The sequence below is a fragment of the Eurosta solidaginis genome, chromosome 2 (assembly GCF_040869045.1).
Source record: "Eurosta solidaginis isolate ZX-2024a chromosome 2, ASM4086904v1, whole genome shotgun sequence".
Lineage (NCBI taxonomy): Eukaryota > Metazoa > Arthropoda > Insecta > Diptera > Tephritidae > Eurosta > Eurosta solidaginis.
Genome location: NC_090320.1, coordinates 73,857,811 through 74,146,168, shown reverse-complemented (window position 1 = coordinate 74,146,168; position 288,358 = coordinate 73,857,811). Strand labels below are relative to the sequence as shown.

General features: G+C 39.0%; 5 protein-coding genes and 2 long non-coding RNA genes across 15 annotated transcripts; 4 read left to right on the top strand and 3 right to left on the bottom strand.

Moving 5' to 3' along the window:
- Positions 1-29,461: 29,461 nt before the first annotated feature.
- On the bottom strand, positions 29,462-36,871 carry LOC137239923 (gastrula zinc finger protein XlCGF49.1-like). Its single transcript, XM_067765728.1, has 7 exons — positions 35,470-36,871; positions 34,940-35,399; positions 33,753-34,208; positions 33,005-33,683; positions 32,844-32,943; positions 30,045-30,406; positions 29,462-29,985 (listed from the first exon to the last, which is right to left on the bottom strand). Exons 4-6 carry the CDS (start codon positions 33,078-33,080, stop codon positions 30,349-30,351), a joined length of 234 nt encoding a protein of 77 aa, XP_067621829.1. The 5' UTR covers positions 33,081-33,683; positions 33,753-34,208; positions 34,940-35,399; positions 35,470-36,871; the 3' UTR covers positions 29,462-29,985; positions 30,045-30,348.
- A 1,881-nt stretch (positions 36,872-38,752) lies between these two features.
- Positions 38,753-54,217, top strand: LOC137239922 (uncharacterized). Of its 3 annotated transcripts, none has more exons than XR_010949549.1 (9): positions 38,753-38,895; positions 43,246-44,159; positions 44,428-44,905; positions 44,970-45,196; positions 45,257-45,479; positions 45,537-46,426; positions 46,484-46,634; positions 52,603-52,983; positions 53,049-54,217. It is a non-coding gene; the product is annotated as an uncharacterized lncRNA (long non-coding RNA). The 3 variants fall into 3 exon arrangements; XR_010949548.1 differs by having other exon boundaries at positions 43,246-44,905; positions 45,537-45,876; positions 45,929-46,426; XR_010949547.1 differs by having other exon boundaries at positions 43,246-44,905.
- A 9,548-nt stretch (positions 54,218-63,765) lies between these two features.
- Positions 63,766-68,289, top strand: Rcd4 (Reduction in Cnn dots 4). Its single transcript, XM_067769578.1, has 2 exons — positions 63,766-64,163; positions 67,572-68,289. The coding sequence occupies exons 1-2, from the start codon at positions 63,826-63,828 to the stop codon at positions 67,837-67,839; spliced, it is 606 nt and encodes a 201-aa protein (XP_067625679.1). The 5' UTR covers positions 63,766-63,825; the 3' UTR covers positions 67,840-68,289.
- Dad1 (dolichyl-diphosphooligosaccharide--protein glycosyltransferase subunit) lies at positions 67,833-68,300 on the bottom strand. Its single transcript, XM_067769577.1, has one exon. The coding sequence runs from the start codon at positions 68,235-68,237 to the stop codon at positions 67,902-67,904; it is 336 nt and encodes a 111-aa protein (XP_067625678.1). The 5' UTR covers positions 68,238-68,300; the 3' UTR covers positions 67,833-67,901.
- Positions 68,301-101,126: 32,826 nt separating this feature from the next.
- LOC137242205 (uncharacterized) lies at positions 101,127-110,024 on the top strand. Of its 2 annotated transcripts, XR_010950124.1 has the most exons (5): positions 101,127-101,852; positions 101,929-102,118; positions 102,191-102,418; positions 104,928-105,150; positions 109,567-110,024. It is a non-coding gene; the product is annotated as an uncharacterized lncRNA (long non-coding RNA). The 2 variants fall into 2 exon arrangements; XR_010950125.1 differs by lacking the exon at positions 104,928-105,150.
- Positions 110,025-134,308: 24,284 nt separating this feature from the next.
- Positions 134,309-240,877, top strand: LOC137239920 (proton-coupled amino acid transporter-like protein pathetic). Of its 6 annotated transcripts, none has more exons than XM_067765726.1 (7): positions 134,311-134,750; positions 134,837-134,901; positions 181,072-181,174; positions 181,257-181,602; positions 185,861-186,403; positions 195,654-195,826; positions 210,016-210,800. In XM_067765726.1, the coding sequence occupies exons 4-7, from the start codon at positions 181,274-181,276 to the stop codon at positions 210,258-210,260; spliced, it is 1,290 nt and encodes a 429-aa protein (XP_067621827.1). In that variant the 5' UTR covers positions 134,311-134,750; positions 134,837-134,901; positions 181,072-181,174; positions 181,257-181,273; the 3' UTR covers positions 210,261-210,800. The 6 variants fall into 6 exon arrangements, with proteins under 6 accessions (XP_067621826.1, XP_067621827.1, XP_067621822.1 ...); XM_067765721.1 differs by having other exon boundaries at positions 181,024-181,174; XM_067765724.1 differs by lacking the exon at positions 134,837-134,901 and adding an exon at positions 225,458-230,734 and having other exon boundaries at positions 134,312-134,750; positions 181,024-181,174; positions 210,016-210,144.
- Positions 227,419-264,017, bottom strand: fy (fuzzy planar cell polarity protein-like protein). The gene is made up of 4 exons (XM_067765727.1): positions 263,849-264,017; positions 263,227-263,790; positions 239,630-240,141; positions 227,419-230,785 (listed from the first exon to the last, which is right to left on the bottom strand). Exons 1-4 carry the CDS (start codon positions 263,924-263,926, stop codon positions 230,728-230,730), a joined length of 1,212 nt encoding a protein of 403 aa, XP_067621828.1. The 5' UTR covers positions 263,927-264,017; the 3' UTR covers positions 227,419-230,727.
- Between the last annotated feature and the right edge of the window lie 24,341 nt (positions 264,018-288,358).

Here is a 288,358-nt window from a genome sequence, read left to right as displayed (position 1 = left end):
ATTAAATATAACTGTTTGTTTTCTTTCCTTCACATAAGAAGAAACCCAAGATAGAAGCAAAGGAGGAAATCCTAACCGATCAAGTTTGAATAATGAGAATGAGAAACTTTATCAAATGCCTTACTAAAATCAGTATAAATAACATCAACTTCACAGTTAGTCTTAAAACTATTGGATACAAAGGTTGTAAACTCGAGCGAGTTGGACACCGTTGATTTACCCTTGCAAAAGCCATGTTGTGAAAAGTCCATTATGAAGATACTTTAAAAGCTATCTGTTTTGTGATAATCAATTCAAATAGCTTAGGAATAGTGTTGAGTTTGGCTATTCCTCTATAATTTATAACACACGTTCTGCTTCCATTTTTATGCAGTGGTATAATGAATGATTCTTTCCACTTCTTGGGGAATACTCCTTGCTTCAGGGACGCATTAAACAAACAGGCCAGAGGTCGATACAAGTATCGAGCACAAGATTTCAGCACTACTGACGGAATTCGATCCGGACCACTAGAGTAAGAAATTTTTAGATTTTCCAGATGAGTTAAAACATCATCAGTACATATATATGGGACTGCATGGGAATCCAGAGGAGACAATCTGAAAGGATAATTCGATGGCGGGTAATCATAGGTGTTTGAATAATTAGATTCGAAGAAATACGCAAACATGTTAGCAATTTCGAAGCTATCGTTGGAAATCTGATCATTTAGCTTCATTGTAGAAGGAATCCCTTTTATCTTCCTTTTTGAATTAACAAAGCTGTAAAACGACTTAGGATTGACAAAAATTTTGCTTTTTATACTACTGATTATAGTGTTAACTACTTGTACTCTTTACTTTAATTTTTAAAATAATTTTAATTGAGTTTTCGTGTTAACTTAAAATTTTGAATAACTTCAAAAAAAGAAAATTCTAATTAGTTAGAAAATATCTAAACTCAAAAATAAACAAAATATAAATTTTTAAAAACAAAATCAAAATAAAAGATTTTTTAAATATCAACTTGAATGTTGATATATTGGCGATCCTACCAACGGACTTATATGTTTATTTGATACAATTACTAAATGTGGCGCTTTACGTATCGCAGAGCTACTGACCAGTACAATACCGCAAATAGAAGTGCAACTAAGTGACGTACTACCAAAGAAAATTTGTTTTAGTTGTCTAAACCAATTACAAAACTATCCCTCCATATTTGTTATAATAAAAATAGCATTATGCAGTACGCGCTGAAGAATTAACTGAATAAAAAATTTAATAAATAGCACTATTGAAATTCTTGTGCATATAATTTAACTATGTTTGTGTTCCCTATACATTTGTGAACAGGAAGCAATACAACAACAATCTGTGCAAATTTCATATAAAAGTCGCTGTAAATTATATATACGAAACATTAAAACAAAGAATAAGTGTTGACAATCAAATAAAAACATAAAGTACTTATAGCAGAAATTTACTAGTAGACATGCTATAAATTTTATGCAACATAAATAAAAATAAAATTTTTCTACGAATCGTTAATTAATAAAGAACTCTAAAAAACAATATACTACGCTTAAAACAATGGTTAAGTTTTCCACTTCACTACAACAAGAGCTATTACAACAATTTTACGCAAAATTCACACAAGAACGGATTTAAAGTATAAGACATCACGATGAAAATGATGAGATTTATAAAGAAAACAACAAAGCCATTGCATAAACAGCAACAACAATGAATTTAATTGTTATCACGTCCAAAAAACGCCATTTATTCCCTCAAAATCTCTACAATCATCAATCAAATACTTATTAATTTGAATATTTTTTTACTAATTTAATTTTATGTAAGTATAATTTTTATTTTAATATCATATTACAAATTTTCCAATTATAATTTAAATTAAAATTTTAAACCTTTTAAACTTTCAAATTTATTTTAAGATTATTTTTATATTTTAACAATTTTAATATAATTATTTAAATTTACTTATTTTTTATATAAAATTAAATATTTTATTTAAATTGTTAACTCCCTTTCCAAAAAAAACTTAAATATTTTCTTATTTTCAAATTTTTCATTTAAATTTCTTTTCATATGGTTCTACGTTCACCAATACGAACTCGTAAATTTACAAATGCAGAAAATCAAAATATCAACCATACAAATAACATCATGACTCACAATACAACTCAAAATTCTAACATTAATACAACACAAAACAATATCTCTAATACAACACAAAATACTTCAACACAAGATAACTTTACAAATTTTCCTTCTACTAAATCTATTAAATTACCACAATTTTGGCAAGATTGTCCTGATGCCTGGTTTTTGCTTGTTGAAGGACAATTTGAAATTAACAATATCAATGATGATAATTTAAAATTTCAAAATGTTCTAATTACTCTTCAACGAGATACTATATCTAAAATTTTAGATGTTATTAACCCTCCTCCTCTTTTTAATAAATATGATACAATCAAAAAAATTATATGTGAGAGATTTTCTCTTAGCGAAGAAAAACGATTAGAACAATTATTTTCAAAAACTGAACTTGGTGATCGTTCACCATCTGAATTATTCAGATTTATGAAATCACTTATAGGTTCTGACTCCATAGTTAGTCAAGAATTACTCTTTAAATTGTGGATTCATAAATTACCACAAGAAATACAAATTCATTTGACTTCCAATAATAATCAAAACAGAGATGAAATTATTATTTTAGCTGACAAACTTTTTGATTTAATCAATAAACCTCATTCTTCCAAATCTCCTGTAGTCTCAAGTATAAATAATAATATTTTAGAACAATGCGTTAAAAATTTAACTGAATTAACCACGGCTATTTTTCAAAATTTAAATAAAATTTCTAATGATATTAATCAATTACAAATCCGTTCAAGATCTAAAGATAGAAATAGATTTAAATCTCGAAATTTTTCAAAATCAAGAAATTTTTCAAACAATCGTAATTTTAATTCACAAACAACTATTTGTTGGTATCACAAAAAATTTAAGAATAACGCTCTCAAATGTATACCCCCATGCAATTTTAATCAAAATCATAATTCAAATTACGAACAAAATTTAAACTGAAACGATCCATTATGACGGTGACGGATAATGGAACTATTATTAAACCTACTCGTCGCCTATTCATATTTGATAAATTCAATAAACTTAATTTTCTTATCGATACCGGTGCAGTTGTATCAGTTATTCCTTTTTCTAAATTTAAAATTTATAAAAGAAATTCGGATCTTACTTTGACCGCAGCAAACGGTTCTTCAATTGAAACTTTCGGTACAAAACTACTTAAAATTGATTTAGGTTTAAGAAGAGATTTTGAATTTCCATTCATTATTGCGAATATTGATACACCAATTTTAGGAGCAAACTTTTTAGAAAAATTCGGAATTATTGTCAATATTAAAAATAAAGAAATAATGGATTCTACTACAAAAATTAAAGTTACTGGATCTTCTGGATTTTCTGATATTTTCTCACTCAAAATTCCTATTGTCGAAAATAAGTTTTCAAAATTACTTAATGAATTTCCATCTATTACCTGTGAACCAGATTATACTAAAAAAGTTAAACACCATACGGTTCACAGGATAGAAACAAAAGGTATTTTACCATTTTCGAAACCCAGACGTCTTGATCCAATCAAACTTAAAATTGCTAAAGCTGAATTTGAATTTTTAGTTAAAACGGGTATATGCAGACCCTCAAATTCTCCTATTGCATCTCCACTTCATCTCGTTCCTAAAAAAGAACCAAACGATTGGAGACCTTGCGGAGACTATCGAAGACTTAATTTTATTACTACACCAGATCGGTATCCTTTACCACATATTCACGATTTAACAATTGATTTAAAAAACAAACAATTTTTTTCCAAAATTGATCTTGTGCGTGCTTACCACCAAATTCCAATGGCAGAAGAAGACATTCATAAAACTGCAATAACTACCCCTTTTGGAATGTTTGAATTCGTAAGAATGCCTTTCGGTTTACGAAACAGTGCTCAAACTTTCCAACGCTTTATTAATGAAGTATTTTCTGATTTCGATTTTGTATTTACATACATTGATGACATTCTTATTGCCAGTGATAATGAAGATCAACATATAAATCATTTAAAATCAGTTTTCAAAAGATTTGAAGAATATAATTTAAATATTAAACCTTCAAAATGTACTCTCGGTGTAAATAAATTAAATTTCTTAAGTTACGAAATTTCTGGCGAAGGTATTAAACCATCTTTAGATAGAATTGAAATCATAACAAATTTTGAAAAACCAATTTCTATAAATAAATTACAAAAATTTTTAGGTATGATAAATTACTATCACAGATATATTAAAATGTTAGCATCAGAACTTAGTCCTCTGCATGAAATGTTAACACATGCAATTAAAAACAAACTCAAACAATTAAATTGGACAAATGAAACCACAACAGCTTTCGAAAATGTTAAAAAACTTTTTGCTAAAAATACTTTACTTACACATTTCGACAAAAATGGTACTTTATCATTAGCAGTAGATGCATCAAATGTTGCTATTGGAGCAGTTCTTCAACAAACTAGCAATAATATACTAGAACCTTTAGCTTATTTTTCAAGAAAATTAACTACAACAGAAACTAAATATTCAACATTTGATCGTGAACTTTTGGCAATTTATAATTCAATTAAACATTTTAAACATTTTCTTGAAGGTAGAACTTTTACAATTTATACTGATCATAAACCTTTAATTCATGTTCTAAATTCTAAAGTAGATAGATCTCCTCGTCAACTACGTCATCTTGAATATATTGCTCAATTTACAAATGATATTCAATATATACGTGGAAAAGACAACATAGTTGCCGACACACTTTCCCGTATTCCAGAAATAAATGCAATTTCAACTCAAGATATAAATTTAGAAACTTTATATAAAGAACAACAAACTGATACATTTTTACAAAAAACCATTTCTGATCAAAATTCTAAAAATAATTTAAAGGAAATTCATATTCCAATTATTAATTTAAATATATGGTGTGATGTTTCTCTACAACCTTTTCGACCTTATGTTCCACATTCTATGAGAAGAATTATATTTGACAAAATTCACTCATTATCTCATCCAAGTATAAGAACAACTAGAAAATTAATTCAAAATAAATATTATTGGCCTAACATGCGTAAAGAGATTAACGATTGGACTTCATCTTGCATCAATTGTCAAAAATCCAAAATTTCAAGACATACTAAATCTCCTATCCAAAAAATTCAAATACCATCAGGCCGTTTTGAACATATTCATATGGATATTGTTGGACCTCTTCCAGTTTCAAATGGAAATTATTATATTTTAACAATTATTGACAGATTTTCACGTTGGCCTGAAGCTTATCCGCTTAAAGATATTTCAACAAATACTATAGTAAAAACTTTTATTCAAAATTATATACCACGATTTGGTATACCATTAAATATTACAGTAGATCAAGGTTCACAATTCACCTCAAAATTTTTTACAGAATTAACTAAACTTTTAGGTTCTCATAAAATTCATACATCTCCTTACCATCCCCAAGCAAATGGCATGATAGAGAGATTTCATCGAACTTTAAAAGCAGCAATTATAGCATCAAACGACTCGGTTCATTGGTCTGACATTTTACCATTCATTCTACTTGGTTTACGAACTTCTATTAAAGAAGATTTAAAATGTTCATCTGCTGAACTTGTTTATGGCCAAACACTTAGAATACCTGGTGAATTAATTATTTCAAATAGTAATAAAGAACATGATTTTTCTAATGACGCTCTTCATAAAATAAGAGAATATTTTTCACTTGTTCGTTCTAAAGTTTTTCATCATAACAAAGAAAATGTTTTCGTTCCTAAACAATTAGAAAATTGTGAGTATGTTTTTGTTAAAGTTCTTCGTAAATCTAATTTAGAATCACCTTATGAAGGACCTTTTAAAGTTATATCTAAGAAACATAAAACATTTACAATTCAATACAATAATACTATTAAAAATATTTCAATTGATTTACTTAAACCAGCAAACATACTTATTAACACTAATTTAAATACAAATACATTAAACAACAAAAAACAAAAAAAGGTTACATTTAATATTAATTAATAATTTGTTTGTTTCAAATTTTCTTGGAGGGGGAGTAAATATAGTGTTAACTACTTGTACTCTTTACTTTAATTTTTAAAATAATTTTAATTGAGTTTTCGTGTTAACTTAAAATTTTGAATAACTTCAAAAAAAGAAAATTCTAATTAGTTAGAAAATATCTAAACTCAAAAATAAACAAAATATAAATTTTTAAAAACAAAATCAAAATAAAAGATTTTTTAAATATCAACTTGAATGTTGATATACTGATATCGTTCCTATAACAAATTCTGTTCAATATGTTATATTTGTGACGTAAAATTGAGTAGGCGGCATAGTCAGTCATTGATCCAAAAAGTTTGTAACGTTTGAATGAACACGTCTTCTGATTTTTCAGGCGTTTCAATTCTTTAGTGCTGCAAGCCGATGATGATATAGCAGTGGTTTCGGACGTAGGTATGCATTTTTTAAATATTCCGTATAATACATTATTAAAATGGGATATACTCTCATCAATATCCCCATCGTACTCAGGCCAATTTATTCTCGATACTTCGAATATTACTTTAAACCAATTGGCTTTTCTAAACAGAAACCGGTGAGGGGTCTTTCGCACTACGTTGGAGGAACGCTCAGATAAATTATGACATTCCATAAACATCGCGAGTGCAGGATGATACACGTCTTCAGGCAGGGCAAGGGGATCGCATCGCTTAACAAAACAATTTGAATCGTCTGAGAAAATTAAATCCAAGCATTTACCGAATTTATTCTGATTGTTGTTAACTTGAAAAAGTCCAACATCTGCAAACTTGTTTAGGAAATCATAGTGAGAAGAAGTAGGGACTAGCTTTCCGTCGATAAGACTCCATGACACACATGGCAGATTAAAATCGCCAAGTACAGTGACAGAATCACAGGCCCTGGCCGTGCTGCACACAGATTTCACTATTGAGGAATGATTCAAATATAAGGAAACGTCAGATTGTGGGGGAATGTAGTTGGCTATAAAATATTTGTAGGTTGAGGAAAGTTTTACTCTCACACAAAGAAGCTCAGCATCCTCAAAGTCAGGAAAATGTAGTTCCTCCGCGGAAAACCTAGTGTGAACGGCAATTAACACACCTCCACCAGCACCGATTTAGAAACAGGGGCTGTGATTAGGGCTGCGAGTGCGGTTGTTGTTACAGCAGTCGAATCCTTACCAGAATTGGGTTGAATAGCAGGAACATTAACAGCATCAGTCTCATCAGCATTAACAGAATTAGTGCTGTTCCCAACAGCATTCGCTTTGTTTTTCGAAGCTGGGGTCTTGTTCTTACTAGACATTGCAGTCGAATAATTAGCAGTATCAACAACATTAGCAGTATCAGCAGCATTGGCATTTGCTACAGTAGATTTAGATTTATTAACAATTTCAGCTGGAGCCGCGAGCTGTTTTGCGTAAGACATATTACTCTTTTCATTATCTGAGTTAGCAGTAGAAAGCAATGTAGACGATGGCCCACCGTTATTAACGGCAGTATTAACACTTGCAAAAACAGGTGATCGGTCGAAAAAATGGCATTGCACACACTGTTGAACGGGGAGAACAAGAGACGGCGACAACGACACATGTGTTGATACCATCAGTCGTCTCATCCACACAGTCTTCATTGTTTTTGTGAGAATTAACTTTTGATTTAATATCATTTTTTATTTCAATTAATTGTTCAGTCAAAAGTTTGAATTTTACATCAATTACAAGCAAGGCAGATTCCAGGCCAACTTTATGTAACGCTAAGACAGTGTCATATGCCTTGCAAAGCTTGTCATAGGCATTTAAGCACAAGTAACTGAGATGCCGGTTCTTAGCTAGCAATTCTACATCGTATGTAGACATGTTGCCTTCACAGCATGTACGATGGAAGAATTTTTTACAAAAGCCACCGCATGGCACAATTAGAGTCTCACTTCGGTCAAAACTCTTATCACACTTAGCACAGAAACTATCCATTGCACCAATATTGGCAGAAAAAACAGAAAACCAGGTTAAACAAAATAAAGTTTGCAGAGCGATAACACAACACGTCTGTACGACACGACTGTTAAACAAATTTCCATATTATTTTTGCACAGAGCACATTTCTGCGTTGGTGGGATCCTGCCGACGCTTATAAAAATTTGGGTTGGATTTTAAATAATACACCACGATTTTGGATTTTTTGTTTATTCTAATGGGGTTCTAAGACTCGCCAAAATGAAAAAGTAGGTTAACTAAAGACAGTACTACCAAAATAAAGACAAGAAATTAAAAAAAAATTTACCTGGCTCCATCATTACGATGGGATGATGACTACTAGGATGTTCTAGATGGCTACCTTTTAGCGTTTTGACAGGATGTTCAACATGGAGGAGTATAGGTGATAGAAAGAGATACAGAATGAGACCACGATAGCAAAATGAAAATCAGGTGATCGGTTCTATTTGTAAATTTGAAGTAATCACGCTTGTCTTATCCACAATCATTATGGACAAGACAAGTGTGGTATCATCAAAATGTGGTGTGGACATCAAAATTACAAATAGAATGGATTTTATATATGAGTGTTTATTTAATTAATGAAATAAGTTAATTGTTACATTTTAAAGCTAATGCGTCAAAGTATATCAATTGAAAGATAAAAAAGTAATAAAGAAGAAGATAAAAGTTACGTTCCATTGATACTTGAGCGAGATACGGATAGAAATTTAACATGCAAATGCAACAACAACGTTGTGATCCTGATATTTATCTGGTTCAATTTCTGATCCGTATAGCAGTTCTGTTCGTTTCGTTTTCTGTAGTAGATTTTTTGACAGCTAACCACTTTTGAGTTGGTAGCACTCATGGCTCAACTATATGGTTGGTTCATCTCTACAGCAACAACATACATTTGTTCACATTGCCAAAATCAGAGTGTTGCTGTTAGACGAATGGAATGGAATGAAATCATAAAACTTAGCAGCATTTGTATGTAGTAAGAAAATGTTGTAAATTCGTTGGTTTCATTTTAAGTTTGCCATCTCCTTCTGACAATCTCTACTACAGTGAAATGAAAAAAATAAAATCAGCTGGTGAGATGAGCCAACCATATAGTTGAGCCATTGTAGCACTGAACTAAATATGTGTACATTTGTGTATACATAAAAGAATTCGCCATATTTAAAAGCAAAAACAATGAAAGAGTAAACAACTTGAAGATGATGTAAGGAAAATAAATAGTTTTCTTACGTGCGAAACTATTTAAATGTTAATAATTCTATCAGTATCTTAAAATTTTGTGTACGTTTCTTCTTATTTTCAACAAAACAGATGTTTTATATTAGTGCTGCCAGTTCTCATAAAGTTGATCCAGATCGTTCCAATGAGATTTGAGCCAGAGCCAGAGCTCGATAAACCAATGGAACGGCCCTAAAGAATGTTCTGGCAACACAGTTGCCAGATGTATATATAAATAATTTATTTTCGTGGTTCTGCAATCTCGTTCCATACATAACATTTTTCCCTCCTCTGCAAGGGCTAAGGTGAGTATCCGACAGGTGCCTTTCTCTGTCTGGTAGATCGCAATGAAATTTGAGGTATCCTACTTGTTTCGGGTGTTGTATGCGGTGTCGATGTAGGATTTTGCCCTATTGTACTATTGGCCAAAGCAAAGCCTTCAAAATCTTCCGATCCCCACGATTCGTTTTGCGCCGTTTCAGTAACCACCGGTTGGGTTATTGCTTCAGTGCTATCTACTTCAGCCGATGCCTCGGTTTCATTAGTGTTGTCTTCGGTTGATAGCCTCGCCTTGTAATAATCAACTTCCCGAGCTGTTTTTCAGGTCCAAGGTCCAGGCTTTGCGTATTTGGCCCACATGCCGTTTTACACTTTTCCCATTGAAGAGTATTTCATAGTGCAGATCACCTAGACGTGAGTCTATGCTTCCCCTGAGGCACTTACAAATTCGTGGATTTCCAGACAAAAAGTAAACATTTTGATTTGGTTCAAACTCTCTAATAGTTTTCTTGGACTTTACGTATTGCTTCTCTTCTACCTTCTTTGAAATTTCTTCTGGTCGAGTCAGATTCAACCTTGTGCGCAACTGTCGCCCCATAGATAGTAGTGCTGGTGATGACCCTGTGGTTGCATGCGGTGCGTTTTTATATTTCCTCAAAAATTCATTCAAATTTGTATTTAATGAACTACTCGTAGTACCCATCGCTTTCAATTCTTTCTTGACTGTTTGTACGCTACGCTCTGCTTGTCCGTTAGTTGCTGCGTGATGCGGCGCTGAATATTTGTGATATTTAACACCAGCTGCTCTCAGAAAGTTGTTAAATTCTGCAGAAGTGAAATTTGTTCCATTATCAGAAACGACAGTTAGCGGCACGCCATAAGCCGCAAAAACTTCGTCCAACAACGCAATTGTCGCCGCTGCTGTTATAGATTTAGTAACTCTCACTTCTAACCACTTACTGTATGCGTCCGAGATTACCAGCAACATCGCTCCCTCGAAAGGTCCCGCATAGTCGATATGAATACGTTCCCATGGTCCCTTGGGGTATTTCCAATGATGATCCTCACTTTTTGCCGGTTTGTTTGTTTGTCTTGCACATGCATCACATTGGCTCGCAATATTCTCGATATCATTGTCTATGCCCGGCCAGTATATGAATGAGCGAGCAATCCCTTTCATCTTAACAATTCCTAAATGCCCCGTGTGTAAATTGTCAAGCAGTTTGTTTCGATATTTTGGTGGAATAACAACACGATGTTCGAACCTCAAATATCCGGAGTAGAACTTATAATTGACTTGATCTTTGTCAATCTGTGGATAGCGTTGTTCTGTAGCATTCAATGTTCGACTTGCGTATGCAATTGGTCGTTCGGTCCCGTTCTCTAAACGGTGTGAAAGAACTGCTCCTAGTCCTGTAGGACTCGCGTCTGTTGCCAGTAGTACAGGTAGTGTTGGGTCGTATAACATCAACACTTGAGGTGAAACCAACGTCTCTTTCAATAGGGCAAACGCTGCGTTTGCCTCCTTAGTCCAGTAAAATTTCTCTCTTTTCAGCATATCCCGCAATGGCCGTGCACTTGTGGCCAAATCTGGAATAAATGCGCTATAATACGTGGTTTTTCCTAAAAACAGCTGTAACTCTTCGAATTTCGTTGGCTTGGGAGCGTTTAGTACCGCTTCAATGTGTTTTTCGGATTTATGTACGCCCTGTTCGTCGATGCGGTGGCCAAGGAACTCCACCGATGATGTCGCAAAGACACACTTTGACTTGTTCAAATGAAAACCATGTGATTTAATGCGATTTAGTGTCGTTTCCAAAACTATCAGTAGCTGCTCAAAGTTTTTAGCAAACACCAAGATATCATCAAACAAATTTAAAACATTTGGGACTCCCCCTAACACAGTCTCCATTTTTCTTTGCCAGATAGCTGGAATATTTGCTGCTCCATATACTGCACGAGTAGGTCGTATTAACCCATGCGTCACTGTATTTAATGTCAATACATGCGCAAAGTCATCGTCAATTGTTAAATGCGTATATGCATCTGTTATATCTAAGTGACAAAATATTGTAGCGTTTTTCATTTTATTAAACAAATCTGCTTTTGGAATCGGGTGTTCGTCGATGATCATTTTTGGATTGACAGTGGGCTTATAATTACCGGTAATGCGAATACCCCCATTCTTTTTTGCTACTACGTGTGTTATTGAGGCCCATTCTGAATGCTCCACTCTCTTGTAAAAACCTGATTGAATTTTACGATCTATTTCCTGGGCATACTCCTCTCTCAGCGCCATCGGTACATCACGCGCTCGCGCGAAACTAGTCTTGCTCCAGCTTTAAGCTTTACTTTTGCAGGTGGCCCACTCAACTTCCCAGCTGTCGTACTGAAGATGTCCTCAAAACGTGTAATGAGATGTTGCAGTCGCGTTTGTTGGTTTATTGATAGTTTTGGTGCTGTTGAATTTATAGTATTGATTCGGTTAGACGATGAAAACAGTTCAGCGAAGTTTATTTCTCGTGCGAATAGCGATATCCATTCTCTGCCGAAAAGTGTACCACAATCTCCTTGAACGACATACAAATTAAGTCGTCGTGGAGTTTTCCCATTGTCGCAGTTACTACGACCCGTCCAATGCAGTTCACCTTGTGGCCCGTATAGCTTGTAAATCGTCGATTTGTCTTTAACAGCCTAAAATTTGGTTTAATCGAACGCAACGTTTTGCAATTCATTACTGCACATGGTGCACCCGTATTTAATTCCATCTGAATTTGTTTCCCATCTATATATGTATATAGGAATCATTTTTCTATCTACTGCATTGCATGCATTAACACTGTTTAGTTTTTGAACTGATTCACATTCATCCTCTGAAATCTGATCTAATGTGGTCTTGCACACTTTGGCGATGTGGCCCACTCTTCCACATGCAAAGCATTTGGAATTATTAAATTTGCAGTCTTTTCTAAGGTGCTGCCCCCCACATCCGTAACAATTTTACCCTTTCTCTTATTCCCTCTGCATCAGTTTTTCGCCACTCGGGTTTTTCGAATTTGTATTTATTTTTGTTTTAACTGGTGCGTATCCCAGTTTATACGTTGGCTCGCTTGTTTGTATCACCACTTTAGGTCTGTTGTGGCGTTTTGTGTTAATTCGATTGTATGCGCAATTTCGTATGCTTCAGTAACATTTTTTGGTTTCTTTGCAATAACTTCATTAGAAATAACTCGTGATTCTACGCCATACAACAATTGCTCTAGTAGCATTCTATCTAAGAATTCTCCATAATCACAGTGTACAGCCGCTTCTCTTAACCGAAGTGCGAACTTGCAAATCGGCTCTCCCTTTTCTTGTTTGTTTTGCCGGAACTTGATACTTTCTGCATACTTATTCCTACAGCCATCAAAATGGCGAATCAAGATATTTTTTATTTCGCTGTAGTTGAGCGAGTCTGGTGTTTTTTGGGCTAACAAGAATTTTTAGCGCTGTATTAAGCTCTGCCCCCATGTGTACACGTACGAACTTGTGCTGTTCCGCTTCTGGAACCTTGCTCAACTGTAACGCCCAATCTACACGTGTGAAATAATCCTGTACTAAGGATTTATCTTCTGATGTGTATTCCGTAATACTAAACGGTGGCGGTTTGGGTGACACCGAACGATTTACGTTTGTATTTGCCGCAGCATTCTGTGCAGCCTCCTCCATAGCTCCTCGGATTGCTCCTGCTAGTGCATCCAACACTGTTTTTAAATCCTCCGGTGTAAGGCTCATTTTTAAAATACACTTCTGACACCACTTTTATATATGAGTGTTTATTTAATTAATGAAATAAGTTAATTGTTACATTTTAAAGTTAATGCGTCAAAGTATATCAATTGAAAGATAAAAAAGTAATAAAGAAAAAGATAAAGAATGTTCTGGCAACACAGTTGCCAGATGTATATATAAATAATTTATTGTCGTGGCGCTGCCATCTCGTTTCATACATAACAATGGATCACCTAATTTTTAAAGGGAATATCGTGATCTCACCCTATATCTCTTTCTGTCACTTGCTGAAGATAACCGAGCGTGTGCTTCGCCATATTGAACATCGTGTCAAAATGCTGCCAAAACGCTTAACGCTTAGAGACCTACTCTTGAACATCCTGTCGGGCAGTTGACGGATAAAGGTTCATGCACATTATACGACGCGACGCAACACGTAGCGACACGTTCCGACAAAATAGCCGTGATTTTTAACACGCGTATACGTTTCGTTTGCGCGAATGGTGGCGTATGGAGGTGTATTTAAAGTTTGTCGCTTAGCAGTCCATATAAAGATTTAGCGTAAACGTATATATATGAGAAAAAAAAACACAGCTAATATTCGCGGCATTTTTGCGAACTTAAACCTTATAAGGTTATATTATAATTGGTCAACTTGGTCATGTCGTGTCGTACGACTGGCTAGATGTGCATGGCTCCGTAAGAACACATGCAAAGGATATTTTGTCGCTACATGTCACGTCATGTAATGTGCATGAACCTTAATATCTCACTTGTTTTATACGCAATGCCATCAATGTGTTTTTTAATTGGTTTTTGGGTTTTCGCCATATCCATAATATAAAAATATTTGAGTTGAATCATTTCTTTACCTTTTGTAGATTTTATTTATTTTAACTTGTTGGTTAATTATTGAGCCCAACGCCGTAAAGATAAATAAAACACCATATATTTTTTGGTATTATAATTTATATAATTGGTCGATATTTCGGTTTCAATCTGAAACCATCATCAGGATTAGAAATACACAAAATTACGAATGACAAATATTAGGCAAACATAAGAATAGCAGGTGAATATTTTACATATTGACATATTTCATAAACAAATACAACTTACACAAATGAATTTACTTGACTGACTGATCAGATGTGCGAACAGTGAACAAAAGTTAAAATACACTTATTAGGCTATTAAAAAAGATTTTATTTATTGTTTTGGATACGTTTTATCTAAGAGACTAATACTGTTTTCACGCAGAAACTTAATGATCTCATTTCACCTTCTTAGCAGAAGTATTGATTGGTTTCAAATCTAATTCCAACAGCAATCGTACCACGACATACTTTATTATATATGTACATGAAATTGTAACTTATACTAGGTTCAAACACACACCAAATTGGCAATTTATACTATTTGGGCAATTTATTACGCAATTTATCATATAATAAATTGTAATAATAAATTGCCAATTTAAAAAAAATTGCGTAATAAATTGTTTCAAACTGCAAATACAACCTTGTAAAGTGTGTTTATTGAGTAGATTTCAACGTCAGTTGCGCATGGCTGAACTATATGGTTGGCTCATCTCATCAGCTGATTTTATGTCTTTCATTTCGCTGGAGTAGGGATTGTCAAAAGAAGATGGCAAACTCAAAATGAAACCAAAACATTGAACACATTTTCTTACAACACACAAAAATTTCAAAGTTTTATGTTTTCATTCCATTTCATTCGCCTAATACCAACACGCACATTTTGACAGTCTGAACAAAGGTATGTTCTTGCTGTAGAGATGAGCCAACCAGCTATCAAATTACTATTGTGTAAGCTAAATCGAGTTGTATGAACAGGACTCAATTCAAATCGAAATTTCCTCAATTTATTTTTCTGTTTGAACATAGTATTAAATTAATACAGTTCATATAAAAGAGATGTAAGTACTTTAATAATAACATAAACTCGCTTAATTGGTTTTCGTTTTCCAATTGAAATCTTTTCCTGTGCAAGCACATCGCTAACCTGTGTTGGCAAAAGATATGATTATACTGTCTTCGATAGATAGTCGGACGAGCCGCTACTCGGCGAAGTAGAGATGACCGTTGTGTCGGTGGCAGCAGTTACAATAGCAGTTTCTAACTTTGCACCATCCGTACAGTGGATGAATGCTTCACTGCCTTTTCCAATTGCTTGGCGCCAGCAATTTTTGCTGTTTGCAAAGCTTTAGCTGTAATGCAAATATATAGATGGGTTAAAGTGGTTTTCGTATGTTATTCAACAACTCACCCTATACCATCATCACAGCTTTCTCATCGATTTTGAATATGTGTACTGTTTCAGTATTCAGAGCCAGTTCGTTTGGTGCAATATTTTCGATTTGATGAATATGTATACTATCCGTTAAGCAGGCAATTGGGTGCGTTCGATTCATTCATATACTGTGGATATTTGAGCCGTAGACGCAATGGCAGATATTTTGATTCTTTTTGAATTGTAACATTTGTAAACAGTTGGTTTTCTCTGCTGTCACCATCACCACTAGAGAGCTATTGAAGAAACGCTCGACCAAGATAATATGTCGCGATTTACGCGCATAGATTTCTTCCACCTTGTCACAGTTATTAATGGAGAAAATGCGAAAGCCATCTTTACCATCTAATATGTAAATTGAACTGTAGAGGAAGAAACATTTTATAAAATTTAATAAAATCAAAAATGATAGTATTGCTAAAAAGGGGTAAAGTATTGTATGTTAAAGTATAGCAAAGTCTCAGCGGCTTTGTCGTGGTGAAAATTGAGTTTGAATAAGTCTCATTCTTCATTCTTAGAAACATGTACGAAGGTACCTCGTAAGATATTAAAAATCCTCAACACTTTTTTGCAATAACTTAAAAAAAACTCATATTCAAACTTCTGTTTAACTTCTACATATCAATAGCTACGTTTACCACCAGGAGTCACTATTGCTTCTACGCCTATGCTATTGTTTCCTACATCAATGAGCTTTGTAATAAAATAAACAGCTAGCTCCCCAATCTCTCCAGTTTTGTCGCCACGCGAAACCTGATATTGTCACCAACCAAATCATCGGTGACCTTATTTAAAACATGGCCGCGCCAAATGTCGACCATATGACATAACTCTACCGACTGTCTTACACCCTAAAATCTTGGGTGTGACTTTCGATCAGGATCTACATTTTGGAGAGCATGCACTAGCAATTGTAACGAAAATCCAGAGCTGTAACAAATATTTAATATAATTCGATAAATCAGCAGTACTTGTGGTAAATTTAATAGACGTTTGCATGGTACGCGTCTCCGATATGGTCGCCAAGCCTAAAGGTTACTCACTGGAAGAAAAAACAGGCCTGCCAAAATGCTGCCCCCAAAACCGCTACGGGCTGCCTTCTTATGTCCTCGGAACACCACCTGCACAATGAAGCGAGAAAACTCCCAATAAGGGAAAGAAATGAAATGCAAACCAAACAGTTTCTGTAGAATACCCAGAAACCTGGGCATCCCAACAGACATCTGATTGTTGATCCAACACCGCTTAGGGGCTTAAAGAGTCATCTCCGTAAGCATTATGAGGAAATGCGGCACCTGAGAACTCAGCCGTATGAAGCAAAAAAACACAAGAAGGTCCTCAGTGAAATCCACAAACAGGCGTCGGACCTTTATGCTAGGAATTGTTCGGTGACTCCAGTACTTTAAGAACAGTACCCAAAACTTGTGGAAGAGGACCGCATACTCCCCAGGGAAAACGAGTCACTCTAGCTCAACTTCGTTCTGGATACTGTAACAGGTTAAACTCTTACCTATCCAAAATCAACCCCGACATACAAAATGTATGCCCCGCTTGCGATGTGTCCCCACATGACACCAACCATCTCTTTAATTGTAGTGTGGAACCAACGCCTCTAACACCCCTTTTATTATGCTCTACCCCTGTTTAAACAGCAAGTTTCCTTGGACTCCCGTTAGAGGATATTGATGACAATTTGTGATCGGTCGCACCTATTAGGTGGGGCGAAGCACTGCTACAACAACAACAACCATCTCGGAAACGATTAATATCATGACTTTAAACCTTCTAAGCCATCCCGCCCCACCCCCTATTTCCACGAGGAACTTGGGGTCGCCATTACACATTACACTGAACGAGTCCGGAGATATTTGCAGTTGAAGTTGGCGATTTTCATGTGGTTGTTATTGTGTTTGTACCCCCAAAAAAAATTGTGCATCACCGTGACGGTAGCCACGGTTATAGCACACACCCGGACTTGGCATGGCGTAGCCAAGGGTTATTTTTTATAAGCGCGGCCGAAGGCCGCCAACGCAGAAAGGTGTTCTGCGCAAAAATACTATGGATCCCACCCCCGGTTTCGGAGGTACCCGCGTGTCTTTTTTCGGTGTTTCGTTAATATCTTTTGAACGAGCCTTCGGATTATTGTTCTCGAGATTAATACGCGTCTTTTGACATCTCTCTCCATATTTTTTGACGCGTATTAGCAGTCGACCCCTCAACTGGACTATTACCAAAATATGGATTAATGAACACAAGTAACTGTACACATTAGACATTGGAAACGACGACCAGCATCTACAAGTTGCATATGAGCCTTGCAACGATTACATCTAATTGCACCCAATTCACCAAAATTTACAATGGGTGGCTCATATTCACCCTCAACCGTGTGTGCCATTGGTGAGACGGTAAGTGTAATGGACAAAGCTGTTTGTTGGATCTTAAAGTTGTCTTGAATATCTTCGTGATGTTAATGGGGTAACTAGGTGCCGATATGGTAGTGTATCATATACGTCGATAAGGTGGGGTTTTTTTTATCACTACTTTGCTTTTTGACGTTTGCTTAATTTTTTTTACTATTGTAATTATATATCTTGCTGCTGACACGACCGCCCGTGATTTACTTTACTTGCCTTTTTTAATAGTACATTGAATTTAAACTTGTAGTTATGTACAACCCACTAAAGTTAACTTAATTAAAGTAAAGTGAGCAAAAGCCTAGTGAGTTTTCTTTTGGGGTAACTGCAATTGTGAGTGATAAGCCACCCATACAGTCCACTCCCGCTAAGCCAGAGAAGTCCACCCGCACCGCACAAGCCAAGTAATCCGCCACAACATTTTCTGGTCATTCGCGCCGAATTATCCACCAGGAAAAGCATTTCACCGCATAAAATTAAAAAACCGCAAGTATTCTGCAAATATTATATAAATATATACATAGCTTATATATTCAATAATCTTGGCGCAATTGTAGATTGCAAGTACCAAGCGACTTTCATTTGCCCTCTACACACATACAAATAATATACATATTAACAAGGATTGCAAATTCCTTTTATGCTTTGTGTTTCGTACAAGTTCAACTCATACGACTTTTAATTGCCCTCTAAGCGAGCATTCAATACTAAATAGCAGACTCCGCTTATACGTTTATACCCCCATGCAATTTTGATACAAAAGTTACATTTTCGCATTTTTTTTGTAACAAATCGGCATTCTACGAATAAAATCACATACACCTCTTCGAATATTAGTTAAACCTAAAAGTAAAACCCGCGATTTCGCGCTCAATGCAATCAAACGTTATATGACCAAAAGCACGGATGTTGCATTAACTGTAGACATAGATCAAGTTGAAAGTTATTTGCAACTCTTGAATGAGCAATGGGCTCGATTCAACGCTGCACAAGATGAGGTGGACACTGCATGTGGTACAGAAAACGCTGCAGTTGAGGACAGCACACGGACTCAAGCCGAAACTTGGTACGCATCGGCCCTATCCAATTTTAATCGTGTTCGCAAATGTCGGGTAGAATCTCCAAGTCACAATGCAACCCATTCTACAACAGTTTCTGCCTCCATTCGTTTGCCAAAAATTCAGTTACCATCTTTTTCGGGCGATTCAACTGAGTGGATCAGCTTTTATGATTCCTTTTGCTCACTTGTTGATGGTAATGCTGCATTGTCGGACGGGCAGAAAATGCATTATTTACGGATTTGTTTAAAGGGGGAAGCGTTGAAGGTGGTCAGCGGTTTCAAAATCTGTGACGCCAATTATAAGGAGGCATGGGACTTGCTCAAGTCCCGGTTCAACATTATGCGAGTTATCGTCGAATCTCATTTCAAGGCAATGGCCGATGTCCGCAAAGTGACAAGTGACACCGCCAGCGCAATTAAAGCAGTTCTGAACCCATATCAGCAGCATGTTCGCGAGCTCAAGGCATTAGGCCGCCCTGTTGAGTTCTGGGACGACTGGCTCGTCCATGAAATAGTATGTAAATTATTTTTGAAACAATGAAGCAGTGGGAGCTGTCGCTTTTGACTGATGCACCGCCAACATTTGAGGAGATAACTACATTTCTTGAGACTCGATGTACATCCCTGTCTATGCTGTCAGCAGCAACGCTATTACAACCAAGTAAACCCATTACTGCTAAAAAACACACCAAAGCTTTCCATGCTATGTCTTTTCCCAACACAAATAGTTGCCCTTGTTGCAAGGGTGCGCACAAGATTTATAGCTGCGATAAATTCATCAGCCTTGATCCTACCTCTAAATCAAAGTTTGTTAAGCAGTCACATCTTTGCATAAATTGCCTAGGTTCGGGGCATTATAAACTTCGTTGCAATAGTTCTTCGTCATGCCGCAAGTGTTGCCAACGCCATCACACGCTATTACATGGAACGCCAGCAGCAACCAACAGTACCGACACCGCTGAAAACCAACAAACAACATCGAAATACGCCGCCGCAAATAACACTTCAGGGAATAGCACCACCGCTCTTTCCGCAATCGCTTTTTCGACCGATAACCCCGCCCCTGAATGTGTGTCTTCGTGTTTAGACACGAATGCTGAACCGCTACCAGAGAACAAAACTATATTGTTGGCTACGGCTCTCGTTAAGGTACGAGATTGTTATGGTCGCTTTCAACAAGCTCGTTTGCTGTTTGACTCTGGTTCGCACGCCTCCTTCGTAACTGAGTCGTGTGTCCGACGTTTGGGCTTACGTAGGAGCTCATCTACCGCCATAATTACGGGCATTGGGTCCTCACAGGGAGGACGCGCTAGAGGTCAAGTTTCGCTGTCACTATCATCGAACTTTTCTGATCAATGCTACGCTATCAATGCATTAATTTTACCAAAAATCACCGGGAATTTACCGACTCAAACCGTGAGTATAACTTCGTGGCCAAATATCCAAGGGTTGTCCCTAGCAGACCCGCAGTTTATGAGGCCTGGTCCTATTGATCTATTGATAGGAATGGACGTAATGGAGACGCTAGTTTGCTCGGAGATTCGAAAGGGTCCATGTGGGATGCCTACAACTCAACGCACAGTGTTCGGTTGGACGATCCTTGGAAGTGTAGACAATCCATCAACGCCGTGTTTCCAAACTTATTTTTGTGAGGTGCAACTCGAAAGAGCTTTGACGAGGCTCTGGGAGTTGGAAGACGCACCGGAGAAAACGTATCTAACAAGGGAGGAACAATCAACGCATTGCAGATCACCGGACAACAATTTCATCGTCGAATTACCGCTAAAGCCTGATGTACCCCTTGGAGAGTCTCGAAACCAGGCGGTTCGTAACCTCTTACGCATAGAAAGGAAACTCTCCGCCGATAAAGATTTACGTACCAGTTACAATGAGTTTATGCAAGAGCTCATAAGCATGAAGCACATGAAAGCTGCTGTCGAAACGTCGAATCCCACATATTATATGCCCCATCACCCCGTGATTAAGGAGTCGAGTGTTACGACCAAATTAAGAGTCGTCTTCAACGCATCCGCTAAGACAGCAAATGGGAACTCTCTCAACGACGCACTGTTCGTCGGTCCGCAACTGCAACAGAGCTTGGTTTGTATACTTCTACGCTTCCAACCCCACCGTTATGCCGTCACTGCGGACATTGCAAAAATGTACCGTCAGGTATGTGTTTCACCGAAACACGTAGACCTGCAACGGATTGTTTGGCAGAGTGACCCATCGCATCCCATTCAAGACTACAGGATGCTTCGGGTAACGTACGGGGTCGCCGCCGCATCACATTTGGCTGTCAAGGCACTTCAGCAAAGTCCACGTTATTCAACAAGTATATGCGAAAATGCCACTGCAATAATACGAAGGGATTTTTATATGGACGATCTTTTAACCGGCGCTTCGAGTGTTGATGAGCTTCAGTCCCAGCAACAAAATGTCTCCAAAATCCTCCTTGGTAGTGGGTTTGAACTTCGCAAGTGGGCTTCAAATTGTGGGGAGCTTACCAGCACTATCCCTAGCGCTTCAGAGAACATTGCTCATTACATCGCTGAAAGTAAAGATGTTCACGCTCTCGGCCTCGTGTGGAACACGGACGAAGATTATTTCTATTTTGCAATCAACCTTAAGGAACCACCTAGGCTTGCTACAAATAGAGCCTTTTTATCCGATGCTAGCACGCTGTTCGACCCTTTAGACTTGCTCGCACCCACCACGATCAAATCCAAGATGTGGTTTCAGGACATCTGGCACGCCGAGGTCGGTTGGGACGAACTAATACCTGATAAATTAGCGGAACTCTGGTGTGAACATCGATCGGAGCTACAAAGTTTAACGGATCTAAAGGTGCCTCGTTGGGTTGGCTGTAAAACCTCTGAATCAGCAACTGAGCTTCACGTTTTCTCAGATGCATCGGAACGAGCCTATGCCGCCGTCATATACGCGCGTACAGTACATAGCGACGGACAAGTCACGGTTTCCCTGATTTCGGCTTAAACCAAAGTAGCGCCAATTAAGTCTACCACATTACAGCATTTGGAGCTCTGCGCAGCTCATCTCGCGTCTAAGTTAGTACGAAGTGTACTACAAAGTTGGAACGAACTTCGCTACCCGCTATACGCATGGACTGATTCAACTATTACTCTGGCATGGTTGCAAGCTCACCCTAGTCGATGGGAAACATTCATTGCGAATCGTGTGGCCGACATACAAGGAATTCTACCACCAGAGTGCTGGCACCATGTACGCTCAGAACGCAATCCGGCAGATTGCGCATTGAGAGGTTTAACGCCGCAAGAACTTATACAACATCAGCTGTGGTGGTCGGGTCCCGACTTTTTGTACAGCGAAGATCAGTTTTGGAAGCAATCTACGCCAGAACCGCATTTAACTGAACTTGGTCTACGCAAGAAGGTTGCCGTTCACATAACGGTACCCGAGGAGTGCTGGTCAATCATGACTAAATATTCATTATTTTCAAAACTACGGAGGGTTATCGCATATGTATTAAAGTTCATTCACAATACTCGCGCTAGTAAGAACCGCGCACGAAAAATCAAAGATGGTACTCCTACTTGTCAAGAGTTAGCTGCAGCCGAACTACGTTTAATTAAATATACCCAAAGTATGTATTTTACTAATGAGATTTTTCATTGCAGGGAGAAAAAACCGATTCCCTTGCGAAGTAGCTTGTTGCGTCTGCAGCCTTATCTTGATTCGTCAGGTGTTTTAAGGGTCGGAGGTCGCCTAAAATCCGCGGATGTCGCACTTGACGCCAAACACCCTATTATCTTACCAAAAAGTTCACCGCTGTCGAAATTAATAATATCTGACATACATAAGTATACCCTACACGCTGGGCCGCGCATAATGACTGTCGTTCTTAAACACCGGTATTGGGTAATTGGTGCCCGTAATTTGATTAGAAGCATATACCATAAGTGCGTTAAATGCACTTGCTTGAGCCGCAATACATCCGTCCAGTCGATGGGCGATCTTCCTTCGTCTCGCACCACTTATGCTCGATGCTTCACGCGCAGCTGTAGATTTCGCTGGTCCGTATACTTACAAATTTGCACATGGAAGAGGGTCAAAGTCAACAAAGGGCTACATTTCGTCGTTTATATGCATGTGTACTGGTGCTATGCATTTGGAATTTATTGGAGATTTGTCCTCAAGTGCCTTTCTCAACGCTTTCAAACGCTTTATCAACCGTCGAGGTTATTGCAAAGCAATGTACTCTGATAACGGTACGAACTTCGTTGGCGCTGACAGAGAATTTCGCGAGAGATATGAGAAGTGTATGGCAGATGAGAAGTTGGCATCGTTTTTCGCTGACTCCAACATAGAGTGGCACTTTAACGCGCCAATCGCGCCTCATATGGGCGGATATTGGGAAGTCGGTATCAAGCGCATAAAATACCATATTAAACGCGTTCTAGAAGGTAAATTACTGTCTTTCGAAGAATTCAGCACTCTGCTGACCGAAGTCGAAGCATGCGTCAATTCTCGCCCCTTATGCGCTGATCCGACCAGCGCAACCGATCTTGAAGCTTTAACGCCTGGCCATTTCCTCGTCGGCGAGCCACTGAAGTCGATCCCAGAACCTGAGAGTCAAGGGTTCTGTGGAAATTTACTTCAGCGATGGCATTTAATCTCTTCTATGCGACAACATGTTTGGCGCCGATGGCGTGATGAATACTTGCTAAATTTACAATGTCGAACTAAATGGTTTAGATCCGCACGCAACTACGAAGAAGGAGATGTTGTAGCTTTGTTTGATGAACGAACTCCACCTACGAAGTGGACACTTGCGAGGGTAATTCGTTGTCACCCTGGTAGCGATGGAAACGTGCGCGTCGTAACCGTGAAGACAAGAAATGGAGAGTACGTTCGACCCGTAACTAGACTGTACCTTTTACCTACAAAAGGGGATTTGTTTTGCGAGTCATCATCAGAAAACGCGTAATATTTATAAGGTTTTCGCATTTTTTCATATTTATCTCGATTACTCAAGTTTGTAAAAACATTAAATTTTTCGAGATAGACTTTCAAAATTAAATTGTAAAGTTAATATTTTTTAATAGTTAAACATGTTAAGTAAACTTTGCGAAGTTAAAAATTTAAAGTAAATTTTTTATGATTGAAATTTAAAGTAAACTTTTTCGATTATTAAAGGTTAAAGTTGTATGAGAGTAATTAAAAATTGAATTTTTGTAAAGGTGAATATCTTTTCTAATAGTTATCTTAATAACTGAAGACTGAATTTGTAAACATATGATACTCAAAATACATAGTTTGTAATTTCTTTATATTTAAATATTTATTGTCAAATACCTTGAAATATTTATTATAAGATTAAGTTGAACATATCATATGTACATATATAGTTCAAGGGCGGCGGCATGTTGGATCTTAAAGTTGTCTTGAATCTCTTCGTAATGTTAACTAGGTGCCGATATGGTAGTGTATCATATACATTGTTTACTATATAGTTTGGCAGCTTAAGTAGAGGTTATGTTGCGAATAGAGTGGAAGGCAGTGGACTAGGCAGTTGAATGTCATATAATGAAGGAATGGTGTTCGGAAATTTTTCAAAGTTAAAAAAAAAAATGATAAAAGCTTTAATATAAATAAAACTATTGTTTTAATAACAACAAAAACGTCATATATATTCTGTATACATAAATTTGTAAGGATTATCTTACTTTAAAATTTGAATTAAATAATCTAAAGTTTTTTTTTGAAACTGAGTCGAGAACTGTGCGTGTGAATGTGCGAATTTTTACCAATCAGCTGTTAGTTGCGCTACTTGGTAAAATTTACAATGATCATATACGTCGATAAGGTGGGGTTTTTTTTTATCACTACTTTGCTTTTTGACGTTTGCTTACTTACTTTTTTTTGCTATTGTAATTATATATCTTGCTGCTGACACGACCGCCCGTGATTTACTTTACTTGCCTTTTTTAATAGTACATTGAATTTAAACTTGTAGTTATGTACAACCCACTAAAGTTAACTTAATTAAAGTAAAGTGAACAAAAGCCTAGTGAGTTTTCTTTTGGGCTAACTGCAATTGTGAGTGATAAGCCACCCATACAGCCCACTCCCGCCAGAGAAGTCCACCCGCACCGCACAAGCCAAGTAATCCGCCACAACACTGTTGTTTTTAATAAATCAGCTGTTGCAGGTATGCAATACAAAGACGACCTGCAAAGAAGAAAGATCAATGTAATTGCCAAACAAAACATTAATTTCGATTATCGATACCTATCGTAACGTGGCGAGGAGTTACCCTGATCTTCTACAACATATTTTGTGGTCACCAATGGTGGTAATAAACCCTGTTCATTAGTAATAAAAGCACCACCAGCGCTATTTTGATTTTCAATGATAATGCTTATCGGATTTGGCATCTGATCGGGATCTAAACGGCGTTGGGCTTGATCATACTGTTGCGGCTGTTGATAGTTACCAGTAACAGGTGGAGGTGGTTGCTAAAGAAAATAACACACAAATAATCATCAGCAAATTTGTAAATTATTAGTTGTATTAGCATACATTATAACCAGGACGTCCGGAAGTGTCCGGGTATTGGGGGTTGACCCGGCTTGGGTGGTTGACTGAGCATTGGCGTCTGTCCAGGTTGTGTTGGTGGCATCATTTGACCATGCAACCATGTGGTGCACCTGGTTGTTGTAGAGGATAACCTGGATGTTGAGGTTGTGGTGGATAGCCCGCATTTTGTGGCATTGGCAGATAGCCAGCCTGGGGAGGTTGTTGCTGCTGCTATCGTGGCATTGCATAACCCGGTTGCTGTTGTGGTATATACCTTGGTATAACTGGATGTGGTGTCATTGCCCCACCTGGTCCAGCTGATGCGGGCGGCATATCTGGAGGACCATGTATCTCATGGCCACCAAATGGCTGGTGCATATGGTGTTGAGGTGGCATTTGACCGGATTGTGACTGCATTAGACCAGACTGTCGTGGCATTGGACACGATTTCGGTGGCATTTGCTATTCACCTGTGTGCTGGTATGGAGCTGCAAAACGCCTGCACTTGATGTTGGTGGTGTAGCTGAAACTGGTGGTTGACCAGTCTAGAAAAATAACAAAATTTATTAAACACAAACTATGAGGCAAGCCAGGTATATTTGCCCTATTTATAGTCATCTGATTGGGACCACCAGGTACAGCTTTACCTGGCGGTGTTGTTGCTGGAGGCGATGGCGAATCTATGGAAGTTGGCGCATTGGCTTGAGGCGGCGCCTTAGCTGTTTCACCATATTGACCAGCTATAAAGTTATTGTTCGGTTGTTGTTGTTGCTTGTTGTTTTAATTTAATTTAATTTAATGCTCCAAAATTAGCACAGGCCTGCAGCTCAATTCGCGGAAAATGGCGGACTCGCTGAAAATTTTTTTCCACACAAAAATGACATATTTCACAATCAGACTAATTCCAAATATTCTCGCGGAATTTTGCTCTCGCGGATTTTTTTTATTCCCGCGGAAAAATTCCTCCAATTCTTTTCTCCTAGGGAGAAGAAAAATTGGGGAATAGGAATTTCGAATTTTCGAAGTCAGCTGTTTTGTCAATTGAAATTTAGTTGCTCATTTCTAATTTTGTTTAAAAAATTGAAAAGTTTAATTATTGCTGCGAATTTGTTTGAAATTAAGAAATAAAGTATAAACAATGCACATTATTGCATTTCATGTGGTATTCACTGAAATGAGCAATGAATTGGTGCCACAGCAACATCAACAGAGGAGCATAAGAAGAAGACGGCGGGATAACACAAATCCGCCGGAGTTGCCTGCTTTCATTCTGCTAAGCAATTTTCTGGCGGCCACGTCGAGTTGAGTTCGCCTTTCGCCATATGCCAAAATCTAATTAAGCCTTCTTAAAAAATCCTTGCGCAATTTCTGGATGGCTGCATCAAATATACAAAGAGCTCTTCCGTTGCTTATGATATACTTTTCGACTTAAAGAATATTGTGGTTGTTGTATGTAATATGTGTTCTTTCTTAAAAGAACCAGTTTCCTTTAACTATTTTGATGCATTCCCTTTAATTTAACTAGTGAAAAAACTCCTATGAAATGGCAAAGAAATCTCCCTCTCCCTCACATTCATAATACCTACTTTTCTCCCATAACCGGTTTCCGCTTTTTCGAACATTGTTCAGAATAGGAGGAAAGGGAGAAGTGAAAAAACTCACAAGGAATTTTTATTTAGAATACGAGGAATGGGAGAAGGGAAAAAACTCGCACGAAATTTTCGTTTAGAATTGGGCTGAATACCTATGAATATAGTAGGTGCGAGAAAGCACGATACATTGTGGCAAAGCTAAATTTGTCAACATGCTATTTCATTTGGTGAATTTTTCATTCCAAATCGTCAAAAATTCGTGTGGCTGTGTGCATTTTTGGTCACACGATTTTTGCAGGGTAATACTGTTTTGACACAGACGGCTTATTGAATAATAAAGGCAGTTTTCTACATTAAGACGCTTATTGAGCTCAATCTTCCCTACAAAATTCGATCCTATTATTATTCGATTAGTAGCTAATCGAATGCCTAATGAAGTCAAAAGCACAATGCAACTCTGTTGGCAGCGTTCCGCTTCCGTTTCCATTTCTTAGTTTTAGGTGTGTTCAGTGCTTAAAAATGTCATTTGTCAAAGCAAATGTCATTGTCTGCATGGCGGAACGATACAAGGTGGCCGCATCGAACAGCTGATTATAACCTTTTTTATTTGATTTGATACATCAACTACCGGCGCAGTACGATTTTAACATTTGTCCATCGAATTTACAAGTACATGGAATTTTGTTTGTTTGTAGGTATGTCACCATGCTCCCACCTTGTATCGTTCCGCCATGATTGTCTGTCTCATCCTTCATAATAATCGAGCAGTTACTTTTGTGTGAAAGCAAAAAGTTTACGATTTCATTAGCAGGTGAAATGAGATCCTTAAGTTTCTGTGTGAAAACAGTATAAGAAGCGGAACGCTGCCAACAGAGTTGCATTGTATAAGAAGCGGAACGCTGCCAACAGAGTTGCATTGTGCTTTTGACTTCATTAGGCATTCGATTAGCTACTAATGAAATAATTATAGATTCGAATTTTGTAGGGAAGATTGAGCTCAATAAGCGTCTTAATGTAAAAAATTGCCTTTATTATTCAATAAGCCGTCTGTGTGAAAATAGTATAATTTTGTGTGGTATATGTTTAGGTTAAGCCACCAATAACTGATGCCAATTTGATAGGGATAAGTAAAAATATGGTTATGACTATGTCAACTTTCGCTTCCATAAAGTTGGTTCGATCAGCTGTTTTATCTCGTTATGGTTAAGTCACCATTAACTGGCCCTTATGTGAACTTTGTCAGACCCTTTACATCATTGTGAATGATCACTAAGTGTGATATCTTCTGCATAAACGTCAAAATTCCAAAGTGATTGGATCACCTGATTTGTATTTGACTATCGCTGTCTCATTCTGTCTCTCTTTCTATCTCCCGCTGAAGATAGGCGCCGCCATATTGAACAGCCTGTCAAAACGCGAAAAGTAGCCATATTGAACAGCCTGTCAGGCAGTTGACAGATAAGATAACACACTTACACCCCTCCCTGCAAAAACGCTCCACGTCATTTTACTAGTCATTTTACGGTCATTGTGACTTTCTGCAGCGGTTATATTCATAGTCCCGTTTGCATGGGCGTGATGAACTTTTGTGACCAAATTTTCCGTTTCGTTCCTATTAATGTGATCGTGTATTCCGCTCCCACTTATAGGATGTGAGCATAGCACTGTGCTGCTCACACACGTCACAATGCTCGTCAAATGGCGGTCATTTTTCCGTCATTTCACTCTACTTTTTCAAGCCATTTGACAATCAATTTTACTGCGGTTTTACCATTTATATAACCGCCATATAACGTGTATTTTACCTGCAGATTTACTTTACCTGGAGCAGCCATATGAATAAAATATGAACCAAAAAAATTGAATTTTCAATATTTATTATTTTCATATAAAACAGAAGAACTTTAATAATAAATAAACTCGCTTAATTGGTTTTCGTTTTCCCATTGAAATCTTTTCCAAGCGAAGAGAAAATAATTTTAAGCTTTAGAAAAAACTCCAATTATTTGAATCAATTTAAATCTACAACTTAAAGCTAATTAGAAATTTAGATTAGATTTACTCTTTTTTTTCAGATCAAGAATATTCAAAGGTGTCGTGGAATCCGATTGCTGTCGTAATTGATGAACTTAAAAATGTACGACTAGTAATTGCGTCAGACTTATTATTGTTCTAAATCTAATCATTCAAGCAATAATTCTGCAACCCATAGCAGGAGTATTGATTGGTTTCAAATCTAATTCCGACAGCAATCGTATCACATTCCTTATTATATATGTACGTGATATTGCAACTTAAATTAATACAATTGATATAAAGAAAAGTAAGTACTTTAATAATAACATAAACTCTCTTAATTGGTTTTTGTTTTCCAATTGAAATCTTTTCCTGTGCAAGCACATCGCTAACCTGTGTTGGCAAAATATATGATTATACTGTCTTCGATAGATAGTCGGACGAGCCGTTACTCGGCGAAGTAGAGATGACCGTTGTGTCGGTGGCAGCTGTTACAACAGCAGTTTCTAACTTTACACCATCCGTACAGTGTGATGAATGCTTCACTGCCTTTTCCAATTGTATGGCGCCAGCAATTTTTGCTGTTTGTAAAGCTTTAGCTGTAATGCAAATATATAAATGGGTTAAAGTGGTTTTCGTATGTTATTCAACAACTCACCCTATACCATCATCACAGCCTCCTCATCGATTTTGAATATGTGTACTGTTTCAGTATTCAGACCCAGTTCGTTTGATGCAATATTTTCGATTTGATGAATATGTATACTATCCGTTAGGCAGACAATTAGGTGCGTTGGATTCATTATATACTGTGGGTATTTGAGCCGTAGACGCAATTGATATATTGTAACATTTGTAAACAGTTGGGTTTCTCTGCTGTCACCATCACCACTAGAGAGCTATTGAAGAAACGCTCGACCAAGATATGTTGCGATTTACACGCATATATTTTTTCCACCTTGTCAGTTATTGATGGAGAAAATGCGAAAGCCATATTTACCATCCAATACGGAAATGGAACTGTGGAGGAAGAAACATTTTATAAAATTTAATAAAATCAATAAATGATAGTTGTGTTAAAATGGGGTAAACTATCGTATGTTAAAGTATAGCGAAGTTTGAATAGGTCTCATTCTTCATTCTTAGAAACATGTACGAAGGTACCTCGTAAGATATTAAAAATCCTCAACGCTTTTTTGCAATAACTTAAAAAAAAACTCATATTCATCAAATTTCTGTTTAACTTCTACATATCAATAGCTACCTTTACCACCAGAAGGAGTCACTATTGCTTCTACACCTATGCTATTGTTTCCTACACCGATGAGCTTTGTAATAAACTAAAAAGCTATCTCGCCAATCTCTCCAGTTTTGTCGCCTCGCGAAACCTGATATTGTAACCAACCAAATCATCGGTGATCTTTTTTAAAACATGGCCGCGCCAAATGTCGACCAAATAACATTACCCTACCGACTGTCTTACACCTTAAAATTTTGGGTGTAACTTTCATCAGGATCTACATTCCTCCTACAATCCTCAAATCCCTCGCTGGCAGTACCTGGGGAAAGGATAAAGAAACGCTCATAACTACGCACAAAGCAATTAGCCAGCCGATTAAGTGCTATGCGTCACCCATATGGTCGGCAAGCCTAAAAATTACCCACTGGAAGAAGCTACAGGCCTGCCAAAATACTGCTCTCAGAATTGCCACGGGCTGTCTTCTTATGTCCCCAGAACACCATCTGCATAATGAGGCGAGAATACTCCCCATCAGGGAGAGAAATGAGATGCTGACCAAACAGTTCCTGTTGAATACCCAGAAACCTGAGCATCCCAACAGACATCTGATTGGTCAACCAGCACAGCCTAGGGGCCTAAGGAGTCATCTCCGTAAGCATTTTGAGGAAATACGGCTCCTGAGAACCCAGCCGTATGAAGCGAAAAAACACAAGCAGGTCCTTGGTGAACTTCATAAACAAGCGTCGGACCTTTATGCTAGGAATTGCCCGGTGAATCCAGTACTCAAAGAAAAGTATCCAAACCTCGCGGAAGAGGAACGCATACTCCCCAGAGAAAATCGAGTCACTCTAGCTCAACTTCGTTCTGGATACTGTAACAGGTTAAACTCTTAGCTATCCAGAATCAACCCCGACATACAAAATGTATGCCCCGCTTGCAATGTGTCCCCACATGACACCAACCATCTCTTTAATTGTAATGTGGAACTAACGCCTCTAACACCCCTTTCATTATGGTCCCCCCTGTCGAAACAGCAAGTTTCCTTGGACTTCCGTTAGAGGATATTGATGATAATTTCTGATCGGTCGCACCTATTGGATGGGGCGAAGCACTGCTACAATAACAACGTGTGAAAGATGGTTGCATCATTCGTTTGTTGCTCCCTGTTGCTTTGCTTATATTTTTTTTCTCAATTTTAAACAAATTCGCAACAATAACTAAACTTTTAATTTGTTAACAAAAATAGAAATGCGCAACAAAATTTCAATTGGCAAATCAGCTGACTTCGAAGATTCGAAATTCCTATTCCCCAATTATTGTTCTCTCTAGGAGAAAAGAATTGGAGGAATTTTTCTGCGGTGCTATTAAGGCAATGACCTTTGACCTCGAGTAATTTTTTTTAGCTCGAATAGGATAGATGGGGACTTTTAATTTTAATATTTTTATGGTAAACTAGAGGTCCTCACTAAAATTTGGCTTTGTAGTAATTTTTGTTATTTTAATTGTCTAAATTAGCCGTTCTAATATTAAAATCGCCACTCTCAATACAAATCAAAAAACAAGTATGAAAAAGTTGTTAACGTTACAGTGCTTATGGATTCATTTTAAGAGTGCATTAAAAGAAAAAGGTTTTTTTAAGCACATTTTTAAAAAGGAAAGGAAAGGTCGGTAAAAATGAGACTTACCATATATTCATATCGGCTGCTGAGTGGAATATCACCAAATCTCGGCTGCCGTTCCAAAAACTTCCTTTCTCAGAATTCGTTTGAAGAACGGCCTATCTTAGAATTTGTTTCATAAACACTCCAGCTATTGTCAAAATGTGTTGTATTTGAGCTCAGATCGGTCATTTTTGAAGCCAAATCTGAGTTAGGGCATTCTTCAACCGAATTCTGTGATAGGGCTTTTCTAATATACGGGGTTATTCAAATGTTTTCTGAGAAAGGTGCTTTTCGAAACGGCACCCGAGACCGGGTGATATTGTTGTAGCAGTGCTTCGCCCCACCTAACTGCTACAACAACAACCGGGTGATATTCCAATCAGCAGGCGATATGGATAGAAGGTTTCATTTAGTTGTCCCATTTTTACTGAGCTTTTGTTTTTGTGCCTTTCGTTTTACGGATATGTTTAGATATAAGTTTTTTTATTAACTTTTAAAATAAATCCATTTTTAACTGCCGGCCGTTCAAACTCTGAACCCTATTGTATATTCTTACGATTTCAATGAGAATGATTTCCCACACTCTGAGCACGAGTGTGGTCGCTCGCCGGTATGCATACGTATATGGCGCTTTAGCTTAGATGAAGTTGTAAAATCTGTGAATTAACGATCAGTAAAATGAATATCATTTACAATCGCAGTCTTATAAACCTTTACCCTTGTTGCAGAAATTTCGTTTGGGTTTTGGCGGCTGCTGAATTTTAGTGGCCAAATTTTGCTTTAAGGCTGTCATATTTCGCTCCCGCGTTTCTGGATCTTCGTCTTTGTGCGTAGTTAAATGCGTACGTAACTCCGTAAAGTGAGGAAAAGTTGATGGGCAAAACTCACATCTATGAATATTTTTGCCCAGATGTGTACGTAAATGCGACAGCACTGGACCGCTTACAGCAAAGGTGCATTCGCAGTATTCGCATTTGTATGGTTTTCCACCGGTATGAGTACGTATATGACGGCGTAGATTTAGAGCGTAGGTAAAGCTTTTTTTTTTAAAAGCTTGTTGTCGCTGAAGTTTCACTGCCTTTTTGAGCGCTTTGAAAGCTTATGTGTGATGATGCATCATCACCACCCAAAGAACTATTAGACTGATCTTCGCAATTTTCCTCTAGTATAGTAGATGGTCTGAGAAGTCTCACCATTTTCAAAGGTGAAGTTTGTAAAGTGGTATCGCCCACTATTGTGGAGTCCCACATTTTAGATGGCGCTTCAATATCTTCTAGTAGTGTTACATCAATACTTTTTAAAGGAGTTTCATTATCCAATTGATGCTGCTCCTGTACGCATAAGTCATGCAATAGACGTTACAGTGATTGTGCTTCTTCATCTATTTCTTGTAGTTCTAAGATTATATTATTAAATTTATACCACGCAATCTTATCAACTTTCAATATGTTGTATATTCACTTACCTTGTTTACAAGGGATTTTAAAATAGTTTCCATCGGCGCTGCGCTTTTTAGCATCTTCTTTAACCATATCCTTCTTCTCGCTATGTATGTACTTAAATAGTGTGCTGTCAGGATCGGATGCTGTTTTATCACACATTTTTTCCAAAGCCATAAAACTTTCATTAGACGTACATACGTTGCAGTTGGCATTCGAATATAGTTTCGTCACAAGATGCCTTAGTTGAAAAATTATAAGGAATCCTCTTTATAGTGTTTGCATTGTTGGATTTATTTTCATCCTCCATTTCAAATAGTTTGTTCATTGCATTTCCGCTAACAGCAACGTTACTTTCGTGTTGATCCACATTCGCTACATGAGGAGCTGCGCGTGCTTCTAGCAATGTTTGTAGATCCTCTTCTAAATCCAAGCTAAAGCGTTGGCAAGATACCGGCTCTTTAGCAGGCGTTGTAGCCTTTCTAAATGTGTTCGTGAATCGAGAAAAAAATGTTGAAGATATTGTTTGTATTAATTTTTAATATTAGGTATATATTACCATGCTAAAGTGATTTATCTTTTTAAAAGTAAAGTAATAAAGTTCTACAAGCTAGTAGCTACTTTTTAGTCAAAGATTTGGAAAAATTTCAAATTCTTATATAGTAAGCCAATTTACTCTACAGTATTTAAAACATCCATCTCCATGCTCACTCGAATGGCTCATCATAAACAAGCATGCAATTTTAATGATATATTTATAAGCATTTACCGTTGCATGACAAGTAATTTCTTGACTTTTGCACGGCAAGCTTTATTTGCTTGAAATTTTTCCAATCCAGACATTTGTATTCAGGAAAATTGAAAAAGAGCAACAAACATCCAAGTTATATTTTGTTGAACCACAGCAGACAAGGCGCGGTAATCTTCCAGGGTTTTCGTTACGAAATATCTTTTCCAGATAAGCTTATACCACTTGAGCACGCTACGTTGTGTTATTATTTTATCCAATAGTTTCTTAATGGTTGCCCCATCATTTGAAATTGTGGCCTTACCACCGGAATCAACAATATGCTTGTCCATATTACGTGAACCCAATGTAGTGCGTACAGCGTCCACAATTGAATGCGAGGTATTGATGTTGGATATGATGAATATTTTTTACATAAAAACTCATGTACCCAATACAAGTTCAGGCATACCGCCAATAACACACCTTTTAAACGACGTTGTGTGTCCAAATCACGTAGCGGTTTTTCTTCAATGATTTATAGCAATTCTTCAACAAACGTTGGATCATGTATGGGATGCGACCAAAGTGGCCGCCCATCTATATTTGGGAATATAAGAAACAATTTGGTGTGAACAATTGGTGCCAGTTAACCCTCTGAAAAAGCGACTGACGCGCCTTTTTGAACGGACATCACCGTTTAAACGGTTAAGCACCAATTAAGTAAGAAGGAAAAAATTTGATTTATTCGAGTTTAAATACTTAAGTGGGATAGTTGAAACTTACATGATGTTTATCACCGCAATGCGCACAATTTGTATTAACAGTTGGTATACCGAATTATACTTCCCCATTGCCTTTATCTGAGATCTTGCTTTTTACAATACCCATAGGCTGTAGCGTATAGGTATCACAACCAGTGCATTGAAATACCATTCATTGTTTGCTGTGTTCATAATATAAAGATATGGTAAGTAATTGGATTGTGGTAAAAGGCCAAAATGCTGTATACCAACCTCATGCTATATTTACACTTCGCTTGACTACTATGCATACGCACAAATACGCGTATATAAAAATTGGCAGAAATGCTCAAGAGTGGCTCAATATATTTTCCATAACGATTAGAGTGCGTTTCAATGCAATGCAATAGTATACGCAATCCCATATCATGGCAGCATTTCATACGCAAAGGCACAGAACTATTTTTGGCATTGCAGGCTTCAGGCGTATTGCCTGCCAGCACAGCCATACCATTCGCAGTTACAAGTAATTAACCCCACCCGTCAGTGATTGTATAGCGCCATCCAGAAAGCGATTCGGACAACCATAAGGATTTAGGTCTATAACATCGAGACGCTTCTCATATGAAGTTGAAAGGTACATGAGAGTCCTATTCAGATATTTCCTCAACTTCCATTTTGGCTTTAAACTGCTGTGCATCCAAGTTTTTGTTATCAGCTGTTCGGTGGTGGCATACGCTGGCTGCTGCTTTCGTTGAATAGTGAATCGTGGAAACTGTTTCAACAGAGGAAATATTTAAGCAATAAAGATGCACAACACTGTTTTTTTATAAAACAACGATGATAGCCAGCCTTGGGAGGTTGTTGCTGCTGCTATCGTGGCCTTGCATTACCCGGTTGCTGTTGTGGTATATACCTTGGTATAACTGGATGTGGCGTCATTGCCCCACCTGGTCCAGTTGATGCGGACCACGAACAACAACCACCACGACCTACACTGTTTGGGTTCACTTTGCTGCTGCAAACACACCTCCGTCACCACAATAATTAATGGAGACCATGGATGGGTATCTCAACAAGAGAGGCTATTTTATTGCACACATAGCCGTTTTTTACACCGAATTTTCTAATCTTTTTTTTTCAATTTTGGATAATAAATCTTAATGGTAACAAGAATTTTTTCCTTGTATGTTTGTGGAAATCAAAATTTACTATTCTGCATTAGAATTGCTCACGATTACTTATACTATGCAATTACATATTTCACTTTCTTTCTTTATAAACATGCACACATTGATATGAGTTTTTTTGCTAAAACACACTTTAGTAGACCAAAAAATATTAAAGAATGCGTATATTAATTTCTGCAAAATGTAAATCACACAAATTGAAAAAATTTTCAACTTTTCTGCAGAATTAGAAATGGCGATTTTTTTTTGCACGCAAAAATGACGTATTTTGCTATCCCTATGAAAATAATAGGTGCGAGAGAGCACGATACATTGTGGGAAAGCAAAATTTGTCAGCATGCTATTTCATTTGCACAATTTTTCATTCCAAATCGTCACCCCTGTCAAAAATTCGTGTGGCTGTGTGCGTTTTTGGTCACACGATTTTTGCAGGGCTATTATGAAGTCGTACGATACACGATAAACGCTTGCAATTTGTTCTAGCGTATTATGAAATAAATTCTAGCGTGTGAAACCCGATCGTTAGCGTTTATCGTTTATCGTGGTACTGCCATGCGCTAACTATCGCATACGTTGTTCAATTTTCTACGCTAGCTATCGTTGATAAATTTTTCCACCATACGTTGGGAACCATTTAAATAAAAGTAAATATACAATTATTACATAATCCAAAATAATCCAACTACAGGGTCATTCCCAACACTCTGTTGCAACACCCTGCGCAAGAAGCCTTAAAGTGGCACAAACCTTCAAAATATTTGGGATAAATGACCTATTTTTACGGGCGCGCAAACTGCCTTCTATTTCTGTTAAGACATACTCTGACATCAATTTTGTTTAATTAACTTTTTTTACTTTTAGTATGTCAAGTACTTACAGTGTAGAGTTCATTTCAAGAAGATTGGAAGCATCTCTCAATTTTCTTCTTTCTGTGGAATCTATGCAAGTTTCGTCAATTTGTCCATTTGAGCTTATATAAAAGGTAACAGAGGTTGCAGAAAACATTTTATTATAACAGCTTTTAAAAACGTTTGCCACTTTTACGTACAAGACAAATGAATTATTAGTATTTACGTTTTGTTATCTGTTTCGTATAGATTCACAAAAAATTTGTAAACAAAACTCTGCTGTCATTCACAATAGTACATCTATCGGGCGTGTGGAAATCGCAATATGAAAGCTGATTTTTTACGATACGCTAGGAAGCGTTTATCGTCTATCGTATGAAAATTCATAATAGGGGTTGTAACGACAGCCTTTGAAGTCAACCCTAACGCTTATTTTTATTTTTTTTTACACAACCGGGTATATGAACAGGTAGTATGCAACGGCATACAGAAATTGTTCCCCTTTTTAGTTTTTAGCTTACACACACTTCTCCAAATACGCGCATGTATTAGTGGTTGATTAGTTGGATACATATACGTGCATAGGTGCACCCGCTATGACGCCGATCACGATTAAGTTCGACCGTGGCTGGAAGGCTTTGCTGAACGGTGACCAGGAAAATGCCGCAAGGTAAAAGTGCCTATAAAAGGGGGTCCGCTTCATAGTTTAATGATTAAAGTCGAAAGTCGCGGTCTGTGCTGCTTGCACCAAGTTAAGTGTTTAAAAGGTTAAAGTGCCAAGTTAAAAGTGCGCGTTTCAAACTCGATTGTGTACAACAAAAAGTTTAAAGTTTTATTTTAAAGTGCGTGGTTTTTCAAAAGTTTCGCGTCGATAAAATTCAGTGCATAATCTAAATCCCTGGGAATTCTCCCTAAAGGATTACCGCCACCCTGCTGGCGCAACGAGCGCACCGAAGGAACGAACTGGTTTTCAGTTGAAATCAGATACCCGAGGCAGCCATGGGCCGCGACAAGTACAAAGAAGAAAAAAAAATAAAATTTAACGGCAACTACAATAATTACCACAACGAGTAACAACAAAAATTCACGACAACACAGTTTCACATTATCGAAAGGATCCACATAACCTGGCACGAAATCCCACAACAACAACAGCAACTGAACTAAAGGGTTGGGAATTGGAGGAGCTGCATCTGTGCTTTTTTTGCGTACACTCAAGGATCAACAAAACAAAAAAAAAGGGTATTTCTTCTGGGGCAGTAAATACAATAACCAACAAACACAACAATATTTGGCTGAACGAGAATTCAACGAGTAGTCACCAATACACACGCCCACACACCAAGGTAAAAGAAAAACCAAAACTAACACTACACACATTATCCACGAACCCATACACACACACGCTACAAGGCAACATTTTTGGCAAACAATTTTGGCAACACACACAATCTAGCAACATTGGTAGGCAACGCGCCACAAGAAACCTTAGTAGTCAAACATCCAGAATAATTTATACACGCAACACAACTCACCAGAAACATCCACCACGAAAGAGATCGTTAGCAACATCCACTAAGTGAGCGACCGGGAGAGTCGCTATCGTCGCTTGCTCACGCTCACGGCTACGCATTTCCACCACACTGATATGAACTATTAAGGTACACCTGGAAAAACCACAATTTTTTTTTATGAAATCCCTATTTGATTTATTTTATGTACTTTTAATTTGTTGTAATTTACACATATTTTGTTTAGATCAATAAGTAAGAATTGTGCTTGAAATTTACGCAATAAGCGTAGTCGTAAGTTCACCATTTTTTTTTATATAATTTGCAAAAATTATTTGCTTTGAATTTTTCTTATTTCGTTTCTATATTTTTTTGTCATTTGCTTATTATTTCAATTGCTATTTCTACTTTCACAAGCATATTCATTTGCGGTCACACTTGATGTTTGATATTTGATTAATGATCTTATTAATAAAATTTTTTTTTACCTGATTTTTTTGTTCACATCAACACTAAACACTTCACTTTTTACTTTTATTGTTTTTTTTTTCTTCACTGAAATAATCACACCCGCGCGGCCGAATATAAACATTAAAACTAAAAAGGTAAAGAAGAGAAAAAAACATCAAGAACTTAAACTTTCCTTGATTTTAGTTACTCGGTCAATGCCCTATTAGCGGAATACCCTGTATGTATTATTGTTGTACCTTTTCTTAAATCTCCACTTTCAGCTTCATACGCCGTCTTTGGTACCAAACTCTGGTGACAAAAGCGAGGTGAGCGCACGCTAAGGTAAACACATATACATACCACATTTACATATATCTAATTTTTGTTAGTCAAGTGTACAAACGTATGTACATATTTAAGTGAAGTAGATGTTTGTGCATATGCTTGGGTAAAGGAACATTAGGCTAGGTCAGATTTTGGAAAACATAAATTAACAAATTTTTTTGATTTAAATTCTTAATTCAGTACGCATAATTTTACCTTCTACCTTTAAATATAATAATTTGAAATAACTTTTATAGATGTAGGTCGTCTGTTTAATAATTTTTTGAGATAATTGAACTTAGCTCCTTGCAACAGTCGTAATAATTGCAGGGTAAATTATTTGAGATTTTGCCTTAGATATAATTATTTACCATCATAAGAATTTTGATGAATTGTTAATAATAAAGAAATTGTACTTTTTTTTGTGAAAAATTCCAGATTTATCAATATTTTATGGGTTGAAGTTTTTTTCCAGGCGAAACATAAATAATATGTCAGGCTAAAGTCTTTTCCTTTGTTGGTGTGGGTGTTGCCTTGTGGCAAGATGTAAGGTGAGTTGAGACGGTTGAGGGAGTGAGGGACATAGACTGATGACTTAGTGACGGACGCTTGTCAGGAAAAAGGGAACTCTACTCGGGAAGCGGAGCCATAGTAGAGTTCGAAGGCTGGTCACATCATGTGAACAGGAGGGGTGGGACGGCTCCACCTGACTCGGACAGGTTTTCTACCGCTTTACTATATTTCTTTTTCTTCCTTTGTTTAAATTCTTTCCCCAGACATGAACCTAAATTTTGCTATGTAACTGTTGGGAAAGGAGAAGTGGCAAGAACCGCGCCTCAAAGCCGACGAGCCTCAGCCGGGCGATTACCATGCCAACCCGCCACTCCTCCTCTCCCGCACCAGGCAGTTACGTAACAGGGTGTTAGTCATCATTCACAATGCTTTACATGTAGCAAAAGTTGAATATTGCCAACTTTTGTATATCAGATCCCACAACCATAGTACAGGTTTGCAAGTATGATATGTATGAGAAGGAAACAATTCCTTTCTCTGTGTCAAACTATTGTGGAACTCAGTGGAACCTGCGTGGAACTTGCGTTGGATACTGAACGAAGTGTCAAAATTACCGGGGTTGCTGTCGTGGAAAGCGACACAGGGAAACAAAAAATGGAGCGGATTATCAGATATGGGTTGCTGTGATGGTAAATTTTTTGGAACTAATTTAGTATGAAAATGTAGTGCACCTATATGGGTCCTACAGAAAATTATACAAAAGTCTTGAATTGGGGTATCTGAGAATGCGTAGATATTCCAGCATTAAGAATACAAACACGGGTGCTAAGTTTTTCTACCCGTTCAAAAGTTCTCCGCGAAAAACAGTTTGAAACCGTGGTCGACTGCAATAACCCGTCCAAAAATGTGGAAAGAGAAATGAAAAAAAAAACGTTTTGTCCTGTTGTCAATAGCCCAAAGACGGTTTTGGACGTGTCTTAGCAATCGTCCCCGGTAATAAAGTATCACAATTTGTTAAGTAAAATTGTCCAAAATATATGGATATTAAAGAGAGATGTAATTAAGTGCTGGTTTGAAAGTTAATACCCTGCAAAAACGCTCCACGTCATTTTACTAGTCATTTTACGGTCATTGTGACTTTCTGCAGCGGTTATATTCATAGTCACGTTTGCATGGGCGTGATGAACTTTTGTGACCAAATTTTCCGTTTCCTTCCTATTAATGTGATCGTGCATTCCGCTCCCACTTATAGGATGTGAGCATAGCACTGTGCTGCTCACACACGTCACAATGCTCGTCAATTGGCGGTCATTTTTCCGTCATTTCACTCTACATTTTCGAGCCATTTGACAATCAATTTTACTGCGGTTTTACCATTTATATAACCGCCATATAACGTGAATTTTACCTGCAGATTTACTTTACCTGGAGCAGCCATATGAATAAAATATGAACCAAAAAAATTGAATTTTCAATATTTATTATTTTCAATATTATTATATATGTACATGAAATTGGAACTTATATTAATCCAGTTCATATAAAACAGAAGAACTTTTGCCCCTATTACGGTATACAACTCAACTTAGTTGGGTTGTAATTAAAACAACTCAACATTCAGACAACTCAACTCCTGTTTGGTATTACGAATTACAACTTATTTCAGTTGAAATTGAATTGAGTTGCCAACTTCAGAAAGTGATGATTTGACAGATAAATAAACAGCTGATCAATTTGTGGCAGAAATTTAAGCATTTTCAAATGTGATTTTTTTATTAATATTATATGAAATCTATTTTATAATGACAAAAATGTTGGTGACTGACATGTCGCGAATACGGTAAACATTTGCGTGATCATTCCAATCCCTTGGAACTACCAAGCACCAAGTAAGAAAATGTTTAAGTGACAAATAATGAGTTTCATATGAAGTTATTTTGCAGATTTGAAAGGAAGCATTTTACTCAGTACTAAACAAAATTAAGGACCATTTCCGCATACGCGTTCGTATTTTAAAATTATGATTTTGGTGTTGGACTGGTTTTAGATATTATTGAGGAGCGTATTTGTGCGAAGTAGATTAAAACCCAAACAGAAAAGATTGTATTATACTCAAATAGGATTCCCAGGAGTAGTGATAAGTATCAATGGGACTCGCATAATTTCACCTATTTTGACTGCATCCGAACTGCGGCCAGCCTCGTCCAACTATGGAATGTCGCTACATAAAGTCAAAAAGTTATTCAATGTAATTCGTTTAAACGTTGTTTTTTCTAGAAATGTGTACAAAATTGGTGATTATTGTTTGATTAAAAAAGGTTTAACTACCGGCTTTAAATTTTTTGCTTTTTTTTTTTTGTAACGTTTTATAAGCCCGTGCACCATCTAACTCTTATCAAAGGTGGTATCAAAAGACGGGTTTCCATCTCCGTTTTTAGGATTCGAAAGCGGAAATTAAAAATTTTATTTGCTTCGAAAGATATTTACAAAGACCCACAAAATGGCCCAAGAGGGTCCGAAATATGAGGCCCGTTCCACAGTTTTTTTGCACAGAACATCTTTTTGCGTTGGCGGCCTTTGGCCGCGATTCGTAAAAATAACTGTGGTTGGGTCCAACACCTTTCTGTATTACTGTGTACAAAAAATCTAGCAAAATACAACAACCACATGAAATTAGATTTTATTAGAAATAAAATTTTTAATTTTTGTGGTAATTTTTTACGACAGCATGACACTAATACGTGTCAAAAAATATCGAGAGAGGTATTAAACGATGCGTCTTGACATCAGTATTAATAATCCAAAGGCAGAAAATAAAAATTTTAACTCGTTCAAAAGATATTAAACAAAAACCGAAAAAAGACAACAACATTACAACAACCACATGAAAATCGTCGTATTTTACACCACCAGCCGTGTATGGTTTCTTGTCATTAGCATTGCTTGCTTTCCTTTTTATTTTGTGGATTTTTATGCGCCGCCGCTTCCCGCTCTCTTATCAACCGCTTTGAGTATACATTAAGTACTGAAATACTTAAATCACGATTAAATTCTTGTACTGGATTGTAGAATACGGCCCCGCCGGCAATAATTTCTTTAGTGCTTTCTTTGATCACACGTTCGGGTGCTTTGTCGTTCGTAGCAATCTGTTAATTCATAAAATTTATGGCGATTTTGTTAATAACGCGAAACATATATTTACCTTATTTTCAGATATTTCCTCAACTTCCATTTTGGCTTTAAACTGCTGTGCATCCAAGTTTTTGTTATCAGCTGTTCGGTGGTGGCATACGCTGGCTGCTGCTTTCGTTGAACAGTGAATCGTGGAAACTGTTTCAACAGAGGAAATATTTAAGCAATAAAGATGCACAACACTGTTTTTTTATAAATCAACGATGATAGCCAGCCTTGGGAGGTTGTTGCTGCTGCTATCGTGGCCTTGCATTACCGGGTTGCTGTTGTGGTATATACCTTGGTATAACTGGATGTGGCGTCATTGCCCCACCTGGTCCAGTTGATGCGGACCACGAACAACAACCACCACGACCTACACTGTTTGGGTTCACTTTGCTGCTGCAAACACACCTCCGTCACAATAATTAATGGAGACCATGGAGGGGTATCTCAACAAGAGAGGCTATTTTATTGCACACATAGCCGTTTTTTTACACCGAATTTTCTAATCTTTTTTTTTCAATTTTGGATAATAAATCTTAATGGTAACAAGAATTTTTTTCTTGTATGTATGTGGAAATCAAAATTTACTATTCTGCATTAGAATTGCTCACGATTATTTATACTATGCTATTACATATTTCACTTTCTTTCTTTATAAACATGCACACATTGATATGAGTTTTTTTTGCTAAAACACACTTTAGTAGACCAAAAAATATTAAAGTTTGCAAATTTCTATACAAATTTTATATGTGTATACGTATATATATGTGGCAGCACAGCTTTGTAATGTCATCAATAAAATATATATATATATACATGTGCATGTTGCTACAAAAGCGCGATTGATTTAATAAAAACATTTATAATAAGTGAAAACAATGCAAAAATAAAATGTGAAATATACAAAAATGCAATTTAAGTTTATTGTTGCCAATTTATATAGATATGTATGTGGATTAAGGTTTTGAAAGATGTGTAAATTGTAATTTAAAGTGCTATAGAAATTTGCTAAATTTGCAAACTTTAACAACAAATAACTTTTAAATTATAAGTTTGCGCACTTTAAAATATATATATTTGTGATCGGGAGAACTCCCTCTTTCATTTGATACCAAGTTTTACCCCGAACTCGGGGGGTGCTATTCTAAAATTTTCCCAGCATTTGACGCGACTGGTTACTCTTGGCCGTTTATTAACTAAATTGATAACTTTCAGGATGAAATCCTAAAAGCAGCTGTAATGAAATATGGCAAAAACCAGTGGTCACGTATTGCATCACTGCTGCACCGCAAATCTGCCAAGCAATGTAAGGCACGCTGGTACGAATAGCTTGATCCTAGCATAAAGAAGACAGAATGGTCACGGGAGGAGGATGAAAAGTTTTTGCATTTTGCCAAATTAATGCCAACACAATGGCGTACAATTGCGCCGATTATTTCAGAGGGTTAACTGGCACCAGTTGTTCACACCAAATTGTTAGGTACAGGATTCGCCACGGGTAGGTGAGGTTGGCAATCACAACCCCTTGAATCATTTTGGTCGGCATGTATGCCGCGGATATATTCTTGGCACTTATTATTGATGGCTTTTATGATGCCACCAACACAACCTGGACAGACGCCAATGCTCAGTCAACCACCCAAGCCGGGTCAACCCCCAATACCCGGACACGCCCGGACGTCCTGGTTATAATGTATGCCAATACAACTAATAATTTACAAATTTGCTGATGATTATTTTTGTGTTATTTTCTTTAGCAACCACCTGCACCTGTTACTGGTAAATATCAACAGCCGCAACAGTATGATCAAGCCCAACGCCGTTTAGATCACGATCAGATGCCAAATCCGATAAGGGTCATCATTGAAAATCAAAATAGCGCTGGTGGTGCTTTTATTACTAATGAACAGGGTTTATTACCACCATTGGTGACCACAAAATATGTGGTAGAAGATCAGGGTAACTCCTCGCCACGTTACGTTAGGTATCGATAATCGAAATTAATGTTTTGTTTGGCAATTACATTGATCTTTCTTCTTTGCAGGTCGTCATTGTATTACATACCTGCAAAGCTGATTTATTAAAAACAACAGCGTTGTCCATTACACTTACCGTCTCACCAATGGCACGCACGGTTGAGGGTGAATATGTAATTGTAAATTTTGGTGAATTGGGTGCAATTAGATGTAATCGTTGCAAGGCTGAATACCAACTTGTAGATGCTGGTCGTCGTTTCCAATGTCTAATGTGTAAAGTAACAAGAGATGGTAAAAAAAATCTTTCACTTTTACTTGTGTTCATTGATCCATATTTTTTCTCAACAGTGCCAACTGCATATTTCCAAAATTTGGGCCATACCGGACAGCGTGTCGATAAATATGAACGTCCTGAACTTGTATTGGGGACATGAGTATTTGTGTAAAAAATGCTTGGGTACCGATAGCTCTCATGGTAAACCTCAACTCATATCCAACATCAATGCCTCGCATTCAATTGCGGCACTGTACGCACTACATTGGGTTCACGTAGTATGGACAAGCATATTGTTGATTCCAGTGGTAAGGCCACAATTTCAAATGATGGGGCAACCATTATGAAACTATTGGATATTGTGAATACAGCCGTAAAACTCTAGTATACATCGCCAAATTTGAAAATGCTGAGGTAAGTTTTTTGTTATATTAGAATGTGTAGAATAAAATATTTCTCTTATCAGGTCGGCGATGGCACCACTTCAGTAGTATTATAAGCATGTGAAATCTTAAAACAAGTTAAGCCAGATGTTGAGGAAGGCGTGCATGCACGTATCATCATTAAAGCTATACTAAAGCATTACAATTATGCATGCTAAAATATGACATGGCTGTACATGTCGAAGCGCCAATCAAAGTAGCAACAAAGTGCTTTATCGGAAAAATGATCTGCCACAACAATGTCCTCCAATATCCAAGAGTATCAGAAAATTGTTGATGCTGAATGGCGTATTCTGTAGAATAAACTAGCTAAGTAAGGCGCCAATGTTGTGTTTTCTAAATTACCAATTGGTGATGTTGCTACATAGTATTTTGCTGATCGTGATATGTTCTGTGCTGTTCATGTACCAGAAGAAGATTGGAAACGTAGAATGAAAGCTTGTGGTGGTGCTGTTATGACTACAACTAATGTTATTAATTCAAGTGTTTTGGGTCAATGTGATTACTTTGAAGAACGTCAGGTTGGTGGTGAACGTTTCAACATTTTCCAAGGTTTGACATTAATTTCATTTTTATAGTTTATAATTATTTAAAGGTTGCGTTAATGCTAGAACAAGTACATTGATTTTACGTGGCAGTGTTGAACAATTTTTGGAAGAAACTGAGCTTCGTTACATGACGCTATAATGCTTGTGCGGCGTACAATTAAACATGATTATGTTGTTGCTGGTAAGTCAAAATACAAATTGAAAAAAAGGTTTTGAGGTCCTTTTCGACTTCGCCCACGTCCAGCGTGTTAGGACTTTAATACCCGCGACTTCTTTTCCTGAGTCGCATATAAATTTTGCCTGTACCTAAGGACATTTTTCCAAGCTGCGCGTACAATATATCCTCCGCCTGCTTGTTTATTTGGAAGATGTATAACTGACTTTCCTCCGTAGGCCGAGATACAGTAAGTACCTTCCAATCCTGTGTCGGTATGTTCGGGTGTTTTAGGGTGTAAGACAGTCGGTAGGGTAATGCCATATGGTCGACATTTGGCGCGGTCATGTTTTAAATAAGGTCACCGATGATTTGGTTGGTGACAATATCAGGTTTCGCGAGGCGACAAAGAGAGATTGGGGAGATAGCGGTTTATTTTATTACAAAGCTCATCGATGTAGGAAACAATAGCATAGGCGTAGAGGCAATAGTGACTCCTGGTGGTAAAGGTAGCTATTGATATGTAGAAGTTAAGCAGAAGTTTGAATATGAGTTTTTTTAAGTTATAGCAAAAAAAGCGTTAATATCTTACCAGATACCTTCGTACATGTGTCATGGATGACTTTGAATAGTTTATTTAATAATAAATAATAGAATTATAATGAAAATGATATACAAATAGTTTTAATGCAAATGATATTTAATCTTCTTTGTTGTCCGCTCGTGATCACGTTCGCCTTGTTCAATCGTTCAACACCAACTAACTAACTAGCTATGACATTTCTCACTCGTTGGCGATGACAACTCGGCCGGTCCTGACATATCGTCACTCCCGGACGATTCGTCGCCCTCGTCGTCTTCATCGACATCCAAACCTGGTCCCAGCATACACCATGGTTTCATATGGTCAGTACTCATCACACCACAATATCGTCGGCTGGATACAGTTGCATCTGGCAAATCTTCGACGATGTACCGGTCGTAGTCCAGCACTTTGGTAACAATATATGGACCCTTGAACACTGGATCTAGCTTATGTGAATCTCCCTTTGCTGTTGGCACATGGTCAATCACGACCAAATCTCCCACCTGGTATTTATGCGGCTTACGATGTTTTTTTTATCTTTCTTTCCATTTCTGTCTTTCCGCTAAAATGTTCTTAACTGCTTCTTCTTGTTTGCTCTCACAATCTGCCCCAACATCGACTTCGTCATGGAGCGCTTGAATCATTCGGTTTTGGGTTACATCTCTGGGATCGAAGTTGAAGACCAGCTCGTTAGGGCTGAACTTGGCCACTTCATGTCGCTGCTAATTAAGGTTCCACTGTATTTTTGGCAACGCTGCATCCCAACCATTCGGTTTCTTCACGGTGCAGCGTACGCAATTGAGCACAGTTTTATTGACACGTTCCGCTTGACCGTTGGCCCTGGGTGTGCGAACAGCTGTCTTAACGTGTTGTATTCCTAACCTGTTTACGAACTCTTGGAATGACTGTGGAGTGAATGCTGTCCCTCTGTCGGACGTTATCCGAAGTGGTTGACCAAAGATGACCATCACCTCCTCCAAAGCTTTAATCACAGGCTCTGTCTTGGTATTCCGGAGAGCTTTAAGGATGGAGTATTTAGTAAAGCTGCAAACAACTACCAAAATATAACAATTGCCTCTCTTACTCCTCGGAAATGGCCCCAGATGATCGATATGCACGCTTCTAAATGGGATTGGCAGCACCTCCATGATGTGCATCTGGCCCTCTGCCTTGCCACCTCTAGCTTTGTTCAAGCAACACTCCTCGCATCCGTCGATATATGATTTGACGTACCTGCGAATCCGTGGGAACCAGAATCCTTTACCGATCTTCTGAATCGTCTTCTCCAAAGCAAAATGACCAGCATCATCATGGCACGCCTTCACGATTCGCCATCGTGCTACCTGAGGTACTACTAGTTTAAGCTTCCCGTTTACCTTCCGCATAAGTCGACCCTTTTCCACAGCATAGTCCGCTTCTATATGCTTTTTGACCGATTCATCCACAAATTGATTTCCCTTCAGAGTCTGGATGATCGCTTGTAATTTCGAATCCTGCATTTGCATGGTATACATCCAGTCGGACTCCTCTGCTCCGCTACTGACCTTCATTATCTTTTCTGCAACTGTTTCTGATTCAATCGGTTCTTCCACCGGACTTCTGCTCAATGAATCGACATGAGCCATTCCAGCACCCGCTCGATGTTTGCAAGTGAAGTAAAATTCCTGAAGGCGCAACCGCCACCTGGCTATGCGGGGCTGTAAAACCGTAGTGGCTTTAGTTGTCACCACCGCGTTGCAATCCGTGTATACTGAGAACTGTGTACCCAATAGATAGTACCTAAACCTGTCTAACGTTTCAACCACAGCCAGCACCTCAAGCTCATGGCTAGCGTATCTGCTTTCTGCTTCACTACATTGACGACTATAGTAGTGTACCGGCTTCAAACCCTCTTCTTCGCGCTGTAGCAAAACCCCTGACAAGCCATATGAACTAGCATCTGTGTGCACCTCGTGAACCTTCGTAGCGTCGTACATTACTAATACCGGTGCGTTGATTAATGCTTCTTTCAATCGACAAAAGGCTGCATCCTGCTCGGGCCCCCATTGGAAAACATGTTCTCTCTTCAATAACTGCGTTAAAGGATTTGCTATGCCACTATAGTCATTGATGAACTTCCGAAAGAACCCGGTTAACCCTAAGAACTGTCGAATCTGTGTGATTCCCTTTGGGGTGGGGAACTCCTTTACACAGCTGACTTTTCCGCTGCCTGGTAGGATACCCTCTTCGCTAACTATGTGGCCCAAAAAGTTTACAGTTCTTGACATGAATACGCACTTCGATGGACGTAGAGTGAGTCCAGCCTGCTGGACTCCCCTCAAAAACGCCTCCAAAACTTGGATACCTTCGGTAACTGTTGGTGTAGCAATGATGACTTCATCCACATAACTTATGATTCGGTGCCGTTGTCCCATACCTTTGATCAGCTGACCCACCATCTGCTGGAAAACCATTGGTGCGTTCACCAATCCAAATGGCATTACGTTATGCTCGTATTGCCCGTCCGGCGTGATGAACGCCGTATATTGTTTGCTGTCCTCTTTCAACGGTATGTGGTAATAACCTGCGGTCATGTCCAGCGTCGTGAAGTACCTATTACCTCCCAGCTTAGACAACTGCTCCTCGACGATTGGCATCGGGAATTGCTTCTTGACGGTTGTCGCATTCAACGCCCTATAATCCACGCACATCCTTTGCTCCCCGTTTGCCACTGGAGCTGCATGTGGTGAAGAGCTCGGCCGTATAATATCGTTTTTTTGTAAATTGTCCGTAAGTGATCTTAAAACTTCCCTCTGTGACAACGGAACTTGATAGCGTTTCCCTATGACCGGCTAATCTGTAGTAACCTTAATCTCCATTTCCATGGTGTTGCAACGGCCAAGTGCTGACAAATCTTCCGAAAAACAGTGGTTATATTTCTTGAGTAGCTGCTGAAGATCCTTTGTCTCACTTTCGCCCAGCGTCGTGTCGATATTCAGACTAGATTTCAATTCTTCTACCGTCATTACTCCTGACTCTATGATAATTTTCGTGTCGCCTCGACATAGAACATCCCGGCCTAAAAGTATCTCGTGCGGCATAAATTCGTTGGGTACTATTTGGAGTTGGGCTGTTGTCTTCTGTTCATCCAGTTCGAACTCGACTTATATCATCTGATTTACGTCCACAGCTGCCCCTCCAAAACCACGAAGTATTTTCTTGCTTGGATGCCTGGGAATACCGTCTGGGACTGCAATGTCAGATATCAACGATAAGTCACTGCCAGTATCCACAAATGCTACAAATGCGCGTCCCGCTATACATATATGACGTGTCACAGGTGGTGGGACCACCTCTGTTTCTTCGATGACCTTCCCTACCGTTTTCTTACCGCTTCTGCAGCCTTTTGCATCGTGCCCATATTTGTTGCACGTGCTACATTTAGCTTTGCGTTGAGGTTGTGGACATTTTGCGGCGATATGGCCCACCCCGTTACAATTGAAGCACCTTAAACCTTTGCGCTCATTATTTGGGTTGCTCACCGAGTCACCTTCCTTTCCGTTAACTTTTGATGTCCCCTGTTGTACCTTCGTGTACGCGTTGGCTACGGATAGATTTTCGATAGATCTTAACAATTCGTTGCACGACCGTATGTTCATTGGTAATAATGTACGAGATAAACTTGCATTATTTAAACCCCCGATTATGTATGAATTGATTGACGGCTCGTCCATATTGACTTTCCGGCCCAAATTCAACATGCTATAATAGTAATCCTTTAATTCTTCATTACCCCGACGCTTTCTATTTGCCATCTCCCGGTGGACGTCTGCTATATTTACCATCGTTGGAAAATCATACCTCAAGCTACTGACAAATTGTTGCCATGACCTAAATACCGGTTGACATTCGGTCCATTGCTTTGCAGCTCCTTTTAGCTTATGGTGAACTGCAAATAACAAAACCTCCTCCGACCACCCATAAATTGCGCGAAGCTGCTCCACTCTGTCCAAGAATTGATTCGTTGAAATGTGTTCCTTCAGGGGATCGAAATCTGGTAACATTCCAATAATGTCCGTCATTGTATGTTTCACAACTGCTTGAACTGTTGCTGATGCGCCCTCCAAGATATCTGAAGATGTTTCTACCACGCCTGTTCGATTACCTTGCCTTCCTGTTTCCGTCTCTGAATTTGTACCTACTGTGCCTACTATTGTTAGCGGTTGACTTGCTATTACTGCACCTGCATTCCGTTGTGCATCTTGTACCGCCACCTCATTGTGACTTCGATTGCTACTCACCAAATCAGCTACCGCCTTCGACATATTGGCAATCATTTCCCTCAGCTCATTAACTTGCTTTTGCAATGGCGGACTTACTTCCACTACCACCTCTTCATCATCAACCTCTCCAGTTTCGTAAATTGTCTTCAACTGTGCAATTTTATTCGCCTTTGTTCCTGTTACTGGTAAATTATGTTTTTCCAAAAGAGCATTCAATTGCTCCACCTTTAAATCATTTAATTTTACCATTTTCCTTTTTTCCCCCGAACGTTGTTGCTTATGCGTCTATCGCTGTTGAATTTTTCTTCCCGAATATTCTTGCTTATGCCTCTATCGCTGTTGAATTTTTTCTCACGAATCACGCCAGCCAATTTCTGCCGTTTTTTAATTTAAAAATCCACCCTTCTCGCTACCACTTTTCGTATTGTTCGTTTCACCCTTTGTGGTTTAACGTGTGCGCTGCTTCTATATTGACACTATCTGTCTCTTTTATATCTTTTAACTCGTTATTATTTTGTCCCCAAATTTCTATCACTCGTTTCCTTGCGTCTATCGCTCGATCAATTTTCCTATGAATTTTCCTTTGCCTCTGCGTCTATCGCTTTTTTTTTCTTTAATCAAATGTCTATCACTTAATCTATCCTTTTGTGTCGTTTTTTTTTTTGCATACGTTTGCGTCTATCGCTCGATGTATTTCCTTGAAGTATTTTTAATCGTATTCCTGTGTATGTGTGTGTTCTCTTTAACTATTTTCCTCTGTGTAGGCTTAAGTTAAATCCCACTCTGACACTGTCATGGATGATTTTGAATAGTTTATTTAATAATAAATAATAGAATTATAATGAAATTGATATACAAATAGTTTTAATGCAAATGATATTTAATGTTCTTTGTTGTCCGCTCGTGATCACGTTCGCCTTGTTCAATCGTTCAGCACCAACTAACTAACTAGCAATAACATTTCTCACTCGTTGGCGATGACACGTGTTTCTAAGAATGAAGAATAAAACCTATTCAAACTCAAATTTCACCACGACAAAGCCGCTGAAACTTCGCTATACTTTAACATACAATACGTTACCCCATTTTAGCACAACTATCATTTTTTGATTTTATTAAATTTTATAAAATGTTTCTTCCTCTACAGTTCTACTTCGGTATTGGATGGTAAATATGGCTTTCGCATTTTCTCCATCAATAACTGTGAAAAGGTGGAAAAAATATATGCGTGTAAATCTCACATATTATCTTGGTCGAGCGTTTCTTCAATAGCTAGTGGTGATGGTGACAGCAGAGAAATCCAACTGTTTACAAATGTTACACTTCAAAAAGAATCAAAATATCTGCCATTGCGTCTACGGCTCAAATACCCACAGTATATGAATGAATCGATTGCACCTAATTGTCTGCCTAACGGATAGTATACATATTCATCAAATCGAAAATATTGCACCAAACGAACTGGGTCTGAATACTGAAACAGTACACATATTCAAAATCGATGAGGAGGCTGTGATGATGGTATAGGGTGAGTTGTTGAATAACATACGAAAACCACTTTAACCCATCTATATATTTGCATTACATCTAAAGCTTTACAAACAGCAAAAGTTGCTGGCGCCAAGCAATTGGAAAAGGAAGTGAAGCGTTCATCACACTGTACGGATGGTGTAAAGTTAGAAACTGCTGTTGTAACAGCTGCCACCGACACAACGGCCATCTCTACTTCGCCGAGTAGCGGCTCGTCCGACTATCTATCGAAGACAGTATAATCATATCTTTTGCCAACACAGGTTAGCGATGTGCTTGCACAGGAAAAGATTTCAATTGGAAAACAAAAACCAATTAAGAGAGTTTATTTATTATTAAAGTATTTACTTTTCTTTATATCAACAGTATTAATTTAAGTTGCAATATCAGGTACATATATAATAAGGGATGTGATACGATTGCTGTCGGAATTAGATTTGAAACCAATCAACACTCCTGCTAAGGGTTGCAGAATTATTGCTTGAATAATTAGATTTAGAACAATAATAAGTCTGACTTAATTACAAGTCGTACATTTTTAAGTTCATCAATTACGACAGCAATCGGATTCCACGACACCTTTGAATATTCTTGATCTGAAAAAAGAGTAAACCTAATCTGAATTTCTACTAAGCTTTAAGTTGAAGATTATTTAAATAATTGGAGTTTTTTCTGAAGCTTAAAATTATTTTCTGTTCGCTTGGAAAAGATTTCAATTGGAAAATAAAAACCAATAATGCGAGTTTATTTATTATTAAAATTCTTACTTTTCTTTTTTATCAACTGTATTAATTTAAGTTACAATTTCATGTGCATATATAATAAGGGATGTCGTGATACGATTGCTATCGGAATTAGATTTGAAACCAATCAATACTCCTGCTAAGGGTTGGAGAATTATTGCTTGAATGATTAGATTTAGAACAATAATAAGTCTGACTCAATTACTAGTCGTACATTTTTAAGTTCATCAATTACGACAGCAATCGGATTCCACGACACCTTTGAATATTCTTGATCTGAAAAAAGAGTAAACCTAATCTGAATTTCTACTAAGCTTTAAGTTGTAGATTATTCAAATAATTGGAGTTTTTTCTAAAGCTTAAAATTATTTTCTGCTCGCTTTAAAAAGATTTCAATTGGAAAACAAAAACCAATTAAACGAGTTATTTATTATTAAAATACTTACTTTTCTTTATATCAACTTATCAATTTAAGTTGCAAATTCATGTAGGTACATATATGTAGGATAATAGTTAAGGCGGCGACTGTAGTTGATAGAACAACGACATCTGTTTGTCAACTTCAGATAACAATAACTGGCAAAGCCTACATGCGTCCCATTAATTACAACACTGATCAGTCACTTGCGCAACCCTTTTGCGTCGCTGCGAAGGTGACCGAAATATTCAAACGTTTTCAGTTGCAATTAGATCCGCGTCACGACAAGTAAAACGCCTCCAATACCGCGCCGGTAGTTCGAAAGGTGAACCTAATTACTTAAATTAAAACTTATTTCTAATCAACTTAACTTTATCTTAATTCTAACTTAATCTAAATATAATATAATAAACTGTTTGTGTTTAAATAACAAGTCTCAAGCATTACTGGGAATAAAAGGGGTGTAAAAAGAGTTGTAGGATAATAGTTAAGGCGGCGACTGTAGTTGATAGAACAACGACATCTGTTTGTCAACTTCAGATAACAATAACTGGCAAAGCCTACATGCGTCCCATTAATTACAACACTGATCAGTCACTTGCGCAACCCTTTTGCGTCGCTGCGAAGGTAACCGAAATATTCAAACGTTTTCAGTTGCAATTAGATCCGCGTCACGACAAGTAAAACGCCTCCAATACCGCGCCGGTAGTTCGAAAGGTGAACCTAATTACTTAAATTAAAACTTATTTCTAATCAACTTAACTTTATCTTAATTCTAACTTAATCTAAATATAATATAATAAACTGTTTGTGTTTAAATAACAAGTCTCAAGCATTACTGGGAATAAAAGGGGTGTAAAAAGAGTTGTAGGATAATAGTTAAGGCGGCGACTGTAGTTGATAGAACAACGACATCTGTTTGTCAACTTCAGATAACAATAACTGGCAAAGCCTACATGCGTCCCATTAATTACAACACTGATCAGTCACTTGCGCAACCCTTTTGCGTCGCTGCGAAGGTAACCGAAATATTCAAACGTTTTAAGTTGCAATTAGATCCGCGTCACGACAAGTAAAACGCCTCCAATACCGCGCCGGTAGTTCGAAAGGTGAACCTAATTACTTAAATTAAAACTTATTTCTAATCAACTTAACTTTATCTTAATTCTAACTTAATCTAAATATAATATAATAAACTGTTTGTGTTTAAATAACAAGTCTCAAGCATTACTGGGAATAAAAGGGGTGTAAAAATGTAAGAATCCCCACATATATAATAAGGTATGACGTGATCCTATTGCTGTCGGAATTAGACTTGAAACCAATCAATACTCCTGCTAAGAGTTGCAGAATTATTGCTTGAATTGAATATTCTTGATCTGAAAAAGGAGTAAACTTAATCTGAATTTCTACTAAGCTTTAAGTTGTAGATTATTCAAATAATTGGAGTTTTTTCTAAAGCTTAAAATTATTTTCTGCTCGCTTAGAAAAGATTTCAATTGGAAAACAAAAACCTATTAAGCGAGTTTATTTATTATTAAAGTACTTTCTTCTTTTTTATATAAACTGTATTAATATAAGTTCCAATTTCATGTACATATATAATAATAATGAAAATAATAAATATTGAAAATTCAATTTTTTTGGTTCATATTTTATTCATATGGCTGCTCCAGGTAAAGTAAATCGGCAGGTAAAATTCATGTTATATGGCGGTTATATAAATGGTAAAACCGCAGTAAAATTGAATGTCAAATGACTCGAAAATGTAGAGTGAAATGACGGAGAATATGACCGCCACAATGACGAGCATTGTGACGTGTGTGAGCAGCACAGCACTAAGCCCACATCCTATAAGTGGGAGCGGAATGCAAAATCACATAAATAGGTACGAAATGGGAAAAAAAAATGTAAAAAATCTACTCTTGCTAGTGCAAACGTTACTAAAATTTAACAACCCAGCAAAAATCTAGTGACCAAAGATGGCGACCAACAACAAAATATCCCACATTGTTCCACAATTGTTAGTATGGCAGAATGAGATGGCCTAATTGAAATGCCCGATACATATATGCTTGCCTTTTCTTACATGCTATGTACCCTCAAATACGTCACAAAAATTTTCTGCGAATCAGCCATTCCGTTTACCATAGTTGCACGCAACATCAATTGATAATCTTCCAAAAAATTTATGCATAAATTGTACAGATAATTTGCAAGCAGCATATAATTTCAAACAAGTAAATTGTACAGATAATTTGCAGGCAGCATATAATTTCGAACAAGTAGCTCGTCGTTCAGATGAAGAATTTAAGAAATTGTCGGCTACGCAGAAAGTGGAGACAAAATTAATTTATGCTTCTGCTGAGACTTCTAATGCTTTGCAGGTAAGTTTGCTAAGGAATTTCTTATAGTTAATAATTTACAACTATTATAAATAATGTAATATATTGTAAAAATGTTTAATAAAAGAAATGTTAATAGATTTGAATTAAAGAAATATTTTATTTATATAGCAGTATAATCCAAGTAAAAAAACGGTCATAACACTAGTCAAAAGACGGTCATATTAACGTAAAAATACTCGTAAAGTTACAGGTATATAACTCAAAAAATGATTGCCAGAACGTGAATGTAAGAACAGTACAGCACTATAGTTTGTTTACTTTTCGATAACCTAAAACCGTATATGTGTGAGCAGTATGGACAATCACATAAATAGGTACGACGGAATGGACTGGTCACAAATGTTACTGCTGCCCTGTACAAATGCTACTTAGCGATTTACGTGTTCCATCGACACAGCTGTTAGTCATTTTCCTAGTCAATTTACGGGCACATTTTTGCTGGGAAGGGCCGTGACCGCACAATGACGGTCAAATGACGTGGAGCGTTTTTGCAAGCAGATATCCCAATTCAAGACTTTTGTATAATTTTCTGTAGGAACCATATAGGTGCACAACATTTTCATACTAAATTCGTTCAAAAAATTTAGCATCACAGGAACCCATATCTGATATTCCGCTTCTTTTTTTGTTTCCCAGCGTCGCTTCCAACGACAGCAACCCCGGTAATTTTGACACTTCGTTCAGTGTCAAACGCATGTTCCACGCAGGTTCCACAATAGTTTGACACTGACCGAAGTGTCAAACGGCAATGTGTTAGAAAGAGAAAGGAATTGCTTCCTTCTCATACATATCATACTTGTAAACCTGTACTATGTGCATTGTCCATACAAATTTGTGCTGCCACGACATATGCGTTGGTAGTGAAATACATAGTACAGGTTTACAAGTATGATTTGTATGAGAAGAGAGCAATTCCTTTCTCTTTCTAACACATTGCAGTTTGACACTTCGGTCAGTGTCAAACTATTGTGAAACTCAGTGGAACCTGCGTGGAACATGCGTTTGACACTGAACGAAATGTCAAAAGTTACCGGGGTTGTTGTCGTTGGAAGCGACGCAGGGAAACAAAAAAAGGGCCGGAATATCAGATATGGGTTGCTGTGATGGTAAATTTTTTGAACGCATTTAGTGTGAAAATGTAGTGCACCTATATGGGTCCTACAGAAAATTATACAAAAGTCTTGAATTGGGATATCTGGGGACGCGTAGTTATTCCAGTATTAAGAATACAAACACGGGTGCTAAGTTTTTCTACCCGTTCAAAAGTTATCCGCGAAAAACAGTGTGAAACCGAGGTTGACTGCAATAACCCGTCCAAAAATGTGGAAAGAGAAATGAAAAGACGCGTTTTGTCCTTTTATCAATAGCCCAAAGGCGAAAAAGTATTCGAATTATTGGAAGCGAGCAAAAACGCGCCTTTTAATACCTCCCCCGACGATTTTTAGCAATCGTTCCCGGAAATAAAGTATCACAATTTGTTAATTAAAATTGGCGAAAACATATGGATTCTAAAGAGGGATGTAGTTAAGTGCTCGGTTGAAAGTAAATAAGGGAATTTCTTTGTAATTTTACGATAAAAATTTTTCGCAGTTTTCGTTAGCAGCTCCTGCACTTTTCTTGGACCTAAAGGATCCATTACTGTTACTTAGCATAGACTTGACTTGGCTTGCGAGCTGTGACTTACAGTTCTGTTAAATGAACATTGCATGTTACTTATTACTCAAAACTTAACTTGACTTAGAAGTCTGTTGAATTTTGATTTTCTATGTAAGTTCTAAGCGACGTTTACATTTTGAGATGCCATTTGTTTGTTACCATTTCATTTTGACATTTTGTCATACAAATTGACATTTATTTAAAAATAAATTTCAACGCTGATTATGATGCCAGATTTTATGCGCCAAGTGGAGTATAATCATGGCTAAGTTGCCAAGTTTACGCCAAGTCAAGTCAAGTCTATGCTAAGTATCAGTAATGGGGGCTTAAGAAATACAACAGTGCCAAATAGCATCCACAAAAAAAAAACGAACAAGAACAAGCATTTTATTAGGGGAGCGTGGCTATTGTAAATTTTACCTAGTAGCGCAACTAACAGCTGATCGGTGAAAATTCGAACATTCACACGCACAGTTCTCGACTCAGTTTCAAAAAAAAACTTTAAATTATTTAACTCAAATTTTAAAGTGAGATAATTCTTACGAATTTATGTATATAGAATATATAAGTCGTTTTTGTTGTTATTAAAACAATAGTTTTATTTATATTAAAGCTTTTATCATTTTTGTTTAAAACATTGAAAAAACTCCGAACACCATTCCTTCATTATATGACATTCGACTGCCTAGTCCACTGCCTTCCACTCTATTCGCAACATAACCTCTGTTTAAGCTGCCAAACTATATAGCAGGGATGCACCTTAACGTTAAGCTAATCGTTTATCAAAAAATTTCCACCGTTTCCGTTGAAACACTTCGAAATATTATCGATAAAGAAATTATCAAGATAAATTGTATCTCGTTTTTAACCGAAACGAAAAGCTTTCGTTAACGTTAAAAACGTTAACAAAAACGTGATACTTTATGTTTGAATTGTGCTGGCAATGCTATAGCCATGGTGAAGCCGTAAGGTGGCAACAACGAGCGCACATACACACACAAACTCTATGTAATTTGTTTGTGTAATTCGTTGGTGGTAATGTCAAAAATACTCTGAGAAATGTTTGTACTGTCAAAATTCATGAGAAAAGTTGCAATCAGCTTGGCTAATGCTTTCACCTTTAATGACTCCGCCATCAATCAGCTTTGCCAGCATAGTTTGAAATTAATAATCAACATAAACGATTTGATTTCGTTTTGATATGGCAGAAAACGAAACGAAATCATTTCGTTAATTTGACGATCTTAACGTTAATAAACGAAACGAAATGACTTCGTTTCGTTTATTAACGTTGATTATCGTAACGAAATGATATCGTTTCGTTGGTTAAGCATGCCTGCTATATAGTAAACAATGAGCGTGGCTGTGTATGTGCGTGCTGCTACATATCCTACTTGTAGACCTGTACCATGGTTCAACTATATACAGGTTGGCTCATCTGTAAAGCAACAAAATATGTCTGTTCAAATTGTCAAAATCTGTGTATTGGTGTTGGTGCGAATGGTATGGAATGGAAACATAAAACTTAGCAGTTTTTGTATGTGTAAGTAAAATGTTGCCAACGTGTTAGTTTCATTTTGAGTTTGCCATCTCCTTTTGACAATCCCTTCGACCATGCAATGAGATAAATAAAATCAGCTGATGAGATGAGCCAACCTGTACATAATTGAACCATGACCTGTACTATGCATGATTCAATTACTAGAGGTTTGTTCTTCAATGATGAGAGATCTTTGACACTCCCAAATTGAAAAATCTGGACTGGTTGCTTTTACGAAGTAAGCAAAACGGGGAGTAATTCAATCCCTTTCAGTAAAATTGTAGTAGACCAGTATCTTTGGTAGTATATTAGTAGTGATACAAAATTTGTAATTGCCAAAAGTTTTTGGGGAAATAATTCATTTTCTACTAAATATTTCGTGAATTGGTAAAGCTATGTTGGTTTTGGACATTCTTTCAGAAATTGTTTGAAGAATGCCGTACATTAGAATTTTATTCAAAAATGCACTATCTCAAAATTAGTTTCAGAAACTCCCTATATGAGCATAAGTTCAATGCATTTTATCATAAGAGGGAGTTGATGAAAAGCATTCTGAGATGACGCGTTTTTAAATCTAACTCTCATATAGGGCGGTTTTGTGACAAATTCTGAATTGGGAAATTTTTGAAAAATATTTTAAGATAGCATGATTTTGAACAGGCAGGCGACATGGGTGATACGGAACTCAGCAGCCGCAATGAACTGACAAAAACAAAAATAAAGAAACTGGCTGTTTCTTTTAGAACTTTATATTCCTACCTTGGCTTTGACAGAACAGTTAAGCTTTTGTTCGGTCCTGCCAGACAGAGAGTATTCATCTTTTTATTCCGAAATTTCGGAAAGCTCTTTTCCGTTAAGTATTCATGGGAGCGTTCCGGATAAACCGTTAATTTAGAATATTTGGAATACGTTCATTTGATACTACCTCACGAGGGCGGGATATGCATAATATTCCAAATATAAACCGATTCTCCAAATTCTTAAATGGAGACGAATGTTCCGAATATACGGAATTAATAAAACAGAAGGTCGACTTTTAATACGCGCCCAAAAATATCGAGAGAAGTGTCAAAGGACGCATATTGACCTCGATACCTCGATAACAATAATTCGAAGGCGGAAATAAAAATTTTAGCTCGTTCAAAAGATATTGACGAAAAACGAAAAATTACCTCGGGTTGCGTTGGCGGCCTCCAGCCGAGCTTATATACCCTGGCCGGTCCACCAATGAGGTAGGTTCAAAATTAAATGCGTGCAAACTCCCTTTTGTACACAAAATCTTTTTCAGTGCACAAAAACATTACAACAACCACATCAAAATTGCCAACTTCAACTGCAAATATCTCCGGACAGAGATACAATTTTTCTTTTTCGCCTTAGGATTATTGTTGTCGAGGTCACCTCTATCGATATTTTTAGACGCGTATTAGCAGTAGACTCCTGTTCTAGACTTTTACCTGAATAAGTTAACATGCCCAATGAGTACACTTCGTTATGGCATCTCCAATGTTTACTAATGACATTTTTACGTGAATCGATTTAATAGTCGAGGTTTTGACGTTGAACGATGAATTTTGAATTAGTTTAAGTTTCGTATGTTCATAGGTTTACGAAAGTGCACGATTCCTTTGTGTCCGTACTTTTCATAAAACCTATGTTCAGCCACAGTAATAGATCCTGTCATAGTTAATAAATTCATCATAAATTAAAATAAATGTTCTAAGGAATTATGCAGTTCAGTACTTATCGGGTATTTGTAAACTGATTGCTTCCTATTTCTACTACTAATATTTTTCGAAAATTCGCAAAGAAATAACACAGTTAACGGATGTCAATTAGATTTGGGAGCAAAATGGCTGCAATTATCAAAAAATGTGTCTGTAGAGCAAACCTCTTGTCATTGAATCATGTGTACTATGGTCATAGATTAGATTGATACGAATCTTTTGGTTACGCTCTCATATTTTCGCTCTCACGAGGGATTTATCTTCTAGTTGTTGCTGGCAACAATCACAGATAAATCCTTCGCGCCAGCTGAAGCGGGTGCCAGAACAAAAAATGTGCCACTCAAAACGAAAAACGGGCCAAAAATTTCGGTAAACTTTAGTTTGACCTACAACTGTAGAATAGCGTTCAAAAATTATGGGAAAAAGAATAAAAATACTTATTTTAGTCTAAATATTATTAGTTCGAAGGCGGAGTGTAAATATTCCCATTCAAAAGTTATCACTGAAAACAGGTTTTGTAAATATGAACTCCCGATGCAACCAGTCCATTTTGGCCACAGAACCTGGAACGCCAGACATGTAGGATAAGCCATATCCACTAAATAATGTTAGCTGTTATATCATTGGTCCGATTTACTGAAATTTCAAAAGAATATATGGTTTTCACTGCGAATTAAATGCGTTACAATATTTGACTAAGTAATTTAATTGAAATGTAAATTTTACTTAGATTTGTATATATTTAACTCTAACTAGTCGTATTATTGTAAAATAAGTTTAAAGAAATAAATATTTTACAACTATCATTTTATTAGATGATTGAAACTATAATCGCCGAAATTTATGTCAAAAATCGCCATTTTCAGATCTATTCATTTTTGTTTGGGGTGGCATCATTGATAAATGTTATAAAAAATGTGCATTTTGACAGCGCGGTCTCGAAACAAAGAGTTGCAAATCCATTCATCTATGCTATGGTGAAATAAGAAGGGAAGAGTACAAAAGCATTGTAAACTTTACCAAGTAGCGCAACTAACAGCTGATCGCTCAAAATTTGCACACACACACACACATCACTAATAGCCATATTACGGAAATCTTAGGGAAATTGAAGTTACATTTTTAAACAGACATAATATGTTATAATTTTGGAATATATACACCTTAATTGCAGTAATTGAGAGAAAATGTTTGCTTATACTCAAGTATTTAATTATTTTTTCTAAATTTATCTTTAATATTGATCCAATGATTGATCCATTGCAACTCTGGTCTTCCTACTGTTTTTCATTCCACTCCATTCGAGTGCCAATTTTCACGGCCTGCGAGTGCCTTCCACTCTATTCGCAACATAACCTCGAATTAAGCTGCCAAACTATATAGTAAACAATGTACAAAAGCATCCGTACCGTCAAGTTGTTTCAATTTTTTCTTGCTATTATATGAAAAAGTTGATTTTGTCGAGGCCATTAAGCCATTCATTCATCGAACGAGCCGTGGCATAGATTAGATTGATACGAATCTTTTGTTTACGCTCTCATATTTTCGCTCTCACGAGGGATTTATCTTCTAGTTGTTGCTGGCAACAATCACAGATAAATCCCTCGCGCCAGCTGAAGCGGGTGCCAGAACAAAAAATGTGCCAACCAAAACGAAAAACGTGCCAAAAATGTTGGTAAACTTTAGTTTGACCTACAACTGTAGAATAGCGTTCAAAAATTATTGGAAAAAGGATAAAAATACTTGTCTTAGTGTAAGTATTATTAGTTTGAAGGCGGAGGGTAAATATTATTTCCCATTCAAAAGTTATCACTAAAATCAGGTTTTGTAAATATGAACTCCCGATGCAACCAGTCCATTTTGATCACAGAACCTGGAACGCCAGACATGTAGGATAAGCCCTATCCATTAAATAATGTTAACTATTATATCATAGGTCCGATTTACTGAAATTTCAAAAGAATATATGGTTTTCACTGCGAGTTAAATGCGTTACAATATTTGACTAATTAATTTAATCGAAATGTAAATTTTACTTAGATTTGTTTATATTTAACTCTAGCTAGTCGTATTATTGTAAAATAACTTTAAGGAAATAAATATTTTACGACTATCATTTTATTAAATGATTGAAACTATAATCGCCGAAATGTATGTCAAAAATCCCCATTTTCATATCTATTCATTTTTCTTTGGAGTGGCATCATTAATAAATGGTATAAAAAATGTGCATTTTGACAGCGCTCTCTCGAAACAAAGAGTTGCAAATCCATTCATCTATGGCCGTGGCCTAAGTGAGATCATAAACTTGTCGATTTCGATTCATTATTTATTTCTAAACTTTCAAAATGTCGAGTTGTGGTCGAAAGTCTGTCAAAATAAATGGATCTAAACCAAAGTCACCATGTCGGAATAGATTGCTGACTTCCTCGCATATCTCAAAGGCCAAAAGTCAAGAGGAAGCGAAGAGCACCAAAAGCTTAACAGCCGCTGGTGCTATCGGAAATTTCATGTACAAAAATGTCGGGAATGATCCGCAAATGAGAAAGTACCACACAGCCGAAATGAATACCATTTTACGCGAAGTAAATCAAATTAAACAAGTCGAAGCTTTACAGCTTCCATTATTCAGGAGGGAAATAGAATTGACACCACGTTCAAAAGCAGCAATAGCACCCAAAGTAACCTATCAATGAGGCTATAAGCGCAAAAGCGGTGTGACCCTACTAAAAGATGTGGTTCATACTTGATGCAATAACAGACAGGTCAATTCAATACTACAAAACAAGTATAACAAAAGTTTCTATGTAATTGCGTGCGAAACTAAAACAAAATCGGAGAAATTTATCCAACTGCCTCTCTTCCTCACCCTACAGTAGTTCTTTACTTAGATGACAACTGCCAAAACTCATATAAAAATATCGAAAGACGCGTTTTGAACGCAGGACAACCAATCCGAAGGAGATATTTGCAAATGAAATTGAAAATTTTCATACTATGGATCGCACGGAGCAGTCCGGGGTAATCTTTCGGTTTTTTGGTAATATCATTTGGCAGAAATAAATTTAATTTTCGCTTTGGGATTCGTAGTTCTTAGTCCTCCCGATATTCTTGGACGAGTTTTAGCAGTTGTAAGCTTAATTAAAGAATTACCCTCCAAACTTTGGGTTGTTAACATAATGCTGGAGAAGATAATTCTCGCAGCAATACTAAACCGTAATGGTGCAATTTATTATTAGCCGTTCAGAGCCGTAACAAAATCCTCAAATCCCTTGCTGGCAGTACCTGGGGAAAAGATAAAGAAACGCTCATGACTACATACAAAGCAATTAGCCAGCCGATTACGTGCTACGCGTCACCCATATGGTCGCCAAGCCTAAAAATTACCCACTGGAAGAAGCTACAGGCCTGCCAAAATACTGCTCTCAGAATTGCCACGGGCTGTCTTCTTATGTCCCCAGAACACCATCTACATAATGAGGCGAGAATACTCCCCATCAGGGAAAGAAACGAGATGCTGACCAAACAGTTCCTGTTGAATACCCAGAAACCTGGGCATCCCAACAGACATCTGATTGACGAGCCAGCACCGCCTAGGGGCTTAAGGAGTCATCTCCGTAAGCATTTTGAGGAAATACGGCATCTGAGAACACAGCCGTATGAAGCGAAAAAACACAAGCAGGTCCTTGGTGAACTCCACAAACAGGCGTCGGACCTTTCTGCCGGGAATTGCCCGGTGAACCCAGTACTCAAAGTAAAGTATCCAAAACTTGCGGAAGAGGAACGCATACTCCCCAGGGAAACGCGTGTCACTCTGGCTCAACTTCGTTCTGGATACTGTAACAGGTTAAACTCTTACCTATCCAGAATCAACCCCGACATACAAAATGTATGCCCCGCTTGCAATGTGTCCCCACATGACACCAACCATCTCTTTAATTGTAATGTGGAACCAACGCCTCTAACACCCCTTTCCCTATGGTCCACCCCTGTTGAAACAGCAAGTTTCCTTGGACTCCCGTTAGAGGATATTGATGACAGTTTGTGATCGGTCGCGTCTGTTAGGTGGGGCGAAGCACTGCTACAACAACAACAACAACATTAGTGCGACAATAACTGGCGTATGTTGACATTGTTATTGGCTTGAACCAACGCACTGTGGATTCTCTGGATAAGATAAAGATGCAAAAAAAGTGGGTCTTGCGGTAAATGAGGACAAGAGAAAGTGCCCACTGTTAGCGCATTCGCGCCTTGGCGGCCACGTCGCTATTGACGGATATAAATTCGAAACTGAAGGATTTTCGGGAACCAGCATTCACAGCAAAAATAATTTCAGAAATCAAACAGAGAAAAACTTGCCAACATTTGATTGTTTGGACTGAGTAGGCAATTTAAGTGAAGTATTCATGGATCGGAATCATAGGTGTCGAGAGAAGGTGAGATGGTTCTCAGAGTGTTCGTTAGAAAAGTTCTCCGGGAGATTTTTGGTCCTGTCCGTGATACCGACAGCGGGTATCGAAGGAGAGTGTACAGACGGCAAACATAGTATCCATGTCCGCACCTACCAGAGCCTTATTTTTTTTGTACGTCTAATAGTAAATGTACAAGAAATTTAATTTTCTTAAAAAAAAAAAGGGTAATAGTCTAGTTTAGGGGTCGACTGCTAATACGCTACCAAACATATCGAGAGAGGTGTCAAACGACGCGTATTAATCTCGAGAACAATAATCCGATGGCGGAAAAGAAAAATTTTATCTCTGTCCGGAGATATTTGCATTTGAAGTTGGCGATTTCCATGTGGTTGTTGTTGTGTTCGTACCCCCAAAAAAAATTGTGCATCACCGTGGCGGTAGCCACGGTTATACCACACACCCGGACTTGGCATGGCGTAGCCCAGGGTTATTTTTTATAATCGCGGCCGAAGGCCGCCAACGCAGAAAGGTGTTCTGCGCAAAAATACTATGGATCCGACCCCCGGTTTCGGAGGTACCCGCGGGTCTTTTTTCGGTTTTTCGTTAATATCTTTTGAACGCGTTAAAATTTTTATTTTCCGCCTTCGGATTATTAATACTGATGTCAAGACGCGTCGTTTGGTAGCGTATTAGCAGTCGACTCCTCAACTAGACTATTACCAAAAAAAGTACAGTATTTCGCGTTGTATAGGCGGGCTTCGGTCGCGGTTTTACCAAATAACCCTAAGCCAAATCAATACCCCCAGTTAATGTTAAGACTGCTTTTCACTGGGATTCAAGGTGTTGATAAGTGCAATACAAAGCTTTCGCAACAGTCAACCTCACCTATGCGAGGGGTAATCTGCTACAAATATGAGTTTATCATACCCATATTTAGCAGGCGAGGTGGGGATGGCGGTATGGCCTAGAAGGACCATCAACATCGAATAGCACTACCCAAAGCATTCGGGGAGTGTTGTTCTTGTCTTTAACGTTAATACAACAACAACTGCTTCCCACTATTTTGCATTAACACAAAAATTGTTAAATTAAATGATGTTACATTAGTTCTTTATGGAAATCCAACCTCTAATAAGACTAAAATAAGTTATGGGGTTAATTTAATACAACAGCATGACAATCTTAATAAACGTCTAAAAATATGGGGAGGGGTGTCAGAAAACGCAAATTAAAAATATTGCGTCTGTGAAGAGATATTTGCCAAGGAAATTTAAACTTTTTGTGGCTGTAGTAATGCTGTACACAGGAAAGGATGGTGTGTACAAACGGATTTAATTATGATCCCACCCCACTGGTGGACCGGCCAGGTTAATTTTTTATAAGCACGGCAGAAGGGCGCCAACGCAAAGGCTTTACGCCAAAATACTGTGGATTACACCCCGGTTTCAGAGGAATCCGGGGTTATTTTTTGGTTTTTCGTCAATATCCTTTGAACGACTACACATTTTTCTTTTCCGTTTTCGGAGTCTTGATCCTGCGACCAAAACGCTACTTTTGAGAGGGCCATGGCGTAGTACATAATTGCCGTTATGGATTACACCGCTTAAGCACAGATAGCCTCAAATTATTACATGTACGAGATTGTATATCGAAATTACAATTGCGGTTATCCCATAGGTAACTCAAAGGCTGAACTTCAATGCTGATCAAGTCCTATTTAAAAATTTGACACCACTCAATGTTAACGATTCTATATTAATACAAAAACCGAGCAACGCCAACCCAAATAAATTTAAGAAGATTAACAAAGTACCTGCACCGGAATTGTGTCATTGGCTAGAACCTCAAACGGCATTAAAATTTACCATACCAGAGCCTGAACTAATGTTAGAATTTTGCGACACCGAAGTGGACCCATTTGACTGTTATCTCCTTATGGAGAATTTATAATTATGATCTATATATCAATACCCAACTAAAGCATTTATTTAATTTTTATATACGACACATTTTTATCCAATAAAATTCATCACCACCAAATGTAATATAATGTGTGCAAAGATAAAGTCTGCGAAGCCTCGTTCCGGTGAAATGCCAGAAAACACTGCTTTATTTTTCGGATTTGCTTGAAGTCGTAAACACACTCCGAGCACAAAACAGCTTATTGTACTTATAAAACCGGAGAGGAATGAGTTGAACGGGAATGTGCCAACTAAACAGCAATATACGAATTGAATTACGCCAGTAAGGAAGATGTATCCCAAATAAGCGTCTACGATCTTCAGCTTTCGCGAAGTATTTTCAATATAATCAATATAGAACTTTTCTATCACTCCTTTAACAGCCATCTTTGTACTCGCATGTAATACCAAATAGGAGACACGTCGCGGTGTTGATAAATAGAGGTGTGAAAAATACAATCGACTACATAGAGGCAAGTCTGACGTTTCTATAATGGCCGGGCCACATTCAACATTTTCATATAGATGGCTTTAACGTAACCTTAAAGCACCGTCACATAAGCAGGTTTTCATAAGGATGCGTTTAACCATATATGTAATACTCCTATATTAGCCGTTTTTTCACGCGCGTAAACGTTTACGTTTGCTCGTAAAAAAATGCCTATCCTCTTAGATAATGCTTAGGAGACCCATCTAGCGACAGTGGTTAAATAACTACTGCTACAGCACAGGGTGTACCGAAAAGCGGAGACACAACCCTTTAATGGTCATAGGGTATAACATATAGCTGAATCAGTTGCGATGAATTGTGGACACACATAGAATACATAGAATTAGTGTAGAGAGTGAAACAAAGACACATATTTCAGTTACATCTGAGTATAATGAAAGAGGATAGATATACAAGAGGGCGCACTGTAGAGTTTCTACATTTCGCTGAAACAAGTTGGTGTTCCTCTAGAAAAACCAGATTAGGTGTTCACCATGCGTTTTGTTATTCTGTCCGTACCAGCCTGGGCTGTCATTTTTATTTCTTTCTTGTTTTGTTCGTGCGCGCAGCCATTTTTGACACTTTTGTTTGTTTATATTTTCATTTGCATAGTTTTTTTTTGGTTATCCAAAGAAAACAAGTGTTTTTCTAACTGATGGGTTAATCGTAATTTTGTGCTGTTGTGCCTAATAAAACTTTACAAATTGAATTGTAAAATGCAAAAGAAAATTGTTAAGTGATGGTGCAAATGTAAATTTGTGTAATAAAGATTGGATAAATGTGCAGAAGTGGAAATAGGTAGGTACCGTGGTATGTGTATAAATGTACATAGCTACATATATATCATGGTTCAATTATGTACAGGTTGGCTCATCTCGTCAGCTGATTTTATTTATGTCATTGCATGGTCGAAGGGATTGTCAAAAGGAGATGGCAAACTCTAATACATTGGCAACATTTTACTTACACATAAAAAACTGCTAAGTTTTATGTTTCCATTCCATACCATTCGCACCAACACCAATACACAGATTTTGACAATTTGAACAGATATATTTTGTTGCTTTACAGACGAGCCAACCTGTATATAGTTGAACCATGATATATATGCAGGTGCTACAATGTCGACGGCGTTTGTCTTCCATTTAAATAAAATCTAAGAAAGTCAATAGAAAAATGTAGAAAAAAAAGGTGTAAAGTGATAACATACATTTGAATGTGTATTACAATTGGTTAATGTGTGATAAGTGAGAATATGTAGGTAGCGAGGCAAGCGTATAAATATATATATGTAAGTATGTATATATGAAAGTGTTGAAATGCCCACGGCTTTTGTGCATTCAAGTGGTCCAAAGGAAAGCTTGCCTTAATTTTTGAAAACTAATTAAAATCTTACAAAATCATTGTACATATTATGTATAGATAGTATGTGTTCAAATAAATCCATACATATATATATAAGTGTGCAATACTTTGTGTTCATCTTTACTCCCTCATCTTATGGTGAAAAGTGCGTCAGAAGGGCAGAAGAATTGTTAAGTGTTCAACCTTATTTAACCCTTTCGGGACTACTGGGATAATACATCCCAGCAAGTTTCGAACGTCTGTATTTTATTTTCTATGTACGCTATTGGTTAAGGAAAAACTCCCAAGAACAGATTTAGGTATCGTTTATGAGTTGTAAACAAAAATATAACGATAAATTTTTGCGTTTTGATGTCACATTTCACGGAATCGCGCACTACCATCAAATTTTATCAGTTTGGCTTCGTTTTTTCGCAAAATTAGTCGCAATAAAAGTGTTATCAGATATTTCGTATTTTATTTATGAAAAAAAGACTTTAATAAGTGATATCAATTGATTTGAATCAAATTTTTAATAAAGAAGGGTAATTTAAAATAGAGTTTATGAAGGTGGGATACATAATCCCAATAAGCTTTTTATGTGGGATTATTTGTCCCAATACTCTTTTTACCTGGGATTATTTGTCCCAATAGATGGCGAAACGTAAGTTAAATCTTGAGGACTTGGAGCGTATAATGTGTGAGGAATCAGACTTGGGTAGTGATTTTGAGGAATCAGGAAGCGATTACTTGCTAGACAGTAGCGACGCAGAGACCGAAGATGCTTCAGAAATTGAGGACTGTGTTAATGTGACCCAACAGAATGCTGAGGTAAACGCTTTAGTTTCGCAAATAGAAAATGATGATAATCTTGATACGGTCGCTGGACATTCTGGAGCAAATAACGAAACTATTTTAGCTGCCCAGTGGTTAAATGTTTTTCCTGATGACACCCAGAGCTTTATTAATCCTTCTGTAAAATTTTAATAGCCATAGCTCCAGATGATAGCGAGTTCAAAGTATTTTCCAAAATATTTCCATACAGCTTGTGTGTTAGAATTGCGGAATGCACCAATACAGCTTAGAATCGCCGAGCTCAATCAAAAAGAAATTTAAGGGACCCCAAAGAAATTCTGGTATTTCTTGGAGTTTCCTTTATAATGCATTACAACAAGTTACCGTGCCTATTGGAGTAAAAATCCATCGCTTAAAAACTCTGTTATGAAAAATTGTATGTCTCGAGATCGATTTATGCTGTTATCATCGAAGCTTTATTACAATGACTGTGATAAGCCCGATGACGTGTCAAAGGATTATTACATTTCTGATGTTTTGCAATGTCTAAAGCATACCTTCCCAGCTGCTAGAAGTAAATGTGCATTCCAATATATACCAATGAAACCGCTAAAACAGAGAATAAAGTTGTGGATGCGGTGTGACTCAAGGAAGCAAATACTATGCCGAGCGAACCTAGTACTCTGGCAGAAAAAGTCGTTCTTAAATTGGTATCTTCTGTTCGTGAAAAGGATGTTTGTTTAGTATTTGATAGATTTTTCACATCTATAAAATTATTAACTAACCAGAGGAGAAAGTCAATTTCAAGTTAATTCCAGAGGCATTTTGGTAGTCCGCTGGATGGATTCAAAAGAAGTCCCATTAATTTCAAACTGTCACACGGCATCTCTTGAAGACATTCAGAGAAAGCAAAAGTATTAGCGACTATAACAAAGTCATGGATGGCGTGGATCTTACTGATAAAAAGGCAGCCGTTTATGATTTCAACCGCAAGTCTCAAAAGTGGTAGAAAAAAGTTTTCTATAAACTTCTAATGCTTGGATAGTGAAAACAAAAAGCAAACCCCTGAAAGACTTTCTGGTCCCACTTGCTGAGCAAATGATTTCGGAAGGAAGTAAAAGGCGCTCATTATTTCCCCGTCGGAAGGGAGGTAGACCATCCAAACGTTCAAGAACTGATTGACTCAATATTGGAGACCATATGCCAGTGGAACAAGAAAAGCGTTGTCATTGCGTACGCTGCACCTCGCTTGGAATCGAAACTCGAACAAAAATGGTTTGCTCAGGCTGTAACAACGCGCTCTGCTACAAATGTTTTAGACCCTTTCATAAATAAGTTATTAATTATATTATATTAAACCATTTTCAAAATAAAATACATTGAATTATTCTGTCAATACATCTTATTCTCAATTTCTTTTTTTAACTTTTAAAGCCAATTAAAAAATTACTGGGATTATATATCCCACATAAAATGCTTATTGGGATCTCATATCCCACCCAAAATGCCTATTGGGATTATATGTCCCAGGATAAAAGGACGATTTCGGGATTTTATAGTATGCATAACATAATTTTTTATCCCAATGGATAGGTATGAGTATAATTTTTCGTTCAGGCTATTCCCATTTACCGAATAAAACTCCGGTCCGAAAGGGTTAAAGGAAAACTATAACTTTTTTAATACAAACTATGTACTAGCATTAACATTGTGTGGAACCTATATGTTTAAACAAAAATATTCCTTCACGGCGTGCCCACCCATCACCCTCCCCCACAGTGACATCTGCCACAATTGCAATTCATAACTCTGTAATGAAATCGCAACGGTTTAACGGAAAATATCGCCGAGATAACCGATTACATGAATAAAAATAGTATATATTATAGCCTCAATTCAAAATACAAAGCTAACATCTAGATCGGACCTCCGAGACTCTAATGGCTAAACATCCATAGGAAAGATCGTGTCTGTGTGTTTTCACTCTGTTCGCGAAATCAAAAAAGGAACAGTGGCGTAGTAAGGGGGTGGGTCAAAAAAAAATATTTTTCCCGGGCGCAAGAAAACCTCACTACGCCACTGTCGGCCAATTCGGCCCAATCACTTATTTGGGAATCTACAAGTAGCGCAGAAGGAGAGTTTAACCAAAGCCACTGGCTGTCCAAGTGTGTAAGGTCGTCGCGGCCTGAGTTTCAGTAAAGAGTAAAAGATCAAAGGTCACCTGAAAACTTAAAGGAATGTTCATATATACACGATTTGTACTGAAAACCCAATAATTTTGTTGAGCAAGTCCAGGACTTAACCATCCCTCCACGAGTTTGCGTGTGCTCTCCCCTAACCACAAGAAATACGAGTCCTAAACTGCACCAATTACTACTGCATCACCCTGCTCAATATCGCGTGTATGAGCTTTTCGCATATATGCGAATACATATATGAAGATAGTACCGTGAATAAAAACCCAAAGGCTTCGGTGACTAGGTCATGTTGTGCGAATGGACGAAGGCAGAACAGAAGAAGGAGGGGATCTCCACTGAGTTGGCAGAGTCAGGTGAATAAGGACTAGACCTCCCTTGATACTCCAAAGTGAATATTTTTGAGTATGGTGTTTCATAACATTTTTAAAAATCGGCAAAAGCGTTTACCGATTCTGTGTGGATTTTGTCTAGGGGCTTCTAATACTTGCCTGGATCAAACGGCTGTGTTGGCAGGTGCCAGATAGCGCTTATTGATGTAGGGTTCTTATTATTTTTATTTAACTTTGTATTTTAGTTACTTTGAACTTTGTAATTTTCAATATTGATTTTTAAATTTTCAAAAGTTTTGATTATTGTGAAAAATGAAAAATAAAATAGACGCATACATTTAGGAGTATTGAAAAATATAGTTTAAAGTGTTTATAAATAAAACGTAGTTTAAATCTCCACAATTGCGATGTTCCCCTACCTTCTTGGAGGCGGGAAAGATCAAGCAATTGTTTGCTAGGGTATCCAGGTTTGTAAGAATTAAGCATGAACTGTTTGTTCAGCATTTTGTTATTAGCCTCGCAGGATCATCCTATGACACTGCCCGAGGAACGAAGAAGAGATAAATGTAAGATAAGCCAAGTGGCCGCCCAAAGGGGTCAGCAGACGCATAGTTGGAGAATAATAGTTTATTCCCCAATTAGAAAAAAATTTGCCATGTTGACAAGAATCTACGAATATCAACATCTTAACACAATTTATTAAAGTACATATGTACATAAGTACATACATATGTACATGCATTAAAATCATTTCTTCGTAAGCCATCACAGCATTGCTTCTCGCCCTGCTACCGCAGCACCCTTGCCCACAACGATCACATCATCGAATTGAATTTACAAATTTTTGTCAACTCGAGCTGAAGATATTTGGCAACGTTGCCAAATTTCATAGCATTGTCTTCTGCTACCGCATCCCCTTGTCTTAAAGCTTTGACATCATCAACTTTAAAATATTTTTACAGCTCGAGCCGACATGCCATGTTGCCAAATTTCCAAAGAAACATACCAATTTTGCTTATTTTTTTCTATTTTTGGTGAAGTTTGTATCAACAATCTCTTCTTCTCCATTTTTATGATGAATTTATGAATGAAATTGGTGTACTTAATATGAAATCAATCGTAAAAACGATTTTGTCCATCGATTCACGCTACGAATAAATCTATAAATTAGACTGTTTGGAAAAATAGTTAACTATGTGGATTTTTACTTCGAGCAAAACAAAAACAAAAAAGATGCTGCTAGCACTAAAGCTCATAAAATTTTCTATAAGCATTGTTTAATAGTTACCTATACATAGGATTTTACAATTTTTTACTCGAATAACTTTTGAAGGAGTGATCTAATGAAAAAACTTATTTATTTTTTTCAGAGCATGCAATTTTATATGTAAAAATCATGGATCAACTTTATGGTTGGCTCATCTCTACAGACACAAAATACCTTTCTATGCCAGTGAAATGAAAAAAATAAAATCAGCTAATGAGATGAGCCAATCGTATAATTGAGCCATGTTTCATGTTTTCTATGTATAAATTGTAATAACTTTCGATTGGATAGCAACAATTTAACAAAGGATTTACATCTTATGATTTCTATCAAATTAAAAAAAATACCAATTTAGTTCGTATGTATATTAATAACATTGTGGATGCGCATATGTAAAGCCTTTTATTGCATCCAATCAATCCCAGCAAAATTTTCAGTCGAATTGGATATTTTTTGAAACGCTCTAATATACGTAATATACCAACACAAAAGTTCAATGGCTGCGATCGGCAGGCAATATTCCGAATGTCCTCATCCATTCGCTCGTAAATACATACAATCATCACGGTGGCAGCAGGTCAACATACACTGATCAGCCGATTTCCAGCCATCACCTGTATGGTTCCGTCGAGCAAAGAATGGATGACTTTTGTGTATATTTATGTACATAAATATTCTTCAACATATTGATTTTTTCACATTAGATAAACAAATTAAAGCACACGATTTTTTTATTGAAAATTTATTTAACTAATTTTCATATGCTTATACATATATTTGTGCACATTTAAATTACAATACAATACAATCTACAAATCATATGCACTTGCTATTTCATATTTTGAGACAGCAGCCACATTTAATTTTTTCATTTGCCATCTTGCTTACTATTTGGGTTCTGTTTTCATTTTCCTACACATGTGCTTGAAAATTTTAGTGTTTTCTATTTCCAATGGTATGTTTTAATAATTATGCAATTAATTTCGATATAATTCAGTTTCTATTATCACAATATTTGCTAAACATCGCGCTTAATTTGTTTTTTGTTCGCTGCCTTTTTTTGACATTTCTTCGAATTCACCTATTTCAAGGTGGTGGATACGAAAGCAGATAGCAAAACAGACTGCTAAAACCTAATCGAGATCTTTCAGAACCGCGATGGGTTTCATAAACTGTTCCCAACTCTACAGTGCGCCCTCTTGTATATCTATCCTCTTTGGTATAATGCGTATTGAAATTTAGTAGGACACATTTTATGCGCAGCAATTTCAGAGGTGTATTTAAAGTTTGTCGCTTAGCAGTCCATATAAAGCGTAGACGTATATAGAAGTAAAAAAAACACAGCTATTGCTAATAGAAAATGCTCTCGATGTGTTTTGATTTCGAAATCAAAACAACACAGCCTATAAAATTTCTCTGATTGTAGCAGCATAAGTGTGACAAGAAAAAGTTAAAATTTTGGTACATTCGATTCATGAATACAAAAACGAAAACGTTTAAACAGCAATATATCGGCACTCTGGTGTTTGGGAATGTACCTAGCCTTTTGTAGCAATATAGGAGTATTACCAAAGAGTATATATTTGTCAAGAGGCGTCACTCGATACTTTTGTTGTTGCCAAAGCAAATTACTCGATGTTTTCTCAAGGTAGTCGTTGGTTTTTTTTATCAGATGTATTTATAAAAACGCCTTCTATATATTTTCGTGGGGTATTTGTGTTTATTTTATTGATTGTATTAAATTAATTAATTAATTCTCTTTCCAAAAATCGTAATTATGCAAAGTCACTTTACCGCATAACTATATAGGATTCAATTAAAAAAAACTAAACAAAACTTCCTTGAGAATCACATTCGACATGACAGGGTTGCTTTGGCAACAACAAAGTATCGCGTGACGCCTCTTAACAAATATATACTCTTTGGTATTACATATATGCGTTTAACGCAATCCTATGCATGATGAGTAGATTCATGGGAAGATCCAAAGGGGCGTTTTTGTGTGGGGAGAGGAGAGACCGAACTTCTCGAAAAAAGATCCGATTTTTCGGTAGCCACTATCGACTTAATCGGTGGTAGCGCCTGGCGATTTCTTTCAATCCTACTTTAGTCAATCTAAAAAATCGGTAGTCTCAACCAAAAAAAGTTTATGTTAGCATTGCTCATCAATTCAGCTTATTTGCCTGTGGGGTCATTTATATTTTATATTTATATATATTTTATTTATAATTAAATTTAAGCAAAATACAAAAGATATTTAATAATAAAATGTTATACTTCAAAATTCACGTGTGCAGATTTCGGATAACTCGAAGTGACAGCCGTGTGTAGATATGTTAGCAAGATGTCAAACTTTGTTACGGTCTGCTGCTACGGTCTACGGCTACGATCCACTTGGGAGCGTGTTCGCGCGAACACACCTAGTGATGTGGCGAAAGTTGCGATAAAAAGTATCGAAAAACAAGGAAAAAGACAGACGGGCGACCACTAGCGAAAATTGCCATGAGTTTCCGGCCGTGAAGGAGAAAAGAAGTGTGAAAAACGACTAGCAGAGAAATGGCCAAGAGTTTCCGGCCGGAAAAAAACGAGGAAGATTTGTGATTTGTTTGAGCCTAATTTGCTGGCGGCCCTGCGATTATACAAAAGGATCATATAACATCTATGGACACAACTTCAACAGCAAAGGCGTCAAGCTCAGATAATATACTGCTTCATTAGCACTATTGCTTACATCAACTGTTGTGTTGACACAAGCTCAACGTAAAGAATATCCAGTTGAAGTAGTAGGTCAGCGTTTCACAGTCACACCTATTGAGGAAAGTTCTAGTGATTCCGATTCGGATTCGGACGGCATTAAACTAATTGTTGATGAGAAACCCTTGGTATCCAAAGATAAATTCCTTTCTCTACGTTTACGAAGTACACCACCACCTTTGGAAAAGCGTCCAACACCAACTCCACCTCCATAGCCACCACAACCGCAATCCCATCGGCAGCGCCAACCAAGCGCGTAACATCCACCAGGCCGCTTCATATAGGCCCACCGACCTAAGCCCGGCATAACAAACGCCGGTCACCACAACCACAATCATTTCGACGCACCAACCATGAGCACAACTGCCACCAACTGCGCCAACCACCATCGCCAGTGGCCACAACGACAACTTCGACCGCGCACCCACAACCGTACAACCCCATCGGCAGCGGCAACCAAACGTACAATAACCACCAGACCTACCACTTCCTGCACTAGTAACAATAACCAGCCGGGCCGCCGTATATAGGCCTGCTGCAACCACCCAGCTGTGACAACTTACCGGCAAGGAATAGTACCAATTTACCAGCAACAAGCGGTGAGTTCGTTCCGTATTCGGAAACCAAATTTTTGTTTATACCTTTAAACTTAATTAATTTATGAAATAACACACTTAAATATACACTTGCAATTGTGCATATACATGATTTGTAAAGGGTGCTTTTAAGTCTAATCCGTTTAGGTTAGATTCGTGAAATAATACACTTTAAATATATACTTACAATCATGTATATACATAAGCTGTAGGGAAGCTTTTACATTTAATCAGCTTAGGTTAAAGCCGTGAAATAATACACTTTAAATATATACTTACAATCATGTATATACATAAGCTGTAAGGAAGCTTTTAAATTTAATCAGCTTAGGTTATAGTCGTGAATTAATACACTTTAAATATATGCTTACAATCATGTATATACATAAGCTGTAAATAGGGCCTTTAAATTTAATCAGTTTAGGTTAGATTCATGAAATAATCTAATTTAACATATGCTTAAAATTATGCATTTACATAAGCTGTAAAGAGGGCTTTTAAATTTATTTAATTTATGTCAGATTCATGAAATATGAAACAATCTAATTTAAAAGACGCTTAAAAATATGCATATACCTGAGTGGTAAAAAGGGGGGGAATTACTTTATATCTATATTAGAGTTGGGTCGTTTCATTCTGAACTTGTTCAATTGACCGGATTTCTCAACTGAACAAGTAGGCTAGATCTTCGATCGCGATTCTAATTGTTCTTTTGGTTCATTTGTTCCCTTTAGTTCGTTTTATCTTAGGTTATCCTTTCTCCCTTCTCGTTCGCGAGCATTGTTAATTCCTATATACCTACGCATAAATTCTGGGCACGAATGTTGGTGAGGCCAATTGCACCAAATATGCGTGGTATTCTCTGTGGGTGGCATTGCTGCAGCAGTGTATGTATGTACTAGTAATGGAAAACCTCTTTTGTAAGAAAACTAATAACGTTTCTTAAACTCGGGAGGATCTTATTTACAATTCACATCTATACTCTTTAAATTCCCTGGATCTTTCGAAATTCGTAACTTTCTTTTGGAGTTAATTAAACCCCTATGCATATATTAGCATAGTTACTCATAACCCTTGCAGCATACCCACCCGCATCTATACTAGGTGGGGTTTTTTTTTGTTTTTTGTTTGTTTTTGCGGGTGAAAGCAGCAGCGGACATATTTGCTTGAAAAGGAAAGGGAACCGATGAACAAAAGGAATAACTTGTTCGTCCATCAGAAAGAGCTAGGGAATCGAATCTCTGAAATGAACGAAAAAACACAACTCTAATCCATATGAATGCAAATTGCAATTTTTTTTTTCAGGCCTGAAATGTATTTTTTTTTATGCTATGCACATATATTACGCCTAGGGCGTATTCGTTCGAATATAATTATATTGTAAGGAAGAACACTTTTGAAGGGTGTTAAATAGTGCCGTTGACGGCCAATGAGCGTTGAACCTTTTACGCAGGTTCATGATTATCGAGCGCTAATATGTACGGCATACCACATTTGTAAATTTCGAATTATTAAATTTAAAATGAATAACAATTAAATATTTGATATCACATGCGTAGGTATGAAAAATGCATTAACTATAGGTGCTTAATTAGCTTTAGAGACTGGGCATGCAAATTTGTATATTGCATAACCCTAATTGAAATGTAAAACGGAATATATTATTTAGACGGTTCCGGACCACTTTCATTTGCCCGTATTGAAAATAAGTACATTCATATGCACATAGATATATTTCAGTTGTTTTTTTTAAATGAATTATAAATAAATAAGTATTTAAAATGGGAATGCTGGCGTCGCCATTTATTTAGAAGGCACTTAGGGAAACAGGTAAGGGGCCACCGAAATTTTAGGTGCGTCGGTGGCCATGGTTTTTGAGGGTGGGAAAAGCACCGGGCGTCGCAACACCACCCGCGGCGCCCCTCTGTATATTCGGCCTTTTGTTTATTTTTTTCTTTTTCCTTTTTAGCTTTTTTTTCTGTTCTTTTGATTTTCAGAGTTTAGTAACCGGTCGTTTCCGGTTCGGTTAGTTTCGGTTAATTTCTTTTTGCGTTAGATTTTTTTTCTTTTTTTTAATTTAAAATTTTGAATGTTGTAACGGTCTGTCCGTGGCATCCGGTTCGGCCGGATGTCGTTTTCTTTTGAATTTTTAAGCGTTTTGAATTAGTTCTGCGCTGTGTCAGTTTTTTTTAAAGGCATGATAGGAACTTTTTCTGTTTATGGCGCAGGAACAGTAAGGTTGGCAAGGACCCGCCCCAGCCGACAATGACTAGCCACTGTGCACCACCACATCATGCCGACCGCCTTCCTTACTGCTTCCACCGTAAATGCGAATCCATAACAACTTTGATCATGTGTTGCCAGATTGCCATAATGTCTCGTCCCAACACCTTCGCTTCGTTAAATGAGCTCGGTGAAACCTAAGTGGCGGGGGTCGAGAACAACGGGATGGCGTCCCTTGGTCTTCGCAATTGTGATTGGTTCGAGCTGAGTCATAATCATTGTGTGCAATTTCATGATTAGTTTGCCCTGAGTTTTTATTCGAGGACATCTCATCGTTGTCTACGTTTTGAGTTTCTGGTTCTTTTTCTAAATGGTCTAGAATAAGATCTGCACGTTCTGATATCTGTTTTTTCTGTGATCTACGATGGCGCAATTGATTTGCGTGCATTCTTTTCAACTTTCCCGTGTCCATTAAGACGCTGTACATGACGCTACCAATACGTTCTATTATCGAGCCTGGTTTCCACTCATACTTGTTAGATGTATGTATCGTAGCGTAAACCTTGTCGGGATGGAATTGTTTCCGACTGGCCCCGTTCTTTCTGTTGTACTGCTATTTCATTTCCGAGCTTTGTTTCTCATTTGGTGCTTTTTCCCCGCTTGGTGGGAGCAGTAAATCCGAATGGGTACGGAGTTTTCGATTGTATAACAGCTCGACAGGTGATTTGAAATCCATACAATTTTGGTTCGGGGCGGAGCGATAACTCATTAAGAATGTTTGTAGGTTTTGGTCGGTTGTACCCTCACTAAGTTTTTTTAATGCTCTCTTGAGTGTGTCAACAAATCGTTCCGCCTGACCATTTGACATAGGGTAATACGGACTGGAACAAAGATGTTGGAAACCGCGTTCACGGATGAAGTTTTGAAACTCTGCACTCTTGAATTGGGTTCCATTGTCTGATATCAACGTACTTGGAAAGCCGTGTCTTGAAAAGATTTAATTTAAAATAATGTTGGTCTGGTGAGTAGAGATTGGCTTGGTCATCACTATTTCTGGCCATTTCGAATAGGAGTCCACCACTACTAAAAAATAATATCCATCGACGGGTCTTGCGTAGTCGATGTGTATGCTTTGCCATGGTTCATTAGTTGGAGGCCATTGGCTTAATGTTGTTTTTGTCAGAAATTTGGTCGCGGCTGCGCATTGATGGCAGTCGTTAATAAAATTTATAATGTCTATCTATTGAGGGCCAATATACATAGCTACGAGCGATTGCTTTTGTTCGTTGTATACCTTGATGACACCGGTGAAGTTCTTTTAGAATTCGCTTTTGGTAGATTCTAGGTATAGCAATTCGATTTCCTACCATTATACAGTCCTTGGTAACGGTAAAGGAATTTTTTCGCGCAAGATATTGTCTGATGTCTGTATTCTCTGGAAGTTTTACTGGCCAGCCCGTTTTTTAAAACTCGAGAATCTTTTTCAGGATTGGATCTCTCGGCGTTTCGTATTGTAACATTTGGTGCGTGATTGGCATTTTTTCTATGTTTTCTGTAGTAATTGAATTTACCTCGTTTTCTAGCTTGATGGAAGCCATGATTAAGTCTTCTGAATCGGGTACGGTGTTTTTAATGAGTCGCGATAGAACACCTGCATAACCGAAATTGTTTGTGATTATGAATCTGATGTCGAAATCATACGCGAGTAGTTTTATAGCCCATCTCTTGAGACAGTTGGCTTGGTGAGCGTTAATACCGGACTTCTTCCCAAAGATCGCTAAAAGTGGTTTATGGTCGGTATGTAGGGTAAACCTACGCCCGAAGATCATTTTGTGGAATTTGGTTACGGCAAATATTAACGCTAAAGCCTCTTTCTCAATCTGGCTGTATCCTTATTCGGTTTCAGTCAGTGATTTCGATGCATGACTAATTGTTTTTGCGTAGATACCATCTGGATATTCGTGCATGATGCAAGCGCCAAGTCTGTAATTTGACACGTCTGCTGCCACGATTATCTTTCGATTTGGATCATAATGTGCGAGCAATAAATCGGATAACAGGATGTCCTTAAGATGTTTGAAACATTTTGCATGATTGCTTCTCCATTGCCATTTTGTATTAATTTTCAGCAACTCGTCTAGTAGACCACGGTATAAGCGCATTTTGTCTACGAATTTTCCATAGAAGTTTACGGCACCTAAAAACGACCGAAGTTCCGAAATGTTTGTTGGTTCCGGCATTTCGCGGATTGCTGCGGTTCTTTCTGTATTTGGTTTCAACCCCTGTAAGTTAGTAATGTAACCAAGGTATTTTATTTCTTGAAGTGAAAATTTGCATTTTCCAATTTTGAGCTAAAATCCGTGTTCTTTTATGCGGAGTAAAACTTTTTCAAGATTTGTGTCATGTATTTCCTGAGTTGCTCCGGAAACGAAAATGTTGTCGATATATGCGGTGACACCTTGCAATCCAGTGAGCATTTGGTCCATAATATGTTGGAATATTGATGGAAATATTTTTACCCCAAAAACCATGCGGTTGTACCGAAACAAGCCTAAATGTGTTTATTGTAAGTAGATGTTTTGATTCATCATCTATAGCAATTTGTAAAACGGCGTCTGCCAAATCAATATGGCTAAATATTTTGGCATTTGATAATTTAGAAAAAATGTCTTCCGGCAAGCGAAGAGGATATTTGTGTGTTTCCAATGCATTATTGAGACCTGTGGAAAAATCTGCGCATAAACGTACTCTACCATCTGTTTTTCTGACTACAACAATGGGAGCCGCCCAATCGCTGTAACTTACCGGTGAGATTATTCCGTCTTTTACAAGACGATTTAGTTGGACTTCATCGGATTGTTTTACGGTGTACGCAACTGGTTGCGGTGGGCGAAAGACTGGTCTGCAGTCTTCCTTGATGTACAGATGTGCTGTAGATTTGTTATACAATCCCATTTTGTTCTCAAAAAGATGTGGAAAAAGTTCTTTCACGGTATTTTGGTCGATTTTGGGCCTTGGATACTTTGTTGTTGTGATCGCTTGGCATATCTTCTAATTGAAGAGACCTTATCCAATCAAGACCCATTACATTAAGATTTTTTACTGACGTTACGTAGCATGTTGCAATAGTTTTACGGTTTTGAAATTCGATGTTACACTCAAATTGGGCTACAAGTGGCAGCTCGCCTGTTGCGATGTGTGCTTGTCGGTTCACTTCTTCCATTTTCGTCGTTGAAAACTTTGCCAAGACATCTTGAGATATTATTGTTATATCAGATCCTGTGTCGAATTGGAGACTGATTACGATTCCGCTGATTCTGATTTTTACGTACTTTCTACAGCTTATATATTTGACTGCAAATATTGTTTTCGTATCGGCGCTGGCTTTTTTCTTTGTATGTGTACCCTTGTTTGCATGATGCTTCCCTTTCTTGACCTTGCAATATCCGTCTTTGTGTCCGATTTCGTTACATTTGTGCGTTTTGAAGGAACAATTTCGTGCATAGTGCTTGCCGCCACAAAACCAACATGGCGAGATTGGTGTACTATTTTTCTTGTTTGGTATATTCCTAGCTAACTTTACTTGTTGAAATTCAACATTTTTCTTTTCAACAAGAGCGGTGTCGGACTTCAGATTGATTATGCGCTGACATTCTCGCGATATGACGGCAAGTGTGATAGTACTGGCTTCACTGTCGATCTTGATAAAAGTTGTAACGAAGCTTTCCCTGAGCCCCGATGCTTCTTAATAAATTGCTGGGGTATACTCCCCGTGTCCAGGGTTCCTTACAATAAATTTATACTGTGGGGCCCTTTTCCAAGTCGTACTTTATTTAACTTCATTTATTTACAGCTAAATTATATCTAAAACTTCATTTAAATAAAATTTTTATTCAATGTTATTGGTATTCGGTGTCGGCGTGGCCTGGTGGGCAACGATCCACCCAAGTCCCGTTGGCGTGCCTGCTGGCGTGCTTGCTTACGTTGCTCTTAGTATGATTTTGTACCGGCTAACGGTCCACCCGGTCCCGTTAGCGCGTGGTTATGGGACGCTGGTGTTCGTCGCTGCGTCGGCTGTCGTGCTAAGTATGCCGTCACTGAGGACGTTGGTTGATGATGCTCTGCTGCCGTTGGCGTTGCGCTGGCTGTCGCGATTAGTGAGTATGATAATGATGATAATGAGTACGCCGTCACTCAGGACGTTCGTTGATGATGCTCTGCTTCCGTTGGCGTTGCGCTGGCTGTCGCGATTAGTGAGTATGATAATGATGATAATGAGTATGCCGTCACTGAGGACGCTCGTTGGCAACGCGTAGACGCTGGCGTCGCGGTTAGTATTTAGTCACTGCGGACACTCGAAACAAAAGAGGTAGAGTCCCGGCGGACGCTCGAAATAAAAAGGTATGCGGTCACTGAGGACACTCGTTGCTAAACATGCGGCCACTAGGGCGCTTGTTGACAACGCGTTGATGCTGGCGTAGCGGTTTGGTAGATAGTCACTGAGGACACTCGAAATAAAAGGGGTGCAGCTACGGAGGACGCTCGTTGATGGCGGTCTGTTGCTGTTGGCGCTGGCGTTACACTGGCTGTCGCGATTAATATTTCGTCGCTGAGGATACGCGATGATAATGAGTACGCAGTCACTGGGGTGCCTGTTGGCGACGCGTTGATACTGGCGTCGCGGTTAGTATTTAAGATAATGATGATATGAGAGGATATGTAGTCACTGAGGACGCTCGTTGATAAATATGCGTCTACTGGGGCGCTTGTTGACGACGGTTTATGCTGGCGTCGGTTCTGCAGCGCCTTACGGGTCGCCTCACGTCGACTGTGATGAGTCGGCAGAGCGTAGCCTTAAGCGTTCAGTGAGTGGAGAATACCCGAATACTCACATACGCCTCAGTGTGTGTCCACGTCGGGTGGTGATGTCTCGCACTGGTGAACACCCCTAACTACGAGCTATCACCTTCCGTCCGTAGATCCGACCAGTAGTCACGGCGCCGGGCTATACCGTTTGTTGACGGGGATGGCGTTGTGGCGCCTTACGGGTCACCTCGTAGTCGCCTGTGGTGAGTCGGCGGAGCGCAGCCTTAAGCGTTAAGTGAGAGGGGGAACGCCCGCACGCTCACGTACGGCTCAGTCTGCGTCTACGTCGGGTGGTGATGTCTAGCACTGGTGGACACCCCTAACTACGAGCTATCACCTTCCGTCCGTAGATCCGACCAGTAATCACGGCGACGGGCTATACCGTTTGTTGGCGTCGGTGGTTCTGCTTCTGGCGCGGTTGGCTGCGTCGCGTCGGCGTCTCTACTGCTGACACGGTTGGTTGCGTCGGCGTCGATGGCTCTGTTGCTGGCGCGGTTGATGGACTGTGCTGACGTCGGCGTTACTTTTACTGCTGCATTCACTCGCGTTTAAAATAGCGACTCACGGTTGGTGGTGGTGGCAGTGCGCAACCTAAAGCTTGGCTAGGCTCAGTTCGCTTTTAACCTGAGAAGTGATGTCTCGTACTGGTGAACACCCTAACTACGAGCTATCACTCTTCAGCTTAGAACTGGTCGCTACCACGGCTCCGTGCTGACTAACTCTTTCTTGCTGTGGTCGTTGCTATTCTAGAATTGCGTACTCGTAATAAATGTGTTGATGATTTTGCTTTGTTCGCCGACGTGTTCCGACCGCGTTGTTACGATCGGTCGTGTGTCGGTAGAAGCTGCAGTTGTTGTCGTCGTATGGTTTGGGTATATTGTTGTTTGATGTTGCGGTTGAAGTTGGTATGGCCTAGTCTATTGCGTGTTGTATTCGTGTGTTTGACTTGCTGTAGGCATACCGTCTTTATTGTGTGATCGTATTGCTGGCTTCGTTCAGCCTCATATTGCGGTGATAATGTTGTATGTTGCTGGCTTCGCTCAGCCTTATGTTGTGGTTATAATGTTGTGTGTGTGGCTGGTTTCGCTCAGCTTTATGTTACTGTGAATGTTGTGTGGGCCAAATTTGATATCAAAATTTGGTCCTCACACCACCCCCTCGCCCCCCTTTTCGGAGACTCCCTGATTTCTTTTGGATGTGGGCTGTGTTTCGGCAGATAGTTACCCTGTACCCTTGTGTGTTGAACTTCCGCCGGGACGTTCCTGTGCCCTTAGCCACTTCTTCGAAGTACTCCCGGATTTTGCCTGCCAATTCTGGAAATTTGTCCAATGTCGGACCCCTTGCGTCTTCGGCCGAAATAGTCATTACCTCCGGTCGCGGTTCTTCGTATGGGCGGTTCGGTGACTGGGGTTGCGCATTCGTTGTGGGTGGCGGTAGCGGTGATTGCTTGTCGGCGGTAGCTGTTGATGGTGTTGTACTTATACTTGTTCATGGGTCATATGCGGTATTGCGGAGCATTGTGAGCATCTGTATCCATTTTAGGGAAGCCATTTCTGTCGTGAAGGGTTGCTTTATTAGCCCTGGTGTGCCTTCGTTGCGTCCTGTGTAGCGCATCACTCTCTCTTCACATCGCAAGAAGTTGTGCCATGCCTTGGCTGCGTATGGCACTCTACCTCTTTCCCTGGAGTCCGCGACCAATATGTATCGTTGGTGCCAGCACTCCATGTCAGTAATATGATGGGTGACTTCTTGGGTTGCCAGTGCTATTAGATACCAGTGGTTGGCTACGTTATGTGGTGCGAGTACCACGCGCTTCCCGAATATGTCGGTCTTCCGGAGCCAGCGGTGTATACGCCGATACCTCTCCTCGCACCTCCCTGGTTGGGCTAATTGCCACACGACGAACGGGCTGAGGACGATGGTCTGCTCACCATACTTGGCCTGTATGCCCTTGGCCCACGCGTCTATTATAGTGTCGGTCAGCCAGCGTGAATCCTCGACCAACCGCAGGTCCACATCGTATAGGGTGATTCCATCCGGTCCCGGTGGGTAGACTAGTTCTGGCCCACTTGTTTGTCCTGGGGTTGTGCTTTCGTCCGAGAATAGTTCGATGATCGGCGGCTCTTGCAGCACAGGAATCTCGGTTATGATAACGTTTTTTGCGTAAGCGTCGTCGATGTTGGCCCCTGATGCTCCACCAACGTTGGTGGTGGTTTCGCTGCGTATTACCACGTTGTTGTCGGCGTCGGTCCCCTTGCCACCTTCTGCTTCGTCGCTAGAGACGGCAGCGATGTTGCTTACGCTGGTGTCAGCCGGACTGCTGCTGGAGTCGGTTGAGCTGCTGCTTGAACTGGTGGTCGACAGGTGGTCTTGTTGGGTTTTTTCCTCTTGTATGGTATCTTCGTGTGCGCTAGTCCCCTTCGCCATTATCCTTCCTACGGTGCAGGTTGGATATGGCTTTGGGGACTTACTGGAGCGTATGGACTCTGCCCAGGCTGCTATGCGTGCGACCGCGGCGAGCGGAGTGACTGTGCTCCTTATTTTTCTTTCGGCGGCGGCCGTACGTGCGGCTACTGCGTAGGCCGTAGCTGTACGCCGAGCGTTTGCTTGCGTGATTCGTTCCTGTGCTGCCTTGGTAAGTACCCCTGCGGTAGTGCTTGCCGCAGTGTTCGGTGCGGTAGCTGCATGCGTGGCGGTAGCGTCGCCGATGGTGGCATATGCTGAGGTTATGCGCCTGGCGGATGCGCTGACGGTATGCGTGGCAGCGCTCTTACGTATAGTACGGTCGGTGTGGGTCAACTCCACATGGCGTTGCGCCGCGTGCGTGGCGTGTTCGCGAACCGAGCTGGCGTTCGAGGGGTCTCACCTGCTAGTCCCAGCCTCATGGCCCTGAGCCGTTTCGCCTGTTCTTCCCCGATACGTACGCGTACTCATTTCACGCTTTCAAGCCACTTGCGTTGTTGCTCCATTTTTGTTAAATCTCGGTTTATTAAAATCTCTGTCTTGCTGGTAAGCGGTGTTGTCACTTTGATGGACAGTGATCGAATAAAAAAAAAAATGATATGGGTGTTGTCCCTTCGCTGGTCAGTGATAGAATGAAAAAAAAAACCATATGGGTGTTGTCCCTTCGCTGGTCAGTGATAGAATGAAAAAATGGTACCGGCTGTTGGGTCCTTCATGTAAAAGGAAAATTTTCCTTTTTCCGTAGGCTTAGCTATAGTTCTGTGGTCTCGGCCGCGTGGTACGATTTTAATTCGCTGATGTTCGCCGTTTTCTCTTTTCCACCGTTGATTTTTGGAAGTTGGACGATAACTGGTGGTAGGTATTCCAAGATTTGGTAAGGGCCGTCCTATTTGGGCGCGGATTTTTTGCGCAAAGCCCTCTCCGGCCTCGGACAGGTGGTGTTCCTTTGCCAGGAATAGTTCACCGATTTCGAGACTCCACTTTCTCCGGCGAAGAATATTATGCCTAGCCTGGTCGGTGGCAGCACGTTCCATATTCTGCCTAACTATCTTAAATACCTCCTGCATCCTGTTGGACTTCTCTTCTGCCGTTGTGGGATTTCCATTCCGACATTTATTTCATCGTAGAGTGCTCCCGGTAGTCGTGGCTTACGCCCTTGTACGAGAAATGCAGGGCTGTGCCCTGTTGAGGCTGCTACGCTGGAGTTTATGGCCAGCTCGATTTCGGGCAGGAGGTCATCCCATCGGTTATGTCTCGATTTGGTGAGTTGGGCTATGATCCTTTTCAGGGTCCGATTAGCGCGCTCCGTAGGGTTCTCCTGGCGTGTATAAGGTGCGGTGAATTGCTGCCGTACCCCGATCTCGTGGAGGTAACGTTTCCATATGGTATTGGTGAATTGCACGTCGTTATCCGAGATGAGTTTTTTTGGGTACGCCGAATCTTGCGATGATTCGTTCTCTGAACGCGCGTCGGAGGCCCTCTGCCGTGGTTCGCCTCATGGGAACTAACTCTACCCATTTACTGAAACAGTCGAAAAACACTAATAGCATGGTATTGTCGTGTGTGGAGCGACGTAGGGGTCCAACGAAATCGACGCAGATGCAATGTGGATTCGTTGTCGTGGCTTGTAGTAAGGTCTCCAATGTCTGTCGGGACAGTACGTTCGCCACGTTCCGGTGATTGTTATTGTATGTGCCCCTAGTATTATGGCCTTGTTCAGGGCGTGTGATAAAGGCCGGCGCGCAGTGGCTTTGGTGTACACTTGGGATTGGGTTACCGCTACTCAGTTCACTGGATTGTGCTGCTTGTTTCGATCTCCCGGGCAACATTTGCCATGCTTCGGAACACTCGAAAGTGACGCAGTTATTTTCGTTGTTGGAAACTGTCCGCGTGGATTTTATTAACCGACCCAGGTTGTTGTTGTAATGCCAGTCCGAGTGAGCCACGTTCCCGGAGGCTTGCGTGATGGGACTGCCATGATTTGTCCTGTCGGTCTTCTCACCTCTTGTTTTGATTCGCCTTCAGCGTCTTCCTTTGGTTTGAAGTATGGGAGCAAAATGGCTTCAAGCGTCTTGGCTACTAGCGATAGGATAGATATCGGGCGATATGACTCTCCTATGTTAGCTGGTTTCCCAGGCGTTAGTAGCGGGACCACCTTGGCCATTTTCCATTTTTCGGGTATGACAAAGATGGAAATAGACAGGTTGAAGACATGTGCTAAATATTTTAAACCCTCTTTCCCTAGGCTTTTAAGCATCGGCATGGCTATGCCGCCTGGGCCCACTGCTTTGGATGGTTTAGCAATACCGATGGCATCCTCAACCTCTTTGGCGGTGATGGTAATTGGTGACGCGCTGAATTTATGTTTATGTGCGTGTCTGTTGGCCCTCCGTCTATCTTTGTCGACCGTAGAATGCATTATATATTGTCGGCAGAAAGCGCATCCGATAGCACTTTTTCGCCAAAGGCGATGGAAACCTTGTCATTGTGCCTAGGCGGATTCGATAGGGACTTTACGGTGGACCAAAATTTACCGACACCAGCAGAGAGGTTACAACCGCTTAGGTGCTCCTCCCATTTCGCCCGCTTGTGTTCATCCACAAGCAATCTGATGCGTTGGTTTATATCCCTTATTTGGGGGTCGCCGGGATCGCGCTGTCTTATAAGGTCACGTTCTATCTCTAAACTTGCGGCCTCCGTCGGGAAGTGGGGCCGAATATCGGGAATTCTACCGGCGGGAATGAAACGAGCCGAGGCGGATTCAATGATCTTGTGGAAAGCAAGCTCCCCTTGGCGGGCATCAGTTGGGATAGGGAGGGCAGCAAAGCGTCTGTCTGTAAATGATTTGTGATCTTCCCACTTTCCTTTTTTAAAGTTAATGAAAGTGCGTTTTTCTGCGACGATGAAGTCGGCGGAACGCTCGAGCGAAATAAGTATAGGCAGGTGGTCGGATGCCAATGTTACCATCGGCTGCCAGTTGATGCAGTTTACGAGTTCTTCGCTCACGATTGAAATATCGTGAATATCGAACTTTGGCAGCTTCCTACCATACGTATGGGGGGGGGGGGGGGGGGCGTCTCCGTTTATTGTGCAGAACGTCGTTTCTTCTATTTGATCCGCCAATATCTCACCCCTACTGTCCACCCGCAAGTTTGAATGCCATAGATCGTGATGGGCATTGAAATCGCCTAAGATACTGTGATTGTTGCCAGTGAGTACGGCGCTGATATTAGGGCGGTATCCACTGGGGCAGCAGGTGACAGGAGGGATGTATATGTTGATGATTTCTAGATTTGCATCGCCCGACCGGACAGATAATCCTTGACGTTCTAAGACACTGTCCCTGCGGTCGATGTCGGGATCAAATATATGATATTGCACAGAGTGGTGTATGATGAACGCGAGGCCGCCTCCATTTCCGCTCTCGCGATCTTTTCTGTGAACATTATACCCAGAACAGGTCTGCAATGCAGATCTTGCTGTGAGTTTAGTCTCTTGAATCGCAGCAATGCGGATGTTGTGCCGCTTCATGAAATCGACTATCTCCGTGATCTTCCCAGTTAATCCATTACAGTTTAACTGCAGAATTCTGAAGTGCATAGGGGGAGACGTCACTCTGGGAGTAAGTGATGGCTGACTACGCCTGGGTTGTGGAAGGCCAGGACGCGACTGCTGTTGTGGCCCTGGGACTGGACGTCCTTGGGTAAGCATTGGGGTACCCGGTGTATTTGGGTATGCGGCGTGGCAACATGGCGCAATGAAACCCGTCGGGGGGTTGCCGTCGCGGAGACCAGAACATCTAGGAAATTGGCACCGTCCATGGCAGGAGCTGCTTTGGGCGGATGTCGCAAACGTATATATTCTGTGCTGGCAAACGGTGCAAAGGGAGGTAGGGACTAAGTCTGTTTCCTGGACCTACACAATTGCTGGCGGAAAAGAGAGGGGCGATGCTCGGCATTGCTCCCGACTCTACTACGGAGATTGTAGGTATGAGTGGGAGCAGCCGTGTGAGTTGGTGGCGCCGCGGGGCGCGAGCAGCAGCGGGTACTTGTTGTGGCTTGCTGAGCAGCGGGGCTGCTGGAAGGTAGCGGAAGGAGGGGGGGCGCTAAGGCGCAGACTACGGGACATCCTAGGACGTGAACAGCAAGGAGCCACAAAAGATTTATAGAAGTTACGTGGACGTCTGGTTTTGGGATCTAGCCCAGAACAACCTGTCCGATGCAACCATCCCTTACACGAGACACACTGACAATAGTATGACCATCCTAAAAAGATTCTTTTCCGGCAGATGCAGCAAAACCATTTCTCAGGACCGGGGTCAGGAGACGGACCCGGATTGGGTTCGATACCTTCCCGGAACAAGAGAATATGGAGCAGTCCCGCTGCAAGGAGCTGCTGGGAGGATGACAATTTTTGGGAGGGACGCAACAAATTAAATGGGGTTACACTGAAATGGCAATCCTTTGTGGGGAAAAATCTCGAATCGCTCTGGTACATAGAACCGACGGCCTTGGGAAGCGGTGGGTAACTGCAGCTTTAGTTCAATAATTAATGCCGCCACTTCACACGTATTATTATTCTTTTTCGTCTTTATACGTATTTGGTTGTCGCTGAACAGGCAGAGTAATAATATCGGGTAAGGCTATTGTTTATTTGCGCTCATGTGCGGAATGTTTTAATTGTTTCATGTTAACAATTTACTTTGTTTAAATTTTTCTAAGATTCAAGCAATAAAGTAATATTTATATGACATATTTACGAATTACTTTTTATGTGTTAACAAACATGCGTGCAGACGTCCTACCTCATTGATTTTTTATCAACAACTAAACCACTACCAATGATTTTAGTTTTACTCACACAGTCACAGTTTTGATTTTGGGGACCCCTGGTTTACATGTATGTATCATAGTGTACCTATACCAAGTGTGTTCACTAAGCGATAAACGTCAAAACTACAAACAGCCTCGCTCACCTGATGGAAATCTCAGGTCTAGAGTCGCATTTTTAGTCTCAACGACAACATTTTTGACTACCAATCGTATGGACTTTTTCAATTTTTCAATCATTCGGAGCATTCGGTAATGGTATCCATTTTGAATTCGCTGTCATTCCGAATCCAGCGAGTGCCTGTCAGAATGCTTGACAGATAAGTCAACACACTTGTACTTGTACACTATGGTATGTATAAATATATGTAATACTCCTATATTCCTAATAGAAAATGCTCGCACTGTGTTTTGAATTCGAAATCAGCCTATAAAATTTTTGTGATTGTAGCAGCATAAGTGTGATAAGAAAAAATCTATATTTTTAGTACATTCGAGTATTGAATACAAAAAGAAAAACGTTTAAACAGCGATATATCGGCACGCTGATGTTTGGGAATGTACCTAGCCTTTTGTAGCAATATAGGAGTATTACATATATGGATGTGTAATATGTGTATTGCTTCACATATATTCTTACTCTCCATCGTAAGTCGTTAGCGAGACAGCTATAGATGAATGGATTTGCGACTCTTTGTTTCGAGATAGCGCTGTCAAAATGCACATTTTTTATAACATATGTCAACGATGCCACTCCAAACAAAAATGAGTGGATCTGAATATGGGGATTTTTGACACACATTTCGGCGATTTCATAGTTTCAATCATTTAATCAAATGATTTTCGAAAAATATTCATTTCTTTAAACGTATTTTTCAATTATACGACTAGTTAGAGTTAAATATAAACAAATCTAAGTAAAATTTACATTTTAATTGAATTAATTAGTCAAATATTATAACGCATTTAACTCACAGTGATAACCAAATCTTCTTTTGAAATTTGAGTAAATTGGACCTAGGATATAATAGCTAACATCATTAAGTGGATAGGGCTTGTCTTACATGTCTGACATTCCAGGTTCTGTGATCAAAATGGACTGGTTGCATCGGGACTTGATATTTATATAATCTTTTTAGTTATAACTTTTGAACGGGAAATAATATTTACCCTCCGCCTTTGAACTAAATATTATTACTATAAAACAAGTATTTTTATATTTTTCCCATAATTTTTAAACGCATTTCTACATTTGTAGGTCAAATTAAAGTTTACCGAAATTTTTGGCTGGTTTTCGTTTTTATGGCGGCCACCGTGGTGTGATGGTAGCGTGCTCCGCCTACCACACCGTATGCCCTGGGTTCACACCCCGGGCAAAGCAACATCAAAATTTTAGAAATAAGGTTTTTCAATTAGAAGAAAATTTTTCTAAGCGGGGTCGCCCCTCGGCAGTGTTTGGCAAGCACTCCGAGCGTATTTCTGCCATGAAAAGCTCTCAGTGAAAATTCATCTGCTTTGCAGATGCCGTTCGGAGACGGCATAAAACAAGTAGGTCCCGTCCGGCCAATTTGTAGGGAAAATTAAGAGGAGTTGACGCAAATTGGGAGAGAGGCTCGGCTTAGATCTCTTCGGAGGTTTTCGCGCCTTACATAAATTTTTTTTATTTTCGTTTTAGTTGGCACATTTTTTGTTCCGGCTTCAGCTGGCGCGAGGGATTTATCTGTGATTGTTGCCAGCATCAAAGAGGATAAATATAATAAGAGCCGTCACTCGTTATTTTTTAGGCATTTACTCGATGTAAACTGTGAGGTAGTCGCTACTTTTTTTGGGCGAGATGTTTATAAATGTCTTCTATACATTTTCATGTGGTAATTGTGTTTATTTTTCCGACTGTATTTAATTCTCTTTCCAAAAAACGCGTTTGCATAAAGTGACAACACCGCATGGATAAATGGAAGGCAATTCAAAAATGTCCCTCATAAAACGAAAGTAGCGACTACCTCACAGTTTACATCGAGTAAATGCTTAAAAAATAACGAGTGACGGCTCTTATTATATTTATCCTCCAATTTGAAATAAATCCTTCGTGAGAGCGAAAAATCAGAGCGTAAACAAATGTTTCGTGTCAAGTCATCTTTGGAGACAGCGACGAATAAACACTGCGCACGGCTGTCGCAAAAATGTTAAGTTTCTCTGTGAGAAATAGAACGATGGGGAAACGCAACTGGTTAGACATCCTTTCCATATGTAGGCCATCTTATAAACATGTTTAGGCTTAGGTTTTTACCTTTTTGGGTATGTTATACTTAATACCTTTCCTATAATTTCTTTTAATTTTTTCTAAATTATTTTAACCAAAGTTGTAACGATTTCATTCTGGACTCCCTTTTTTTCTGAGCGAAAAAAATTAAGTTCTGCACTGCAAAAATTACTATAGAATGATTAAAGTAACATAGTGAAATAGAAAAAAAATTACATTCATGTATCTTTATGTTTTATTTTTAATTCAGCACATATTTTTTAAACATTTTGGCGCATAGTCATAGTCAAGATAAAATAGTGTGACGAATATTAGTAACACTAAGGGATACTCACATTACTAATCTGATACTAAGTAAATAAAGCCACAACAATAAAGCAAGCTGCAACACTTGTATGTACCAGAGATCTGCTTTGAGTACTAATAAAATTAGTGCACTTAGTCATGAGCCAAAAAATTGTGTCTAAATGTGTACTTAGTCAAGTACAGATAAATACTATGAGTGGTTAGCACATAAAATTGAAAATACATACGAGTGCCCCGTAACACATACGTCTCATACATATATGACATTGTTGAGTATAAACTAATGTCATAGTCGCTTTAACTCAGTAGCACGTTGATTTGGTGTGTAATACACTGTATTCTTCGTTTATCGTCGGTTTTCTTTGTCGCTGTATTCAGTTTAGTTTCGTGTATATCGTTGTGTTTCTAGCGTCAGAAGACTGATACGATGATTCATTTTTTTGCACTGTTAGTCTTACTTATTCCAATTAGTGTTTTCGTCCAACACAGTTGACTTTCTTGCTCAATAAGTCAATTGAGTACTGAACTTCGTGGCTTATGAGCGGTTATTCATTTTACGAAGCATGACTATGTAAATGTGTGTTAGTGTATATGAGTGCTTGATATTATTTGTTTGCATATGCACTAATACTCATTTTTTGGTTAGTCCACTAATAACCTTAAATGATGAATAATTGCAGCTCACTGGTATGTACGTAAACAAATTAGTCATCATGTACACACATACATACAAGCAGCAGAGATATACTCACAGACGCATGTCATCATCAGCTACTACTTCGCTCACATATCAGGTGTATGCATATGAAACCGGTATTGGCATCTAGCGGTCAGTAGGCACAATTGTAGGAACAGTCAAAACTTACCATTGGCGCTAGTTGGCGTTTTATGATCTGTCAACAATATCCAACACCAAACATTTCAAGTTTCATACAACATCGTGTTTTTTTTCGCTCTTGAAAATGCCGGAATACGTGCCTTCAACACCGATTTGCGGGGAGCATTAATTTTCTGTTTCCATTTGGGTAAATCGGCGATAGAATCTCATCGAATGCTTGTCGAAGCTTACGGAGAGCACGCTCTTGGTCGTATGCAGTATAATGAGGGGTTCAACAAGTTTAAAAGGGGTAATTTTGATGTGAGAAACGCTGATCGCGGCAAACCACCGAAATTGTTAAAGGACGTCGAATTGAAGGCTTTGCTGGATGAAGACGATAGTCAGACGCAAAGACAACTCGCAGAACAACTAAATGTGTCCCAGACAACCATTTCCACACGTTTGAAATCCATGGGAAATATCATGAAAACCGGAAGATGGGTGCTACATGAGCTGAACGACAGAGAGCAGAAAAACGGAAAACAACATGTGAAATGCTGCTCTCCAGACAAAAAAGAAAGTCGTTTTTGTACTGGATCGTTACTGGCGATGAAAAGTGGATTTATTTCGTGAATCCCAAACGCAAGAGATCGTATGTGGACCCTGACCAAGCAGCGCAATCGTCCCCAAGACCAAATAGCTGCGGAAAAAACACAATGCTCTGTGTTTTCTGGGATCAGCGTGGTGTAATCTGGTATGAGCTTCTAAAACCAGGCGAAACTGTTAATGGTCAACGCTACCAACAACAATTGGCCAATTTGAGCCGTGCTCTGCGCCAAAAACGGCCAGAAAATGAAATTAGGCACGACAAAGCGATTTTTGTGGATGACAATGCACCATCACATCATCAAAAACGGACTCTGGAATTGATTGAGTCGTACAGCTGGCAACCGCTACCCCACCCCGCTTGCTCACCAGACTTGGCTCCATCCGACTTTCACTTATTTGCATCGATGGGGCACGCACTTAGCGAACAGCGCTTCACTTCTTAGGAAAATGTTGGAAAATGGGTCGATGACTGGTTTGCTTCAAAAAACGAAGACTTTTTTCGGCGAGGTATCCATAAATTGCGTGAGATGTGGTCAAAATGTGTAGCTAGCGAGGCGCTTACTTTGAATAAAATATTTGTTACCATTCTCTTGAAATAAATGTATTTGTTTTTATAAAAAATACCGGTTTCATATGCATACACCGATATACACACGCATATGGTTACATACTACAAATACACGCGCGTATGGCTGATGACCAGGTAGAGGATTCTAGAAGAAGAAACGTTTAGACACTTGGGCAGAGAGTATAAAAGCAGCAGAAGCTGAGTAGTCCGTAATCAGTTTGATTTAAGCACGCTATTGGTTGCGAAGTATAAGTGTTATTGTACTTTCAAAGTAGTCTAATAAAGACCATTTTGCATTATTGAATATTGGAGTTATTTATCCAACAGATTAGCGATACGAACGTTATCGTTACAATTGGTGTCAGAAGAGGAATTGTTGAATAAATTCTGAAGATTTGGAATACAACTTGGACATTGCAAAGTTAAGTGAATTAAGGATCCAGCAACTGAAAAAGGAGTTGGAGAACCATGGATTGAATACAAACGGCAATAAGATCGAACTTCAAGCACGGCTACGAGACGCTATGGAGTCGGAGAGAATTAATGTGGACGATGATGTCTTTCATCCTGATGGGGACGAGACAACAACAAAATTTGAAGAGAAAAACGAAACATCGCAGACAGTTACGGGCACAGACTTGAGCACGATTTTGGATGCAATATCTGCTCATACATCGACAGTGGCATACCAACTGGCAGAACAGAAGACATATATGGCATCCCAACTGGAATCGCAGGAGAACCGTATAACATCCAAGATGGAAGGACAAGAGGCACGGATTTCACAAATGTCGTCACAAATATCAACAGAAATGTCATCTCAACTGAAAGAACAGAAGACATATCATCAAAACTTTAATCGCAGGATGCAAAAATAGCACAATTTTTGGCAGAAATCGATGATTTAAAAGGTCGTATGGAGTAATTACAACTAAATCGCCCGGCTGTTCCAGCGAGGTTCTGTTCCTTTCCAGGTCTTTAAGCTTCAGTTTGAAAAGACCGCAACAGTGAACCATGGGAATGCTGAAGATAGTGTTGCTGCACTGTTTATGGCATTGAAAGGGCCTGCAGCTGGGATCTTACAAACCATTCCAGAGGGCGAACGGAACTGTTATGAAGCATTGATGGGCGCTCTAGAGAGACGATACGGAATGGAGCATAGGAGACAGATATACCAAATGGAGTTGCTGAACCGCTTCCATAGGGCTGGTGAAACACTGCAAGATTTGCGTCGTATGTTGAAAGGCTGGCACATTTAGCGAATGCGGACGCACCCGTGGAATACACCGAAAGGGTAAAAATCCAGAGCTTGATTAATGGAATACGGGATGTCGAAACGAAGCGAGCGACATACGCAAACCCGAAACCTACATTCGCAGAAACGGTATCACATGCTCTGTTTCAGGAAACAGCGTCTCTTCTGGTTAAGCCAGTTTTCAAAGCGTGTGGAAGTGGAAAGGCCAGACTGGGTGAACACAATATTGGAGGCGCTGAAAGGATCACAACAGAAAAATGTTAGGATAAGGTTACACACGCATATGGTTACACACTACAAATACACGCGCGTATGGCTGATGACCAGGTGGAGGATTCTAGTAGAAGAAACGTCTAGCCATTTGGGCAGAGAGTATAGAAGCAGCAGAAGCTGAGTAGTCCAGAATCAGTTTGATTTAAGCACGCTATTGGTTGCGAATTATAAGTGTTATTTTACTTTCAAAGTAGTCTAATAAAGACCATTTTGCATTATTGAATATTGGAGTTATTTATTCAACAGTTTAGCGATACGAACGTCAATAGAAGGTTGAAAATAAGCAGAAATACCCTAAATTCGTTACAATAGATTTTAAATTTAGTTGCAGCTTTTTGACATAAATTTCTATGAGCTATCTGTCAAAAAAGCTGCAACTAAATTTAAAACCAATTTTATTTTGACTATGACTATGCGCCTTTGTATTTACATAATTGCGGCAAATGTATTTGCTTCGGAAAAATTATTTTTTGCTGTGTTCAGCCGTTTTGACAAACCAAATTTCATGTCTATTTGCATGTAAAAATATCGGTTACCCTTCAAAGCGAATAAAACTCAATGAAATGGGGGACTTGGCAATATTTCAAACTATTTTTGAATCAAAAATAAAATTGTTGGTATACATTTTTTAATAAATGTACCATCTGTATGTTGTAGCAAAGAGGATAAATATAATAAGAGCCGTCACTCGTTATTTTTTAGGCATTTACTCGATGTAAACTGTGAGGTAGTCGCTACCTTTTTTTTGGGCGAGATGTATAAATGTATAAATGTCTTCTATACATTTTCATGGGGTATTTGTGTTTATTTTTCCGACTGTATTTAATTAATTATTTAATTCTCTTTCCAAAAAACACGTTTGCATAAAGTGACAACACCGCATGGATAAATGGAAGGCAATTCAAAAATGTCCCTCATAAAACAAAAGTAGCGACTACCTCACAGTTTACATCGAGTAAATGCCTAAAAAATAACGAGTGACGGCTCTTATTATCCTCTTTGGTTGTAATTTAAACTTTAATTTTCCGCTGGGATGCTCATGCTCTCGCTCTCACTAATCCACTTATATTTTAGTTTTTGCCGACCACTGATGTATAACAACATCCGAGAGCTTATGCGCTCCTTATTGGTGTGTACATTCGTGTGACATATTCTCTTAACTGCTGCTTACATGTGTGTGAAATATTCTCCATTGTGAATGATGACTAAGTGTTTTATCTTATCTGTCAACTGCCTGACAGGCTGTTCAATATGGCTACTTTTCAGCGTTTTGACAGGCTGTTCATTATGGCGGCGCCTATCTTCAGCGGGTGATAGAAAGAGAGGCAGAATGAGACAGCGGTAGTCAAATACAAATCAGGTGATCCAATCACTTTGGAATTTTGACGTTTATGCAGAAGATATCACACTTAGTCATCATTCACAATGATATTCTCTGTTGCCTTTTATGTATGTGTGAGTATGAGTGTGCTATTGATATTGTGAATTTATAAGTAGCAGAATAGTGATGTGTCGAAACTGCTTATATTGGCAACAGTATATATTTCCTTTTTTTACACGTATATACGGCTACGTTTGCGCGTAAAAAAACGCTTATCCTCACTTAGATAATGCCAGCGGAAACTAGCTACAGAACATGCGGAGACACAAACCTCTGTTGTATGTCTGTGTATAACCTATAGCTGAATCGGTTACGGTGAATAGTGGACACACACCATTTGTAGAGGTAGTACATAAAATTAGTGTAGAAGTGAGTATAATGTGTATTGAAATTTCTTTAGCCTTTTCTTGCGATCTTGACACCGGGCTTAACAAAAAATCCAAGCAATCACGAACAAGCACAAAACTAAATGCCAAACAAACAAATTTATTTCCCGTTCGTTATTTATTAAACTAAAAACATAAATTTATATTCAAAGCAATGTTTTTGAATTTTGTAGTTGATTTTGCCTTAACAATATCAATAAATTAATAAAACTTAACAGTTAAAGCTCTAGGTAGAAATATGCTATAATAATAAAATAAATGTTAAACAGGAGGAAAAAGGTCCAATTAAAAAAAAAAGTATATAGTATATGTTATATGTAAGCATACGACTAATAGTACAAGCAAGTACCTTGTGATTTAGTAATGCATCAGAAATATATTGTTGAACAATAGCTGTGTTTTTTTACATCTATAGGCGTTTACGCCTAAACTTTATATGAACTGCTAAGCGTCAAACTTTAAATACACCTCTGAAATTGCTGCGAAAAAAATTAGTACTACTAAATTTCAATACGCATTATACTCAGATGTAACTGAAATATGTGTCTATGTTTCACCTCTACAATAATTCTATGTATCACCTCTTAAAATGGTGCGTGTCCACAATTCATCGCAACTGATTCAGCTATATGTTATACACAGACATACAACATGTTTAACCACTTCCGGGCCATGGGTCTCCTAAAGGGCCCGTTACTGATACTTAGCATAGACTTGACTTGACTTGAGAACTGTCATTTACAGTTCTGTCAAATGAACATTGCATGTTACTGATTACTCAAAACTTAGCAACACTTAACTTGACTTAGAAGTCTGTTGAATTTTGATTTTCTATGTAAGTTCTAAGTGACGTTTACATTTTGAGGTGCCATTTGTTTGTTTCCATTTCATTTTGACATTTGGTCATACGAATTGACGTTTATTGATTATGATGCCAGATTCTATGCGCTAAGTGGAGTATAGTCGTGGCTAAGTTGCCAAAATACGCCAAGTCAAGTCTATGCTAAGTATCAGTAATGGGCCCTTAAGCATTATCTAAGCGAGGATAAGCATTTTTTTATGCGCAAAGGTAAAAGTATAAGAGCGGTACGCAGATCACAAGAAAGTAAAATTTCCATATAAAAAACGCTCAAGAAAAGTCCTTGTGGTAAATTTTCTTGAGGTAGTACGCAGTTTACAAGAAATTTAGTACGCTATTTTACTACTATTTTTCCATCAAATTTGCATACGGCGACACCGGTTTCCGCAAGAAATATGTCAAGTGCCATATATTTCTTGAAGAAAAAAGGTAAACAAACTGGAAAAATTAGGTAAGCACATGGTTTTTTAATTTTTTTGCAATAAGTAATTATTATTTTATTTCAGAAAGGGAAATAACAATAGCTGCAGCCCTAAAACGCAAAAAGCGCATAGTGAATTTCACGGCGTAGGAGAAACGGGCACTTATAAAAGAACCCTACAAGACGGAGGTAACTAGTTCACCCACACATTCAAAGCTTTTTTCGCTCTCCACTAACACATCGACGTTTCTTGCTGTCATCGAAATGACAGCGTCATCTTAATACGACAATTTATTAATTATTCCGGGAAACATTTTAAAACGATGAAAAACTATAATTGTGGTAATTAAACTAATAAACTAAAAAAGTGCTTGTGCTACGGGGTTTTAGGTGTGACGTGTGTTAGCTGTTTATGCACTTCTAAATTAACCTGGCGCGTTAACTAGAGGCAGCCAAGTCCTCTTGCCACCAATTGGAATGGGAAGATTCGATTTGCAAAACCAAAAAAGGTAACGTTTTCAAGACAGTGCACAACCTAAACAAAGGTGGTATCAAAATATGCGTGTCGAGATCCGTTTTTAGAATCTGAAAGTTGTATAGAATCGACGGGATGGCCTAGAAGGTTTCAGGTGGTCATACTAAATCGCTCCCTGCGAGTGTCCTTATCGCTACAACCAAAGCAACATTATTTACTCTCTGCTTTTCATTCATACGTATGTGTATTTTTAAATAATAAAAAAAATGTTATATTATTCTAATATATATCATCTCTGCCGGGGTGCGATTCAGCTCAGGATATGCCAAAACAACAAGAAACCTACCATTAAATGCAGATTCACGTGTCATTTGCCAAGGATTTACCGGTAAACAAGGTACTTTCCACAACCAACATGCTTTGGAATACGGTACAAAATTGGTTGGATGTATTTTCCCAAAAAATGGTGGAACTACGCATCTTGGTTTGCCAGTATTTGCTTCGGTAATTTATATTGATTTGTATTGATTAAAAATTGCAATAGTAGATAATGTAATGTGAATTAAAATTGAATAGGTAGCCGAAGCAAAAAATGCAACTGATCCGCATGCAACTGTTGTTTATGTGCCGCCACCGGGAGCTGCTGCTGCTATCATAGTATTACAAGCACGACATTTCTTTGATTGGTTGCATAATCGAAATTATGCCCTAACATGATATGGTTCGCGTTAAGCACGCTATGTTAAAGCAAAATAAATCTCGTCTAGTCAGGCCCGAATGTCCAGGATCATCGCACCAGAAAGGGTAAGTAAATTGCCTACCATATTAAATATATAAATAACATGTATGAATTTGTTAGTGATAATTTGTCATGCTTTTTTTGATAATCAACTGAAGAAGGCAAATACCAAAGAGTTCGAAGTTCATGTAAATACCAATTGATTTCTTTAAATAGCGTTTGGAGAACAAAACCCATATGTATGTATGCATACAACTGCATAGAAAGGGAGGGATTAATTAATTATGATCAGTAGATTTATAGGATTTTTATTATTTTCCCTGCGTCGCCGTTGCCATTACATTGCGTTAAGAGAGGAGATCAACACCTTGCCCACAGCCAGTTAAAATTTTAGTAAATTTTGCTCTTTTCATTACTGATTCAAAACCTGGGAAGTTATATATGTAGCATTCCATGGAGAATGTTAATTTTAGCAGACTTTCGCATTGCGGTCATTATTAATATTCAATCCCTAGAAGGTTCAATGTAGTCATATCAATAGGTCCGGAGATGGTCGGGTTAGTACCTCAATGGTGCTTGTTACCGGAACGTAGATAGATAATTTATTGAGGATTGCACAGTGACTTGCACATCTCCTTCACAGCACCTCATCGTAGCCGGCTTCTTTGATGAGCCCTAGCAGAGTTCTTGGCTTGAGGGATTAAATGTGAGAATGCACTGGCCATGGTGAGCCCATAAACTTAGCGCTATGTTTTGAGATTGCTTCGTATTCTTGGAGGATATGCTCCGCCGTCTGCTGATCGATCACAAAATCGGCAAGTGTTATTCGATAGTATGCCCACTTTCTGCATACGGCTGCTCAGTCTATAATGCCCTGTAAGAATAGCTCTTGGGATTCTTCGGTTATCTTTCGATAGGTCTATTATTGCCCTGTAGCGACTTGTGCTATAACTTCCTAACAGTAACTTAGATTGTCTCAAACCTGGCGTATTGCTCCAGTGTTCTTCTCCCCCCCCCCCCCCACCCCCACCCCCTTCTCCTAATAAATGCCCCGTGAGCCAACTGACAGGAACGGCTCGGGATCGATGGGTCATGCAGTTCCCGCCCCTCTTTCCGGGTTGTCCGCCTGCTCTTGTTGTAGCAGTGCTTCGTCCCATCCAATAGGTGCGACAGATCACAAATTGTCATCAATGTCCTCTAACGGGAGTCCAAGGAAACAGAAAGTTTCAACAGGGTGGACCATAATGAGAGGAGTGTTAGAGGCGTTGATTCCACAATACAGCTAAAGAGATGGTTGCTGTCATGTGGGGACACATTATAAGCAGGACATATTTTGTATGTCGGGGTTGATTCTGGATAGGTAAGAGTTTAACCTGTTACAGTATCAAGATCGAAGTTGGGCTAGAGTGACTCCCGTTTCCTTAGGGAGAGTGCGTTCCTACTCTGCTAGTTTTTTTTTCTTTGAGTACAGTATTCACCGGGTAATTCCTGGCATAGAGGTCCGACGCCTGTTTGTGGAGTTCACTCAGGACCTGCTTGTGTTTTTCAGCTTTATACGGCTGTGTTCTCAGGTGCCGTATTTTCTCATAATGTAATGAGGGCGTGAACAACAAGAAGCCACAAAAGATTTGTAAAAGTTACGAGGACGTCGGGTTTTGGGATCAAGCCCAGAGCAACCTGTCCGATGCAACCATCCCTTGCACGTGACACACTGACAAGAGTATGACCGTCCTAAAAAGATTCTTTTCCGGCAAACGCAGCAAAACCATTTCTCATGACTGGGGTCAGGAGAAGGACTCGGATTGGGTTCGATACCTTCCCGGAGGAGGAGAGTATGGCGCAGACCCGCTGCATGGATCTGCTGGGAGGATGATAATTTGTGGGAGGGGCGCAACAAACTAAACACTAGAGTCCGCCTGCTCATTACCCTGTACTCCCCTGTGGCCTGGGACCCAGTGCAACAGTACTACGTTGTGCACCCAAGGACCAGTGCTGACTTTATTTCGAACGCCACAATTGCCTTTAGTGGGGCCTGGCTGTCTGACTGAGTATGGCAATTGTTTCATTGGAGTATCAGCGCTGAAGGTTCAGCTTAGCGCACCAACATATGGCGAATACTTCCGCTTGAGAGCTGCTCGTATGTGCTTTTAGAGGTACAGATATTTTGGCTCTGGGTCCGGAGACTCTGGCTTCAATCCCCTCTGGCGTCTTCGAACCAGGGCCGTAGAGAGAAAATCCTTGCCCGGGACTAAAAAAATTTACGGGCCCCCTATAAAAAATCCACTAATACATTTGATTAACGTGAATTAATGGCGTTTCATTCATAAATCATTATTGATGGATTACATCAAAAAAAATTTTTGCCACATCAACTAAATGATTTTTGGCTAAGAGCTGACAATAAAATTAACACAGAATATTTACTATTTGTTTTATTTTATTGTAACGTAGAAATAAAATTCTCTTTTAACAGCCACATATTATTTCTAATAATCTTTTCTAGTTATTTGGTAAAATTTTCATACATTTCTGATAAATTTAATGATGATTATAAATTTTAATTATTCAATATAGAATGTTCGGATATCAAAGAGTGGCTTTACTTGCTTTTTGCGCTGCAAAATTTTTTATAATAATATCAAAATTTAACTGTCTTGCCAAAAAGGATGCAAAACAAAGCGTGGCAAGTCCTAAAACTCGCTCTTTAGATGAACACGATCTATGAAAGTCTTTCATTCTTGAAAGGACGCTGAAGGAACGTTCTGCACTAGATACAGTGACAGGTAAAGTGCAAAAGGTACGTAAACCAATACAAAAGTGGGGAGAAAATTGTATACATATTTTGAAAATAGACGGCATTTAGCAATTCCAATGGTGACAGACCTTTATCAAAATTTGCTTCGTAAATGTGTTTCAAGTGAACTATTTCACATTCTAAGCTTAGAGAAATATCCGACTTGTATTTTTCGGCAAATTTTGCTGCGATCGCCCGAACCGTAGTTTCATCCATGTCTTAAATTGCCACAAAAACGAAAACTTCGTACAAATTTCTCTTAGCTGCAAATCGTTCAGTAATGCCCGTGATTATCGAATCAACGATCACCAAGAATGTATTGTTTTTGAAATCAGACTCTGAATCATCCGTAATCATCTCATTTAAATTATCTTCAGAATGCCTTTTGCGTTTTCTCTTTCGAATGTCCGGAAACTTTGGCGAGATGTTCAATTGAATAGCAACTGTTTTGCATTCGTTTAAAATTGTTTCCCATTGGTTCGTGATCAACTTCAAATCAGCTATTAAGGCATCTAGATATCGGACCTTAACATCTATAGTGGAGTCTCTAGTTTGGGGGACCACGTTTCTTTCATTAATGGTAGTCAGTATTTTGAACCAAATTGAGGACAGCAAGATACATTCGAACTTGTTGATGTACTTGAGAATTACGGTAAAATCGCCGTATGCTTGCTCAGTCAAATTTGGCTTTTGGCTGAAAGACTATGAAGAGAGCTCGATACATTTTTTTGAGGGTGTCCCATCGTTGTGGAGTGCTGCGTTTGGCTGAAAGACTATGAAGAGAGCTCGATACATTTTTTTGAGGATGTCCCATCGTTGTGGAGTGCTGCTGAAAATAGTAAAATATTTTTGTACAAGCCGTACAACATTCTGCAGCATCAACACCACATAAATTGATAGCGTTTTCTTTTCTGAAATAAATTGTTGCCTAAGTAAATGGTAATACTCTACCCCATCGGGTTAGGGGGTCAGAATATACCCGCGGTAGGTATGCCTGTCGTATGCGTAAGAGGGGACTAAAATATCAGATTCCAGGGGCTGTGTAGCGCAACCCTGCAGGTTGCCAGCGCAATATAAAGCTTCCCCAAACCTAATTGTCAACCTTACCTATCCGCGGCGAATCCTGTTTCACTAACAGACGCGGCTCTGGCGACCCCAAGCTCCTCATGGAACTTGGGATGGGGAGAGAGGGGATGGCCTGAAGGTTTAATGTGGTCACATAAATCGTTCCCGAAATGGTCGGGCTAGCACCTTAATGGTGCTGTGGTACCGGAGCGTACCGGATCTGTATCCGGCAAAGGACCATCACATCGATAATACTCCTCAAAGCCTTCGGGGAGCAACCTTATCGCTACAACAACAACAACAACAATAGAGTTACTCCTACCCCAGAAAATGGTCAACATTTATAGTGCATACAAAGAACCTTTCAACTCACCAAATTCACTCATATTAACAGAGTATATGTGGAACTTAAGAGCGAATTGAGAGTTTCACAAAGTTGCACTGCCACACCGCCATTTTATACAGGGTAAAAGTGTAACGCTTTTGCGTTGCGAGCAGGCAAGAATTTTCACAAAAGAACGAAATACCCCGTAAAGGCGTTGCCTGTTTTTTAGAATAGAACAACAACGCTTGCGTAACACTTTATCCAGAAAAGAAAACGCTATCATAGCTGCGGGTTGCACAAGGCGAGTAATCAGCATTCGAGTTTTTGTCGAGAATGTGACGTAGTGCTCCGTTGTAAGCTCCTTTCATATTGGCGCCGTTATCGTACCCTTGTGCACGACAATCTTCAACAGGCATGCTTAACGAACGAAACGATATCATTTCGTTACGATAATCAACGTTAATAAACGAAACGAAGTCACTTCGTTTCGTTTATTAACGTTAAGATCGTCAAATTAACGTTAATTTGGCGTTCTTAACGTTAATAAACGAAACGAAATGACTTCGTTTCGTTTATTAACGTTGATTATCGTAACGAAATGATATCGTTTCGTTCGTTAAGCATGCCTGATCTTCAATCATGTATGGCAAAATTAGATCAGCGATTTTCTGAGCAGTTTTTTGGTTACAATTCACGAAAGCCAAAATCTGTTCTGGAATTGTAAATTTGTTGCTTTCGAATTGAAATGGAGTGAGCGCAAAATGAACGTAGTCAACGTGACTAGCATCAACGATAATAGCAAAATACTTAGCTTTCTTGCCTTGATCTAATATAGTTTCCCTCATATGCTTTGCACAAATTTCTATAAACTCATTCTGAATGTCTGTGGAAAGATAGTGAACTTGTAAACGTTTGTGCTGCTATTGTGAAATCCTAACTTTCTCCAAATGATCTCTAAGTGTCGGATCATAATGGCTTATGAGATCTTAGATGCCCAAAAAATGTCCATCCTTTCGCTTTTTGAAAAAAAAAATAGTGTCCAAAATTCTATATAAAATTTCTTTCCACTTTTGAGTTTCAGTGATTAGCTGTTCATTGATAAGTGTATCAATTGTAGCCTCCTTTCGAATTAGGTTTTGTAAAGATCGCCATTGAATATAACATTTAATGTGATCTTCAGTATTTTCGTGTGATGGCAGTTTAGCGTATAGCTTCTTCCATACCTGGAATTTGGAATATTCGCCAGGACAACAAATTTTAGGTCGATTTAAAGTATTGGTGCTTAACAGACGACATGGTAGGCAATAAAAAGCATTGCTACTGGCACTCCACACCAACCAGTGACGCTCCACTTTCTCTCCATTTGGCAAGATTCTGTTTAACAACGAGGTAGGAAATGCCTCGTCATGACAATCACGTGGAAAAATAACAGGGCACTTTTGATGACCTCGACGAATTATTTCGTTGACTTCTTCAGATCGCAATAACTCATTATTCACGGTACCGATATCGAAGTCGTTTAAATAATCTAGACTTTGATACAGAGTTGGTGGTATTGTTGGAAGGCTTTTTGAATATGAACCTTCATCAGTGTTACCACGAAAACTTTACGATTTCGGATTCATGTAAACATATATTTTTGTTTGATGTTTTTATTGTCTCCTCACTGTTCGAGAGACCAGGTAAAAAATCATTATCAATATTCGTTGCTTTTGAAATTCGGCTTAAAATTTCCACATGGAACAATTAAAGACTCTCCTGAATTAAAAAAAATGTCTTAGTACCTCTAAATCGCGGGCCCCCCGAGAAATACCGGGCCCCCTGAGAAATATCGTGCCCTGCGCTTGCCAGGCTAAGGCTCCAGCTATTAGGAGTGATAAAGCTGTCAGATCTAGAAGCAGCAAGTGGCTTAAGTCCTAGGAAGCTTCTAGTATTTGTCAAGAGGACGGAGTTTTTTTATAACATAGGTCCTGGTTCTTGATAGGGTTTTCAGCTTGGTCGTTAAAACAAACTTCTGGTAACACTACGGACTCATTCAGTCTATGTGAGATCCTCATGAACCGGCCACTTCAACCTAACCTATATTTTGTGTTTTGGTTTTTACTTTAGAATCTACCGGTTAAGTAAGCGATGTCAGCAAACTAAGCGCCTTTAAATGTATATCCATAAGGAACATGAGGTCGCCAGAGCCTCGGCTGTTAAAGAAACAGGATTCGCCACGGGTAGGTGACGTTGCTATATATTGCGCTGGCAACCCATTGAAAGGATTGCGCTACAAAACCCCTTGAATCAATTTGGTATTTTAGTCGCCTCTTACGACAGGCATAGCTACCACGGGTATATTCTAAGCCCACTAACCCGCTGGAGCCATGAGAAGCGTGAGTGCATTTTGGGTGTCGCAAGGCAAGTTCCGTCGTGCCTGGTGTTGTTGGGTGAGCGGCCAGGCAAGGCAGCAGGGTACACATGAACCATTCAGGAGGATACCCTCGCTGAGCCCAGAAAATCTGGGAAAATTAGAGGTACTGCTCAGATCCAGCAAACGAGTATGTTCTGTACTGGCATATGATAAACTTGCAGACAACCAAACGTTTACTTTCCTGTCCAAAAGGGAATTGGTGCTCGTCACTGCTGCTAAAGAAGAATAGACGTAGTCATATCAATACGTTCCCGGGTTACTCGGGGAAAGCAGTTTTAGCAGTACTTTGCCCGTTTGAATTTGCACATCCATTCAAAGAACTTCGCATAATGGATTAAACAGTCATCTGCATTTATTCGTTTTTGTTTTTGTAGCGCGCCTAATTTACTATCTATTACCCCAACATCTATCAATTATCCCTTGTTATAGTATTCGGGTACCCCCGCTACCGGAAGATGCCTTGGCATGGTGGAGGTTCACTTGAATTTACTTTACAGGTCCTGATTCTGTTTATCTGAAATCCCCTTGAGTATCTTGTATTTATTAAGCACTTCCTGTTATATTAAAAACTTATTATCTATCCTTACTGATATTCGTTTCTTTTTCATTCAAGGAATTCGATTTGACGATGTGGGCATAGCAATATTCCAGCTGTGGCTGTAAGAAGAACGTACATTTGCTCAAACTACAAGAAAACGGCGACAACTGTCCCTCGGCCTTTTTAGTATCACATATAAGGCCCTACCACGCATATTATGGGAAAGGGTCAAGTTCAAAGGCTCAACATCACCTGCAAATCGCCTTTGATAGCACCAAATGGGGCTGCATATATTCCGGTATTATATCTACAGAACTCATATCTATGCCAACTGATACTAACAACACCACCCGCGCAGGAAAAATTGAGCACCATCAGTGTGAGCTTCGAAACTCAAAATGGTTTCAGAAAGGGCACGACTACGAATGAGTTTATGTCTTTACATATGTAGTTTGTACATATAAATATGCACATATGTAAGGTTTACTAGAAAATTAAGGAAATTATTTGTAAAAACCATTGTATACACAATTTATTCATAATTAAATATTATTTAAACAAAACGGACGCGTTTCATTCATATAAAAAGCGAATTGACAGAAGGTAACCGGTATGGGTAACCGATAGGCCAGTTACGCGTTGTTGTTGTTGTTGCATATGTTTTGGTTAGCGATAACGAAATCATACCTAATGAAGTAACTTAAAAATGTAAATAACATCGAGCGAGAAGGAATGTCGAAAACACAATAGGTAAGAGCGAGAAAGCGAGTCACACGTACACAATTTTGAGAGAGCGCATGCGTTACCTTTTTCACGACAGCAATGTAAAAGTCATTAAGACGATAATTGGTGACCAAGTTATTGGTAGGGAAGTGACATTCTTTACATTTATTTTGTTTATGTGCTCTTCTTCTTGCTTGATTCACTATTCACCGTGGATTTTTAAACGTCAAAATTACTGCCATACTAAAATTTTTCACGCAAGAAAAAAGGCTAAATTTTTCTTGAGCAATTACTTGCGATCTGCGTACCGCTCTATACGCGTGAATAAAAACACGGCTAATTTTGGCTGTCATTAATTCAATAAACAACAATAGTTCTTAGTGCTCTGTGCTAATAAAAAGTCACAGAAGAAGAACGCCTACAGTGTTTTAACATCAATAACTCATCGTCGGATTGTTAAAGCAGTCAAAGATCTCAAAAAAGGACTTTTCAACCGACTTTTTATGCTACTACGAAAATCGCCTAGGTATTGAAGCTTTAATTTAAAATGATTTCTTCTAAAAATTCCCAAATGTTGACTTTTTTCCGGAGCACATTTATGAGCGGAATTAATTTTATTCCAGAATTTTTATATGGGAACTCAAAATTGCCAATTCTAGAAAATCCCACGATACAATTTGGCGGGACTTGTTATAACAAAACTTACAATCATTGTGAATTCATACAAGTGTCGAATGTTTGATAAAAACATTCACAATATTAAACAGCCTCGATCACCTGTTCAATCGCTGCTCGATTACTTAAATTATTTGTTCAATAGTATTTTTCAAACATTTTTGTCGAGGACTGATATATTGCATTATTTATTTATTTTAAACTGCTTGCTTAACTGGCTGCTAACATTTAATCTATTAACTACATTTTAGAAATGAATATTAATATGTAGTCTGATTTTCTGTATACACATTTAAAAGAAAAGCTGATTTGAAACACAAATGAGCGATTTATGGCACTTCAATTAAATAACGGCGAGCAGAAAACAAACCTTTCTTCCATTCTCTGGCCCACAAATCACCTACCCAGATTGCGCATTCACGAGTGCAAAATTGCTTCGTTCTGCGCATCTAGTTGACCCTTGAGCGAATGAAAAAAGAGCGAGAAAAAAAGAGCTAAAGAAAAAGGGTCAATTTGTACGTCAGAAAAAACAGCTGATCTAATGATTCCATGCGCATTCCGCAATCTTCCAGTGTGATTTGTGCTCTGATCATTCGCGACAGCCGTTCTCCCTGTCTGCTATTATTTGAAAGGTAGGTATAACAATAAAGGAATTGAAAGATTTTTCACTTGCTTGAATTCACAATCAGCCCAATTCTGAACATTTATTTTTTGGGAGATTTTTCCCTTTTCCCATTCCCGCAATCACGAACACAAATTTCTTGGGAGTTTTTTCACATTTCCCATTCCCGCTATCACAAACGAACTTCGAAAAAGGGGAAAAGTGTGTTGGGAGAAAAGTAGGCATCACGAACACAATAAAAAATTTGAATTGATTTGTTCGTTTTGGGAGTTAATTCCCTAAAGATTTTGAAGGGAGGAAAACATTAGTTTATTAACAAATTAAAAATAATAATAGCTGTGTGCATTTACTTTTCTAGTAATAATTTAAAATAATAGAGTTTTGAAAATTCATTCGAAAGAGAATCGTAATAGCAGCAAATTAACGAAAATTAAAAGATGTAAGTTTTTTGTTTAAATTTTTAATTTCCTTAAATAAAAAGCCTTTTTGTGTGTTCAAGGCTGAAGAAATCCACAAATAGACAGCAACTAAAATTGCTGGTTGCATTAATGGAGGGTAGGCTGGACATAGCCCGAAATTGCAACAAAGGCGATTCAAAAAGGTTCATATTAGCATAAAGAATGTATTTAACAAATTCTTCATAAACAAAATGATTTACCTTCTTTTTAGGTTTAGATCGACTAAAAATAATATGTGCGTCAGAAAGCAGCGGCAAATGCAAAAGCGAGCAAAGCAACAGGTGGTGGTCCAAACACTCAGCGAGCCTTATCGGATATAGAGGAAGCTATATATAGCCTCATATCCCTGAAGGACTATGTGGAAGGATTTGAGGCGAAAAAAATAGGGCTCCCCACGACAAACAAAAAATTGCTGAAGACGAGTCCGAGTTTCCAATAGAGTATTTGGAAGTCCTGACTGAAGAAAACATAGAGTTGCCATCCAGTCCACCAACCACCCCTCCACGGGCAATTCGCGAGCTACCAGAAACCTCAAGTGTGGCAAAAAGAAAGACGAAGCCCACTAGATCTGCTGCAGATGCTCTTGAAGCGAAGCTTGAAGTCCAAAAAGACGCCCCACTTCAAAATTGGTTCAAAAACGCCCTATCTCAGAATTTGGTCGAAGAACACCCTAATTTAGAATTTGTTTCAAAAAGCCCCAGAGTATAAATTCAATATATTTTGACATGAGATCGGGCGTTTTTTAAATGAATTCGCCCTATCTAAAAAAAGCCCTATCTCATGTCAAAATATATTGAATTATCCTCGGGATTTTTGAAACAAATTCTGAAGTAGGGTGTTCTTCGATCAGATTCTGAGACAGGACGTTTTGAAATATTTTATACATACCTATATTTAAAAAAAAATTGTTGCTGTGAATTACTTGTTTTTGTTAATTATTTTATTATATTTTAGTATTAACCACTTATATTAATATTATTTAATTAAAATAATATATTTAGTAAAAAAATTATCGAATTTTTTCGATATGCTTTGTGCTCTAAATATGCATGAATTTAAAAAAATTAAAAGATTGACAATTCATCTAATATTACATAATGGTTTTAATTTTGCAATTGTGGTAGTAGCACATCTTGCACCGGATCCACATTGTTGTTGTTGTTGTAGCAGTGCCTCACCCCATCCAATAGGTGCGACCGATCACAAATTTTCATCAATGTCCTCTAACGGGAGTCCACGTCGACCGCTACACTTGGCTGCTTTGATTTTTATGCAATCAGGCGGTAGAGTATTGATGATATTTGACCTGAATTTGTATCAGTGCCATTATTAGCCTTTTTCGATGGTTTAAAAGTCAAGACAACTGGATCCTCTGTAGCAACTGAAGCCTGGCCGCATGAACTACAGTCTGACGATGGTCCAGAAATGCGCCCCCATATCAAGTACCCACGTCCTGCTACTGCATTTACCGGTTTCGGCAACATAATATGTTGCTTACTACGTGTCGCGCATTCAAATGGTATTTCTTTTGTCTCACTTATACATAAGTGCACCCTCCTTTTCATAACCGCCACCGTCAACGCCTAAATCGAAAAGTTTCAGTTTGGAAGTATATTCACCGCGTCCGCCAAACATGCCGAAACCGCCTGAAGTGAAAAAGAGAACGTTTTGAAGATTGAAATGTGAATGAAAAATTAAATACTTACTAATCATTGCATCGGTATTGGCCGAAAAGCGTATAGCCTCTACACTGTGTCCTGAATAGCCCCAACCGCCGCCAAAATGATCAAAACGATTAACGATATTCATTATTCAACGCTTCCTTGGTTTGATTTTCTTGTTCGGGAGCTGCTTCCTCAAAGCAAGCAGGTCTGTTCGGTTTATTTTAAAATAATAAAAAAAATATAACTATTAAAAATTTACCTATTTTAAAAAGATTTTTTTTTAAATATATTAACAAGCTACGCAGAACATGCATATGTCCTTCTTATAAACTTAAGTTATTAAATGTTGATATAATATAATTTTTGCTATTTAAAGCTTAGCTACATATGTGGGATGGTTAATTTCAACATTTTTTCTAGCAATCTATAATAGGAGTGACCCATTTTATTTGGTGCGCCCCTCCCACAAATTGTCATCCTCCCAGCATTGTAATCGTGTATACGACAACAACAACAAATTAACCGCATACAGCAGAACAGCAGCAGTAGAATATGCGTGCGTACTGGCACCCTTTCTTGTACCAGCCGTCTTCCATGCGATCGATTTTTTTCACCCTCGAACCTTTGACTCTGCGGACTTAAGTTGCGTCTTACGATAGGTATGCATAACCATGAGTATATTCTAAGCTAAGTTACGCTAATGATATTGATATTATCGGCTTTGATAGTACATTTTACATTGTGTACTAGAAAAAGTGCCAAAAAGTGAGGGTTTTAACAAGTAAAATACTTTAAAGATACAGTCAGTGTATTTTCGCCATGCAAGCCAATTTGGTGTTACATCTTTACATTCTAAACTGTGAAGGATTTCAAATGAGTAATAAAGTACTCTATTGTGGTATAAAAGTTGCTCTTTATAGATCGCTTATCAATTAATAATCTCGGAATTATGTACGATGACATCTGCTAGGACGCCCACATGGTATCAGTAGATGGAAGAAGAGGGCAGCATAGTGATAGGTACATCAGATGCAGAATAACTTCACTTCCCTTCAGTTAACGTGTAGAAGTTTAGACTGTTGTATTTTTTATGACTCAACTAAAATTTCTTTATTTTAATTTGTTAATAATATTTACTCATTACTCACATTGCATCTTGTGCCGACGTAAGAATATCCAAGCGGGCCAATAAATTCAATGAAGCTTTCCACGTGATATACGCGCATCCGACTTTTTCGGTAATGCTAGTTCCGGTGATAAAATCGCACGAAAATTCGCTGAATTCTATAAAAAAAACACACAACTTAAAATATAAAAATAAATAGATTTAATCAATTATCAACTTACAACACCACATATGGGAAGCTCACTAGCCAATACATTGTAACATTGCAATTTTCCCACGCCACCACCATACACCCACAATACATTATTGTGTGGATTCAAAGCCAATGCGATTTGTGGTTGCGGTTTGTCCATAACAACATTTCCAGCGCTAGCACTACCACTTCCAGTTGCGCCTGGAGTTTTAGCATGTTCACGTCCACGTTGCCATCGTTGTTGGTGTTGTTGATCGCCAAATTGATGCTCATTCATATCGAAAACTTGATTTCGTGCTTCATGTATACTACGCGACATTTGATCATTGATTGCGCCAGCCATTGACGGTGGGTGCAGTGGAGCGACCACAGCAGGTGCGCTACTTGTAACCACCGAAGGATAATTGCTAACAGTAATATTTTGATTTAATTGTGGCATTAATTTCGCATTACTATTTTGTATAATTTGTACAAAATTTATTTGATTACGATGATGAGCAGTACAGCTGCTACCACGACGATTAAGGCAAGGTGCACACGAGGCTACGCGTCATAGACGCTGCAAGCGAAATTTGTACGCTTTGATGCCGAACACATGTATTTGAATGGAGAGCTGCATACGAGGCGTCAGCTGCATGAAAGCGACAAAGCATGAAATTTTCGTGTAGCTGGGCATACAGCAATGTTGGTCGCTAGGCGTAAATACGCCTAGAAAATAGCAAGAAGATGTTTGTTTACAATTTTTCGTTTGCAAACTTGTGTGCTGTGCTTCTGTTGCTATAATTATATATTGAATTTATTTCATATAAAAAAATATAAAATGGTCGAAGCGACTAAATTCGTTCAATTGGTTGAGAATTATCCTTGCCTATACAAAAATAATTTAGCAGAATATTCGAGGAAAGATGTTACAGAAAGAGCCTGGGCAGCAATTGGTGTGGAAATGAATTGGTCAGGTGTGTAGATTTTGGATTTCTTTTTATAAATAAAAACAATGAATATGTCTAAATAGATCTAAATTGATTACGCTCTTCCTTACAGTGCCTGATTGCAAAGAAAAGTGGAAGAACTTGCGAAATGGCTTTGTAAGAAGTCTCAAGCCATCTCCTAGTGGATCTTCTACTAAAGCGAAGAGGCCTTACTATTTGCACGACATCATGCAATTCGTTCTTCCATATGTAAAACCAGTGCATCATTCTGAAAATACCAGCAACATTATAATATCAGAAATGGAAGGACAATATTTGGATGAAATTGAAAATGGATCAATTGTTGACGAAACTACAGCGATTGTGCCCCCACGAAGACAGGGTCTTTGATCTGCAACAACCTAGAATCACATCCAGCCAAAGAAAGCAATTTTGAACCAACATTTAGTGCCAAGAAAAGAAAGAAAACAGCCCGAGATGAAGTCGATGTGGCGGTGCTAAATTACCTTAAAACAAAAAAGGGAAATACAACTTCGGAAGATCCAAAAAAAATGTTTCTAATGAGCTTACTTCCCGACGTAAGAAGTCTTTCTCTCGAGAATTTGCGCACATTTAGAATTCGATCTATGATGCTGCTAGAGGAGCTTTTAAATGAACAAAGGGCACAATCTGTCAGGCGGGAACTGTTTGATCCAGCAACGTCTTATGGCCAAAATATAGAAGTCTGCACCCCAGCTCCTTCGCCCGATGATACTCCAACCTATACTCCAGTACTATTTGAACCAATTGACTGTGAAAATGAAAGAGCCTTTTACACAAACGAGTATACTTGCGTTTTTGTATATTATTTATTATATAATTATACTATTACTTAGTTATAAACAGATGTTAGAATGGGTATGTTTTCAATGGACTGATCTCATAAGTATCTTACTACATAGAAGTAGTCATGAATTAGACGATGCAATAGTGAACGAAAAAAGTACCAGTGTTACAAGTGGATGCTAGTTTGAATACATGTACACCCAGGGAAGTAAGTATTGGCACAAGGCCTTTTTGCGGTTATCACCTAGTTTTGCTTTAGAAAAATAACTATATAAATATATATATAAATAAGATGGACTAAAAAATCACATGCTTAAAATGTTTCCCAAAATTTAGAACATGTTTTTGAAATCGGTTTGCATAGTTTTCGTTCTACAATTAATTTAAGTTTTATTTAAAAATAGTGAAAACAAAAAAGGAAGTAGCTGAAACAACTTTTAATTTTTGCTGCTATAATTTTATTCGCATGTGTACACATAGTTCAAACTAGCCTCATTCACAGAACAGATCGAGTACTATTCGTAATATTATTTGATATGAATTATTATGCACTTTTTTTCAACTATTTGAATTAAAATTTATTGCAAAAAATGTTGTTAAATGGAAAGTAAAACTGTCTAACAGTTTTTAAACAATAATTCCACTGCCGGGGCAAAGAAACATTTGGTAATAAAAAATAATTGCTTAAATAGTGTCGTAAGTTTTGTGGGGCAGACTTTTCCATTATGTTTACATTATCGAACTCTGGCAGAGTACTTGGGTTCCGTTGAAGTGGTTGCTGGTTTTCGATATCGGGAAGGAAGGTCGTGTATGATATGCCATGTTGTTGTTGTTGTTGTTGTAGCGATAAGGTTGCTCCCCGAAGGTTTTGGGGAGTGTTATCGATGTGATGGTCCTTTGTCGGATACAGATCCGGTGCGCTCCGGTACCACAGCACCATTAAGGTGCTGGCCCGACCATCTCGGGAACGATTTATGTGGCCACATTAAACCTTCAGGCCATCCCCTCCCTCCCCAACCCCAAGTTCCATAAGGAGCTTAGGGTCGCCAGAGCCTCGTCTGTTAGTGAAACAGGATTCGCCGCGGATAGGTGAGGTTGACAATTGGGTTTGGAGAAGCTATATGTTGCGCTGGCAACCTGCAGGGTTGCGCTACACAGCCCCTTGAATCTGGTATTTTAGTCGCCTCTTACGACAGGCATACCTACCGCGGGTATATTCTGACCCCCCCTAACACGCTGGGGGATATGATATGCCATCTTTTTTCCTTATAAAATTATGTAGGATACAAGCACTTTGTATAATTGAAATGATTGTTTCGTACTTTTGGCATCGTATAGGTGTTGAGAAAACTCCAAATTTGTTTACCATCATCCCGAAACTGCACTCTATGTTCTTCCTACCGCGACTTAGTCTATAATTAAATATGCGCATCTTGTTGACAATGTTTCTTTCCGGATAAGGCCGCATAACATTTTTCCTTAAAGGAAAGGCGTTATCTGCTACGAAATAATATGGAAACTTATTTCCACTGTCGTCATGCGGTAGTTCCTTTGGGGATGGTAAATTATTGTAACTTTCTAACCAACGTCCAAACGTCGAAATTCTAAAAGCTCCCCCGTCGCTATTTCGTCCTGCAAATCCGCATTCTATTGATGTAAATATCCCGTCGGCATCGCAACAGGCAAGTAATATTACTGAATGGTAGTTTTTGTAATTGAAATTAGCTGAACCCGAATTTGGATATTTTTGAATTCGCACATGCTTTCCGTCGATAGCTACTAAGCAATTTGGCAGCTGCCATAGATCAGAGAACCGTCCCGCAATACTCTTCCAACGCTCCTCATTTGGCAACGTCATATAACAATCTTTTAATGAATTCCATATAGCTTTTGTTGTTTCTTCAACAATTACTCCGATTGTACGTTCTCCTCTTTGAAAATATAAAGCAAGCGCATTGAACGTGCATCCTGTAGCCAGATACCTAAACAAAAAGTTATAAAGAATTAAGACCACGCACATACACAACAACATGTTCGCCACCAACTCAGTAGTGGCCCCAATTCAAAGATACTCATATCTAATGAAAAGCTCCGACTCAGAAAATATTCCTATAACAAATCGAATTTGTCACCAGAACAGGGTAGATGTTGTTGTAGCAACACCTAATACTAGGATTTTCAACAAAGTTGGACGACAAAGAAATTACTGCTAGAGTTGTTGGTTCTACATTACAATTGATTCGCTGGTGTATGTCATGCGGATTACATAACGCATGCCGGGGTGATTCTGGATAAGTAAGAATTTACTCTGTAACAATATCGAAGCTGAGCAAGAGACAAGGTGACAAGGAACTCACTGGGAAGTGTTTAATTACCCCAGGTCCCGGAAAGTTTTGGAGGGGCTAAGCACTATTGAAAGTATTTTAACCAGATTATGAAAAGCGAGATGGTATCGGGCCCTGGAAATGTGCGTACTTATCTGCAACAATTGGAAATGCGGTTTAAGCCAACTGTGTTTAGAAACCTTTGCGGGCCAGCGCGTATTTATCTGGATAAAACGGTTTTCGGTCGGGAAATCCCGGCTTAGAAAATTTCAGAAGCAGCTTGTTTAGCATATCATTTCGATCTTCAACAAGGAGGAGTTCGTGTTATTCAGATGTCATAACCAAGCATTCCATAGCAGTTATGAGTGTAGAATTATGGTAGGCCTGCAACTGTATCCAGTGCAGGTTATGTAGATCGGAAGACCATACTGGTGGCTCACAAAAAAGATCGGTCGGCCAATTGCGTTCTACATCGTCAAAGGTGTTGATTTGTACTTTCCCCCAGGTGATGCAAGCGATTTTGTGTCGCATCTTTACGCAGCAGTTTAAATGGCCTAGGCAGTTTAAATGGCCTAGGCTAATGGCCCGCTACTAAATCCAGGGAACCAGCTAACATAGGAGAGTCATATCGCCCGATATCTCTCCTGTCGCCAGTAGCCAAAGCGCTTGAAGCCATTTTGCTCCCCTACTTCAAAGCAAATTTGCAACTAGCCAATCATCAGCATGGCTTCAGAAAACTACACAGCACATCCACCGCGTTAAATGCCATTAGTACTCAAATAAATTGCGGATTAAATCAAAACCCTCATCATCGGACAGTACTCATTGCGTTAGACCTGTCATAAGCTTTTGATACGGTCAACTATGGCACGTTACTGCAAGACCTGGAAGGGTCTCCCCTTCCTCTAATCTTAAAAGGTGGACCGCAAATTATCTGTCTGGTCGGCTAGCATCGGTGCAATTCAGGAATGCAACATCCAAACCAAGAGGAATTAAACAAGGTGTGGAACAGGGTGGTGTCCTATTCCCTATTTTGTTTAACTTGGAGAGCATGCAACCGCAATTGTACCGAAAATCCAGAGGCGTAATAAAATCCTCAAACCTCTTGCCGGCAGCACTTGGGGTAAAGATAAAGAAACGCTCATTACCACTTACAAAGCAATTGGTCGGCCGATTGCATTCTACGCGTCCCCGTTATGGTGGCCAAGCCTAAAGGCTACTCACTGGAAGAATTTACAGGCCTGCCAAAATACCGCCCTTAGAACCGCTACGGACTGTCGTCTTACGTCCCCAGAACACCATCTACATAATGAGGTGAGAATACTCCCATTAGGGAGAGAAATGAAATGATAACGAAACAGTTTCTGTTGAATACCCAGAAACCTGGACATCCCAACAGACATCTGATTGATGAGGCTACACCGCCCAGGGCTTAAGAGGTCATCTCCGTAAGCATTATGAGGAAATAAGGTACCTGAGGACACAGCCATATAAAGCTAAAAAGCACAAACAGGTCCTCAGTGAAATTCACAAAGAGTCGGACCTCTATGCCAGGAATTGCCCGGTGAATCCAGTACTTAAAGAACAATACCCAAAACTAGCAGAAGAGGAACGACCACTGTTAACACAACAACAGGAGAAACGCACTCTGCCTAGGGAAACGCGCGTCACTCTAGCTCAACTTCGATCTGGATACTGTAACAGGTTAAACTCTTACATATCCAGAATCAACCCCGACATACAAAATCTATGCCCCGCTTGCAATGTGCCCCCACATGACACCAACCATCTCTTTAATTGTAATGTGGAACCAACGCCTCTAACACCCCTTTAATTATGGTCCACCCCTGTCGAAACAGCAAGTTTAGTTGGACTCCCGTTAGAGGATATTGATGGCAAGTTGTGATCGGTCGCAGCTATTAGGTGGGGCGAAACATTACTACTACAACAACAACAACGTTACTGAACCTTTTCCGAAAATGAGGCCCTACACAATTGAATCCCGTACATTGAATGAAACAATGTTATACACATACCTTAATGTTACCATAAGCCGTTCTTCAGGAGGGACACTTTCACGCATATTGGTGTTTTTTTTTCTCTATGGAAGCACCAACGAGCATAACAAATCCTTGAATGTAGCTTTTGACATGCGATAAAATATCCGGAACTTTGTATCATCCTGAGACAACTCCTTTGCACATACAAACAGTCTACAATTAACATTTTTCTGAATATATGGATGTGCCCAATATTTTCTCTTTGCTTTCTTTTCATTTCTGCGACGAAGAAAATTTAGCAATACCAATTCTTCGTCGCTGGACATGTTTATGTTGACCGATACAAACAAAAATTGTTATTGAAAACCGTTTTGAATTGAAAATTCTTTTTTTTTCTCTTATGCGCGGTGGTGAAAACTTTTGTTTTTAATTTTATACAAAATCAACTTTTGTATAAAGGCAATTATACAGCATAAATAAATTTTTGTAGCGACGCTTGTAAGTAGCTACGAATGCAGATCTTGAAGCGTAGAGGAATTGTAGCTACATAAAATATCTTGTACGCGTCTATGACGCGTCGCCTCGTGTGCACCTTGCCTAAATGAAAGTGTTTGAAATGTTAGTAGTATTGTGGGAATGAGTACTATTTGAAGGAGAGTGAAAGAAATTATCATTGTTACCATATCCATATCTAATGTCAACTTTACCTGTGTTAATTGTTGAACCAAATAGTTATATACTATTTCCTATGTTTGCTCTTGTTGCTTGCGCCGCAGTCGAGTATTGCGATGAAATTGTTGAAATTGGGTCCGCGTCCGAAGGATCTAAAACCTCACACTCATTCACATCATGTTTCGACTTATAATGTATGCATACATTATGTAAAGCACAGCAAACATTCACTATTTGCGCAGCTTTCTTCGGCGAATAGTGAAGCTCTCGTGCACCTAGGATACACCTCCAGTGGTTTTTCAGCATACCATTCGTACGTTCAATAATGTTTCGAAATTTTGCATGCGCTTCATTGAATTTCATTTGATTTGAGCCTTCCGCTGGCAACCTATGAGGTGTCATCAACCACGGTTCTAATGGTATCCAGCGTCTCCTAATGAAAAAATGAAAATAAATATTTTTGTGGTATTAGAGAATGAATATTGTTGACCAGGTTGACCTACAATCTTCGACACTTTACAGCCCTAATATAGATGAATGCTTCTCCCTGTCCCGATTCCCTCCAGGGACTGCTTACACTCTAACACGCATTTAGATGCTATGCTATGCGAGATTATTGCCTTAATTGCTGCTTGACTGTCAATATAAAAGTTGACATGTCTGCGGTTTAAGCTATTCTCTTCCAGTGTTTCTACTGTTTTGTTTACTGCTCGTTCTTCAGCACTACAATTATCTGGCAGCTTGCAGGATCTGTTTATATCCGGATCACCTCAGTATACCGCAGACCCTACTCCTTCCAGTATTTTGGAACAATCTGTGTACACATGTATCGCCTCGTCCGCTATTTGAGCACCCTTGCGTCAATCATCCACCTCTATTGTGGCCTTAAGATCTCCCTCGAAGTGCAGATAGGGAAGATAGGTAGTCTGTTCGTCCTGTGGTTGATGACGCTATACTACTATGGAAGTATGGTCGGCGGTCAAGCTGCCCCGAGGTACTGAGCCTGGTTGCAGTTGTTAACGCTATGTTCTTTGCTACCAGGTTTACAGGTGGAATGTGTAAAATGGCATACAGTGCAGCCGTTGGGGTTGTTTTCAGGGCTCCCGTCATGTAAAGCATTGATATCCTGCATACACCCTCTAATTTTTTGACGTAGGGTTTTTTGTGTGGCTGTCCACCAAGCAAGAACTCCATAACATAGAATAGTGTTTACAATAAAGGGCGATAAGCCCCACGTACACCACAAGGGACTCCTCACTATAACGTGACCATTCCCCGTTCTTTTTCCTTATTAGTCCCTGGACTAGGTTTTCCCTTGCTAGGACTTGCGGAGCACTCTATGCCCGCACAGAAACTTTTCCATTAGATTATTTATTATTGTGGACCTGTTATGTGCTTAAGCATCTACAAACATCTTAATTTCACTTACAACACTAATGGTAGGAGTCGTAAACATAGGAAAAATGTTATACAAGTGCAATTTCGTAAAATGTTACCTAAAAGCCAGAAGTTGAAGTGCAATTTCGTAAAATGTTACCTAAAAGCCAGAAGTTGATTGCTCCGCTCAAGTACTCCTGTTCAAAGTGGGCACGTAGGTCGCTGGTATTCCAAATAAAAGAATCGTGACAGGCGCCAGGATGCGAAGCGTCGACATACCTTATCCTCATGTCATTATCGCAAAGATAAGTATGTGAATATAAATTATATTTCAGAAAATTTAAGAAAATAAAAAAGACAAACTTACAAGCAAAACGTTTAAACTGTGATATCCTTTTCGGTTATAAAAGAGGTGTGCATTTTGTGCAGGTGCAAGAATTCGCACATGGGTGCCATCGATACAACCCACGACGCCAGGAATACAATGTTTAATGTAAAAGTCCATAGACATTTTTCTCTTTTCATCGACCGTATCGCACACTTTTATCCATTCGGGGCATAATTGTGACTCAAATATGTTTAACACTTCCGTAAGGGCTTTACTAAAGGTAGATTGTGCCAAACTAACATCGGAGTCTTTTCCTACTCCAGTCTGGTAACCTCCTTCAGCAAAAAAACGCAAGCACCCACTCAGTTTAACGATTGGTGGTACTGCGAATTGTTTTTTTTTTTAACTGGTAGCAAAACGCTAGTTAGCATATCTAACAGGTATATAAATACCACTTTGTTCACCCTATAGTACTTTAAAAACCTATTAAAATCCAATATATAAAAAGGGTTTGATAGCTAAACATTTAAATTTAACTTACAAACTCTCAGGAAGCTCCAAAGGATCCGTATCGTCTCGCAGTTGTCTCCGCCTAACTCTCGCTGACCCTTCCTCACGCTCCACCTCATCTGCCACTAAGCGAGATGCTATGGAATGCATAACGGTCTTCTAAAAAAATTCCTATTAAAAAAAGTTAAAAGCATAGAAGTTATTCTACCTTTTCTAGACCAAGTTAAAAACGCTCAGGAACGTCACGGCACATCTGCCCGGTCAGCCGATGTAAATTTAGAAATCATCAACATCTACATCCCTCTTGTTACCTGTTACCCCAGTGGATACTGCCCTGACATGAACGCACTACTCACTAAAACGCGTTCAAAAATATCGAGAGAGGTGTCAAACGTCGCGTCTCGATATCAATCAGTATTAATAATCCGAATGCGGAAAATAAAAATTTTAACTCGTTCAAAAGATATTAACGAAAAACCGAACAATGACCCGCGCGTACCTCCGAAACAGGAAGTGGCATCCATAGTATTTTTGCGCAGAACACCTTTCTCCGTTGGCGGCCTTCGGCCGCGCTTATAAAAAATTACCCTGGGTGGGTCCAACACCGGTTTGGAGACCAAAACTATATCCGCGCAAAACACTTATGTTCACAATTTACACAACATTACAACAACCACATGAAAATCTCCAACGTCAACTGCAAGTATCTCCGTACAGAGATAAAGTTTTTATTTTCCGGCTTCGGATTATTGCTGTCGAGATTAATACGCGTCTTTTGAAACCTGTTTCGATATTTTTGGATTTCATTAGCAGTGTCATGCTGTCGTATAGAATTACCGGCGATTTCAATGCCCACCATGATCTATGGCATATGGAGCATGCAATTGCAATTGTTCCTAAAATCCAGAGCCGTAATAAAATCCTCAAATCTCTTGCCGGGAGCACTTGGAGTAAATGCTCATTACCACTTACAAAGCAATTGGCCGGCCGATTGCATGCTACGCGTCCTGCCAAAATGCTATCCTCTTGCCCCTTGGACTTTGATGAGGCGAAGCACTGCTACAACAACAACAAAAACCACTTCCACAACTGATCACCTCGCGAAATAACAAGCATTTAGCAAAAAAGGAATATATTCCGTAACACAGTGTTACGGTCTGCTGCTACGGTCTACGGCTACGATCCACTTGGAGCGTGTTCACGCGAACACACCTAGCGATGTGGCGAAAGTTGCGATAAAAAGATATCGAAAAACAAGAAAAAGACAGACCGGCCATCACTAGAGGAAGAAGAAAAAAAGGGAATTAAGTTTCCGGCAGAACAGGTGAAGGTACGTAAAATTTTTAAGACAAATCGGGAAACATCCTCGCCGGCGGTGCATTTACCCGAGGATCGGTAAAAAAAAGCGAGAAAAGAGTCAGTAGCGCAAAGCACCGAAACAGTTCTTTGCGACAAATCTCTCTGTGCAAGGCTATTTTGGGGTGATAATAAACGCATACAGGTTATGTTGAGTGGACACAAGATCCAGTGGAAGTAGGTCGGCGTTTGCGGCATACTTAGCGAGATAAACCTCTTCCCCTACGTTTACTACGGACACTACCACCGGCGTAAAGGCCAGCACGAAGCTTTACCGCCACCCAGGTCATTTGGTTACCTCGGACCACAGCGCCAACCACCACCAACGGTGCCTACTATTACTACGGGCATCACCATCGGTAATACCTCCCCCAACTCCTTCATAAGCGCCAACCACGAGCGCAACAACCACCGGACGTACCGCCCCACCAGTTGCAACGCACGTAGCGGGGCCACGTACATAGGCTTGCGGCCACTAATATTAACACCAACAAGAGGCGGTACCACCGACCTCAATACTAGCGCATCTTATCTAGCTGCGTTCATACCGGCAATAATACCACTAGCGCATCTTTATTAGCTGCGTTCATACCGGCAATAATACTACTAGCGCATCCTTATTGGCTGCGTCCATACCGGCTGTAACAATACTAGCGCAACCCTCATCAACTACGACCAGATTGGGCTACAATAAACCTGCTACAATGACAATCACAGGGCAGCGAATATAGGCCTGTGGCCATTCCAATTGCGATAACGAACATCAGCGGTTAAAGCGGTGAGTTCGTTCCACTACTGAACTAAAATTATGTATTTGTAGCCTTAACCTTTTCTTTTAAAATTATATGTTTGACTCCGCAACATTATACAATGTTAATATACCAACATACTCCAATTTGAGGCTATCACCCTAGTGTAGAATTAAAGCAGCGAATGTGAATACGAATGCAATATGCACATTGACCGAAGGAAATGATAAGTTAAAAAGAAACAAGTAAGGAAGGTTAAGTTCGGGTGTAACCGAACATTACATACTCAGTTGAGAGCTATGGTGACAACATAAGGGAAAATAACCATGTAGGAAAATGAACCGAGGGAAACCCTGGAATGAGTTTGTATGACATGTGTATCAAATGAAAGGCATTAAAGAGTATTTTATGAGGGAGTGGGCCATAGTTCTATAGGTGGACGCCATTTAGGGATATAGCCATAAAGGTGGATCAGGTTGACTCTAGAATGCGTTTGTACGATATGGGTATCAAATGAAAGGTGTTAATGAGTATTTTAAAAGGGAGTTATCCTTAGTTCCATAGGTGGACGCCGTTTCGAGATACCGCCATAAAGGTGGACCAGGGGTGACCCTAGAATTTGTTTGTACAATATAGTTATCAAAAGAAATGTGTTAATGAGTGTTTTAAAAGGGAGTGATGCTTAGTTCCACAGGTGGACGCCGTTTAGAGATATCGCCATAAAGGTGGACCAGGTGTGACCCTAGAATTTGTTTGTACGATATGGGTATCAAATTAAAGGTATTAATGAGGGTTTTAAAAGAGAGTGGTGGTAGTTGTATAAGTGGTCGCCTTTTTGAGATATAGCCATAAAGGTGGATCAGGTTGACTCTAGAGTGCGTTTGTACGATATGGGTATCAAATGAAAGGTGTTAATGAGTATTTTAAAAGGGAGTAATCCTTAGTTCCATAGGTGGACGCCGTTTCGAGATACAGCCATAAAGGTGGACCAGGGGTGACCCTAGAATTTGTTTGTACAATATGGGTATCAAAAGAAAGGTGTTAACGAGTATTTTAAAAGGGAGTAATCCTTAGTTCCATAGGTGGACGCCGTTTCGAGATATCGCCATAAAGGTGGACCAGGGGTGACCCTAGAATTTGTTTGTACGATATGGGTATCAAATTAAAGGTATTAAGGAGGGTTTTAAAAGGGAGTGGTGGTAGTTGTATAGGTGGTCGCCTTTTCGAGATATCGCCATAAAGGTGGACCAGGGGTGACTAGAATGCGTTTGTACGATATGGGTATCAAATGAAAGGTGTTAATGAGTATTTTAAAAGGGAGTAATCCTTAGTTCCACAGGTAGACGCCGTTTCGAGATATCGCCACAAAGGTGGACCAGGTGTGATCCTAGAATTTGTTTGTACAATATTGGTATCAAAAGAAAGGTGTTAATGAGTATTTTAAAAGGGAGTGATGCTTAGTTCCACAGGTGGACGCCGTTTCGAGATACCGCCATAAAGGTGGGCCAGGGGTGACCCTAGAATTTGTTTGTACAATATGGGTATCAAAAGAAAGGTGTTAATGAGTATTTGAAAAGGGAGTGATGCTTAGTTCCAGAGGTGGACACCGTTTCGAGATATCGCCATAAAGGTGGATCAGGTGTGACCCTAGAATTTGTTTGTACAATATTGGTATCAAAAGAAAGGTGTTAATGAGTATTTTAAAAGGGAGTGATGCTTAGCTCCACAGGTGGACGCCGTTTCGAGATATCGCCATAAAAGTGGACCAGGTGTGACCCTAGAATGCGTTTGTAAAATATGGGTATCAAACGAAAGATGTTAATGACTCTAGAATGCGTTTGTACGATATGGGTATCAAATGAAAGGTGTTAATGAGTATTTTAAAAGGGAGTTATCCTTAGTTCCATAGGTGGACGCCGTTTCGAGATACCGCCATAAAGGTGGACCAGGGGTGACCCTAGAATTTGTTTGTACAATATAGTTATCAAAAGAAATGTGTTAATGAGTGTTTTAAAAGTGAGTGATGCTTAGTTCCACAGGTGGACGCCGTTTAGAGATATCGCCATAAAGGTGGACCAGGTGTGACCCTAGAATTTGTTTGTACGATATGGGTATCAAATTAAAGGTATTAATGAGGGTTTTAAAAGGGAGAGGTGGTAGTTGTATAGGTGGTCGCCTTTTCGAGATATCGCCATAAAGGTGGACCAGGGGTGACTCTAGAATGCGTTTGTACGATATGGGTATCAAATGAAAGGTGTTAATGAGTATTTTAAAAGGGAGTTATCCTTAGTTCCATAGGTGGACGCAGTTTCGAGATATCGCCATAAAGGTGGACCAGGGGTGACCCTAGAATTTGTTTGTACAATATGGGTATCAAAAGAAAGGTGTTAATGAGTATTTTAAAAGGGAGTGATGCTTAGTTCCACAGGTGGACGCCGTTTCGAGATATCGCCATAAAGGTGGACCAGGTGTGACCCTAGAATTTGTTTGTACAATATTGGTATCAAAAGAAAGGTGTTAATGAGTATTTTAAAAGGGAGTGATGCTTAGTTCCACAGGTGGACGCCGTTTCGAGATATCGCCATAAAGGTGGACCAGGTGTGACCCTAGAATGCGTTTGTAAAATATGGGTATCAAACGAAAGATGTTAATGAGTATTTTAAAAGGGAGTAATCCTTAGTTCCATAGGTGGACGCCGTTTCGAGATACCGCCATAAAGGTGGACCAGGGGTGACCCTAGAATTTGTTTGTACAATATGGGTATCAAAAGAAAGGTGTTAATGAGTATTTTAAAAGGGAGTGGGCCTTAGTTCTATAGGTGGACGCCGTTTCGAAATATCGCCATAAAGGTGGACCAGGGTGACTCTAGAATGTGTTTGTACGATATGGGTATCAAATTAAAGGTATTAATGAGAGTTTTAAAAGGGAGTGGTGGTAGTTGTATATGTGAAGGCGTTTTCCAGATCGCGACCAAAATGTGGACCAGGGTGACACAGAACATCATCTGTTGGATACCGCTAATTTATTTATATATGTAATACCTGCCAAGATTTTAAGGGTTTTTTATTTCGCACTGCGGAACTTTTTCATTTTCTTCTACTTAATATGGTAGGTGTCACAACCATTTTATAAAGTTTTTTCTAGAGTTATATTTCGTGTCAATAAACCAATCCATTTTTTTTTTTAAATTATCTTCTTTTAAAAGTGGGCGGTGCCACGCCCATTGTCCAAAATTTTACTAATTTTCTATTCTGCGTCATAAATTCAACTCATCTACCAAGTTTTGTCGCTTTATCTGTCTTTGGTAATGAATTATCGCACTTTTTCGGTTTTACGAAATTTTCGATATCGAAAAAGTGGGCGTGGTTATAGTCCGATATTGTTCATTTTAAATAGTGATCTGAGATGAGTGCTCAGGAACCTACATACCAAATTTCATCAAGTTACCTCAAAATTTACTCAAGTTATCGTGTTAACGGCCATGCGGAAGGACAGACGGACGACTGTGTATAAAAACTGGGCGTGGCATCAACCGATTTCGCCCGTTTTCACAGAAAACAGTTAATATCATAAAATCTATGCCCCTACCAAATTTCAAAAGGATTGGTTAATTTTTGTTCGACTTATGGCGTTAAAAGTATCCTAGACAAATTAAATGAAAAAGGGCGGAGCCACGCCCATTTTGAAATTTTCTTTTATTTTTGTATTTTGTTGCACCATGTCATTACTGGAGTTGAATGTTGACATAATTTACTTATATACTGTAAAGATATTAAATTTTTTGTTAAAATTTTACTTTAAAAAAAAATTTTTTTTAAAAGTGGGCGTGGTCCTTCTCCGATTTTGCAAATTTTTATTAGGCGTACATATAGTAATAGGAGTAACATCCCTACCAAATTTCATCATGATATCTTCAACGACTGACAAATTACAGCTTGCAAAAGTTATAAATTACCTTCTTTTAAAAGTGGGCGGTGCCACGCCCATTGTCCAAAATTTTACTAATTTTCTATTCTGCGTCATAAATTCAACTCATCTACCAAGTTTCGTCGCTTTATCTGTCTTTGGTAATGAATTATCGCACTTTTTCGGTTTTACGAAATTTTCGATATCGAAAAAGTGGGCGTGGTTATAGTCCGATATCGTTCATTTTAAATAGCGATCTGAGATGAGTGCTCAGGAACCTACGTACCAAATTTCATCAAGTTACCTCAAAAGTTACTCAAGTTATCGTGTTAACGGACGGACGGACGGACATGGCTCAATCAAATTTTTTTTCTATATCTATCTCGATTCCTTTATATATGTACAACCAACCGTTATCCAATCAAACTTAATATACTCTGTGAGCTCTGCTCAACTGAGTATAAAAAAGCAATTCTTGTTGTACGTTCAAAATTGTTGCATACGGGAAAAAAAAAAGTTACCCAACAAAAAAACCAAAGCATATTTTAATGGTCATAGGTGTGCAATTTATACGACCTGTGAAACAAAAAAAAAGTGTTTCAGTTATTAAAATTTGCTTTGCGTTACGGTAGAATCTTACTATTACATTTTTTTTTATTGATGCAATCGTTGCGAATAAGATTTTGGAATGAGCAAAAGTGTTGATATTGTTTCGGTAAGGAATAAAGTTTTATTGGTAATTCAAGTTCCGTTGCATTATCAGTTAAAATGCATTAAATCTATATTAAGAGACGCAAATAACAAGTAATGCGGGTTAACTTGCATTATCAAAACAAAACTTTCTTTTGTATACATTTTTTTTGGTAACCGAGTTGAACTAAAGCCGACACAATACCAACCCTGACTGTTACATGTAAACAGTTTACGTTTCACTTGAACAAGTAAAACGATTTCAGTAATTGTACTATAAGTTTAAAAAGTTCATGCTTTACCTGAACCTGTAAAACAATTTCGTTGAGTTTACAATAAATTTAAAGCTTACGTTTTACTTGAACTTGTGAAACAATATTTTTTGAGGGGTAGGATTTACCCCAAGTTTAGTCCTAGTTGCATTTATAACAAATTTCTTAGTGCATAGTACATATTAGTGTCATTAGACTATGTGTAATACCAAATTGATATTCTGTTAAACTCAAAGTAAGTCTAATACAACAACCTATTAATTTTGTAAGGGGGCCCCAATTATCAGAAGTTGTATCCAAACTGTACAGCCCTAAGATAGATCTGTGAAAAAAAAAAGAGAAAAGGGCATTTGACCAAAGTTCTACAAAAGAAAAAGATTTTTTTTTTATTACATATATAGTATATTAGATTATAAAACAAACCGATTATTATTACTTTCAATGAATTTATAAACATAAACATATTCAAAAACCTTGTAGTAAGAACAGAAAAGAGAGCTTGAGTAATAATGAACATTGAATAAATTTGTTGACAATATTGGAATGCTGGCGTCACTAATGATTTAGAAGGCATAGGGTAATACAGGTAAGGGGCCACCGAAAATTTAGGTGCGTCGGTGGCCATGGAGTTTGAGGGTGGGTAAAGAACCGGGCGTCGCAACACCACCCGCGGCGCCCCCTATATATATTCGGCCCGTTTATTTGTATTTTTATTTTTCAGCCGTTTTTTTTTAGTTTGATTTTCAACGTTGGTAACCGGCCATGTCCGGTTCGGTAATTTTTTTTTGCGCTTAGTTTTTTTTGAAGTTTCTTTTTTTTGAATTTAAATTTTTTGAATGTTTAACGGTCTGTCCGTGACATCCGGTTCGACCGGATGTTGTTTTAGTTTGAATTTATAAGCGTTTTGAGTCGGTCTCTGCGCTTCTGTCAGGGTTTTTGATTTTGACAGCTTTCAGTTTTGATAGGCATGATAGGAACTTTTTTCTGTTTATGGCGCAGGAACAGTAAGGTTGGCTAGGACCCGCCCCAGCCGACAATGACTAGCCACTGTGCACCAACACATCATGCCGACCGCCTTCCTTACTGCTTCCAACGTAAATGCGAATCCATAACAACAGTTTTGTTTGAAAAATGCCGCGCACAAAGAAATGTTTAAAATTTTATGACTTTGGGTCTAGAAAAGATAGAAACCGTTGAAAATATATCACAAGTGTATTACGTTATTGCGGGCACGCGCAGTCGACCAGACACGAATTGTAATAATTTATTTGTAGGTAAAGTGACGATTTTAAAATTTTTTATAAATTAACTCTCGCGCTAAATAAAAACTTGCAAACGAAATGTCAAATTTACCCGAAACAACTGATTCGAACTTCGATTTCTTCTTCCCAAAACTTTTGACAAAAATCTCCCAAGAAATTTATAATTGGGAGAAATTATTTTTGGAAGAAACAAATTTGTGGGAGATGAACTCCCATGGGAATATTCAGAATGGGCTGAATGTTTACAGTAGCTGCGTTTTTTTACTTCTATATACGTTTACGCTTGAACTTTATATGGACTGCTAAGCGACAAACTTTAAATACACCTCTGAAATTGCTGGGCATAAAATTTGCCCTACTAAATTTCAATACGCATTATACTCAGATGTAACTGAAATATGTGTCTTTGTTTCACCCATTACACTAATTCTATGTATTCTATGTGTGTCCACAATTCATCGCAACTGATTCAGCTATATGTTATACCTTATGGCCATCAGAAGGTTGTGTCTTCGCTTTTCGGTACACCATGTGCTGTAGCTGTAGTTATCTAAAGCTGGAGACATTGGTGCTTTATCGGTAACCGTATCGGTAACCTTATAACAGCTGATTCGGCCAACCTTATGAGAATCAATGCAATCGATTATTGGTGCCGCTAAGGTCGTAACCGTATCGTAGCCAACCAATTGGGTTTTGGTTACCGTCGTAACGATAAACAGCTGATTACGTTAGGGATACGGGTACAGCGATACGACATACGGCACCAATGACTCCGGCTTTACCGTCGTAACGATAAACAGCTGATTACGTTATGGATACGGATACAGCGATACGACATACGGCACCAATGACTACGGCTTAACCACTGCCGCTAGATGGGTCTCCTAAGCATTATCTAAGCGAGGATAGGCGGTTTTTTGTTCACGCGCAAACGTAAACGTATACGCGTGTGAAAAAAACACGGTTAATAAAGGAGGCATTATTTCACTTGAGTAATCGATACCTCATGTGCTTGCGTACTCGATACGTTCAAAGGGACTTGTACACGGTAGTCGACTACGAAAAATATTCGGTAATTGAGCAAAGTATTAGGGCCGTTCCATTGGTTTATCGAGCTCTGGCTCTGGCTCAAATCTCATTGGAACGATCTGGATCAACTTTATGAGAACTGGCAGCACTAATATAAAACATCTGTTTTGTTGAAAATAAGAAGAAACGTACACAAAATTTTAAGATACTGATAGAATTATTAACATTTAAATAGTTTCGCACGTAAGCAAACTATTTATTTTCCTTACATCATCTTCAAGTTGTTTACTCTTTCAGTGTTTCTGCTTTTAAATATGGCGAATTCTTTTATGTATACACAAATGTACACATATTTAGTTCGTGCTACAATGGCTCAACTATTTGGTTGGCTCATCTCACCAGCTGATTTTATTTTTTTAATTTCACTGTAGTAGGGATTGTCAGAAGGAGATGGCAAACTTAAAATGAAACCAACGAATTTACAACATTTCCTTACTACATACAAATGCTGCTAAGTTTTATGTTTTCATTCCATTCCATTCGTCTGACAGCAACACTCTGATTTTGGCAATGTGAACAAATGTATGTTGTTGCTGTAGAGATGAACCAACCATATAGTTGAGCCATGAGTGCTACCAACTCAAAAGTGGTTAGCTGTCAAAAAATCTACTACAGAAAACGAAACGAACAGAACTGCTATACGGATCAGAAATTGAACCAGATAAATATCAGGATCACAACGTTGTTGTTGCATTTGCATGTTAAATTTCTATCCGTATCTCGCTCAAGTCTCAATGGAACGTAACTATTCTAGTTTCACAAATCTGTTTGTGATTTGTGCTCTAGTATGCATTGTGAATGATGACAAAGTGTGATCTCTTCTGCATAAACGTCACAATTCCAAAGTGATTGGATCACCTGATTCGTATTTGACTATCGCTGTCTCATTCTGTATCTCTTTCTATCACCCGCTGAAGATAGGCCCCGCCATATTGAAAAGCCTGTCAAAACGCTGAAAAGTAGCCATATTGAACAGCCTGTCAGGCAGTTGACAGATAAGAGATCACACTTCGTCATCATTCACAATGCTACTATGTACTCGTTGTGTACTCGTGTCTACCCGTATTGGAACAACACTATAATTGGGCGAGTTGCGGTTATCTAAAGTTGTGTGTAAAGAGTGTACATATACATACAACTAATAAATAAATTAAAGCATAGTGATTTGAGTTGAGCAGATAACGAGACAAATAGGTGGATGCTAAAATTCGTTTAAAAGAAATGTTGTCCACTTTTGTAGTAGTGTCAGAGTAAGATTCTATTACGCTGCTTAGTCATCAGGTGCAATTGTTCCAGCAAATGCATAAGTATCCGCATGTATATGTACACATAGCAATCCAAAAATATGGTACAATGAATTGATTCATGATCCAGGAATATAATTTGTGATAAACAAAGAAACAAACGATTACGACTGTCGAATAAGTAACTATTTGCACTTGTGTTGTTTCATTAGAATATCAAGAAAAACCAATGGAAGATATAACGCCTCTCACAAATCTTAAACAGGTATCTAGTACATACATACACTTTGCTGATAAAAATTTCGACATCATGCATCTACTTTTTTAATTATTATTTTTATTTAATTACAGTTGTAAATAACTAATCAGTGAATATTTCCTTTCCGTTTCCTAATATCATAAGTTAAACTGTTGGCGTAAGTTTTTTTATTCTACAAAAAAGAAAAAAATTTTGCTTTAAGCTTCTAGTTTTAATTTAGGTAAAAGTCTAGTTGAGGGGTCGACTGCTAATACGCTACCAAAAATATCGAGAGAGGTGTCAAAAGACGCGTTTATATATGTCCGGAGATATTTGCAGTTGAAGCTGGTGAAGGCCGCCAACGGAGACAGGTGTTCTGCGCAAAAATGCTATGGATCCCACCCCCGGTTTCGGAGGTACTCGCGGGTTTTTTTCGGTTTTTCGTTAATATCTTTTGAACGAGTTAACATTTTTTTCCGCCTTCGGATTATTAATACTGATGTCCAGACGCGTCGTTTGACACCTCTCGATATTTTTGGTAGCGTATTAGCAGTCGACCTCTCAACTAGACTATTACCTTAATTTATTTTCTTTTAATTTCTATTTGGGTAAAATTTTCCATTAGTGCACCACGCTTTGACAATAAATATATATATAACTCCAGTTCTATCGAAAAATTTACAATTTTTTTATTTTTATTTTCCATCAGGTGAAAAAACTGCCTAAACATTAACTTAAGTTTATTTGAGTATTATAATTAATAATTTTACGAACTTCTATTAAAAAAAAGGTAGTAGCGCAGTTTAGGGGCCCCACCCTAAAGTTGGGCCAAGATTTTCGAGTGAGGTATCAAAAGACGCGTATTAATCTCGAGAACAATAATCTGAAGGCGGAAAAGAAAAATTGTATCTCTGTCCGGAGATATTTGCAGTTGAAGTTCGCGATTTGCATGTGGTTGTTGTGTTTGTACCCACAATAAAATTGTGCATCACCGTGGCGGTAGCCACGGTTATTCCACACACCCGGACTTAGCATGGCGTAGCCCAGGGTTATTTTTTATAAGCGCGGCCGAAGGCCGCCAACGCAGAAAGGTGTTCTGTGCAAAAATACTATGGATCCCACCCCCGGTTTCGGAAGTACGCGCGGGCCTTTTTTCGGTTTTTCGTTAATATCTTTTTTACGGGTAAAAAAAGTTAACTTCCGCTTTCGGATTCTTGATCTAGACGTGAATCAATGATCTTGCGCTTGTATAAATAAACTTTTCTTCAATTTTGTCCGCACGTATGTAATTTACGAGTCTTTGATTTTTCTTTATTGTCTCAAAAATGTATTCATACCCAGTTGGATATGTATGCATGCAACATCATTATTTCAGACATGAATTGGGGCTGTGTATGCATGCCAGTATAAATGAACGTTAATTTCTTTTTAACACGTGTAGTTTTTCAGGGAGTATGCATACTCTATACCAGCGTTGGAGCTACTTCTGTATGCATAGGCCTGTATTCATGCCGAAAGCATTCAAAAGCACCCGGATGGCATCCTCCCAGAGGGTTAGGGGCTTAGAATATACCCGCGGCAGGTATGCCTGTCGGAAGAGGCGACTAAAATACAAAATTGATTCAAGGTGTTGTGTAGCGCAACCCTTCCAAGGTGTTGCCAGCGAAAAATATAGCTTCTCCAACCCAATTGTCAACCTCACCTACACGAGGCGAACCCTGTTACTTTAACAGCTGAAGCTCTGGCGACCCCAAGTTCCTCATGGATCTAGGAGGTGGGAAGGCGGTATGGCCTATGGTTTCATGTCATAATAAATCGTTCCCGAGATGGTCGGGCTGCTGCCTTAATGGTGCTTGTTACCGGAACGTACCGGATCTACATCAGGCAAAGGACCATCAACATCGATATCATTCCCCAAGGCCTTCGCGAGTGTACTTCTGCCATGAAAAGCTCTCAGTGAAAACTCACCTGCCTTGCAGATAAACAAGTAGGTACCGTCCCGCCAATTTGTAGGAAAAAATAAAAGGAGCACGTCGTAAATTGGAAAAGAAGCTAGGTCTAAAATCCCTTCGGAGGCTATCACTCCTTACATTTTTATGTTGTTGTGTTAACAGTGCTTCGCCCCATTCAATGGGCACGACCACTCACAAATTGTCATGTTGTTGTAGCAGTCATCAATGAATCTGCCAGTTTCAACAGGGGCGGAACATAGGGAGATTGGTGGTAGAGGCATAGTTTTCACATTACAATTGAAAAGATGTTTGGTGTCATGTGGAGACATATCGCATGCATACGTATATATGATTCTGTACAAGTAAGTATTTAACCTGTTACATTATCAAGAACGAAGTTGTGCCAAGGTGACTCGTGTCTCTCTTGGTAGCGTGCTTTCTTCTTCTGCAAGAGTAGGATATTGTATATTGATAACAGGGTTCACCGGGCGCGTCCGCGTGCCGAATCTCCCCACAGTGGTTATGTAGATGTTCCACCCTGAGGTCAAACGGCTGGTTGTTGTTGTTGTTGTAGCGATTAGTTACTCCCCGAAGGCATTGGGGAGTGTTATCGATGTGATGGTCCTTTGTCGGATACAGATCCGATACGCTCCGGTAACACAGCACCATTAAGGTGCTGGCCCGACCATCTCGGGAACGATTTATATGGCCACATTAAACCTTCAGGCCATCCCTCCCTCCCCACCCCCAAGTTCCATGAGGAGCTTGGGGTCGCCAGAGCCTCGTCTGTTAGTGAAACGGGATTCGCCGCTCGAAGGTGAGGTTAACAATTGGGTTGGAGAAGCTATATATTGCGCTACACAACCCCTTGAATCCCTCAAACGGCTGGTGGTTTCGTTCAATTAACGATCTATTTATTTCAAGTTGCGCCATCTCTCACCAATTAGTCAAGACTGATATGCAAAAGATAAAGCCCACCGAACAGATTTTCACTTTGCGCCAAATAATTAAAAAAAACATTCTCTTCGTCGATTTTGAAGCCGCTTTCGAAAGCACGAAGAGCAGATGCTCATATGTCGTTATAGTTGAATTTGGTTTCCCTGTAAAACTTATACGGCTGTGCACAATGACGTTGAGCAACACAATCAGCCCAGTCAGAATAGGGAAATACCTCTCCGAGCCGTTCGAAACTAAAAGATGTTTCAAACAGGGCGACCACCTATCGTGCGATTTCTTTTATTTGATGCTGGAGAAAATTATACTAGCTGCAGAACTTAACCGCTCTGGAACAATATTCTATAAGAGCGTGCAGTTACTGGCGTATACTGACGTATACTGACGACAGAAAAAAGAAGAGCAAAATATGGTTTTGATTGCGAATAAGAACAAAACAAAGCACCTGCTACCAACAAGCAGAGTTAGTGCAGCCATAATTACGAAATAGTTAAAGAATCGTTTATTTGGGAACCAGAATTAAAACAACATCAGCTTTAAAATTCAGCGAATAATCACTCCTGCCAATAATTGCTACTTTGAACGCTTCCCAAGGCAGCCGGCTCTATGTACCGGAGCGACTCGGGAATTTTCCCGACCAAGGGCTGTCATTTCAGTGTAACCCCATTTAATTTGTTGCGTCCCACCCACAAATAGTCATCCTCCCTGCAAATCCTTGCAGCGGGACTGCGCCATACTCTCCTGATCCGGGAAGGTATGGAACCCAATCCGCGTCCTTCCCCTGTTTCCGTTTCTGAGAAATGGTTTTGCTGCGTTTGCCGGAAAAGAATCTTTTTAGGACGGTCATACTCTGGTCAGTGTGTCACGTGCAATGGATGGTTGCATCGGACAGGTTGTTCCGGGCTGGATCCCAAAACCCGATGTCCTCGTAACTTTTATAAATCTTTTGTGGCTCCTAGCTGTTCACGCCCAAGGACGTCCCGTAGTCCACGCCTCTGCGCCCCCACTACTTTCCAGTAGCTCTGCTGCGCAGCAAGCCACCAAAAATGCCCGCTGCTGCTGGCGCCTCACGGCGCCACCAACTCATACGGCGGCTCCCACTTATAACTACAATATCCGTAGTAGAGGCGGTAGCAATGCCGAGCATCAGCCCCCGCCCCCCATGTTGTTGTTGTTGTTGTAGCGATAAGGTTGCTCCCCGAAGGCTTTGGGGAGTGTTATCGATGTGATGGGCCTTTGCCGGATACAAATCCGGTACGCTCCGGTACCATAGCACCATTAAGGTGCTAGCCCGACCATCTCGGGAACGATTTATGTGGCCACATTAAACCTTCAGCCCATTCCCTCCCTCCCTACCCCCAAGTTCCATGAGGAGCTTGGGGTCGCCAGAGCCTCGTCTGTTAGTGAAACAGGATTCACCGCGGATAGGTGAGGTTGACAATTGGGTTTGGAGAAGCTATATATTGCGCTGGCAACCTGAAAGGTTGCGCTACACATCCCCTTGAATCTGGTATTTTAGTCGCCTCTTACGACAGGCATACCTACCGCGGGTATATTCTGATCCCCTAACCCGCTGGGGTCACCCGCCCCCATCTTCTCCCCTCTTTTCCGGCAGCAATCGTGTACGTCAGGAAACCATACTCTTAGTCCGTACCACCTTTTTCACCATTTGCCAGCACAGAATATATACAACGGGTACCCCAATGCTTACCTAGGGACGTCCAGTCCCCGGGCCACAACAGCAATTGCGTCCTGGCTTCCCACAACTCAGACGTACTCGTAACGGCATAACATCCGCATCGCTGCGATTCAAGAGTCTAAACTCACAGCGGACAGAAGGGGTGAGATGCTGGCGGATCAAATAGAAGACCCGACGTTCTGCACAATAAACGGAGACGCCCCACTCGTATGGTAGGAAGCTGTCACAGTTGGCCAGATACATATATCAATCGTGAGCGCAGAACTCGTAAACTGCGTTAACTGGCAGCCGATGGTAACATTGGCATCTGACCGCCTGCCTATACTTACATATTTCGCTTGAGCGAACTTCCAACTTAATCGTCACGGAAAATTCACTTTCATAAACTTTAAAAAAGGAAAGTGGGATTAGTACAAATCCTTTACAGACAGCCGCTTTGCTGGCCTCCCTACCCCGACTGATGCTCGCCAAGGGGAACGTGCTTTCCGCAAGGTCATTGAATCCGCCTCGGCTCGTTTTATTCCCTCTCTTTTTTCAGCGAAGGCCGCAAGAGAACGTGACCTTATAAGACATCTCGACCCTGGCGACCCAAATAATTGATATAAACCAACGCATCAGATTGCTTGTGGATGAACACAAGCGGTCGAAATGGGGGGAGCCTTTGGCGATAAAGTCCTGTCGGATGCGAAAAAATGCGCGGGCGCTTTTTTCCGACAATATATAATGCAAAGTTAGACGGCGGGCCAACAGACGCGCACACAAACATAAATTCAGCGCGTCCCCAATTGCCATCACCTCCAGTGAGGTTGAGGATGCCATCGGCAGGGGGCCCAGACGGCGTAGCCATGCCGATGCTTAAAAGCCTCGGTAAAGAGGGTTTCAAATATTTACCACATGTCTTCAAACTGTCCCTTTCCACCTTTGTCATCCCTCAAAAATGGAAAATGGCCAAGGTGGTCCCGCTACTAAAGCCTGGGAAACCAGCTAACATAGGAGACTCTTATCGCCCGATATCTCTCCTATCGCCAGTAGCCAAAACACTTAAGGCCATTCTGCTCCCCTACTTTAAAGCAAATTTGAAGCTAGCCTGTCATCAGAATGGCTTTAGGAAACTACATAGCACAACCTCTGCGCTAAATGCCATTAGCACTCAGATAAATTGCGGTTTAAATCAAAACCCCCACCATAGAACAGTACTCGTTGCGCCTTTGATACGGTCAACCATGGCACGTTACTGCAAGACTGAAAGGGTCTACCCTTCCCCCAAGTCTTAAAAGGTGGACCGCAAATTATCTGGGTGGTCGGCGGGCATTGGTGCACTTTAGGAACGCAACATCCAAACCAAGAAGAATTAAACAAGAGGTGCCAGAGGGTGGTGTCCTATCCGCACTTTTGTTTAATTTCAACATATCAAAGCTACCTTCGCCGCCAGAAGGAGTCACTATAGTTTCCTACGCCGATGACTGCATAATAATGGCCACAGGCCCAGGCCCACAAAGCGATGAGCTTTGCAACAGAATAAACGGCTACCTCCCTGATCTCTCCAGTTTTTTCGCCTCGCGTTCCTGACTTTATCACCGACTAAATCATCCGCGACCTTATTTACAACATGGACGACCCAGATGTCGACCATTTTGAACATCCACGTCGATGGCATTACGCTACCGACTGTCCTACACTCCAAAATCTTATGTGTGACGTTTGATCAGGATCTATATTTTGGTGATCATGCAGCCGCAATTGTACCAAAAATACAGATCCGCAATAAAATCCTCAAATCTCTTGCTGGCAGTATTTGGGGTAAAGATAAAGAAACGCCCATTACCACTTACAAAGCAATTGACCAGCCGATTGCATGCTACGCGTCCCCGAATTGGTCGCCAAGCCTAAAGACTACTCACTGGAAGAAGCTACAGGCCTGCCAAAATACTGCCCTCAGAACCGCCACGGGTTGTCTTCTTATGTTCCCAGAACACCATCTACATAATGAGGCGAGAATGCTCCCAATTAGGGAAAGAAATACCAAACAGTTCCTGTTGAATATCCAGAAACCTGGGCACCCCAACAGACATCTGATTGATGAGCCTACACCGCCCAGGGGCTTAAGTAGTCATCTCCGTAAGCATTATGAGGAAATACGGTACCTGAGAACACAGCCGTATGAAGCTAAAAAACACAAGCAGGTCCTCAGTGAACTCCACAAACAGGCGTCGGACCTACCCCAGCGGGTTAGGGGGTCAGAATATTCCCGCGGTAGGTATGCCTGTCGTAAGAGGCGGCTAAAATACCAGATTCAAGGGGCTGTGTAATTTTTGAGGAAGCATGGACCATGAAAACATAAAGTGTTGCAGCTCTGGGAGTGATCGCGTCGGTGACGGCGATTAATGAAGAAGATGATGCTCCGCCCAACAATTTGTGATCTGTCGCGCCTATTGGATGGGGTGAAGCACTCCTACAATAACAACAATATGCTCCGCCCAAGAAAGTTTTTTTATCGGAACCCGCATATGGAAGCAGAGGAAAAGGACGGCCCCGCTGGAAGGCCCAGATGGAAAACAATTTAAGTTCTCATGGTGTGACCAATTGGCGCCAGTCAACCCAACTAAGAAGCAACTGACGCGCCTTGTTGGACATCCATTACCGTTTAAACGGTTAAGCGCTTATTAAGTAAATAAGGAAGAAATAGACACCACATATTCTCTTTTGTCGTTTGTGTCAAAATCACTTTCAGTCCGTGATCGTAAAGGACGATACTGCTCCAGCTTTTCAAAGTTTTTCCTTAGTAGCAAATATTTTAAAATAATTATTCGTTAGTAAACAGCTCAGCTAGATTCCGCTATGTAATTCGTTTTTGTCTTAAAAAAAGTTGGAACGGGGGGGATTAATGAAAAAAAATTTAGATTGGTAGAAACTTCAGCGCGTGTTAATAAATATTTTAAAGAGTCTACTGCACGCATCCTTTTATGTTGGTACAAAAGTTTGTATATTTGTAAAACTAGCATGCAGTGTACATTGTTGGCTAAGCAGCGAGGAGAGGTATAATAAAGATGCTTCAGGTTGTTGTGGCTGCCACAATATCCGCAGCCTATGCCATAGAAAATGTATATTATCTCTTAAGTCCCTTAGAGTTGCATAGAATGGAAGAAGAAAAGTAGCTCCAAAGAGACTTGTTATCAAAAATACCTGAATTAAAAAAAATTTCAAAGCATCAAACAAAATCGTACCAGAGGCACCGGCCTGGCACCGCAGCATACCGGATTTTTTATCTGGCAAAGGCTAGTCACATATGCAACACTCCCCTAACCTTCGGAGAGTGGTTTTGAGACTTCAGCAACAACATATACGCCAGTGGCATACCTAAGTGGTTCCCTAAAGGCAAGCACAAACTATTATTTATTGTCTCTACGAGTTTGTTTGTTTTACGCTTTGTGTTTCACAGTTTTCTAAGCGATGTCCCCTGGGAGAGAAAGCCTGGTATCGTCTTATGCTCAGAAACTTGTACACAGCCCGGCGAGAGGGGGGGGGTGGGGCTGAGGGGGTCATTTACCCCGGGCCCGGGCTTTGGAAGGGCCCGGGAATCTCAAAATGCTATCCAAGCTTTTTGCTTACAGAAAATAAACAAACCACACCTTTAATCACCTTTCGTAGATAGCAATCATTTTAAATGTCAACGAATTTTATAAATCTCTTAACGTGTCTGCACCCCGCATAAGGTGTTGTTGATTTTTGGCGTCGGCTTTGTAGCATATTGGCGGCCACCGTGGTGTGATGGTAGCGTGCTCCGCCTGCCACATGTTGTTGTTGTTGTTGTAGCAATGCTCGCCCCACCTAATAGCCGCGACCGATCACAAATTGTCATCAATATCCTCTAACGGGAGTCCAAGGAAACTTGCCGTTTCAACAGGGGTGGGCCATAAGGAAAGGGGTGTTAGAGGCGTTGGTTCCACATTACAATTAAAGAGATGGTTGGTGTCATGTGGGGACACATTGCAAGCGGGGCATACATTTTGTATGTCGGGTTGATTCTGGATAGGTAAGAGTTTAACCTGTTACAGTATCCAGAACGAAGTTGAGCAAGAGTGACACGCGTTTCCCTGGGGAGTATGCGTTCCTCTTCTGTGAGTTCTGGATATTTTTCTTCAAGTACTGGATTCACCGGGCAATTCCCGACATAAAGGTCCGACGCCTGTCTATGGAGCCCATTACCACTTACAAAGCAATTGACCAGCCGATTGCATGCTACGCGTCCCCGAATTGGTCGCCAAGCCTAAAGACTACTCACTGGAAGAAGCTACAGGCCTGCCAAAATACTGCCCTCAGAACCGCCACGGGTTGTCTTCTTATGTTCCCAGAACACCATCTACATAATGAGGCGAGAATGCTCCCCATTAGGGAAAGAAATGCCAAACAGTTCCTGTTGAATATCCAGAAACCTGGGCACCCCAACAGACATCTGATTGATGAGCCTACACCGCCCAGGGGCTTAAGGAGTCATCTCCGTAAGCATTATGAGGAAATACGGTACCTGAGAACACAGCCGTATGAAGCTAAAAAACACAAGCAGGTCCTCAGTGAACTCCACAAACAGGCGTCGGACCTACCCCAGCGGGTTAGGGGGTCAGAATATTCCCGCGGTAGGTATGCCTGTCGTAAGAGGCGGCTAAAATACCAGATTCAAGGGGCTGTGTAATTTTTGAGGAAGCATGGACCATGAAAACATAAAGTGTTGCAGCTCTGGGAGTGATCGCGTCGGTGACGGCGATTAATGAAGAAGATGATGCTCCGCCCAACAATTTGTGATCTGTCGCGCCTATTGGATGGGGTGAAGCACTCCTACAATAACAACAATATGCTCCGCCCAAGAAAGTATTTTTATCGGAACCCGCATATGGAAGCAGAGGAAAGGACGGCCCCGCTGGAAGGCCCAGATGGAAAACGATTTAAGTTCTCATGGTGTGACCAATTGGCGCCAGTCAACCCAACTAAGAAGCAACTGACGCGCCTTGTTGGACATCCATTACCGTTTAAACGGTTAAGCGCTTATTAAGTAAATAAGGAAGAAATAGACACCACATATTCTCTTTTATCGTTTGTGTCAAAATCACTTTCAGTCCGTGATCGTAAAGGACGATACTGCTCCAGCTTTTCAAAGTTTTTCCTTAGTAGCAAATATTTTAAAATAATTATTCGTTAGTAAACAGCTCAGCTAGATTCCGCTATGTACTTCGTTTTTGTCTTAAAAAAAGTTGGAACGGGGGGGATTAATGAAAAAAAATTTAGATTGGTAGAAACTTCATCGCGTGTTAATAAATATTTTAAAGAGTCTACTGCACGCATCCTTTTATGTTGGTACAAAAGTTTGTATATTTGTAAAACTAGCATGCAGTGTACATTGTGGGCTAAGCAGCGAGGAGAGGAATAATAAAGATGCTTCAGGTTGTTGTGGCTGCCACAATATCCGCAGCCTATGCCATAGAAAATGTATATTATCTCTTAAGTCCCTTAGAGTTGCATAGAATGGAAGAAGAAAAGTAGCTCCAAAGAGACTTGTTATCAAAATACCTGAATTAAAAAAAAATTTCAAAGCACCAAACAAAATCGTACCAGAGGCACCGGCCTAGCACCGCAGCATACCGGATTTTTTATCTGGCAAAGGCTAGTCACATATGCAACACTCCCCTAACCTTCGGAGAGTGTTTTAAGACTACAGCAACAACATATACGCCAGTGGCATACCTAAGTGGTTCCCAAAAGGCAAGCACAAACTATTATTTATTGTCTCTACGAGTTTGTTTGTTTTACGCTTTGTGTTTCACAGTTTTCTAAGTGATGTCACCTGGGAGAGAAAGCCTGGTATCGTCTTATGCTCAGAAACTTGTACACAGCCCGGTGATAGGGGGGGGGGGGGGCTGAGGGGGTCATTTACCCCGGGCCCGGGCTTTGGAAGGGCCCGGGAATCTCAAAATGCTACCCAAGCTTTTTGCTTACAGAAAATAAACAAACCACACCTTTAATCACCTTTCGTAGATAGCAATCATTTTAAATGTCAACGAATTTTATAAATCTCTTAACGTGTCTGCACCCCGCATAAGGTGTTGTTGATTTTTGGCGTCGGCTTTGTAGCATATTGGCGGCCACCGTGGTGTGATGGTAGCGTGCTCCGCCTGCCACATGTTGTTGTTGTTGTTGTAGCAATGCTCGCCCCACCCAATAGCCGCGACCGATCACAAATTGTCATCAATATCCTCTAACGGGAGTCCAAGGAAACTTGCCGTTTCAACAGGGGTGGACCATAAGGAAAGGGGTGTTAGAGGCGTTGGTTCCACATTACAATTAAAGAGATGGTTGGGGTCATGTGGGGACACATTGCAAGCAGGGCATACATTTTGTATGTCGGGGTTGATTCTGGATAGGTAAGAGTTTAACCTGTTACAGTATCCAGAACGAAGTTGAGCAAGAGTGACACGCGTTTCCCTGGGGAGTATGCGTTCCTCTTCTGCGAGTTCTGGATATTTTTCTTCAAGTACTGGATTCACCGGGCAATTCCCGACATAAAGGTCCGACGCCTGTCTATGGAGTTCACCAAGGACCTGCTTGTGTTTTTCCGCTTCATACGGCTGGGTTCTCAGGTGCCGTATTTCCTCAAAATGCTTACGGAGATGACTCCTTAGGCCCCAAGGCGGTGCTGGTTCGTCAATCAGATGTCTGTTGGGATGCCCAGGTTTCTGGGTATTCAACAGAAACTGTTTGGTCAGCATCTCATTTCTCTCCCTGATGGGGAGTATTCTCGCCTCATTATGCAGATGGTGTTCTGGGGACATAAGAAGACAGCCCGTGGCGATTCTGAGAGCAGTATTTTGGCAGGCCTGTAGTTTCTTCCAGTGGGTGGTTTTTAGGCTTGGCGACCATATGGGTGACGCGTAGCACGTAATCGGCTGGCTAATTGCTTTGTATGTGGTCAAGAGCGTTTCTTTATCTTTTCCCCAGGTACTGCCAGCAAGGGATTTGAGGATTTTATTACGGCTCTGAATTCTTGGAACAATTGCGGTTGCGTGCGCACCAAAATATAGATCCTGATCAAACGTCACACCCAAGATTTTGGGGTGTAGGACAGTCGGTAGCGTAGTGCCATCGACGTGGATGTTCAATATGGTCGACATTTGGGGCGTCCATGTTGTAAATAAGGTCGCGGAAGATTTAGTCGGTGACAATGCCAGGTTTCGCGAGGCGAAAAAATTGGAGAGATCAGGGAGATAGCCGTTTATTTTATTGCATAGCTCATCGATCTTTGGGCCTGGGCCTGTGGCCATTATTGTGCAGTCATCGGCGTAGGAAACGATTGTGACTCCTTCCGGTGGTGAAGTTAGCTTAGATATGTAGAAATTAAACAAAAGCGGGGATAGGACACCACCCTGTGGCACCCCTTGTTTAATTCTCCTTTGTTTTGATGTTTCGTTTCTGAATTGCACCGATGCCTGCCGACCACCCAGATAATTTGCGATCCACCTTTTAAGACATGGGGGAAGGGTGGACCCTTCCAGGTCTTGCAGTAACGAGCCATGGTTGACCGTATCAAAAGCTTTTGATAGGTCTAACGCTACGAGTACTGTTCTATGGTGGGGATATTGATTCAAACCGCAATTTATCTGGGTGATAATGACATTTAGCGCGGAGGTAGTGCTATGGAGTTTTCTGAAGCCATGCTGATGAGGGGCTAGCTGCAAATGTACTTGGAAATAAGGGAGCAAAATGGCTTCAAGCGTCTTTGCCACTGGCGATAGGAGAGATATCGGACGATATGACTCACCTACGTTAGCTGGTTTCCCAGGCTTTAGTAGCGGGACCACCTTGGCCATTTTCCATTTCTCGGGTATGACAAAGGTGGAAAGAGACAGGTTGAAGACATGCGCTAAATATTTGAAACCCTCTTTCCCTAGGTTTTTAAGCATCGGCATGGCTATGCCGTCTGGGCCCACTGCTTTGGATGGTTTAGCGCGACCAATGGCGTCCTCAACCTCTCTAGTGGTGATGGTAATTGGTGACGCGCTGAGTTTGTGTTTATGTGCGTGTCTATTGGCTCTCCGTCTATCTTTGTCGACCGTAGGATGCATTATATATTGTCGGCAGAAAGCGCTCGCGCATTTTTTCGCATCCGACAGCACCTTATCGCCAAAGGCGATGGAAACTTTGTCTTTGTGCTTAGTCGGATTCGATAGGGACTTTACGGTGGACCCAAGTTTACCTACACCGATAGAGAGGTTACAACCTCTTAGGTGCTCTTCCCATTTCGCCCGCTTGTGTTCGTCCACAAGCAATCTGATGCGTTGGTTTATATCCCTTATTTGGGGGTCGCCTGGATCAAGCTGTCTTATAAGGTCGCGTTCCCTCGCTAAGCTCGCGGCCTCCGCCGGGAAGTGGGGCCGGATTTCGGGAATTCTCCCGGCGGGAATGAAATGTGCCGAGGCGGATTCAATGACCTTACGGAAGGCACGCTCCCCTTGGCGGGCATCAGTCGGGATAGGGAGGGCAGCAAAGCTGCTGTCTGTTGCAGATTTATATTCTTCCCACTTTCCTTTTTTGAAGTTTATGAAAGTGCGTTTTTCGGTGACGATGAAGTCGGCGGTACGCTCGAACGAAATAAGTATGGGCAGGTGGTCGGATGCCAATTTACCATCGGCTGCCAGTTGACGCAGTTTACGAGTTCTGCGCTCACGATTGAGATATCTGGCGAGCTATGACAGCTTCCTACCATACGTGTGGGGGCGTCTCCGTTTATTGTGCAGAACGTCGTTTCGTCTATTTGATCCGCCAACATCTCACCCCTACTGTCCGCCCGCAAGTTTGAATGCCATAGGTCGTGATGGGCATTGAAATCGCCTAAGATAATGCGATTGTTGCCAGTGAGTAAGGCCTCGATATTAGGGCGGTATCCACTGGGGCAACAGGTGACAGGAGGGATGTAGATGTTGATGATTTCTAGATTTGCATCGCCTGACCGGACAGATAGGCCTTGACGTTCTAAGACATTGTCACTGCGGTCGATGCCAGGATCAAATATATGATATTGCACAGAGTGGTGTATAATAAACGCGAGCCGCCTCCATTTCCGCTCTCGCGGTCTTTCCTGTGGACATTATAACCAGAGCAGGTCTGCAATGCAGATCTTGCTGTGAGTTTAGTCTCTTGAATCGCAGCAATGCGGATGTTGTGCCGCTTCATGAAATCGACTATCTCCGTAATCTTCCCAGTTAGTCCATTACAGTTGAACTGCAGAATTCTGAAGTGCATGAGGGGTGACGCCGCCACTCTAGGGGTAAGTGAGGGGTGACTACGCCTAGGTTGTGGAAGGCCAGGACGCAATTGCTGTTGTGGCCTTGGGACTGGGCGCCCTTGGGCAAGCATTGGGGTACCCGGATGATTTGGGTTTGCGACCTGGCAACATGGCGCGATGAAACCCGTCGGGGGGTTGCCGTCGCGGAGACCAGAACATCTAGGAAAGTGGCACCACCCAAGGCAGGAGCTGCATTGAGCGGATGTCGCAAACCTATATATTCTGTGCTGGCAGACGGTGCAAACGGAGGCAGGGACTAAGAGTCTGTTTCCCTGACCTGCACGATTGCTGCCAGAAAAGAGGGGGGGAGAAGAAGACGGGGGCAGGAGCTGATGCTCAGCATTGCAACCAGCTCTACTACGAAGGTAGTAGTTATGAGTGGTATCAGCTGTTTGAGTTGTTGGCGCCGTGGGGCGTGAGCAGCAGCGGGTACTTGTTGTGGCTTGCTGAGCAGCGAAGCTGCTGGAAGGTAGTGGGGATACGCTTAGGCGTAGACTACGGGACGCCCTTGGGCGTGAGCAGCAAGGAGCCACAAAAGATTTATAAAAGTTACGTGGACGTCGGGTTTTGGGATCAAGCCCAGAACAACCTGTCCGATGCAACCATCCCTTGCACGAGACACACTGAACAGAGTATGACCGTCCTAAAAAGATTCTTTTCTGTCAAATGCTGCAAAACCATTTCTCATGACCGGGGTCAGGAGACGGACCCGGATTGGGTTCGATACCTTCCCGGAGTAAGAGAATATGTAGCAGTCCTGCTGCAAGGAGCTGCTGGGAGGATGACAATTTGTGGGAGGGACGAAACAAATTAAATGGGTCACACTGAAATGACAGTCCTTGGTCGGAAAAAATCCCGAGTCGCTCCGGTACATAGAACCGACTGCCTTGGGAAGCGTGTTTTTTCGCTTCATACGGCTGGGTTCTCAAGTGCCGTATTTCCTCAAAATGCTTACGGAGATGACTCTTTAGGCCCCTAGGCGGTGCTGGTTCGTCAATCAGATGTCTGTTGGGATGCCCAGGTTTCTGGGTATTCAACAGAAACTGTTTGGTCAGCATTTCATTTCTCTCCCTGATGGGGAGTATTCTCGCCTCATTATGCAGATGGTGTTCTGGGGACATAAGAAGACAGCCCGTGGCGATTCTGAGAGCAGTATTTTGGCAGGCCTGTAGTTTCTTCCAGTGGGTGGTTTTTAGGCTTGGCGACCATATGGGTGACGCGTAGCACGTAATCGGCTGGCTAATTGCTTTGTATGTGGTCAAGAGCGTTTCTTTATCTTTTCCCCAGGTACTGCCAGCAAGGGATTTGAGGATTTTATTACGGCTCTGAATTCTTGGAACAATTGCGGTTGCGTGCGCACCAAAATGTAGATCCTGATCAAACGTCACACCCAAGATTTTGGGGTGTAGGACAGTCGGTAGCGTAGTGCCATCGACGTCCCAGCCAGCATTTTTTGAAAATTTTGATCAAAAAATATTCAAATATCATACCCCAAGATGATTAAAAACGTTCAAATTTAAAAGCATTTTCTGTTCGAAAATTAACGTATCGTCGGGAGAAAAATGTACCATAAATGTGATTATTCTTGAATAATCATATATGATTCATATTTCGAAACGCTTTTTATTCATATTTGCTATCATTGTAAAATTGGGCTTTAATTGTTTTAGATTAATATTTGAATGCTTTTCACAGTCATATTCGTGAACATATTTCAATCATTTTGGTTGAGATTTTTGAATCATTTTTGAATGCGATTATCATGCATTTATTTTTCATATCTCATACAAAATAAGATACTACATTCTAATCTTATTTCATCAGGGTAAGAAAGCATGCGGAAGTGAGCTATTTGAACCAAAAGTAATTCGCAAACAAACTAGACCGATATACACCTGCGACTACAACATCCAGCATCAGATATGATCGTCAACATCTTAAAATACGATATGGTACGGGATGTTGAAGCCATATCCAGGTACATATGTCAAGAGAGTTTCACTTACCTGGGGTTCAAATAGTTCACAACCTTTGTATTGTCTAATGGTATAATTTGTATTTTCTGGGAAGCCGATGGTGGAGAAATGGTTGGGGACATCTTTTGTTAGGAGCAGTATATACATTATTTCTTGTATTGAAGAATAAAATTTTAATATATTTTTTCTGAACTTCATGATTGAAAAAATGTGTGTATGCGAAAAAATAAGATCTTCAATTAAAAGTAAAATTTTAACAAGTATAAAATTCATTATTCAGTCAACAAAGATTGTCAGAAAAGATTCAGAAAGCTGAATGAAAAATGATTAAAAATTTTTGATCACCTAAAGTAAGCACATTTGATTCAAATATGATTCCAAAATATGATTGAAAAACTGTATACAGTTTTTGATCATCAAAAGTATTCATATTTGATTATTTCTTTTGTTCAATTGTATGATAACTCATTTTTTAGTCAAAAAGAGTAATCAAATTGTATTGATATGTAGGGCAATTCAAAATTTTATCACCTAAATGCTGAGTGGGGTGGATGTTCAATATGGTCGACATTTGGGGCGTCCATGTTGTAAATAAGGTCGCGGAAGATTTAGTCGGTGACAATGCCAGGTTTCGCGAGGCGAAAAAACTGGAGAGATCAGGGAGATAGCCGTTTATTTTATTGCATAGCTCATCGATCTCTGGGCCTGGGCCTGTGGCCATTATTGTGCAGTCATCGGCGTAGGAAACGATTGTGACTCCTTCCGGTGGTGAAGGTAGCTTAGATATGTAGAAATTAAACAAAAGCGGGGATAGGACACCACCCTGTGGCACCCCTTGTTTAATTCTCCTTTGTTTTGATGTTTCGTTTCTGAATTGCACCGATGCCTGCCGACCACCCAGATAATTTGCGGTCCACCTTTTAAGACATGGGGGAAGGGTAGACCCTTCCAGGTCTTGCAGTAACGAGCCATGGTTGACCGTATCAAAAGCTTTTGATAGGTCTAACGCTACGAGTACTGTTCTATGGTGGGGATATTGATTCAAACCGCAATTTATCTGGGTGCCAATGACATTTAGCGCGGAGGTAGTGCTATGGAGTTTTCTGAAGCCATGCTGATGAGGGGCTAGCTGCAAATGTGCTTGGAAATAAGGGAGCAAAATGGCTTCAAGCGTCTTTGCCACTGGCGATAGGAGAGATATCGGACGATATGACTCACCTACGTTAGCTGGTTTCCCAGGCTTTAGTAGCGGGACCACCTTGGCCATTTTCCATTTCTCGGGTATGACAAAGGTGGAAAGAGACAGGTTGAAGACATGCGCTAAATATTTGAAACCCTCTTTCCCTAGGTTTTTAAGCATCGGCATGGCTATGCCGTCTGGGCCCACTGCTTTGGATGGTTTAGCGCGACCAATGGCGTCCTCAACCTCTCTAGCGGTGATGGTAATTGGTGACGCGCTGAGTTTGTGTTTATGTGCGTGTCTATTGGCTCTCCGTCTATCTTTGTCGACCGTAGGATGCATTATATATTGTCGGCAGAAAGCGCTCGCGCATTTTTTCGCATCCGACAGCACCTTATCGCCAAAGGCGATGGAAACTTTGTCTTTGTGCTTAGTTGGATTCGATAGGGACTTTACGGTGGACCAAAGTTTACCTACACCGCCTGCCACATCGTATGCCCTGGGTTCGCACCCGGGCAAAGCGACATCAAAATTTTAAAAATAATGTTTTTCAATTAGAAGAAAATTTTTCTAAGCGGGGTCGCCCCTCGGCAGTGTTTGGCAAGCGCTCCGAGTGTATTTCTGCCATGAAAAGCTCTCAGTGAAAACTTATCTGCCTTGCATACGCCGTTCGGAGTCGGCATAAAACATGTAGGTCCCGTCCGGCCAATTTGTAGGGAAAATCAAGAGGAGCACGACGCAAATTGGAAGAGAAGCTCGGCCTTAGATCTCTTCGGAGGTTATCGAGCCTTACATTTTTTTTAATATGTAGCATAAAGCTGAATTCGTTTTCTGTTGCAGCAGAAATATTCGGTATGATGCACATTCTTATACAGCGATATGCCTGTATGTATGTATGTATACAGCGATACGCCGAAAACAAACGAAGCTTGCGAAGATAAAATTTTGCTTTCCTGACGTTCGAAAAAGGAATCGCAAAAGACATTTTTATGGATGTGAAGAGAACGAGACGATCAACGACAATGACGAGACTGATTTCAAAAACAACACCTTTTTGGTGATAGTTGATTCGGTTATTGCAGGTATTACCGAACGATTTGCTGTCATGAAAAATTTGAAGAACACCTTTTCTTTTTTGTGGCAATTTGGAGACATGGACTCAATTTGTCCACAAATACAATGCAGACGTTTCCGAGAGTTTAGGAGATGAAATGATCCACTTGAAGCACATTTACTCAGCAAATTTTAACGAAAATCTGTCACTGTCAATGACATTGTTGAATGCTATATGTGCTCTAAATATAGCTAAAATTTTTCCTAACATTTGTGGTGCTCTACGTATTTTTTGCACCATACCTGTTACAGTAGCTAGTGCTGAGCGTTCCTTCAGTGTTCTTGCAATGATAAAGAACTTCTGTCGATCGTGTTCATCTCAAGAACGCCTTACGGGACTTGACGTTCTGTGTATTGAAGCACCAACAGCGAGACAGTTTGATTTTGACTTGTGTCAATTAAACTCTTTTAATATACTAAAATTACTACCAAAAAATATTTGTATTGCAATTTAAAGAAATTTATTTCATACAATTAATGCAATATTTAAATAAAACTTAAATAAAAATAAGTAATAAACTGTACTAATTTTTTCATTAGTTTTCACACCTCTATTCACAGATTTTTAAAGTGTAATATTTCTCGCGATCAATATAATTTATTTTCTAGAAATATATTAATACTTTATGAAGAATATGTTTATTTCTATGTAAACATATTTACTCATATGTTGATCTGTTTGAATGTGTAGATAAATTAAAGTTTGTAACTATATATTCATTGAATATAATATACATGTATGCATGTATACGCTTAAGTATACATGTATATACAAATGCATATAAATATGTAAAAGACGGTAATTTTGATTTTGAGAATTTGTTCATTTTAGTGAGGGGCCCGTATTTTTTTGGCCCCCGGGCCCGAATTTTCTCTCGGCGACCCTGCTTGTACAACGGATCTTATACTGAATACCGAGCTGAATATCCCGACATACAAATGCATTCGTTGCGACTCCCACAGTAGGCATACTGGTGGTGTTATTATGTATGTGCATGAAAATATACAGTTTAGTGTAGTCTGCAATAAATCCATTGATATGAGTGTGTGGTGCATTATTATAAGTGTTGTGTTTCTACCCTTTAGAATTCAATTTATTGATAATAAGTACAAGAAATGATAAGTATAAAAGTTATGACTAAAATGTGCAAACGTGTTCTCGACCAACATTCTTTCAACTGTCCAAAAAGCGTTCAGTGTTCATGTGTGTATATGATAGTATGATAACTTGCAGGGTTGTATTTGTATCCAACACCTCCCCTGTTGAGTGCTGATTCACTCCTAAGAGCCTTTTCAGTTCGGTGAGTATTTCTTCACAGGTTTACGTAGACGGCCGGTCCTTCTAGGTGTTACGCCTGAGAGTGAATCGACCTCAGTAGAGGGTGCAGGTTGTGGTTGCGTTTGCCTTTCTGTTGCATTCACTGCATTTTCGTTAGAATCCGTTTCACCACCATTTTTTTGGGGTTTGTCCTCTTATAACCCAAATGCTTCCGACTCTTCTGAAGGGATATCTTCATTTCCCCGGTTGCGGATTTGGTTTGCATGTGCACGGATAACTCTTCCGTTGCTCAATCTCAAGTTGTACATGACCGCCCCAACTCTTTCTATGATTTAACGGAATTCGTATGTTGCGATCGAATAAAGCATCAGCTGGTGATGTCTGGTTTGGTGTGTTTTTGTTCCGAGTCGATCGGTAAACCCGGAGAAATGATTGCAAATCGCTCCGCTTGTCCGTTGGACATAAGATAATACGGGCTGGATCGAAGATGTTCGATTCCATTTGTTTCCAGGAATCTTTAAAATGGCGGCTTACAAATTGCGATCCGTTGTCCGAAACGATGCATTTTGGTATGCCCAGTCTGCAGAAAACTTCGTTCAGCATTTCGATTGTTTTGGTGCTAGAATTGCTTGGTGTTTGAATTATCTCAAGCCACTTTGAGTACGCATCTACAATGATCAGAAAGTAGTTATTAACTAATGGACCTGCGTAGTCAATATGTAGTCGGTCCCAAGCTTCTGAAGGGGTAGGACATGCCTTTAGAAGTGTCTTAGTCGGTCGTTTTGCTTCTGATGCACACCTGCTGCAGTTTCGTACAAGGGAGACAATATCATCATCGATATTTGGCCAGTACACAAAACTTCTCGCTACCGATTTTGTGCGTTCGATGCCTGTGTCTCCCTTATGTATTTGTTTTAACACTCTCCTTCGCAGTTTTGCTGGTACGACTATACGGTTTCCAAGCATGAGGCATCCTTCAAACACGCTGAGATTGTCTTTACGATAAAACATTTTTTTTTAATTCATCCGTGCCTTCTATAGTATTTGCCCAACCGTCGTTTACAAAATTCATGACTGTTTGCAATGTTCGAGTCTTTGAGCGACTCATAAGAAACCATTTTAACTTGCCATAGAATCTGAAAGTATTTGGCCAACTTCATTCTCCAGGCGGATTGAAGCTATGACATAATCTTCTGACGGTGTAATATTTTTATTCATTAGCCGTGATAAACCGTCTGCGTGACCAAAGTTGTTTGTGGATACGTAGCTTATGTCGAAGTCAAGCTAATAGTTTTATTGCCCATCGCTGCAATCTGTTCGCTTGATGTACAGCGATACCTTTTTTGTTACCGAAAATAGCCAGTAAAGGTTTGTGATCCGTCTGTAGTTTGAATTTGCGTCCAAAATCATTTTATGGAATTTGGTGAGCGCAAAAACTATAGAGACCCTCTTTTTCGATTTGGCTGTACGCTCTCTCTGCCTCATTTAGCGATCGTGACGCATGGCATATTGCCTTTACTGAACCATCGGGATACTCGTGTAAGAAACATGCTCCGAGGCCGTAGTTTCATGCGTCTGCCGCCACAATTATGTCCAGTTTTTGGTCGAAATGTGACAACAAAAGATCCGAAGATAAAATACTTTTGAGTTAGTTAAAACAGTCGCGGTGTTTTTGTGCCCATACCCATTTAACGTTTGGTTTCAGTAGATTATCTAAGGGTCCTCGATAGGTACGTAAGTGCTTTATAAATTTACCATAAAAATTGATTGCACCTAAAAATGATCGTAATTCGGATAAATCGTTTGGTTCGGGCATCTGTGTTATAGCTGATATGCGCGATGGATCCGGCTATATACCCTCTTCATTTATAATAAACCAAAGGTATTTTATTTGATTTGCATAGAATTTGCATTTATCAATTTAGGTTTGAATCCGAACTCTTGTATGCGTTTCAATATGTCGTGTAATTTTCTATCGTGATCGTCTTGTACCTGCTACGAAAATGTCGTCGATGTATGCCGCTACTCCATTCAGTCCCGCTAACATTTTATCAATAATTTGCTGGAATATTGTCCGAAACGATTTAACACCGAATACCATTCGATTCGAATCATCGTCGACTTCAACTTTTAGAAATGCGTTTGAAAGATCGATGTGGCTGAAAACCTTCGCTTATGTAACCGTGCGAATAGATCATCCGGTAATGGTAGTGGATACTGATGCATTTCTAACGCGTTGTTAAGCCCTGTTGAAAAATCGCCGCATAATCGTGCACTTCCATTTGCTTTCCTCGTTGCCTCGATGGGCGCAGTCCAGTCTGAATTATTGACTGGTGTGATGAAGCCGTTGGAGTTCCACTTCAACTAGTCCTTGTATGGCGTAAGCTACTGGTCGTTTTGGTCGAAAAATCGGTTGCTGATTTGACTTGATCGCCATATGTACTTTTGCTTTCGTACACAGCCCAAGACTATCGTCGAAAACATATGGAAACAAATTTTTGAGATGTTTTATATTGGTATCGGTTTTAACACTTTCTTCGGTGAATTTATTGCAAAGTGAATTTATTGGCTCTTTGTCGAGCTCCAAAGCTGCGATCCAGTCTAGACCTAGAACGTTTAAGTTTTTAACGGGCGTGACATAGCACGTTGCAGTTGTTTTCTTCCCTTTGAATTTTGCTGAACATGTAAATTGTGCTGATAATGGTAATTTGCCAGTTGCGCTACGAGCTGTGTTACTGGGCTTTGTTGTATTGTTCACGCGAAGCGGTTTGAAAATATTTTCCGATATTATTGTTATGTCTGACGCTGTGTCAAATTGCAGATCAATTGGGAACTCGTTTATGTATACGCGAATGTATTTTCTATTGTTCACATTGATTTTCTTCGTAGCGAATATACTGGTGATTTTTTTCTCTTCGCCTTGACTCTTTTTCTTAGGCTTTCCCTCGTACTTGTAGTTTGACGATTTCTGCTTTTGATGTTTGAGCGGTTTAGCCGACTCACAATAGCCTTCCTTGTGCCCCGTGCGATTGCACTGTTTGCATTTGTGTTTGCTGAATGAGCATTTGGATGCGTAATGCATGCCCCTACAAAACCAACACGGTGATTTTGGCACCCTTTTGTTGTTTGCCTTGGACGCTTGCACTTTGTTGACTGATGTTACTTCTTTTTTTGTTCCAACTAAAGCTGCATCTGCTTTTAGATTCAACAGCCGCTTGCATTCCGCTGATAACTTCTCGAGTGTAAGAGTCTCGTCACTATCTAGGCGTTTCAACAATTTGGTACTTATTTCGAAATCGTCATGTGACTTCAAACCCATAATGAAAATTAAGCATTTAAACTGATCCAACGTTAATTTGTTGAGCTGAAATTTCTCGCATTCTTTATTTACTCTGCCTGCATACGTCGTAAAATCTATGTTCGTGTCTTTCGTTAGCTGTAAGCATTGGTATCGAATGTTGAACAAAAATTTCTGTAGACTAAACAATTTGGTAAGTGTTTCCACGGTTTCTTTGAAGGTTAGATTTCGTGGGTGTTTTGGCAAAATAAAATTAACGTATTTGGTATGTTCCGACGTGCTAAGTTTGCGCAAAAGTAGGCGCACTTTTGCTGCGTCAACGAGATTTGCTGCGTCAACTTCGAATAAATCTTATATCGTGCATACCACATGTCGAATGTGAGGTTATCTTCGGGGTTGAAAGAAAATTCAGATATACTTTGGACAGTGCCTCGATACGAAATTCTATAAAGTTTTCTGGAGGCTTTGCGTTTGCCGCTGATTGGTTACCTCCAAGGAGTTGCTTGATCAGGTTTTGCATGGATGTGCTCTCTTGCTCGCGCTGCTGCTGCATTTGCTTGAAAAATGCTTTCATTTGTTCCTCCATTGTGTTTGTACTCGTATTATTGCAAAGCTTGATTAGTTGTATGTTTGCAAACGAATATTTCTTACGTAACTTTACCTCGTCGCCAGATGTTGTGTTTCTACCACTTAGAATTCAATTTATTGAGTTAACTAATTATATTAAGTACAAGAAATGATTAGTATAAAAGTTATGACTAAAATGTGCAAACGTGTTCTCGACCAACATTCTTTCAACTGTCCAAAAAGCGTTCAGTGTTCATGTGTGTATATGATAGTATGATAACTTGCAGGGGTGTATTTGTATCCAGGAATAAGAATCGAAAAATGTGCGTTAAAATGGCAAATTGGTGTATTTATCACTCATCTTTAGGTGAAATCCTAACGGACCACCTTAAGGAATCTGACAATAATATTATAATTGGAGATCGCGAGTTTGAATCGAGCTCAAGGCCTAACAATAATTATTTTATCATTATTATTGTTATAATATATTTTTTCTTAATTGAAAAAATTTTAAATTAGAATAGAAGAAAGAAAAAATTTAGACAACTGCCAAAGCTCGTTGTATAGATCCATTTCGGGAACTGCTAAATTCCTTCATCGGCAACGTTTAGGCGCAGCTGCTATAACCATTCAGCCACCTCAGCAGTTTTTTGTTTGTCTTCATTATTCCTACTTCAATTCTGTTTCTTGCCAATTGATATTCACAGCACTGCGACATCTGTTACAGAATAGTTGTGAAAATTGGACTTTGTTTATGGCGATGATGCCATAGTGTCATATTGTATTTAATACATCCCAGAGCACGGGGAAAAAGTGTCAACAACGATTTAAACTTTGAAGATAAAAAACAGTGAAATTCAAAGAGTAAAGGAAATTAAGTATTTAGGAGTTTTGATTGACGATAACTTAAATTTTGGCGAACATAAAAACTATATTGAAAGAAAAATTGTTCAGAAAATAGGATTCATGTACAGAACATGTAAACATGCCAACGTCACAAAATGTTGGTGTATCGTTCAATTATTGAACCACATTTTATCTACTACCTCACAAACAATATCTGTTCAATGAGATTTGCGTGTACTTGATTATACTATGCAGTGCATTGCGTGGAAGTCTGTTGAATTTTGATTTTCATGTATGCACTATGCGCGCGACTCTCTCACTCCTCGTGCTGTTAACATTGTTATTGCAAAGAGTGGAAAAATGAGCATCACTCTCAGAGTAGCTCATATTGCTTGCTTGTGGTTGTGTATATTTTACATACAAACTTAATTTGTGTGTGTGTTTGCCCTTGTCAGCGATAGTCTATGTACGCTACGTAAAGTATAATCACGTCTATGTTGCACATGCTATGTACTGTTTTGTCATGCAATGCACTGTAAGTATAACTGACCCTTCAGTATAAAACAGTCAATTACTTATTTTACATTGAAGTTTATACAACATGCAAGATTAGGAATGTTACCGAGCTACCTTAGTAATAAAATACAAGCATGAGATCCATAACTATGGAACTAGGTATTGCAAAAATATAAGACTGCCTAGAGTAAGAACTGAGTTCGCAAAGAAGACCCTAGAATATATAGGGTATAAAATGTATAATGAATTACCTAGTGCGATAAAAGACTGAAAATATTACGAAGTTTAAAGAAAAATTATTTATATATTGTAAAACACTTAGCATGTAATGAAACAAATTATTATTTATTCTAAACTAGGTCTTAAAGACCGTAATAAAAAAAAAAAATAAAAATTAAAAGATTGTCAACGAAAATTCATCGTTGGGAGTCGGCATAAAACATATAAGTCCAGTTTAAAAGGGTCGTAGACTAGAATAATAACCTATAACTTAGCAAAAAATAGTTTTGAATCAATGATATTTCACTTCTCAAGTTTTATTGTAAGAGGAAATGGGGAGACATTTTTCTTTTAAACGGGCGGAGCCACGTGTTATGTAGAAAAGTAATTTATCTGAAATGAAATGTACAATTGAAGCTCACGCTGTGTATATAATGTTCGGTTACACCCGAACTTAGACACCTTTACTTGTTAATATTATTTTAAAAAGTACATGGATATATACCAGTGCACGGACTTTTAAAAAAGAATGTTGGTAGACGAAAAATTAAAACAGTGGTAGAAGTTGGTAGATTTTTTTTTTTCAAGAGAACAATAGCTACATTTTATATTTGTACAAAACAATTCATATTTTATTGTAAAACAAGTAAAGCACATTTCACGGAAATAACACTTAAAAAAATATCTAAACAAAAAAAATTCATGTAAATTTGTATATACATACATAGCTTATACTTGCTTTTTTCCTGTAATTTGAGCTTGAAATACTGAGGAAACTTTACCGATACGTCTCATTGCAACAACAATTTTCCAATGTACCAGTATTTTTCTGCCACAAAATAACCGACTTGGCATGTTATCGTTTACCTAAAACTTTTTTTTATTTTCGTTCAAAAGTATTCATAAAAAACTGATGAAAATATCGCAGGAAAATATTTGCGAGCTCTTTTCTACATTTCTTTCATAAACAAATTTATTTCTTATTTGAATTTGTGCACAAATTTTTCAAAATAAAAACCGAATTTTTAACAACAAAAAAATTGTCAGAAAAAAAAACAAATGAAAAATCTAGTTCCATATGGGTGTTATTAAACACAATGAACAAAACCACCTTCTACAAAGTAAAATTTTTTATAAAATCTTATTAACTTAATTGGAGGCTGAAATAAAGTCCGTCCGATAAAATACTCTTTTATTAATATTTTGTTGGAAATGCTTGAAATTTGTAATCCATTACGTTTGGCGGTTTTTATGTCGTTCATTATAGAGAACTACCTTTCTGCGGCTGCACTACTGTGAGGTAATATTGCTAAGGAGCACATTTATTCACTCAAATTTTCTTCTAGAAAACTCTTTTCAGTTCCTAATTTTATCCATCCTTTAAGAATATCGTCGGAAATATCTTTTCTATTTTTTCCTTATCATATAACATCACTGATCGCCATTTGTTGTTAAAAATTTCCACGGAAGTCTTGTGAAATGGAAAAGCTTTAAGTAAGGGAACAATCGTTGTCATTTGGCTAGAGTGAATATTTTTTCATAAAAATTTTCCAAAAGGTGTAATTTTTCGTCTTCGAAATTGAATCGTTTCTTAATTTCCTTACAAAGGCAAATGTTGGTAGATTTTTGGGCCTTGGTGGTAGAAGTGGTAGAAAATGAAAATGGGCTAAAAAGTTGGTAGATCTACCAATAAAGTGGTAAAGTCCGTGCACTGATATATACTTAAATGTTATTTACATAGAACTGTATTTTCCTTCTCCCGAAATGTGAGTCCCTTAAAAGGAAAATAATGCATACACGCTGGAAGCTGCAAACTTTACTAGAATCTATAAAAAGGGGCTTTGTGATATTTTTTTGGCAAAGTATTTGCTACGCAGACCTCGTCGGTCTTTTATCCACAGTACATGAATACTTAATCTTTTTCTTTATATTGGATGTATGTATGCAGCTTTGAAGGTATAGAAGCTTTTTGCAGTCTTTTATAATAAAAAAAAAGCTGTTGAACGAACCGAAAAATTAAGTATTCAAATTTGAAGAAATTTGCATGCGTTCCAATGCTATGCTTGAACCCGAAAACGCTTCTCGTATTCGTATAGGCTTCTAATTATTTCAGGCTTTAATTAACTAGGTGAAGCCGATCAACTTCGAATAAATCTTATATCGTGCATGCCACATGTCGAATGTGAGGTTATCTTCGGGGTTGAAAGAAAATTCAGATATATTTGTGGAGGCGTTGCGTTTTCCGCTTATTGGTTACCTCCAAGGAGTTGCTTGATCAGGTTTTGCATGGATGTGCTCTCTTGCCCGCGCTGCTGCTGCATTTGCTTGAAAAATGCTTTCATTTGTTCCTCCATTGTGTTTGTACTCGTATTATTGCAAAGCATGATTAGTTGTATGTTTGCAAACGAATATTTTTACGTAACTTTACCTCGTCGCCAGATGTTGTGTTTCTACCATTTAGAATTCAATTTATTGAGTTAACTAATTATTTTAAGTACAAGAAATGATTAGTATAAAAGTTATGACTAAAATGTGCAAACGTGTTCTCGACCAACATTCTTTCAACTGTCCAAAAAGGTGTTCAGTGTTCATGTGTGTATATGATAGTATGATAACTTGCGGGGTTGTGTTTGTATCCAACAATAAGGATCGAAAAATGTGCGTTAAAATGGCAAATTGGTATATTGTATCACTCACCAAGTAGCAGTGATGCTGAATTTATTACATCTTTAGGTGAAATCATAACGGACCACCTTAAGGAATCTGACAATAATATTATAATTGGAGATTTCAACATCAACATGAATGTATCGTCAACTTACTCCAACAATCTTACAAGTTTATTTGCACAAATGGCAATAATACAAAGAATTGATTTCAATACGAGAATAACGCAGTACTCGTCTACGAAAATTGATTTGCTTTTCAGTAATAATGATCTAGTTAAAGCGGAAAATATAGGTGAATCTAGAATTTCAGATCATGAGACAATTTTTGTCGAAGTTCCTACAACGAAGTCTTGTAAAATGAGAAAATATGCTTCGTTCACATAATGGGAATACTATAGTGCTGAAAATCTTTTGAATCTACTGCGAACATGCGATTTTAGATTTATATGTACTGGGGGTGTCGAAATTAAAACATCAGCTCTGACCAATATACTAACAGATGTCATGCAGACACTGACGTATTTGAAGAGAACACAAATACAACTTAGAAACAAGTGGTATGACCTGGAGCTAACAGTTCTCCACAAAAGAAAATTAGATCTTTATAATATTTTCAAAATTACTAATACTGGGATGATTATAATGCTATTAAGAAAATATACAAAAGTACCATTAATTATAAAAAGAAGAAGTACATGGAAGACAGAGTGCTCAACAATGGCGGAAACATGAAGCAGATGTGTGTGTGGCTTGCAGAGCTTACAGATAATAAAAAACATATCACTAAAATTGTAATTAATGGGGAATGTCTAGAGAAGGAACATGATATAGCTAATGCCCTAAACAACTTTTTAGTGCAGAGTATAGTAGAAATTAATGATAGTATCGAAGAATTGCCCATAACGGACGAAATGTACGCAAATCATTTTACCACAAGTGAATCATTTCATTTCAGAGCCATCGAGTTAGATGATATAATGAATATCACTCAGTCATTTAAAAACAAATACGGTGGAGAGAAACTCTTATCTGAGGGTGTCTTCAAGGATGCCATGGTGTACATTGGTAACTTTTACAAAGATATTATTAATGAATCCCTAAACAGTGGCATTGTTCCTAATTGCTGGAAAGTGTCATCAATAGTACCCGTGGAAAAAGTAAAGAGCACAGTGAAACCGGAGGAGCTACGCCCAATTAATACTTTACCCGCAGATGAGAAAATTATTGAAGTAGTGGTGAAAAATCAACTGGTGGCATTTCTAGACAAACACAAAGTGATTGTACCGGAACAATCGGGATTTAGAGAAAGCCATTGTGAAACGGCGCTTCACATGGTAATTGCAGAATGGAAAGAGAATATATCAGACAAAAAAGTTGTGGTGTCTGTCTTCTTAGACTTGAAACGGGCTTTCGAAACATTTGATAGATTGAAATTGTTAGACGTTATGTTTAAAATTGGCATCAGAGGCAAGGCCCTGAAATGGGTCCGAAGTTATTTGAGTGAAAGAAAGCAGAGGAAAATAATCGGAAAAGCAGTTTCATCGGTTGTGGACGTAAATATTGGATTGCCACAAGGTTCGGTACTTGCACCGATATTATTTACATTGTATATCAATGATATATATAGGTTGTTTAAATTATTTTAAAATACGCTTTTTTTGCAGATGATGCTTTGCTCATCATCAGCGATAAGTATGCGGACTGTGCTATGCAGAAAATACAAGAAGATCTTGACTCCTTAGAAAATTTAAGTTAAATGTAGATAAGACTAAGTTCATGATATTTTGCAAAAATCAGAACATCATACGCCACAACGATTTAAACAGAATAACTTTGAAGGTAAAAAACAGTGAAATTCAAATAGTAAAAGAAATTAAGCAGTCAGGAGTTTTGATCGACGATAACTTAAATTTTGGCGAACATAAAAACTATATTGAAAGAAAAATTGCTCAGAAAATAGGATTCATGTACAGAACATGTAAACATGCCAACGTCACAAAATTTTGGTGTATCGTTCAATTATTGAACCACATTTTATCTACTGCCCTACAATCCTTCTGTTAGCGAACGAAATGCAAATTAAAAAACTGCAAATACAACAAAACAAAGCAATGCGATTCCTACGATGCCCTCCTAGAACAACAAAAATTATAATGCTGAATAGGCTAAATTTGCTCAAGGGTCAATTATACTTACATAGCATAGCAGGGCACAGCAACATTGCTCTCACAAAGAATATCTGTTCAATGAGATTTGCGTGTACTTGATTATACTATGTGTGCATTGCATTGCATGGAAGTCTGTTGAATTTTGATTTTCATGCATGCACTATGCGCGCGACTCTCACTCCTCGTGCTGTTAACATTGTTAATGCAAAGAGTGGAAAAATGGGCATCACTCTCGGAGTAGCTCATATTGCTTGCTTGTGGTTGTGTATATTTTACATACAAACATAATTTGTGTGTGTGTTTGCCCTTGTCAGCGATAGTCTATGTACGCTATGTAAAGTTTGCAGTTGTCGCGGACGGACGTATTTTATCAAGCTCCGTGTTATTTTAAACTTTTCGTGCATAAAGTACCTACATAGTTATTTGATTGTGTTATGTGTAAACATATTACCTTGCTGACACAAATAACTATTGTCGTGAATTTATATGTGTTGATTGCTTATAAACTTTGTAATATAAGCGTTCATAATGCCTCGCTATTGTAAGCTAAAGGTTGAGCGCAGTGACCCCAAGATTCAGTGCGCAAAGTGCAAAGAGATTTTTCATTTGAGCTGTGTTGGGTTTGTTCAAGCCGATGTCGATTATTTGCACTCAGCGAATAAATCGTTTTACTGCAATGTGTGTATGGCGGAACGTTGTTCATCTCTTTGTTTGTCGACACCCCCTGTCGCTACAAGTGATCAAAGTCGTCAAACTTTGACTGAGAATCAGAAAATAATAAAAAATAAGAGTACAAGTGCTAACTCTCTTCTGGATACTTTATCTAATGATATTTCAGACGCAGGTATGCAAAAAGGTGCTGCGGTATGCAATAATCATGCTGTTGATTTGCGATCTGTGCTTTCTGCTTTATCCGCTATTCGCAATGATAACAAAGAGTTAGCTAACAAGTGTGATGCACTACGTGCTGAAGTTCACTCTCTGCATAACTGCCTTCAAGTTAAAGATGACGCTATAACATCATTAACTGCTGAAATAAATGGGCTGCATTCTGTTGTTGGTGATTTGCATAAGCTCTTCACTGAGTATGCTCTTAGTGTAAGCAAACGTGAAGAGATCACCGAAAATTCTAATTCGCCTCTTGGATCTCCTACAAATCTACATACGAATGATGTTCTAAGTACTGAAGGTGTTACTGTTGTTGCTGCTCCCGCTGTCGCTAGCACAGTAGATAAACGGTCAACTGCTTCTTATATAGATATCGCTTCAAGTGCTGAGACAACAATTGTTTCTCCTACCGCGCTGTGTCCGCATGATAATATGAATGCTAATATGAATGCTAATAATAATAATACAGTAAGCGCTAAAGGTTTGCTTACTTCTAATGGTACCTTGTCTCTAATCTCTAATGATGTTAATAATGAGGGTCCATTGATGATTCTACAAAAGACCAAGCGTGCAAAGAAATTTAAAGTTAAAAATGCTAACCAAGCGAATGAGCCAGTGGATCCTCCTGCTTCTTCAAAGGCTCCATCTATAATTTCTGTTCAAGCTCAACCTGCCACCCCGTCTGCTAGCTCTGGTACTAGTACTATACAAGCGTTACCACCTAGTTATGCTGATGCTGCCAAGACAAAATCAAATAGTGTGCAGATTGATTGTAATGATGCGAATGGCGCTAACCTAAGCAGAGTCCCAGGGTCTAAACCGAAAGTAAAGAGTTCTCGCATAAATCTACATAAGCCATTAGCTTTTGGTGTGAGCAATAATGTAGAACTAGGTGTTGCCGCTAAGCTTAAATGGTTGCATGTCTCATCTTTCCAGCCTAGTGTAACTGAAGAAGATATTGTGAACTACGTCTCCAAGTATGCTTGCATAAACAAGATTTATTTGAAATGCGACAAACTTGTAAGAAAAGGTACTGAGTTGTCTGACCTTAGGAAAATTACTTTCAAACTGGGCGTAACTGAATCATTTTATGATAAAGTAGTTGATGCGAGTATCTGGCCCATCAATGTAATTATACGACCATTCCAGTTTTTTCAAATGAGTGGTTCAGCGCAACAGGTTCCGTAATACCACAAGCCTATGACAGGCCTCTTAGTATTTATTATGAAAATTCATCGTGGCTTAGAACTAAATCTAAGAAGCTTTATGAATTCACTTCAGATTTGAACTACGATGCTCTAGTTTTTGTGGAAACCTGGCTTTATAGTACATTTTATGACTCCGAATTTTTTGATCCTAACCTCTACAATGTCTATCGCAAAGACCGCGACTCGATAAAAACTGGCGCTACTCGGGGTGGTGGAATTTTAAACGCCGTTCAAAGGAAATATGGTTCGTCAATTATATCGCTGCAGAATGGGGACTCACTGTTAGATCAACTATGTGTTTGCATATATGGCTCTTTGCCTCTCTTTGTATGTGCCTCATATATTCCACCAGGAAGTGAAGATCATGTGTACATGGCGCATGTAGATACTATTGTAAATTTAGTATCTAAGCGACATGAGAATAATGTTTGTATTTTAGGTATCGAATCTTCCCCAGGTAAACACCTTTATTAATAACTTGTCTAGGACGTTGGATCTAATTTTTATTAGTGATACCATGACTTTTTCACTCTCCGAATGTCTTGATCCTCTCTTGCCCTGGCTTACATCATGTTCCATTAGTTTCGGAATTAGAATCTTATGAGTTTAAAAAAATTCGATTAGATATGAACTCAGGAAACTATAATTTTAGAAACTGTGATTTTGATGCTATCAACGCCAAAATAAGCATAATTGATTGGGATAGTATATTCTCAGGTGTTGGTGTCAGTGAGTGCTTTGATATTTTCAAAGGTAAAGTCAGCCAAATGCAGGCATGCTTAACCAACGAACCGATATCATTTCGTTGCGATAATTAACGTTAATAAACGAAACAAAGTCATTTCGTTTCGTTTATTACCGTTAAGAAAGTCAAATTAACGAAATGATTTTGTTTCGTTTTCTGCCGTATCAAAACGAAATCAAATCGTTTATGTTGATTATTAATTTCAAACTATGCTGGCAAAGCTGACTGGTGGCGGAGTCATTAAAGGTGAAAGCATTAGCTAAGCTGATTGCAACTTTTCTCATGAATTTTGACAGTACGAACATTTCTCAGAGTATTTTTGACATTACCACCAACGAATTACACAAACAAATTACATGCAGTTTGTGTGTATGTCCGCTCGCTGTTGCCACCTCACGGCTTCACCATGGCTATAGCATTGCCAGCACAATTCAAACATGAAGTATCACGTTTTTGTTAACGTTTTTAAATTTAACGAAAGCTCTTCGTTTCCGTTAAAAACGAGATACAATTAATCTTGATAATTTCTTTATCGATAATATTTCGAAGTGTTTCAACGGAAACGGTGGAAATTTTTTGATAAACGATTAGCTTAACGTTAAGGTGCATCCCTGGCCAAATGTATTGTAGTTTGATCCCTCGAATGCGGAAAAATTGCCATAAAATTCCTTCGTATACGAAGGAGTTAAAAAAACTTAAGAATTTACGAAACAAATTCTTTAAAAAGTACAAATTGCCTAACTCGCCTGCTTTTAAGGAAAAATATGTATATTATTCAAAGCAATTTAAATCCCTAAGAAATCGGCTTCATAAAAAATATGTTGAGAAATTTGAATGCGACATTAAGTCGAATCCGAAATCTTTCTGGCGCTACGTTAGAGCTAAAAAGTCATGCTCTAGCATCCCATCTCATGTTTTTTATAATGAAACCTCTGCATACTCTCTTACTGATGCCGTCAATCTTTTTGCAGATTTCTTCAGCTCTAACTTTGTGTCTGATACTGTTTTGCCTGATGTGGTTGAGCATACTGATGTTAATACTCAAATAAATTTTGGTGAACTGTCCATATCACTTGATGATGTTATTCGGGGAATTTCGGTGTTAAAGTCCTCAAAACAATCTGATGTGGATGGACTGTGTTCATTTTTGCTTAAAAATACTGTTGCAATTGCTTATCCGATTTTATTAATTTTCAATAAATCTCTAAAGCAGGGAGATTTTATTAATGCCTGGAAAGTAACTTCCATTACTCCTATTTTCAAAAGTGGCAATAAGAGCAATATTGCCAACTACCGCCCAATATAAAAACTTTCCACAATATCGAAACTTTTCGAGATTATAATTAAGGAAAAGATATCGTTTGCGGTAAAAAGTATTATTTCACCCAACCAGCATGGTTTTATGTCCGGTAGGTCGACTGTGACTAATCTTGCTGTTTTTACTGGATATTGTCTCTTTGTCTTTAATAATAGAGCACAAGTAGATACCATATACACTGATTTTTCTAAGGCTTTCGATAAAGTTAGCCATAAATTACTACTTTTAAAACTTGCTGATCTGGGATTTCACTCCAATATTCTATCATGGGTGAAGTCTTACCTGGCGGATCGGAGTTGTACTGTTGTGGTTGATGGTGTCAGTTCTCGTTCTTTTACCGCGACCTCTGGTGTTCCTCAAGGAAGTGTCCTAGGACCTCTCCTATTCGTAATTTTTATTAATGACATACGTCATTGCTTCATTTACTCGAATTTTTTGTTGTACGCAGATGATTTCAAAATTTTTACATCAGTCACAAATCAGGCAGATTCCCTACGGCTGCAGTAAGATTTTGACAGAGTAATAGATTGGTGTAGTAGGAATTGCTTACATTTAAATATTAATAAGTGCTTTCACATCTCATTTTCAAAATCCCGTAATGGTATTAACACCTCGTATCACATCGGTCTTTCTGTTTTGAAAACTGTTGATGAAATATTAGATCTTGGGGTTGTCTTCGATGCTAAATTTCTCTTTCAGAGTCAACTTAACTGTGTTATTGCTAAGTCATATTCAATGCTTGCGTTCATTCGCCGCTTTAGCTCGGACTTCCATGATCCCTATACGTTAAAGCTACTATATACATCGCTTGTACGTATTGGAAGGTTAAGTTAAATTGAAATGTCATTAATGTAATGAAAACCATGTAATATGAAACTGTCAAAAAGGCTCTGTTAATTTCCGGTAATAAAACGCTCTTCTTACTTTGTCTCCCAAATCGTGCGGTCGCATTTAATATTTTCTACTGGAATTAGGTAAATTCCCTGCGTAATCGGTAAATATCTTTCAGGTTATGGGCCATCCGCAGCCTAATCTAGTTTAAAATTAATCAAATCGAAGTGAATTCCACGTATTCGCAAAATATATTTTTTCCAATCATTTGATTGCCGGAACTCGCGGTCACGTTTTCACACACATCGTCTATTAAGATGGCATTACATCAACTATCATTTAATCGTCTTAAAGGTCGTGAAAACTATGCAGAGTGGAAAGTTGGTGCTAAAGCACATATGATTGTTAAAGGCCTGTGGAAAAATTGCACGAAAGAATTGCCAGAAACGGCGAGCGAGAAAGATAAAGAAGTTGACCTTAAATCAGTTGGCGAGTTAACACTATTGCTGGAGCCATGTACTTATGCCCATGTTGAATCCGCAAATACGGCATATGAAGCATGGAATAGCATTGTGAGAGCTTTTGATGATACCGGCGCTGGCCGCAAATTGGCACTTTTACAGCAGTTCGTGTCACTCAAACAAAAGGAATGCAACTCAATGGAAGATTACGTAAGCAAAATGAGTGCATTATGGTTGAAAGTCAAAACTCATTTCAAAATTGATGAAGAAGTGGCTGGTTTCTTAATGTTAGTGGGCTTACCAGGCGTAGGCACAGTCAAACAACTGATAAAGAAAAATGGTTCGTCAAAAGAAATACAAATAAATAATGTGCATTTTGTGCCGAACATTTGCGCGAACTTATTATCAGTCAGCCAGATGGTGAAGAACAATAACGCGGTATTATTTACTAAAAGTGGATGTAAAATATTTGATGCTCACGGGAAGGTTATAGCAACTGCAAGTTTAGTGAATGATTTGTTCAAGTTGGATGTCGCTCAAAACGTTAAATCGTTCACAGAGAAAGAGCCGATCATAATAGAAAGACCAAAACAAAATTTGCCTTTATGGCATCGTCGTCTGGGGCATGCAAGCTTCGAATGCATGCAATTTTTGAAAAGCGACATAAAGGATTTGACAATTTCACAATCAGGCATGTGTGACACATGCATAAAAGGTAAACAAAGTCGCATACTATTTAGCGCCGTAGGAAATCGTGCATCACAAAAACTAGAACTGGTTCGTAGTGATGTTTGGGGCCCATTACCATTCGTTTAGTGGGTGCAAATATTTTGTGACCTTCGTCGACGACTTTTCGAGAAAGTTATTTGTATACGTAATTAAAAATAAAAGCGACGTATTCGACTGCTTCGTAAAGTTCAAGTCAATGGCCGAAAAACAAAGTGGCTGCAAAATAAAAACGTTACTGACTGATAATGGCACCGAATATTGCAACCAACGATTTAGAAAGTTATTCGACACAAGCGGCATATTGCACCAAAAGTCAGCAGCATACAGTCCGCAGCAAAATGGGCTAGCTGAACGAATGAATCGCACAGTCATGGAGAAAGTGCGATGCTTACTTATTGATTCGGGATTGCCTAAAATATTTTGGGCAGAGGCAGTGACGACAGCTGCATACATCATCAATCGCATCCCGTGCAAGGGTACAGGAGAAAAATCTCCAGAAGAGGTTTGGTCAGGCTTAAAACCTAATTTGTCTTTCCTCAAAGTTTTCGGTTGCCGTGCATTCGTCCAAGTACCAAAACAAACGCGATCGAAATTAGATGACAAATCAGTCGAATGCATTTTTATTGGGTATGCTTCAGATTCCAAGGCGTACAGGCTATACAACGAACGCACCAAAAAGGTAATCGTGAGTAGAGACATCGTGTTTTGGGAAACGGAGAACGCCGGCAAGGTAAATTCTGTTGACATTGATAGTACTAATCAGTTTTGTTTGCAATACTCCGAAGATGACAATCTTGAATCAGAGGAGGAAGAATCGTCGACTGATATAACAGTGAAAAATATGCCGTCTCCAAGAGATTCACAGATTGTAACATCTTCACCGAACAGAATGGACACAGACTCTATAGTCGAAACGACGTGTGATGAAACCGAATGGGAACCATCACGAGAAATTGCCGAAGATGAATTGGCTGATCTGGAGCCACGCCAAAAATCATCACGAAACATTGAAAAACCAAAGCCGAATTATAATGTTTTCGCATACGCATTTAGTGCATGTGACCCTACATCATTGCAGCAAACAATGATGAGCGATGACGCCGATTTATGGAAGCGTGCCATGAAAGTTGAGTTCGACTCCCTTATTCAAAATAAAACTTTTGCGGCATTAAGCCATTTAAGCTAAATTATATTTTTAAATTAAAACAAAATAAATTGATGTCTTTTGAGTAGGAAGCTGTTTGGAAGCGTAATATATATACATTTATATATACATATGTATGTACATAAATAATAATATAATTTCGAATTAATCTATGTATGTATATGAATTTCAATTTAGGGAGAGTATTGGAAGGTTAAATTGAAATGTCATTAATGTAATGAAAACCATGTAATATGAAACTGTCAAAAAGGCTCTGTTCATTTCCGGTAATAAAACGCTCTTCTTACTTTGTCTCCCAAATCGTGCGGTCGCATTTAATATTTTCTACTGGAATTAGGTAAATTCCCTGCGTAATCGGTAAATATCTTTCAGTACGGTCTAAACTGGAATATGCTTCCTTCGTTTGGAGACCATACCACGCTTGTCATATACAGCGACTTGAAATGATCCAGAAAAAATTTTTTTGTCGCTAATTCGCCTATTGCTAGGGCATTGAAGGAAATCAATCTTCTTACTAATGCCAGGGAAATGGATTTTTCAGTAAATAAATCAAAGTTTAAACTTATACTAAATGACTTGATATGGTAGATAATATTTAAGCTAATAATTTGTAAATAGTCTGTAAGGATATTTTAATTTGTCCTAGATTTACTTTGAAATAAATAAATAAATAAATAAAGTATAATCACTTCTATGTTTCACATGCTATGTACTGTTTTGTCATGCAATGCACTGTAAGTATAACTGACCCTTCAGTATAAAACAGTGAATTACTTATTTTATATTGAAGTTTATTTACCATGCAAGATTGGGAATGTTACCGAGCTACCTTAGTAATAAAATAAAATACAATCATGAGATCCATAACTATGGAACTAGGTATTGCAAAAATATAAGACTGCCTAGAGTAAGAACTGAGTTCGCAAAGAAGACCCTAGAATATATAGGGTATAAAATGTATAATGAATTACCTACTGCGATTAAAGACTGTGAAAAAATTAAGAAGTTTAAAGAAAAATTATTTATATATTGTAAAACACTTAGCATGTAATGAAACAAATTATTATTTATTCTAAACTAGGTCTTAAAGACCGTAATAAAAAAAAAATTTAAAGATTTTCAACGAAAATTCATCGAATAATAACCTATAACTTAGCAAAAAATAGTTTTGAATCAATGATATTTCACTTATCAAGTTTTATTGTAAGAGGAAATGGGGAGACATTTTTCTTTTAAACGGGCGGAGCCACGTGTTATGTAGAAAAGTAATTTATCTGAAATGAAATGTACAATTGAAGCTCACGCTGTGTATATAATGTTCGGTTACACCCGAACTTAGACACCTTTACTTGTTAATATTATTTTAAAAAGTACATGGATATATACCAGTGCACGGACTTTTAAAAAAGAATGTTGGTATACGAAAAATTAAAATAGTGGTAGAAGTTGGTAGATTTTTTTTTCAAGAAAACAATAGCTACATTTTATATTTGTACAAAACAGTTCATATTTTATTGTAAAACAAGTAAAGCACATTTCACGGAAATAACACTTAAAAAACATCTAAACAAAACAAAAAATTCATGTAAATTTGTATATACATACATAGCTTATGCCTATATCATACTTGCTTTTTTCCTGTAATTTGAGCTTGAAATACTGAGGAAACTTTACGGATACGTCTCATTACAACAACAATTTTCCAATGTACCAGTATTTTTCTGCCACAAAATAACCGACTTTGGCATGTTATCGCTTACTTAAAACTTTTTTTATTTTCGTTCAAAAGTGTTCATAAAAAACTGATGAAAATATCGCAGGAAAATATTTATTTCTTGGTTGAATTTGTGCACAAAATTTTTCAAAATAAAAACCGAATTTTCAACAACAAAAAAACTGTCAGAAAAAAAAAGAAAAATCTAGTTCCATATGGGTGTTATTAAATACAATGATCAAAATCACCTTCTATAAAGTAAAATTTTTTATAAAATCTTATTAACTTAATTGGAGGCTGAAAAAAAGTCCGTCCGATACAATACTCTTTTATTAATATTTGATTGGAAATGCTTGAAATTTTTAATCATTACGTTTGGCGGTTTTTATGTCGTTCATTATAGAGAACTACCTTTCTGCGGCTGCACTACTGTGAGGTAATATTGCTAAGGAGCACATTTATTCACTCAAATTTTCTTCTAGAAAACTCTTTTCAGTTCCTAATTTTATCCATCCTTTAAGAATATCGTCGGAAAATATCTTTTCTATTTTTTCCTTATCATATAACATCACTGATCGCCATTTGTTGTTAAAAATTTCCACGGAAGTCTTGTGAAATGGAAAAGGTTTAAGTAAGGGAACAATCGTTGTCATTTGGCTAGAGTGAATATTTTTTCATCAAAATTTTCCAAAAGGTGTAATTTTTCGTCTTCGAAATTGAATCGCTTCTTAATTTCCTTACAAAGGCAAATGTTGGTAGATTTTTGAGCTTTGGTGGTAGAAGTGGTAGAAAATGAAAATGGGCTAAAAAGTTGGTAGATCTACCAATAAAGTTGTAAATTCCGTGCACTGATATATACTTAAATGTTATTTACATAGAACTGTATTTTCCTTCTCCCGAAATGTGAGTCCCTTAAAAGGAAAATTATACATTCACGCTGGAAGCTGCAAACTTTACTAGAATCAATAAAAAGAGGCTTTGCCAGATTTTTTTAGCAAAGCTACGCAGACCTCGTCGGTTTTTTATCCATAGTACATGAATACTTAATCTTTTTCTTTATATTGGATGTATGTATGTAGCTTTGAAGGTATAGAAGCTTTTTGCAGTCTTTTATAATAAAAAAAAGCTTTGTTGAACGAACCGAAAAATTAAGTATTCAAATTTGAAGAAATTTGCATGCATTCCAATGCTATGCTTGAACCTGAAAACGCTTCTCGTATTCGTATAGGCTTCTAATTATTTCAGGCTTTAATTAACTAGGTGAAGCCGATCAAGAATTGCCCCCCCCCCCCCCCCCCCCTGATTTTTAAAATGATCATGGCTTCATCCTGTATCTCTTTCCATAACCCGCTGAAGATAGCCGGCCGTATGCGATGCCATATTCAACGCGCCAAAACGCAGAAAAGTAGCAATCTTGAACATCCTGTCCGGCAGTTGACTGATAAGATATCACACTTGTTTTGTCCACAATGGAAGCCGTCTTGCAAATTTCATATAAAAATCCTCACATTCACTGCGTAAAGCCAACCCGCGTGTGGGGGTCAGAATGTACCCGCGGTAGGTACGCCTGTCGTAAGAGGCGTCTAAAATACCAGATTCAAATGGGATGTGTAGCGCAACTCTTTCAGGTTGCCAGCGCAATATATATCTTCTCCAAACCCAATTGTCAACCTCACCTCTCTGTGGCGAATCATGTTTCATTAACAGCCGAGGCACTGGCGACCGCGAACTCCTAATGGATCTAGGGAGTGGGAGGGCGGTATGGCCAAGAAGGTCGCATGTGGTCATAACAAATCGTTCCCGAGATGGTCGGGCTTGGTACCGGGACGTACTGGATCTGCATCCGGCAAAGGACCATCAACATCGATAACACTCCCCAAGGCCTTCGGGGAGTGTCCTCATCGCTACAACAACAACAACAACACGCGTACAAATCCTCCATCCGTGGGCGCCTTTCCGAAGCATTGAGTTATTTGAGTCGCTATAAAATATGCAATGTTGCCATGAAATAGAATATGCTCCTCATCAACAGAGGAGGCGAAATCCCGTGAAATGAACCGGAAGTAGCTTTGAAACGTTTTTTCTCCAATTTTAATTAACTATATTTTCGTTAAGGTATTTTATATAATGATGTTCTTAATTCTTACAGTTTTTGCTTGACTATATTACACAGCGGGGCGATAAGGATAACGTGTTAACGACGATTACGATTACAACAACCATAGTTTCAGCTTTTATGAATGCTGTAATATTTTCCTGTGTTTAATGGTGTCATTTTTTATTTAATTAGGTAATTGTTAGAATTCATGAGCTTTAACAACGGTGAATAATACTAACGATCCGGACCCCTGCGCCATTGTGAATGATGACTAAGTGTGATATCTTCTGCATAAACGTCAAAATTCCAAAGTGATTGGATCACCTGATTTGTATTTGACTATCGCTGTCTCATTCCGTCTCTCTTTCTATCACCCGCTGAAGATAGGCGCCGCCATATTGAACAGCCTGTCAAAACGCTGAAAAGTAGCCATATTGAACAGCCTGGCAGGCAGTTGACAGATAAGATAACACACTTAGTCATCATTCACAATGCCCTGCGCATCTTGCGCAACCAATATAAATGTCTCATCAAATATCAACAGAAATCAGCTGTTCTACCAATCAATTAAAACTTACAGCTTGCACTGCCATCTGGCGTATGGTAGCAACTGCCGGTAATGCAGTGCAAATATTCACAATAGTGCCATAATACAAATAGATTTCTTTGTGTTCTCACAATCGTTTATTTTTAACAAATTATTTTAATAAAATATAGCTAAACAAAAGCACTACGACCAAAATTGCCCAAAGCTCGCTAATAGCACGAATCTCCATCTTTTAACCAAAACTTCATTTATAGATTTGGATTCCAAATAAGAGCGAAAAGGGACCCGTACATAAAAACAGCAATTAGAAATAATATATATGACTAGAAGACCCGGCAGACGTTGTCCTGCCCTAAACTTGCCCAATCTGCATACATTTTAATATTTCAAGTTAGATCAAACTACACACGGGGTGCAAAAAAAATTCAGAATCGGTTCAGTAGTTTAGTAGTCCATTGGCCTCAATTGTGTGACACGTGTTTTTTATATATTAAGATTGTTATTCAATTATTAGATTTGTTAATACGTCTTGAGCCTTTGACTGATGGTAATGAAAAAAAGAAAGAAGGTTTATTGTGCAATATCTTATATACTAATTTAGAATCGTATGATTATACCGTTTTATATGATGGTAAACGTCACAAAAAGAAATACAAAATGATAATAAGTAATAATAAGTAATCTTGTACAAATAGGTATGATACTTCAGTCACTAATCTATTATATTACAACCCATTTCTTAAGTTGTGTTTAGTGATTATTAAAATTATATTAACATATGAATATTCTCAAAATTTGGTTATTTATGAAGATGTATTTTTTTTAGATAAACTTTAAAATATTTTTGAAATTATTTATTTATTTAGTGGCCGCTGAACGAGGTTCAGGGCGTTTTGATATATCTGGTGCCGATATGTCTGACTCAACTTGTTCCTCTCCATTTTCAGCTGTATTGTTTATGCACTGATGAATAACATCCGTTCTGGAAATGGAAGGGCCAGCTTCTGACTGCGATTCGGGCTCATTCGGCTTTTCTTTTAAAGTTTCATCAAGTTGTAGCTCTTCACGAGGTCTTATTTGATCGATGTGTCGTTTTATTTCGCGATTTTCGTTAGTTAATAGACATTCATAATTTCTTGGACCATAACACTTTTCGAAAACTGCAGGCGGCCAACTTCCTTTTTTTTTGATTCTTGTATGTCCTAACATATACCTTCTGCCCGTCTGAAAGCTTAGTGCTGTGTTTGCCTTTAAAAATTTTAATCATCTTCTGTTGACTTACCTCAATCATAGCTTTCGTAACTGGCGGTTTTAATAAATTGAAATTGGTTTTAATAGATTAAAAGACTTCAACTCTCTACCTAACAATAACTTAGCAGGTGACTCATTTGTTGAACAATGTTTAGTGATACGATAATCAAAAAGAAAACGTTGCAAGGAAGTATCAAACTCCATGCTATCTTTGGCAGATATATTAGCGTACAATGACTTTTTCAATGTTTTCACAAAATTGTCGGCTTGACCATTTGTGTCTGGATGTCCAGGGGTAGTAAATACATGGTTAATACCATTTTTTTTTACAAAAACCTCAAACTGATGACTTAAATTGCCTACCATTATCACTAACCAAGGTGTCAAATAATCCGAACCTGCAAATAACTTCACGAATTCGTTTTATAGCAAAAGATGACGTTAATTCCTTAGTTTTGAAAACTTCTAAAAATTCACTTATAATTTGATTTTTGGTAATTTTTATGTTGGGTGTGAACCCAGGGCATAAGGTGTGGTAGGCGGAGCACGCTACCATCACACCACGGTGGACGCAGATGAGATGAGCCAACCATATAATGCTGTGATCCCAAAATCCACGGCTGCAGATGAAATCAATGCATGTTTAAAATCATCGTATTTATGGAGACATGTAAACACGCTTACACTTACTACAAACGTACGTGTTCAACTACAAAACTGCAGCTTAATTTTCACAGCCATTACTGAAAATCGGAAATGGCCAAATGTCTGTCGATCCAACAGGAATGATTACATTGCCCAACAAGTTCTGCACTTTTGCACATTCTAAAGAGGCATTGATACAGAGTGTATTTCCAAACATAGTTCATCATTACAAAAACTATGATTGGCACAGCGAAGGAGCAATTTTAGCTGGGAAAAATAAGGACGTCTATGATATAAATTCAGCTTTTCTGGATCAAATACCTGGGACATAGTTGCATATATGTAAGTCAATGGATACTATTACTGATCAAGATGATGTCGTTAATTATCGAACTGAATTCTTAAACTCACTCGATTTGCCAGGCATACCACCCCATAATTTACGATTAAAAATTGGAGCACCGATTATTATGCTGCACAACATTAATGTGCCACGACTTTGCAACGGTACCAGACTCGCTGTGAAGAAACTAATGGGTAACGTTATCGAAGCAACAATTTTGAAAGGGAAGTACAAAGCAGAAGACGTTTTGATACCCAGAATTCCACTGATTCCGACGGATTTACCATTCGATTTCAAACGTTTGCAGTTCCCTATTCGCCTTACCTTCCCTATGACAATTAATAAGGCGCAAGGACAGTCTCTACAAATGTGCGGTATTAATTTAGAATACCCAATTTTTTCTCATGGGCAATTGTATGTAGCTTGCTCACGAGTAGGCAAACCATCGTCGATATTCATTTACGCGTTTTTTACCAAACAGTGTTACAATAAAGTTCGAATGAAATTGTATCAAAGAATTTGCTTTGTTTCGTATTAATTTTATTCTCTTTCAGCAAATCATTGAATTTATGGCCTAGCGAAACGGGCGAGGGTACGCTAGTGCACTATATATTTCATACCAAATTTTTCCGAAAAAAAGTTGCCATCACAGCAACCCATATCCGAAACACCTCTCCTTTTATCGCTAATTATTGCATCCTTGCGTCATTTCCGATGGTAGCAGCCACGGCAATTTCGCCACTTCGTTCAGGGTCAAACTCTCGTCCCAAACTTGTTTGACAGCTCGGTCCGTGTCTAACGGTAGTGTGATAGAAAGAGAAGGAAATCAACATATCTTACTTGTAAACCTATAATGTGGTTATCATCATCAGGCAACGTCTCATTGTGTACTATTTTTCAGACGTTTATTTATTTATTACCAGGAAACGTACCCAGGATACTCTGAATATAAATCGCAGTAGAGCAAATTTTAAAATTGTTTTGAGGGATGATTTTTAGGTATGACTACTACTTTAGAGTAAGACAACCCGGTTTCCGTTTCGAAAATGCCCTATCTCAGAAAATTTGAATAAAGACCTATTTAAGAATTTGTTTCAAAAATACCCAATATCCAAATTCTGTTCAAAAATCTTGTATCTCAGAATTTATTCCGAAAACGCCCTATATGAGTTCATAAATTCAAGTGTTGCTTCTTGACTTACCTGCAGCATTGATCTATGCAGTATCTTAAAGAAAACTACATTGATGCCTTTCTGAAATATGAAGTAACGCATGCGGTTTGTATTTCCTTTGTTGGGAGTGTTTATTTCCTTTTCCTGCTTGACTGTCAATATAAAAGTTAGCACGGTTACACCTTAAGGTATTCTCTCCCAGTGTTTCTACTGCTTTGGTTATGGCTAACATTTCCGCTAGGAAAACGCTACAGTAATCTGGCTGCCTGTAGGATTTGTTTATTTCCGGATCAGCAGAGTATACCGCAGACCCTACTCCTTCCACCACTTTGGAACCATCTGTGTACACATTTATCGCCTCGTCCGCCATTTGAGCACACTTGCGCCAACCATCCACCTCTATTGTGGCCTTAAGATCTCTCTCGAAGCGTAGATAGGAAATCAGGTAGTCTTGTGATTGATGACGCTATACTACTATGGCCGTATGGTCGGCGCTCAAGCTGCCCCGAGGCATCGAGCCTGGTTGCAATTGTTAACGCTATGTTCTTTGCTCCCAGGTCTACAGGTGGAATGTGCAGAATGGCATACAGTGCAGACGTCGGGGTTGTTTTCAGGGCTCCCGTAATGCTAAGGATTGATAGTCCGCATACCCCCTCTAATTTTTTGCGGTAGGTTGTTTATGGTGTGGCTTTCCACCAAACAAGAACTCCATAATATGGAATAGGGTTTACAATCGCTGTAAAACCCAATGAGAAAGAGAAGGCTACAAGCCCCACGTACACCCCAGCATTCTTTTACATGCATAAAGTGCCGTTGAGGCCTTCTTCACCCAGTCATCCACGTTGAGCTTCCATGACAGCTTACTGTCTAGGATTATTCCTAGATATTTTGTGCGAGGCAATAGAATTAATATATATGATATCCGTCTTCTCCGCTTTGGCTTTCAACCCGACATTAGATGCCCAGGTACTCGTTGGAAGGCACTTTCCACTTATGAAAATTACAACGTCATCTGCGTAAGCCGTAACAGGTTAATCTCTTAGTTGTCAAGAATCAACCTAGACATACCTAATGTATGTCCTGTATAGGATGCAGTATCCCTATGGTCCAACACTACTTAAACTTGAAGTTTCCTTGCACTCTCGCTAGAGTATTTGTGTGTGCTTGCGGCTATTGAATGGGACGAAGCACTGTGGCGATTTCAAAAAGCCTGATCGCAATAGCCTGTAAAAGCTTTTCGGTTTTTAGACAACAAGAAATAATTAAAAAACAATTATTACTGACCAGGTTTAAAGTTAATGTATTATGATCATCGTAATCGTTATCGTAGTAGCAATGGATAACAGTTGTAATCCTTATAACCCAGCTATGGTGTTTTATGTTGTAATTACATTTCCCAACTCACATATCTCTCATAGCCAATAGTAAAGAAGAAAATGACCGAACGACAACCTCTCTTGCTTCAGTCCGATGTTACTGGCTCTGAAGACCGGCAATTACCTCGTCCAGATATTCGAAGTTCTCCTGATAATACATTAGTAAATGTTCAAAGCGATGAAAGCGTTTGTGGTAAATATGTGAATATTATGTAGTATTGGTTTGATGTATATATATATATATATAAATCTTTAAACTTACAATTTATTTACAGGCGATTCAAATGAGAGTATGAACAAATCCTCATATAATCCATCTCTACACCGAACGTTAGAGCATCCGACATCCAATTTTGACACATTAGTGCACTTGTTAAAAGGCAACATCGGTACTGGAATTTTGGCCATGCCAGATGCATTTAAAAATGCTGGTTTATACGTCGGACTTGTTGGAACGCTCATTATGGGTGCCATTTGTACACATTGTATGCACATGCTTGTGAAAAGCTCTCATGAACTTTGTCGGCGACTTCAACAGCCGTCACTAAATTTTTCAGAAGTAGCCTTTTGTTCATTTGAAACAGGACCAAGTGGTTTACGGCGTTATTCGCATGTTGCGCGGTAAGATAAATACAAATACGAAAGAACTAATAAAAATTTACTTAATTGACAAGAAGAAAATACTGCATCGTTAGTTAGGCCCAGTTTCAGTACGAGTTTAAGTTAACTAAAGTGTAATCCTGCTCTCTTTTGACCCTCTAAACTATGATTAGTAGTTAAGTTTTATGTAAACGGCCATAGTGGCAGGTTTAGATTCAGCTTAGCTTTAACAAGAGCATAAATTTGTACTGAAAATTTTAGGCTAAGCATTAAAAAGGCAAGGTTAATATCAAGTCAAAGTTTAGTTGAAGTTCTAAATCGCATGGAAGAACCTGGTCTCAATATTCTCGATTAGTTGAAAAGTTGTCATGAAAGTTCTCTAACACAAGTCCATTAAGAAGTTGCTTCTAGAGTTGTAAGTGGTAATTTGTGGCATGAGCTTAACTTGTTATGCAATGTTATTCAACGGGGTCCACTGGTACTATATATAACCAGCTGCGTGGGTGTGGCATCTTGGGAGTGAGGTGCCATGTGTGACCTTGTGAAGGCGTTTTAAGAGCGCAACGAGCACTGTCTTACAACTTTTTTTGAGTCCGTTGTTTATCTTGGAGTTTATAACATTGAGGGCAGGTGTGACTTAGTTTTTAAGCCGACTGAGAACAGAGTTTGCCAAATCTGAATATGAATTTTCGCTAAGAACCTTTTCATGGCAGGCATACTCTCGAGGGATTGGTCCAACCCTTAAGGCTAGGTTAGGTTGAACTGGCCGCTCCATCCGTAGTGTTATCAGAAGCTTATTTAGCGACCTAACTGAAAAACCTTATCAAAAACCCATTGTGACGAATATTAGCATCACTAAGCTGATACTAAATAAATAATCACGCAACAATAAAAAAACATGAAGCAGCCACTCGTATATACATGAATACATCAATCATCATTTACTCACATATATAAAAGGCAACGAAGGGATAACTCACACGCAGATGTAGTCATCAGCCAAAGTTGTTACTCACACATACACGCATATATGTAGCTCAACTACCAAGCAGGAGATACAGCAGTTCTAGAAGGCGAAACGTCTAGACTTTAGTAGGAAATATGCGAACGAAGCAACGGAGAGTATAAAAGCAGCGCAAGCTGAGTAATCAGTAATCAGTTTAATTTAAACACGCTATTATATGCGAAATGGCGTATAATTGTACTACTCCCAAAGTATTCTAATAAAGACTATTTTGCAATACAGAATATTGGAGTGATTTATTCAACAGTTCAGTGATTCGAACGTTAGCAGGTTTCAAATAAGCGGAATTTCCCGAAATTCGTTACACTATGTTATAAAATAACTCCGTCCTCTTTGCAAATACTAGAAGCCTTCTAGAACCTATGCCAGTTGATCTGACAGCTGTATCACACCTAATAGCTGGAGTCTTAGCTTTGTAAGCGCAGAGCACGAGCACAAAACGTGCTCGATCGTTTCCTCCTCCAACCCGCACTTTCTTCATCTGCTATCACTGACCAAGCCTAATATAAAGGCATGTGACGCCAGAAGGCAGTGTCCAGTCAAAATACCCGTCATGAGTCTATAGTCCTCTCTTTTTAATGATAGAAGAAACTTTGTTAGTCTAAGGTTGTAAGACAATCTTCGACACTTTACAGTCCCGCGCTTGGACCCACCCTCTAACACACTTAGATGCTGTGCTATGCGAGATTATTGCCTTAATTGCTGCTTGGCTGTCAATATACAAGTTAAGACGGCTGCAGTTTAAGCTATTCTCTTCCAGTATTTCCAATGCCATGTGATTGTGATCAGCATATTTACTAACGTGAAATCAGCATATTTACTGGCTTTAAGAGTTCCTTCGAAGCAGAGATAGGGAATCAGGTAGTCTGTTCGTCCTGTAATTGATGACTCCTTGGCTGTATGGTCTGCGCTCACGCTGTGCCGAGGCACTGAGCCTCGTTGCAGTTGTTAACGCTATGTTCTTCACCACAAGGTCTACAGGTGGAATGTGCAGAATGGCATACAGTGCAGACGTCGGGGTTGTTTTCAGGGCTCCCGTAATGCTAAGCGTTGATAGCCTGCATACCCATTTAAGTTTTTGAGGTAGGTTCTTTTTTGTGTGGCTTTTCACCAAACAAGAACTCCATAGTATAGGATTGGATTTACAATCGCTGTAAATACCCAATGAGAAAGGAAGGGCGATAAACCCCACGTACACCACAGCATTATTTTACATGCATAAAGATCCGTCGAGGCGTACTTCACCCCCTCCTCCAGGTTGAGCTTCCACGATAGCTTACTGTCTAGGATGATTCTTAGATATTTTGTGCAAGATTTCTCCTGTAGGGCCACCGCTTCTCACTTAGGTCTGGTCCAATCTGGACCTTGTACCTCCTAGTAAACAAGACCTTCTTCTCTGCGTTGGCTGTCAACCCGACATTAGATGCCCAGGTATGAATATCTCGAAGCGCCCGACCCATCAAAAGGCTAATCGTTGGAAGGCACTTTCCACTTATGACAATTACAACGTCATCTGCGTCTTACGGCTTAAGTTTTATGGGTCACTCATCGAATCGCCTGAGCAGTTGGTTGATCCCCTCCTAACCCGCTGGGGGAATATACCCGCAGTAGGTATGCCTGTCATAAGAGACGACTAAAATACCAGATTCAAGGGGCTGTGTAGCGCAACCCTTCAGGTTGCCAGCGCAATATACAGCTTCTCCAAACCCAATTGTCAACCTCACCTATCCGCGGCGAATCCTGTTTCACTAACAGACGGGGCTCTGGCGACCCCAAGCTCCTCATGGAACTTGGGATTGGGGAGGGAGGGATGGCCTGAAGGTTTAATGTGGCCATATAAATCGTTCCCGAGATGGTCGGGCTAGCACCTTAATGGTGCTGTGTTACCGGAGCGTACCGGATCTGTATCCGGTAAAGGACCATCACATCGATAACACTCCCCAAAGCCTTCGGGGAGCAACCTTATAGCTACAACAACAACAACAGTTGGTTGATGACCGGCGTCCACATCAGATGTAATAGCACCCCTCCCTGCGGCGTGCCCCTGCCCACTGATTTCGTGGCATCATACAATCCCCATTATGATATAATCTTCCTGCAATTTAACATGCAGCCGATCCATCTGGTTATGGCTGGATGTACTTCAATGTAATTAAGACCATCCATGATCACCCATTTAGAAACATTGTTGAAATCCCCGGCAATACTCCCAGAGCATACTCCTTATATTCCAAGCCTTTATATATGTTTATAACCACCCTATGCAGGGCAGTATCTACCGACTTGCCTTTGGTGTGTGTTGTGGAGAGCAGCAGCTTTTCATCCACGTTGGACTTTATGTATACATCTATCAGCCTCTCAAACGTTTTGGGCAGAAATGGTGTTAAGCTAATGGATCCGTAGTCTATGGGATACATGTGACCGATCTTCCCCGCCTTTGGTAGGAACGCTTCGCGAGCAGTTCTTCAAGAGTGCGGTACATGATTCCCGGTAGAGGACATTGGTGACAATTTGTGATCGGTCGCACCTATTGGAAGCACTGCTACAACAACAACAAAATTAAAAAAAAAAAATAATTTTTTATGATTATTGAAAAAAAATCTAAAATATTCAAAAGTAATCAAAAATGCAACCCAATTTACGGTCCCTCGAATATGGACGTCAAGCTACGCTTTTTTAAGTTATAGTACAATCTGAGCATACTCATGTGCATTATTTTAGCTGCACTCGGCACATTTATGTACATGGGCGAGTATATTCAATTAAATAGCACTTGTGTGCGTGTGAATCGAAGCGCGCAATCGTGCGCATGCGCTTTATTTCATATGGCACACACAGAGGTTTTGTGCTCACTATTTTTTCAATATTGCACAGCTCATGTGTATGAGCATTGAGTTCCGTGAGAATTTATTTACCGCTCGTGTGTGTGCTGAGCACGAACCCTGGTACTAACATTTTATCCAATCTTTGGTTATTTGTTATGTACAAACGCAAATACTAATTGTATACTATCCTGGTGTACAACAATCGAAAATGGAGTAATACCTTAAACTATCCAGAAAACTAGTTTCCTTATTTTAAATCCGTTCAACCCTCGCCATACCGTTCAAAAAAATAACGAATATGACGCCTGTGTACCATTTATAAATTGAAGCACATTTAGTATTTCTGATAAAAAAAATTTCAACTTTTGTTAGTATGTAATTAATTATTAAATATTTTATATTTAAATACATATATATTTATTATTTTCAGACGTATGATAACAACATTCCTTTTCATAACTCAGATTGGTTTTTGCTGTGTGTACTTTGTTTTTGTGGCAGTTAATATAAAGGAAGTGGTGGATCATTATTTTCCAAATAATTATATAAATGTTAAATTATACTTGATACTTATCTTAATTCCAATGATACCATTAAATCTCGTACGAAATCTTAAATATTTAACGCCGGTTTCGCTAGCGGCAGCGGTGCTCACCATTTTGGGATTGGCTTTCTCGTTTTTCTACATTCTACATGATTTGCCCAATACAGACACAGTAAAGCCAATTGCAACATGGGCACAACTACCATTGTATTTTGGAACGGCTATTTATGCATTCGAAGGTATCGGTGTTATATTACCCCTTGAAAATAATATGAAGAGACCAGAGGATTTCGGAGGTACAACTGGAGTGTTAAACACTGGAATGACTGTTGTGGCATGTCTCTACACAACGGTTGGCTTTTTTGGTTACTTGAAGTATGGAGAAAATGTCAAAGGCAGTATTACACTCAATTTGCCATCAGATCAGCTGTAAGTTGCACCGATTTTATATAAAAAAAAAATAAATGTAAGGCGCGATAACCTCCGAAGAGATCTAAGGCCGAGCTTCTCTTCCAATTTGCGTCGTGCTCCTCTTGATTTTCCCTACAAATTGGCCGGACGGGACCTATATGTTTTATGCCGACTCCGAACGGCATATCTGCAATGCAGATAAGTTTTCACTGAGAGCTTTTTCATGGCAGGAGCGCTTGCCAAACACTGCCGAGGGGCGACCCCGCTTAGACAAATTTTCTTCTAATTTAAAAACCTTATTTCTAAAATTTTGATGTTGCTTTGCCCGGGGTGCGAACCCAGGGCATACAGTGTGGTAGGCGGAGCACGCTACCATCACACCACGGTGGCCGCCAACGATTTTATATTCTAAGTTTATTTATGAATGCATTTTTACTACCGTTCTAATGACTTAACAATTGTGGAATTTCACCTCCAAATATATATTGAATTTTCACTTAGATAAAGGCACCTGATTATCCGAAAAACCCATCAAGAAAATAAGTATATGGTTTGGCTGCCTTTTGAATGAAAATTCCGTCCTTCGTATTTTCATCTGCTCCCAACATTTAAGCGGATTGTAAAGTAAAGCGAGCGAGTTCAACAGTCTTGCAAGCAAAGTTCCATAGCTCATTAAATCAAATCGATGCTTGCGTACATTATGTATCAAATCTTGTTGAAAATATGGTCGAACGAGCGCATATATCCAAGTTGGAACTCTGGTATCATCTACGCAAACCAGTTTAATGTCCCAAATAAGATCGTGTCTACCGCACTGTGGGAAAGGCTGAAACCCGCATCTAGCAAGGTGATTATATCTTATCAGTGCAGCTACAGATCTGGTATCTCAACCATAGTTCAGCTTTTCACTCTTGATTTTGGAGGAGACCCATTATAAGAAAACGGAAACGCACCATCTCTTTCACGGGACGCCTGTATGGTGCTATCTTTGATTTTGAGTTATCTGCAAAGCTCATCCTCCTTTTGCAAAAGATGTAAGTTGCACCCTCAGCTCCTAAGAAGGATCGGCGATTCCCAAGGCAGCCGGTTCTATGTACCGGAGCGACTCGGGATTTTTCCCGACCAAGGGCTGTCATTTAAGTGTAACCTCATTTAATTTGTTGCGTCCCTCCCACAAATTGTCATCCTCCCAGAAGCTCCTTGCAGCGGGACTGCGCCATACTCTCCTGCTCCGGTAAGTCGAACCCTATCCGGGTCCTTCACCTGACCCCGGTCCTGAGAAATGGGTTTGCTGCGTTTGCCGCAAAAGAATATTTGTAGGACGGTCACACTCTTGTCAGTGTGTCACGTGCAAGGAATGGTTGCATCGGGCAGGTAGTTCTGGGCTAGACCCCAAAACCCGACGTCCTCGTAACTTTTATAAATCTTTTGTGGCTCCTTGCTGTTCACGCCCAAGGGCGCCCCGTAGATGGCGCCTTAGCGGCCCACTACCTTCCGGCATCCCTGCTGCTCAGCAAGCCACAACAAGTACCCGCTGCTGCTGTTGTTGTTGTTGTTGTACCAGTGCTTCGCCCCATCCAATAGGTGCGACGACAAATTATCATCAATATCCTCTAACGGGAGTCCAAGGAAACTTGCTGCTTCAACAGGGGTGGACCATAATGTGAGGGGTGTTAGAGGCGTTGGTTCCACATTACAATTAAAGAGATGGTTGGTGTCATGTGGGGACACATGCAAGCAGGGCATACATTTTGTATGTCGGGTTTATTCTGGATAGGTAAGAGTTTAACCTGTTACAGTATCCAGATCGAAGTTGAGCTAGAGTGACTCGCGTTTTCCTGGGGAGTGTGCGTTCCTCTTCCGCAAGTTTTGGGTACTGTTCTTTGAGTACTGGTTTCGCTGGGCAATTGCTGGCATAAAGGTCCCACGCCTGTTTGTGGAGTTCACTGAGGACCTGCTTGTGTTTTTTTTGCTTCATACGGCTGAGTTCTCAGGTGCCGTATTTCCTCATAATGCTTACGGAGATGACTCCTTAAGCCTCTGGGCGGTGTTGGCTAATCAATCAGATGTCTGTTGGGATGCCCAGGTTTCTGGGTATTCAACAGGAACTGTTTGGTTATCATCTCATTTCTCTCCCTGATGGGGAGTATTCTCGCCTGTAGATGGTGTTCTGGGGACATAAGTAGACAGCCCGTAGCCTGTCCCTGACCTACGCAATTGCTGCCAGTAATTTGTTACCCGCAGCTGCTCGAGCTCTACGGTGCCACCAGCTCATACGGCCGCTTCCACTCATAACTACAATCTCCGTAGTAGAGTCGGTAGCAATGCCGAGCATCTGCCCCCGCCCCCGTCTTCTTCTCCCCTCTTACTGGCAGCAATGGCGTAGGTCAGGAAAATATACTTAGTCCCTACCACCTTTTGCACCATTTGCCAGCACAGAATATTGTAACGAAGTCACTTGCAATTTCCCTTATTTGCAACCTTCTGCTAAGTTCGAATCACTAAACTGTTGAATAAATAACTCCAATATTGAATAATGGAAAAATAGCCTTTATTAAAGTACTTCAGAATAACACTTATACTTTGCAACTAGCTTGCTTAATAACCAAACTGACTGATGGCTTAAATGAAACTGATTCTCGCCTCTACTGTTCTCGCCTTTTTATACTGTCTGATTTCCTCCTTGCATATTTCTAGGCTTTTCTAATTCCAGAACTTACTAGTTAGTTATAAATTTCTCAGCTACAACTACAGATGTATAATTTTTATAGCTTCTCTCATACCACATGCGCTTGTATGTGTGAGCGACACTTCCACAATTATAATTGCATACCTTTAGGATCATCTCAGATAAGATATCTGCATGTGTTTGTGCATCTCTTTTCCGCTGCGTGTGCGTACATAGGTGTAGACAAAGTGATTTAATTATTGATGTGCATTCACGTAACTGCTTAGCATCGGCATAGATATGGCAGTACCCCTTAGTGTTGCTAACATTCGTAACACTGCCCTCCACCAAGTCTGATCGTCCCGATCAGACAAATCTCTCGATCTAAACGTTGCCAGCCTTTCCAAATGGACCACTTTCATTTTGGTTCGTGGTTTACCGATGGTTTGTATGCGGTACACTACATCGTTGATCTGTTTTACAACTTTGTATGGGCCTTCCCAATTACACTGCAATTTCGGGGACAAACCTTTTTTACGTTGTTGGTTGTATAACAGCACCAAATCTCCTTCCTGAAAACCTTCCGAATTAATTGCTTTATCGTATCTGGCTTTCATCTTGTCACTCATAATCTTTGTTCGTTGCCTTATCAGATCATGTATTTCTCTTAGCTCTTCCAAATCACCAGCGAATTTCTTGACATTTCTCTCCGCATTGGCATCTATCCCAAACTTCAAATCAGCTGGCAGTCTAACGTCATTTCCAACAATTACTTTTGCAGGGGTTCGGCCCGTTGTCTCATGCACTGCTGATCGGTAAGCCATCAAGAATAATGGTATGCGGGTATCCCACTCTTTATGGTACTTGTCTACTACTTTCCTTAAGTGCTCCTCCAACCGTTCTACCATACCATCGGATTGAGGATGCAATGCAGTTGTCCGTGTTTTTCGAATGCCCAATGATTTACACATTTCCTGGAACACAACTGATTCGAAATTCCTGCCTTGGTCAGAATGTAACTCCATTGGTACACCATACTTTGCAACCCAATTGTTTATAAACACTTCTGCTACTGTTTCCGCTTCTTGATTTGGGATTGGGTATACCTCTGGCCATTTGCCGAAATAATCCATAACTACCAGTACATATTTGTTTCCGCCGTTGCTAGTAGGAAATGAACCGGCGACATCCATAGCGATCCTTTCAAATGGCGCACCTGAGTTATATTGCTTCATCTGGCCATGACTTCGGGTTTTGGGCCTTTTCGCTCTGCTGCATACCTCGCAGTTCGCAATCCACTCAGTGACCAACTGACGGCAACCAATCCAATAGAATCTCTGTTTAATCTTCTCGAGCGTCTTCGTGAATCGAAGATGACCTCCGCTTGGACCATTATGCAGCTCGCTGAGCACGTCAGGAATCCTCTTTCTGGGAACAACTATCAGTTTCTTTGACCATCCTCACTCTCCCATACTCGATGCAAGCAACCGGATATCAATTCTAAACTGTTCCACTGTGCCCAATATGACTTCGCAATGGGACTCTCTGCTAACATCTCTTCTCTGTTTGGCCTTTCGTTTCGTTCGAGCCCTTGCATAACATGTGACAGATCTGTATCTTCTAGCTGACACTTTCTTAGTTGTTCCTTGTACCATTAATCCGTACACGTTATAATCATTAGCCGGACATCTATAATGTCTTCTTTAGCCTCTGCCTTTGAACAGTGCTTTCATTCCAAACTACATGGTCTTCGTGACATTACATCGGCATTTCCATGGGTACTACCTTTTCGATGCTCAATGGAAAAGTCATAGCTTTGTAGTCGCTCGATCCACCGTGCCAATTGTCCTTCCGGATTGCGGAACTGCAGACGCCATTTTAACGCTGCGTGATATGTCCTGACACGGAATCGCTGGACGTAGAGGTATTTGTGAAAATGTTTAATGCACTCTACCAATGCCAACAGCTCTCTCCGCGTAACGCAGTAGTTCCTCTCTGGTTTTCCAATCGAACGGCTGTAATATGCAACTACCTTCTCCTGTCCATCGACCAGTTGTGATAAAACGCCTCCTATAGCATATCCACTCGCATCTGTGTCTAGAATAAATGTTGCTCCTGGAATCGGATATGCCAACATTGGGGCAGTGCACAAACGCTCTTTCAATGTCTGGAAAGCCACTTCTTGCTCCTTCTTCCATTCAAAAGCTTTATTTTTTCTTGTAAGCTCATGTAGGCTATGGGCTCCGCTGGAAAAATTTGGTACAAATCGGCTGTAATATGTGCACAGCCCAAGGAAACTTCTCAATTCATGTAGGTTCTGTGGTCTTGGCCAATCCTTTACAGCCTCTATCTTTTCGTTCGCAGTGCAGATGCCCTCTGTCGTTACCTTGTGACCCAAATAATTTACTCCTTTTTAAACAGCGCACATTTTTTGGGACTTAACTTCAGAACAGCGCCAGCTATTCTCTGGAAAACTTTCTCCAAGTTCTTAAGATGTTCATCAAAGTTCTTGCACAATACGATAATGTCGTCCAGGTACACCAAGCATGTTTTCCAATGTAGACCTTTCAGTACCTGGTCCGTGAGTCTCTCAAAAGTAGCTGGTGCATTACAAAGTCCAAAAGGCATCACTGTAAATTGCCAAAGACCATCACCGACACTGAAGGCTGTTTTCTCTTTATCTTCCTCCTTCACCTCAACTTGCCAGTAGCCGCTTTTCAAGTCCAGTGTGGAGAACTTTTTCGTACCAGATAGCGAGTCCAGAGTGTCGTCAATTCTTGGCAATGGGTAGCTATCCTTTTTCGTACCGTCATTCCACTTCCGGTAGTCCACGCAAAACCTCATTTTTCCATCCTTCTTCTTTACAAGTAATACCGGTGAGCTCCATGGACTAGCTGATGGTTCGATGACGCCGCTGTCGCTCATTTCTTGTATGATTTGACTCACAACTTCCCGTTTCTCCAGTGGAACACTACGTGGAGCTTGATGTATCGGCCTCGCGTCTCCAGTGTCAATTTGATGTTTCAAAACATTGGTGCGCCCTGGTTTGGAACCATCCTGGTCAATATGTCTCTCATATCCCATACGCTTGTATGTGTGAGCGAAACTTCCACAATTATAATTGCATACCTTTAGGAGCATCTCAGATAAGATATCTGCATGTGTTTGTGCATCTCTTCTCCGCTGCGCGTACGTACATAGGTGTAGACAAAATGATTTAATTATTGATGTACATTCACACCACTGCTTAGCATCGGCATAGAGATGGCAGTACCCCTTAGTGTTGCTAACATTCGTAACAATATATACGTTTGCGTCATCTGCCACATGCAGCTCCTGTCTTGGACGGTGCCACTTTCCTAGATGTTCTGGTCTCCTCGACGGCAACCACGGGTTTCACTGCGCCATGCTGCCAGGCCGCAAACCCAACTACACCGGGTACCCCAATGCTTACCCAGTGACGTCCAGTCCCAGGGCCACAACAGCAATTGCGTCCTGACCTCCCTCAACTCAGGCGTAGTCACCCGTCACTTACCCCTAGACTGACGACGTCGCCCCCGTTGCACTCCAGAATTCTGCAGGTAAGCTGAAATGGATTAACTGGGAAGATCACGGAGATAGTCGATTTCATGAAGCATAACATCCGCATTGCTGCGATTCAAGAAACTAAACTCACAGCAAGATCTGCTCTGCAGACTTGCTCTGCGTATAACGTCCACAGAAAAGATCGCGAGAGCGGAAATGGAGACGGTCTTGCGTTTATCATACACCACTCAGTGCAATACAATATGTTTTATCCCGACATCGGCCGCAGGGACAGTGTCCTTGAACGTCACGGCATATCTGTCCGGTCAGGCGATGTATCTAAACCTAGAAATCATCTACATCCCTCCTGTCACCTGTGGATACCGCCCTGATACCAGAGCACTACTCACTGGCGATAATAGCATTATCTTAGGCGATTTCAATGCCCATAATGATCTTTGGCATTCTAACCTTCAGGCGGACAGCAGGGGTGAGATGTTAGGGGGATCAAATAGAGGAAACGACATTCTACACAATAAACGGAGACGCCCCACTCGTATGGTAAGAAGCTGTCACAGTTCGCCAGCTCTATCCATCTTGAGCGTAGGCCTAGTAAACTGCGTCAACTGGCAGCCGATGGTAACATTGGCATCCGACCACCTACTTATACTCCTTTCGCTCGAAGCGTGCCGCCGACTTCATAATTACTGAGAACCGCACTTTCATCAACTTTAAGAAAGAAAGTGGGATGACTACAAATCCTTTACAGACAATCGCTTTGCTGCCCTCCCTATCCCGACTGATGCTCGCCAATGACCGCAAGATCATTGAATCCACCTCGGCTCGTTTTATTCCCGCCGGAAGAATTCCGGAAATTCAGCCTCATTTCTCGGCTAAGGCCGCATATTTAGCGAGGTAACGTAACCTTATAAGACAGTACGATCCCGGCGACCCCAAATAAGGGATATAAACCAACGCATCAGCTTGCTTGTGGATGAACACAAGCGGGCGAAATGGGAGGAGAATTTAAGGGATTGTAACCTCTCGGCCGGTGTGGGGAAGCTTTGGCCCACCGTAAAGTCCCTATCGTCTAAGCACAATTATAAAATTTCCATCGCCTTTGGCGATAAAGTTCTGTCGGATGCGAAAAAATGCGCGAGCGCTCTCTGCTGACAATATGTAATGCATTCTATGATTGACATAGTTAGACGGCGGGCCAAAAGATGCGCACACAAACATAACTATGGCGCGTCCCCAATTACCATCACCGCCAATGAGGCTGAGGATGCCATCGTTCATGCAAAACCATTTAAAGCAGTGGGCCGAGACGGCATAGCTATACCGATGCTTAAAAACATAGGCCAAAGAGGGATTTAATTTTCAAGCACATGTCTTCAAATTGTCCCTTTCCACCTTTATCATCCCCGAAAAATGGAAAATGGCCAAGGTGGTCCCGCTACTAAAGCCTGGGAAACTAGCTAACATAGGAGAGTCATATCGCCCGATATCTCTCCTATCGCCAGTAGCCCAGACGCTTGAAGCCGTTTTGCTCCCCTCCTTCAAAGCAAATTTGCAGCTAGTCTGTCATCAGCATGGCTTTAGAAAACTCCATAGCACCACCACCGCGCTAAATACCATTAGCACCCAGATAAATTGCGGTTTAAGTCAAAACCCCCACCATAGAACAGTACTCGTTGCGCTAGATCTATCAAAAAAAGCTTTTGATACGGTCAACCATGGCACATTACTGCAAGACCCGGAAGGGTCTACCCTTCCCCCATGTCCTAAGAGGTGGACCGAAAATTATCTGGGTGGCCGGCAGGCATCGGTGCAATTTCGAAAGGAAACATCAAAACCAAGAACAATTAAACAAGGGTTGCCACAGGGTGGTGTCCTATTCCCAGTTTTGTTTAACTTCTACATATCAAAGCTATATACCTTCACCTCCGGAAGGAGTGACTATCGTTTCTTGCGCCGCTGACTGCACAATAATGGCCACAGGCTCAGGCCCACATATCAATGAGCTTTGTAACAAAATAAACAGCTATCTCCCTGATCTCTACAGTTCCTTCGCCTCGCGAAACCTGACATTGTCACCGATTAAATCATCGGCGACCTTATTTACAACACGGACGCTCCAAACGTTCACCATATTGAACATCCACGTCGATGGCACCACGCTACAGACTGTATTACACCCCAAAATCTTTGGTGTGAAGTTCGATCAGGATCTACATTTTGGAGAGCACGCAGCCGCAATTGTTACGAAAATCCAGAGCCGTAATAAAATCCTCAACTCTCTTGCCGTCAGTACTTGGGGTAAAGATAAAGAAACGCTCATTTCAACTTACAAAGCAATTGGCCAGCCGATTGCATGCTACGCGTCCCCCATATGGTCGCCAAGCCTAAAGGCTACTCACTGGAAGAAGCTACAGGCCTGCCAAAATACCGCCCTCAGAACCGCTAAAGTTCCCATAGAAGAATACCCAAAACTAGCAGAGGAGGAACGCACTATCCCCAGTGAAACGCGAGTCTCTCTAGCTCAACTTCGATCTAGGTTCTGTAACAGGTTAAACTCTTACCTATCCAGAATCAACCCCGACATACAAAACATATGTCCTGTTTGTAATGTGTCCCCACATGACACCAAGCATGTCTTTAACTGTATTGTGGAACCAACGCCCCTAACACCCCTCTCATTATGGTCCACCCCTGTTGAAACAGCAAGTTTCCCGTTAGAGGACATTGATGACAATTTGTGATTGGTCGCACCTATTGGATGGGGCGAAGCACTGCTACAACAACAACAACTCTACAGAGTTAAAAACAGCTAAGGAAAACTCTTTTGGTCCTCCCAGTTCGCTTTAGCTATCGTAAAGCAGGAATGCTACGCGAGGCTGTTGAGCGCCAGTTAATTATGATCTGACAATCAACAAAGCGATTGTTTATAGATTACGCTACAGGAAGGATGGCGATGGAATAGGCGAACTATTCCGTTTGTACATTTTAATTGTTTATCCTGATTTATTCATATTCATATTCATCTTGACATACTTAATAACCATATATTTACAGACTTTCGCAGTTGGTTCGCATCGCCATGGCTATAGCAATCTTTTTATCATACACTCTTCAATTCTATGTACCTGTTAATATTGTTGACCCCTTCATTCGCAATCAGTGTGTGGATCAAAGCAGAAAAGAATTAGCATCGACGGTGCTGAGGATTGTATTGGTCGTATTTACATGTGAGTTTTCAGTTTTCTTTAGATTTTAATAGTGTGCCAAAGGTATACAGCGGCCGTTATTCTAAAGAAACTGCGCCTAAAATTATGCACCGTTATATTTATAAGTTATGTCTCCTGATTTTACGAGTTGCGAAGTTGACTAGAGTTTCACCTTGTCACATTAATCGATAATTTAATATTTTATTGCTCAGCGCAGTTTCACCGGCAAAAGTAGCGGAGTTAAGCACCAGCCAACTTTAATTGGAGTTGAAACTCACACCAAAAACCCTGGCCCCAGAAATCAAAAAGTTAGGAAAACAAAAATCAAATAACTTTGTAGGCCAGCTTTCTTACCTATTGATAGGTTACGCTTACGTAGCCACGACAAGCCAAGAAAATGTAATCGGCTAATATCATGGTCCGAGATCGTGCTCAAATTGAGTCCGGCTTTCGTCTAGCTAAGTTCTCCCTTCAGTTGCTTATAAAATATTAGTTTTCGAAAATGTATTGTTAAATTGCAATTATTACTACCTTTTATAGAATTCTCACAAAATATGCTCTTTTTTTTTAAAATTGTCTTTTAAAAACAATGCAAAAGTACACGCGCGAATTTATCGGCAGTGTCTGACATTCACAATAGCAAACAGCCTGGATCACCTGTTAAATCGCTGTTCAATTACTTAAATCATTTGCTCAATAGCGTTTTTCAAACATTTTATAGACGGCTGGTACAACGCATTATTTACTTATTTTAAAATTAAATTTTTAACTGGCTGCTCATGTTTTCTCTATTAACTAGATTTTAAAAATTAATATTAATTTGTAGTCTCATTATCTGTAGACACATTTAAAAGAAAAGTTTGTTTGAAACACAAAAGAGCAATTCATGCAACTCCAATTTATTACCCGCGAGCAAAAAATAAACCATTCTTCTATTCTCTGCCCATTCGCGACAGCCGTTCTCCCTGTCGGCAATTATTTGACAGGTAGGTATGGCAATGGAGGAATAGAAACATTTTTCACTTCTATGAATTCACAGTGACTAAAGGCTATAGGGCCAATTAAACTTCCATAACCCTGACGCCATAGTCGTAACCATACCCATATCCATAGCCATCTCCAATGTGATCGATTATAGGTTGGTTCGATCAGCTGTTTCATCTGGTTATGGATAAGTCACCATTAATTGGCCCTAATATCACGAGAATATTGTTGTGGAAAATCGAAGTTAAATATTAAACAGACATACATAAACTTGTGCTAATTTTTGAATTTATAGCGTTTAGGACACCTTGTTTCAGTAATTAAGAGAAAATTGTTGCTTATATTCAAGTATTTTGTTACATTTATTTGTACTATTGATGCAAAGTTTGAAGATATATTGATGCAATTTTAATTAATCATTTCCATTTTACTGCCTTCCACACATTTCGCTACGTAACCTCAACTTAAGCTGCCAAACTAAATATACAAGCCGCTTTTTTGCAAGCTAGTGGAAATAAATAGGTGGATTAGCGAATTGCATAGTAAGCAACAACACCAAGTAACGTAGTTCAGTTCCCTAAGCGGTTTGAGATAAAATCACTTAAGCAAAAATTGACCAAAAAAAGGGTACTATTGTGAACGAGTGAATGAAATGTGCATACGAATGAGCATATACACGAAAATAACAAAGAAGCCGTAACAACACAGAAGTAGAAGTGTCAAAGCAGCTAAAAAGGGGACCAATTAGCTGATAAACTTCCACCACCTGCATGGCTCCGCCATGATGAAACTGTTTAGATAGTTTCAAGCGTTTTTATTTTGCAAGTGAGCTTGCAAAAAGAAAAACAACTACAGTAAACAACGGTGTCGGACAGCAAAGGTTTATGTGTTTAATTTTGTAGGCCGAGCATTGCCGGGTGAATTCCTACAAGTGAAGAATTTTTCTATTCCTCCTTTGCCATACCTTCCTGTAAAACATGGCTGGTTTGGACGATTATCGTCGCACTTTCGTCTTGTATTCTAGTTACCTAAACGAAACCCATACCTGTTAAATAATGATTACTAATGGTAATGATTAGCCGTTCCATTGATTATTTTCTTTAAACGCCATTTAATGATTACTTGCCATTATTTTCTGTTTTAAACATATATGTAATACTCCTATATTGCTATAAAAGGCTAGGTACATTCCCAAACATCAGAGTGCCGATATATTGCTGTTTAAACGTTTTTGCCTTTGTATTCAATAATCGAATGTACCTAAATTTAAATTTTTTCTTGTCACACTTATGCTGCTACAATCACAAAAATTTTATAGGCTGTCTTGTTTTAATTTCGAATTCAAAACACATTGCGAGCATTTTCTATTAGCAATATAGTATTACATATATCGCACACTAACTACAAAAGAGTCACCACTTGAAAAAATGTAAATGTTCAGTAGAGAAGAAAAACGGTTTATGTGAAAACGTCTGTAATGTTATACTGAAATCCAGTTTTACAAAGAAGGATACCTTCATTATAAAATGAATTGACGAAATTTTGTTGTAATTATTTGTTTACGGACAAAATATATAGCAATTTTGAATTATGACTATTTCTAAGAATACTTACTACTCGTACATTCACAATTATTTCATCAAAAAAGGCACATTTCACAATAATACAAGCAAATTTACTCACTCTTTACGTATAAAAAGACACAATTTTAATTAATACACAACAAAGTTAAAACTTTTTTGCAACAAGATAGTCAGAATTTAAAATAATACACTTTATGCGTAAAAAAACTGTTCACTTGTTCCTAAGCACATTGACGCAACTAAAAATAGTACTCTTTAGTTGATAGAGCGCAAGCGATGCAATCTACACCAAAACTGGCATAACGGTAATTTTCCAGTTAAAGAAGAAAATAATGACAACGAAATTTAAGGGGCAGTTAGAGATGTGTACTGTGAATTGGTTTATGGAAAAAAACCGATTTTGAAAAATTTTAAGTTGTGACTCTTTTGTAGTTAGTGTGCGATATGGTTTTTAATGATTACTTTTCAATTGATTAAAAAATCATGATTTTTTACGATTATTGATAAAAATCAAAGGTAATCAAAAATAAAAAAAAATAAAAAAAAAATTAAAAATCAAAAGTAATTGATTCTTTTGATTTTTAAAATTTTTTTTTTTGATTATGTTTCCGCTTTGTTGAAAGAAATATTCTCGTTTCTTGCATGCTCGGGATAATTTCTACATACAAGTACATTTTAGGATGCAATAGTAAATCGTAAGCCCTTATCGATGCGAATATAAACATGCAACATATAGGGCGAATAGTATCTGAGTGTTGATCTAAACATATTCACCGGTACGTATACACACATGTGCATATTTTACTACACTCAGTATATAAAATAATGTGGGATCGAAAACGGCGGTTTTTCTAATTGTCCAGACAATATGTAAAAAATGTTGGATTCATAGGTTGGCGTCCAAAAGCTTTCATTTACCAACGATCCTTTATGGTTTCATCCTTAAGTCTAGCCAATTTTGTTATATCCAAAATAAATATAACCACTATTACGTCATGGCTATGCACAAGTATATTGGTGGATGTAACGTTATATCATGAGCGCTTATCAAGGCATGTGGGTACATATATACCCACCTACAAATTATCGTGTCTATAGATGTATCCGACGAATACCTTGCGGGGGAGTGCATATTGCTTTACGACAAAACAATAAGCTCAAACAATATTGTAACTAATTTACTGAAATTCTGCTTATTTGCAACCTTCTACTAACGTTCGTATCGCTAAATTGTCGAATAAATAACTCCAACATTCAATAATGCAAAATGGCCTTTATTAGACAACTTTGAAAGTACTTCACAATAACACTTATACTTCGCAACCAATTGCTGCTTACTCAGCTTTCGCTCCTTTTATACTCTCTGCTGTCTCGTTCGCATACTTCTATAGGCGTTTCTTCTTCTAGAATTTACTACTTGGTTACCAGACATAAACTTACCAGCTATAAACTACATATGCACGTTTATAGCCTCTCGCTTAGCTATATGCGCGTGTATATGTGAGTAATAGTTCGCTGCTGATTGCATACTTTTGTGAGTATATCTCCGCTGCTTTTATGTACATATGTGTATACATAATGATTGATTCGTGTATGTTAAGTGACTGCTTAGTTTCGGCTTAGAGATGATAGAATCCCTTAGTGTTGCTAATATTCGTCACACTACCCTCCACCTAAGTCTGATCGTCCCGATCAGACACATTTTTCCGTCTACACGCTGCCAGCCTTTCCAAATGAACCACTTTAATTTTTTTCGTGGTTTGCCAATTGTTTGAATGCGCTAAACTACATCGTTGATTCGTTTTATAACTTTGCACTGCAATTTCGGGGACAAACCTTTTTTTCGTTATGGGTTGTATAACAGCACTAAATCTCCTTCCTGAAAACCTTCCGAATAAATTGCTTTATCGTATCTGGATTTCATCTATGAGTGACATTCGTGTTCGTTGCCTTACAAGATCGTGTATTTCTCTCAGCTCTTCTTCCAAGACACCAGTAGATTTCTTGAAATTTCTCTCCGCATCGGCATCTATCCCAAACTTCAAATCAGCTCGCAGTCGAAGGTCATTGCATAAAATTACCTTTGCGGGAGTTTGGCCCGTTGTCTCATGCACTGCCGATCGGTAAGCCATCAAGAATAATGATATGTGTGTATCCCACTCCTTATGGTACTTGTGTATTACTTTCCTTAAATGCTCCTCCTAGGTTCTATTGAAACGTTCCACCATACCATCGGACTGAGGATGCAATGCAGTTGTCCGTGTTTTTCGAACGCCCAACTTCTTACCCATTTCTTGGAACATAGCTGATTCAAAATTCCTGCCTTGGCCAGAAGGTAACTCCATTGGTACACCATACCTTGCAACCCAATTGTTTGTAACCACTTCTGCTACTGTTTCCGCTTCTTGGTTTGGGATTGTGTATACCTCTGGCCATTTGCTGAAATAATCCATAACCACCAGTACATATTTGTTTCCGCAGTTGCTAGTAGGAAATGGACCTGCGACATTCATAGCGATCCTTTCAAATGGCGCACCTGAGTTATATTGCTTCATCTGCCCATGACATCGGGTTTTGGGCTCTTTCACTCTGCTGCAAACCTCGCAGTTCGCAATCCACTCAGTGACCGACTAACGGCAACCAACCCAATAGAATCTCTGTTTAATCTTCTCGAGCGTCTTCGTGATTCCAAGATGACCTCCGCTTGGACCATTATGCAGCTCGCTGAGCACGTCAGGAATCCTCTCTCTGGGAACAACTATCAGTTTCTTCTTGCATTGACCATCCTCAGTCTCCCATACTCGATGCAAGCAACCGGATATCAATTCTAAACTGTTCCACTGTGCCCAATATGACTTCGCAATGGGACTCTCTGCTGACATTTCCTCTCTATTTGGTCTTTCGTTTCGTTCGAGCCCTTGCATAACATGTGACAGATCAGTATCTTCTAGCCGACACTTCCTTAGTTGTTCCTTGTCCCATTCAGCTGTACATGTTATAGTCATTAGCCGCACATCTATAATGTCTTCTTTAGCCTCGGCCTTTGAACAGTGCTTGAATTCCAAACTACATGGTCTTCGTGACATTGCATCAGCATTTCCATGGGTACTACCTTTTCGATGCTCAGTGGAAAGGTCATAGCTTTGTAGTCGCTCGATCCACCGTGCCAATTGCCCTTCTGGATTACGAAACTGCAAGAGCTATTTCAACGCTGCGTGATCTGTCCTGACGCGGAATCGCTGGCCGTAGAGGTAGTTGTGAAAATGTTTAATGCACTCTACCAATGCCAACAGCCCTCTCTGTGTAACGCAATAGTTCCTCTCTGGTTTTCCAATTGAACGGCTGTAATACGCAACTACCTTCTCCTGTCCATCGACCAGTTGTGATAAAACGCCTCCTATAGCCTCCCATTGGGGCGGTGCACAAACGCTCCTTCAATGTTTGGAAAGCCACTTCTTGCTCCTTCGTCCATTCAAAAGCTTTATTTTTCTTGTAAGCTCACGGAGGCTATGGGCTACGCTGGAAAATTTTGGTACAAACCGGCGGTAATATGTGCACAGCCCAATAAACTTCTTAATTCATGCAAGTTCTGTGGCCTTGGCCAATCCTTTACACCTTCTATCTTTTCATTCGCAGTGCAGATGCCCTCCGTCGTTACCTTGTGACCCAAATAATTTACTTCATTTTTAAACAGCGAATACTTTTTGGGACTTAGTTTCAGACCAGCGCCAGCTATTCTCTGGAAAACTTTCTCCAAGTTCTTAAGATGTTCATCAAAGTTCTTGCCCAATACGATGATGTCGTCCAGGTACACCAAGCATGTTTTCCAGTGTAGTCCTTTCAGTACCTGGTGCATTACAAAGTCCAAAAGGCATCACTGTAAATTGCCCAAGACCATCACCGACACTGATGGCTGTTTTCTCTTTGTCTTACTCCTTTACCTCCACTAACCAGTAGCCGCTTTTCAAGTCCAGTGTGGAAAACCATTTCGTACCAGATAGCGAGTCCAGAGTATCGTCAATTCTTGGCAATGGGTAGCTATCCTTTTTAGTAACGTCGTCCACGCAAAACCTAATTTTTCCATCCTTCTTCTTCACAAGTACCACAGGTGAGCTCCATGGACTGGCTAATAGTTCGATGACGCCGCTGTCGCTCATTTCTTGTACGATTTGACTCACAACTTCCCGCTTCGCCAGTGGAACACTACGAGGAGCTTGACGGATCGGCCTCGCATCTCCTTTGTCAATTTGATGTTTCACAACGTGGTTGCGGCCTGGTTTGGAGCCATCTTGGCCAAATATGTTGGCGTACTTTAGGAGCAGTTGTTTTGCTTTACTCTGATAGGCTTCCTCTAGTCCCTCCGTCCATGCCGTGATGTCATTTGAAAGATCAGTATCTATTAATAGATGAAACGTGTTCATGGACCTTTTTATAGTTAATAACTACTTCAGCCTCTTGTCATCTTCCCAAAATAGCTCTTTTGGTCAGTTTGAGTGGTGACTTGAACTCATTGAGTACTCTTACCGGAATGCGTCCATCTTGTTTTGTCATAGCCGGGGTTTTCTCTACAAGTACATTCGGTGATGATTTGTTTGCTGCTTCGACAACCCACAATTTGTTTGTCCCACAATCTCCAGCAACCTTTGTCCAGATGACTGCTTCTGATTTTGGTGGTATCTGCTGACTCTCTTCCACCAGCACTCGTATACTGCTGTAGCCTCCCTCGTAGCCGAAATTAAGTGGCACATCCATGTTCTTATATCGCATCGTCGTGCTTTGCATTTCGATCTTGATGCCTTGGTCGGTTAAGAAGTCCACTCTAATTATGATTTCATCAATAATATCTGCCACTATAAAATTATGTAGTACCGTGACGTTCCAATTGCTACTTCACATTCTACTTCTCCAATTACCTGAGTATCCTCTCCCGTGGCTGTACGTAATCTTGCTCCGAGCAATGGTTGTTGTTGTTGTAGCGATAAGGTTGCTCCCCGAAGGCTTTGGGGAGTGTTATCGATGTGATGGTCCTTTGCCAGATACAGATCCGGTACGCTCCGGTACCACAGCACCATTAAGGTGCTAGCCCGACCATCTCGGGAACGATTTATGTGGCCACATTAAACCTTCAGGCCATCCCCTCCCTCCCCAACCCCAAATTCCATGAGGAGCTTAGGGTCGCCAGAGCCCCGTCTGTTAGTGAAACAGGGTTCGCCGCGGATAGGAGAGGTTGACAATGGTGTTTGGAGAAGCTATATATTGTGCTGGTAACCTGAAGGGTTGCGCTACACAGCCCCTTGAATTGGTATTTTAGTCTCCTCTTACGACAGGCATACCTACCGCGGGTATATTCTGACCCCTAACCCGCTGGGGTCCGAGAAATGGTCTTATCTTCTTGTTGACTACATCTGATCGAATGATGGAATGATATGCACACGTATCTACTGTCAGTAAACGTTCCTTTCCATCTACATGCCCTCCGACAGTAAGATTGCTTGACCTTCTTCCAATTTGTGAGATAGATATTATGAGGCATTCAAATGCGGGAGCCAGCTGTCGCCCCCTGCGGCTGACTAGTTTTAGTTTAACGACTGAGTGGACTTGGAGATCTGCTCATCTCCTTCAGCTCTGCGCTTACGGCCTCCCACATTGTTGGAACTATTAGGACCGATGCTGCAATGACGTGCAATGTGGCCTGGGTTTCCGCACTTGAAACATTTCATAACTCCTGCATTTTTCTGTTGTGATCCCTTCAGTGATTCCAAAATTGTATCTACCCACTCTGGCCTTTCTACTTCCACACGATGAGCTTTGTAAGCGGACTTACTCAAAAGTGAGGCAGTTTCCTGAGTCAGTGCATGGGATACTGTTTCAGCAAATGTTTTCTTTGGGTTTGCGTATGTAGCCTCGCTTCGTTACGACGTTCCGTATGCCATTTATAAAATCTTTACCCTTTCAGTGTATTCAAGGATGCGTCTGCATTTGCGAGATGAGCCAATCCTTCAACATCCGACGCAAATTCCTGCAAGGTCTCATTCGCCTTTTGGTAACGGTTTTGCAACTCAATTTGGGATATCTGTTTCCTATGCTCGCTTCCATAACCTCTCTCCACAGCGGCCATCAATGCGTCATAACTGTTCCGCTCGTACTCTGGAATAGTCTGTAATATTTCAGCTGCAGGCCCTTTCAATGCCACGAACAGTGCAGCAACTTTTTCTTCCGCATTCCAGTTGTTCACTGCTTCGGTCTTCTCAAACTGTAGCTTAAAGACCTGGAAAGGAACAGAACCGTCAAAAGATGGAGTTTTTACTTTCGTATTACTCGCTGAAGCAGCCGGGCGATTAAGATGCAATTCCTGTATACGACCTCTCAAAGCATCCACCTCTGCCTCGAATTTTTCTTCAAATTGCATTATTTTTTCGTCCATGCGGGCTTCGAGTTTTGATGATATACGCGCCTCTTGTGCTTCTAGTTGCACTGTTATGCGTGTCTCTTGTTCTTTCAGTTGAGTTGCCATATATGTCTTTTGATCTTCCAGCTGTGATGAAATTCGTGTTTCCTGTACTTCAACCTTGGCTGTTATCTGTGTCGACATTTCTGAAATACGCGTTTCTTGTTCTGCAATCTTGGATGTTATACGAGTCTCCTGTGATTCCAGGAGGGATGCTATACTTGTCTTCTGGTTTTCTAGTTGAGAAGACATTTCGTTTAATATTTGTGACGGCATTTGTTTCAACACTGCTAGTATCGCGATAGTGTCAACACTTGCAAATGGATTCGGAGTCTCTATCTTCTCCTCCATTTTAGTCGCTGACTCTTCCACATCAGGATAAAATACATACTCGTCCACATTAATTCATTCCGTCTCCATAGCGTCTCGTAGCCGTGCTTGAAGTTCGATCTTATTGCCGGTTGTATTCAATCCACGGTTCTCCAAGTCCTTTTTCAGTTGCTGGATCCTGAATTCACTTAACTTTGCCATGTCCAAGTTATATTCCCAATCTTCGGAATTTATTCAACAATTCCTCTTCTGACACCAATTGTAACGAATTTTCTGAAATTCTGCTTATTTGCAACCTTCTACTAACGTTCGTATCGCTAAATTGTCGAATAAATAACTCCAATATTCAATAATTCAAATGGTCTTTATAAGACAACTTTGAAAGTACTTCACAATAACACTTATACTTCGCAACCAATAGCGTGCTTAAATCAAACTGATTGCTGCTTACTCAGCTTTCGCTCCTTTTATACTCTGCTGTCTCGTTCGCATACTTCTAGGCGTTTCTTCTTCTAGAATTTACTACTTGCTTACCAGCTATAAACTACAGATGCTATAAACGTGCCTCTCGCATAGCCATATGCGCGTGTGTATGTGAGTAATACTTCGCTGATGTTTGCATACTTTTGTGAGTATATCTCCGCTGCTTGTATGGACATATGTGTATACATAATGATTGATTCGTGTATGTAAGTGACTGCTTATTATCGGCTTAGAGTGATAGTATCCCTTAGTGTTGCTAATATTAGTCACAATATGTATGAGTAACACTACTTAGGTTGATAGCATCACTTCCAACTGGAGCGATCCTTTAAGTTGTCATTCATCATCATCATGATCAGTTGTCTTACAAAAAGTTGTTATATCCCAGATAAATTTATTAATATATGTCCATGTTCATTGGATTGAAACTTCTTTTTACTTGTTTTATTTTAAATGTACTTGTATGTATAAATTATCCCATGCATGCAACAAACGAGAATTTTTCTTTCATTTTTTTCTATAACACTTGTTTACAGCCAAAACGCACCAGAGCGCTATTATGAAATTCCTATGTAAAATCACCCCCTGATTCCGAAAATCAAGGTTATTTTTAATTCTATGGTAAAGTTTTTGAGATATTTACGAATATACCGTTTTTTCAAAAAAAAAAATTTAAAAAAAAATGGGTCCACTTAATCATATATATCTTAAGAACGAATTGAGCAAATCCAAAACAGTTTGAAGCTTTTAAAAGGTAATAAAATTTGCTATAAACTGTGCATACAACACTTTTTCTAGGCCCTGCAGATGGAAAGATAACGAACAATCATTACCGATTTTTTCAATATTTTTTTCTTAATATAAAAAAATCTGTATTTTGCGAAAAAGGATCTCGAAAACTTTTTATTTTTTGCAGATTTATTTTCTCTCTAAGCTCTGTTTTATTACAAAAAAAAAGCTTTCATTCAACAAAATCGATGGACTAATACAAAAGTTATAAGCATTCAAGTAAATATATCCATTTAATACTTAAGTACCCTACTGGTTCATATGTGTTAGTATTCGCTAACTAACTGATATACTGAAAAATATAAAAAAATTTGTATTTTGCGAGGAAGGATCTCGAAAACTTTTTATTTTTTTGCAGATTTTTTTTCTCTCTAAGCTCTGTTTTATTACAAAAAAATAAGCTTTCATTCAACAAAATCGATGGACTAATACAAAAGTTATAAGCATTCAAGTAAATATATCCATTTAATACTTAAGTACCCTACTGGTTCATATGTGTTAGTATTCGCTAACTAACTGATATACTGAAAAATATAAAAAAATTTGTATTTTGCGAGGAAGGATCTCGAAAACTTTTTATTTTTTTGCAGATTTTTTTTCTCTCTAAGCTCTGTTTTATTACAAAAAAATAAGCTTTCATTCAACAAAATCGATGGACTAATACAAAAGTTATAAGCATTCAAGTAAATATATCCATTTAATACTTACACAATTGTACCAGTAGGGTACTTAAGTAGTGAATGCTTATAACTTTTGTATTAGTCCATCGATTTTGTTGAATGAAAGCTTATTTTTTTGTAATAAAACAGAGCTTAGAGAAAAAAAAAATCTGCAAAAAAATAAAATGTTTTCGAGATCCTTCCTCGCAAAATACAAATTTTTTTATATTTTTACAAAAAAAACTTAAAAAATCCGTAATGATTGTTCGTTATCTTAGAATCTACAGGGTCTAGCAAAAAGTGTTGTATGCACAGTTTATAGCAAATTTTATTACCTTTTAAAACCGTTTTCAAACCGTTTTGGAATTGCTCAATTGGTTCTTGAGACATATATGATTAAGTGGACCCAATTTTTTTTTTTTTTTTTAATAACGGTAAATCGTAAATATCTCAAAAACGTTACCATAGAATAAAAAATAACCTAGATTTTCGGAATCAGAGGGCGATTTTACATAGGAATTTCATAATGGCGTCTCTGGTGCAGAAAAAAAGTTGGAATTTGTGATCCAGTGCAATCGGAAACAAGTAAGGAAGGCTAAGATCGGGTGTAACCGAACATTACATACTCAGCTGAGAGCTTTGGAGACAAAATAAGGGAAAATCACCATTTAGCAAAATGAACCTGGGGTAACCCTGGAATGTGTTTGTATGTCATGGGTATCAAATGGAAGGTATGAAAGAGTATTTTAAAAGAGAGTGCGCCATAGTTCTATAGGTGGACGCAATTTCAGGATATCGCCATAAGGGTGGACCAGGGGTGACTCTAGAATGTGCTTGTACGATATGGGTATCAAATTAAAGGTGTTAATGATTATTTAAAACGTAGTGGGCCTTATTTCTATAGGTGGACGCCTTGTCGAGATTCGCAATAAGGGTGGACCAAGGGTGACTCTAGAATGTGTTTGTACGATATGGTAAGAAATTAAAGGTATTAATGAGGATTTAATAAGGGAGTGGCCCTTAGTTGTATATGTGAATGCGTTTTCGAGATATCGACAAAAATGTGGACCAGGATGACCCAGAACATCATCTGTCGGGTACCGCTAATTTATTTATATATGTCATACCACGAACAATATTCCTGCCAAGATTCCAAGGGCTTTTGATTTCGCCCTGCAGAACTTTTTCATTTTCTTCTACTTAATATGGTAGGTGTCACACCCATTTTACAAAGGTTTTTCTAAAGTTATATTTTGCGTCAATAAACCAATCCAATTACCATGTTTCATCTCTTTTTTCATATTTGGTACAGAATTATGGCATTTTTCTCATTTTTCGTAGTTTTCGATATCGAAAAAGTGGGCATAGTTATAGTCGGATTTCGGCCATTTTTTATGCCAAGATAAAGTGAGTTCAGATAAGTACGTGAACTAAGTTTAGTAAAGGTATATCGATTTTTGCTCAAGTTATCGTGTTAACGGCCGAGCGGAAGGACAGACGGTCGACTGTGTATAAAAACTGGGCGTGGCTTCAACCGATTTCGCCCATTTTCACCGAAAATAGTTATCGTCATGCGGCCACCGTGGTGTGATGGTAGCGTGCTCCACCTATCACACCGTATGCCCTGGGTTCGCACCCCGGGCAAAGCAACATCAAAATTTTAGAAATAAGGTTTTTCAATTAGAAGACAATTTTTCTAAGCGGGGTCGCCCCTCGGCAGTGTTTGGCAAGTGCTCCGGGTGTATTTCTGCCATGAAAAGCTCTCAGTGAAAACGCATCTCCCTTGCAGATGCCGTTCGGAGTCGGCATAAAACATGTAGGTCCCGTCCGGCCAATTTGTAGGGAAAATCAAGAGGAGCACGACGCAAATTGGAAGAGAAGCTCGGCCTTAGATCTCTTCGGAGGTTATCGCGCCTTACATTTATTTATTTTTTAGTTATCGTCATAGAATCTATGCACCTACCAATTTCACAAGGATTAGTAAATTTTTGTTCGACTTATGGCCTTAAAAGTATTCTAGACGAATTAAATGAAAAAAGGCGGAGCCACGCCCATTTTGAAATTTGTTTTTATTTTTTTATTTTTTTGCACCATATCATTACTGGAGTTGAATGTTGACATAAATTACATGTATACTATAAGGATATTAAATTTTTTGTTAAAATTTGACTTAAAAAATTTCTTTTTTAAAAGTGGGCGTGTTCGTCATCCGATTTTGCTAATTTTTATCTAGCACACATATAGTAATAGGAGTAACGTGCCTGCCAAATTTCATCATGATATCTTCAACGACTGCGAAATTACAACTTGCAAAACTTTTAAATTACCTTCCTTTTAAAGTGGGCGGTGCCACGCCCATTGTCCAAAATTTAAAAAATTTTTTATTTTGCGTCATAAGGTCAACCCATCTACCAAGTTTCATCGCTTTATCCGTCTTGGGTAATAAATTATCGCATTTTTTCGGTTTTTCGAAATTTTCGATATCGAAAAAGTGGGCGTGGTTATCGTCCGATTTCGTTCATTTTAAATAGCTTGAGATGAGCGCCCAGGAACCTACATACCAAATTTCAGTCAAAATTTACTCAAGTTATCGTGTTTACGGACGGACGGACATGGCTAAATGAATTTCTTTTTTCGCCCAGATCATTTTGATATATAGAAGTCTATATCTAACTCGATTAGTTTATGCCGTTACGGATTACAGTTATGCGAACAAATTTAATATATTCTGTGAACTCTGCTCAGCTGAGTATAAAAATCATGATTTTTTTTGAATTTTTTTAATTTTAATCAATTAGTAATTGCTTTATAAGAGAGTAAGAGTTTTTCTTCTCTGACTTCTCAAGCTATTGGAAAGTTACAGCTTAGCAAATATGTATATGTACACATGCATGCCTTATATTGTAATAATTTCTTTCTTATATATTTTTTCAGTTCTCTTGGCTGTCTGCATACCAAATTTGGGTCCAATTATTTCCCTAGTGGGCGCTGTAAGCAGCTCAGCATTGGCGTTAATTGCACCACCAATTATTGATATAATCACATTCTACCCAGTGGGTTTGGGCAAGTATAATTGGATATTGTGGAAAGATATTGCTATTATACTATTTGGCTTATGTGGTTTTTTCTTTGGCACTTATGCAAGCTTAGAGCAAATTCTTAACCCAGATATAAATTAGTAAATTTTTTTGTACGCGCAACAAATGTATTTAAGTAAAATAGTTTGAGAACCCATTGTGTATGTATAAATAATGATTGCATGCCGTATATCAGTCATTCCAACCTTCAGGTTTGAAGCTGTTATATTTCGATACGTTGATTTGATTTGCTCATCACCACTCATCATGACGCAATAAAACCATAGAGGTGAAATCAGTGGTACAACAAAAATTTGACGGCCCTCATAATCCGGTGATGATTTTCAAAGTAGTAGGAGGGAAAATTGTTAGTACTATTTTGCTAACTTAGTAATGTAATGTGAGGAAACAAGGCAAATTCGATATATATCCACATTGAAAACGGGGAAATGAAAAAAAAGAGAAAACAGAGGAAATGGGAATAAAAAGTAGAGGAATCTGGAGGGAAGTCGGAAAAGCAAAGAGAACAAGAGGAAGATGGAGATTGAGAGTAAAAGTAAGAATAAGGGTAATGGTTTGAAACAAAGAAGGTAAAAGAGATTAACAGGAAGGTTAAGAATAAGGATAAGATTAAGAGTATGAGTAATAGTTGGAGATTGATTTGGATAAGAGCAAGAGCGGGAAGAGTAAGAGGAAAAGTGGGAAGATTTACGGAAGAATGAAAAGGATAGGGAAATTGAATGAGCCGATTAAGGCAAACTAGAAAATGCAGAAGGGAATAAGAGAGAAGAGGCAGGTGGATAGATAGAAAAAGCCAGAACAATGTCTGTCGGGTTTGATCATACGGCTGGGGGTATTTCTTATCTGTATAAATGTTTGTTTACAGGGTTGGCCAGAGCTGTTTAAAATAAAGTTCTGATAAGCAAATCTTTTTTAGCCATCATGTAAATCTATAAGCTCTGCTTTGATTGAAGAATCGTTGCTGTAGAACCTCTGCCGTTATATATTTGTACCTACCCTACCTTAGCGCTTGGTTTGCATAGATAAATGTTGGGTCTTGGGACCGTAAACCGTCGATACCGAGTTTTCGTATTGCAAGCCTCGTAGATACTAAGCCGCAACTTCATGAAATTGTTCCAAATCGTCATTCATTTCATTGACGTCAGCAGTATTTTTCCATATTCCTCTTGTGGACCACGAGATATTCTGAAGATCCAACCATTCAATTCCGTTGACTAAAACTTTTCCATTTCCTCTCAGGAAAAAGAAATAAACCCTCCCACAAAAGGAAATACAGGCCGCAAGCGTTATTATCCTGCAAGTAACTTCATACTTCAGAAAGGCGCTAATGTAATCAGACCAATTCTAAATATTCTCGCGGATTTTTTTATTCCCGCGGAAAAATTCCTCCAATTCTTTTCTCCTAGGGAGAAGAATAATTGGGGAATAGGAATTTCGAATTTTCGAAGTCAGCTGTTTTGTCAATTGAAATTTCGTTGCGCATTTCTTATTTTGTTTAAAAAATTGTAAAGTTTAATTATTGTTGCCAATTTGTTTGAAATTAAGAAGTAAGGTATAAACAATGCACATTATTGCATTTCATGTGGTATTCACTGAAATGAGTAATGAATTGGTGCCACAGCAACATCAACAGAGGAGCATAAGAAGAAGACCGGCGGGATAACACAAATCTGCCAGAGTTGCCTGCATTCATTCTGCAAAGCAATTTTCTGGCTGCCAAGTCGAGTTGAGTTCGCCTTTCGCCATATGCCAAAATCTATTTACGCCTTCTTAAAAAATCCTTGCGCAATTTCTGGATGGCTGCATCAAATATGCGAAGAGCTCTTCCGTTGCTTATGATATATTTTTCGACTTAAAATAAAGAATATTGTGGTTGTTGTTGTTGTATTAACAGTGAGAATATTGTGGTAGAATGTAAATACATATTTCAGCACAAATTTGTACAAATAAGTGTCCTTTCTTAAAATAACAAATTTTCTTTAACTATTTTGATGCATTCCCTTTAATTTAACAAGTGAAAAAACTCCTATGAAATGGCAAAGAAATCTCCCTCTCCCTCACATTCATAATACCTACTTTTCTCCCATAACCGGTTTCCGCTTTTTCGAACATTGTTCAGAATAGGAGCAAAGGAAGAAGTGAAAAAACTAACAAGGAATTTTTATTTAGAATACGAGGAATGGTAGAAGGGAAAAAACTCGCACGGAATTTTCTTTTAGAATTGGGCTGAATATTTTTTTATGATACTGAAAAAATCAGTGCTGCAGATAATTCAAGAAGCAATACTTGAATTTCTGAAGGCGAGTATTGTCAAATGCGAGTCCGTTTTGTAATATTGACTTCACCTGTCTGGTTTATTGCATCATTCCACTCATGATAAAAACGTTTACAAGGTATAAACGTTCTATCTTCTGGTCGGCCATGACTTATTTTTGAAGGTTTTGTGCAATTTTTTTATATAAAAATCAATTAACAAACAAGAGAAAAAAATAAAATATCCAAACAAATATGTAAGTAGGTATCCATTAGACCGGGTCCCAAAAACCAGTTGCGGAAGTCCGCCCCTAAATTTGAAGCTTATATTGAAAGGGTTTCGGAAAAGTTTTTAAAATTGTATTTCCAAAACCCCCTCAACACAAGCTTCAAATATAGGGGCGGACGTTCAAAATATTTGTTTGTATTACGAACAACCCGGTCTAGTGTTCAGTTGAGAAACTTTTTTTTTTGTAGTTTGACTTCTGAATGGCTTCTCTTTGGCTAGCGTAGAGACAGTAGAGCTAAGGTAGCTTGTTGATTGTTGCAGTAAATCGATTGGTTTGAGTAGTGGATTTTTGTTGATGCAATCCACTTATATGGACCGATGTATGCTTTTTTGGCTTTTACTTTGCGCGAAGGGCGTGGTGGACGGTATCGTAACACCGATAAACCAAAGTATCTTAATTTAAATTTTTTTTTAACTTAAAATTTTGCTTCTGCAAGATTTCATATTGCTAAAAACGTCATAAAAATTTTAATTATTTCGAAATAAACTAAAATCATTTCTTATATTATCCAAAAGGTTACAAGGAAACGTTTTATGTACATAGCTGTCAATCTGACCACATCTGCAGTTATAATAGTTTATTGCATTAATTTTGTACAGATAAGCCGTGTCATAGCTAAAGCCTGTGAAAATTCTGTTTATTTGTTTAATTTGAAGGGGTGTAACTGGATATTTGTGAAACCATGTCCTGTTTTTAATATTTGGGGAAAACTTGAACAAACAGATTTGGTTTGTTTGACGAGTAGTCTGTAAAATCGTCATGCCATTTTTGCCGGATTTGATATTTGATGGCATTTAAGGCTTCATCACTAGATAGTTTTGTGTTTATTATTTGTACACAATTGGTTGCAGAGATCCGCCTTTTCAATCCCTGGGATACCTTTGTGACTAGGTGTCCAAATAATGTCCACTAAGTCAAAGTCAACAATACGTATTATTTGGTGTATGTCATATACACACGAGTTTTTAGTTGAATTTTTAGCTAGTAGTTGAGACAAGCAATAAGATTATCGGTAAAAATCGCTATTCGTTCATAGTTCCTTTCTTTTGCGAGTTCTAAGGCTTTTTTATGGCATTTAATTCACCAAAACTTGATGAGAATATGAAATCTAACTTGAATTGATATTCCCTTGAATTATATTCCACATCCCGTGGTGCTTGTACCGACGGACGCGTGCCTTCCGTAAGGTCATTGAATCCGCCTCGGCACATTTCATTCCCGCCGGGAGAATTCCCGAAATCCGGCCCCACTTCCCGGCGGAGGCCGCGAGCTTAGCGAGGGAACGCGACCTTATAAGACAGCTTGATCCAGGCGACCCCCAAATAAGGGATATAAACCAACGCATCAGATTGCTTGTGGACGAACACAAGCGGGCGAAATGGGAAGAGCACCTAAGAGGTTGTAACCTCTCTACCGGTGTAGGTAAACTTTGGTCCACCGTAAAGTCCCTATCGAATCCGACTAAGCACAAAGACAAAGTTTCCATCGCCTTTGGCGATAAGGTGCTGTCGGATGCGTAAAAATCGCTTTCTGCCGACAATATATAATGCATCCTACGGTCGACAAAGATAGACGGAGAGCCAATAGACACGCACATAAACACAAACTCAGCGCGTCACCAATTACCATCACCGCTAGAGAGGTTGAGGACGCCATTGGTCGCGCTAAACCATCCAAAGCAGTGGGCCCAGACGGCATAGCCATGCCGATGCTTAAAAACCTAGGGAAAGAGGGTTTCAAATATTTAGCGCATGTCTTCAACCTGTCTCTTTCCACCTTTGTCATACCCGAGAAATGGAAAATGGCCAAGGTGGTCCCGCTACTAAAGCCTGGGAAACCAGCTAACGTAGGTGAGTCATATCGTCCGATATCTCTCCTATCGCCAGTGGCAAAGACGCTTGAAGCCATTTTGCTCCCTTATTTCCAAGCACATTTGCAGCTAGCCCCTCATCAGCATGGCTTCAGAAAATTCCATAGCACTACCTCCGCGCTAAATGTCATTAGCACCCAGATAAATTGCGGTTTGAATCAATATCCCCACCATAGAACAGTACTCGTAGCGTTAGACCTATCAAAAGCTTTTGATACGGTCAACCATGGCTCGTTACTGCAAGACCTGGAAGGGTCTACCCTTCCCCCATGTCTTAAAAGGTGGACCGCAAATTATCTGGGTGGTCGGCAGACATCGGTGCAATTCAGAAACGAAACATCAAAACAAAGGAGAATTAAACAAGGGGTGCCACAGGGTGGTGTCCTATCCCCGCTTTTGTTTAATTTCTACATATCTAAGCTACCTTCACCACCGGAAGGAGTCACAATCGTTTCCTACGCCGATGACTGCACAATAATGGCCACAGGCCCAGGCCCAGAGATCGATGAGCTATGCAATAAAATAAACGGCTATCTCCCTGATCTCTCCAGTTTTTTCGCCTCGCGAAACCTGGCATTGTCACCGACTAAATCTTCCGCGACCTTATTTACAACATGGACGCCCCAAATGTCGACCATATTGAACATCCACGTCGATGGCACTACGCTACCGACTGTCCTACACCCCAAAATCTTGGGTGTGACGTTTGATCAGGATCTACATTTTGGTGCGCACGCAACCGCAATTGTTCCAAGAATTCAGAGCCGTAATAAAATCCTCAAATCCCTTGCTGGCAGTACCTGGGGAAAAGATAAAGAAACGCTCTTGACCACATACAAAGCAATTAGCCAGCCGATTACGTGCTACGCGTCACCCATATGGTCGCCAAGCCTAAAAACCACCCACTGGAAGAAACTACAGGCCTGCCAAAATACTGCTCTCAGAATCGCCACGGGCTGTCTTCTTATGTCCCCAGAACACCATCTGCATAATGAGGCGAGAATACTCCCCATCAGGGAGAGAAATGAGATGCTGACCAAACAGTTTCTGTTGAATACCCAGAAACCTGGGCATCCCAACAGACATCTGATTGACGAACCAGCACCGCCTAGGGGCCTAAGGAGTAATCTCCGTGAGCATTTTGAGGAAATACGGCACCTGAGAACCCAGCCGTATGAAGCGGAAAAACACAAGCAGATCCTTGGTGAACTCCATAGACAGGCGTCGGACCTTTATGTCGGGAATTGCCCGGTGAATCCAGTGCTTGAAGAAAAATATCCAGAACTCGCAGAAGAGGAACGCATACTCCCCAGGGAAACGCGTGTCACTCTTGCTCAACTTCGTTCTGGATACTGTAACAGGTTAAACTCTTACCTATCCAGAATCAACCCCGACATACAAAATGTATGCCCCGCTTGCAATGTGTCCCCACATGACACCAACCATCTCTTTAATTGTAATGTGGAACCAACGCCTCTAACACCCCTTTCCTTATGGTCCACCCCTGTTGAAACGGCAAGTTTCCTTGGACTCCCGTTAGAGGATATTGATGACAATTTGTGATCGGTCGCGGCTATTAGGTGGGGCGAGCATTGTTACAACAACAACAACAACGGACGCGTCCGTGAAAAGACTTTAAAATGTCTGGATTCATACTCATTTATCATTTGTGTATATGTGGCTTGCGCACATCTAGAGCTGATGTTTTCTTTTTTGTCATTGAAGGTGTTTGTTATTATTTTTAGACATGGAGAAGAAACAGTCGAATCAATGACCTCAAGCCTGTCAAAGACCTGCCTGAACTCATTGAAAACTTTGCTATAGCTAGAATTACTGAAGGCTGATCGTATAATAAACGCTTGAAGTCTTCGTCAACTTCAAAAGTTTTGACAAGTTCTTTGGCTGTGACCCATTTTGCCCTTTCCGCAGGAAGTAATTCATTTGCCAGAACATAAATCAAAGGGATAGACGTCGAGGGGGTCACCCCTAATAATTTTATTATTTATTGATTCAGGACAATTTGACTTAGACGAACGACAGTATTCAATTTTGCTTCTTACGAGTGATTTGTAGAGATTTAGTGCAACTTGTGGGTGTAGGCCCGATTTCACAGTAGTTAAGCACTTGAAAAGGTTTGAATTTTGGTATGACCTTTTTATTATTTCACCGTAGTGGTCCTTCACTGCTAGTGAAGGCCTAATGTGTCTACCTAAAAATTTGATAGAAGGTACTTGATCAATTCTTGTATTTTGAATAAAAATATCTATTGTATTCTTGTAACTTTTGTTTAGAAACATGATATTAATTTTTGCTGGATTGAAGGAAAGATTGAGATCCTCACATTTATTGTAAAATGCCATAATTTTATTTTGTAGTCTATTAGTGGCTTCCATAAGAGTTTGCCTATAGGCCATTATTAAGAAATCGTCCGCAAACTGGTATAAGTCCGTATAGCTGTCTTCTATGCTGTGTAGTTTTTTTAGTGTATAAGTTGAAAAGTACAGGGGACAGACAACTGCCCTGAGGAATGAAATTCCTTACCTCTATCGTACTATTTCCTAGTCTGAGTTTTCTTAGTGATAAAAAGTTTACTATCCATTCCTTGTATGATTCATCAATATCTGTTTCATTCATAAGTTGTTGCAGTTTCCTAATGTTGACACAGTTATATGCATTACTGATGTCAATAGAGCATACTAGTTATGACCTTAAGGCCTTCATTCTTTAAGATAGAAGCTTTGTGTATAATATAGTTTATGCAATTTGTGGCTGACTTGCCCTTCCTGTAGGCAAATGAATGATTTGGAAAAAAAATTGGCTGTTCTTAAATGGCTAGAGATCCTATTTTTCACACTGAGGTTAATGCATTTGAGCAGAACAGATTTTAGGGCTATTGGCCGCAAGTTTAGCATTTTGTATGTAATTCTATAATAGCCACCAGCAGAGTTACTGCTTTTATTATCTATCATTTTATACAATTTCTCAAACTTCTCAAACTATTAACAGCTCATTATTAGGCTCAGTCGGTCTGGTAGTCTCATTGTCTGGCACCTGATTTTTGATAAACTGAAGAAAGGCCAAGGCATTGTCGCTCGAACATACTGCATGGTTGGCACATTTGAAATCACTTCTCATGGCTTTGACAAATCTCCATCCCTTCTTAGAGGATGGATTTTCATTCAATTCATTTATTTTATTCGAGAAGCTTTGTTTTTTTCCATTCTGCTTTTACCTCTGTAATATTTTGAAAATTCTCTGGCGATGGACGTGAATTGCCTGACAGGATGTTCAATATGGCTACTTTTTAGCGTTTTGACAGGGTTCAATATGGCGGCGCCTATCTTCAGCGGGTGATAGAAAGAGATACAGAATGAGACAGCGATAGTCAATTACAAATCAGGTGATCCAATCACTTTGGAATTTTGACTTCTATGCAGAAGATATCACACTTAGTTATCATTCACAATGTTTTCTTGTTTCTTTTTAATGAAATTTCATCCTTTTTCGGTCTTTTACTTTGTAAAAGATTGTTAAAAGAACACATTTCAAATTCTCTAGCTGATGATGTCTTTGAAAATGGATTCGCAGACGCCATAGCGGCTTTTTTTAGCTGCTGCCTTAGGCAGCTTTCTTCTGCTTTTCAACACTCTTAACTTCAAATTTTTATCATTCAGCCCAGAAAAATTGCAAAATACTCACATTTGCTGGTTTATCCAAAAAGGTGTTATTTATTTCGTATCTGAAATTCCAGGATGTACAAATATGAGGTAAAAAAAACACCGCTTTGACACGGTTTTAAACACAAATTATTTTAAGGAAACTTAAGCACTCTAGGTTGGCGCCAAAAGAGCTTTCACAAGAAAAGATATTTATCACTCCGATACTGTGCTTTACCCGTCCACATTTGCCCGTAGCTCACGATCGAGTTGAAAAACTTGAAAGAGAAGTTTTCATTGCGGAAAAACGCCAAACCCGTCTGAAACGGTTATACCTTGTAGGTGTTTGTATCATGCATCCACCTATACACATACGACGCATGAATGGAGGTAATGAGTAATTGTGGTATGGCCGATACATAAGGCTAGTGTCACATGATGAGGCAATGCTGTCAATACTGGATCACGATATTTATTGAATGTTTAGTATGAAGTATTGATGGATCGTAGTACGGATCGAAAAATATCTAGATTTTGATGAAATCCATCATATGGATCGGGATATTGAAAAAATGTATTGTTAGGTGTAGCACCTCTGCGATCCATCAGTTTTTGGTGAAATGAAGGCAAAATAACGTAAATAAAGTGGATTTCATTACGTTTTGTATTTTTTGCGAGCTATTTATTGTAAACAGAATTATTATTAATAGTAAAATTACTTCACATAATTTTTGTTTGTTTTGGTTTTTCCAAATGCACATATATTAAGGGATCCATCAGCATTTTGTGAAATAACAAATCGAAAGTATTTCCTTTAAATTTGTGTATTTTGCACAAACAACGGGTTAAATATTATTAGGCGTTTTTTTAAAGCTTTAACATTTTTTCTGCTCGCTTAGAAAAAAGGATCAATTAAAAAGCGAAAACAAATTAAACAACTCGCTTAATATGTTTTTGTTTTCCAATTGAAATTTTTTTCCAAGCAACCAGAAACAATTTTGAAGCTCTAGAAACGCCCATTAAAATCATTTATCCAGTGCGGGTGGAACCGAAAGTTTACAGAAGAAAAAAATAATTTAAAATAATTGTTTGGTTTTGTTTGTCAATAATTATTGCAAGTTCAGTACCACGCACAGTGTTTCGACTGTATGGAGTTAGGTGGAAAAAAGTCAAAACCATTATAGTTGTGCTCCTATATTAACTTAACCACTGAAATTGGATTATACAGAAGCCCCATGCTTCTAATACTAAAAATTTTAATGTGTGTCTACATATGGGGTATTCCATCCCATTTCGACCAATTTTGAACCCGACCCCTTTAGAATTGGCTGAAAACTTTTCTTCTTTTTCTAGCTTACGAAAGACGTTTTTCAGAATTTTTTCAAATTTTGTCATCCAACTCAAAAAAAGTTATGAATTTAAAAAAAAAACGGTGTTTTTTCAAAATGCTATAACTTTCAAAAATTGACCGTTTGGGATCTTTTTTTTTCTAATTTGTTTTTAAATGTACTTTTCGGAAAAAAAACAAAAACATTTTTAAAGTTTTTTTTGTAATTTTTCAGTTTTTCGAGATTTTTCGAATTTCGCCATTTTTTTTCTCATAAAAAACTTCAATCAATTGTGCAATTATCCCCACTAATCCCGGAGTGGGCCGATAATTTTTTTTTATTTAATGGAAAAAAAAACTTTAAAAATTTTTTTTGTATTTTTTCGGAAAAGTACATTTAAAAACAAATTTAAAAAAAAAAAGATCCCAAACGGTAAATTTTTGAAAAAGTTATAGCATTTTTAAAACGAAAACGGTGTCCAACTCAAAATAAGTTATGAATTTAAAAAAAAAACGGTGTTTTTTTCAAAATGCTATAACTTTTTCAAAAATTGACCGTTTGGGATCTTTTTATACTCAGTTGAGCAGAGCTCACAGAGTATATTAAGTTTGATTGGATAACGGTTGGTTGTACATATATAAAGGAATCGAGATAGATATAGACTTCCATATATCAAAATAATCAGGATCCAGAAAAAATTTGATTGAGCCATGTCCGTCCGTCCGTCCGTTAACACGATAACTTGAGTAAATTTTGAGGTATCTTGATGAAATATGGTATGTAGGTTCCTGAGCACTCATCTCAGATCGCTATTTAAAATTAACGATATCGGACTATAACCACGCCCACTTTTTCGATATCGAAAATTGCGAAAAACCGAAAAAATGCGATAATTCATTGCCAAAGGCGGTTAAAGCGATGAAACTTGGTAGATGGGTTGACGTTATGACGCAGAATAGAAAATTAGTAAGATTTTGGACAATGGGCGTGGCACCGTCCACTTTTACAAGAAGGTAATTTAAAAGTTTTGCAAGCTGTAATTTGGCAGACGTTGAAGATATCATGATGAAATTTGGCAGGAACGTTACTACTATTACTATATATGTGCTAAATAAAAATTAGCAAAATTGGATGAAGAACACGCCCACTTTTTAAAAAAAAAATTTTTTTAATTCAAATTTTAACAAAAAATTTAATATCTTTACTGTATATAAGTAAATTAAGTCAAAATTCAACTCCAGTAATGATATGATGCAACAAAATACAAAAATAAAAGAAAATTTCAAAATGGGCGTGGCTCCGCCCATTTTCATTTAGTGTGTCTAGAATACTTTTAATGCCATAAGTCGAACAAAAATTTACCAATCCTTTTGAAATTTGGTAGGAGCATAGATTCTATGACGTTAACTGTTCTCTGTGAAAATGGGCGAAATCGGTGGAAGCCACGCCCAGTTTTTATACACAGTCCACCGTCTGTCCTTCCGCTCGGCCGTTAACACAATAACTTGAGCAAAAACCGATATATCTTTACTAAACTTAGCCCACGTACTTATCTGAACTCACTTTATCTTGGTATAAAAAATGGCCGAAATCCGACCATAACCACGCCCACTTTATCGATATCGAAAATTACGAAAAATTAAAAAAATGCCATAATTCTATACCAAATACGAAAAAAGGGATGAAACATGGTAACTGGATTGGTTTATTGACGCAAAATATAACTTTGGAAAAAACTTTGTAAAATGGGTGTGACACCTACCATATTAAGTAGAAGAAAATGAAAAAGTTCTACAAGGCGAAATCAACAGCCCTTGGAATCTATAAATAAATTAGCAGTACCCGACAGATGATTTTCTGGATCACCTGATCCACATTTGGTCGATATCGCGAGAACGCCTTCACATATACATCTAAGGGCCACTCGCTTTTAAAACCCTCATTAATACCTTTAATTTGATATCCATATCGTACAAACACATTCTAGAGTCAACCCTGGCCCACCCTAATGGCGATATCTCGAAAAGGCGTGCACCTATAGACCTAATGCCCACTCCCTCTTAAAATGCTCAGTAACACCTTTCGTTTGATACCCATATCGTAAAAACATTCTAGAGTCACCCCTGGCCCACCCTAATGGCGATATCTCGAAAAGGCGTCCACCTATAGACCTAATGTCCACTCCCTCTTAAAATGCTCAGTAACACCTTTCCTTTGATACCCATATCGTACAAACACATTCTAGAGTCACCCCTGGCCCACCCTAATGGCGATATCTCGAAAAGGCGTCCACCTATAGACCTAGTGCCCACTCCCTCTTAAAATGCTCAGTAACACCTTTCGTTTGATACCCATATCGTACAAACATTCTAGAGTCACCCTTGGTCCACCTTTATGGCGATATCTCGAAAAGGCGTCCACCTATAGAACTAAGGATTGCTCCCTTTTAAAATACTCATTACCACCTTTCATTTGATACCCATATCGTACAAACACATTCCAGAGTCACCCCTGGCCCACCCTAATGGCGATATCTCGAAAAGGCGTCCACCTATGGACCTAATGTCCACTCCCTCTTAAAATGCTCAGTAACACCTTTCGTTTGATACCCATATCGTACAAACACATTCTAGAGTCACCCCTGGCCCACCCTAACGGCGACATTTCGAAAAGGCGTCCACCTATAGACCTAATGCCCACTCCCTCTTAAAACGCTCAGTAACACCTTTCATTCCCATATCGTACAACTAGAGACACCCCTGGTCCACCTTTATGGCGATATCTCGAAACGGCGTCCACCTAGGGAACTAAGGATCACTCCTTTTCAAAATACTCATTAACAGCTTTCATTTGATACCCATATCGTACAAACATATTCTAGAGCCAGCCCTGGTCCACCTTTATGGGGATTTCTCGAAAAAGCGTTCACCTATAGAACTAAAGCCCATTCCCTTTTAAAATACTCATTATCACCTTTCATTTGATACCCATATCGTACAAACACATTCTAGAGTCAGCCCTGGTCCACCTTTATGGCGATATCCCTAAATGGCGTTCATCCATAGAACTATGGCCTACTCTCTCTTAAAATACTCTTTAATACCTTCCATTTGATACACATGTCATACAACCACATTCCAGGGTTACCCTAGGTTCATTTTCCTACATGGTGATTTTCCTTATTTTGTCTCCATAGCTCTCAACTGAGTATGTAATGTTCGGTTACACCCGAACTTAGCCTTCCTTACTTGTTTTTTTTTAAATTTGTTTTTAAATGTACTTTTCGGAAAAAATACAGAACAATTTTTAAAGTTTTTTTTTTTCAATTAAATAAAAAAAAAAAAAAAAATTATCGGCCCACTCCGGGATTAGTGGGGATGATTGCAGAATTGATTGAAGTTTTTTATGAGAAAAAACAAAAAATGGCGAAATTCGAAAAATCTCGAAAAACTGAAAAATCACAAAAAAAAACTTTAAAATTTTTTTTGTATTTTTTTCGAAAAGTACATTTAAAAACAAATTTAAAAAAAAAGGATCCCAAACGGTCAATTTTTGAAAAAGTTATACCATTTTGAAAACAAAAACGGTGTTTTTTTAAAAATTCATAACTTTTTTTGATTCGATGAAAAAATTTGAAAAAATTCTAAAAAACGTCTTTCGAAAGCTAGTAAAAGAAGAAAAACTTTCAGCCAATTCTAAAGGGGCCGGGTTCAAAATTGGTCGAAATGGGATGGAATACCCCATATACATTAGGGTGCTTGAAAAATTTTTTTTTTCCCAACTCTTACCCTTTTAAATCCTTTTTATGGTAGATAATTTTACTTTGTCTCAGATTTGCTCAACAATCGTTTATTTAATAAAAATAGAACTACAACGTACTTCTATATAAGGTTATCATTCACTTATGTATTTACTGTAAACAAATATTTCAAAATTTGCAATCGTCTCTGACTTTTTTTGACTTTTGCTTGATTTAGCTTTCTCTCCTCGGATTTGTCAAACTTTTAGGGGCAATCTATATGATATATGTAATAAAAACTCGAATATTTTTATCAGCGCATGGAGTGTAGACAACTCATAATCATAATTTTCAGTCTTTGCAATGTAAGAAGCAACTGGTATGTTCATTTGACTAGGTTTGGCATTGCAAATGTAAAAATTTCGGATACCCTTCCTCCCTGAGAGTATGTTACATATTTTACCATCAACAATTGTTGAGAGGAGAGTATGTTTCACTAGGAAATTTTTACAATCAGTTGGCCTCAATTGATTAATCTGAGCCCTTATATTATCTGCTTCGCGTTTGTCAACTCCAGAAATGGGCAAAGTGTCCAAGACGCGCTTAGTAGTTATGTCTAGCAAAGACTGCAATGTAAAACTAGCAAAAATCTCATCCACACGACTGCATTCATCAGGTGGAAAATATATTTTCTTAGATTTCGTTAAACTATAGAACGATGGAAAGACATCGTGATGTACACCCAGAGCTGCATTTCTCAATAATTTATAGCTATTGATAGTTAATTTAACGTCAAGGTAGAGGCCTATCGCTTCATCACCAGAGAGACACCTTTGTTTTGAAGCATTTACCTGCGCATTTTTCATATCTTTAGCACTGTCTAAGTCATCGCTTAGGTCTTTAATAATGCTAGCAGCATCTTTTATCTTTGCGAGCCTAGGGCGTGCTCGGCAGCGAACGAATTTCCTCCAAAGTGTAATTGTTAAGTATAAATTCTACTCTTTTTATTTTAGTTTTCTGTAGTCTTGGAAGTGTTTGAGGGTCGACCGAATTGTTGTTCTTTTGTAAAAGTTTCTTCAGCAGCATACGAAGGAGCATCTGGTTCCTCCAGTAGAAAAAGTATATCCTCACCATGCAACCATTGCTCATACTTAGAAGAGAACCGCTCAATCAGTTTACCAGCGAAATTCCACTTCTTATCAATTTTCAACATCAACAATTTTATGTTTCTTTTTAGTTCATCTTTCGCATTATCGGATACACAAAGGTTACAAAGGGTTTTTAGGGTAGCTTTACCACAATTGGAAAAATTCTTTTCGTGAAATTATATAAGATGGAACTGAAAATCGAAAAATTTAAAAGATTAAAAATTACACATTTTTGCAAATCCGTGCGCTATAATCGGCTTATTAGAGCAGAAACTAGATTAAATTCTCTACAATATGAAACAACTTTTATTGAGTTACTAAGGGGTACTCACTTTTTTTTTGCTACTAATCTAAAAAAATTTACAATTCCTTGTTGTTTTTTAAGAAAAAAAAACAGCAAGATCAAAAATTAATGATAAATATTTTACCTAGATTATCCATGACTCGTACTGAATAGATATCGTTTAAAAAATTACTGTTTATATTAAATTTATTACCGATTAATCAATATCACCCGGATTTCACAATTTCCACACAAATGCGACGACTGATGGCAGCTAATTACCCGAAATTTTGCGCACACGACTTTTAGTAATTGCCCTCTAACCTAAACACATTTTCGCTTTTATCTGTCACTATGACTTTTTTCCACCTGCCGCCTTATAGTCGAAACACTGTGCCACGCACGCGATTCATCAGCTCAAAATATTTATTGTCAATATTGATCACGACCCAGTATTCACAGATTTGCCTTAACGTGTAACACTCGCCTATGAGCTATTCAGTCTTCTATGCTAAAGTGGGGGGCTCATGCCCCTTTTCAGAATGGAGTTAATCATTGTGTGCAATGAACAGCTCGTATGTACATTTATGTATTGAATTACTTGTTATAATAATCTGTAGTAAAGTTTTATAAATTTGGTAGTTGCACTGTAGGAACGATAAAACGACACACGAACACAATGAAACTTTTAAACTTAATTTTTTATCGTAGATTACGGATCTGCATTCTGGTTTTCAATGTGAAGTCGTTTTCTCAACATACTTCGATTTAAGTTATTGCTTAAGGGCTGATTACATTCAACACGGCGTATACAGACCACAACCACAATAAAGCTTGATGACAAACGTTGCAAAGCTTTGGCTTGAGTACTTTGAACGCGGCAGCCACAAATATGAATCATAGCAAACAGTAGCGAAAAATTTACAAGAGAATTATTTTAGCTTTTATTATCTGTTATTTACTTCTATATTAGTTTTTATTGTTAAAAAGGTCGCCGCTCACTGTTAATCTGGATACAACGGAGTTCGTGATTGATTGTAGTGCTGCTCTGTCGCGCCGAAAATAACGATCCCCATAAGATTATATGTAAAAATAATTTGACAGATGTCGCCGTTGTGAATGTAATCTGGCATATTTGCGCTGTCAGTCGTATTAAATATAAACTTAAAGATACGTAGGTAGTCATATTTTTTATTGATTTTTGGTTTGTTGTTCTTATTTTCATAGTTTTGTTTTGAAATTGAATTTTTTTTACATACTAACGTTGCCAAAGCCGCCCCCCCCCTCCGTGCTTCAAATCAAATAGTTACGTTCCATCTGGACAATATTTAATTAGATGCGTCGTATTTTCACCAACTCAGAGACTTACCTGCGACTTACTCGCTTATTCATAAAAAACACAAAAGTTGGATGAAGAAATTAAAACTAGATTTCCATGCAAACTTTAAAAAGAATTGAAATTGTATGGAGTTAGCAGATTTTTCTAACCCTAGCAACTGTTGTTGCTGTGTTTTTCCACAATATTACTCCTCAAAGGCGTACGTAGTGTTTTGGATACGGAGAGTCCTTTGCCAGATTAAATCTGGTATGCTCCGGCAGTAACGGCTTGTGGTACTGGCCCGACTGCCTCGATAACGATTCTTCTTACAACTCGAGCCTTGGGCTCAGTGGATTTTAATCGTTTTTTTACGACTGACGTGACCCTCTGGAATATTCAAAGCCCCTTAACCGGTATAGTATAAAGATAACGGCGGCAGCGTACTCCTCCTACTACACCGAATACCTCGGTTCATGTCCCGGGTAAAGCAGCATCAAACATATGGAAAAGTTTTTAATCAGAAAGCAGTTTTTCTAGGCGGGGTTTCCCATCGGCAGTGATTTGGCAAAAACTCCGAGTGTATTTTTTCCATGTAAAGCTTCTCAGTGAAACTTCATCTGGCTTGGAGCTGCCGTTCGGAGCTGCCAAAACATGAAACATCTACAAGTCCCGTACATTTAGATCATCGAACCCCTAACCCCTCCTTCTGTAACGAACTTTGGGGTGGCCAGATGCTCGACTGCTGAATAGGATTCGCTTCTCTAAGGCGGGCTGATAATTGGGTTGGATAAGCTATAAATTGCGATGCACAATTCCTTGAATCCCATAAACTAGCCAGCAGACTTTATTTTCAGTGATGTCAAATATTAAAAACATTATTGTATGTTTAGCAATATACCAAATTGCCTTCCGTGGGAAAAAGTAGTTTTGAGAGTAGATACGGGCTATGATAGCTTCCCAACTTATTTTATTACAGACAAAGTAGCGCCAAATTTTAATAAATAGAAGCAATTATTTTATTAAAGCACAAATATTGCACAATTTTGTTTGTAAAGCTCAAAATAAAATTATTATAACTACAGTTCTTATTGCTTAGTAAATGCAGATATGTTTGTATATGTATATTTTTTTATTTATGCTTTAAAATTAGATAAATAATATAATTTACGAGCCGGACCTGTGCGCATCTTGCGCAACCAATATAAAAGTCTCTTATCAAATATCAACAGAAATCAGCTGTTCTATCAATCAATTAAAACTTACAGCTTGCACTGCCATCTGGCGTATGGTAGCAACTGCCGGTAATGCAGTGCAAATATTCACAATAATGCCATATTACAAATAGATTTCTTTGTGTGCTCACAATCGTTTATTTTTAACAAATTATTTTAATAAAATATAGCTAAACAAAAGCACTACGGCCAAAATTGCCCAAAACTCGCTAATAGGGACTTGTACATAAAAACAGCAATTAGAAATAATATATATGATTCTATACAAATGTAATTTACTATTTGAATTTTTGGGAAAGCACAAGTCGAGTGCTGCCAGTCAAAGGTATGTATGTTTCACATGCCTGATCGTAGAGCACTCTATAACGCTAAGCATAATCTTATAAAATCATTATTTTGGTAAACCCTTAAAATCGCATGATATAAAAATTGTGTGTAACATCTGTATACAATAAATAGTATGATATGGGGCGTGTTCGAGCAGTATTGGTAAAGTGATACTTAATTGATGGAAATTTTGTTTGTTTCGTTAGATTTGCTAGTGATGATCTATAGATTGTCAACATTTCATTCAAAGAACGCGCGATGTTGCATCAACAACTGCAGCTCGAACACATCCATGCACATTAATAATCCTAAACAAAAATAACTGTTATTCCTGTATTCCAGTATTGTGATCTCGATTGAGGCGTTTAAAATAGTAACAATTATTTGCAGATGATATACATAAATGCCTGCATTGTTAACTTATAGTTAAGGCAACTAAAATTAAGTACGACAATATTTGTTAAAGTAGTTGTTGTAACGATAAAAACACTCACAAGAAAAATGTATATGGGAATTCTAGTTATTTAATTACTAATTAGTACGAAAATGAGGATAATCACGTTACATGTAAACTAAGTTTTAGCCTCATGTAGGTGAGGTTGGTGATCGCCGTGGTGTGGTGGTAGCGTGCTCCGCCTAAAACAGCGAAGGTCCTGGTTCAAATCACAGGCAAAGCAACATCGAAAAGTTTTTCTAAGCGGGGTCGCCCCTCGGCAGTGAATTGGCAAACACTACGAGTGTATTTTTGCCATGAATAGCTTCTGAGTGAAAATGCAGCTGCCTTGCAGATGCTGTTCGGAGTCGGCGTAAAACATGTAAGTTTCCTCCAATTTGTAGGAAAAATGAAAAGCAGCACGACGCAAATTGGAAGGGAAGCTCGGCCTAAATATCTTCAGAGGTAAATCCAAATATTTTCGTATAGGTGAGTTGGGTTGGAGAATCTGAATCAACTCATTGTATTGCGCTCAACATACACTTGAATAGTCGTTAGAAGTATTAAAGAAAACATGAAAAAAAAATATAGAACTTACACCTATTTTGTCGTCCTAAAAAAGAATATGGGTATCTACATTCGTACTGAAAATGACATTTTCAACTTCACTCGTTTGTAACTTTCCAACATTTGTTTTTTTGTTTTTTTATTGAAAATACATAAGTAATTTTCAAGGCGAATCTATACTAGATGGTGCCAAAGCGAATTCAACCAATTAGCCTTGCAGAAGAAAGTCAAGTGAATAGAAAATTTTCATTGATTTTGATTAACTGACATATTGTTGTACAAGGCGTTGTATGGAAAATTATCGGGAAGAAGAAATCAGCTGTTGGGGTAGTACTGAATTCGCCTTGAATAATTTTGACTAATTTGGATGTGATCTTTCTATTTATGCAAAAAAACTCTACTTTGAATAACTTGTACGCGAATTTGGCGCTTTTATAAATGACTAATCTGCGAAAAAAAATGTCGGTACCTACAGCCGTGAAGCCAGTATTGGCTTTAAATAAAGCAAAAAATTAATTATCCAAAGTTTAACCCTTACTTTTCAAATAAACATTTTCCAATTGTACCACGGTTTCCCACGCTACCATTCTTAATTGAGAAAAAAATTTTGTCTTTTTCATAATCCAGGCGCTCTTTTTTTCATAAAAAATTTACAAATTGCTTGCAAATTAAGCTGCCCTTAACACCAACAGCGAATCCCCTTTCACTGAATTTGGTCGTTCCCGGTGCACAGTTTCTGTTCCTTTAATTTCAGACGGACCAATTTTATATGCAGCGTTTTTGACTATATTTTTTCTTCATGTGAGCTTTTAAATTCTCTACGAATCGTTGTCCTCCATAATTACTCATTCTTAAATTATCAAACTATTCATGCATTCTGAAATGCTTGGTTTTGGTTGCTCCGTTGTACTATGTCTGTTTTCATGTTTCAAAATCGCTAAAACGTCGACGAGAAATGTAACTGCCAATATATTGAAAGCAGAATTAGAAAGTTGCTAACAAAGGACTATTTTTTGTTATTAAAAAAATTGGCTTTAACCATAACTTCCCTACATTCTATCGTAGAACTTTGATCTTTAATAAGTCAGCTGATAATAGGCTAGCGATTCCTATCAAAATTTGGATATATAGAGCAATGACAATAGGACATACATACATAAGTAGTATGTACGTACGCACGTTGTATTGTAAACATATGTATGTATGTTAATCAAAATTTTTATTTTTAAAGACTCTATACCATGTATAAACACACACCAAATTGGCAATTTATACCATTCGGACAATTTATTACGCAATTTATAATATAATAAATTGTAATAATAGATTGCCAATTTAAAAAAAATTGCGTAATAAATTGTTTCAAACTGCAAATGCAACCTTGTAAAGTGTGTTTATTGAGTAGATTTAAACGTCCGTTAGGAATGGCTCAACTATATGGTTGGCTCATCTCATCAGCTGATTTTATTGTTTTCAGTTCACTGGAGTAGAGATTGTCTAAAGAAGATGGCAAACTCAAAATGAAACCAAAACATTGAACACATTTTCTTACAACACACCAACATTTCAAAGTTTTATGTCTTCATTCCATTCTATTCGTCTAATACCAACACGCTAATTTTGACAATCTGAACAAAGGTATGTTGTTGCTGTAGAGATGAGCCAACCAGCTATCGAGTTACTATTGTGTAAGCTAAATTGAGTTGTATGAACACCAATCAATTTAAATCGAAATTGCCTCAATTTATTTTCCTGTTTGAACATAGTATCATGCTACCCCAAAGTAACAAGCTGATGCGATTATGCTCACTTAAAAATCTAGTATTAAAAACAAAGCTGTATAAAAAAGATATGCGTTGTTTTTTTCGAAAAATCCCAGTTTTGAATTGCATCTGTTTGCAATAAAACGTGCGATACATGTATTTAACAATCTTATAATCAAAATAGAATATTGTACTATATAAAATGTGAATCAAATGTATTAAAATATAATTGTTTATAATTCTTTGTGTAATCTCAGACAATAAATTAAACATAAATAAATATATCTATGTAATAATAATTAGTGTCAAATATTGTATTAAATATATTATTATGAAATTATTTACCAACCGATTGTTTTATCTTGTAAAATGGAATATAAAAGCCTTTGCGCAATAAATCTGAAATAAAAAAGATTATTAGTGAGGCGTAACGAATACATTAAACACTCCTGGGGGTAAATTTACGTTCTGTGAAGCGAAACTCATACAAAACTTAACAATTTAACACTTCACAGAACGTGAATTGGCCCTATGGGAGAAATCTTGCTCTGTGATGTGATAAAGTGAAAACATATTTTCCATATATGTAATACTCCTATATTGCTACAAAAAGCTAGGTACATTCCCAAACAACAGAGTGCCGATATATTGCTTTTTAAACGTTTTTGTTTTTGCATCAATAATCGAATGTACCTAAATTTAAATTTTTTCTTGTCACACTTATGCTGCTACAATCACAAAAATTTTATAGGCTGTCTTGGGGTTGATTTCGAATTTATAAAACACATTGCGAACATTTTCTATTAGCAATATAGGAGTATTACATATAATTTACAACTTCACGGATTCTTCCGTTAAAATCGGCCTATCACGATAGAAAGGTCGTAGATAAATGAAATTTGTGCGTTGTTTGTATGTATGCCACCCTGCCGCCACCTTGTTATATTAGTTTATCTGCATATTCGCATGTACATTCCAAGTGCACGTTCACAATAGTCAAACGGTTTAACCAGTTCAACTAGTTGTGTATTTTTTTGTAAGCGGTCTTGAAAAAAAGCGCTTCAACTAGCTAACCATTTTCATCATGGAGGAAAAATACAGGTGTTGGAAGGAAATCAGCTAACTGGTACTTTTTTTAGCTGTTTTGACATTTAAATTTCTGGTGCCGTATGTTTTTGACACTAAACCATAGAATCAAAAAAACAGAAGAAATGTAATGCGTGTTTGTCACCCTGTCGCCACGCCGTTATTTTGTTTGTTTCGTTTATCTGCACACTCGTATGTACATATCGTTCGCTCGTTCACAATAGTCGCCCCTTTTTTAAACGGTTTTATTTAGCTTGACTCTGTGTAGCGAGCTGCCGGTCGGTCGGCCGTTGTGAACAAATTTTGTAATTACAATTGAAGCTTGAAACTTGGAATATAGTTCAGAACCCGATGACAATGCAATAATAAGAAAAAAAAAACTACCATAGGTATCGCATGGGTCGAAATATTTAAAAAAATCGTATTTGTGGTTCAATTTGGCTCACATTTGGAACAAATATTACATAGATACTAGTCATCACACTCCTCATCAATCTAGGGCGTTGATCGGACAATTAAATAAAGGCGTTGACGTGTCAAATTTCTATTGATAGTCATATATAAAAGACCAACTGAACCTTAATCAGGTTATGCTACGCCTCACATTTTTAGAAATTTCACACGTCCAACGCTTTTATTTAATCGTCTGATCAACGCCCTAGATTGATGAGGAGTGTGATGACTAGTATCTAGGACCTACCGAATTATTTTCTAGCTTTTAATATTATTATTACTTCATGTAAGTATTGTTTTCAATAAAACCGTTTAACTTAAACATTTTTTTATTATTATTTTATTTGATTGTGATTTCATCTCAAACCGCCTAGAGAAGGCGAATTCAGTACCAGGGGCCAAATCATAACATCCGTGATCGTATAACTCGTCACGTAAAAATAAGATTTTCGGAAGTTCGTAATCTTGGATCGCAACTTACGTGACGAGTGACTGAACGTACACGTTCCGTTCCACTTTCATTGGAACACAAACTAGCGATCGTATACACACAAATTTCATTGAAAATTTAAAAAAAATTGTTAAAACAGATGAATAAGTAAAGTATAATAACAAATTTCAAACTGTTATTATTAACAAAGGTTGAAATCAAACAAGCTTAATCCAAGCCAAAGGGAAATATTGGCGGAATTCGTGGCGAGATACCCGCTTTGGTATCGGCTTGCTTCAAATTTAGCTTCTTCAGAAAGTAACTAAAGGCTTCTTAAATTAAGCGCAATCTCTTCAAGAAACTGCAATCATTCTTTGTTACAATGATATAAGACATAAATGATGTTTGCGCTTTGTTCGATAAGTCCAAAGGGTTACTGCACTCTCTTAACCGCCTTTGGACTATCTTTTCATCGCCTTCGCTATTACTGGAGCTCAAACAAAACAATAAAATTTGATTCATCGCAGTTATTTACGTTATTTTTATATTTTGGCAACCAATTTGACAGTTCAAAATCTATTGCGAGCTAAAACTATCATAATCCAATCTAATGTGGATCGTAGAATTTATTGTGGATTGAAAATAAATTACGTTCCGTTTGCTATCGTATGTTATAATCCCATTATCTTTATACGTTTTACGTATCACGTAATTGTCTTTGGTATAGTTGCCGATCCGTGATCGTATGTTACGATTCAGGCCCAGGTGTTGTAATTCCAACAGCTGATTGCTTCTTCTTGATTATTTGCCATACAGCGCCTTGTACTTGAATCGAAATCAATTAAATTTTTTTTTATATATATAATAATTTGGGAAAAATTTAAACAAAGTGACATCAGTACGGACAAGGCGATAGCTGTTTCGATTATACCTTGTAAATCTCTTCAAAGCCTTTTTACCCGGGAGTGGGATTTTAACCCGCACTCCTACGATGGTTGAAGTGTTACAAACGCATTCAGCCACGGCATGCCTTACATACGAAGTATGTAGTGTGTAAAAGTATAAAATATGCAAAGAATGCAATTGGGAAAAACTTTACAACTAAGACATGACGTGGCTGAATGCGTTTGTAACACTTCAACCATCGTAGGAGTGTGGGTTCAAATCCCACTTCCGGGAGAAAAGGCTTTTAAGAGATTTACAAGGTATAATCGAAACATCTGTCGCCTTGTCCGTCCTGATGTCACGTTGTTTGAATTTTTTCCAAATTATTAAATAAATTATAAAATTAAAAATTGCTTCAAATAAATGTTTCCATACATTTAAAGCAATACGGGCAATCCCCGCTTAACTCATACAAATAAAATTTTTTTTTGACTTGACATTCTTCTGCATGGCGAATTGGTCGAATTCGCTTTGCCACCACCTGGTATGGATTCGCCTTGCGCCTAGCGAACCCAACCAGCTTACTTTGTGTTGTTGCTTTCTATGCAAATTGTTAATCTATCTAGTGTTTTATTTCACTAACTTTCAAAGAAAGATATTACTAGGTTAATATCAAAAGAAAAAAGAGAAATAAAAAACGCGAAATAAGAGAACACTACACAATTTTGAGTAATCGTAACATGAAAATGAACAAACACAAATACTGGCAAGTCATAGTTCTACTTTTCACTTATTTCGCGGTTTTTTATCTCTTTTTTTCTTTTGATATTTATTTAGTTCCATCTAATAGCTGCATTTAATGCAAACTAGCGGAAGGGCGCCGAGAGCATGTACGAAGGCCAGAAAATGCTTCTTTTGATCCCCGGTATGATTAAACATGGAGGTGGCAAAATCAAGGTGTGGGGATTCCTCTCTAAAGAAAACATTAATTTTATTTACAAACTTAACCATACTCTTTGCAAGCCTGAAAATGAACAAATTAAACTACATAAAGAATAAAGCTGAAAAGGACTCACACAGCGTCACGATTTGGAGAAACCTTATTTACGAATTCAAAACAGGTGCTTTATCTTCGGTGATGATTTCTCCAGAAATGCTCTCGAATTAGTTAATTGCACGATAGAAAATTCTGGCCATGAATCAATTACTTCAGGTTACTGACGTCGGTAGATTATCTTATCCGCCATCCTGAACTCCCACTCTGAAACTCAATTTACCTCCTTGCGAAACTACTTTTTCATTCGGAGGAAAAAATCGGTAATTTTTTTACTTAAGCTCACAACTGCTAAAACTCGTCCAAAAATATTGGGAGAGTTGTCAGGAGACGCGCTTTGGACTCCGGATCACGAATCCGCTGTGGTTCGGATATTTGTGGTGTATGACCTTAAATCGAAGGCCTTAAAACGTTTTACGTGGTCAGCACCAAAAAGTGTGCCCTTATCCCAGGCTTTGTTTCATTTCAATTTTATTTTATGAGACCCAACACATGCCCAGGGGAATACTTAGTGGGAAGTACTAAGCGGAAAGGAAGATTTGACTTCTACAAACGTTCCCAACCTCGTTTCATCTGTTGGACTATAGAATATACCCGACCACGGAAACGCTACTTAGGCGTGACTACCGGATTGTACTTTAATACATGCGCTATATAATGTAGCAGATACATTCTTAGATATTATGTTTTTCACGCGCAGGACGATGTCTCGTTCAATCTAATGAGAAATCGTAGCAGCTCGCTTGATATCTTCATCATCAGCGAAGGTTTGGTTAGATGTATAGACGCTCTCTTTGGCTTTGAACCCCTGCCTACATTTAGCCCATAAGCATATTGATTGGCGGATAAGCATATTGATACTCCTTTTCAAAACAGGGAGTGTTATCGATGTCGGATATATGTAGATCCGGTAACAAAGCACCATTAAGGTACAAGCCCGACCATCTCGGGAACGATTGAACATGACCATATTAAATCTTCTAGGCCATCCCGGCTCACCCCCTAGTATCTTTAGGAACTTGGTGTCGCCGGCTTAATATGTGTACGATACATTCATATTTGTAACAAGATTCCCCTGGCGTAGGTTAGGTTGACAGTCGGAAGCTATAAAGCTTTGTATTGCGCTTATCAACCCCTTGAATCAAGAATGCTAAACAAACTAACTTCACGAAAAAAAAAATCCGATTTTTTCCGTGGCTGCTATCGACTAGATCGGTGGTGGCGCCTAGCGATTTTTTTAATATCCTACTTAAGTGAACAGAAAATCGGTAGTCTCAACCGAAAAAAGTTTTTGTTAGCATTGCTCATCCACTCATCGGTCTATCCTTTTTGTCCGAGGGGTCATCATCACACGTTGTTTTTATACTCAGCGTGCTTTGCAAACAGAGTATATTAACTTTGATTGGATAACGGTCGATTGTACAGGTATAAAGGAATCGAGATAGATATAGACTTCCATATATCATAATCATCAATATCGAAAAAAAATTTGATTGAGCCATGTCCGTCCGTCTGTCCGTTAACACGATAACTTGAGTAAATTTTGAGGTATCTTGATGAAATTTGGTATGTAGGTTTCTGGACACTTTTTATCTCAGATCGCTATTTAAAATGAACGATATCGGACAATAACACGCCCACGTTTTCGATATCGAAAATTTCGAAAAAACAAAAAATTTCGATAATTCATGACCAAAGATGGATAAAGCGATGAAACTTGGTAGATGGGTTGACCTTATGATGCACAATAGAAAATTAGTAAAATTTTGGACAATAGGCGTGGCACCGCCCACTTTTAAAAGAAGGTAATTTAAAAGTTTTGCAAGCTGTAATTTGGTAGTCGTTGAAGATATCATGATGATATTTGGCAGGAACGTTACTCCTATTACTATATGTGCGCTAATCAAAAATTAGCAAAATCCACTTAAAAAAAAAAATTTTAAGTAAAATTTTAACAAAAAATTTAATATCTTTACAGTATATAAGTAGATTATGTCAACATTCAACTCCAGTAATGATATGGTGCAACAAAATACAAAAATAAAAGAAAATTGCAAAATGGGCGTGGCTCCGGCCTTTTTCATTTAATTTGTCTAGAATACTTTTAATGCCATAAGTCGAACAAAAATTTACCAATCCTTATGAAATTTGGTTAGGGCATAGACTCTATGATGATAACTGTTTTCTGTGAAAATGGCGAAATCGGTTGAGGCCACGCCCAGTTTTTATACACAGTCGACCGTCTGTCCTTCCGCTCGGCCGTTAACATGATAACTTGAGCAAACATCGATATATCTTTACTAAACTTAGTTCACGTACTTATCTGAACTCACTTCATCTTGGTATAAAAAATGGCCGAAATCCGACTATGACCACGCCCACTTTTTCGATATCGAAAATTACGAAAAATGAAAAAATGCCATACTTCTATACCAAATACGAAAAAAGGGAGGAAACATGGTAATTGAATTGGTTTATTGTCGCAAAATATAACTTTAGAAAAAACTTTGTAAAATGGGTGTGACACCTACCATATTAAGTAGAAGAAAATGAAAAAGTTCTGCAGGGCGAAATCAAAAGCCCTTGGAATTTTGGCAGGAATACTATCCGTGGTATTACAGATATATCTAAATTAGCGGTACCCGACAGATGATGTTCTGGGTCACCCGGTCCACATTTTGGTCGATATCTCGAAAACGCCACTCCCTTTTAAAACCCTCATTAATACCTTTAATTTGATACCCATGTCATACAAACAAATTCCAGGGTTACCCTAGGTTCATTTTCCTACATGGTGATTTTCTTTTACTTTATCTCCAAAGCTCTCAGCTGAGTATGTAATGTTCGATTACACCCGAACTTAGCTTTCCTTACTTGTTTGCAATAACTTTAAAGAAATGTATTGTAATGCAATTTAACACACTACTTCCTCTGACCGCTACTAATACGCCTTTAAAAAATAAATATTATTTCAAAATTAAATATAATTCTGTGCTAATCAATACTTTACGGGATATTTCCGTCATTTCTAAAGCTACGATGGTAAAATTGTATGTGATCAACTTCGTAAGGTTGACTTAAAAACTTTAAATATCTTGAAAAAAAAGCCACTCGAATCTTATGAAAATCTTTGCATCGACTTCAAACACAGTTCATATTATTTATAACCACCATTTAGTGTTTCCCGAAATGTTTGCAAATCCAGCTCAAAGTTTAAACTAAAAGATCCATAAAGCTACACGAATGTCATCCGATCAAAAAATGTGGCACAGAGTATAGGAAAAATTTAAAATGTTACCAAAAATTCGGCGAAAGACTGAATGGCTTGAAGCCAGGGACAAATATCTGTAAGAACGAAAAGGGCGACTTTGTAATCAATGTTCCGAGTGCTCAGATTCTAGAGGGAAGTCGTCTACGTCATCTTAAACGGAGGCAGCGTTGAAGCACCCAGCGAAGGTGATAATGTTCCACCTGCCCTTCACAATTGCTACTGAAGCATTCTATGGTTGGTACGGGACAAATCTTACACATTTTTTCATTTTTAGATCTTAACTAAAGAAAAACTTGTCAGTCAGGTAAAGCTTCAACGAAGCTATTAATAATAAAAAATAATCACCCTTATCGCGAGTTTTATTTTCACCCGAAAATATTCACAGTTTTTGTTAACCCTATCCCAGAGGGTGGCGAAAAAATTTTTCGTATTCGAAAAAGATTTCACCTTATCGGCAACTCTTTGTTCGGGCGAAATGAACACCCAAATTTGTTCACTTATATTTTGCAGGCGAACGAGAGGAAAACAAAATTTAAGTAATTTTTTGTTTTGAAATTTGATACTCTTATAATTATATGTTCTTTTATTATTAGAAATAAATCAATAAATAATGCATAATCGGAAGCTGAGTGGAAGAAGTGAAATTCCTGTATTGCTGTAAATTCTATTTTTTATGACAACGTATCAGTTGGCCAAGTTATCCATTGTGGACAAAGCAACGGTTCCAAAATGTTGAGCACCTCACTGAAACAAGATTGGCTAAGACCCACTTCATGGTCCTTTCCGACGCCTTTTCCCTATGCGAAACAACGAAGACATGTACATAATTTTACAATTAGTGGAACTCCAAATTTTTGCTTCAATGGTGGCAAGGATTGGTAAGAATAACTAGCAAATATTAGAATGCCGACTTGTTTACCCTGTAATATTGGCGAAAACTAATGGAAAATATTAACTTGTTATTCAGAAATAGCAATTTTTAGCTTACAGTGAATCATTTAGCTCCAAAGGGTTAGAACTTTCCCTTAATTGCCTCCGAACCGCTTTCACATTTATGTATATTCTCCTCACGCTCAATCAATACCAACCTAAGTGCAATACTAAACATTATTTTATTAATTTTTTATTTATATTTTTGTTGTATTTTAAGGAAATATATGCTTGGTTACAAAATTTACACAATTGCAAGTAAATTATTTGTTCACTGCCAATTCGCAATAGAGCATCAGCTGTTTCGAAGTGAACTTTTGTTCGCCCGAAATTGCCGATAGGCGGAAAAAGTTCACCCGAACAAAAGAAGTGAAGACGAACACTTTTCCGCGTGAACTTCGCGATAAGGGTGAATAACAGATACTACATTTGGTAGAATTGCATCAATGTTTTTTAAAATAACAAAAATATTTAAAAACTTTTATGAGCTAGACTGACTCGCGTTTCCCTGGAGAGTGTGCGTTCCTCTTCCGCAAGTTTTGGGTACTATTCTTTGAGTACTGGATTCACCGGGCAATTCCTGACATAAAGGTCCGACGCCTGTTTGTGGAGTTCACTGAGGACCTGCTTTTGTTTTTTTTTGCTTCATACGGCTGAGTTCTCAGGTGCCGTACAAAGCATCGAAGGCTTCTTTTACATAATACAAAAAAATGTTAAACATTGCTGTATTAAATCGGTACACGTACATTAAGTCTTAGAATTTTTCAAGGAATGTGTGTCGCGATAACATACATATATACAATGCGTAAATGAAAAGCTTCATATCGAGATGCAATAATTACAATCTAACGGTTGCAAGAAAACTAAGAAATGTAGTAAGAAATATATGGGCGCTTCACGAGAGTGTCGTATTTATGTAAAATTTTAAGATTTGAGTTATTTCAATGGTTTTCTATATAACGTATATATGCTTCTAATACTTATCACGATCTATATTGAAGATATTTAAAAAGAGGATATAATTATAGCAAAATTCGAAAAATAATAGTAAGTGCACTTACTGCGTTTTGATATGGAACTTCTCAAATATATTAGTTAATATTTCAAATGTATTAGTTATATTTTTAAATATACCTCATCGCAGGCGTCGGTATTGAGGACATAAATAATATGAATATTGCATTCCCAAATTGGTCATAGTGTGCATAACACTTATGATATTCCAAACACCAATACTGGTCCAATGGTTCCATATAACGTGATCTCAATTGCACATCCTGATATTCGCTACTATTCAGCGTCTTATTATTTTGTAATGTTTGATCGAAAATCTTTTTTAGTAAATCTAGACGCAAAAGCCCACCACCTAATGTTCTTTTACCTCCTGAAGATGGGTTTAAATTGCGTGAAAAAACACATTTCCTTACGTTTATGTTTGCCACAATCATAGCCAGAACACATTGATCAATTTCAAAATGCTCTGGTAAATTCCGAGCCATGCACCGTTCCACATTCTGTAGTTGATTTTCAACTAAAAATACGCTATGAGCCATAGCTCGCAACTCATGAAAACTTGGAACTGCTCCACATATTACACATATCACACTTGTTGGAGCCAATGGAATTGTTACAAATCTATATGCTAGCTTTTAGCCGGTTAGAAATACACATACATATGAAAAGAGAAGAAATTATTGAATGTAAATGTGAAATACTTATGCCCCTTGGTATGCCAGAAGCAGAAATCAGTTTACTTCGCAATTCGTTATTCCTAATTAATCTTTAAATCAATCGCTGAGTGGAGTATCGCACTCTTCTTATAGCAGCGTTTCGCCTCATCCAATGAGTTTAATCACTCGCAAATTGTCATGGATATCCTCTAACGGAAGTCCTAGGAAATTTGCAGTTTCAATATGTTTGGATAAAAGAGACATATGTGTTAGAGGCGTAGGCTCCACTCTGCAATTGAAAAGGTGGTTGGTGTCATGTGGCGACACATTACATGCATTGCGTATGTCGGGGTTGATTCTGTATAAATAAGAGTTTAACCTATTACAGTATACAGATCGGCGATGTGCCAACAAGCCCACTGTTGTAACAACGTAATAAAACAACACGGTCTGGCAGCGTCATCGACTATACAAAATAAATGAACAATCTGGTATCGCCCGTATAGTGAACAGCAGCCAACTTAAGAGAATTGAAGAAAAAGCCACCGAGAAAAGAAACCAAATTTTCAATACTTGGTTACTCAGTCTACTTTACCTTTTTCGATTTATTGTACTTGACTAATCTAAATGTTTTATAATCGTTATAAATGTAACTTGAATTGCATAAGTGAAATTCATTCGTTTGCGCTTTCATTAAATGTATTAAACTATATGTGTTTGAAGTTTTCATTTGCCGGTCGTCACATAACATTCTGAAAATTTGTCTTTGCGCGGTACCCTCTGCTGACTTCGTACAACAGCCATCTTGGCGATAACCAGCTCGGACAAGCATCACAAACATTTGAAATTTAAATTACATAAAATTACACAATACAATACATAGATTTATTGTTTTATCATAAGTCGCTAATATTTCTTTGCTACAGCGGTCGACAACATGTAACATAAATTTGTCAACGTACAGTCGCCGCCGTATAGGATCGTCCAGAATTTCATTGCAAATCACTATCATCGATTTCGTAGCAGCCATTTTGCAGCTTCGGCTCCGAACAGTTTAAGCCGAATTTGTGGAAGGGGTTAAGCAGTACTTGCCACCATCCAATAAGCGTCAGCACCTAACCTTAACTAACGCAACACAATATTTTACGCGAATACATCGTCGTCAACGATTGCATACGTTGGCGGTTCAGTATACGCCAAAACATACAATTTATTCAGCCCTATTCTGCATTTCGACTTGGATTAGAATTTTTTCGATTTGTCAATTTTGGTATTCTGTGTTCCATTCTCTTTCGATCCAACCTCGAATCGTTCGATTTTGTGTATTCTGCATTTCGATCGTAGTTCCGTTTTTCTAAGTTACAAATTTGTTGGCGGAAAAATATTTTATTTTTATTTTTTTATTGATTTATAACAGAATTTTAACAAAAATGTAAGTAAAACGCGTTAAGAAACGTAAAAGGCTTGATGATGACTGTTTTTTATATGTTTCCAGGTCAAAAACAACGTCGATGTCGAAGTCCTTGGACAGACAAAACCTTATTCGACTCCAAAAGGCATTGCGAGGTGAAGCAAGGCGCGTGGTTATATCACTTCTAATATACCCCGAAAACGTGCCTAGCGTATTGGATGAGCTTCAATTCAACTTTGGCCGACCGGAATTGTTGGTTCGCTCCCAACTAAACAAAGTTCAGAGTTTCCCAAACACTCCAGAGAATCATCTTGACATGGTCTTGGAGCTAGCCTCAAAGGTACGTAATATAGTTGCTATAGTGTTAACTACTTTGTACTCTTTACTTTAATTTTTAAAATAACTTTTAATTGAGTTTTCGTGCTAACTTAAAAATTTTTGAATAACTTCAAATAAGAAAATTCTAATAAGTATTAAAATATTTTAAACTCAAAAATAAATAAAAATAAATTTTTTAAAAATAAAATAAATATTTGGTTTATTACCAAATATATTGGGGATCCTACCAACGGACCTATATCTATATTTGATACAGTTACTGAATGTGGCGATTTACATATCGCAGAGCTACTGACCAATACAATACCGCAAATAGAAGTGCAACTAAGTGACGTGCTACAAAAGAAAATTTGTTTTAGTTGCCTGAACCAATTACAAACAATCTACCGGTTTCAGCAAATGTGCACACGCATCTATCTACCCTCAACATTTGTGCGGTACATCTGTTAACGCTAGTCAGAATAGATCAACAATTAAAACAAATATCGAACAGAATGAGTGCCGTTATGTGATATAGAAGAAAGAATCAAAAAAAATCTTTAAAACAACAACCGCTGGAACTAAACAAAAATAACTTAATTAATTGTTAAAACCTTGAGAGAAATAATAAAACGCAACAGAAAATTGTCAAATAATTAAAGAAATAAAATTTTTGAGTGATTTTTCGCAACACATTGCAACATATTTTTAAGTTACGCAGTATAAAAACGCTTAAAACGAGAAGTGTAAATACGCTAAAACTCATTTTTAAAAATAAATGCCAGATCAAAACAATACTGCCATTGTTGCAAATACAACCACAGCTGTAGAAAATTGATCCAGCACTACTCAGGAAATTTAATCTACAAAATAGTGCCACTAACCTCTCCCTACATTTCATTTGTATATCCAAGTATTTAAACATTCAACAAGCAACATCATCATATAGTGTACCGTTTATTGGAACCATTCATGATCTTTAACGTCCTCTATACAAATAAGAGCATCATTATATTTTAAAGCCATTGCATATTTAAATTTATCAATCAACTTTTCCATAGTAATAAAATCGTAAATATAAATTTTTAATAATTTTAACTTTTTCTAAATACAATTTTTATTTTAATATTAAATTAAAATTTTAAATTTATTTTAAGAATATTTTTATATCTTAAAAATTTTAATATAAATTATTTAAATTTACTTATTTTTTTTTTATAAAATTAAATATTGTATTTAAATTGTTAACTCCCTTTCAAAAAAAATCTTAAATATTTTCTAATTTTCAAATTATTCATTTATTTTTATTTTTTTTTTATATGGTTCTACGTTTACCAATACGAACCCGTAATTTTACAAATTCGGAAAATCAAAATAACAACTATACAAATAACACAATGGCTCACAATACTACTCAAAATTATAACATTAATACAACACAAAACAACATCTCTAATATAACACAAGATACTTCAACTTAAAATAACTTTATGTTTCTTCTACTAAATCTATTAAATTACCACAATTTTGGCAAGAATCTCCTGATGCCTGGTTTTTACTTGTTGAAGGACAGTTTGAAATTAACAATATCAATGATGATAATTTAAAATTTCGAAATGTTTTAGTTACTCTTCAACGAGATACTATATCTAAAATTTTAGAAGTTATTAACCCTCCTCCTATTTTCAATAAATATAATACAATCAAAAAAATTGTATGTGAAAGATTTTCTCTTAGCGAAGAAAAACGATTAGAAAAATTATTTTCAAAAACTGAACCTGTTGATCGTTCACCATCTGAATTATTCAGATTTATGAAATCACTTATAGGTACTGACTCCATTGAAAGTCAAGAATTACTTTTCAAATTGTGGATTCGTAAATTGCCACAAGAAATACAAATCCATTTAATTTCTAGTAACAATCAAAATAAAGATGAAATAATTATTTTAGCTGACAAACTTTTTGATTTAATCAACAAACCTCATTCTTCCAAATATCCTATAGTTTCGAGTATAAATAATAATATTTTAGAACAATGCGTTAAAAATTTAACTGAATTATCTACGGCTATTTATCAAAATTTAAATAAAATTTCTAATATATGTTTTTTGCTGGCTCAAGGTCCAAATTAAAACACAAAGGTTTCGTCTTTTTTGTCAATATATTTCGGTTATACTTCGGTAACCATCCTCAGGACATTATTAACAATATAAAAACATCACAATATAAAACAATGTACAATATAAAAAATTTTTGTAAACAAAAAATCACATACATGATAAATATCCGATCCGTCTAATGTGTCTACTGTTGTCGCTTGCTCTCTAACAAATGCCTGTACAAATGTGCGCTGTGGTCTATGTCCGTTTTATAATTCATTCGTATGTTTGTAGGTACGTTGATTATGTGAAGCATTTCCAATGTAAAACGTTTCCCGTAGTGTTGTTCTTGTTCAAGTATAGTTGCTCTGTCAAAGTTAGGAGAATGCCCGGTGCTTTTACAGTGGGACATAAGGGCTGTTTTATGAAAGTTTGTGTTGTGGGACTGTTTGTAGTCAGACTTGTGTTGTGACAGTCTGGTTTTTAACTTTCCTTTTGTTGTACCCACATATATGCTATTACATGGCTCATCTGTTTTACCGTTACATGGAATTTTGTAAACAACGTTACTTTTTTCGGGTGTTGGAATTCTCTGTTTAGTTCTATTAAATATATTCTTTAAAGTATTAATTGGTTTATGAGCTATTCTCACTTTTCCTTTATTATAACAATCAGATCTCGCTACACGTTCTGACAATTCAGGTACATATGTTAATGATTTGAATATTTTCGCTCTTTCTGAGTTATTTTGATGGGTTTTTGTTGAAGATCGCTTTAATAGAGAATTTATAACCGATTTCGGAAAATCATTGTCTTTTAGTAATGATCTTATTTCTGTTTTTATCTCTTTGTGGTATATTTCGTCAAATGTTTGTAGCATTCGATGTATACAGGCCCTTGCTGTATTCATTATCATCGTTTTGGGGTGCTTTGAATTGAAGCTGATGATTCGTCCAGATGCGGTTGGCTTTTGATACCACTTTAACTTTAATTGATTTTGTCTTCTAATGATTATTGAATCCAGATAAGCTAATTTTCCGTTTTCTTCTAGCTCTATCGTGAACTTTATATGCTTGTCAAACGAATTTAGTGCGCTCAGTGTGTCTTGTACTTCATTTTCGTTAACTATGGCAAATAAGTCGTCAACATATTTTGTCAGTAGTCTTGGGGGACGTCGTAATCCTGTTATCGTTTTTTCTAAGAGTTCCTCCATTATGATATCCGCAATCACTGGGGATGTTGGTGATCCCATTGGTAGTCCTTTTAGCTGCGTGTATACCACATCGTTAAATTTAAAATACCTATTTTCCTGAATACAAAATGTTACAATTTCCTTTATCGTTGACCAACACACCAAAATACCAAAACAAATATTCATGGAAATTGTAACATTTTGTATTCAGGAAAATAGGTATTTTAAATTTAACGATGTGGTATACACGCAGCTAAAAGGACTACCAATGGGATCACCAACATCCCCAGTGATTGCGGATATCATAATGGAGGAACTCTTAGAAAAAACGATAACAGGATTACGACGTCCCCCAAGACTACTGACAAAATATGTTGACGACTTATTTGCCATAGTTAACGAAAATGAAGTACAAGACACACTGAGCGCACTAAATTCGTTTGACAAGCATATAAAGTTCACGATAGAGCTAGAAGAAAACGGAAAATTAGCTTATCTGGATTCAATAATCATTAGAAGACAAAATCAATTAAAGTTAAAGTGGTATCAAAAGCCAACCGCATCTGGACGAATCATCAGCTTCAATTCAAAGCACCCCAAAACGATGATAATGAATATAGCAAGGGCCTGTATACATCGAATGCTACAAACATCTGACGAAATATACCACAAAGAGATAAAAACAGAAATAAGATCATTACTAAAAGACAATGATTTTCCGAAATCGGTTATAAATTCTCTATTAAAGCGATCTTCAACAAAAACCCATCAAAATAACTCAGAAAGAGCGAAAATATTTAAATCATTAACATATGTACCTGAATTGTCAGAACGTGTAGCGAGATCTGATTGTTATAATAAAGGAAAAGTGAGAATAGCTCATAAACCAATTAATACTTTAAAGAATATATTTAATAGAACTAAACAGAGAATTCCAACACCCGAAAAAAGTAACGTTGTTTACAAAATTCCATGTAACGGTAAAACAGATGAGCCATGTAATAGCATATATGTGGGTACAACAAAAGGAAAGTTAAAAACCAGACTGTCACAACACAAGTCTGACTACAAACAGTCCCACAACACAAACTTTCATAAAACAGCCCTTATGTCCCACTGTAAAAGCACCGGGCATTCTCCTAACTTTGACAGAGCAACTATACTTGAACAAGAACAACACTACGGGAAACGTTTTACATTGGAAATGCTTCACATAATCAACGTACCTACAAACATACGAATGAATTATAAAACGGACATAGACCACAGCGCACATTTGTACAGGCATTTGTTAGAGAGCAAGCGACAACAGTAGACACATTAGACGGATCGGATATTTATCATGTATGTGATTTTTTGTTTACAAACATTTTTTATATTGTACATTGTTTTATATTGTGATGTTTTTATATTGTTAATAGTGTCCTGAGGATGGTTACCGAAGTGTAACCGAAATATATTGACAAAAAAGACGAAACGTTTGTGTTTTAATTTGGACCTTGAGCCAGCAAAAAACATATATTAGAATATAAAGGTCGCTAAATCATCAATTATTAAAATTTCTAATGATATTAATCAATTACAAATCCATTCAAGATCTAAAGATAGAAATAGATCTAAATCTCGAAATTTTTCATGATACTGAAATTTTTCAAACAATCGTAATTTTAATTCACAAACAAATATTTGTTGGTATCACAAAAAATTTAAGAATAACGCTCTTAAATGTATACCCCCATGCAATTTTAATCAAAATCATAATTCAAATTCCGAACAAAATTTAAACTGAAACGATCCATTATGACGGTGTCGGAAAATGGAACTATTATTAAACCTACTCGTCGCCTATTCATATTTGATAAATTCAATAAACTTAATTTTCTTATCGATACCGGCGCAGTTGTATCAGTTATTCCTTTTTCTAAATTTAAAATTTATAAAAGAAATTCTGATGTTACTTTGACTGCAGCAAACGGTTCTTCAATTGAAACTTTTGGTACAAAACTACTTAAAATTGATTTAGGTTTAAGAAGAGATTTTGAATTTCCATTCATTATTGCGAACATTGATACAACAATTTTAGGAGCAAACTTTTTAGAAAAATTCGGAATTATTGTCAATATAAAAAATAAAGAAATAATGGATTCTACTACAAAAATTAAAGTTGCTGGATCTTCTGGATTTTTCTTTCCTATTGTCGAAAATAAGTTTTCAAAATTACTTAATGAATTTCCGTCTATTACCTGTGAACCAGATTATACTAAAACAGTTAAAAACCATACGGTTCACAGGATAGAAACAAAAGGTATTTTACCATTTTCGAAAACCAGATGTCTTGATCCAATCAAACTTAAAATTGCTAAAGCTGAATTTGAATTTTTAGTTAAAACGGGTATATGCAGTCCCTCAAATTCTCTTATTCCATCTCCACTTCATCTCGTTCCTAAAAAAGAACCAAATGATTGGAGACCTTGCGGAGACTATCGAAGACTTAATTTTATTACTACACCAGATCGGTATCCTTTACCACATATCCACAACAATTTTTTTCCAAAATTGATTTTGTGCGTGCTTACCACCAAATTCCAATGGCAGAAGAAGACATTCATAAAACTGCAATAACTACCCCTTTTGGAATGTTTGAATTCGTAAGAATGCCCTTCGGTTTACGAAACAGTGCTCAAACTTTCCAACGCTTTATTAATGAAGTATTTTCTGATTTCGATTTTGTATTTACATACATTTATGACATTCTTATTGCCAGTGATAACGAAGATCAACATATAAGTCATTTAAAATAAGTTTTCAAAAGACTTGAAGAATATACTTTAAATATGAAACCTTCAAAATGTACTCTCGGCGTAAATAAATTAAATTTTTTAAGTTACGAAATTTCAGGCGAAGGTATTAAACCATATTTAGATCGAATTGAAATCATAACAAATTTTGAAAAACCGATTTCTATAAATAAGTTACAAAATTTTTTAGGTATGGTAAATTACTATCACAGATATATTAAAATGTTAGCAACAGAACTTAGTCCTCTGCATGAAATGTTAACACATGCAATTAAAAACCAACTCAAACAATTAAATTGGACAAATGAAACCAAAACAGCTTACGAAAATGTTAAAAAACTTTTTACTAAAAATACTTTACTTACACATTTCGACAAAAATGGTACTTTATCATTAGCAGTAGATGCATCAAATGTTGCTATTGGAGCAGTTCTTCAACAAACTAGCAATAATACTTATACTAGAACCTTTAGCTTATTTTTCAAGAAAATTAACTACAACAGAAACTAAATATTCAACATTTGAGAACTTTTGGCAATTTATAATACAATTAAACATTTTAAACATTTTCTTGAAGGTAGAACTTTTACAATTTATACTGATCATAACCCTTTAATTCATGTTCTAAATTCTAAAGTAGATAGATCTCCTCGTCAACTACGTAATCTTGAATATATTGCTCAATTTACAAATGATATTCGATATATACGTGGAAAAGACAACATAGCTGCCGACACACTTTCCCGTATTCCAGAAATAAATGCAATTTCAACTCAAGATATAAATTTAGAAACTTTATATAAAGAACAACAAACTGATACATTTAAAAAAAAACCATTTCTGATCGAAATTCTAAAAATAATTTAAAAGAAATTCATATTCCAGTTATTAATTTAAAGATATGGTGTGATATTTCTCTACAACCTTTTCGACCTTATGTTACACATTCTATGAAAAAAAATATATTTGACAAAATTCACTCATTATCTCATCCAAGTATAAGAACAACTAGAAAATTAATTCAAAATAAATATTATTGGCCTAACATGCGTAAAGAAATTAACGATTGGACTTCATCTTGTATCAATTGTCAAAAATCCAAAATTTCAAGACATACTAAATCTCCTATACAAAAAATTCAAATATCATCAGGTCGTTTTGAACATATTCATATGGATATTGTTGGACCTCTTCCAGTTTCAAATGAAAATTGTTATATTTTAACAATTATTGACAGATTTTCACGTTGGCCTGGAGCTTATCCACTTATAGATATTTCAACAAATACTATAGTAAAAACTTTTATTCAAAATTATATACCACGATTTGGTATACCATTAAATATTACAGTAGATCAAGGTTCACAATTCACTTCAAAATTTGTTACGCAATTAACTAAACTTTTAGGTTCTCATAAAATTCACACATCTCCTTACCATCCCCAAGCAAATGGCATGATAGATTTCATCGAACTTGAAACACAGCGATTATAGCATCAAACGACCCGGTTCATTGGTCTGACATTTTACCATTCATTCTACTTGGTTTACGAACTTCTATTAAAGAAGATTTAAAATGTTCATCTGCTGAACTTGTTTATGGCCAAACACTTAGAATAAAAATAAATAAATATAAGGCGCGATAACCTCCAAAGAGATCTAAGGCCGAGCTTCTCTTCCAATTTGCGTCGTGCTCCTCTTGATTTTCCCTACAAATTGGCCGGACGGGACCTACATGTTTTATGCCGACTCCGAACGGCATCTGCAAGGCAGATGAATTTTCACTGAGAGCTTTTCATGGCAGAAATACACCCGGAGCGCTTGCCAAACACTGCCGAGGGGCGACCCCGCTTAGAAAAAATTTTTCTTCTAATTGAAAAACCTTATTTCTAAAATTTTGATGTTGCTTTGTCCGGGGTGCGAACCCAGGACATACGGTGTGATAGGCGGAGTACGCTACCATCACACCACGGTGGCCACACTTAGAATACCTGGTGAATTAATTATTTCAAATAGTAATAAAGAACATGATTTTTCTAATGACACTCTTCACAAAATAAAAGAATATTTTTCGCTTGTTCGTTCTAAAGTTTTTCATCATAACAAAGAAAACTTTTTCGTTCCTAAAAAATTGTGAGTATGTTTTTGTTAAAGTTCCTCGTAAATCTAATTTAGAATCACCTTATGAAGGGCCTTTTAAATTTATCTATAAGAAACATAAAACATTTACAATTCAATACAAAAATACTATTAAAAATATTTCCATTGATTTACTTAAACCAGCAAACGTACTTATTAACAATAATTTAAATACAAATACATTAAACAACAAAAAACCAAAAAGGTTACATTTAATATTAATTAATATTTTATTTGTTTTAAATTTTCTTGGAGGGGGAGTAAATAATAGTGTTAACTACTTTGTACTCTTTACTTTAATTTTTAAAATAATTTTTAATTGAGTTTTCGTGCTTAAAAATTTTTGAATAACTTCAAACAAGATTTTCTAATTAGTATTAAAATATTTTAAACTCAAAAATAAATGAAAATAAACTTTTTAAAAATAAAATAAATATTTGGTTTATTACCAAAGTTGCATTCTTTAAATCCTCTAAATGTGAACATCACCTTGCCAACCCAACTTTGTTGGAGTCACTATTATTAAAACTACCCCCATCAAAGCAATTTGAATGGAGAAGGCGGGCTGCAGAAAGTGCGTCGTATCCAACTGTGCAGTGTTTCGCAAAATGGCTAAGTGAGTTAGCCAGAATAGTAGCCCTGATGCCAAAGGTTGCCGATGGAAGTGCTACCGTACCAGCCACACGACCCGCCAGTATATCAGCCAATAACAGGCAAGCCATAGCAGGAGGTGGTAATCGCCGACTTCTACATACACAGGAGATGCCCATTGCTCGTAAACAACGGTGCGTTATGTGTAGTCAAATGCATCAGTTAACAGAATGTCGTCAGTTTGCGTCCAATAATGTCAAAGAAAGGTGGGCTGTGGTAAAACGGCACCAGTTATGTTTCGGTTGTTTGGTCAAAGGCCACAATCTACTAACATGTCAGAAGCGTAAGGCGTGTGGTATTAACGGATGCGAACGTAAGCACCACCAGATCCTACATGCCCAAAACGAGTCTTATCATAATGCTGGCGAAGGCCAAGTAGAACGCGTGTACAATTGTCGTCAAGACAGTCAATCAATTTTATTTAAAATCATACCCGTAACATTGATAGGGCCCCGAGGTAAGATGGATATCTACGCCATGATCGACGAAGGTTCTTCGATTTCGCTTATCGACGATAAAGTTGCCAACAGCCTGGGTCTACAAGGCCAATCATCATTGCTATCGTTACAATGGTATGGTGAAAATAAAACCACCGAAAAGTCGCGTAGAGTGACAGTAGAAATTCTGGGGCAAGCCGACAGCCAAACATATACAATTAAGAATGTACGAACTATATGCAATCTTAATCTGCCAACCCAGTCATTCAATAAAAACAGTTTTGATTATCTGACATCAGTACCACTGCCAAGTTACGTGTCTGTAAAGCCCGATCTTCTGCTAGGCCTGGATAACTCCTTCCTAGGTATTGCGCATGAAACAGTATACAAAGGACCTAACCAACTGGTCGCCGCCAAAACAAAGTTGGGTTGGGTAACGTACGGACCGGCAGGAAAGTATGTCAGCAGCTAGACTCGGGTGATGGTGGTGAGAGAACCAACGATGAGGCAGCTACATAAAATGGTAGAAGAGTACATTAAGGGTGATACGCTAGTCCTAAGCTCATCACACAATACCACAATTGAATCTGACGATGATAGCAGGGCCAGGAAAATTCTCTCTGATACCACAAAATTTGACGGGGGGTAGATATGAAGTAGGTCTATTATGGCGAGAAGACGACGTCAAGTTACCCGAAAGTTACGACATGGCACGAAAACGTTTGCATAGTATTGAGACTCACATGAAAAGAGATGGCGAATTTGCAACTAAATACAAGCGTGAGATTAACAAATACATAGACAAAGGCTACGCCAGACTGCTTTCAGATGAAGACGCTAATAAAAGTAAGCTAACCACATGGTACCTACCCCTCTTTGGAGTCATAAATGTTCATAAGCCGCAGAAATTGCGCATAGTATTCGACGCGGTGGCAAACATATCAAACGTGTCACTCAACAGCAATCTTCTTAAAGGCCCAGAGAAGGTACAATCATTAATATCAATCTTGTTTAAATTTCAACAGGGAGTCATCGCCGTTGCTGGAGACATCGAGGAAATTTTCTCCCAAATACGAATCAGATCGGAGGACCAAGACTCAACGTTTTTTGTGGCGAGGGGACGACTTAAGCCAACCAGTTTGCGTTTATGCTATGACGTCAATGATCTTTGGAGCCGCATGCTCACCGAGTTGTGCAGAACATATAAAAAACCTAAATGCCGCCAAATTTAGTTGCCAAATGCCAAAAGGTGTCGACGCAGTCTTGAACAAAACTTACGTTGATGACCTTGTCATTAGTTTTAACGATGTTAAAGAAGCTGAAGCAACCGTTCGTGAAGCCATTGAAATCAACGCCGCAGCCGGGTTCCGACTTCGGAAGTTCATAGCCAACGATAAATTGTTGCAAGCCAGCCTTAATCGTGAAAGTAATAAGTAGGGAACGGTTGTCAACATGGAAAAAAGCAGCCACCAATAAAATACTCGGCATGTTTTGGAATACAGCAACAGATACGTTCAAATCTGAGTTAAAATTCCTAAAAGTAGCCAAAGATATTCTGCGTTGCCGGCGGCCGCCGACGAAGACAGAATTGTTGGGCATTGTAATGTCTATTTACGATCCATTTGGATTTTTGTCACATGTCACTATAATGGCAAAATTAGTTTTACAATCAGCTTGGAAAGAAAACATAACGTGGGATGAGGAACTGCCTCCACAGCTTTCCACACAGTGGAATATCTGGTGGTCGAAGTTCCAGTCTGTCAGCTCATTATCGATCCCGCGCTGTTATTCGAACTTGCTACCAAAAGCCGAAAACATTCAATTGCATATTTTTGTTGATGCAAGTACAAGTGCGTACGCTGCTGTCGCTTACTTACGCGTGGAATTGGAAGATACATTAGAGGTGTCATTGGTGTGCGCCAAGTCGGTATGTGCTCCAATCAAGCCAATGACAGTTCCACGATTGGAACTGTAAGCATCAGTTCTCGGGTGCCGCCTAAAAACATGAATAGAAGAAAGTCACAAGTTGGTCGGATTCACAGACAGTTATTCTGTGGATACGTTCCCACTCACGATCATATAAGCCATTCTTAAAACAGGATTGCAGAAATTCTGACAACAACAATAGTTAGTCAATGGCACTGGGTGCCAACAGCCTTAAATGTAGCAGACGATGCTACACGAGTCATGTCAATACATACGTTTCAGCAGGACACCCCTTGGGTTCGCGGACCTGAATTTTTACACCAGGATGAGGAACACTGGCCTCAAGAAACTAAGCTTACGTCCGTCGAATGTAGCAGCGAAGAACAAACTAGGCGGCACTTGTTATTTTGTGGAACAGGTGAGAGGTTTATCAATTTCACTAATTTCTCGTATATTCTTAAACTAGTGAGAGTGGTTGCCTGGGTACGCCGTTTCATTAACAACGCCAGAGGTGATAAGCTTACAGACGAACTACGAGCCGACGAGTTAATCGCTGCCGAAAATCTGATATGCAAATTGGTACAAAGGGAAGTATATTAACATGAAATTGAATTGCTGCAAAAAAAAAGGGCATGCCTAAAGATAGTACTCTATACGCATTAACGCCATATTTGGATGATGATGGTTTACTACGAATCTATGGAAGAATCGATGCAGCTTACTGTTTGCCAATGTCTGCGCGTCGTCCGATTATTATGTCATCGAATCACTACGTCACTAAATTAATTGTTACGCAACATCACATAAAGCGACACCACCAGAAAGAATGTCTAACAATCAACGAAATTCGTCGGCGATATTGGATCCCAGCAATTCGTAACGTTTTAAAGTCCGTTAAGAAAATATGCCGAGAGTGCATATACGATAGAGCAAACCCGGCCGCACCACTAATGGGTCAGCTGCCAGTGGACCGTTTAACACCGTATGTTCGGCCTTTTACATACAGTGGAGTCGATTATTGTAGACCGTTTCATGTTGCCATTGGTCGCAAGAGAGAAAAACGCTGGATTGCCTTATTTACGTGTATGACAACGAGGGCGGTGCACCTGGAGATATCAGAGAGCCTGTCTACGGATGCCTTCCTCCTATGTCTTCGCAATTTCATAAATCGTCGCGGGGTGCCAATACGTATGCGCAGCGACAATGGCACTAATTTCGTTGGGGCGCAAAAGGAGATGCGAGAAGCTGACAGAATATTTGATTTCAACTCCATTGATCGTGAAATGACTAAACAGAAAATTGAATGGGTTTTCAATTGCCCTATAGATCCGGAGTGGAGGCTGTTGGGAACGCCCTATCCAATGTACTAAGCGACTATTGCACAAGGTTTTGAAAGCAGAAGCACCTAGGGTGGGAACATTTCGTAGCGTTATCATAGAGATTGAGAACATCATCAACAGCCGACCATTGGCCGATTTGCCTATTTCGCCGACAGAGGAAGAACCTCTCACACCAAATCATTTTCTGTTGGGCTGTCTAAACTCGACGCAGACACCGCATCCCGGCGAAGAGCGGCTATGTCTTCGTAAGCAATGGAGGTTTGCTCAAAATTTAAAAGATCGCGCATAGAAAAGATGGACAATAGGGTATTTACCCCGACTCCTACGTAGGTCCAAGTGGAGATATGATGTGGACACGGTCAAGTCAGGGGCGATTGTTATCTTGTGATCCTTCAGCACCTCGTACTCATTCGGAGAAGGGCAGGATTGTCGAGATCTTCACAGAAAGGGATGGTCGAGCCCGGAGTGCGAATGTACAGACGTCACATGGAATCATTCGCAGACCGATCCGCAGGATAGCCGCCTTAAATATTTGCGAATCCTCAGATGATTCGCCAGGAGGTGGAATGTTGTAACAACGTAATAAAACAACACGGTCTGGCAGCGTCACCGACTATACAAAATAAATGAACAATCTGGCAGCGCCCGTATAGTGAACAGCAACCAACTTAAGAGAATTGAAGAAAAAGCCACCGAGAAAAGGCACCAAATTTTCAGTACTTGGTTACTCAGTCTACTTTGCCTTTTTCGATTTATTGTACTTGACTAATCTAAATGTTTTATAATCGTTATAAATGTAACTTCAATCGTATAAGTGAAATTCATTCGTTTGCGCTTTCATTAAATGTATTAAACTATATGTGTTTGAAGTTTTCATTTGCCGGTCGTCACATAACACCCACTCTGTTGTTGTTGTTGTAGCAGTGCTTTGCCGCACCTAACAGCAGCAACCGATCACAAATTGTCCCCCCAGCGGGTTAGGGGATCAGTACAGATCTGCTAGGCCTGGATAACTCCTTCCTAGGTATTGCGCATGAAACAGTATACAAAGGACCTAACCAACTGGTCGCCGCCAAAACAAAGTTGGGTTGGGTAACGTACGGACCGGCAGGAAAGTATGTCAGCAGCTAGACTCGGGTGATGGTGGTGAGAGAACCAATGATGAGGCAGCTACATAAAATGGTAGAAGAGTACATTAAGGGTGATACGCTAGTCCTAAGCTCATCACACAATACCACAATTGAATCTGACGATGATAGCAGGGCCAGGAAAATTCTCTCTGATACCACAAAATTTGACGGGGGTAGATATGAAGTAGGTCTATTATGGCGAGAAGACGACGTCAAGTTACCCGAAAGTTACGACATGGCACGAAAACGTTTGCATAGTATTGAGACTCACATGAAAAGAGATGGCGAATTTGCAACTAAATACAAGCGTGAGATTAACAAATACATAGACAAAGGCTACGCCAGACTGCTTTCAGATGAAGACGCTAATAAAAGTAAGCTAACCACATGGTACCTACCCCTCTTTGGAGTCATAAATGTTCATAAGCCGCAGAAATTGCGCATAGTATTCGACGCGGTGGCAAACATATCAAACGTGTCACTCAACAGCAATCTTCTTAAAGGCCCAGAGAAGGTACAATCATTAATATCAATCTTGTTTAAATTTCAACAGGGAGTCATCGCCGTTGCTGGAGACATCGAGGAAATTTTCTCCCAAATACGAATCAGATCGGAGGACCAAGACTCAACGTTTTTTGTGGCGAGGGGACGACTTAAGCCAACCAGTTTGCGTTTATGCTATGACGTCAATGATCTTTGGAGCCGCATGCTCACCGAGTTGTGCAGAACATATAAAAAACCTAAATGCCGCCAAATTTAGTTGCCAAATGCCAAAAGGTGTCGACGCAGTCTTGAACAAAACTTACGTTGATGACCTTGTCATTAGTTTTAACGATGTTAAAGAAGCTGAAGCAACCGTTCGTGAAGCCATTGAAATCAACGCCGCAGCCGGGTTCCGACTTCGGAAGTTCATAGCCAACGATAAATTGTTGCAAGCCAGCCTTAATCGTGAAAGTAATAAGTAGGGAACGGTTGTCAACATGGAAAAAAGCAGCCACCAATAAAATACTCGGCATGTTTTGGAATACAGCAACAGATACGTTCAAATCTGAGTTTAAATTCCTAAAAGTAGCCAAAGATATTCTGCGTTGCCGGCGGCCGCCGACGAAGACAGAATTGTTGGGCATTGTAATGTCTATTTACGATCCATTTGGATTTTTGTAACATGTCACTATAATGGCAAAATTAATTTTACAATCAGCTTGGAAAGAAAACATAACGTGGGATGAGGAACTGCCTCCACAGCTTTCCACACAGTGGAATATCTGGTGGTCGAAGTTCCAGTCTGTCAGCTCATTATCGATCCCGCGCTGTTATTCGAACTTGCTACCAAAAGCCGAAAACATTCAATTGCATATTTTTGTTGATGCAAGTACAAGTGCGTACGCTGCTGTCGCTTACTTACGCGTGGAATTGGAAGATACAGTAGAGGTGTCATTGGTGTGCGCCAAGTCGGTATGTGCTCCAATCAAGCCAATGACAGTTCCACGATTGGAACTGTAAGCAGCAGTTCTCGGGTGCCGCCTAAAAACATGAATAGAAGAAAGTCACAAGTTGGTCGGATTCACAGACAGTTATTCTGTGGATACGTTCCCACTCACGATCATATAAGCCATTCTTAAAACATAGGATTGCAGAAATTCTGACAACAACAATAGTTAGTCAATGGCACTGGGTGCCAACAGCCTTAAATGTAGCAGACGATGCTACACGAGTCATGTCAATACATACGTTTCCGCAGGACACCCCTTGGGTTCGCGGACCTGAATTTTTACACCAGGATGAGGAACACTGGCCTCAAGAATCTAAGCTTACGTCCGTCGAATGTAGCAGCGAAGAACAAACTGGGCGGCACTTGTTATTTTGTGGAACAGGTGAGAGGTTTATCAATTTCACTAATTTCTCGGTATATTCTTAAACTAGTGAGAGTGGTTGCCTGGGTACGCCGTTTCATTAACAACGCCAGAGGTGATAAGCTTACAGACGAACTACGAGCCGACGAGTTAATCGCTGCCGAAAATCTGATATGCAAATTGGTACAAAGGGAAGTATATTAACATGAAATTGAATTGCTGCAAAAAAAATGGGCATGCCTAAAGATAGTACTCTATACGCATTAACGCCATATTTGGATGATGATGGTTTACTACGAATCTATGGAAGAATCGATGCAGCTTACTGTTTGCCAATGTCTGCGCGTCGTCCGATTATTATGTCATCGAATCACTACGTCACTAAATTAATTGTTACGCAACATCACATAAAGCGACACCACCAGAAAGAATGTCTAACAATCAACGAAATTCGTCAGCGATATTGGATCCCAGCAATTCGTAACGTTTTAAAGTCCGTTAAGAAAATATGCCGAGAGTGCATATACGATAGAGCAAACCCGGCCGCACCACTAATGGGTCAGCTGCCAGTGGACCGTTTAACACCGTATGTTCGGCCTTTTACATACAGTGGAGTCGATTATTGTGGACCGTTTCATGTTGCCATTGGTCGCAAGAGAGAAAAACGCTGGATTGCCTTATTTACGTGTATGACAACGAGGGCGGTGCACCTGGAGATATCAGAGAGCCTGTCTACGGATGCCTTCATCCTATGTCTTCGCAATTTCATAAATCGTCGCGGGGTGCCAATACGTATGCGCAGAGACAATGGCACTAATTTCGTTGGGGCGCAAAAGGAGATGCGAGAAGCTGACAGAATATTTGATTTCAACTCCATTGATCGTGAAATGGCTAAACAGAAAATTGAATGGGTTTTCAATTGCCCTATAGATCCGGAGTGGAGGCTGTTGGGAACGCCCTATCCAATGTACTAAGCGACTATTGCACAAGGTTTTGAAAGCAGAAGCACCTAGGGTGGGAACATTTCGTAGCGTTATCATAGAGATTGAGAACATCATCAACAGCCGACCATTGGCCGATTTGCCTATTTCGCCGACAGAGGAAGAACCTCTCACACCAAATCATTTTCTGTTGGGCTGTCTAAACTCGACGCAGACACCGCATCCCGGCGAAGAGCGGCTATGTCTGCGTAAGCAATGGAGGTTTGCTCAAAATTTAAAAAATCGCGCATAGAAAAGATGGACAATAGAGTATTTACCCCGACTCCTACGTAGGTCCAAGTGGAGATATGATGTGGACACGGTCAAGTCAGGGGCGATTGTTATCTTGTGATCCTTCAGCACCTCGTACTCATTCGGAGAAGGGCAGGATTGTCGAGATCTTCACGGAAAGGGATGGTCGAGCCCGGAGTGCGAATATACAGACGTCACATGGAATCATTCGCAGACCGATCCGCAGGATAGCCGCCTTAAATATTTGCGAATCCTCAGATGATTCGCCAGGAGGTGGAGGGTTGTAACAACGTAATAAAACAACACGGCCTGGCAGCGTCACCGACTATACAAAATAAATGAACAATCTGGCAGCGCCCGTATAGTGAACAGCAACCAACTTAAGAGAATTGAAGAAAAAGCCACCGAGAAAAGGCACCAAATTTTCAGTACTTGGTTACTCAGTCTACTTTGCCTTTTCGATTTATTGTACTTGACTAATCTAAATGTTTTATAATCGTTATAAATGTAACTTCAATTGTATAAGTGAAATTCATTCGTTTGCGCTTTCATTAAATGTATTCAACTATATGTGTTTGAAGTTTTCATTTGCCGGTCGTCACATAACACCCACTCTGTTGTTGTTGTAGCAGTGCTTTGCCCCACCTAACAGCCGCGACCGATCACAAATTGTCCCCCCAGCGGGTTAGGGGATTAGTACCCGCGGTAGGTATGCCTGTCGTAAGAGGCGACTAAAACACCAGATTGAAGGGGCTGTGTAGCGCAACCCTTCAGGTTGCCAGCGCAATATATAGCTTCTCCAAACCCAATTGTCAACCTCACCTATCCGCGGCGAATCCTGTTTCACTAACAGACGAGGCTCTGGCGACCCCAAGCTCCTCATAGAACTTGGGGTGGGGAAGGAGGGAATGGCATGAAGGTTTAATGTGGCCACATAAATCGTTCCCGAGATGGTCGGGCTAGCACCTTAATGGTGCTATGGTACCGGAGCGTACCGGATCTGTATCCGGCAAAGGACCATCACATTGATAACACTCCCAAAAGCCTTCGGGGAGCAACCTTATAGCTACAACAACAACAACAACATCACAAATTGTCATCAATATCCTCTAACGGGAGTCCAAGCAAACTTGCTGTTTCAACAGGGGTGGACCATAATGAAAAGGGTGTTAGAGGCGTTGGTTCCACATTACAATTAAAGAGATGGTTGTTGTCATGTGGGGACACATTGCAAGCGGGGCACACATTTTGTATGTCGGGGTTGATTCTGGATAGGTAAGAGTTCAATCTGTTACAGTATCCAGAACGAAGTTGAGCAAGAGTGACACGCGTTTCCCTGGGGAGTATGCGTTCCTCTTCCACAAGTTTTGGGTACTTTTCTTTGAGTACTGGATTCACCGGGCAATTCCTGACATAAAGGTCCGACGCCTGTTTGTGGAGTTCACCAAGGAACTGCTTGTGTTTTTTTGCTTCATACGGCTGGGTTCTCAGGTGCCGTATTTCCTCAAAATGCTTACGGAGATAACTCCATAAGCCCCTAGGCGGTGTTGGCTAATCAATCAGATGTCTGTTTGGATGCCCAGGTTTCTGGGTATTCAACAGGAACTGTTTGGTTAGCATCTCATTTCTCTCCCTGATGGGGAGTATTCTCGCCTCATTATGTAGATGGTGTTCTGAGGACATAAGAGAGCCCGTGGCAATTCAGAGAGCAGTATTTTGGCAGGCCTGTACCTTCTTCCAGTGGGTAACTTTTAGGCTTGGCGACCATATGGGTGACGCGTAGCACTTAAACGGCTGGCCAATTGCTTTGTATGTAGTAATGAGCGTTTCTTTATCTTTTTCCCGGGTACTGCTAGCAAGGGATTTGAGGATCTTATTACGACTCTGGATTTTCGGAACAATTGCGGCTGCGTGCTCACCAAAATGCGGATCCTGATCAAACGTCACACCCAAGATTTTGGGGTGTAGGACAGTCGGTAGCGTAGTGCCATCGACGTGGATGTTCAAAATGGTCGACATTTGGGACGTCCATATTGTAAATAAGGTCGCGAAAGATTTAGTCGGTGATAATGCTAGGTTTCGCGAGGCGAAAAAACTGGAGAGATCAGGGAGGTAGCCGTTTATTCTGTTGCAGAGCTCATCGATCTGTGGGCCTGGGCCTGTGGCCATTATTGTGCAATCATCGGCCTAGGAAACGATAGTAACGCCTTCTGGTGGCGAAGGTAGCTTTAATATGTAGAAGTTAAACAAAAGTGGAGATAGGACACCACCCTGTGGCACTCCTTGTTTAAATCTTCTTGGTTTTGATGTTGCGTTTCTAAATTGCACCGATGCCTGCCGACCACCCAGATAATTTGCGGTCCACCTTTTAACACATGGGGGAAGGGTAGACGTTGCGTTTATATCCCTTATTTGGGGGTCGCCTGGGTCGAGCTGTCTTATAAGGTCACGTTCTCTCGCTAAATTTGCGGCCTACGCCGGGAAGTGGGCCGAATTTCGGGAATTCTCCCGGCGGGAATGAAACGTGCCGAGGCGGATTCAATGACCTTGCGAAAGCACGCTTCCCTTGGCGGGCATCAGTCGGGATAGGGAGGGCAGCAAACGGTTGTCTGTAAAGGATTTCTTTTCGTCACATTTTCTTTTTTTGAAGTTTATGAAAGTGCGTTTTTGTGTGACAATGAAGTCGGCGGTACGCTCGAGCGAAATAAGTATAGGCAGGTGGTCGGATGCCAATGTTACCAGCGGCTGCCAGTTGACGCAGTTTACGAGTCCTGCGCTCACGATAGATATATCCGGCGAACTGTGACAGCTTCCTACCATACGCGTGGGGGCGTCTTCGTTTATTATGCAGAACGTCGTTTCTTCTATTTGATTAGCCAACATCTCACACCTACTGTCTGCCCGCAAGTTTGAATGACATAGATCGTGGTGGGCGTTGAAGTCGCCTAAAATAATGCGATTATTGCCAGTGAGTAAGGTGCTAATGTTAGGGCGGTATCCACTGGGGCAACAGGTGGCAGGAGGGATGTAGATGTTGATGATTTCTATGTTTGCATCTGACCGGACAGATAGACCTTGACGTTCTAAGACATTGTCCCTACGGTCGATGTCAGGATCAAATATATGATATTGCACAGAGTGGTGTATGATAAACGCGAGGCCGCCTCCATTTCCGCTCATGCGATCTTTTCTGTGGACATTATATCCAGAACAGGTTTGCAGGGGCTGATGCTCGGCATTGCTCCCGACTCTACTACGGAGATTGTAGGTATGAGTGGGAGCAGCCGTGTGACTACTGGACGCCCTTGGACGTGAACAGCAAGGAGCCACAAAAGATTTATAGAAGTTACGTGGACGTCGGGTTTTGGGATCAAGCCCACAACAACCTAACTGATGCAACCATCCCTTACACGAGACACACTGAACAGAGTATTACCGTCCTAAAAAGTTTCTTTTCCGGCAGATGCAGCAAAACCTTTTCTCAGGACCGGGGTCAGGAGACGGACACGGATTGGATTCGATACCTTCCCGGAGCAAGAGAATATGGAGCAGTCCCGCTGCAAGGAGCTGCTGGGAGGATGACAATTTGTGGGAGGGACGCAACAAATTAAATGGGGTTACACTGAAATGACAGTCCCTGGTCGGGAAAAATCCCAAGTCGCTCCGGTACATAGAACCGACTGCCTTGGGAAGCGTAACTGTGTTTGCCAACTGTTTGACTGAAACTTTTCAGTTCGAACAATCAAGAATATTCATTTCAAACAGCATGTCAAAAAAAAAGTTAAGAAATACATACTTGGCGCGATTTACCTCCAAGGCGATTTAGACAATACTTCTCTTCCAATTTGCGTCGTACTCCTTTTAATTTTCCTGCAAATTGGTGGGACAGGACCTACATGTTTTATGCCGACTCCGAACGTCCATAACCTGTTAGCCTTTATCAGGTCCTCAAAATGGTTCGAAGAGGAAAGGTAATGGTGTCTTTTTGTGGTATCACAGCGGGCCTAATATCACTTGCCTAAAGGGCTTTATATTAAAATAGGTAGTTTAGTGCGATCTGAAACTATTCCATAGAAATATTTGAAATTGGGTGATACTTGAACCTGCAGGCCAATTTCGTTCAAATTGAAGTAACCATTAACTGGGTGGGAAATATAGTTTTACCCAAAATTAATCGAATAGTGACGCCGAAGACGAAATATTAAAAAAATGAAAATTAACCGAACACTAAAAGAACTTTTTAACTAAAATTCTATCTGGATAACCATTTTTCTAATCTACAATGTTTCGGTAACTTTAAAAGCAATTTTTTTTCTAAGAAGCCTTTAGTGTAAAACTATACTCTTGGAATTTGCCGACACCTGCCGAAGCGCTACTCTATAAAAAAAAAAAAGCATTTTTTGTGAGTCATTAAATGATAAGAAAAGTTGGAAGCTTTTACTGGGGTACAGACGTAATCCCTAATTAAATTTTTTACTTTTTTTGCTTCTGGTTAAATGGGGACTAAATTGCATGACTGTGATTTTGTTCTTACCATTGCATCCCGTTTCGGCAAATAAACTGGAACATCATTTTGTAATGTATGTGACGAATTCAATAGTAACAGAAGTAATTCCCGGTCTATGGGATCCAAATCCCACCAACCTTCGGTACCAACCGCAACACTATTACCAACAACGAGAGAACAAAAAAGGGAACCGCAAAGTCCACTAAAGTCGTTTAAGCGCTGACCCAATTGTTGGTTTTCCACCGACAATGTACAATCCGTAAAACCTAATATGCGCGTTGTACAAACTTCCAAAGCGGCATCTACCAAAGGAACATAGTTTCTTGCCTCTTTTTTCATACGATCTAATAGTGTTAAATCAACCAACTCGTTATAATTGACAAATAATGCAATTGCACCAAACACCATTTCAGATAACGTTTGTAATATTCCTTCAGCCATGGATCTTCCACAAACTATTAACGTGACTGCATTTCGAAAATCTCGCCAAACATAAGTCCAATCTTCAGAATACGTAACTTGTAGTGTTATACCCAATGATTTAAAAAACATGTGAAACCCATTTAATGAAGCCACTGTAGAAAAAGGTAGCTTTAACAAAAAAGAAAGGGAAATTATAACCTTGCAAGTCAATAAACTCTTTACATACATTGTCACAATCTCCTTTTTTTCTTGTGAATACAGGAAGACCTCCATTTGTTGTTAAGCAATGTATGTAAATAGACATCTTTACTATAATGTCATCAGTGACTATAATAAACAAATTAAACCAGTCGTTTACTAGTTATAAGGATGGGTATCGACGAGACTTTTGGTCCGATACCAAAAAAAATTGTAATCGATACTTTTGTACCAAGTGACACAAATTCCAAAGTGATTTGTGACCGAGTACTGAATAGGTATCGGAAAAAAGTAGGTACCGAAACACGACTTATCGACAAATTTATTACCAAACATTTGCGCTCCCAATTTGCTATTGTTGTGGCAAGGCCATCAAAGTCGATATGTTAATCGATAATGCAACGTTGTTGCGTGTAACAAGTATGATCTCAAATTTTCTGAATTAAAAATTTCATTGTACTAACTGACAAGAACGCGTGCTTAAATTGAAATAAAACTAAGTTTTTTGAAGCGTTTCGCTTGCTTATACCATTAAAGTAAAATAGTTTAACTTCATGTTGTTTTATTTGAAGCTTTTCGGCCGGTTTATCTCAATAAAATCTTTTTTATTTCAATCAACGCGTTTCGACGCATATTCGCATCTTCATCAGGATTCTAATTTATTTTTTAGAAAATACGAAAAACAAAGTTATTAAATACAGGCAAATTAATATGGTACATATAAAATTGATTTTACATTTCACTAAACTTACATTATTGACAACATTAAATCCGTCTAGTTGTTGAGCACATATAAACATATATACACATAACATTAACAAACAGATACATTTTGTAAAAAAACTAAGCCGCACAACACGTCTTTATTCGTCGTCAATCTTTTGCATTGACTGTGATCGTTGTAGCATAAGCGCAGTTTATGTTGTCGACGTCTTCTTTGAAGTTCATCGCTGTATGTATTTGTTGCTGTATGCGCAACCCTTCTAATGTCACCCTTCTTCTGGTTCTGTTCTCCACGTCTAATACTTTTGTTTCATCAAAATTGGCTGTGTGTTTACTTTCCGTCAGGTGTTGTGATAGTGCCGTGGAACTTTTGTTGTTTTTAGCATCTTGCTTATGCTCGTATATTCTCGTTCCTAACGATCTTTTCGTTGTTCCAATGTACACTTTATTGCATTTTTCTCCTTCTTTCCCAATGCACTTTATTTCATATACTACATTGTGTAGTTGTTCCTTGTGAATTTTGTCCTTTGTTCTTGTATAAATGTTTTGGATTGTGTGATGTGGTTTGTGTGCATATCCAATATTAGTATTTTTTATTATCTTCCTCAAAGTGTTTTTGTTCGTTAGCTTTGGTATATATGTAAGTCCGATGTATATTTTCTTATTGTTTTCGTTTACTTGTGCATTATCAATTTTAAGTTTAGTTTTGTTTTTTGCTGTTGTTGTTAGTACGTCGATTACATTATTAGGGTACCCATTATTTCTCAGTATGTTTTTTATTTGCACCTCGTTGTCTTTCATGAACTCCTGATCACTCAAGGAGTAAACTTTATTTATAAAGTTAATAGCCGTATTCCTTTTTTGAGTGCATGGGTGATTTCATTGAAAATGTATCATTCTTTATGATACTACGGCTTTTTTGTACCAGTTGGTTTTTATATTGTTATCTGGAGAATTGTGAATCTCCACATCTAAAAAAGCTAATTTCCTGGACTTTTCTGTTTCGAGGGTGAATTGAATTTTCGTATGTTGTCCATTGAATGTATTTAGAATTTCTTGCACGTCTTTAATCTTAACTATAGCGAACATATCATGTACATATTTGGTTATGTATTTGATATGTATGTCTTTGGATCTTAGTTCCGTGAGGCTGTCGTCTATAATTTTATCTAAAACTATGTCAGCTATAGTCGGTGACAAGGGATTGCCAATCGGCATGCCATAAATTTGCTGGTAGTACGTTTCATCGTATAAAAAGTAATTATTTTCTCTGAAACAGAACTCTAAAATTTTAAGAAACTGGGTTTTGGGTATTTTGGTTTGTGTTTGGAGAATTGGCCACTTCTTCATTATTGTGGCAATTGCCAGGTGTATCGGTAGGTTGGTAAAAAGAGATACAACGTCTAGTGATATAAGGATTTCATCGTCATCAATGACTGTATTCCTTAGGTGGTCTTTTAGTTGCAGAGAATTTTTTATGTTGTATTCTTCGGATATAATATTTTTTAGGATCTTTCCTATGAATTTTGATAACTTCGAGCATGGTACATTTAACGACGAGGATATCGGTCGAAGTGGAGTGTGCTCTTTATGCACTTTTGGTAACCCGTATAGTCTTGGTGCTCTAGCGGCTGGACATGCCCAATATTGCTTTTCCTTCTGATTTATTTTAGTACCTGCAACACTATCAAACAATATGGCAAATACCACAAAAATTTGGTAAAACGACAACAACGATTAAAATTCCTGCTCCAATGCAAGGACTATGGAATTCTACCACCACACTTAAGGGGCAAGACTGGTAAAATGACACATGAATTTAGGCTTGAAAAAACCATTAAGCAAATACAGAAAATTGAAAACCAATTCTTGATGAAGGTTTTGAACTTGGAAATTAAAGAGGCAAACATACATATTAAAACTTCGAATGACCAGATAAGAAAAATTAGGCAAAGGTTATACGAAATTTTAGAAGAAAATGAATTTACCTCAGTAGTGGATACCCAAAACAGATTTTTAAAGGATATGAAAAGGAAAACAGAAGAGAATCTTAATAGAAAACTGCAAAAATCGGTAAGACACAATTTTGAGAAATTTGACCTAAAATACAACGAAGAGTGGTTTATGAATAAAACCAAAATAGAGATTCCAGTAGAGTGCCAGTGGTTACTCTCCCAAGGAAATAAATTCGCTCTCCCAATTTCTGGAAAAAGTTTTTCCCCCATACACCTCATAGCAGACATCGAACAAGGTATACAAACAATAGAAAATGACAAAGAAAAATACATGGTTAGATGCAAGTTCGCAACGAAGGTTAATACGTATAAAAACAAGCTAAAAAACAGCCCCGAAGAAATTTTCATTCTTAAAATATACGAAAAAACCAAGCAATTCATAAAGCGGCACCAAGAATCTATCATAATTACAAATGCAGACAAAGGTAATAGGACAGTCATGATGTACAGATCTGACTACAACGGAAAAATGAAAGACCTACTGAGCGACAAAACCACATACAAAACTATTAAAACTGACCCCACACAAACTCTTTTAAGAAAGAACAACAAAATTGTGAATGACCTCTACCAAGCCCGAAATATAAATCAGAAGGAAAAGCAATATTTGGCATGTCCAGCCGCTAGAACACCAAGACTATACGGGTTACCAAAAGTGCATAAAGAGCACACTCCACTTCGACCGATATCCTCGTCGTTAAATGTACCATGCTCGAAGTTATCAAAATTCATAGGAGAGATCCTAAAAATATTATATCCGAAGAATACAACATAAAAATTCTCTGCAACTAAAAGACTACCTAAGGAATACAGTCATTGATGACGATGAAATCCTTATATCACTAGACGTTGTATCTCTTTTTACCAACCTATCGATACACCTGGCAATTTCCACAATAATGAAGAAGTGGCCAATTCTCCAAACACAAACCAAAATACCCAAAACCCAGTTTCTTAAAATTTTAGAGTTCTGTTTCAGAGAAAATAATTACTTTTTATACGATGAAACGTACTACCAGCAAATTTATGGCATGCCGATGGGCAATCCCTTGTCACCGACTATAGCTGACATAGTTTTAGATAAAATTATAGACGACAGCCTCACGGAACTGAGATCCAAAGACATACATATCAAATACATAACCAAATATGTACATGATATGTTCGCTATAGTTAAGATTAAAGACGTGCAAGAAATTCTAAATACATTCAATGGACAACATACGAAAATTCAATTCACCCTCGAAACAGAAAAGTCCAGGAAATTAGCTTTTTTAGATGTGGAGATTCACAATTCTCCAGATAACAATATAAAAACCAACTGGTACAAAAAAGCCGTAGCATCATCAAGAATGATACATTTTCAATCAAATCACCCATGGACTCAAAAAAGGAATACGGCTATTAACTTTATAAATAAAGTTTACTCCTTGAGTGATCAGGAGTTCATGAAAGACAACGAGGTGCAAATAAAAAACATACTGAGAAATAATGGGTACCCTAATAATGTAATCGACACACTAACAACAACAGCAAGAAACAAAACTAAACTTAAAATTGATAATGCACAAGTAAACGAAAACAATAAGAAAATATACATCGGACTTACATATATACCAAAGCTAACGGACAACAACACTTTGAGGAAGATAATAAAAAATACCAATATTGGATATGCACACAAACCACATCACACAATCCAAAACATTTATACAAGAACAAAGGACAAAATTCACAAGGAACAAAGACACAATGTAGTATATGAAATAAAGTGCAATGGGAAAGAAGGAGAAAAATGCAATAAAGTGTACATTGGAACAACGAAAAGATCGTTAGGAACGAGAATATTCGAGCATAAGCAAGATGCTAAAAACAACAAAAGTTCCACGGCACTATCACAACACCTTACGGAAAGTAAACACACAGCCAATTTTGATGAAACAAAAGTATTAGACGTGGAGAACAGAACCAGAAGAAGGGTGACATTAGAAGGGTTGCGCATACAGCAACAAATACATACAGCGATGAACTTCAAAGAAGACGTCGACAACATAAACTGCGCGTATGCTACAACGATCACAGTCAATGCAAAAGATTGTCGAATAAAGACGTGTTGTGCGGCTTAGTTTTTTTGCAAAATGTATCTGTTTGTTAATGTTATGTGTATATATGTTTATATGTGCTCAACAACTAGACGAATTTAATGTTGTCAATAATGTAAGTTTAGTGAAATGTAAAATCAATTTTATATGTAACATATTAATTTGCCTGTATTTAATAACTTTGTTTTTCGTATTTTCTAAAAAAAATAAATTAGAATCCTGATGAAGATGCGAATATGCGTCGAAACGCGTTGATTGAAATAAAAAAGTAGATTTTATTGAGATGAACCCGCCGAAAAGCTCCAAATAAAACAACATGAAGTTTAACTAAAATACTTGGCCCTACAAAATTATTTATAAAATAGTTTAATTTGTATAGAGCAGCAGTGCTGTTAAAATTAGTTATTTCTAACAATCTTCAAAAAACTTAACTTCATTAAATCCCGCGAGTAAGAACAGCTTTCTTGGTGAAATACTGTTGAATACTTAATGAACTATGAGCGAAACATCCGATGAAAAGGCTGAATGTCCTGTCTGCAAAACATCCGAGGAAGGTGATATGGTGCAATGCGATAGCTGCGATAAGTGGTTCCATTTCATCTGCGCCAACGTGTCTGATGGCATTGAATCTAGGGACTGGGAATGCAATGGGTGTGCTACAAACAAGACAATCATAAATGCGCAAGAGAAAGGTTATGGTACTGAGGTCACGAACGAAAATATGCAAAATGAAAATACAGGTAAATGCGATGATTTAATTAGTTTGAGAAATAAGTTGATGGAGTTGAAAAAGCAATTGTGCCAACTACAAAAAGAAAACGAAATCTTGCAATGTCGACAGAGTGCCGAAAATATAAGAGCAGCTGAGGTTACCACCGCGCCAATCACGAGCATGTATGACACAATCAATACGCTGACCACGGGCGCACAAGATAACACAAGTGCACGGTACGAATGCATGAGGGCACAAAGCAATTTCCATGCGCCAATCACGAGCGTATATGACACAGGTAATACGCCGACCACGGGCGCACAAGGTAACACAAGTGCACGGTACGAATGCATGAGGGCACAAAGCAATTTCCATGCGCCAATCACGAGCGTATATGACACAGGTAATACGCTGACCACGGGCGCACAAGCGTTATAATACAAGTGCACTGTACGAAGGCATGAGGCCACAAAGCAACTTCCATGCGCCAATCACAGGCGTATATGACACAGTCAATACGCCGACCACGGGCGCACAAGGTTATGCCAGCATGCAAAGAAATTTGTGTTTACCATCCACGCATAAGCTGACCACGGTCAATAAGAACATCTCATTGAAGGGACAGCCAAATATGGGTGCATATATTGACACTAATTATAATTTGAATAATAACATTTTCAGGCAAGAGCATGACGGTGGTGGGTATGGTGACTTCCAGGGCAGTTTCATGGGAAACGGTCAGGGTACAGGGCGGCAGCAAGCGAGCTACAATTTGACAACGATGCAAATACAAGCAAGACAGGCCTTACCAAAGGAGTTGCCACAGTTTAGTGGCAAGCCAGAAGAGTGGCCAATGTTTATAAGTAGTTATGAAAATTCAACTCGCATATGCGGTTTCTCCGATGATGAAAACTTACTTCGACTCCAGCGCGCTTTGAAAGGTAAAGCACTTGACTACGTTCGGAGCCAACTGTTGATACCAACATTAGTACCTGACGTTATTTAAACACTACGAACAATATTCGGCAGACCCGAACATATAATCAATAGTCTTTTAGAAAAAGTCCGAATAATTGCGGATGTAAATGTCAACAAATTAGAAACGCTTATAACCTTTTCACTTGAAGTAAAGAACTTGACCGCGACAATTGTTGCTTCAGGACTCACGTCACATTTCAATAAGCCTATGCTTTTAAAAGATTTGATTCAAAAACTCCCTTCGCAAATGCGTTTAGATTGGGCTATGCATTCAGGTGCATATTCAAATATAAATTTGTTACTCTTTAGCGAATTGTTGTCTACCCAAGCCAACGCTGCTACCACTATTATAACAATACCCGTTGGTGGATATCAACACGAAGAAAGGCGTAAAGCACATCCTGTTGGATTTCATGAGGAAAAATGTGACGTGGCAAGTGAGCAGAGTCAGCAAGATTCGCGTAAGTGCTCGGCGTGTAATGAAAATAATTTTATCGTAAACTGTGGCAAGTTTAAGGTAATGTCATATAATGACAAATGGAATATAGTAAATCACATGAAGTTATGTCGGTCGTGCCTTAAGGCACACGATCCCAAGTTTTGCAAGGAACGACGTGAATGCGGCGAAAACAATTGTACGGCAAAACATCATTTTATGTTGCATACGCCAGAGCAAGAAAGCAAAGACTCTTCGGAAAATGCAGTGGGAATTCATATACAGCGGACATCAAATGTTTTGTATCGAATCTTGCCGATTACCATTCACTCTGGACATGCTACGGCGGATATTTACGCACTTTTGGATGATGGGTCAGGCCCCACGATCATCGAGCAAGACGCACTCAAAAAGTTACAGCTGAAAGGTAAAGAAAGTGAGCTTCGTTTGCGTTGGACGGATGGTTCTGTTCGAATCGAAGAAAATTCCGCTTGTATCAGTTTGCAGGTCTCAGCTTATGAAAAAATAAAATATATACATTGTGCGACGTACGCACTGTCAACATCCTCGATTTGCCTCCACAAAATTTGATAATGCCAGAACTAGCAAATAAATATAAACATCTAAGAGGGCTACCAGTGGAGTCATACCAAAATGTGGTATCTCAGATGATAATTGGTTTGAACAATAAACATGTAGCGATGCCCATGAAGTTTAGGGAAGGCAAGAGTGACGAGCCAGCTGCAACGAAAACACGTCTGGGATGGACAATTTACGGTGTTCTGAAGCAAAGCCTAAACGAGAATTTACAACTACACATTTGTGAATGTGACGACGACATAGCACTTCAAAAACTTTTAATAGAAAGCAGGAGACATGAAAGCTCAGACGCGCAAGTATCAACATTGAACTTAAAGTATAGATTCGATGAAAAACAACTTGATAAATACGTCCAACGTACCGGAGACCATTTTACGGCCAAGCTACTTTGGCGATCAAATAATATATTACTACCAAATAATTACAATATGGCAAAACGACGACTTGAGTGTTTCGAGTAGAAGCTCAGTAAAGACCCTATGCTAAAACGTAAGGTAAGCGCACATATACAGGATATGGAGAAAAAGCAATATATTCGAAAGCTTGACCAAGGCGAGGTCGACGCATACTATCAGCGAAAGTGGTACTTACCAATATTTACGGTAAAAAATCCAAACAAGCCAAATAAGGCAAGATTAGTTTGGGACGCTGCTGCGGCATATAACGGACTCTCACTTAATGGGTGCTTGGAGAAAGGCCCTGATTTATTAAGACCACTCACGAATATCTTGTATAACTTTAGAATTGGTAATATTTGTATTTGCGCCGATATCTGTGAGATGTTTCACCGGATTAGCGTAGATGTTGAAGATCAACACTCACAAAGATTTCTTTGGCGCGATTGCAACGACGAAAGAAATCCAGATGTCTACGTTTTAAGGGTGATGTCGTTCGGGGCCAGTTGCTCGCCGTCAATTGCGCAGCATACCAGAAATAAAAATGCCGAAGAGTTTAAAAAAGATTTTCCAAGAGCCGTAAAGTCTATAGTTGAAAGACATTACGTGGATGATATGTTGGATTACGCAGAAGCTATTCAGCTGGCCAAAGACGTAAAAGAAGTCCATAAACGCGGAAACTTTCACATAAGAGGATGGGTTTCTAACTGTGAACAGCTGGTTCAAGCGTTAAATGATTCAGATACTGTGAATGATTTTTGCAAGGCTGGAAAAGTAATTGATCAAGTAATAGAGCCGGATAAGGTGCTCGGATTGTGGTGGCAAACAAGCAACGACGCGTTTACATTCAACATAAAGTTTACCAAGGCCAGCAGCGCCATTTTACATAACGAAAAGTTACCGACAAAAAGAGAACTACTCCGGCTACTAATGTCGATATACGACCCACAAGGCTTTCTCGCGTTTTTCACAGTGCGTATAAAAATTTTGCTACAAGACATATGGCGAAGTGGTATCAACTGGGATGATATTATACCTGAAGAGTTTGCAATTCCTTGGCAACAATGGCTCTCAAACTTAAAACACGTTGGTGAGGTCCAAATTCCGAGATGTTATTTTGGTAATTTCAACAGACAAATTTGCAGAGTCAAACTGCATGTATGCGTTGATGCAAGCGAGTTAGCAAGCGCGGCTGAAGCCTATTTCAGAATTGTAAACAACGACGAATTCCGTGTTGCTCTTGTTAGCTCCAAAACAAAAGTTGCTCCTTTGCTCCCAATATCAATACCAAGAATGGAACTAACTGCTGCGATTCTAGGATCATGCCTAGCCTGTGCAATTGTCAAGGGCCATGACATAAAAATAAATGACACTCATTTTTATACCGACTCAAAAACGGTGTTGACATGCTTGCGCTCTGACCCACGTAAATACAAACAATTTGTTATGTTTAGAGTGGCAGAGATACAAGAAAATAGTGACATATCCAAATGGCATTTCATACCCACTAAGCTAAATGTAGCTGATGCCGCTACAAAACGGCACACTACTAAAGAATTCGCCCCGAATAATGTTTGGTTCACCGGTCCTGAATTTTTATGTCTGCCACAGGAAAGGTGGCCGATTTCCGAAATAGCTGAAATAAATACAAATCCTGTAAGGGAAGAAGACAATCAATATTTACAATGCGTATTACAAGCTGAAGTGCAACCAGTCATTGACATTAGTAGATTCTCCAAATGGGAACGCCTTGAGAGATGCATGGCTTACGTAAAGCGTTTCATCGAAAATTGCAAAAGCAGAAAAAGAACACAATCTAGCCCGTCCGGCAAACCAACCAACCTGACCGCCGACGAGCTTCTCTGGAGTCGTCATGTCCTCTACCGTTTTGCTCAAACCGATGCCTACCGGAACGATATCGCCTGTCTACGAAAAGGCCCTCTATGCATGTTACCCAAAATTAGCCCCCTTAGAAAACTATCGCCAGTCGTCGCCGATGATCATATCGTTCGAATGCGCAGTCGTATAGAAAATGTCCCGATAGAAGATGTAGCAAAAAACCCAATTATTTTACCAAGAACTGATAAAATTACGCAACTAATAATTGATTGGTATCACCGAAAATACCATCACGTACACCACGACACGGTTATCAATGAGATGTTCCAAAGATTTTATATTCCTAAACTTCGCCAAGCCCTTCGGACAGTGCGCAATAACTGTATAACCTGAAAGTTGCGAAAAGCAAACCCAACTCCTCCTGAAATGGGACTACTACCTAAGGGACGTCTGGCGCCATATACAAGACCCTTTTCGTATGTAGGCATTGACTTCTTCGGCCCGTTCTTCGTAACTATAGGAAGGCGTACGGAAAAGAGATACGGCGTATTATTTACTTGCATGACTTGCCGCGCCATACACATTGAGGTGGCACACTCGCTCGATACGAATTCCTGTGTAATGGCGATAAGAAATTTCTTTAGTAGAAGAGGGCAATCAATAGAAATATTTAGCGACAATGGTACTAACTTTATTGCTGCTGAGAAAGAGCTATGCAAGGCCTATAATGACATAGAATTCAACGCTCTGCAGGCAAAACTAACAACGGCTGAATGTAAGTGGACTTTCATCCCACCAGCAAGCCCTCACATGGGCGGCGCCTGCGAGCGCATGATACGCTCAGTAAAGAACGTACTATACCACATCGTTACACCAAACACAAAGCTCACAGATGAGAAACTTCATAACCTGCTGTTGGAAGTGGAAAGTATTGTCAACGGTCGCCCGCTTACTTATTTATCGCTGGATACAGCTGCCCAGGAAGCTCTTACTCCAAACCACTTTCTAATGGGAAGCTCTTCTGGCAACAAACCACCAAGTAAATTCGAATCGACAGATGCGTATGTTAAAAGTTCCTGGCCACACTCACAGTACCTGGCCGACATGTTTTGGAAACGATGGGTGGCCGAGGTACTCCCAACGCTGACTAGAAGGTCAAAATGGTTTGGCCACACAAAATCAATCGCAGAGGGTGACGTGGTGATAATCGTTAATCCTAATCTTCCTCGTCATGTTTGGCCAAGGTGTACCCTGGACAGGATGGGCAGGTGAGGAGTGCAATTGTCCGTACGTCGACCGGCGAGTATCACCGACCAGCAGCAAAATTGGCTCTATTGGACATTCAACAATGTATCACTGACAACGTCGCCTAGATGAAGGTATTTCCTCCCTACCGTCCTAATACCGGGGGGGGGGGGGGGCGGGGAGAATGTGGCAAGGCCATCAAAGTCGATATGTTAATAGATAATGCAACATTGTTGCGTGTAACAAGTATGATCTCAAATTTTCTGAATTAAAAATTTCATTGTACTAACGACAAGAACGCGTGCTTAAATTGAAATAAAACTAGGTTTTTTGAAGCGTTTCGCTTGCTTATACCATTAAAGTAAAATAGTTTAATTTGTATAGAGCAGCAGTGCTGTTAAAATTAGTTATTTCTAACAATTGTGAATATTTGGCAATGGGCGCTTTTTGCTCGCGGTTAAGAAATTGAAGTTCCATGAATTGCTCATTTGTGTTTCAACCTGTAAACGTAGCCTAAGGTTAGTCTGTACAAAATAGTTTAAGTCAAATTTATGGCAGCTCTGTAAATCGAAACAATTAATGTAAATTATGGCAACACTAGAGAATAAAAAGATGAGGGACTTCCGGTTGGACATTGAAAACGACAACACGTGGTTTTATTAAATCAATCAGTAGCGCTATTCACTAACTTTTTTAACTGCATTTAGAGATGTTAAATTAGGTTAACATAAATTTTAACACTTTTTCGATTCACTAACTTTTTGCCAACTCCAAATCCGATAATTTAACGTAGTCGATTTAGCATGTGTTATTTTAACGCAGATTTTGTGTAAGCTGTTAAAACATTGTTTACTTTTGTTTAGTTTGTGCAAAATTATATTTTATTTAAAAAATATGGCTTTCGAGTTTGTTGCCTTCAGTATGTCCCGGAATGCAGTTACAAGGCACGCAGAAGTAGATCGGCGTTTACTGAGGGACATAGACGATCCATTTGACTTAGCTTCCTCCGAGTTTAGGAAGTTGTACCGGGTGAGTCCTGAGATTGCCAAAGACGTTGCGGAGCGCCTGCAAGAACATTTACGGGGACAGAGGATCACAGCAATTTCTCCAGAGAAGCAGGTAACATTTAGGTAATTCTATGTGGACCGCGCAACTGCTACCAAAAAAGTTTAAAAAGCCGTGTATGAAGAATCCTATTCCTGTCAAGAAATATTTGCAAACAAAGTGTAAATTTTCACTCGTCGTCATGTGGTTATTGCAGTCACACGTATTAGCTGTTCCAAAAAGTGCAGAAGGGCCTTTTGTCCGGAAATATTTGGGGTCACGTAAAGGGGGTTAGATGGGATAAGGGTTATTTTTGGAGCTATCTAATAACTTCATTGATTTCCGATTATAAATACCGAGGCTAAAACGTGACTTTTGGACCAGCTTCAGCAGATACGTGCTGTCGCATATGATTGCCAACATTTAGTTATCCTTATTGCAAATTAACAATTTGGTTGCATACCTTTCCTTTACAGGTTTTGTGTGCATTGCGTTTTTTTTCTACGGGATACTATCAAAGGCCTGTGGGAGAACAGTGGGGCAACTCAATGAGCCAATCCACAATAAGCCGCTGCATCCACCGAGTAACAGATGCCATAAACTCCGCCATGCTTTATGAGGAGATTAAGTTCCCTATGACTGAGGCGGATCGTCAAGCAGCAAAAGAGGTTTTTAGTGCCGCATCTGCGCCATTCGTTGGGGGTACGATAGGCGCAATTGACTGTACGCACATTGCCATTATGGCTCCGAAACACCATGAGGAATGTTACGGTCTACTGCTACGGTCTACGGCTACGATCCACTTGGGAGCGTGTTCACGCGAACACACCTAGTGATGTGGCGAAAGTTGCGATAAAAAGTATCGAAAAACAAGGAAAAAGACAGACGGGCGATCGCTAACAAAAAAGAAGAAAACCACGAGTTCCGGAGGAAGAAGAAAGATCTTTTTCCTTTTTCGAGCTGAGTTGGGTAAAACGTGGTGATTTTGTGCTCTTAAATTTTCCAATTAAGGGCTAAGCGTACTTTAAATTGAATTGTTTTTAAGCCGATAAGCATTGTACATATGAAACCAATCCTATACTACTTTTCAAACATAAAACTGAATTAATTTTCTGCAAGCAACATTTGATATTATTAAAATCGCAATCGTGACGCGTCTGGAAGAAATGCAGCGACAGTCAGCTCCGCAGCTACAAAGGAAACGACTTAAAGGCACCATGGAATCAAAAGACTTATCAAAGGCAGTGTAAATAATCCTCCACTAATAACCAACATTTGTTCATCGCACACCAAATCTTACCTGCATTTCAAAGTGGTTAATTTACCTACATTTGCCATTCCGACTGTTTTACTACTAGCCGCAATTTCACTTTTTCATTGTGGCAACATACAACGGCCACTTATTATTGTGACGTGGTCTGCGCTGACTGCATGGTACCCCAAAACCACCACAAACTCCATACGCAGTAGAATATGATAAAGCGCCAACCACCACCAACGGCGCCCACTATTATCACGAGCATCACCCTCGGTAGTACCTTCCCCAACCCTTTTATTAGCGCCAACCACGAGCGCAACAACCACCAGACGTACCGCCACCACCAGTTGCAACGCACACAACGGGGCCGCGAACATAGGTCCGAGGCCACTAATGTTAACACCTACAACAATAATAGCCGCATCTTTATCAGCTGCGTCCATACCGGCGATAATATTACTAGCGCATCTTTATTAGCTGCGTCCATACCGGCGATAACAATACTACCACATCTTTATCAGCTACGACCATGCGGGCTACAATAAACCAGCTACAATGACAACCACAGGGCAGCGAACATAGGCCTGCGGCCAGGCCAATTGCGACAACGAATATCAGCGGGTAAAGCGGTGAGTTCGTTCCATTACTGAACCAAATATACGTATTTTTAGCCTCAACCTTGTCTTTTAAAAAATTTTTTTTGACTGCAACATTATATAATGTTAATATACAAACATATTCAAATTTAAGGCTATCACCCTAGTATAGAATTAAAACGAATATGAATACGAATGCAATATGCATAATGAGCGAAGAAAATGAAAAGTTAAGAAAGCAATTCTTGTTATACGTTCGAAATTGTTGCATGCTGAAAAATTAACAAAAAAAAAAAAAACAAAGCATGTATTAATGGTCATAGGTAGGCAATTTGTACTGCCTGTGAAACAAAAAAAAAAGTGTTTCAGGTATTAAAATTTGCTTTGCGTTACGGCAAAATTTTACTATAACTTTTTTAATTAATGCAATTGTTGCGCATATGATTTTGGAATGAGCAAAAAGTATTGATATTGTTTCGGTAAGGAATAAAGTTTTATTGGTAATTCAAGTTCAATTGCATTATCAGTTAAAACGCATTAAATTTATATTAAGGGACGCAAATAACGAGTAATGCGGATTAGCTTACATTATCAACAAAAAAAAAAAATTTGTATACATTTTTTTGACTGAGTTGAACTAAACCCAAGACAATACCAGCACTGACTGATACATGGAAAACAGTTTACGTTTCACCTGAACAAGTAAAATGATTTCATTAATTTTACTATAAGTTTAAAAAGTTCACGTTTTACCTGAACCTGTAAAACGATTTTGTTAATTTTACCATAAATTTAAAAGTTCACGTTCTACCTGAACAAGTAAATGACTCCGGTAATTTTTCTATGAATTTAAAAGCTTACGTTTTACTTGAACATGTGAAACAATTTTTTTTGAGGAGTATGATTTACCCCAAATTTAGTCTTAGTTGCGTTTATAACAAATTTCTTAGTACATAGTACATATTAGTGTCATTATACTATGTGTTATACCAAATTGATGTTTTGTTAAACTCAAAGTAAGTCTAATACAACAACATATTAATTTTGTAAGGGGCCCCAATTATCGGAAGTTGTATCCAAACTGTACAGCCCTAAGATAGGTTTGTGAATGAAAAAAGAAAAGGGCATTTAACCAAATTTCTACCAAAAAAAAAAAAAAAATTATTATATATATAATATATTAGATTATAGAAACAAACCAATTATTATTACATTCAATGAACCGTCACAAAACGCAGCTCACAATAATTTTTCTAAAAACTTACAAAAAAAATTAGAGTTCCTCTCCAATTAGGCACGCATTTTTGATTGCTCCTTTTTTTTTTTAATAAAAATATTTATAAGCATAAATATATATATAAAAAAAAAAAAACCTTACAGTAAGATCAAAAGAAGTTTATAGAAAGAAATGCTTTATTAGTAATAATGAAACTTGAATAAATTTGTTAACAATATGGGAATGCTGGTGTCGCCATTTATTTAGAAGGCACGTAGGGTTACCAGGTAAGGGGTCACCGAAAAATAGGTGCGTCGGTGGCCATGGATTTGAGGGTGGGACATAGCACCGGGCGTCGCAACCACAACCCGCGGCGCCCCAAGTTATATTCGGCCCTTTTCTTTTTTATTATAATTTTCAGCTTTTTTTTTGCAATTTTATTTTTCAGCCGTTTTTTTTTTTTTTTTGAATTTTGATTTTAGAGTTAGTAACCGGTCATGTCCTGTTCGGTAATTTTTGATGCGTTAGATTTTTTTTTAAATTTTGAGTTTAAATTTTGAATGTTTTAACGGTCTGTCCGTGACATCCGGTTCGACCGGATGTTGTTTTATTTTGAATTATAAGCGTTTTGAGTCGTCTCTGCGCTTTTTGACAGTTGAGTTTTGATAGGCATGATAGGAATTTTTTTCTGTTTATGGCGCAGGAACAGTAAGGTTGGCAAGGACCCGCCCCAGCCGACAATGACTAGCCACTGTGCACCAACACATCATGCCGACCGCCTTCCTTACTGCTTCCACCGTAGATGCGTTTCCATAACAGATGGCGCCCAACGTGGCAACCGAGGCGCTGGTCTCGGTGGTCAGTTCAGGCAACGTGTGAAGTTGACCATTCCACCAGTCCGAGGTGAGCAGCCGCAGGAGCAGCCACCTGCGTTGCGGTGGAATGGTTGATGGATCGGGTTGTTCGGACTGGTCATCGGGGGCAGTGACCGAAGGAGCCACGGGACTTAACGTCAGTCTCCGGAATTTTTTTTTATTTTCACCCGATGAGGCAGTGCTGCACGCACTTGATTTTTTTTGTAAGTGGGTTTTTATGTTTCCGGATGTTTGTCCGTTAGTCGGCCCTGGTTGAATATGTCCGCTAATTGGGTTTTTTTTTACAATGTGAAATAAATTTTTTTTGTTTTCCCTTTTGCCAAATTTGTTTTGTTTTGTGTTGTCCGGTGTGAGAGTGTGTCTGTATATTATAAGTCCCCAGCTCATCCCACGTCTCAGGTGGTACCATAGAATACCACCTGGACTGTGACGGGTTGAGCTGGGATTCAAAGTGGCACTCCTTACTGTCCCACCAGGCTGGGGAGCGGTTTCGAAACTGCTCCACCCATTGCGGTGGAGGCAGGAGGGGTGTCCAGAGAGAATAGACGGGAGGCCCCAACACCCCCAACCAGTCCCAGGGGCAAGCCCCTGTAGACTGCCCTTGCGTTGCGGCTGAGCGTGTTGAGACCTACCCGTGTGTGTCTGGAACCAACCCTGGTGGCCCCAACCAGTCTCGGAGGGGGCCTTAAGACCCCCTCGCACTGCGGTTGGGAGCACTAGGGCCAAGTATGAATGTATTTGTGTTTATTTTTTTTCCTGTAGCCTACTGCCTTTTGGGGATGTCAGCATTCCCATGGGTTACTTAAGACATATTTATCTAATCATTTTTTTTTTTGCAGCTTTTGACTCCTTCTATCCGATACGACTATCGATCAGAGGTTTCAGCAATTATTTTCGCTCAATTTTTTTATATATAATTTTTTTTATCCCTAAGCGCCTTACGTGGCAAAAGTTTTTTTTGCTTGACCAAATTTTTTTCCCTTGAACATGTCGCGCGACCAGTCATTCGGGCAACCGGACCGGAACACTCCGTTCGGGAGTGCGGGGAATCCCCAGAGAAACCAGCAACGGGGTAATAAAAATAGAGGGGCCTTCTCTCAGGCCAGGCGTCCCTTGGTGGTACACCCTTGGTGGCACACCCCAGTAGGGGGACGATACGGAGATTCCGCGTTAATAAACATGGGCTCGGACCTGAATGACCCTCGCGCGAAACTGGACCGACCGGGAAGCACCAGCCACGTGAACGCGCACGATATCTCGGGGCTAATGACCAATGTGTCGACCTATGTACCCGAAGGAGCTGGTGCTTTACCACCAAATCAGGAGATGGGAAATTTTGGGGACGCTACAAGTGATCGGGCGAATACGCTAGGAATGCAGGACGAAGCCACTCGTGGAGACTCGTGGGTGGACGTGCTACACCAACTGTTCCAGGCTTCACAGGAGGAAATGCGGAGAGAGATGAGCTCAATTAGAGCCAATATGGCCCAGCTCAACGCCGCTCTCGAATCCGCGCAGCAATCAAATCAGCAAAACAGTACCGCCAATATACCCTGCTCCGAGCAACATAGTAGTGAAGCCGCAGGAGTGGAAAATCTCGTTCGACGGCACTGGGAGCGTGGCCGATTTCCTTTTTAAACACCTTGTGTGAGCGCACACAATGCACGGACGAACAAATAAAGGCTAGTTTCCACCTGTTTCTTTCCGGGTGGATCGAAGAATGGTACTGGCTTTTCACGAAACAAAACCCAAACGCGACTTATGCCTTTTTGTGCTACTCATTGAAAAGAGAGTTTGGCACTTTGAAAACTGACCACGAGATCATGATGGAGATCTCCATGCGGAAGCAGAAAGCAAGTTAGTGCTATGACGTGTTTCACACGGACATAATTTCCTTGAACGCGCGCTTAAGAGAGCCAATGTCGGAGCTTCTACTGATTGACATAATAAAAAGAAACGTCAACAGTAGCCTTAAGCTGATGCTTTTCAACGCAGATGTAAGGACTCTTCAGCATCTACGCGATGTAGCACGCAGAGGTGAACAAGTGCTGAAAGAAAGCAAGCCGTTGGGAGCCATTTACCCAGGACGGCATGTAAAAGAAGCACGCGCGACAACCCCAGACATGAGGAGGGAAAGCGAGGACGGCGAAATGGATCCACAAATAGAGGCGCTGGAATATCGACGCAACAGAAGACCGGACTATTCGGTAATCCAATGCTGGAATTGCCAGGCAATGGGGCACTCCTATATATATTGTGAGGAACCCATAAAAAATCCTTTTTGTTTTAAATGTGGGTATAAGGGTGTATTTACTCCTAAATGCCCTAGGGACCATCGCAGGCAGGGAAACCAGTACCCGAGCGAGAAGGCGGGGAAACCTCGTTCGGCTTCATAGCTCCCACATCAGCCAGTGCTCGAGGCGTCGTCCCGTGCGCTGAACCTGAGGGTGAATCTCTGCATGGAGGTGATACGCTTCCGAGGTGCAGTAGTACCCTGGCAGAAGAGCCCTCAAACGCGATAATAACTTACCCTGACAGTACGGACAATTCGAATAGTTCCGAATCCGAGAGTCAAACGTCCTCATCCGCGATGGGCGAGCGTATCAAGATTCTGCGACGCCAGCATAGGGATGTCGCGTGCCAAACACATTTTTCACCAAACCCTGAAGAAAGGGAACATAGGTACGAACAAATAAGACATTCCATTTTTAAACAATACCCGGTGTCGGACAATATTTTGAAGTGTAGGAAGAGATACCACAGGAGAGTACAGGAGCGTATACTGCTGCAAGCCACCACGTTAACGCTTACAGAGGATGAAAGGCCTCTAGTAAAGGCTAAAATTAGAGATAGCTTTCTTGTAGGGCTGTTGGACTCGGGAGCCAACGTCTCCATCTTAGGGAAAATGGATTAGAATTCCTAGAGGATAACGGCTTCGAATATCAGCCCTTACACGCGTTCGTATATACCGCGGGCGGAAACAAGGAAAAAATTTTAGGCTCAGTATCCCTACCAGTCACCTTCAAAAATATCACAAAGGTTATTCGTTTTTACCTTGTTCCCTCATTGCTCCAAGAAGCGTACTTCGGGGTAGATTTTTGGAGAGCATTTGCGTTAGCTCCCGAAATATTCCCAAGCGTAGAGTGCATAGAGATTAGACTTGAAAAGGAAGAGGAACTTAACCTCCATGAATTGTCACCAGAACGAAAATTAGAATTGCAAAAGGTCATCGAGACGTTTCCTTCGTACGAGAAGTTAGGCCTAGGGCAAACTAAATTAGTGGAGCATCACATCGACACCGGTGATGCCGTTCCCATAAAAAGCAAACATTTCCCTCTTTCGCCACCGAGGCAAGCCGAAGCTTTTAGCGAACTAGACAGGTTACTCGAATTAGGAGTTATAGAAGAATCCAACTCCCCGTGGTGTAGTCCTGTAGTACTGGTCCGGAAACCAGGTAAAGTTAGGCTGTGCATAGATTCCAGGAAGGTCAACGCGGTGACTAAGAAAGACTCGTACCCCCTGCCTCATATCAACGGCTTATTGAGCAGACTGAAAGATACGCATTTTATTAGTGGCATTGATCTGAAGGACGCGTTCTTCCAGATCAAATTGACAGAGTCCTCTAAGGAAAAAACAGCATTCGCAGTTCCGGGGAGGCCTCTGTACCACTTCAAAGTAATGCCATTTGGTCTGTGCAATGGACCGCAGACTATGAGTAGGCTGATGGACAAGGCAATCCCTTCGCGTCTGCGAGAGAACGTCTTTGTCTACCTGGACGATCTGATGGTATGTAGCACTAATTTTGAGGATCACCTAAGATTGCTAGCGGAAGTGGCCCAATGTTTGAGAGACGCAGGGCTGACAATAAACGTGGAAAAAAGTAAATTTTGTCAGAAGGAAATACGCTACTTAGGGTACTTGATAGGCAGCGGGTGTCTGAAAGTGGATCCGGGAAAAATAGAAGCAATGCAAAACTTCCCGATCCCTAAATACCCTCGGCAAGTGCGTAGGTTTGTGGGCATGGCGAATTGGTACAGGGCGTTTATTACCAATTTTGCTGACTTGGCAGGTCCCTTGACCGACTGTCTCCGTAAGTCAGCAGGCCCGTTCAAGCTTACCTCTGAAGCTATAGAGGCCTTCGAAAAGCTAAAAGTAGCTTTGAGTTCCGCCCCTGTTTTGGCCAAACCAGACTTTCAAGGGAATTCGTGATACAATGCGACGCTTCCAAAATAGGTGTTGGCGGAGTGTTGTTCCAGGTCGATGACGAGGGCGCTGAGCATCCGATCGCGTTTGTGTCGAAAAAACTGAAAAATGCTCAACGCAATTACACGGTAACCGAGCTGGAATGTCTCGCCGCCATAATCAGCGTGAAGCGTTTCCGACCCTATGTGGAGGGATTACCGTTTCGTATTATCACGGACCACTCCAGTCTCAAGTGGTTAATGACACAAAAGGACTTGAGCGGGAGGTTGGCGAGGTGGTCGCTCTTACTACAAAGATACGACTTCAAAATGGAATATCGTAAGGGCACCCTGAATGTAGTACCAGATGCGCTGTCGCGGTTTGATGCCGATGAGTTGTCTTTCACTACCACACCCGGGGAAATAGACTTAGTCTCTCCCGAATTTAGCAGCAATGAATATTTAGACTTAATTCGGACCGTCACCGAAAATGAGGAATCGCTTCCGGATTTGCGAGTGGTGGACGGAGTAATTTTCAAACGAGTTAAATTTCGTAAGGGGAAGAAGACTCGCTGTGGCGATTATGGTTGCCGAAAGGGCTGACTGAGGAAGCAGTGAGATTAGCACACGACGCTAACCGGAGTTACCATGGCGGGTGGCAGAAATCCTTAGAACGTGTTAGGCAGAAGTACTTCTGGCCGCAGCAGGCTAAGGGCGTCAGGGACTACGTCCAGCGTTGTGACACCTGCAAAGCTGTAAAACCCACTAATCAGCAGTCGAGACCGCCCATAGAGAATACCTTTGCATCCGAGAGGCCATTTCAGCGAGTATATTGCGATTTCCTAGGGCCGTATCCGAGATCTAAGCGGCGAAATCAATTTCTTTTCATAGTACTAGACCATTTTTCAAAATACGTTTGGCTAAAGCGTATGCAGAGACCCACCACTGTAAACGTTATAAATTACTTCGCTTCAGAAATTTTTCCGGCTGTAGGGGTCCCTGAGTTTATTCACAGTGACAATGGTAAACAGTTTATCTCGAAGGAAATGAACCAATTTTTTGCAAATTACGGGGTGACGCACGTGAGGACGGGGTTATATTCTCCCCAAGCAAACGCATCCGAGCGCGTTAATAGAGAGATTGTTTCGAAGATTAGGATTTTCCTGAAAGATAAACCTGACCATACCGATTGGGATAAGCATATACCCCAGATTTTATCAGTTTTGAGAAGTGATTTTCATACGGCGATTCAGTGCATTATATGGTCAAAATATGGTCCAACATGCCTCAACGTACAACATTTTAGAGAAACTCGGCAGCCTTCGGGAGGACCAGGTTACGGTAGTAAGCCGAGCTGACAAGTTGACTAATATCCGTGAGCAGATCCGTAGAAATTTAGATCAGGCCAAGGATAGGGGAATAACCACCTATAACAAGCGCTCCAGGCAAGTCAACTATAAGGAAGGTCAGGAAGTTTTTCGGAAAAACTTTGCCTTAAGTAACTTCAAACAGGGCATTAACGCCAAATTCCTACCAAAATACCTAAAGTGTCGTGTGCTTCGAAAAATAGGCAATGCACTGTACGATCTCGAAGACCTAAACGGGAAATTGATAGGTCGCTTTCACGCTTCGGACATTCGTCCGCAAAGAACCAGAAAACGTTTCCTTGCCAAATTACAATTTGACTTTTTTTTATATACCTACCAATTGGACTTTTTTTGTCTGGGCGTTTTGGCGGTCGGGGACATCTCGCCCAGTATTCTCCCCGAGCACTGACCTCATAGGATGTTCGCACGCGTACTCACCGAGGACCGTGAACACCCTGGCAGTCCACGCTTAGGTCGGACTAGCCTTTCGGAGTTTGAACGAGTTCTCCAGATCAAAATGTCTACACCTTTTATTTTATTTTGCCTTCCTGTGGGAGCGATACCCACTAGTAATCATCTTTCGGAGTTTTGACGAGTTCTCCATAACAAATGTCTAATTGCCGCAAAGCCCTTTTAACTAGGAAACAGAAATTATTCCCAACTTGACTTAACTTTTTTTTGATAGACCTATGTTGCCCGGCTAGCTTCGTAGTAGGACTTTGAGACTCTTATCTCAGGGGTGAGTCGTGCCCCACGTTGCTTGTCGTCGGAGATTCCTGGCAGTGGCTTCCCACAGATGTTCCCGTTTCCTGTTCGCTTCATCGTCAGATCTTCAAAGCGAAGCAGGTTTGTTACGGTCTGCTGCTACGGTCTACGGCTACGATCCACTTGGGAGCGTGTTCACGGGAACACGCCTAGCGGTGTGGCGAAAGTTTCGATAAAAAGTATCGAAAAACAAGGAAAAAGACCGACGGGCGATCGCTAACGAAGAAAAAGACCACGAGTTCCAGAGGAAGAAAAAAGATCTTTTCCTTTTTCGAGCTGAGTTGGTTAAACGTGGGATTTTGTGCTCTTAAATTTTCCAATTAAGGGCTAAGCGTACTTTAAATTGAAATGTTTTTAAGCCGATAAGCATTGTACACATGAAAACAATCCTATACTGCTTTTCGAACATAAAACTGAATTAATTTTCTGCAAGCAACATTTGATATTATTAAAATCGCAATCGTGACGCGTCTGGAAGAAATGCAGCGACAGTCAGCTCCGCAGCTACAAAGGAAACGAGTTAAAGGCACCATGGAATCAAAAGGCTTATCAAAGGCAGTGTAAATAATCCTCCACTAATAACCAACATTTGTTCATCGTACACCAAATCCTACCTGCATTTCCAAGTGGTTAATTTACCTACATTTGCCATTCCGGCTGGTTTACTACTAGCCGCAATTTCACTTTTTCGTTATGGCAACACAACGGCCACCTATTATTGTGACGTGGTCTGCGCTGACTGCATGGTACCCCAAAACCACCACAAACTCCATACGCAGTAGCATATGATAAAGCGCCAACCACCACCAACGGCGCCCACTATTATCACGAGCATCACCATCGGTAGTACCTTCCCCAACCCTTTTATTAGCACCAACCACGAGCGCAACAACCACCAGACGTATCGCCACCACCAGTTGCAACGCACACAACGGGGCCGCGAACATAGGTCCGAGGCCACTAATGTTAACACCTACAACAGGCGGTACCACCGACACCAATACTAGCCGCATCTTTATCAGCTGCGTCCATACCGGCGATAATAATACTAGCGCATCTTTATTAGCTGCGTCCATACCGGCGATAACAATACTACCACATCTTTATCAGCTACGACCATACGGGCTACAATAAACCAGCTACAATGACAACCACTGGGCAGCGAACATAGGCCTGCGGCCAGGCCAATTGCGACGACGAATATCAGCGGGTAAAGCGGTGAGTTCGTTCCATTACTGAACCAAATATACGTATTTGTAGCCTCAACCTTGTCTTTTAAAAAATTTTTTTTTGACTCTGCAACATTATATAATGTTAATATACAAACATATTCAAATTTAAGGCTATCACCCTAGTATAAAATTAAAACGAATATGAATACGAATGCAATATGCATAATGAGCGAAGAAAATGAAAAGTCAAGAAAGCAATTCTTGTTATACGTTCGAAATTGTTGCATGCTGAAAAATTAACAAAAAAAAAACAAAGCATGTCTTAATGGTCATAGGTAGGCAATTTGTACTGCCTGTGAAACAAAAAAAAAGTGTTTCAGGTATTAAAATTTGCTTTGCGTTACGGTAAAATTTTACTATTACTTTTTTAATTAATGCAATTGTTGCGGATATGATTTTGGAATGAGCAAAAAGTATTGATATTGTTTCGGTAAGGAATAAAGTTTTATTGGTAATTCAAGTTCAATTGCATTATCAGTTAAAACGCATTAAATTTATATTAAGGGACGCAAATAACGAGTAATGCGGATTAGCTTACATTATCAACAAAAAAAAAATTTTTTATACATTTTTTTGACTGAGTTGAACTAAACCCAAGACAATACCAGCACTGACTGATACATGCAAAACAGTTTACGTTTCACCTGAACAAGTAAAATGATTTCATTAATTTTTCTATAAGTTTAAAAAGTTCACGTTTTACCTGAACCTGTAAAACGATTTCGTTAATTTTACCATAAATTTAAAAGTTCACGTTCTACCTGAACAAGTAAATGACTCCGGTAATTTTTCTATGAATTTAAAAGCTTACGTTTTACTTGAACATGTGAAACAATTTTTTTTGAGGAGTATGATTTACCCAAAATTTAGTCTTAGTTGCGTTTATAACAAATTTCTTAGTACATAGTACATATTAGTGTCATTATACTATGTGTTATACCGAATTGATGTTTTGTTAA

Coding starts and splice junctions, on each gene's coding strand:
- LOC137239920 (XM_067765720.1), top strand. CDS start 134,715: ATGGAAGATATAACGCCTCTCACAAATCTTAAACAG. Junction 134,751..181,023: donor CTCTCACAAATCTTAAACAG/GTATCTAGTACA, acceptor TATCTCTCATAG/CCAATAGTAAAGAAGAAAAT. Junction 186,404..195,653: donor AATTTGCCATCAGATCAGCT/GTAAGTTGCACC, acceptor ATATATTTACAG/ACTTTCGCAGTTGGTTCGCA.
- Rcd4 (XM_067769578.1), top strand. CDS start 63,826: ATGTCGAGTTGTGGTCGAAAGTCTGTCAAAATAAATGGATCTAAACCA. Junction 64,164..67,571: donor GCAATAGCACCCAAAGTAAC/CTATCAATGAGG, acceptor CCCATAGGTAAC/TCAAAGGCTGAACTTCAATG.
- LOC137239923 (XM_067765728.1), bottom strand. CDS start 33,080: ATGACAGCCTTAAAGCAAAATTTGGCCACTAAAATTCAGCAGCCGCCA. Junction 32,944..33,004: donor ACGAAATTTCTGCAACAAGG/GTAAAGGTTTAT, acceptor GTTAATTCACAG/ATTTTACAACTTCATCTAAG. Junction 30,407..32,843: donor AAATCATTCTCATTGAAATC/GTAAGAATATAC, acceptor CTTCCTCCACAG/TTCCATTTCCGTATTGGATG.
- fy (XM_067765727.1), bottom strand. CDS start 263,926: ATGTCTATTTACATACATTGCTTAACAACAAATGGAGGTCTTCCTGTA. Junction 263,791..263,848: donor AAAAAGGAGATTGTGACAAT/GTATGTAAAGAG, acceptor TTTTTGTTAAAG/CTACCTTTTTCTACAGTGGC. Junction 240,142..263,226: donor TGCCGAAACGGGATGCAATG/GTAAGAACAAAA, acceptor ACCGGCTAAAAG/CTAGCATATAGATTTGTAAC.
- Dad1 (XM_067769577.1), bottom strand. CDS start 68,237: ATGGCTGTTAAAGGAGTGATAGAAAAGTTCTATATTGATTATATTGAA.